Here is a 279,644-nt window from a genome sequence, read left to right on the forward strand (position 1 = left end):
GACCGGGATTTATAGGCCCGTGATATCCAAGGAGATACAAATAATAATAATAATAACCCCCCAAAGGGATCACCTTGTCGTGGTGGGCGGGCTTACGGGTTGGTGATACTATAGACGCGAGGTTAAAACACCTAGACCACACCCCAATTATAGGGAGATACAAATTTATGTGCCAATATCAACTAGGCTTACCCTTCCCAAACTAAGATTCCAACTATCCTATCCTTTCTTCTTCTTCCTTCCTTTTCTTCTGTTTTCTTCCTTCTCTAGATTAAAGATGCAGTTACGATCAAGAATTTTACGTCCGGGACCGCTACCCGAGGGCAATCGTCGGGGCGCATCTGGAGCCGTTGCTGGATGCCACAGCATGCGATCCAACGGCGATGCGGAGTTGAGCAGGCGGGCTCCCATCGAACAATCTGTTACAGCCGCACGCGGGCCGCTTCCCGAGGGCGATCGTCGGGGCGCACCTGGAGCCGTTGCTGGGTGCCACAGCATGCGATCCAACGGCGATGCGGAGCTGAGCAGGCGGGCTCCCATCGAACAATCTGTTACAGCCGCAGACGGGCCGCTTCCCGAGGGCGATCGTCGGGGTGCACCTGGAGCCGTTGCTGGGTGCCACAGCATGCGAACCAGCGGCGATGCGGAGCTGAGCAGGCGGGCTTTCATCGAAGAATCTACTACAGCCGCAAGTCGTGGTAAATACAACCTCCGGCCACGGATCGGAGAAGACGCTGCGACTAATTATTCAGAGGACGATAAATCTCTGTTTTCATCAATACCATCAACTCGACCTTCGTACATGACAAAGAAAACAAATACTTTATCTTCTGTTAGCATTAGCACGCACGATGGTGTTGTACAAGATGTCATGCCCGACATTGAGCTTGTACCCACCTCGGTAGCTTCCAAAATGCGCAAACGATGGACGAGAGAAATGAATGAGTTCATAATGCGTACTTACCTTTATCTTACCGCACTGGATACTGACACCAAAACCTACCTGGAACCACTTCACTTAAAATTTTTAGAAAAATTCCCAAATATGCCAGTTAGTCGCCAAAGAGTAGGTGATCAAAGAAGAGCAATTATCCGAAATAAGTTGTTACCACAAGAAACCTTAAACCAGATATATGACGAAGTAAAACTCGAGTTGACCAATCTACAAAATAGCATACCCAGTACCAACACACCCGCCGCGTCTAAAACTCAAGAGGCACGTAATACACAATCACAAACACGATTGAGATGGACCAATGAACAGAACGAAGCTATTATGCTTTCTTATTATAGAATAACTGAACTTGAAACTAACAGAACTTCATACCGAAAACCTCTATATGAGGCTTTTATAGACAGGTTCCCTGCTCTTGCACATTTAAGCGAACAACGAATATCCGACCAGCGGAGAGTGATATTAAATGGCAAATATATTAGTGATACCAGACTGACTGAACTAAAGCAACAAGTAGCTGATGAACTGTCTCTCAATACTCATAATTCCACTGATCAAGTAAACGACGATGAACCAACCAATATTAACCACCAAACCAGTCATGAAACCCAGTTTTTACAAAATATAGATCTAAATATAGCTGAAGATTCTCCTCCTAACAATCACTCGCCTGAAAGGAATTCTTTGATAGAAGAAACATTTAGACAGACATTCCATTGCTTTATAAATACCGACCCAACAGCTAGAACGTACATTCCAAAACAAAAAACATCCAAAAAACTAGCTAATGTAGTTCATTATATTAACAACGTAATTCTACCACAATACATTAACTCAGAATCAGACTTTAACACCCTTCAGACAGCAATATACTGTGCAGCATGGACTGCTGCCAAACTAAATGGGGCAAAAATATCACTTGAATCCACAGAAAACTCTCGATCTCGCTCTGTAAATCAAGACAAAAGACCACAATGGCAAAGACGATTAGAGAGGCAACTAGAAGACATACGAGCTAAAATAGGTAGAATAACGCACTTCAGTAACGGGGCTAGAAGTAGGAACCTAGAAAAAAAAGTAAGTGACATAATAGAGCAATACAAAATTCATTCTGTCCACGAAGAACCAAACACACAGCTTACACACACACTAGACACACTAAAACAAAAACTGGCACTCATATCAGGACGTTTACATAGATATAAAGTTTGTACACTTAGAAAACAGCAAAATAACCAATTTAATAATAATGAAAAGCAGTTTTATAGACATGTTAGACAAGCAACTACAAACGCAACAGAAAATGGTAACACTAATACAGTACGTGACTTACCAGACCCAAACGACTTACGGAACTTTTGGTCAGGAATTTGGGAGAAACCAGTTTATCACAACATAGAAGCCGAGTGGATTAAGACTGAAACTATTAGGAATACAACTACAGCAGAAATGACGTTTGAATATGTTCCGATTGATACGTTTAAAAAAGTACTGAATAACTTACATAATTGGAAAGCACCTGGATCAGATCACATTCATAGCTACTGGTACAAAAAATTTACGATTATCCACCCCTACCTACACAACTATCTAAATAAGTTTATTGATGACCCTAGTACAATATCAGCCTACCTGACTTCAGGAACTACGTTCATGATACCGAAAGACCATGACGACCTTACCAACCCATCTAAATACAGACCCATTACATGTTTGCAAACCTTCTATAAGATCTTAACAGCCTGCATCTCTGATTTAATATATAAACACGTTGACGACAATAACATCCTGGCCGAACAACAGAAGGGATGCCGTAAGTTCAGTCAGGGTTGCAAGGAACAACTGACCATAGATACTATAATCATGAGACATGCTAGTAAAACCAAAACTGATTTGTACTCCATGTATATCGATTACAAAAAAGCATACGATTCCGTTCCCCACTCGTGGCTGGTACAAGTCCTAGAGATATATAAAATACATCCAAAAATAATCACTCTCTTAAAAACTGTTATGAACACCTGGACCACCCGCCTAAAACTCACTACTCCTGCCACTGTAATAGAAACTGAACCAATTAAAATACAAAGAGGTATATTCCAGGGTGATTCCCTCAGCCCTCTTTGGTTTTGTTTAGCTTTGAACCCACTCTCCAAAACCTTAAATTCAACAACAGCAGGATACCACTTACATTACACAGACATTGATAGACAAACTGAGAACATTAACCATTTACTTTACATGGACGACATCAAACTGTATGCTGACAATGAGACTGACCTTTATCAACTGACTGACATGACAGAAAGATTTAGTAATGACATTAGAATGGAATTCGGAATAGACAAATGCAAAATCAACTCCGTTAAAGATGGACAAATATACCAACACAATTACACACTAGGATCAGGAGAGTTGATTGAACCACTTGACGAACAAGAGACTTACAAATATTTAGGATACAACCAATTACGCCAAATACAATACAAAGAGACAAAACAAAAACTAATACAACAGTTCCGGCACAGGTTAAACGCAATTCTCAAATCACAACTTTATTCCCGTAATACTGTAAAAGCCATAAATACATTTGCCATACCCGTTCTCACATACTCTTTCGGTGTAATAAACTGGACCAAATCCGACCTCAAAGCACTGCAACGCACAATTAATACGACGATGACCAAATTCCGTAAACATCACCCTAGATCATGTATACAGAGACTGACACTACCAAGAAAAGAAGGAGGAAGAGGCATCACTGACATAACAAACCTACATAACAGACAAATCACAGCTCTAAGACAGTATTTCTTCAACAAATCAGAATCTTCTACACTACACAAAGCAACAACACACAATGACCGTAAACTGACACCGCTTAATCTACAAGATACAATTACACAAAGAAATGAACACCTGACAGACGACAAAACTAAACACGCCGAATGGGCTAGAAAGTCTCTCCACGGCAGACATCATCAAGACTTATGCCAACCTAATGTCGACAAGGAGGCGTCGAACGCGTGGCTGAGTCGTGGCGAGCTGTTCCCGGAGACTGAAGGCTTCATGATGGCGATACAAGACCAGGTAATAGAGACAAGAAACTACCAACGACACATAACAAAAACTCTAAACAACGACAGATGTAGAAAATGCAATAGCTGCCCGGAAACCATACAACATATAACAAGTGCATGTAAAACAATAGCCCAGACCGACTACAAACATAGACATGACCAAGTTGCAAATATTATCCACCAAAGACTTGCCTATCAACAACATTTCATTACTGAAATAGAGCCATATTACAAATATAAACCTGAAAGTGTATTAGACAACTCAACAGCCAAACTGTATTATGACCGAACCATCCTTACTGACCGAACTACCCATCATAACAGACCTGACATCACACTAATAGACAAAACTTGCAAAACTGGATACCTCATAGATATAGCCGTTCCTAATACACATAACTTACAAAGTACCATAGCCGAAAAACTTAGCAAATACATTGAACTGAAAGATGAAATAATCCGGATATGGCATCTGCAGAAAGTGACAATAGTACCGATTGTTTTATCCACTACAGGTGTAATACCTAAACAGCTACATCAATCTCTAAGGACCTTAAAATTACCGCCCAAAACATTCCATCTCCTTCAGAAGGCCGTTATCCTCAATACATGCCGCATTGTAAGAAAATTCTTACAAACTGACCAAGAAACTCTTGCTGCTTCAACCAGACCAACCTCACTATCAGCTACCCATGCAACCTTAAACTTTTCCATAGCGTCAACTACTGAACCACTTACCGCAAACTCGGAGACTCACACGACGGACAGGAACCGCTCATCCTGATGTACCGTAAATTAAGGAGATAATACATATTTACACTTACCTGAGATGCACTTGGCCTAGGCCCGTGCATAGCAGTATTCCGGTGAAAGCCGAGAAAATACGAAAAACAAGATAATAATAAATAAAGAACAACTATCGGAAATATATCCTGAAGGACGGTACGGTCGACATTTGTCGGGCATGCCGCCGTCCCGGAGAGTCACTCAGGCATATCATTTCCGGTTGTTCTCATCTTGCTAACGGCGAGTACTTGCACAGACATAATCTCGTAGCCAGGATTATTCACCAGCAGCTTGCTCTTCTATACGGCCTTGTGGACTGCGAAGTACCGTACTACAAGTATTTACCTGTGCCAGTTCTCGAGAATGGTCGTGCCACGCTCTATTGGGATCGATCTATTATCACTGACAGGACTATTGTAGCCAATAAGCCTGACATTGTGATAATAGATCGATCGCAGCGCCGGGCCGTGCTCGTCGACATCACCATCCCCCATGATGAGAATCTCGTGAAAGCCGAGAAGGACAAGTCCAGTAAGTACCTAGACTTGGCTCACGAGATAACCGCCATGTGGGATGTTGATTCGACGATCATTGTCCCGATAGTCATTTCAGCGAACGGTCTCATAGCGAAGAGTCTCGACCAACACCTTGAGAGACTCTCGCTAGGTGGTTGGATCAAGGGTCAGATGCAGAAGGCGGTGATCTTGGACACGGCGCGGATAGTCCGCCGGTTCCTCTCTCTGCGGCCCTGACCACCGGCAGCTTGGGCCCTGCCCCGCTGCTGGCGGCACCCTAGGTTAGGTTTTTTATAATTTGTTTATATATATTTTGTATTGTTTTGTAAGTGTTTTTATATTTTACTTTTATATGCATATTATAAAAAACCTAACGTAAGAAAAATAATAAATAAAGAGAATAATAATAATAAATATTCTTTATTGCACCACAAAGAAACAAAATTTTTAAAACAGATTTACAATGTAAATAATGGTTACAATATACGTTGTAACGACTTTTTACTCACTCATGATCATGTTTTGCGGTAAACCTTTTTGCGGCATAGTTTTCAATAAGTGAGCTTTAAGTGAATTAGCCAAAACAAAAAACGAAATAGGTAATATCATCACTATAATGAGGCTTACTATTTTTCGAGCATCTAAAATATGAAACAGCGCCATTTAATAGGAGTACGGTGTACAATCACAATTTAGCTGCATATACATTTCAGCGTCAATTAATTTAGATAAGACCCAAGTATTGGCTATCATGCTTTTATACAATTAAAAAAACAGCGCGAAATCAAGCCTACAAACAAATAACTTGAGATTGTACGTTGGCTTTTAAAATCTCCTGTAATCTAGACTTATATTGACCGGGATATAGACCGTGATTACCTTTTGTATTATTTGTGAGCTCCCGATATTTCGACGCAGTGATATCCGAATCAAACACGCGTAGTGACACCGTGAGTGTAGTGTGTTTGGACAGACCAACGAGTGTGAACGCGACCGGACCAACAAGTGTGAATGCGACCGTTGGTAACGTTGAAAGTGAACGCAGCCGACGCGCAAGAATGAGGGTAGACAGAGCTCTGTCTACACAACTTTGACACCCACCCGCTATCTTCAGTCACCCGTGAACATGATGCATGTAACTGCGTCGAAATATCGGGAGCTCACAAATAATACAAAAGGTAATCACGGTCTATATCCCGGTCAATATAAGTCTAGTGAAACTAACCGTGAATCATTCAAAACTCTCCTGTAATCTAATATTGTAAACTAATGCATTGGGAGCCTTTCGGTAATAAGTGCACCCTTCAAACCGAAGGTGGCGAGTTTGAAATGTTCGAACCCCGCCTCGAACCTTATGTACAATTTTTTTTTATATTTTCGATTCGCGAAGGTGTGTTCGCGAATTTGAAGGATATTTAATTGTAGACATGATAAAAAATTCAATATTTATTTTTTCCCGTTTTTTTTAATACCATGTAGGTGGCAAAGAAGCATACTACATTTTTTTATTAATAGCTGTTCGTTGTTAAAAAAATGTCACCCATACATTATTTAATAAAGGTAAATTAGTTTTTTCAGAGCTCATAGAATTCCATTTTTCAGAGATATCGCATCGCATGCTTTCGGCAAGCAATAGGAATCCAAAGCCATAGCTAGTGCTTCACGACCGTACTTAAAGTGATAAGCCGTTATGTTATAACCGTCATTAATAACATGCAAAGAACTCTGAGCCCTCCTTATACATCTATACAAGTAGATTGGTTTCAGCGAAATTGTTAATTTAAACACGATTAAATAGCAATTCGATACTGTGATTTCAATTGTAATAATATCAAACCTAACATAATTGGTTTCACTGAACAGGATTATAATTAATCCATAATTAAACGCAATTAGGTATATGCCTAATGAATTGAATATTACATCATTAATGACATAAACATTACATACCCGTTCAATGTTACACTTTAGTGTTTCAATGAACCTAGGAATATTTAGTTTTGAACAATACTTTACCTTCACAACTACATAAGTATATTGTTATCGCTCTATCCAGACATCGGTCCTGTACCTTCATAAGTTTAGTAAGTACCTGCGTAAAGTGGTATTAACATATTTTAATTTCGATGTACTGCCTTTACGCAGCCGATGTAAATAATCTTATTATTATACACAATTTCACCCACCTATGTGATTTTACCGTACATTACATTCCCATATAAGAAAATTCCGCGGCCAGCACAAAAAAAATTCCCCATGATTACGTCAAAAGTCCCAAAAACCCGAGAGATCTCGGCGATCTAGTAAGTTTTTCCACGCATTTTTTCCAGCCAGCTTTACACTCGGTGCCGATATGAATGTGCTGCTATTTGTCAGGTTTACGTGGTTATTTCTACGGGCACAGGTGGAGCGGTTGTTCCGTGGAACGGAATCATAATGATGGATTGGACTTAGGGAAGTCTTAGCGTGCCGTTCCGTTTCACTCATTTGTGGGGCTTAGAGTTGTATGTTTGCTTTAAACTAACGTGCTGAATGAAACGCCTCACGTGTTACTGATTGGTATTAGAAATATAACTCTATAATAATGTATAAGCTGTATCATTAGAGTAGTTATTGTACACTCCTTTAAAGCTGCTAGTTGCAGCTTCTTTGCTTGTTGTTTTTATGTTAATAACAATAAAAACATGTTAAATTTGACCCACTTTCCGATTTCCGATTTAGCTGAGATTTATTTAGCATAATTCTTTTCTTCCGTAATGGACAATGCACAATGCAATGCTACGATACTATCAAGCAAGACTGATAATGGAGATTAGGAGTTATATTGAGAACTCTTCAATTAAAGGTTAGACCAAAATATGTACCCATAAATATTTGTCTAAATTATGAGATTTAAGAGGTAAAGATTCGGTGAAATTACATAAAAAAGGAATGAAATGACAAAGAGTTGAGGAGAATCACAAGTTATCGCAATACAATAATTTCAGATGTCCATGCATTTGTATTGCAAATTCCTCGTAAGCCTTAAATGCAATTTTGATTTTAAATATAACTGATAATTTAATTTTTGATTACTTTTACAAAGAAAATTGGGATTGTATTTCAATTGTATCTATAGATTTTGTGACGTGGCTAGTCAGAGTAAGAACTACTTGACTTTTTTTCATCTTGAATAAAAATGGTTGTGACTAGTATTAAAAGCGTTACAACACCAGAATAATTCGGCTAATGATGTTGAAATGACAATACCACTACTAAACTATATTTGGTACACTGCACGAGAAATTCACCATAAGGAATTAATACTATACTAGTCACTAACAGTCACTAACATCCCACACGTTGTCTCAAAACTTCCGCATGCTCACATCGACACGCACATCACAACTTAAATAGAACTTTATTACCTCAACAGAAGGTTTGATATAATACTCAACTATCATGAAATACGAGTTTTGGGAGGAGACAGATGCCCTGTAAAGGGTTTTGTGCTGCTTAAGAGAAGAAAGTATTACGTTGGTTCGGAATTGGAGTGTCGTTTCTACTTTTTTCTGCTGCGATGGCAACGTCTTAGCCGTATTGGCACATGCACCGTTAATCGAACTCGAAGACGTGTTTGTTCCTGCTGTTTATTGGCACTGAACGAGACACGCCTGAGAAGTAAGACTGTATTTTAAGCAAACACGACACAGATGAATGATACTATGTCATTTGGTCTCAATATCAGTTTCCGAACGGATCATTCGCATACGCAAAAAAGCCAAAAAATGTGTCCTGTGCCTGTAATTGAAGTATCCAGTGGGCCTAGCTAAGATGACAATCGTTCGCAGAGAAACGAAACGAAACGCTATGCGTCTCTATCGCGCTAATATGGAAGAGTGATAGAGAAGAGAGACAATAGCGTTTCGTTTTATTTTGTCATCATCATGTTGTCAACGATTGTTATGTTGGCTAGCCCCCCAGGCAGTCTCTGGTTTAAGTTTCCCGACTTCAACGTAGGCTTTTTGGTTTTTATCAAAGTTGTAAACATTTGTTTCACCAACGCCCTTAATTTATTTAAGACATAATTATATTATTTAATCGAATTAAAGCTGTGTAAACTGAAATAGATGTCATAAAAAATACGAAAGAAAAAGAGACCAAGGCATTCAGCGCCCAGGGCAAGGATTTTAAACTATCGTGTGTCATAACTAACATTAAACAAAGAATAACAACTTATAAATAATAAAAATTAAAAAACAAAACTACTCTTAATTAAAAAACATCTAAATAAGGCCCCCGCGGCATTGTGCCAAAGATACTGGCAGCATTCCCTCGCTGGATGGCAATACTTATGCGCTGCGAGAGAAAGCTGCCAGCTGTCTGGTCACCGGTTGCGTCGACGAGCTTTTTGCTAAGTTCTTTAAAAATAACTTTTGCGCTTGGACCCCACGGCCCCAGTGTCTCGACACCAAATGCCACAAAGTGATATTGTGGGCCGAGACCTCGGTACTTTGCGAACTTTTTTGAACATTAAACTAATTTTACGGTTAAACTCACATATTTTTACAATCAACGTTTTTTCAGGCAAGCACTGTTAATGCTGGAAAATTCAAATTCAAATTCAAAAATATATTTATTTCAAGAAATAAGCATTCCAAGAGAAGCAGTACAATGGCTCAGACTGTAACGCGGGAATCTTAGTGAAATATCGAAATGTTACGGCTCTTATTTTAACAGAATATATTATTATTAAAGCTACAACATTATAAATAAAATGGCGGCCGAGACTCTCCGAAACATGTCGTGAGTGACTAAAAATACGTGAAAAATACCTAATCAACCCGTAAAATTAGTTCAATATTATATTCAAACGTAAATGACCTGAAATCCCGAACACCCCTCTAGCTATCTCTTTGTAGTCCACAATACGTGCGCCACGAGTGAATCTAATCATATCGAGAATTTTGAACAGTATTGAAATCAGACAAGTACCCGCCTTATTGAATACAGTTATATTCAAGTAACGTGTGTTCTTTACGGAGAAGCGATTTAATAACAATTGTGGATCAGACTCTGACTGCAGTGCTCTAAAAATATGTATTGTGTTTTATTTTAAGACGTGTGAACAGCTGACCTTGACTTTACTTAAACCTATTTAAAACTGTAAGTTTTGAAACTCATTATTTTTCTGAATAAACCTATAGTAGCGACCATAATGCTATGCGCCGCGAGTATGAAAGGTCTCTTCACAACCACAACACATACAAAAATAATGAACCATAATAAACCATAAACTTTAAGGCTGGTTGTCATGCAAAATCGCTTCATAAGGCTAGTTATACAATACAACTATTTTCAAGTAAAGATATACCCAATAAAGCTACACCGGCTCTAGCCCTACACCTCTGACCCGAGAAGATTTAATTCTCTCCTAAATTGTAGGAGGGTATCCCAATATGGGACCGGCGAGAAACTCGGCGGGACATCTTTTCAAAACATATTATTTGATATTATACTTAGAATGTCCAACATTATCCAACAAAGGTCTTACAGTCTACCTATGTCTCGCTTGTTCCTTTATCAGATGGACTACAGGATCCCAAGCTGGTGGTAGAGAAAAGCCATGGGATGTATTATAAATTCAATGTATGTACGAGATATAATCCGTTTTCATAGTTTTATTTCATGAGTAATATTTATTTTATTTTAAATTTTAATTCAGGCAACAATACATATTACATATACCTTACATATAAATTCCATAAACTTATAAACTAAACACTATTTTGGCGACAGAATCGTCGTCGTTATAACGTCAAATTTCATTTTGGGGAGTATTTGGGCGATTCTTTATGTTTTCTACGGTTTAGAACACTTCTCCAATACAAAAGGAAATCCCCCTTGCAGGTTATTAAAAGCAGACGTGCTATGTTACTGTGCATATCGTATTTAGCCTATTAATTTTATATTACTTTGACTCGGATTGCATCTCGCGCACTCTAATTTAATAAGCGATAGCAAGATACATTTTGCGAGTCGTGACAAAGCCGTAACATAAGCGTGTCATGAGGTCACAAAAGGGATGCAACACGAATATTTGCCAAATACAGCGAAGTGTAGTGCTGGCATCATATGTGCTTACCTTCATTTGCTATTATTAGTCGTTGTAAGAAAAATACATAAGACAAGTTCTGCTTTTTTTTTTGTTTTGCTTTACGTTGCTTCGGTCTCCCTCTCTATTTTATTGCACGCGTGTTTCTTATTTTTTACTTTAGCTGGCAAGACATATAACATCGCATGTGTATAACAAGGACACAGCTAAAATCAATGATCGGTAACATTATCTCGGGATTGAAAAATCAACCCTAAAATATTCAAATGGAAACTTGAATTTATGGGAGCTAACGAGCATCTACCGCAGGATATTATTTGACTCACTCGTACCACAAATTTCATAATTAGATTCCATGCCATAAATTGTTTATCATTTATATATCCGCCCGGCAATGGAATGTCTAGAATGGTCGATCATATTTATACCTTGACCGATCCCCTTCTGTGCAAGTTGATGCCAGACCGTCAACAACATCTCCTGAGGATGCCTCGTAGAGAGGCGCAACATTTGTGTAGAGTATTGTTTTTCTGGTGGTGGTTTGTTATATTTATTTGCGTATTTATTTTTGTGGGAACATTAATTGCATGCAAAAAAATACGCAAGTATGACTAGCACGTTATCTTTTCGCGGATTAGCAGTAATATTTTTGGTAGGTATTCATTATTATGGATTTTAGCAAAGTAACGCCTGATTTTATTCATAAGGAGTAATATAAATATTTAAGTTTATTACTTTGTGATTAGTAGTAGTACTTAAAAGCATTTCTCTCCTTTATTTTCCAGGCATCCCTTTGTCTATCTTAAATTAAAGACCACCAACTTTTTCCTCCACTATTCCGCCCCGAGTAATTCTCTTAGGCTAATTACAGCGCATACTTTAGTGAGTATCGTCTGCTTCTAAAAGCTCGATGCAGCTAAACGAACCGTTAATAAAACACAAGTTCGGTAAGTGCTTCAAAAAGGAAGATTAAAAAGTTTCTAAGTAATAAACGAGGTAGCAAATTCAAGTGCAATTCCATCAACCGGGCACGGAAACGCTGACGCGAATTTGGGCGCTTGAGTTTTTCGGCGGGAAGAGTGAGAGTTGCGGTCAAACGGAATGGTTCCATTTCAGGCTATGTGCTCTCACGTACTCAACTAGTCGTATTAATTAAATGCAAGCCCCTGAGTCCATTTTACGAGGCCCGCCGGAGTAGAACTCGTTTCGTTTATCCTCTTCCACTCATAAGCAATTACTTTGCAGAAACGACTCTCCGAGACCCGAACGTGCAAAGAAATTAAGCTGCGCGGATTCAGGGTTTTACAATTTTAATGGAGGTCAGCAATTCAGGTACTGCGCGTCAGGTGTTTTTGACTATTACACAGTTTTCCGGAGCACTCAGTTTGGTTTCATATTCATAATATTCCACAATACACCTTGTTACGATGGGCTTACTCTTTAAACTGCTTCGAAATGTTTTCTGCCTAAATAATCCTTTAATACATACCGTCATTTGATTCTGACGTACCTAATTGCTAACATTGTGTTTTTGACCACATTCTAACGAGACGCTTCTCGGTTATCCCCCGGAGGCAGCGGCAGCAGCACCAATACGCTACAAGCACAACAATATTGGCTACTATGGTACGTTCGCCATCAGAGATTTGCCTACGTCGAGTCGTCATCTGAACTTTCAAAGAGGAAACTTGGCCTTAGCCCGTTTTTGGAATCCAGTCGGAAATTTTAAAAAATAGTACGAGGCCGGATAAGATTCGATTTATTGATTGAGATTCGTTTGTCTGTATTATTCGGCTAGTTTTTTTTATACTACGTCGATGGCAAACAAGCATACGGCCCGCCTGATGTTAAGCAGTCTCCGTAGCCTATGTACGCCTGCAACTCCAAAGGAGTTACATGCGCGTTGCCGACCCTAACACTCCTCTCCCTCGTTGAGCTCTGGCAACCTTACTCACCGGCAGGAACACAACACTATGAGTAGGGTCTAGTGTTATTGGGCTGCGGTTTTCTGTAAGGTGGAGGTACTTCCCCAGTTGGGCTCTGCTCTAGATCTGGAATGACATCCGCTGTCCTGTGCCCTACCACACAAAGCGAAAGGTCATTCACAGTGCCCATACCTCTCTTTTGGACGTAGTTTAAGGACATACCCCCGGGTCCGTTATCTTACTAAAAGCGGTGTCTGTTTTATAAGTAGAAAAACTGCAAAAGTGAGCATTTTTCCTATTTTATTAGCTGGAGAAGCTCCGGATCGTGACTAATTGCCCTACACTTTTATAGGTTTTTTGTTAAACAACTCTGGTTTCAATTAACAAGAATTTTATTGCAAACGTGTTGGGTTTCTTCACCAGCCGATGTTTTATTTTACGATATTCTTTAAGAGAGGAAACAGTTTCCAGGATTCTTAAGTATTTTTTTTATTGTATTTAACTTACTTATTACTTCTATTCGCAAAATAAAATGCTATTGAACAGACACAACTGTACAACTTGTGCTTGGTCAATAGGTGTCAATAGCTTTTTATTTTACGTTACCCCATAATTTTCATTTCATTTCAGTGTTAGACTGTGTAGGTAAGTATAAATTTATTCGGGTATAGCTTTATTACATTACCTAGGTACGTTTAGTCATTGCTGATGCTGAGGCATAGTGTTTAATAAAAAAAGTCATTAAAGCCTAGTTTCAAATGACGATGATGTGTCGTGTACGAGCAGCAATAGTTATTTAATTTGTTTTACAAGGGTTCAAAGTTGTTGTATAACCGCTCGTGCTCGTGCTAATATCGATAGTCGAGCAAGCGAAAGATTTCAAAATTGAACCACGGCCCAGCGAGTGGTTCGAAAATTGGACATTTGAGCGTTGCGAGGGTTTCAAAGCACGAGGGTTAAACAAAATTTGCCCCCGAGTGAGGGGAACGCCTGTTAATGGCTACTACGTTTGGTTATATCCTCCAAGCCGTAAGATGAAAAACGTAGTCTGCTACGTCACAATAAATTAACCTCATTGGCATGAGATTTTACTAATTACAAAATCGCTTAAAATAAATAAAATCTTCTTGTTTTTTGACTAGATAAATTCAAGTTCTGGCGATTCTGTAGACTAAACAGCTTGAAAGAGGAATCCTTTGCAAATTCAACAGTATCACTTATACTTCGGGTAATAGCGTACAAACTTTTTACGACTGTCGATTAAAGTGAGGCAACTCGGATTTGGAATAAAATAGCAACGTACTTACGGGAATTGCTCCGAAGTTGCCAGTCTGGCTAAACAGCGTTTGAGAGGTTACAACAGAAGTTGTCAGCTGTGTACTGTACAGCAGCTAGTGAATAGTGTGCTTTTTGTAATTCTAGACGAATAGAAATGTTCAGAGAAAGCACAATACCTACATATAACAGCCCTGGAGATAACTTACGGAAAAGTGATAATTTTTTTAAGTCTTATTCTTAATATATGCATATTTATTACAACTAGAAATATCGGGGTCCCTTTGTTTGACATAATTATTGAAAGTCATAATGTCATAATAATAATCATTAGTCATAATTCTGAAACCGTTAACTTATCAGGATTTTCTTCAGGTAATCCTATAGATAGGATAGGTTAGGTTAGGTTTGTTTTATGGCAATCCTGAAAAGTTACGCGTTTCTGAGAAAAACCAAATTATGACTAACGAAAATGTGGACAAACAATACATTATGACTTAAAACTATACGGGAAACAATAGAGACCCAGAAATATCTCAGGCAACAAATAGGTACAAGACCTATCTAATGTTTATGCTAAATTTTGATTGTTTTTGCTAATAGGCCAGGAAATGAATGCCCAAAAAAAGTTAGAGGGAAATGCTTGGAACACAATTTTTGACTTCGTAGCTTTGTTTGGACTAGTTAGGGGGTGAACATATCAAAAGTCCCCGGCCCGGCCGTAACCATGGTGCTGGCACTGCTGGCGGGGAGAGGGGGGTTTGAAGGTTCCGTTTTTCGGTTTTTCGATTATATCTCGAAAACTATGCGAATGAGCGACATGGCCACTTATACAAAATGAAAAGTGATTTAATTTGTTACAAGTTTTATTAAGTCAGGTTTTTCGATATCTTGTATAGTTTTTGAAATATCCGCTCTTGAAGGTTTATTTAGGGCTCTCATTTTTATCTTGATTAGCTACATCAGTGAAGCTGCTAGGCCAGGTTTGGTATCGTTTCCGTATAAATTGGGGTTGCTGAATTCATTTATGGCATTAACATTGAAACCATTCCTAAGTAAAAATAAAATAAAATATATATTTTTTTAACTCCTCTTCACGCTTAAACTGCTGAACCGATTTCGTTGAAATTTGGTATAGAGATGGTTCGAGTCCCGGGACAGTACATAGGATAGTTTTTATAACTAAAATCATCTTTTGAGGGTGTGAAAAGTGGGGTGGAAGTTTGTATGGGAAATCCATAACCACTGAACCGATTTAAATAATATTTGGGATGTTCTTCATATTTGATTTAGTTGAAAATGATACCAAACATGACTTCAAACCTAAATTTAACCAGTATTAACCTCAGAAATTCAACTTCTGCGAAGAAGCGGAATTCCCCTCACACCAAATTTTACACCTTCAAATTATGATTTTTGAGATAAAAACTATCTTATGTCCTGTCTCGGGACTTAAAAAACATCTCTATACTAAATTTCAACTAAATCGGTTCAGCGGTTTAAGCGTGAAGAGGACAAGTTAAAAAAAAGTTATTTGTTTAAAGTTTATATGTTTTTACTTCGGAATGGTGTCAATGTGATACCATAAATGAATTTGGCACTCCTGATTTGTACTAGTAGCTTCAATGATGCAGATATCCAAATAAAATTGAGAGCCCCAAATAAACCTTCACGAGCGAATATCTCAAAAACTATACAAGGTATCAAAAAACTTGACTTAATAAAACTTGTAACAAATCAAATCACTTTTCTTTTCATATAAGTGGCCATGTCGCTCAGACGCATACTTTCCGAGATATAATCAAAAAAACCGAAAAATGGAACCTTCAAACCCCTCTCTCCCGCGCGGCACCAGGGCTACGACCGGGGACTTTTGATATGTTTACCTCCTAACTAGTCCAAACAAATTTACGGAGTCCAAAATTGTGTTCCTAGCATTTCCCTCTATACCTTCTTATTGCTTGGCCTATAAGGCTTTTTGCAATTTTACTAAGTTAAGTAAGGCACCTACTAAGAAGAAAACTAAAACCTAATTTTAAGACATTTGCTCTAAATAAAATTTTGGTAGAGTAACTAAATTAAATTTTAAATAAATAAAAAGCCATTAGGTAAACACATACAATGTAAAGCCTGTTGCCTACCATAGTTTAATTTATATGCTTAATTTGTATTTGTAATGTAATGTAATGTAATAAATATATTAATATTGCGTAACATCGTGCATCGTCACCAATAAAATAAATGGGTCTAGCTTTAGCTGAACGTTCAGAGTGGAGTCGCGAGAGCTGGGTCCTCGAGGGTAGTTACTAGATTTGGAAAAATAAGTGAAGAGTTGGCGTAGACGTTTAAAATCCAGTGACACTTCTCTACCTTCAGCCCTCTGTGTACGGGAAAGACAAACAAGTAAATGAAAAAATGAATTTAAGGCCCCTTTCATTTCGGAGACTCGATGCAAACTATACAAAAGTATGCTCAGCATTGGCGTAGGTTCCCTTGTGGGACCTTCCTTAAAGAATGCAACCTCAGCTGCTGCTAAACTCCGTTCAAAGCAACTAAGGTGTTTGTTTAGAAAATTGCAGGTAAAACTTGAACATTTTCCATATGCAGAAGTTTCTCGCGCGCGAACTTTGTGCATATAGCAAAGAGTGTCTGCAAAAGAATTCTGTGTGTGCACTTCTCTGCAATCGAGTTCTGTAAGGATCGAGTTCCGTACCTATGAAGCGGGTGTAAAAGCTTTTCGATTCGAATATGCGGGCGCCCTTTGCTAACTGCTAGCTACAGCGACAAACGAAAATCACGCCCGGTGCTTGCTCCGCATTACGAATTTGGGTTTAGGCAATCAATCGCCTGCCTATGACCGTAACATTTTGCATTTTGTCTATTTATTTAATCATTATTTCACACAAAAAAACTTATCATGCAAATGCTAACTTAATGTTATAAAGAGTGTAGTTTATCTGCCAGTCAACCGTTTTCTAAGCGGCCAAATTGTAGGTATTAAATGAATATATAAATAAATATTATGGGACAATCTAACGCAAATCAATCTAGACAGTAAGCTTAATAAGGAATCTGTTGTGGGTTCTAAACGACGATATATACAATAGATAGATATAGATAGATTCTGAAATGCTTACGTAGAAAACATCCATAACTCAGGAATAAGTCATAAACACGCTAATAAATGCCCTTACCACCTTGTTCTTAGACAGGGTCACTATACTATACCGACTAGGCTAGAAGGACGGGCCATTACATTAGTATTGCAACAACAACTTAATCTAAAAAAAAAGTGATTTGATTACATAAAAATCATACCTATAACAGTTTATTTCTAGTACAAATCTAATACACATATTGTGTGACTTCACATCTACTCGTATTGTCCGCTGCTGCGTTAAATTTTAAAAACTAAAGTCCACTTGTATTTTGTCGGCTTTATGTTAACATCAAACAATAGCTCAAAACAACTAACTAACTTTTTTGTATAACTTGTTGATAACATTTGGTTTCATTTACAACGGAAATATAAACATCGCAAACTAAGAAACCAGATGCATCAACTTCATCTGTTCATTCTTCATACTTCATAGTTATCGGAGATCAACCATTAAACTTAGAAAACAATCAAATTCGGTCATTTTGTATAGAAAAATCCACACTAAGTAACCCGTTCTCTTAGTCTTGAGTGTATTTTGAAACCCATATTCATAAGCTTAAGAGAGGTTTGATCGAACATCCAATTACGGCAATTATAAAATGATCCATGCAGATGCCGTGCAGTGATTGCCTTTCGTTATAATCCCTAGCGAATTAATTAATTAAAATTGGAAAAAAATAATACAACTCGGCGCGCTGCTGCTGGAACGAAAATGATCAAAAATGTAAACAATGCTACAATAAATTACTAAAAAACTTTGTTTTGATGTCTCCAGCAGAATTATTTATGATGAAAGTTTACTATTTTCGAAATAAATGCTGAATGTTACGATTTGATGGTGCAATTACGATCAAAATTCATTGACCGCATTAGGTGTGTAGGTACAATCTAAAACAAATTGATGCTTCATATTCATATTCGTATATTCATAATAATTCATATACTCGACAGCTGTTGAATTCGACAGCTAATGTGCTGAATGGCTCCAAACATCATGCGTTAACTAGTTGTCAAAAGTTGACGTTTGAAAAATCAGTGTCGACCGAGGCGAATCGGATCACAGGGCGCCTCTATCTTCTACAACACAACGTATGGCACTGTGCAGCTCGGCCACGATTTTTTCTTAGACTTTATTTTTTAGACATCTTATGCAATTGATTGAGAAAACTAACACTTTTTGTAAGTACATGGATCTTTCGAAGGTAATTTTTTTTCTACTATTTGACAGATGTTAAAGCATCCCTACTTTAACAGTTGGAGTCGCCGACTCAGACATGTACACAGCCAATAGTTTGAATTATGACATTTGAAATTACACCAAACCCACTGACCCACAATTAGGGCCACCCAAGAACCACAATTACCCAAACCGCTTTGCGCACTCGTCGAATAGATATTCTCGTCTTCTTGCCCGTTCAGCGCTTGAAATCGACAAATCGCCAAACACATCATTTAAGGCCTTCAAACTTCCAGTCATTTGTAATTGTAACCGTTTGTAGGTTACATTGAAATATAAGTCCGTGTTCGGGTCGTAGTTTGCGTTATTTATGTGGCGGGTCGGCTTGGTGGCGGGAATAAACGCTTTTGTCCCAGCCCGAATGTTTCTAAATCACCCACAGATACAATCGGGATACACGTTTTGTTTTATTTTAAATTTATACTTATATCCGATCCCATCGGCTGAGGTACCTATTTCACTCAATCGTTCGGGCCAGCCCGGTTCACGGTTGCTCAGAACATTCGTAAAAATTATAGTCTAATGAGCAAGAAAGAGAATACATCATAAGGACTTTTGGGTAAATATTAATTCATAGTAATCTAAATAGTTACACCAGTTCCAATAAATAAAGAATAATATAAATTTTGGGCAGCGTTCAGGAAGCTCCACAGTATCTTTTCGTCCAAATTGCCGCAGTGTCTTAAGTCAAAAGTCTTTGACCAGTGTGTGTTGCCAGTGATGACATACGGATCTGAGACGTGGGCGCTAACGATGGGCCTCATAAGAAGGCTCAAGGACACGCAAAGGGCAATGGAGAGAGCTATGCTCGGGGTTTCTCTGCGTGATAGAGTCAGAAATGATGATATCCGCAGTAGAACTAGGGTCACCGACATAGCTCGCAGAATTGCAAACCTTAAGTGGCAGTGGGCGGGGCACATTGCTCGCAGAACTGATGGCCGGTGGGGCCGGAAGGTTCTGGAGTGGCGTCCGCGTACCGGAAGACGAACTGCCGGTGGGCCTCCAACGAGATGGAGCGACGACCTGGTGAAGGTCGCGGGAATTCGGTGGTTGCGAGGGGCACAGGATCGGTCGGAGTGGCGAGCCTTGGGGGAGGCCTATGTCCAGCAGTGGACGTCTATCGGCTGACATGATGATGATGATGATGATGATAAATTTTGTGACCGTTTTAAAACTATCACAATAATCCCATTTTATTCTTATATCACCCCATTTGACAGTACAGATGTAGTGCATAATTGTTTTCCATCGTATTTTCACGGAAATTTACGAACGTGTCTTGCTATTTCAGTCAGTATCGGTACAAATAGTACTGACATTGACTGAACTAGCATTACAAATACGAACGTTTCCGAGAAAATACGATGGAAAACAATTATACACTACATCTGTATGAGCTATAATTCAATCGATCGATCGACCATTTAGGTACAACACCAAATATTATATTATATTAGGTACAATACCAAATATTTCCTATACAATTTATAAATTTAATTATTAATCCTGCTATGCATGTTGCGTTGTTATATTATATGCTACTACATGGCCATTTTTGTATTAGGTAAAATCGCTTTCTGCTATTTAATACAACAATTGATTCATTTAATGTAAATTAAGTACGTTACAAAAATTATCTTATGGACTATTTAACACAGGATTTACCGCGGATTTACTTTTGTAAAGTTCTTTTCCATGAAATTGTTATGTCAAACAAAATATCTAGTACCTAACAAGTATTTGATGGTCAAGCTTTATTTGTTTACTTAGAGTATAAAAACAATTCCAATCTGAATTTTTTTAGACCAATTTAGCATCACTTTATTTTTTTAAATTAACTTACAGATTTCTAAGATGGCGCTAAGCTGACTAAGGTAGACGTTCGAATTTAATGGAACAGTTATTTTTGTTTTGTTTCGTTCGATTTTATAACAAAACTAATTTAATTCCATTGATATTTTTTTTATATGATAGGCCGCTAGGGGATAGAGGTAATAACAGGGTGTTAAGTGTTAAGTAATCGAATACATGGTAATCAAATTTTACGGTTTACGTGTCAATTACGTAATTTAATTTTAAGGGCATGAGCATATCGAGCACTGGAACATTTGCCTTATATCGGGTATACCTATACCGTTTCCTGCCTCCTATTCCTTGCTAACACAACTCCATCAACAAAAGCAGTAAACAAACCTCAATGAAAGCCGACATCGATATATTTGCCCGGCACAGTTGCCACAATTTATTGCCTGCAGTGTCCGAATAGAGATTCATTTGCAAATGAGTGACATGAAGACAATACACGTAAACAAGCTGGATATTCAACGTCGAAAATTCTTGAAACTCTTAAATCACTTAAATAAATCGTAGCATAAGCGACTTTACAATAAGCAGAATAAAGCTCATATTACAACGAAATGTGAAGCGAGATGTGAAGTTGAGATAATAATCCCTGATTTGTAATAGTATGTAAATACATGGCTATAACAGCTAGCCGGCGGCGGGATCATAGGTAATCAAATGGTCTCATTTGTAGAGACTTGTTCGAGCTTCTATTCAGTTCTATTTCAAAATACCATTCAAAAGCCGAAGTGGATGAAGTCAGTGCTTCAATACACTTTGTTTTACTGGGATATACTGTAGGGTGAAGTGAAGTGCAGTACCTGTCAAAAGTTTAAGTTCACCCTTTGTTTTCGGTACAAATTAGTACTTTTGTACGATAATTTTTTTCAGTTCGGATGTCGAAAATTGTTTCCAACTGATCCGTTATATATTGTTTCCAGAGATGTGTTTGATTAGTCAGACACAATTTACGTACATTTCTAAATGACGGGTTAGAATTAGAATCACAACGAATTGCTTCGGTGGGGACACCCGACGTGTCCGGCGTGTGTGCGTATTACTCCATATTATCTGCCTAAAGTTGTTTCAGTTTCTCAGTCTAAGGTAACCGACAAAGCTCTGAGCATTCTACGTTTAAAGTGGCAAGGCCATATGGCCTAGCATTTGTCGTCATTCCTATTATATTTCAGTTTTTATTGTATTTCAGTTTATAAGACAGATTTTGTTAAATCTAGTTACCTTTTTAGATGAATGGGTAAACAAATTTAATAAACTTTGCATTTAATTTCGAGGTAGGTACTTGTTCCCGTATTTATGAACCCTTCGATAACTCAGCTGGTCCTAGGTTCCCTAGCATATAACCCGAACAGTACTCATTAGTGTAAAGGCAAGTCCAAGCTCATATGGTTGGACGGCGTATACTAGGCCATCAGGACCTTAGGAGTGAGAAGTTGGAGAAGGAAAGCCACAAATAGATAGAGGGGTAGACAGATTTTCTTGACCAGGCTAAGGCCCACTGCTGGCGGCTGTAGTGCCTCAGATGATGATGATGACTCATGTGTGTTTCCCCTGAAATTGCGTTTATTAAATAATGCTGATTTAAAATCGATAATAGTCGCATAACGTGACAAAAAATAGTTTTTTGTTTTACAAGGGGTAAAAGTTGTTGTTGTTTAACTCCTGAGTCCTGATTGACACCCGAGCAAGGGAAATATTCCAAAATTGAACCATGAGCATAGCGAGTGGTTCGACAAGTGGAATCTTGAGCGTTGCGAGGGTTTCAAGGCACGACGGTTAACTAACTTTGCTACCGAGTGTAAAACATTACATATGAAATCCAAATGAAGGCTATTGAATATTTATCGTTCAAAATTACCATTTAAAAGTGAAGTTTAAAACATGATGAAACAACTCAAAATTTTCATCAAATTTATTTGCCAGTCTTGTGGATAAAATGCAATTTTCGTATCAGTTTTGGAAGAATTAAGAAAGCCTTTACGAGCTGGTGAAATTAAATTTCCCATAAATGAAACAAAACTAGATCATTCGTGATTGTCAAATTTTACAATTAAGTTGAAGCAAATTGATTGATGAAATTTAAATTTAAACAGCTAATATTTGACGCACACTATGTTTCCATTTCTATAGAAAACTTATCATGAAATTAAACGCAATCTTATCATGAATTTAAAAATTTTGCTTTGTCTACACAATCTGAAGTTTATCTATGCGAAATTAAATTAAATTCAAACGTTAGTCCCCTAGAAGAGAACCACTTCACAAGGATAAAAGAAGAATACTCAAGAACGTACACAACCATTTTAATGAATTCGGCATTTGCATTCCAGACCCAAACAAATACGAGCAGATGAAATCAACTACTTTCCCAATGTCGCATCTCACTATCGTATTTTGAAATATAAACTTTATTGCTTTAAAACTAAGTTACTTTTCCAATTTTAGACCATTGAGGTTAAGAGTTTTAGACAATCAACCGAAATATCGTTTTTAATTTAAATGGAAAAACGAAATTTGATACCGCTTTGATTGATATTTTTAATTACAGTTTATGCTACCGGCTTTTGCTGGTTTTAAAAACAATACGTTCTTGTATCCTCCGGTTTGTTTTAATAAACATTTTTAGTCTCCAATTTATAAATTGCATATTTTCTATCTATTCAATTAGATTTTGTTATAAAATTCAATACGTGTCATCATTCCCATTGTTATTAACACACCTTAAATTTAAGACTAGATAATGGATCGTAAAAAATACAACGGCTACGGAGTTTTATAGTTTAGATTATATAGTCTAGTACAGGTACACGCCCGAGTTGTTTATCAACAACTGAGGTAAACTAAATTATTATATTTACCATTCTTTCCTTACTATCTAGATAGATAGATAGATACCAAACCAGAATCTAAACGAGCGACAATGGCGGCAAATAAACCTTACGCGGTTTTCGCTCGCTGTTTTCAAATGTTAAACTGTTATACTTTTATTTTAACTCACAAAGTCTTTATTTCGTAGATATCGGTATCCCTCACTTACAAAAAGTGCACGCAAGTATCTAATTTTTTTAGCGGTATAAAATAGACCTTTGCTCTGGACCGATTTTTATTAGGTTGTCTATTTTTTTTTTATTACATTTGAATTAAATTTGGCTGGCTTGAAGAGCTCCTCGTTCTGGGATGGAATGGAATAAATACGAAATTTCGATTTGGTACAAAAAAAAATATTAATTAAATGTTTCCTTGGTTTACGAAAATATTATACGTTTTCATAACTTACTCGTATGAAAGATTTTTTTTTAGAACATACGATGAAATTGCGCTATCTAATCTACTTAATCCATCAAATGTTAACGAACTCTGGTGATAACAAAATAAAGATCAACCCATCTACATACCTATTTTAGAATGTCAGTGCCTTCATTATAAATTATAGATAAATAAATAATAATAAACACAAGTAGTAGTAGGTACTTGGTAAAATCAAAGAGGATATAATAAGATAGAGCGGTACTGTCATAGCAAATTTTATAACCACTGTAAATTCACTGCCATCTATCGACATACTTTAAAACTAAAAATGAAGATTTATAAAAATACGTTCAAATGTATTTAAATATGGATAAATGATTTTTTTATTTGCATTATTTTTTTATATGATTTTGACCCATGTTCTTCAACGGATATGCGTTAAAATTATAAATAACAAACGAAACCGTCAACGCCCTCTATGCGAGAGTAGGCCAAAACTAGTGGCGCCATCTGATCGAAAATCAAATTTTCGTGATTTTTCGAGGCACATTTTTTCCTTAGACTGTATCCATCTATTACGGAGTTATATCTATCTTTGGTAAAATTAATCAAATTCAGGTGCTCTCCGACATGAGACGATAAAATCAATTTGCGTAGTTCAACGCAACTGATCTTTAGACTAGCCCGCGGCCGCCAGGTCAGCGTTCCACCTTGCACCCTTTATTTAAATTATATTAAAATTAAGCTTCCGAGAAATCAGGGTACCAAGAAGGAGGTGAAACATCGTTATTATACGAGTAAGGAAATGTCTATAGTAAAGGAGAAATAAGTCCGAGCCGTGTGTATCTAATATCTATCTTATTTAACACAACTTAATAAATGCTTACGTATATCATTCATTACCATTAAAATCGATATACTTATTTCCAAAGAGTAGATTATAGAATAGAAGATAAAAACCGGACAAGTGCGAGTCGGACTCGCCCACCAAGGGTTCCGTACTTTTTAGTATTTGTTGTTGTAGCGGCAACAGAAATACACCATCTGTGAAAATGTCAACTGTCTATCTATCACGGTTCATGAGATACAGCCTGGTGACAGACAGACGGACAGACGGACAGCGCAGCGGAGTCTTAGTAATAGGGTCCCGTTTTTACCCTTTGGGCACGGAACCCTAAAAAAATCGCCATTTAAATTTGATGTCGCTTTACGGCATCATATGTTTGTATACTACTGCATAACACACCTATGGACTACGGAGCCGTACAACGACATCTATTTCAGCTGTCAAATTCGAAGCATGAACTTTTCTTAGACTACGCCTCTTTTAATATAAATAACTCTGCTTATTACGAATTCTTGAGCATAATTATCAGCTCAAAACATTAATATTTCTCTAACCTGTCAAACTTTTGAGCTGTGGAACGAGCCAAGGTAATAAACAAAATATTATTTTCGAGTTTGCTCGGTTCTGGGTACCTGCACTTTGAACAGTCTATGAGGTGGTATTCTCTCTATTCGGTAAGTAATAGCAAAGATAGATATAACTCCGTAATAGATGGATACAGTCTAAGGAAAAAACGTGCCTCGAAAATCACGAAAATTTGATTCTCGATCAGAGGGCGCCACTAGTTTTGGCCTACTCTCGTATAGAGGGCGTTGACGGTTTCGTTTGTTATTTATAATTTTAACGCATATCAGTGAAAGAACATGGGTCAAAAATCATAAAAATAATTAAGCAAATAAAAAAAATCATTTATCCATATTTAAATACATAATTTTCATTTTTAGTTTTAAAGTGTGTCGATAGATGGCAGTGAATTTACTGTGGTTACAAAATTTACTTTGACAGTACCGCTCTAATATAAGCTACTCTATGGTAATAGTGATTATGGCTGTGAAGGCAGTTTGCAGAAAAATCCAATAAATAAATAAACAAGCCAAATATCTAAGCGTAATTATTAAAACTAAGTTAGAAAACCAAATAATTTAAAAACACATTTTTATCGCAAACTGAAGATATGCTTTATGAAAGTGGATAAAGCTGAAAATAAGATGTTTATAGATTAAAATCTGATTTAATTTTAACGAAACCAAACACTTACTCAAAATTTAAAAAAAACTGCGTACACTTTGACAACAAAATGATATCTAAATGATGTCATTTGCTCATACTTGTCTTGTCAGTACATGTATTAGCGGCATTAGCGCGAGCGACAATGAGACCAAAATGACCATTATTTAGATATAATTTTAAGGTCAAAACGTAAGTTTAAATTGGCCTCCAGTTTCAGTACGAGTATAAGTAAATTGTTTTATCAGTAATGTCCGCGGGGGCCAAGTGGAGCCCTATCCGGCTGGAGTCAGTCTTAATTAACCGGCCACCCGGTTATTAATTCACTATCTAGTCGTAAAAGGAAGCAGCCATTGCGGAGTCTGAGTAGACATACCAGCGTTGTTCAATTTCGAAAATCGTTTTTGTATTAAAATTTAATAATAATTGCTAGTTAAGACGAAAGTTGAGGACCCGCGCGAAATCGCCTTTTCATACAAACAAAGTCCTCATTTTCCTCTCTGTATATTAACATTATTGGAAATATTTTGACACACTTTGTTGTATATCAACCAGAGCTATGCCCCTGCGTTAGATTTTGTCTCATTTTTAATTATTATAAGAGTTAGGAGCATTTAAAAGTTGTATGAAATTTGTTTTTCGCTCCTTATTTTTACAGTAATCAAAAAATCAAACGTAGGGGCATAGCTATGGTTAATATACACCAAATTATGTAAAAATATTTTCCATAATTTCCAGAGAGGAAAATGGGGACTACGGCCGCCCCTTTCCTCTTAAGAGTCAATGTTTAGTGGCAGGGACGAATAAATATATTGTCACCAGAACAACTCGGAAAAGCCCTCTTTATACACCAAAAACAGATACGAAAGCTGCATTTTATCCTCTAGAGTGGCAAAGTACTATGATGAAAATTTTGAGTTGCTTCCTCGCGTTTCACTGTAAGATGGAATTTTAAGTGATGATTAAATGTTTTATTCAATATGTTTTCCTTCACCAATGCGTTCACCTAAGTCCAGATAACCTCATTGGTATGAACCAGGATTTGCGACCGGATTACCGAACCCGCGACCTTCGGGTCAAAACTGGGACGTCAGATCCGCTCGGCCACCACCGTTTCAACTTATGTCTGAAATAGGTACTATTTGATATTTACCGGTCTCTTTTCGGAGAAGGAAAACATCGTTAAGAAACCGAATAGGATCCCAATAAGCCCTGTTTTCCCCTTTCGGTTGGAAGGTAGGTTAGGTGAGATGGTAGTCACTTTCATAAAAACTAGTGCCTCTGCCAATTCCTTTTATTATGTTGCCGAATGAGCCATTCTGGCATGGCAAAAAGCCGATACAAACGCTATCGCTATTTATTCAATAATTATTATCTTATCTTATCAAAATAACGATGGAGTGACTAACCCCCTTATTTATAAAACTTAGCAACCTCTTACAAACCTCTGTTAAATGTTGTCTGTTTGTAACAAACAGAAATGTCCAAATGACGGATAGGTAGGTAGGCATAATAGATTTTCAACGGTTTGTAATTTTTGGCAAACTTTTATGAATAATACCATGCCATGAGTATACTGGCCCAGATAAAAATGGTTTGGACTTACCGTTGCTGACTCTGCTGACCTTTGCTATCTTCTTGTTGAGAAAATTTATATTAATATAGTACAAGTACACAGAACACACCACAAACACGTAAGATTTGTTTAGTTACTAACAGTGGTATGGATCTTTTCAAAGGTTGAATCGTGAATTAGTAAGTAGCTGGTTTAGAAAATCGTAGTACTTACTTGGCAGTACTGACACTGACAGCTTAATTTCTTTACTCGTTGAAGCGGCCAGTATCAGCACCATTTTAAAATGAGTTTATGCTTGAGTTTGTAGAAAAAGGTCATGAACTCATGACGATGCTTATGCGGATTACCTGCGTTTGTGCAATGATGAAGCATGTGGCGGATTACTTTTAAATAAAATAAAAAGATGTTTCTAGCCTTTACATAACATTCAAATTCAGACTGCACCAGCATTACATCTGCAGCGTTGCTGTGGATTATTATTAGCGACTGCATTGCTGTAATGCAATAAATGACAATTATTCAGACCAACATTAATTTTAACATGAAATGAAAATGAAAGTAATGTTAATTTCATCATAATACTGATATTATAAATTTGACATTACATAATGCTGCACAAGCATCACTGCTTCAGCATTGCTGCTGACTGTATTGCTGCAGGAAATGTGAAAATCAATGTTTATGTCAAAGAGTAAAGTAAGTATAATGTTTATATCTGGAAGTTTGACATTTACTAAAGCATTATGAACACTTGCACAGCAAACTGCAACCTATTATATTAAGGGCCTGTTTCACAATGTCCAAGTGAAAAAAATGAAAAATTGAAAAAATGAAAATGAAAAATTGTTTATTTCGTTTAAGAATTACTTATACAGGTAAGTGTTGGTGCCTCTTTTTAAGTAAGAAAATACCTGTGTTAAGAGGCACCGCTCTTCCTTAAAATTGGTAATAAACGGTTTTAAAATATAAATATAAATTTAAATAAATAAAAATGAACACAATATCAGAGAATAACAAAAGTAATTACTTATAGCTTAATTTAACCTAATGAGAAGATGGACTTGCAAGTCCATATGAGTGTGCGTGTGTGTGTGTGTGTGTGTGTGTGTTCAGGTTCCTAAAACATTGTGAATTAAGTTTTCTGTATCATAATAACTCTTACATTTAAGCCAGTCTGTTATAATTTTTTTACATTCATAGAATGGTAAGTGATATATATTTAAGTGCTTATGTATCATTGTATAATTTGCCGGATTTATAGACAAATTGTCTACTAGCGTATGTGGTATTTATTGAAGTGGTTGGAATTATGTTACCGTTTCTCCTTGGATTTCGTGTGGTAGGTGTATATGGTTTAGATTTGTGTATTTTTAAGGTTGCAAATAATATGTAGAGTTTTCTTACAGTTAGTACATCAGAAAGCTTAAATAGGTCTACAGTTGGAAATCTAAATGGTTTAAAATGCATAACTTTTAATAATGATCTCTGGGCTCTTTCGAGCTCTAAAAATTTGGTTTTAGTAGCGCCTCCCCATACCGGTATGCAGTAACTAATTATTGATTGAACTAAGGTTAAATATATTTGTTTAAGAAGTTGTGAAGTAGCGATATGTCTTACATTTTTAAAGACCCATATAAGCTTCCTGACACGGCTCATGAGCAGCTCTATTTGCAAGTGCCATGTTAGGCGTTGGTCGACTAATATCCCTAAATACTTAACGCTTTCAACTTTATAACAGAGCATGCACAGTTTTGTATATTGTTATTGTTGTTGTGTATGAATTGTTATGTTATAAATGGAGCCAGGTTGTGAACTATTGTAGTTCACAACAAGTAAAGTCCTAAATAAGCTACTTGCCACTTATCTGACGAATAAAGTCATCTTTGGCGTTTCACAATCTTCAAATAAGCTTAACTGGTAAATACTTACCTTTACAGCTGAAGGTAGTTTTATCAGGCAGTTAATTTATTTGTCAATTAGCTATCAAATACTTTACTTGGACATTGTGAAACAGGCCCTAAATACTAAACTGCCACATGTCAACTAAAATATTCTATCGCATTTGCATTTGCTACTTTACGCATTGTTTATTTAGTGCACTGAGCCTAGATTATAAATTAACATATTCACTACCAGAGAGAGAGACCCGCTAGGCGAGTTCTTCTGTCCGTAGGCGCTTTTTGCTACAAAACCGAATAAATACGCTATCAGTGAATAATCTAAAATTCCGTACAACGTGAAACAAGTGACCAATCCTGGCATGCCACAGTACGAGAGCTCCAAACGCCAGCCGTAATTTCATTTCGCTTTTTAATAAAACATTCCGCTGGCATTCGGCTGCGAGAACAACCTAGTTATGTAGCGCCAAAATGAGGATGTCTTTAGACCCATTTATACTGTAATGCTACGTTTACTAAATTGTTTTGAAGAGGTATTCATTATTTACATCTACCTACTACAATTGAAAATTAGATTAATCTAGTACGATTCTGAAGTCTATTTAATGTATATTGCGTTTAAAAATATATATATAATTACATATATTTGGGTTAGGTTCCGCGGGAGAACCAAAGTTGCCGATATAGCTCAGAGAATTGCCAGACTTAAGGCCGTTCCATCGGTTTGCCGCTATCACTGTCACATTTCGCAAGAAAGAACGAGAAAGATCATGCGCGCCAAGTGTCAATTTTGATCGAATTTTGTCGATTTTTATTTTATTTAAAAACGTTACCTTACAATATCGAAATTCGAAAGCTATGAAATTACTATTTAAGTTAGGATTGTTTTTTCTTCTTTTTTTGTTTATAGTATCACATAATAAATAACCGAGGAAAGTTGGATTAAAAGTCCGAGTTAGAGGTTACTTTGGGAATTAATTGTATCGAGCGAAGTGTCATAATTCGTGTATCTGAAGCTGTGTTGTTAAAGATAATATAGTCAAGAACTACATATATTTTTTCCACGTCTACGAATATCAACGCCTCTTAGAAAAACATGATCATATAAGGGGATTTTTCGCCTTCTGGCTCAGGGAACCGCCTTAAGTTGCAGTGGGCGGGCCACATTGCTCGCAGAACCGATGGCCGATGGGGCAGAAAGGTTCTTGAGTGGCAACCGCGAACCGAAAAACGCAGCAGGAAAAGACCCACGACAAGATGGTCCGACGATCTGGTTAAGGTCGCAGGGAGCCGATGGATGAGAGCGGCGCAAGACCAGTCGTTGTGGAAATCCCTGGGGGAGGCCTATGTCCAGCAGTGGACGTCGTTCGGCTGATATGATGATGATGATATTTAGGTAGAAAGATAATCGATAAAATACATTTGATGATTATACTAGTTCCGTGCCGCATCACACTGTAGCCGCTTTTTCCGCGCGTCGTGTCACTACAGTCACGTTCGTTACCTCTCTTCGCTGTTTTACTTATTTAATATACATAACCAGCCAGCAAATACCTAGAACCTATGAATATTATTACTTTTACAATATAAGCCATAACGAAAATTTGAATATAGGTAAGTACACAACTCATATCAACGCTACTTACCTATAGGTATAAAAATTTAAGCAAGTCGCGCTTGGTGACTTGAAATTTCAGAATCAGACAAAAATCCTTCCTTCAGGAATGTACCGATAACATTCTCCACGGGAGAAAATGTGTCAATAAGTCATATGTTTATGTTTATAGTTTATGACTTCTTGGAATATTGCAATTTTCTTAACTAATCTATTCTTCTCTCTTCTCCTTATTTTTCTTCTTCTTTATTGTTAGAATTTAAAAATTAAATTAAATTATCGTTTATTTCGAGCTCATGACTCATAAAATGTTAGTACTTACAATAAAACTTAAAAAACTATGTTAGTGACAGTAATAATTTCTTAACTAAATTTACAGTTACTATACACTGTTACTGAGCTTGTGAAGCCCACAACAGTGCATTATGTACGGACAATCCATTCTATCCGCAATCATAGACAGGATGGTGTTGGGGCTGGCGCGCACGCGCCGTACTAGCGATGCGGCTCGCAGTCGCATGTCGCATTGCTGCTTTAAAACAGGTTACGCGCGCCTCGGCGAACATTTGTGAGGCGCTGCAAAAGCGCGGCAGCCCCATCAACACCCGGAATGCATTATTATATTGAACTTGTAGGGCCCAGTACGACGCTTTTGTAAATTTGCTCCACAGGCTGCACGTGTAAAAAGTAGTACAAAAAGCCCTGAATAGGGTTATTTTACAGTCATTAGAGCAGCGTGCAAACCTGCGGGCAATCATATTAGCTCTTATCGACAGGGCCCTACGTTCACGTTCAATATCTGCATTGTCCTTGAGGTCGGTGGTGAGTATATGCCCTAGGTATTTATATTTAAACACTCTTTCGAGGTCCACCGAGTTCAAACGTATGGGTGGTACTTCAGATGGTAGAATAGCACCGACCCCAAAAACCATGTACTGACTTTTGCTGACATTATATCTCAGCCCGTGCGCTTGCGCATAGTCCTCACAAACCTTAAGCAGTCTCCTCATACCGCAGACTGACGCGCTCAGCAGCACCATATCGTCGGCATAACTCAGATTGTTAACGTTAACACCATCTACGTGACAGCCTATATGCATGCTGCTGAGCGCGACAATCAGCTCATTTATATACAGGTTGAATAGAGCTGGCGAGCTCAACCCCCCCTGCCTCACACCGCATTCCATGACATACGACTCAGATAGCGTACCAGCCCACCGAACGTAGTTGATCTGGTTTCCATACCAATATCTAAATAAAAATATGAGTTCCTGAGGTAAGTTTATTGACTCAAGTTTTTTCCATAGCAGATTGTAGGAAACCAGATCAAATGCCTTCGATAGGTCTACATAGTACGCAACAGTGTGCTTAAGGCTCAAAACGGCGCTTTCAGTGGACAGACCGGGTCTAAACCCAAACTGGTTATCGTGCGGTAAGAGTACTTTGTTTAACTGAGCGTTAAGCACACCGTCGAGCACTTTTGCAGCAATAGTCGCCAGAGATATTGGTCTATAGTTGCACTTATCTGATAAATCCCCGGTTTTATTTTTTACAACTGGTACAACTATAGTTTTAATTAAGACAGAGAGAAAAGAACATCGCCAAAACGCGTGTTATATGTTGACCAGCATAGCGCAGATGCTCGACACTGAGGCCATCATGACCTGGTGATTTAAACTCGCATGCGTCTTATTATCACTTTGAATGAATTGTCAATCCCATCGTTATTTTATACTTGAACACCTAGCTAGACTACATATCCTATGGGATATGCATACTACATTTTGGGATGTATTCATGCTAAGTTCTACGTCAAGTGCTCCTATGGGAGAGCCACATTTGGCATGAAAACTTAGTAGAAGTGGGACTCTAGTTTCACAACATAGTATAGCCCCTTATCCGTGTCGCAACAGTCACGTCCGCCACGTCTCGTCGCTGGTTGTTATACTTAACCATTCATTCCGTCACAGTAATGTCAGCTATGAATATTATATTCCAAACGCGAGGTTTGCCGATAAGACAGATTCAGAAGTATTACCGTAGAGTACGACTGATTTTAACTTTTAACTTCGCGCAGTCAGTTTCTATCATTAATTTACAAACAGTAAACTTTAAACTAATATGAATTACTAAAGGGGCCTACCCGGACGATATCGGCCTGTCAGTTGTTCGGAACTGTCAATTTTTTGTTTTAACTAACAGGCTGATATCGTCCGGCGGACTGATAATCAGTGGGCCCCTTTAGACTATTTTACTACTACTCGCCACTTATCGATAACTGGACCATAGGGATGATGACACATTGAATTTTATAACAAAATCTAGAATAGATAGCAAATGAGCAATTTATCGCAATAATGTATTAAATAAATAAATGATAAAAAATTATCGCAATAATGTGGATATTAAAATAATATATGGAAATGATAAAAAAATACAGGACGTAAGTTTCAAAATTTAAAGTATTTTTTAACTTTAAAAAAGGAATAAAGTAAGGGTACCATTCGATTCCTTACATTTTATCGAAAAATAGATTGCATGGCAACTATATGCATAAACGCAATATTTCATCGACAAAATCGCAATCGCGTTTCGCGAGTGAAGTACGACTGTCGGACTTGGACTATCATTTCTGACTTTTGTATTGATTTAATGCAGTCGGTTCCATATAGACATTTGATCCCACAAATAAACCAGATCGATTGATACCATTAATAAAACCGGCCAAAAGCATGTCGGGCCGATCACGGAGCAAAGCCTCGGACAGACGGACGGAAATGGCGAAACTATAAGGGATCCTAGTTGACTGCGGAACCCTAAAAATTTGTCATCTAGCCTATTGTAGCAGTGTCGCTGTTACATAGAAGAAACAGCGCTTCAACGATTTTCCTTTACCATAGATTATTACATTATAAATAATAAGTAATAATAAATAATATTGTCTTCGGTTACCGCGATAGTTACTCATGAAATAAAACTATGAAAATGGATTATATCGCGTATATTGAATTTATAATACATCCCGACGTTTCGAACCCTTTACAGCGTTCGTGGTCAACGGGTGACTGATGAAAAACTACAAAGTGCAAAAATACCCACATACTAAAAATAATGAACCATCATAGACTAAAAACTTTAAAGCTGGTTGTACATGCAAAATCGGTTCATAAGGCTAGTAATACACTACAATTATTTTCAAGTAAAGAGGCGATAAAAACTACGCCGGCTCCAACCCTACACCTCGGACCCGAGAAGATTTAATTTCCTCCTTAATTGTAGGAGGGTATCCCAATATGGGACCGGCAACAAACTCGGCTGTAAAGGGTTCGAAACGTCGGGATGTATTATAAATTCAATATACGCGATATAATCCGTTTTCATAGTTTTATTTCACAAGTAATAATACACATTAGAGGACATCTTACACAGATCAACCTAGCCCCAAACTAAGCAAAGCTTGTATTATGGGTGCTAAGCGACGGTATACATACATATGTAGATAAATACATACTTACATACATAGAAAATAACCATGACTCAGGAACAAATATTTGTGTTCATCACACAAACAAATGCCCTTACCGGGATTCGAACCCAGGACCAGCATCGGCTTCACAGGCAGGGTCAACTACCCACTAGGCCAGACCGGTCATCATTATATGTAAAATATCGGTTTCATCGTATTTGATGGTAAAAAGGTCCTGCTTCTATAATATTGATTGATTGATTGATTTACTTATTACATAGTATATAATAGTAAACTATAGCACTTTTGAGGTTGTGAAAACTTCCGGTTTAACGGACATGTGATTTTTAAAAGCCCTTTCTCAATAACATTTACCTTTTGAGTAGTAAAGGGAAGTGAAGAGAGACCAAATAACACGACGTCGTGTGTAAACATGAAGCCCTGGAAGTTTTATCTTCATGGTATCAGATTTTATATCAACATTTCCGAAGTGATGTATCTGTAATCTGTATTATATTGTAATCTGTGCCACAATAACAAAACCGAAACTATATTTATTGTCTTCGGAAGGATGTCTATTACCATAACTATTGCGTCTTATCGGAGCATGTTCGTTATAATACGCTACTGATCCTTAATAACGACGTCCGATAGTATCTCTGTGGATATGAACATTGAACGGGTTATGATACAAGGCTACCGATTATGATACAAGGCGTAATGTACTGGGATACAATGGTCATCTGGAGGGATTTATTTATTAAAATTACCTTAAAATAGATGAGAAATTAAATAAAATACATACGAAATTGTAAATTGTTTAAATTATATCATTAATTTGAAAAATACATAATAGGTTACATACCTGTTTCTAAAAACAAGCATAAATATATAATAATTAATTTCTTTACATTTTCCTTACATAGGGGATAGGGCGAGGATTGACAGAAGGAAAATACCACAGCTAAAAAAGCTTCGGTTTTTGTACAGGGATACTTAACTATCCTTAGGTGACCTTTTTATACCACATCGGTGGCAAACAAGCATACGGCCCGCCTGATGATAAGCAGTCACCGTAGCCTAATGGACGCCGGCAACTCCAGAGAGACATTTCCTCCTCCTTGGTTTTTAGACCTTACAGCGCCCCATTCTATAAAACCTTTGCTATTTTCTTTTTTATTATGACGCCGTATACAACGCAAGGCGTCAACGTACCAAAGCCTAACAGAGTAGGTAGGATTTCTTTGTAATGTACCATGTACCCACTGAATAGAATAGAATAGAATAGAATAGAATAGAATAGAATAGAATAGAATAGAATAGAAAGGTGTTTATTTCTCTAGTTTATACGTTACATTATGTCCATCAGGTCGGTGGTGTGATCGGCCTGTGGGTGTGCCAGCTACTTACAATCTACCTATGTGTGTCTAAAAGTTCTGTATAGGTGTCATGTTGTTTGTGCTGTGTGCTTGTTAGTGTGTGCGTACAGAATTAATTTATATAAATTTAAAAGTTGTTTCATATTGTCCTATCTTATAACTATTCTTACAACTAATTTCCTATAATCTATGGGGACGTGGAGCGGTTGCTCGCTTGCTGAGCTGCCGACTCCTGTCTTTTTTTGGTACATAGTCAATTTCTCCTAATCTAGTGTTAGTTAGAAGTGGGTTGTGCTGCCTGTGTCCGATGTAGGCGTTACCCACTGAGTTCTCTGTCACTCCCAGGTCATTGGACGTAAATGCCGGTCACCTCCTTAGATATGTATAATTTTAGATTAAATAAGTATGTTTCCCTATGTGGAACTATGTTGCCGACAGGGCGTCACATGAACAGCTTATATTTAAGAACACCTGTACCTGCTATGTGATATCCAATAAATGATTTCAATTTCAATTTCAATAGATCCGTACTCATCTGTTTATGTTTGAATTGCCATGCCCACTTTGATCCCATTCCTCTTAATAAGAACATCCCAAAAATCATTCGTAATTTGAAACAAACAGCGCTAACAAACACCAATTATTTAAACCCTCTTTCGGAAAGCTATTTTCCGGCAAACAAAGCAAGCGGCACGTGTTGGAAACGCCGAAACACGTCACCGTAATGATCCTTCAGCTTCCCAAGAAAATACACTTTAATAAGAGAATTCCTCGGTATTTCCATGTGAGCTCCTTTAGTTCTGTTGTCAGCAGTCGCACGGCAAGCGTGATGGGAATGCAGAAATGTAGAAACGCATTCTTTGTACATTTTGCTTTGGCGGCTGGATGCATATTCTGTTTTGCAACGCATTACCAATCTTTTCTGGTGGAAGGTGCGTAGCCAAAATGACAATCGTTCGTTCTCTCTATCACTCTTCTTCCATATTAATGCGACAGTAACAGTTGCGTTTCGTTCCTTATGGAGCGTATACAATTGGCACCTTGGCTAAGCACCCAGAAGATATTAAAAAAAAGCTATTGTAGTTATATTTAGTTTGTGTCCAGAAGAAATACTGTTTTTTTTTTTATTCAATGTCAAGTAATGGAATTTAATGGATGTGTAATTTTTAATCAAATTTTATTGAATTGAAGCTAATTTATTTATAATTTTAATTTTAATTAATTTATTTTACAATTTATGTGTGTTTACTAATATATTTTTAAGAACTGTAAACTAACAAAATATGGGCCGACAGACCTGAAATAAAGATTTTCCATCTCAATTTCAAACCCAATAGGCCCATATCCCTTAAACTTAAACTGACTATCAGTCCGCCGGACGATATCGGCCTGTCAGTTAGAACAAAAATTTGGCAGTTCCGAACATTGCCGGGGACTCTTAACGACACTGTTAGAGCAATCCACAAAATTTTCCTTTAAATTTTTAACAAAAAACAATATTTTCATCACACTTGCGAAGAAAACAAATGAAATTTTAAGGTGCTAAATATGATAAAAGATATCATCCGCCATTGTGTTTATTGTTTGATATAAATGCATGAAGGGGCCTTAAATAAAATAAAAAACAACTATCTTCAACAAACTTTAATAACAACTGTTTATGAAAGTATTATAAATATATATATATATATATATACATATGTAACAATACACTAAGTTTACTTAAGGAATAAAGAAGGTTTATAAAAAAAAATATTCGGCATTATAGCCACTATTTCAAAAATTGTGTAAAAGATATTTAATCATTCAAATTTAACTTTTATAGTCATAAATAATAGAAATAAAATAATGAACATCACTTTTATGAAAATAATACTAATTTAAATCTTAATTTTAAATAAATGTTTGACTTACAACCTTCTTGGTTCAAATGGTTTAGTGACGTAATTAAAAAAACTAGTTTTTTGCTAGTACTCCCGCTAAACCTGCTTGAATTACCAACCTTTATGGACAAGTGTGATAAAAAATAATTATACCACTTCTTTTTGTACTTACCAAATGATGGTTGCATTTCAAAGCTCCTTTCACTGTACCTATACCCAATTTAATTTACCCAGCTTAGTCAATAGATTTATGTCCCCTGGCACCGAACAAACTAAACAAATATGCTTCTAGTGTTCTTGAATACCAATAAGGTAGCTAGTGCAATTTCGTCGAATGATGTGACATTTTGAACAGGTTCCAACTTCGGTATTTCTCATTTCGTTCTGACTGAATAATTTTATTTCATAAATGTGTAAGATAATGGGCTTGGTGAGTTTGTAAATGCGTTATGAGAATTTAAGCTTACTTAAGCTCAAATATTACTTTAGTAGGAGCATTTTAACATATAAAAACATGAAGATGCCTGTTGGGTGCTGGCCTCCGCCACTGTGGAGACTTGGTCACTTCTTTCTTTAGTATAATGACATCTTTTTCAATATATAATATATACTATATATAAGTATTTAATAAATTGCGAAATGATGTTATGATCATATTACGAGTATATAGAGTATAGATAATTGTAAAATATTAATTACCATAATTTAGGCTTTGCTTATTAACCATTAAATTAACTCTTACCGTTAAATATTAATTACAATAATTAAGACTGAGAACTCTTACTAAATAATCTAACAGATAATTCTTGCTTCGAAAGTTAGTCTTTCAAATTTGTATTTTAAGCCATTTTAAAACAGCTCTGTTTTAATTATTCAATACATAATGCTTTTTCTTAGAACGCTTTTAATTTATGTTGAGTAATTTTATGTCTAGTGAAGCGTCTAGTTCTAAATAATTAGGTACTTGTGATAATAGGGCCGAGTTACAACCTACAATATTTTCTTGGGAATCATTTATACAAATAGGTATTAAAACCGTTATGCCGGCTATACACACTCGTCGAGAAACCCCGAGACCGGCCGAGAACGAGTGTGTACATACTGCTCCATTCTTGACTGGCTCTTAGGTTAGGTTCACACTGTGTTAATTTTTCCCGTATGCCGTATACGATTTTATCGAATATAGACAACTTTCAAAATCGTTCACACGGCGTCTATGCGGGAGCGATTTTGAATGTTGTCTTACTAATTTTGCTGTCCCTACGATTACGATTCGAAAAAATTTCGTATACGGTGTACGGGAAAAAGTGTGAACCTAACCTTACTTGTTTTGTCTCTCCCTTCTCCGATTGGATCGGTTTTTTTTTCAGGTTTTTGCCGAGACTCTCGGCGAGAGGCTCTCAACGAGTATATACAGCAGCAGTGTAATTACATTATACTTTAAATAATTAGATCATTACATTAAAAGCCATTTTAAGGTCTGTTTGTAATGAAATCTTTGATTTATTAAAAAGCTTTCGCATCGTAGCTTGAGTTAGGTACCTAGGTACCTATTTACTTATCAAGAAGACCCATTACACTTTTTTAAGGTTCCGTACCCAAAGGGTAAAATCGTGACCCTATTACTAAGACTCCGCTGTCTGTCTGGCTGTCCGTCTGTCACCAGGCTGTATCTCATGAACCGTGAAATTTTCACAGATGATGCATTTATGTTGCCGCTATAACAACAAATACTAAAAACAGAACAAAATAAATATTTAAGTAGGGCTCCCATACAACAAACGTGATTTTTTTGCCGTTTTTTGCGTAATGGTACGGAATCCTTAGTGCGCGAGTCCGCCTCGCACTTAGCCGGTTTTTTCTTCTAAGTTTTCAGTACGCATTGATTAAGTAATAAAGTCACGTTAGCATTTTCATAGCTTCAGATTTAGCATTTTTATTCAAAATTATTAATAATGTTGTAGATGCCCCCGATTTATTACATAAAATTTGCTTCCGTGTCCCCCGTAGGAATGAACGTAGTTGTCGCAGTAAGGCATTATTTAGCATTCCTAACAGCAGAACAAAACACGCACGACATTCGTATATTGGGCGCGCGTGTAGGCAGTACAATGAAAAGTGTATGGACGCAGATTTGTTTAGCAGTTCATTAGGCTTGTTTAAAAGAACTGTATATTCTTTATTAAAATAAGGGTGAAATGTTGCAAGCAACCCGATAGTAAGTACTTGTAATCTTAGTAATTTAAGTCTAAGTAAGTGAAAAGTGTAAGTATAAGTCTTTTCTCTTGTTTATACATTTATATGCTATTGTATTAGTTGGTATACTATTGTTTTGATTATGTACAACTACTAGGTACTACAAGTTTGCACTATTTATCATTACTTTTTAATTGTACCTCGATATGTGAATTAGGAAACTATAGGTCTATATAAAATCAATTTGTAGCTATTAGCTAAGTTGCTTATGTTTACTTTAAGACTGTTTGTTTCTCAATAAATAAAAAATAAATAAATAAGCTTCAAAGGCAGTCGTGTTGGTCAAATCTGGAAACTTTACTCCGTAATCTCCGTATCACCGTAAAAGAGAAACAATTTAACTGCAAATCACTTGAGACTTTAGGATGTAAGCTTTAAGGTTTATTATTGGAGGTGTTAATGCTGTTAATACGCAGGTTCAGTGTAGCACGAATTGTGGTATTGGTGGGTTTGAGTGCGACCGGCCGTATAATCCATAGTTACCGAAGCTGGAGGCCTGTTCGAAGTTTAAAAATAAATTATTGGTACGTGGGCAATACTGAAAGTTTCTAATGAGCCACTTAGAGATCACGCGGTGAAAAAAAAGGTTCTTCTTTCTTTTCTTGATGGACTTGAGGGCGGTGTTGCCCGTAGCCAATGTCACGTAAAAGGGTAGGAACAAAATAAATGCTCTTAGAGCACGACGCTGTTCGGTGGTTGTTGTAGTTGTCTCGTAAAACCGATAGCTGGATTTTACGAGAAGCACGTGGACTACCGGCCGTTGACTCCAAAATGGTGGTTAAACACGCTTTGAGATTAATTCTCCATTCACTGCACACTACCACATTAGATTATTGTATAATAAAGCTATCGATATTACACTTTAAACAATATTAATGAGCAAAACACAAAGGAATTAATCACGAGGCTACTATCAAGATGGTGTTCGAACCGGAAGTCCCAAAAAAAAAAAGGTTTACTGTTTGATTTTTTTTTTTTTTTTTAAATCATTTATGGCGTTTGAAAATGTAACTAGAGGCATTTTTTTGAAAGTTGTATGTCGAGCGTTTTTATAACTTTAACTCGATAAATTTTCTGTATAAACATTTTATACGACTTTCAATGTGGTCGTAGTTATTAACCTTAATCATGTTTCTTGCAGTAATGCAGTCGGCAGTAATGTCATGCTGCAATACTGCAGTGCTGGTGTAGTCTCAACTCAATCCGAACGATATCTTTAGTGACATTCAAGTTGAGAATTTTAAATTTCGAATAGCATCTTAGGCTTCAATTGACATATTAAAACAAATGCGCTCAGAATTATTTTCGTACAAAATTACATCGACTACGATTGCAATATGCGGTTATTCTGAGTTCATGCTATATTTTTTGTGGTGAGCGTTCCGACTGAACATCTAAAGACCTTCACCAAGGAGGAGTTCTCGCCGAAGAGTGTCAAGTACCGGCGGTTCCGCGGTCGGCTCTCTGACACTGCGGGGTTGCGAACTGCATCGCAGCCATAATTGTGTATTTAGTTTTAGTTTTTAGTTTTATGCAGTATGCTAGTTTTAAGGTATATATCTATCAACCAATAGTTGCCTGAATATAAAGAATTTCATTTCATTCATATATTATATTGAATAATAAACTTTCTTTATCTTTACATATTATATAATAATTCTTACTAGCTGTGCTCATTACTCCGTGTGGAGTTAGTTTACAAACAATGTAATTATAAAACAAAAATATTCATTTCCTTTTTTTAAGAATGTTTCGCATTATCGTGTTCATTCGTGTTCAAGGTTTAACAAAAAAAGGTCAAAGTGATGCACTGATTGGAAGCGGTCACGTTACAACTGTTCTCGTAAACAAAAATGGAAAAAGTGCATAAATAGTTATCAGTGTGGTTGTTTGACTATCTACTTGACTTATCAACTTATAGACCTGTGAAATGTGCATAAAAGTTATCTAAAAAGTGCGCAAATTATAGTAAAATAGGCAAAAAACAAACAGTGAAATCGTTAAGTTACTTTAAAAATCACGCACACATCCGTACAAAACCAGTAAGTGTGTAAGCTAATGAGCCAATTACAACGCATGTCAATCAAAGTACGCCCCGCCCACATCACTATGCAAGTATTATGCACTATGTAAATTTCGAAGTGAAGCTTATTAGCCAGTTTGGCCCGGAGCGCAGTACAGCAGCTTAATGTATGCAGAGTGCGGCGAAGGCGCATGGTTCGATCCCCGTGAGAGTTAAACTTTTTTCGTTTTTTCTATTTGTGAAATCAAACTTCTACTGTGACAAATAACAATTACCATGGCAGCAAATACCAAAAGAACTCCTAAAGAAACCGAAAAATATACCTGCAAGAAATGCGGAATAAAAATTGGTACTAAAGAATATTTGAAATGTTGTCAATGTAAACAAATATTTGACTTAAAATGTACGATCGTTAGTAGTAAGTTATTTAAACTAATGGATACCGAACGGAAGAATAGTTGGAAATGCAGTACTTGCAACGTTAAAACCACGTCAAAAGACGTAAAAAGTCAGCCACCAAGCATGTCAAAAGAGGTATTAAAACCGACTGATATTAGTGAAATCCTCGATCAAGACGATCAAAATCATCTTAATTACGTTACTCACCGAAAACATAAAAAAATTCAATCGCCAGAACGAAACATTTCTAATATTTCTGTTAATGAAGTCTTAAATAGCACGCTCTGGAATGCTGATACTTTAGCGTCGCCTAGCAGCCTCCCAAACATTTCTGTCCTGGACAACTCGGAGTTAAAGTATCTCAGAGAGGAAGTCTTACAATTAAAAATAGAGTTATCTAGTGCGCATGAAGAAATTATAAGATTAAACTGCGAAGTAAATGATTTAAAGAAAACGGTTGGAAAATGTCAGAAAGGCATCGACTCGTACAAAAAAATATTATGTGACGCTACTCCAAATAAAAATTCAAGGATCAAAACGAGTCTGAAACAAAAATCAATTAAGAAAGCACAAAAGCGAATAAACTTATCAAGCGACCAAGTTAAATCTAGCAGTCTTCTATCATCATCTTTGCGGCAAGAATCGGAACCAGATGCGGTACCAACACCTGCTCGCTCAACAGACCCAGAGGAGCGAACTGAAATAAATACTGGCACTAACAATAGTACATCTGACGAGCGACGGAACTTGAACGACTTGCCACCAAATAGCCAGGTAATTATTATTAGCAGCAATAACAAAAGCAGAATTTTGCGCACCGCAAATAACATGTTCAGCAATAATAAACAAATATGTCACTATATCAAGCCAAACTGTGATACCGAGCAGTTGCTCAATGACATTGATATAAAAACAGAGTCCTTGACAAAAGATGATTATTGCATCATACTTATTGGTGAGGAGGATTTTAAATCATCTAAAAATTATCATAATTTAGTCATTTCTATCAGGGAAAAAATTATGGGCCTACAAAATACTAATTTCATTGTTTGCTTACCGACTTATAAGTGTCACGCTGCAAGTCAATTATATAACTGGCGAATTGAACTTTTCAATCATCTTCTCTACCTTGACATCTGCACACACGGCCATGCTTTTCTTGTTGATTCCAACGAACGTCTCACGTACGATTATGATATGTTTATAAAGTCTACGGGGGAAATTAACAATCATGGCATGAAAACTATTCTCGAGCGTATTAACGAAGTAATGTGTGATATTGAAAGCGAGAATCCGTATAATGACGAAAGTCTAGTTGAAGATGACAGCAGAGACCCGAATGAATCCATAACAACAGACAGTCAGCAGAAGTTTTTTCGTGAATAACTATACAAATATTTTACATCAGAATATCGCTGGCCTTATTAATAAATCAGACATGCTTTCAATTCGATTGAGCGAACTGGAAGCAGCTCATGTGAATATCGACATTATATGCATAACGGAGCACTTCATAATGACCGGCCACGAGGAGTTTTTGTCGATACCAAACTATCAATTAGCAGCATGTTTCTCGCGAAAAAACAAACGTGGTGGGGCTTGCATTCTGGTGAAACTAGGGCAGAATTTCAAGGAACTACCTGAAATCGCAAAACATTCTATCCCAGGAATTTTTGAATGCTGTGCCATTGAACTGACTGCTCAAAAAACTATTATTGTGTGTGTGTATAGAACACCTAGTTTTAGCAATCTAAGTATATTTTACGAAAAACTTGAAATTATTCTTAGAAAAGTATGTAGTAATAGTAATAAAAAAATAATTATTTGTGGAGACTTTAATATTGACATTATGAAAAAAAATTACATATCATTACAATTTGAATATTTTCTTTTAGGATTTAATTTAGAGTTAGAAATAAGACAACCAACAAGACTGTCCAGCAATACATGTATAGATAATTTCGCTCATAATTTGAAACGAGGCCAAAGTAGTGTCGTTTATGACTTTGGTTTGTCCGATCACACAGCGCAAGTTCTTAAATGTCCAGGAAATATGAAAAACAATATAAAGACTTGGCGTGTTGAAAAGCGAATTTACTCGCGCGAAAATTTAAAAATGTTTGAAAAACATCTGAAGTGTCTGTCTTTTGTGAGCGTATACAGTACCGAAGACCCTAATTCTGCATACAATAGTTTCCTTGGTGATTTTCAGTTTCTCTATGATTTATGCTTTCCCATAAAGATAATGACTATAAAGGTCAATAAAAAAATAAAGTGGATGTCGAGAGGCATACGAGCATGTAGCAAAAGGCAAAGGCAAATTCTTTGGCAATATAGACGCTCGCCTACAGCAGTAAACAAAAGCCTCCTATTAAGTTACTCCATTAGATATAAAAAAATTGTAAAGTTAACACAGAAAGCTCAGAATAACCATAAAATTGTCTCTGCAGAAAATAAATCAAAAGCCACTTGGCAGATAATAAATTCTACCAAAGCTTACTCCAAGAATGATGATATTCTTAGATTAAAAACCGATCAAAATATTGTAACGAATCCCACAGATATAGCAAATACCTTAAATACGTATTTCATAGAATGTATTAAAGATTTACCAAAGAATGATGCTTTACAATATAAAATTACCAATAGTACCCAGTCCATGTTTATGCCACCATCCACAGCATATGACATAAAATTGATAATTCAGTCTTTAAGAAACACTAGAAGTGTAGGCTTTGACAAAATTTGTACAATTGTAATTAAATATGTAAGTGATATAATAGCCCCTCCTCTAAGTCACATAATTAACCTGTGTATTAACAAAGGTATCTACCCAGATAAGTTGAAAGTCTCCATTATTAAGCCTTTACACAAAAAAGGTGATAAAGATGACCCTCAGAATTACAGGCCCATAGCTCTCATTCCAGTATTTTCCAAAATCTTCGAGAAGTTTATATACCAGTCGTTATATAATTATATGGATACTTTTAACTTATTCTGTACGGAACAGAAAGGATTTAGAAAAAATATCAGTATAAACATGGCTTTATATAATTTTTTAGATATAGTAATGGAAAATGTTGACAATAAAATACCAATATGTGCTCTTTTTACTGATATGACCAAAGCCTTCGATCATGTAGATCATGAAATACTACTAGGTAAACTTAATAGATATGGTGTTCGAGGGAATGTATTAGAACTCATAAAATCATACCTCACAAAAAGACTGCAATATACTGAAATTACTAGAAAGTGTATTAAAAGGAAAACGGACGTAGTGTACATATCGGATGCAAGATGTATGGGACATGGCGTGCCTCAGGGAAGTGTTCTTGGCCCCTTGCTTTTTTTAATTTATATAAATGACATGCCCAAGGCCATTCCCTATCCTATGATCTTGTTTGCCGATGATAGTACCTCTATTATTAAATGCAGTAACCAGACTAACTATGAAAATGACATTAATAATGTAATAACTGACATAATAATTTGGCTTAGTAATAATAATTTAGTAATTAATTTGACAAAAACGAATATTATGCATTTTTACCAGCGAATAGAACCAGAGGATATTAATATTAATTATAATGGAAATATAATAGATACTATAGGAGTGACCAAATTTCTAGGATTATTCATTGACAGCCAACTTACTTGGAAATACCATATAAATGATGTGTGTAAAAAATTAAGTAAATCAGCATTCGCTCTTCATAAGCTTTCCAAGGTGGTAAATAATGAAGCTTTACTTGTTGCTTATCATGGACTTGTTGCATCGGTACTACGATATGGAGTCATCTTTTGGGGCAATGCAGCTGATAAAGACGCAGTACTTAAAGCCCAAAAAAGGTGTGTACGATCTATGTGTGGTTTAAGAATGATGGATAGTGTTATTCCGTACTTTAAATCACTAAATATCCTAACTCTGCCCTGCCTATATATCCTGGAAATTTCTGTCTTTGTAAAATGTAATCCAAACCTTTTTGATAGAATTTCTGACACACGAAAGCTCCCTGTACGATCTCAATATAAAAATGATGTATGCCACAAAGTATGTAAAACAGCCATGATGCGCAAAAGTGTGCTAGGAATGGCACCTCAAATATATAATAAAATTCCGAACACTATAAAAGAATTAAATATTGTACATTTTAAGAAGACTTTAAAATCACTGCTAATCAAGAAATGTTACTATAGCGTACAGCAGTTCTTGAATGATAATAATTTATAGCTCGTTTTTCTATTTTTGTAATTCTTTTGTAGTTTTCTTTGAAATTTTCATTGTTGACATTTTTTAATATTTATTGTTTTAAATTTTATTATTATTGTGAATTATCTTTCTGTTCTTATTTATTATTTTTGTAATTGATTTGATTATTGAAGCATGAATACCTTAGACTAGCGCATGTTTAACTTAGTTTATATAGGTAAACAAATTCGTACGCCTAGCGGCAAAACATAGCGTTCGCAATATGCTCTAACTATAAGACCAATACAATGTACCTATGTTATAACGAATAAATGCATTCTGATTCTGATTCTGATTCAAAGTTTAGCTATTATAGATCGGCGTCACTTATGCGGAGACTGTGTGGCGGTAACAATAGTATCCTGAAAACGTTGGCAGGTAAGATAGATGCACCATTACGCAAACACTGGAATATTCTACATGTGGCAGCAACAGATGTTGAGAAATAGTGCATCTAGATTGCCTAGATTTTATTTTGTTTATTATTGTATTTTATTTTATAATTTATTGTACCTATGTAAATTGTAATTGTATGTCACTAACATTACTTCATTCTAAGTTTTGTTGTACTTACTAACACTATATGGATCAAATTATTTGAAATAAATAATTGAATTGCATTGAATTGATAGAGGCCGATTCTGATTTAAATTTTTGTTGAGGTTTTGAGACATTTCGTGAGCACCAATCAATGTGAGCTATAGATCAAATCCTTAACAATTTGTTAATTCAGATTAGGTCTCATTTTCTACACTTAGAGAAATATCTTACCCAAGGGTTTCAGAAACTCGGATTTGTCTGTCAGCGTCATGGGGACTTAAGATTTGATTTTGACATCACCCGTCGTTTACATTTTGATAAATGCCGCTCCAGTTCAACTGGCATTGCGTTAGTATTCAATAGACTTAATGCACCAATTGTCATTCAGCTAGGGAATGACTAAGAAATGTCCTAATGTATTCATCGAAGTTTTTCATACTTACTAGGAGAGGTATTTTAATTTAAAATTCTGTATAGGTTGTGATATGATACGATCGCACATCGCATGCATCGCATCAATCGGAGCCCGATTGAAATTTAACAACTTGTTACGGTATTGATCTTATTCTAATACGACGTCGAAGATCGCTCACGCTGGTTTATGCATATAGGTATACGATACAAAGGTGCCGTAGTGAGTTAGCCAGCATACTAAAAAAATAACGCTTTAGATCATAATACGGTTGCTAAAAATTTTATTAGCAATCTTGAAGCCTTTCTCTAGTAACTTTGTCGATTCGAAACCTGATTTCTTGGCTTTTGCTCGATAGAAAAAAATCACAAACATATAGGTCCAATTGGTCTAAAAAGCACTTAAAAAATTTAACAATTTATGCACAAAACCTAAAAATATGAAGATTGCTTCTAAAAATGCGCAATTTTATTTTTGATCGAACTATTTTTTTTGTTAACCGTCACAAAAATTTTAAATTTTAAAACATCCACAAGCCCTGGCACGCACAGCCATCTAGCTCACACTTACGCTCAGTGAGAGGGAGAGAACAACCTGGCCCTTAAGTGGAAGTGGTGCGTCGGACCAGTTCAAAACCATAACAAATTCCTAAATTAGATTCGACCTCATGATGATATGCGATTTGTGCCAAGGGCGTATCAAAACTTTAACAAATTGCAATATCTGAATACCTCTCCACCATGACTTTACTTGCTACAAAGGCGTAGCAAATGCTACGAGAAGTTATGAAACTACATTACGAGATACGTTCGTAGAGCATTGTCATATTGTTCATTGATGTTCCATTTGATTTGAGCTTGTGCAAACTTTCTTTGCTTGCAAACTAAATAATGTACATCTCGGTAACTGGAAAGTTAGGTATACTTGTTTACTCGGCTGGCTGAGTAGCTACGTTGCCTTTATGCATTTTTCAGATTTAAAAAAAAATTGGATTTAGTTTTTCAAGGATAGAAGGTTGTTATTTTCCGTTAGTTATTTTTTTCGTGATAATTTTCAATCTAGCAAAATAAATCAGGTTTCGGATCGATGAAGTTACTAGTTAGGCCTTAAGATTGCTATTCATATCTTTTGCAACCTTAAACGTAACGTTTAGTTGTCGTTATTTGTTTAATGTATATAAATGACATGCACTAATTTCTCCAACTGACCCGCAAATTTCCTCTTCCCACTTTGATGTCTTTAACATCATAAACGTGTGTAAACATACCCCCAATGATGCGTACTTTACACAACATTTTAGGCTAACTTCCCGCATTTATTACGGCTGTGCCCTCCAGATAAACTGCTTTAAGATAGCCTACTTTATTAAGTCGCATAACCTACATGCATAAAATGTTAATGTTAACTATCAAACATTTAGATATACTGGACCGTTAATCTTGCATATAAACCGGTCGGCAGGTGGAAACTATTTTAAACTGTGGTTGTGTTATTAAGAAATTCCTTATTTTTATAATAATACCTATGCGTATAGTTTGCTTCTAAACCATGTTTTTTTAAAACTAAATATGGCTAAAACAAAATACGAAATTTCATCTTCACTTAACTGACTAATTGCTGTGAAGCTCTTAGTATGTATATAATAGCTTACATATTTTCTGCACGTACCCATATATCCTATAGTTAATATAAAAGGTTTCAAACTAGATAAAATATCTTACAGTTACAACTCAAGTTCTTTCTTAAAATATAATGTAATAGTTTTTGTTATTAAAACAATTGTAGCTTAACCCACTTGAGGCCAATAGTGTTTAGCACGCATGAGCTCACTTAGGCAATAAATTTTCCTTTCCTTCGTAAAACAAAGACTTATGTCACTACGTATCATAGCTAGACATGTCTTTCCTATAGCAAGATTGCCATATCAAAACAAAAGAAGACCTGTAACAAAGGCGATTACTTCATAATTCAAAAACAAAATGAGTTGTGTGCGTGAGGTGCGCGGCAAATTACTTATGTCTGAGAAAACAGTTCATTTGATGCAATAAGAACATATATGCCTTCGACCTCCTTAGTAAGCTTACCATTTATTTACTAAAGCACCAAGAACGCGTCACGCGCCAGGTGAAACATAAATATCGCCTCGAAAATGTTATATTCTTTCAGATTTAGGACATAAATCAACTGGCCCGGGCGGCCATTTATATTTGTGTAACCAACATGAATACTTGATATAGCTAAAACAATTTTATTATAAAATAATATAACGGGGAAAGAGTTAAACCGGCCAAGTGCGAGTCGGACTCACGCACGCAGGGTTCCGTACCATTGCGTAAAACGGTAAAAAAAAACGTTTGTTGTGTGGGAGCCACACAAATATTTATTGAATTCTGTTTTTTAGTACTTGTTGTTATAGCGGCAACAGAAATACATCATCTGTGAAAATTTCAACTGTCTAGCTATCACGGTTCATGAGATACAGCTTGGTGACAGACAGACAGCGGAGTCTTAGTATTAGGGTCCCGTTTTAACCCTTTGGGTACGGAACCCTAAAAACGGAACTGAGCCTAGTTTTTGTCCGATTACTACTTACATAGTAGGCTGAGTATTATTTCTCGGGAACAAGCGTTCTTCTTGTCTTGCGAAAATTAAGTTAAATGCTTCTCGAGTTGAAGTAGGTAGGTTTTACTTGGATCCTAAATGGCAAATTCGCATGTAGCCAATAACATAGGTTTCCCAGAGGCCAATTCAAACTTACACTTTGTCTTTTAAAATGATGGCATTTTGTTATCATTCGCGCGTGCAATTAGCTCGTACTTGCGAGACACCAAAGTTTCATCACTTTCCAAGTTTCATCAAAAACATAGCCAAAAATGGATGCTATTCATCTCTTGGTTACAAATCTATTATACCTCGCAAATAATACTTTTTATCGTACAAAAATGCTAAGCTTCCGTACCATGTTATTTCATAGTAATATTAGTGACTTAACAATACACACTTACCAACCTACATAAATATCACAACGTAAGTATATACAGAAAAAGTCCCGAATATTGAAATACAAATACAAATGGAAGTCCCGAAAATATGTATTGTGTTACAGGCGGGAGTGCCGGTGAAATGTTTTTGTCGGGAAAAATAATAAAGAGAACCATCGCCATTCAAACAAAGCAGTAAGCTCAAAGGCTGAATGCTTAGGACGCAATTACAAATGTTGAGTGTGGAGGGCCCGCAACTTTATTAACCAGACGATTGAGCCATACGTATTAACTAAAAAGGAATATCTGCCACAGGTACCGTAGCTTGCTACGCCTTTCTAGATCGTGGAATAGAATGGTACGATGCGGATACCCAGATGTTATTCTATCCGCATATCGGGCGCAGGCGAATATTTGCTAAAAAATATGAATTACAATTAAAACGCGATTTTAAAAAACCGGACAAGTGCGAGTCGGACTCGCCCACCGAGGGTTCCGTACTTTTTAGTAGGTATTTGTTTGTTTGGAAACGTCGGGATGTATTATAAATTCAATATATGCGATATATATATTACCGTTTTCATAGTTTTATTTCATGAGTAACTATCGCGGTAACCGAAGACAATATTAGGTATTTATTGTTTATAGCGGCAACAGAAATACATCTGTGAAAATTTCAACTTTCTAGCTATCACTGTTCATGAGATACAGCCTGGTGACAGACAGACGGACAGACGGACAGAGGAGTTTTAGTAATAGGGTCTCGTTTTTACCCTTTGGGTACGGAACCCTAAAAATGAACGCGTATAAAAAGACTTGTCATTTGCATCTAGGTATAATATATTTTACAGTACATATGGTGCTAATTTACCGCACTAGTGCGATAAATAGCACATTACGTGGCTATGCCGAAAATATAAAGGGTCATATGTACTGTAAAACGTTGTACGATACATGTGTAACAAATTCAGCACCACAACTGCCATAAAAAGATTAAAGAAGCTGACAGGGTGTCAATAATGAAGCAAACTCGTATCCCGAATTAACTAGAAAGTAAATTGACAGCTGCAAGACTTATTTCAAGAGATAGCCGCGTTATCATATAAAATTTTCGTGGCTCCATCCACATAACTTGTCAGTTGATGAGTGAGCTGTCTATCATATTCTTGAACAGGTACGCTTATTGAATGAAAATATGTTTTATCAAAATGCTCTCTCCCTAATTCTGAATAACGCTTTACCTATTTTTGGACCATTATTCGAGCGGTCCAAGACTCACTTTTGTGAGCTCATTTTCTAGGAGGATATAACCAAACGGAGTAGCCATTAACAGGCGTTCCCCTCTGTCGAAAATAGTTGGCCAATGGTCATACACAATGTATGGACTGACGTATATCTGACATGGCTGTTTTGACGTTACGTATACATTCGACGTTCCCCTCCCCCGCAAAAATTGGCAGACTTCTTTGTACAGCAATTTACAGACGTGGCGTCTCCGTTGGTCATATCCTCCTAGGCTCATTTTAGACATAAGGAATTGCGATGGGAACAATTTAACATGGCACAGTTACCCCAAATTAACATCCGAATGCGAGATATTTTATTAAAAATTGTGTGAAGATTGTTTTTTAACAAAGAGGGTAGGTGTACAAAGTGGTATTTTCATACATTTTCATTTTTAGTTTTAATCGTGTGTCGATAGATGGCAGTGTATAGATAAGATTACCAAGTTTTATTATTTCCTTGCGTCTCTGTTGAAATATTGAAACATCCGCGTAATTAAATTTTATTATGAACACTTCTATTATTTATCTTAACTAATGTAACCATTGGATAAATGAAGTAACTTGATTTTCATATAAAATAATTTATAAATTCAGTATCTACTCAAACTAGTTGCGCCATCTAGGATCATTCTTATTAAATAGTTCCAAAAATATTAACGAACTGAAAGGGCCATAGATGGCGTGGATTACAGTAAACTGATTTTACATAATGTCTCTTTTCAAACAGACAGAGATAATCATACTATCTTTATCTTACACTAGTACTAGCACCCAAAAGAAAAGCATGAGTATAGTTTTTTTTGTTATTATTTACTGACAATTTGGTTTGATCAACTATAACTGCTAGTGTGAAAGAATAAACAATGATACAAGTTTATGTCAACATTTATTTTATTACTAAAATAATCTACAGATTAAATACAATAAATCATTTTGATTTTGCTTGTACATTTGAAAGCTTTGTAGGATCATATTTGTATGTTTTTTGTAAGGGTCCTTTCCCTGCCTTAGTAAAGATTAGTTCATCTATCCTTTGTCTCTCGGCCAGTTCTTTGGAGATTTTCATGTTGGTCCAGGAATCTTTGGCACCCTCCACAAAGCCCTTTTTCTTAATCGGCAGGGCTTCAGCAGTGTGTTTCACCAGTTTAGGAATCTTAAGGTAATCTCTAACAGCAGGTAATTTGAGGACTCCGACCTGGATCAGCGAGATGAAGTTACTGGAGCACCAATAAACAAGGATTGCTCCGGGGAAGTTAATTGTGAAAGGTATCATGACTATTGGTATGGCCCGCAGGAAATATCTCATCATGACCATGTTTGAAGCTTCCAGGCGGCCTCCGTCTACTCCCAGCTCAATTGTTGCCCACAATGTGGCACTGGTAATAAGGGGGAGTAAGAAGTATTGGTCAGGTACTGTTAGATCCATAAACCAAGCTAAGCCTCCATAGGTCATGCTCTCAACAGGGCAGTTTGCCATTCCTCTCAAACCCATGAAGAAGGATATGAAAAAGGGAGCCTGAGCCAAAGGCACCAACATATTCTTCAAAGGATTCAAGCCTTTTTCTTTCATGAACATCATCATTTCTTGACCGTAACGGGCGGCCTCTAACTGATTACCAGACTGCCTTGCTTGAGTCATCTTGACTTGTAGCAGCTGTATTTCTGGCAGGTTGTTATTCATAACTGCAGTGTTTCTTTGCGCCATAATGACTAGTGGAAACATGGCGACACGGACGACGATGGTACCTATTAAAATAGCGCCCCACCATGGAATATCAAGAGAGACGTGTACGTATTCTAAGCATTGCTGGACCATGCCGACGGGGCTCCAGCCGCCTAGGCCTAAACTTGCGAAAGCAGGTTCTCCATTGGCGGCTAATGACTGTACTGTCTCCGCTAATCCATCAGGAATCTGCGGCACTGGCGGTGGCTCCGGGATAGCATCTACTAAAGTCGTAGTCTTGCCTGATGATGAGAATCGTACGGATCCAGCTGATGCGTATACATAATAGGTCTTCACTTTTCTAACCTCAAACTTGTCCCTAAACAAATTCAAAGTTGCGCTGCGGCACCCATGGCGACTCAATAATTTGAACATTTTCTCTTAGTGCCGCTTGTATCTTTAAAATGGAATGGGTTATTCAAAATGCAACTTTGATACACGGCATATTCTTAATATACCATAATAAATTAACTTTTCATTACGTGAAATATTACTAAATTCTAAAATAAAATCATAACCCCCGATCTCAAGCAGTGACACTAGCGAAGTGACAGATGACAGAAAGAGTAATGACAGAACAGAACATTGTTTAAGAGTTTAAAACTAACACTTAGACAGCTTTACTCTATGCGGCTGAAACTCAGAATAATGACTAAAGCATAGAAGTCGGGCAAAAATGCTTCGCAAATATATATACCCGTGCTTTACTTCCTTACGAATTAGATAATGTGCCGAAAAGAGATGCATATATGCTTGTTATTTCTCATTTACGTACGGTGTCATAAGTTTGATAATTTGCTAGGGATGTGACTGTGTCGACTTTTTATATCGATAAATTATGCATAAGTTTATGTGCCGTGTAAAATAATAATCACGAAATTGGCAAATTGATAATAATCTGGCTAATGAAAGTTGAACCTGAAAAAACGCGGCAATTTCAAGAAATCTGTAGCAGGCGGCTCGTTGAAATGAAATGAAATGCGTGGAATACAAGGATTGCATAACTTTTATACTTTTTATAATTTTCATATTCTAAAAATCATTAAAAAGTATAAAAATTATGCAATCCTTGGAATTAAAGAGCCGCCTGATATGAGGATTGATGCATGTACCTAATATAGCTTTTATCTCATTTGCAGTCTACCACTCAGAACCGTCTAACTATACCTCTTGTTTTTTTATCATTAGAAAGAAGGCGAGCGATCTTAACGTGTCGTTTTATCGAAAAACACTTTGAAAATAAGTCACAACAAATATACCTATAATATACGATCATTTACATACTTTTGCTTTCATAAGTAAAATATTGCTATATTTATAAAAAAACTTGTCAATAAAAAGACACGTGGAAATGGTTTACCGTTTTTTCTAATGCTAAAAGACTAAGTATAGTTTATAGTCATGTACAGCTGCAGAGAAAAGGCACCCCCCCTGCATACAAAGTTCTGTAAATTAGTATGGACGTGGGGTACCTTTTCTCTGCAGCTGACTGTACCAAATAGGAAATGAAAAAAAAAACGTTCGTGTAATATTTTTTTATATTTAATAATATATATTACGCGAAACTCGGCGTAGGTGGCGCCACTATCACAATCTGAGGGTCTATCGCGAAACAAGAAAATCGAACTTTCGTTATCTAACATCTCTGTCACTCTTGCGTATTCGAGCGATAAAGAGGCAACTAGATAACGAAATTTCGGATTCGAGTTTTCCGGTAGGTCCCCTGAAAACTTGTCAAAAACCTGTTAAAGGTACAGTATGAATAAGTTACGATACGGTGCACTAAAAAAGCTAGTGCTGCACTCTGGTGGCAGAACATCGCAGTAATATCCCCTATTCCTCGTCCTTTGGAAATCTGAAATAACAAGTTGAGTTTTGTGACCAACAATATTAATAAAAGGAACTTTCATCAATGATCATTAATGTCTTTTTTATTAGGGTTCCGTGCCCAAAGGGTAAGGACGGGACCCTATTACTAATACTTCGCTGTCCGTCTGTCTGTCACCAGGCTGTATCTCATGAACCGTGATAGCTAGACAGTTGAAATTTTCACAGATGATGTATTTCTGTTGCCACTATAACAACAAATACTAAAAAGTACGGTCCCCTTGGTGCGCGCGTCCGACCCGCACTTGACCGGTTTTTAGTATAAAACTATAGTCTGGCAAACACAATCTGTCAGTAAGTAAGAACAAAGAAAACTATAGGTACAGTCGAAGGCAAAAATATCGATCCAGACAAATGGCTTAAAAATATGTGAACACGATTTTATTGTCTGAGCGTACACATATTTTTGAGACTGGGAATGTATATATATTTATGCCCTTGACTGTACTCATCAATTAAAATGAGACAGTCCTGGGCCAAACTATAAGAAAGCTGTAAATGTCGATAGGTTATTGATCTGAGGTCGATACATCACTATGCCAAAAATATAACCTTTCATACTTAGCAGAAAAGTTCGAAAATTTATGCAAAAATCTATATAGACTTGAATGCAAGTAATAATTACATAAACAATATATCGATTTCTATGTTTAGGGTCAGGTCCTATAAATTAATTTCTTCAAAATTGAACAAAACTCACCGATTAAAGGTTATCGGTTCGTGCGTATTTTATTTTCTTCCTGTATGCGATTTACAGCCCTCGATCACACAAGACATTATCACAAAGGGAACTTCAAACCATTACAAATAAAAACTCAACACGTTTTCCAACAATCTTTCAGGAATAGCAAGAATATAATTAAAATAAACCAAGATGACCGCTGAAACATCCCGAAATATTTCAACTAAAATAATACGACTATGTCAAGTTGTTACAGTGAAATAACGAACTTATATTTTATTTGGCTGGATTATATTATAGAACCGCATAGGACCATTTGACATTTCCCTCAGTTCATCTTATATGAAAAAAACGAAAGAACTTGCGGATTGTTGTCTCACTCACTCATAGACAAAAAGTAATAACGTGTTGTGAATACGATATCTTTTACCAAGCTTTTATTTTTGCCCGGCTTCTTTGCTTTAGTCATTATTCTGAGGGCTGAAAAACCTAGAATTTGATCATGGTCCAAACTACACTATTTAACTTGTTAGCTCTTGATGTCCCTAAAAGTTTTTAGCATAATTCGGACAGCATTAGTGACAGTGACAGACGACAGTAGACATTTACTGATTGAGGTTAGAATTGCACGCGAATTTCTAGCGCTCTGTTTTTGTTATGAAAGTTTAATAATAATATCACAATGGCGAAAACTCCATCAAAAATAGCATACCCATTCAAGAAGACTAACAAAAAGATATATGCACCGCCCAAGGCTCAAGAAACTCCACATTCAATCTATTGGAAGAAACTTGGGGTAAGCTCAGTGTTACTAATATTCATCTCTGATTATTTCACGTTTAGCAATATACATTACTTGTTTTCATTTGTTTTAGTTGCCGGTCCTTGTCAAAGAATATGGAGCCATAGACTGCTTGGACTTTTGTCCAGTGCAGCCCTATTATTTTGCCGCCACATGTTCCGTTAGAGTTCAGGTAAGTGCTATTCTAAGAATAACCCTAAGTACTTCATATTTCTATAAAAGCTATCTGTCTTATTGCTTCAAAAAAAGTTAGTTATAAAGCTAATTTACATTAAGTTACATTAACTATCATTTGTTTTTTACAGGTCTATGATCCAATAACTAAAGTAGTTGCCAAGAACTTGTCTCAATTTGTAGAAGGTGCTTATGGAGCAACCTTTAGGGGTGATGGCCGTCTCCTGGTGGCAGGCAGTGAAGAAAAGGTGGTCAAGCTGTTTGATGTCCAATCCAAAAACGTACTTAGGGTGTTTACAGGACATACTGCACCAGTAAGTAATTAATATTTATTAATATTTAATTAATTAATTAATATTTTATTAATAAGTAATTAATATTAAATATTAGTGCCAACTAGTTAATCCTTTTGTAAATAAAAATTAAATCCCACCTTACCATGACATATTTTGGCCATAAATAGTGTAAAAGGGATATAACCTCATCCCTTCCCCCCTCCCTCCCTCCTACCCTCCCTTTCCCTTTTTTTTATTCTTAGCCTTAAGATCTTGCCTTGTACCATATTTTAGCAAATAAATATATTTAGATTTTTTTTTATAAGAGATTTCATAGTCATGCTGGAAACAAGTAAAATATACTTTAATTTAAATAAATTGCAATTGCTATTAGTTGTAATATTATTTGTGTTGTAGGTAATTTTTAACTAAATGAATTCTATCTTTTAAAATAATAATTTTATCATTCTATTTACAGGTACACAGGACATTCTTTACAAAAGACAACTTGAAAGTTCTTAGTTGTTCAGATGACAAATCAGTTGGCCTTTGGGACATTGCTACAGAAGCCCAAGTGGCCAGCTTTACAGAACACACCGATTATGTCCGAGCAGGTGCCACAAGTCCAATCTCTCCAGACATAATTTTATCTGGTGGCTATGACAACATTGTCAAAATGTATGACTGTCGCACAAATGAGACTGTACTCACCGTTAATCATGGAGACCCAATAGAGTCAACACTTTTCCTACCATCCGGAGGTATATTTGTAAGTGCTGGAGGCACACAAATCAAGGTTTGGGACATTTTCAATGGTGGAAAACTACTCTCTTGCATTTCATCACACCACAAAACGGTGACATCCTTAAGGTTGTCCAGTAACAACAGTACACTCATATCTGCATCGTTGGACAGGCATCTGAAATTCTATGACATTTCAACATTTCGTGTTGTTCACAATATTGACTTCCCTAATGCAATCCTTAGCATGGCTATATCTGACCGTGATGATGTCCTGGCTGTCGGGATGATTGACGGTGTTATATCCATCAGCAAAAGAGAGCATTCCAAGATCAAGAAAATTGATACAGATGCAGAGAACAAAACAAGTTTTAAATTTGTATCAGACTTTAATGCACTATCTAGCATTGATTTATCAGTAACTAAGCAAAAAATTGCAGCTGAGCCCTTGATGGAGAAATATTTAAGGAAACACGAGTACTCTAGAGTGCTCGCTACAACTCTTTTAACTGCTTCCATGTATCCAACTCGAACTGTTGCTATGCTCCAAGAACTGCTAAAAAGGAATGTCTTTCACACGGCTTTGGGTGGCATAGATGATCGTCACTTATACAAATTACTTAAATTTATACAGAGAAAATTAGGAGAAACCATGTTTAACAGAACATTGATTGATGTTTTAAATGTCGTCATTGATGTATATGGTAATCAAGTACATCTTTTGACTGAAACCAACCAGATTCTCTATAAAAATATAGCTAAAAAAGTTGCAGCCGAAATTGAAGTGTGTAAAAAGGTGAGTGAGCTGGAAGGAGCAATTAATTTGTTATTAGCTGGGGCTCAAGTGGGAACAACTCCTGTAGACACTAATGAGATCCTAGCTCCATCAGCTGTTGCTCAGAAAGAAATTGTTATTGATGTATGATTAAAGAAGTGTTAAAAATATGTGTTTTTTTTTTGTCTTATCAAATGAGTCTTACACCTGCACCAAGTGTAATGGAGTTAAGTCGATTTTTTTGCGGCTAAATAAATAGACAATAGTTATTTATTTTACAAGGGGGCAAAGTTGTTGTTTAACCTCGCGTGTTAATATTGATACCAGAGCAAGCGAACCTTGAGCGTTGCGAGGGTTTCAAGGCACAAGGGTTAAACAAATTTTGCCACCGAGTGAAACACAAAAAAGAAGGCCTGCCAGGGATCTACACAGGTGCCTATTGTCAGAACGGCGGAAAATCGTGCAGAATGCCTGCCTTGCCGTGCCTTGGTGCACAAAATAACGACCTTATGTGGTCGCGACCCTCAGCCATGAGGAACCGAGGAAGAAGAACAAGAAACACAAATATTTTTACCACACCCAACACAAGGAAAATACTAACTGTAAAATATCAAACAAAATCAAAGCAAATCGATTCAAAATTAATGTTATTAAATATTTATCATTCAAAATCATCATTTAAAAGTCAATTCTACCAGCAAACAACTCAATATTTGCATTTGATTACTTTGCTTCACATGTAAAATGCAACTTTCTTATCAGTTTTTGAACAATCAAATCAAGAGAGCCTTTACCAGCTGGTGTGGTTACACTTTAAAAGTCGTAACACACCATCGCACCGCACCAAGGTCATTGTGCGACGCACCCATAGGTAAGAGCGAGAAATCGTTATCTCTTTCTCGCTCTTACTTATGGTTGCGTCGCATAATGACCTTGGTGCGGTGCGATGGTGTGTTACGCCTTTTAGATACAGTGAAATCTGTCGACGACATGGATTCTAGTAATTTTAGATTAAATACTAAGTATAAATATTGTGAGTATTTTTATTGCATGGAATAAAATATCTACTAGACACATTTGTTTTAATATCTTGATACCTACCTAGTGCTAGTTTACTTGTATTGCATTCTGTTAAATAATGTTAATTCGTGGAGCTAGAAAAACTATTACAAATTACAAATACTATGAGTAACAGTAATAGAAATACTTATTATGTCACCGATGTTTGCGATCACCAATACGTTGCTAACTTCACTCCGTACGTACACGATTTGACGATTAGTCGTCCAATCCGAAAAGCAAAAATGACATTTGTGATGCACCTGTGTTTTATTTTATTTAATCCGTGAATGGTTCTTTAAAAACGCAATATGTTATTAATGTTCAATAAGAAAAGTGAGAATGTTTACTTCATGTATAAGCTGTCATCTAAAACTAGCCATTGGCAATAAAACGAACTCATAATTCACTTAAACGGTTTCAAACCATGTTATTGGTAACAACCTTCATGATTTGTTATTTTATTCGTGTTATTGGTTATATTCTGGTTTGAATAAATGTTAAACGTTCCTCTTAGATGGCAAAATAAAGTGAACATAATATAAAAATGTGTGTAGGGTTCTTGTAATTTGTTTTTCTGATTTTTTTCGTAGTGTGACTATTTTCAAGGGTAGTTGAAGTGAATTTATAAGTATGGATGAGAAGAGAGTGGCGGATTACTTCGTAATCGCTGGGCTGCCCGAGACGCCAGAGTTACTGGACGATTCTGACTCTGGACATCTGAAGGGATACAGTACTAAAGCTCCAATAACAGATATCAGTAAGTGTTTCTTTTATTATTCTCGCTTATACATTCAAGTTAAGAAAAGCCTAAATCAAACATCCTCAGACCTACATTTCTTACATTAACCTTTTAAGGTTATTTTTGTTGTAACAAGCTTTATAGGTTATGGTAAATATATGACATTTAGGTTTTATTATATGAATTCCTTCTCATTCTAATACTTTATGTCTTGCTATGTTTCAAAGTTTAACTTTAGTCTCAGTTATGATTAAGACGATTTTTTTGTGACTACCCTTTGGTCTTTATTTATTTAGAACAAAATTAGTTTGTATGTACAGTGGAATCCGTTTATTATTACTCCGCTTATACTGACCAACCGCTTACTATGACGTAATGACTGCGAAGTTTGGTTTTCATATAAAATTCTTTGTGACAAAGTTGGATAAGATGATTTTGCTTTCCGAAGATGTGGCCATAGACGTGCCTCGGCCGAGGTGGTGCGCGCGATGCACGTCTAACTAGCCGTTTTGTGCGCGAGGAAATTGCCTCGCGCGTATGCTTGCTCTGTGTGGACCCGGCTATCGGTTACTGTGATGTGCAGAGCGACATTACAGAACTACATCATGAGAACTAGACGCCAATCCGATGTGCGTAAAGAAGGTAGAAGGCAAAGGGGCCCAAACACTGTAAAAATCGTAATGAAACCACTGGCAATAGACATAGTTTTAGTTACTTACTTTAAAAAAACTAAATTTTTTTTTTATACCATGTCGGTGGCAATCAAGCATACGGCCCGCCTGATCGTAAGCAGTTACCGTAGCCTATGGACGCCTGCAACACCGGAGATATTACACGCGTGTTGCCGACCCTAAGTGTCCCGTAGTGTGTTATGTCTAGTACCAGTAACACCACAAAAAAAAAACTATTAGGGTGCCACGGGGGCACCCAAAACTGAAAGCCAGTGGCGACCTGCGCCATGGTCGAGCGCAGGCCATGGCCCCCTTAGCCTTACGGTTAAATACGTCCCTGTTGATTAGAATTTGATAATGTGTTAATATGGTAGACAATGCATTAACAATTATTTTCTCTCAGTTTTTTTTGTTTTGATAAACCTTATCATGTAGTTACATTATTTTAAAAATAATTGGAATGTTGTGTGTTAAGTTGATAGAGCTTGTTATTTATAACAGTCAGCTATATACCAAGCCCTTACTAAATCTTTGATGTTTTTCTTTATGTTATAAACAAAAACATCACTGACACGCCAAAGTCCCAGGTGCATGCAAGCTAATGTAAACCTTACTTGAAATGAAAGGTTACTTATATGGTTTATATGTATACACAGTGGCTAAAAAATAAATGCATTCCCATTGGCAAGGAGGTTTTGGGATTATACTAAGCAACTTTTACTATGGGCCAAACTCCGAAATCTCGAAAAAGAATTTGGCTGTTTCATACATTTTGGCTGGTCCATTTTCTATGGGAGAGTAAATTTTTTTTTGCGATTTCGTGGTTGGTCTCATAGTAAAAGTTACTCAGTATAATCCCAAAACCTTCCTGGCAACGTGAATGCACTTATTTTTTAGCCACCCCAGGGGTTATAATAAATGGTTTATATCACATTAATTGAATTTAAAGTACATCTTGATGTCAACGGGACAATGTTTGCCGGTCAACGGGAAACCTCCATGGGAATGGGAGACTGGGTATAATCTATTTACATAATTTTATTACATGAGTAACTATTGCAATAACAGAACACAATATCATTTTAGTGTTATTCAAATACAATCTCATTACCTATGTTAAATTAAAAACAATTTACCAGGGTCATTATACTTATTATTCTAACCGTGTCACATCAACATGTGCGACTATTGCATATTGAATATGCATGCATTCAAAATTGAGTACCATATTGATGAGAATAATTAATATCAGGTGTTATAAGTTATAGTTCAAATGTTTATAGAATACTAACTTCTGCCCGTAAGTCCCGTAACTTTGTCTACGTGGAATGATGATGATACACCGAACCATGATAGCTACACAGTTGAAATTTTCACAGATGATGTATTCTGTTGCCGCTATAACAACAAATACTAAAAACAGAATAAAATAAATATTTAAGGGGGGGCTCCCATACAACAAACGTGATTTTTTTTCGTTTTTTTGCGTAATGGTACGGAACCCCTCGTGCGCGAGTCCGACTCGCACTTGGCCGGTTTATACACTGCGCTTAGGCTGTCAGTAAAACGGTAGGTCTTAGCTTCGTAAATATATAAATTGGTAACAAATAACTTACGTTATACCTTTAAAAAAAATTGGTACATAATCAAAATTCTAGTAAAAAGTGTGTTTATATACTGCAAAGTAGAAATCTAATCATTTACAACTATTTATAGTTATTTAGAATAGAATAGAATTCATTTATTCATGGTAAACTACATTTCATACAAACGTATTACAAAGAAAAAGTATATTTAAAACAAAAAAGTATATACCTAGTTTACCACGAAATGGTCCCGCCTCAGCATAATGCTAACCTTAAAGTCAGCGCTGGTCTTCCGTTATTTAAGATACAAGTGCGGAAAAGAGGAAATTCGAAACGAGTGGCGATAAATTAAAACACGACCGCAGGGAGTGTTTTAAATCGACACGACTTGCGAATTACCTATTCGCACGTGTATCGTACAACGTTTTACAATACATATGGCCCTGTAAACTTTCGACATATGCACGAAAAGTGCTCTTTACGCGCTAGTGCGAGAAAGCAGCACCATATGTACTGTAAAATATATTAATAACGGGTCACGCACGTATTTTAAGTCGAAAAACGCTCGACAAGTATGTTAATATGTCTGTGTCTCACGGAAGGTTTGTTATTAAATTTGCAACTATTTTTCGATTTTACGGTGTATATAGGCATTTTGTCACATGCAAAACCGGTCTGATATGAACTAGATTTGTGGTCAGGCATCATGTTACGGCTGCCGTTACCGTAATTGATACAATGTTACCATAAATTATAACTACATATCACAGATAATATACGTTAGGGACTGTTGCACACATTTTAGCTGCATTTTAGAAGAAAATTGATGACAGAAATTTTCAGAATCTTATGCAAGGGTGCATATAGATCCCAAAAACCGAAAAAAATGTTGCATGCTGCTTAGAATACCTATTATCATCGATTACAATATTTACGATTAGACCTACTGTTATACACAACTTACAGACCGTATCACCCCAGAGACCAGTAATAAGTAAGTTGACCTCCGGTTTCACTGAGTTACTACGAACTCACGAGTCTTAATATACTAGGGAAAAGCTCTCAGTAAAAAGAAATGTTTGGTGAATGTACAGGCTGGTGAGAAAGGCGCTGGTTTCCTGTCTTTGCTAACTGGTTTGCCAGCCTTTGTGGCAACTAGTCTCCCTTATCGGGAACTTGACATTCTAATGAATCACTCGTTTTAATAATACTCCCAAAGGATACCGTAATCTAACTGATAATATTTAATTAATTTTTCATCTCTTATTAAAAAAACAATAGCACGTGCCCTGTTGCCGTGACTTACAAGAAATAATAACATTTTTTTTTTATAAACTGTAATAGATGTCATATAATAAAGATAAAGTGACGAAGCCCTCCAGTGGTGAAGGCCGGATTATTTTTTTATTTTGTAGATTAACGAAAACTGAAAAAAAAAACGCTCACGAAAATAATTTAAATTATTCAATGACAGAGCTATAGGATACCGAATGGCAAGCGCATAAAAAGATGAAATGAACGGATCATACAAATAACTCTGCCCGCGTGGGATTCGGTCCATGTCATTTTCCCCTCCCTCCTATTTGGAATGGATGTGCAAAATATTAAGTGCTATATTTCCATTCCTCTCATCAATATCGGTTCAGTAGTTAAGGTGTGAAACGGTAACAGATAAACGGGGTGACTTCACTTTTTAATTGATATCACTCCCACGACAAAAAACGAACAAACATATACCATACATATAGGTACATTCTATAAAGAGAAACCAGAACTTAAATTACTAGAACTCCTAAATATCCTCCACTCGTGCACTCCTGGCTGCTTTTCCAAAAAAAAGCTGTTCTGAAGTCTATTTAAATTAGGTAGAGTCAGCAAAAAACAGCCAAAGTGGCCAATAAGTACCTATACATATAGGTGTTGCGATATGCAGTGGCTCAAAAATAAGTTGACAGATTTTTACTGCGTACCCATTGAATTAAATTGGAACGCCCTGCCCGAGTCTGTGTTTCCGCATGAGTACAATTTGGAGCTCTTCAAGGCAAGAGTTAATAGGTATCTCATAGGTAAGCGTGCTCCACCGTAGACCACATCATCACTTACCATCAGGTGGGATCGTGGTCAAACGCCTACCTATTCATCATAAAAAAAAAAAAAAAAAATTAAACCCAAACGATAATATTTTGAAGATAATACGTTTTGTTTTAGGTAAACAACTATAGTTTTACTGTTTAATTGAATTTAATAAAACATGTGTAGGTACAGTCGAAGGCAAAAATATCGATCCAGACAAATGGCTCAAAAATATGTGAACACGACTTTATTGTCTAAGGTGTAAGAGCGTACACATATTTTTGAAACTTTGGGACTGTATATATATTTATGCCGTTGACTGTACGTAAGACAAATATTTTAATAGATTGGCTACTTTGCCCGTCACTATCTACTTGATGCTGCCATACAATATTGTAACCATAACACTAACTCTTATTATGCTCTACGTATCTCCCTAGCTTGCACATTCTGTAATGGCATGCAATTTACTGTTAAGTAACAAATTACCATAAGCCATTTGCGTGGGCCATGATACCTGATCCTTAGGATGCTCTTATCGACATTACGTCACTATACGTGACACTGAGCAAGCTGTAAATAGATCAGTTTCTGCATATTTTTTACCTGAAAGGTAATAAATAAAAGCAAGGAAGAAATAAATAAAATTTATTGGTGCGCAATAAGACGTTTCAAATGAGCAATAATGAATGGATTATAATGATTGATTTCTTGTTAAATTGCCACACCCGCTAAAAAAAGTTACGTTTTTAAGAACCTTTGAAGAACTAAGTGTGTACCGTGTGTACCTATCTATCACAAAGCCTTTCCTGTGGGTGAGTTCCTGTTTTAGATAATTGGGAACATTAATTCGTGCGCACAAACACACAATCGCATCGCTCGCCCTAATCACATCTACATTCTCTTTTCCGTAGAGGTTCTAAAATGTACCGCAAAAATTCCTTATCTAAAAATTTAGTTTTCAATATGTTTTGTTTTTAAGATACCGCCGTTAGCTGCCTCGCAGTACTAAACTTAACACATTTAAACTTTTTCAACAATTTTAATACGATGCAAATTGGAAACTGTGTATTTATAGGCATAAGTATAATTCCTGCTTAAATATAATAGTTATTTGTTATACAAGGGTGCAAAGTTGTATTTTACCCGCGAGTGTGGAATTGAAACACGAGCAAGCGAAAGGATTCTATAGTCTAAAATAGAATCCTGAGCGTAGCAAGTGTTTCAACACACGAGAAGTAAAATACATTTGCACCCGTGTATAACACAAAACTTTTCACCTCACTATAGCGAGGAAAGTGCAACATCCACAGGCGTTAGATCATCTTCATCACTGAAATCACAAATTTTTTTACGATATTATAACAAAAAACTGTAAATTCTGTATTTTTACGTGAGAAGTTTTTAAGTAAAAATTTTGTTGACAATGTTGACATTTCTGACGTATGAAATGTCAATGATGGGTTTTGAAATTGCATCGACTCAATTTGTGCGTTCAGAATTATATTTAACATCATTATTAAAAAACAAACGTTTCTTATATAACTTTAAGGTTTATGACATAAAATAATTAAATAAAGCTAAATTTGGTATTTTTTGTTAGATTCTCAAACCATTTGTTTAATGATAATTAATATCAAACGAATCATTATTATGAGCGTTTTACGTTTTGTTATCTGTCAAGCTACTTAAACATGCTTCATCCAAGGTCAAATTACTTTCCCCACTAGTGGATAAAATGCGTTTTTCCCCGCTTGTTTTAAAGGATAAAAGACAACTTTCCGAGCTAGTGAGGGGAAAAAATATTTAACTAACACATATTGTATAGGTGCTTAAGCACCTTATTCTATCCTATCAGATATTATTGCAGGTGTCCTGCTTAATAGGAGAATGTTATTACATGTGGTATATCGGCGTTTACATTCACAATACGTTTTGTAGGCAGTTGCCATCACTATATATACTCCTTATAAAACAAAGTCCCCGTTTCTGTGTGTGTGGATGTATGTTCGATAAACTCGAAAACTACTGAACGGATTTTCATGCGGTTTTCACCTATCAATAGAGTGATTCTTGAGGAAGGTTTAGGTGTATAATTTGGTAAGGTTTTGTGTAACCCGTGCGAAGCCGGGTTGGGAGTTCCTAATATAACTTGACCTGTCTAAATTTATGTTATGAGGGTTCGAAATTATCCAGATAATTAGAGTCTTTGATAATTATCCCAGGTGTAGTGTATTCGCGTCTCGAGCGCTTACGTCTACGTCGTCTACATAATACAGAACATTACACCAGGTATGGATGGTGCTATATTTATTTTCTTTAAATTCTTTGATAAAAAATAATGATTAGGTCGTTTTTTGCTATGTACAAATAAAAACTGACCTAATATTGATTAGTTTTTTTTATTAACCATTGAAATATATGATAATCAAATAATCATCATGTAACAATCTAATTATATTTTGTACATTTTAGTTTATTATCAAATCGATAAAAATCACGATAATAATCAAGATCAACTATCATTGATAATTATCCTTTCGAACCCTGGAGATACAAGTAGTGCGATAAATTTTCTTCCATTTCTTTGACACAAATACAATACTAAATAAAAAGAGGCGCAAAGCTGTGTGCCACTGCCACGGCTAGATATTTTCGTTTTCGATAAGACACATCATATAACACGGACACGGGTATGAGGGTGCCTGTTTCGCACGCGCGTAATAATAACGCGTTTACAGGTTTACAGTTTTCTGGGAACTTTAACCGTTACGTTCTGGGAACTTTAAAAGGGGTAAGTAGGTAACCTACGTATAGTTATAATTTTCAGGAACCGTGTGTATAAAGAACCGCAGTTTTCGTTATCAGGCGGCCACTTTATTAGCTTTTTCAACTCTGTACCAGAATAATACAACAAGGGCCTATTGACCCGCGCTGATTCATATTTTATTGGTATCATTGATCGATGCATTGAATCAAGAATGTATAAGTTCGTCGACACCGGTCGTATTAAAACTATGGGCTGTTGTAATGTATGTAACGAACACATCAAACTGGCCGACGTTAACGTTAAATAATAAAACGGGCGGTGGATCTAAAAATGCCCTATCGGGATTTGAATACCAGACCAGAGACCAGAGAACAATACAAATAGGGTAGTTGACACGTGTTGATTTTTTATAACTAAATCTAGAAATAATTAGAAGTTAAATAGATAGAAAATGACCAATTTATCACAATAAATTAGACTTAAAAATATAAAAAAATACAAGACCTCAGTTTCGAAAAAAACTTTTTTTTAAACTTTCAAACAGGAAAAAAATAACGGTACCATTCGATTCCTTGTATAGCAACAATAAATAAACGCAACATTTCACCGACAAAATTGCAATTTCCTTGTTTTCCATACATCGGAACGGCTTCTAAGTAAAGTGACACAGTGACGTCACGATGTATTGCTATTTGTTTTAGAGTGTTCGCTAAGTAAAGTGGCGATGCCAGACTTTGACCATCATTTGTGCCTTTTATATTGCTTTAAGACAATGGGTCCCATACAGACATTTGATTCTCAAAACAAACCGGATCGACTGATACCGTTAAAAAAAATGTCCACTACCCTCAAAGTTTTAACGCTTTGACTGTACTAACAAACACTATTAATTGACGATAGGTAGAGCTTTTCATTGCAATAAGATTTATGAATAAACAATTAACTGAGTCGACGTTAGTAATGTAGTTTACCGAACTAATTTGTATCTATTTCAACGAGATATTTTTGTCGACTAAGAGCGTTAATGCAACATTGAATATCGGTCAATTATCATAATAATCCGTTGCAAGAAATCTTAAAGGTTGCCGTGTAGGTCAATACAGCTCAAACTTGATGGGCCGGTTGCCTGATCGCTTAGAAAACACTGGGTAGGTATACCACACCTGTGCGCGATGTAAACGATCAATCATGTCATACCAATACCATCAGAGTTGACGTTGACATGTCTATATAATTTACGATTTAAGGTTAGATAATTCTCATTCACATGAGATTGCCTATTCTAGCACATTAGCCTACAAAAACCGTCCAAGTGCGAGTCGGACTCGCCCACCGAGGGTTCCGTACTTTTTAGTATTTGTTGTTATAGCGGCAACAGAAATATGTGTGGTACATCATATGTGAAAATTTCAACGTTTTGATGGTTCATGAGATACAGCCTGGTGACAGACAGACAGAAGGACAGTGGAGTCTTAGTAATAGGGTCCCGTTCTTACCTTTTGGGTACGGAACCCTAAAAAGGGGAAAGAGCAATCCAAATAGGTGGCGCCACTCGATCCGTCTATAATGTAATTATTGACTCTCACAAAACAATAGATTTACATGACACAAGCAATCCTCAAATCTCCTCACTATGTTCGCCTTTGTACCTCAATTTCTGAAAATTTTATGTGAACCTGTTTTTGTACAATAAAGTGATCACTGCATCACCTACACCTAGACACCTACTCACATTACTTGCTTTTTTTTGCCTTGTCTCCACTACCCTAAGGTTGTCTGTAAGGAAATCGCTCTTTAGCGATAAGACCGCCTGTTGTCTACCATAGTTTAAGTGCTTAATTTGTGTATGTCATGTTCTTTTTCATATTGGTGAGCAATAAAGAATATTTGTACTGTATTGTACAGTCGAAGGCAAAAATATCGATCCAGACAAATGGCTCAAAAATATGTGAACACGACTTTATTGTCTAAGGTACACATATTTTTGAAACTGGGAATGTATATATATTTATGCCCTTGACTGTACTATATATACTATGCGTTTAATGCGTTATATCCTTAACTCTGAAATACCATGAGATGAGATATACATGATCAGGTATATACTTACTTACAGCATAATTTTCTTCTCATAGCAATTTACGCATCATATTTTAGGCATCTTGCCTAATACCATACCCTGCTCCATGCTCTCACATCATGGGAAGTGACGAGAGACACAAGGTTGAAGAAGCAGCTCACAAATTTGTTTCATTCATCTAACTAGATTTTGACTTCCTTATAAGACAAAATCCTTTTATTTATGGGCGATCTATACAAACCACAGATACAGACCATCATTGTTTTTCCTATACGACATTTAAAAAGATACCTTTTTTCAGGTGTCGTATTCCCGAGTCTCGGCGAAACCGTTCCCAATGGCTACGAACTGATCGAGACAACGCCGAGTGGACTGCCCGCCGACCTCAACCATGGTTCTATACGGACGCCCGAGTGTTTCATCTGCATACGACGGGGGCGGGACAGAGCGCCGCTGGTTGATATCGGTAAGACATTGCGAATGGTTACTAGTGGAGCTCACATTGACAGGACTGCTGATCTCAACCATGGGTCCATACGGACGCCCGAGTGTTTCATCTGCATACGACGGGGGCGGGACAGTGCGCCGCTGGTTGATATCGGTAAGACATTGCGAATGTTTACTAGTGGAGCTCACATTGACAGGACTGCTGATCTCAACCATGGGTCCATACGGACGCCCGAGTGTTTCATCTGCATACGACGGGGGCGGGACAGAGCGCCGCTGGTTGATATCGGTAAGACATTGCGAATGGTTACTAGTGGAGCTCACATTGACAGGACTGCTGATCTCAACCATGGGTCCATACGGACGCCCGAGTGTTTCATCTGCATACGACGGGGGCGGGACAGAGCGCCGCTGGTTGATATCGGTAAGACATTGCGAATGGTTACTAGTGGAGCTTACATTGACAGGACTGCTGATCTCAACCATGGGTCCATACGGACGCCCGAGTGCTTCATCTACATACGGCGGGCGGGAGCTCCACACACACGTCGGGGGGAGGGTGCTCACACTGACAGTATTGCGTGCTGATCTCAACCAATCTCCATTCTCATTCCTCGTAGTGTTTGATCTACATATATAATTATTAAAAATACAGGCCAACTACGAACGATTCTGCACCCCGAGTGTATCCTTAGATTCCTAAAATCCTAAGTAAATTAATACGAGTAAAGCCAGAAAAGTGTTAACAAAATCAGCAGTAACATTTTAGTGCTCTGTTGAGTGTACTGCAATCTTTGGTAACAGAAACAATAGGACTACTTTGACAGATGAACAGTAGAAATCTACACATTCATATTTACAGTCAGAGTTCTGGCGAAACATAATTGATATAATGGATTTAAAACTGAAATTACAAAGTGCTATGCGCGGCTAACGGAAGTTTTGTAAATTCGGCAACAAAAAAGTACACCTATTCCTCACATTCGTTCACATGTTTCTTTCATAACCACCTCCATGTTTTATTCAAAAACTGCCCTGTAATCCAGTTAACAACAAAGTAAAAGCCGTACTGCTTTATCTTAAAGGTTATTACAGCCCAGCAACTTGCAGCGCTAGTTCGCATGATTATGTAATCCGGTAGATAACGATGATAGCACGGCGACAGCAAATAATGCATTTTTTGTACAGTTTTTTATCTGGTTTACATTTTACGCTCGGGTGCCCTTTGTTGCCGATACAGATTCTAAACGGAGCGGAATGACATTTGTTAGTTGGGATACACAAAAAATTTAGCTTATTATCACATCGTTACTATCGTTTACACATTGACCATTTTAAAACCTTATTGTAAAGGCATAAGGACTACCAATGATCTGTTAAAAATATTGCTTTTCTGTTAGTATTAGTACACGCGCAATAAGAAGTCGCCGAATGCTACTTTTATGTGACGTACAAATTTTATAGGAGTCGCTATGTCCCAGTGGATATTCTACTAATTCTTTTGATACGAAAAATCGTACCTACTTACGGCTTTTATAATATCATATTTTATAACAATTAACAAAAATGAACCATTGAGAAGTCACATAATTTACAGAGAAATCGTACCTACTTACGGCTTTTATAATATCATATTTTATAACAATTAACAAAAATGAACCATTGAGAATGTCACATAATTTACAGAATACACCGTCATGACGTGAATCACTCTTTAAAGGTCACTGGAATGCCAAATAATAAACATTTACGGCCCAGGTACTTAAAATAAGGGAACCGTAATATTTCGGCAGTGAAATTGTTTGAACCATAAAATTAAGATATTGCTAATAAACCTTAGGATATCTTTGGGTTCATATAGTTGGTCAAACCAATTTGTCAGTCAGTAACAACCAGGAAAATTATACTCATCCCGTTCTTTTGGGTGCTAGTACTAGTGTAAGACAAAGATAGTATGATTATCTCTGTCTATGTTTGAAATGGGAGTCCTTTGACAAACTATATATATAATTTAGTTTCTACATATAATGCCCGGTAAAAAAAAACAACATTGAATATGCTTTAAGAAATGGATAGGGTTTAATAGTGAAGGAACCTCCCAAATACATGTGTTCTAATGTCAACACAGATTTTTGTTTTATAAAAAAAATGTCGTGGTAACGTGGTAATTAGTGCGATAAGGATAATTGTAGCTCCAACTTGAAATAATAATTTAATAAAAAATTCAAAATTCGAGGTTTTGTCCTGATGTTTCCACCTCTATAACGTAACACCTTGTCATACAATTTTCGGAACTGAATGAGTACGACTAGTAAGTACGATTGTTTTGCTCATGATTCCTCTTTATCGATAGTGAAAGCTCTTATTAGACTCTGGCTCGCGATATGTTACAAAAAATGCGATAAATTAAAAAAAAAACTTATATTCCTATGAAATCAATTTACAGTGACAAATTATTTAATAGGCAAAATTTTGGTCATATAAAGAATTTGAAATGACTCGTTGGCCAGATTATAGGGTGATTCATTAGGTATGTATAAGAGCATAAAACTAAACGTACCTATCCTTTTGTTTGACAGGCGTCATGTACGAAGGCAAAGAGCGTCTCATGGCCGACGCTGAAATGGTGCTCGAGTCCGTCGGCCAACGTCTAGCCAACGTCAACAATTCGACAGCGAAGACGTTCATAACGTACCGACGGGCACACGCCGGCGCGCCGTGCAACGCGCTGGTGGTGGTCGATGTGTGTGTGATTATTGCTAGCAAGGGAGAATGCCCGCCGCACGCCTTCTGTATGATCGCCAAGAACCTTAACAAAGGTAGGTTTTAGTAATTAGTAACAGTCCAACGTGAACAACATAGCGAAGACGGTCATATCGTACCGACGGCCACACGCCGGCGGAACTTGCAACGCGCTGGTGGTGGTCGATGTATGTGTGATTATTGCTAGCAAGAGAGAATGCCCGCCGCACGCCTTCTGTATGATCGCCAAGAACCTTAACAAAGGTAGGTTTTAGTAATTAGTAACAGTCCAACGTGAACAACATAGCGTAGACGGTCACAACGTACAGACGGGCACACGCCGGCGGAACTTGCAACGCGCTGGTGGTGGTCGATGTATGTGTGATTATTGCTAGCAAGAGAGAATGCCCGCCGCACGCCTTCTGTATGATCGCCAAGAACCTTAACAAAGGTAGGTTTTAGTAATTAGTAACAGTCCAACGTGAACAACATAGCGTAGACGGTCACAACGTACAGACGGGCACACGCCGGCGGAACTTGCAACGCGCTGGTGGTGGTCGATGTATGTGTGATTATTGCTAGCAAGAGAGAATGCCCGCCGCACGCCTTCTGTATGATCGCCAAGAACCTTAACAAAGGTAGGTTTTAGTAATTAGTAACAGTCCAACGTGAACAACATAGCGAAGACGGTCATATCGTACCGACGGCCACACGCCGGCGGAACTTGCAACGCGCTGGTGGTGGTCGATGTATGTGTGATTATTGCTAGCAAGAGAGAATGCCCGCCGCACGCCTTCTGTATGATCGCCAAGAACCTTAACAAAGGTAGGTTTTAGTAATTAGTAACAGTCCAACGTGAACAACATAGCGTAGACGGTCACAACGTACAGACGGGCACACGCCGGCGGAACTTGCAACGCGCTGGTGGTGGTCGATGTATGTGTGATTATTGCTAGCAAGAGAGAATGCCCGCCGCACGCCTTCTGTATGATCGCCAAGAACCTTAACAAAGGTAGGTTTTAGTAATTAGTAACAGTCCAACGTGAACAACATAGCGTAGACGGTCACAACGTACAGACGGGCACACGCCGGCGGAACTTGCAACGCGCTGGTGGTGGTCGATGTATGTGTGATTATTGCTAGCAAGAGAGAATGCCCGCCGCACGCCTTCTGTATGATCGCCAAGAACCTTAACAAAGGTAGGTTTTAGTAATTAGTAACAGTCCAACGTGAACAACATAGCGTAGACGGTCACAACGTACAGACGGGCACACGCCGGCGGAACTTGCAACGCGCTAGTGGTGGTCGATGTATGTGTGATTATTGCTAGCAAGAGAGAATGCCCGCCGCACGCCTTCTGTATGATCGCCAAGAACCTTAACAAAGGTAGGTTTTAGTAATTAGTAACAGTCCAACGTGAACAACATAGCGTAGACGGTCACAACGTACAGACGGGCACACGCCGGCGGAACTTGCAACGCGCTGGTGGTGGTCGATGTATGTGTGATTATTGCTAGCAAGAGAGAATGCCCGCCGCACGCCTTCTGTATGATCGCCAAGAACCTTAACAAAGGTAGGTTTTAGTAATTAGTAACAGTCCAACGTGAACTACATAGCGTAGACGGGCACACGCTGGCGCGCCGTGCAACGCGCTGGTGGTGGTCGCCGTGTGTGTGATTAATTCGATTATTGCTAGCAAGGGAGAACGCCCGCCGCATGCCTTCTGTATGATCGCCAAGAACCTTAACAAAAGTAAGAAGAACGAAGTCATCAATGATGGCTCATCATCACCAGTTTATTATTGCTAAGCAAAGTTCACTCTTCGGGTACACCACTTGTTCTCGTCTTGTGCAAATCTTATCCAGAAGTACAGAGTATACCGAATAACAACACATACCGATATGAGGGGTCATCCATAAATTACGTTAACCAATTTTAAGATATTTTGACCCCTCTCCCCCTCCCTGTCACACCTGGTCACATTTGGCAATCCCCTCCCCCCTGGTGTGACGTCACATATTTGGCAATTTTGTTTTCAACGACATTGGCTATTCGAATTAGGTATAATTATTTCAATATTTTTTTCCATAAAAGCAATATTCAGAATTTTATAACAGGCAACCGATTAGAAATAGAAAATTACAGGAATAAAAATTATTATTATTCTAAAAACTGGTTATTTAACTGTACATAAAAAAAATCAAAACAATTTTCGATTACAGCTGAAGTCAAAGTGACGTCACAACATGTCACATTTTGTTGATCCCCTCCCTCCCCCTAAACGTGTGACGTAATTAATGAATGACCCCTCACTTATCGAGTATCAAACATTCTACATCTGTTTTTTTTTATAATGACATTTTGACTATGGCAATGTTAATTAAATATTAGATACACCGGGTATGCTACGATAGGATGTATACTTACTTAAAAAATACAGTGCCCGGGAGGCCATATCTTTTAAGTACGAGTATTAAGTTAATAATTTGTTTTTAATTGCAGGACTGATGGGCAGCGACGTTTTTCTCTGTTACAAGAAGTCAATGAACCGTCCACCTTTAATAGCTTACAAGCCAGAAGTACTATTTAGGTAAGTTTACTTCCACCTACTTCCTCAACATTTTTCCGATGGTTGGACAGTCATATGGCCATTATTAAATGCACTACAGAACAATCCACAAACGGTATTAGCGAAGATATTATCATAGTTCGTTATTAGGATTAGAAAGAACTCCGCAGAAGTAAGCATTAGCTTTTAAATCCTAAGTATCGCCGCTATACTTACTCAACCTCGTATCTGCAACACTCATTTGATAACAAAAACACCCTTATTCCGAATGAAAGAAAAGCGACACTTCCATCAAATGATTGTTGCAAATATGAGATTGAGTAAGTATAGCGACGATATCCTTTTCTAAATGAGAATGTAGAAAGTTCAAAAGTACAATTATGAAGTAAATAAAAAGCGTAACAATCGTGCTAGTTCAAATTATTTCATTATCATAGCGCATAAAGTGAATAAAAATTCTCACCCTTAACTTCTGTCGAGTTCTTTCTAATGAAAAAAAGTACAATTTTACATTCGTTTGTCAAAAATTGTTATCGTAATGAACAACTTATCTAAAGTTCTCCTTACGTCTATTCGTTTACATCTGATTCTTGAACATTTTTTTTCGTAGCATCGGCCAACATTTTGAAATGCATTGAATGAAGCTACCTTTAGTTAGTCCTGAAGCTAAAATTAACGTTAATTGATACTTTCACCGTTTCGCTAATTAACGTTTCCGACATTTTAAAACGAACAGTACTACTGTAATTAGGAAAGGTGAATCATGGTGTTACGAAATCAGCATATAGCAATACCGTTTGTAATTCTGTTCGAGGCCTCATTGATACCTTTGGGTATTTCTTTCCTACTTTCTATGAATGGGTTTCTTTAATTTGCATGTAGATATGACTAAGTATGATATGTGACGTTTTCAATTGGAGACGGTGGTGGATGTCGATAAAGGCGATTTCTAATTGCCTTATTGACAAACGACAAGTAATAAGCTACCTTTTGTTTGAAAACGGTACATACATGTTTTGTAACGTATCCATTCAAAATTCAAAAGATTTGAAACTGTGAAAAACGTGCTAAATGAGAGGATTTATAGAATTTTATTACCTGATTGCCTTAAAAGTGAATAGGATAAGGAATTTTTTTTTAGTACATCTAATGACTTACTTATTCGAATTTAAACTATCGTGAGACATATTAACTTAACTAACTTAGCGGTTTCACTCACGTATTTTTAGTCACTCGCGACTAAAATATACGTCGCGCCAGTGACTAAAAATGCGTGAGTGAATCCGCTAAGTTAGTTAAGTCTTACTTATTTGTGGAATTGACGCGAGGTGTAAGATTTAAACAACTCTAAGTAGTCACATCTGTAAAACATCAAATCTTCAACGAAAAATATTTGAGACCTTACTTAAGTATGTGGATTTTTTACAATTGAAATAAAAAAGTTTGGAGACTCCTGATTTAGAACTATGTAACACATTACAGGTATCCAATGACCGAGCGTCGCAGCCTCGCCTTCCCTACGTCCGTGCCATTATTCTGTCTGCCCATGGGCGCCACTTTGGAGCTCTGGCCGACCAACGCCGCTACACCTAAGCCTGTCTTCTCTACCTTTGTGCTTACAGTCGCCGACGCCACTGACAAGGTAACTTGACAACCTTTCTCTGTTCCTTGTGCTATAGTTACACATACAACAGATATTTAATGATAGAGTGTCGTGCCTTCCCCACGTCCGTGCCATTATTCTGTCTGCCCATGGGCGCCACTTTGGAGCTCTGGCCGACCAACGCCGCTACACCTAAGCCTGTCTTCTCTACCTTTGTGCTTACAGTCGCCGACGCCACTGACAAGGTAACTTGACAACCTTTCTCTGTTCCTTGTGCTATAGTTACACATACAACAGATATTTAATGATAGAGTGTCGTGCCTTCCCCACGTCCGTGCCATTATTCTGTCTGCCCATGGGCGCCACTTTGGAGCTCTGGCCGACCAACGCCGCTACACCTAAGCCTGTCTTCTCTACCTTTGTGCTTACAGTCGCCGACGCCACTGACAAGGTAACTTGACAACCTTTCTCTGTTCCTTGTGCTATAGTTACACATACAACAGATATTTAATGATAGAGTGTCGTGCCTTCCCCACGTCCGTGCCATTATTCTGTCTGCCCATGGGCGCCACTTTGGAGCTCTGGCCGACCAACGCCGCTACACCTAAGCCTGTCTTCTCTACCTTTGTGCTTACAGTCGCCGACGCCACTGACAAGGTAACTTGACAACCTTTCTCTGTTCCTTGTGCTATAGTTACACATACAACAGGTATTTAATGATAGAGTGTCGTGCCTTCCCCACGTCCGTGCCATTATTCTGTCTGCCCATGGGCGCCACTTTGGAGCTCTGGCCGACCAACGCCGCTACACCTTAGCCTGTCTTCTCTACCTTTGTGCTCACAGTCGCTGACGCCACTGACAAGGTACACTTGTAATCAAGAATAAGAAACACAAATTATACAAAATAAAATAAAACGTGATAAAGAAAGAAATAACAAAGTGCCACGACATGGCCTCATTTCACCTTGGTGCTGGCGACTTTCACCGCTGCTACTTGACAACCTCATTCTCTGATCATTGTACTGATCGGTCACCATGGCCATCAAGAAACACTGTCGTGGCCGACAATCGTCGCCAACACTATGCCAGTCATCCCTACCTATGTACCACCAGAAAGCCAATGGCCTAAGACAAATTAAATGTCCTGTTCACGCTGCGGATAACTTATTCAAATAAAGTAGTCTAGACTGAAAAATCCAAAGGATCAAGTACCTAAATGCAATGTATGTATGCAGGCCATAATAAAAGATGAATATAGATGTCTCGCTTTAGAAAATTACATACTTAGATTAGGTCTTAATCTAGCCTTCTTCTTCTTTTCATGCTGATACCTTTTGTTAGGGCATATAACTCGAATAATATTCTAGAGCTTGCTACATTTCTAGGCGGTTTGGGTAACCTGGGGGCCTACCACAAACACAAAAAATAGAAATTTCGTTTACTGCTACTCTTTTGCATATCGAGCGAGATGACGAAATTCCGACTTGTCCGTGATAGGTTCTCTGACTTCGAACATTAAATCGACTCTAACCTTTTGAAATTTGTCAGGTGTACGGTTCAGCGGTAACGTTTTACGAGACGTACCCCCACAGTCAACTCACGGAGAGCCAAATGGAGCTCCTCGGCTGGCGACACGGAATCTCACACACCACGCACTCCGTCCACGTCGGCAAGAGCATCTGCCTGCTGTCCCGGTGGCCGTTCAGCGATACCTTCGAGCGGTGGTTGTTGTATATACTTGTAAGTGGTTCTACTGTTTTCAATGCCAGGTATACGGTTCAGCGGTAACGTTCTACCAGACCTACCCCGTTCTATTCTGGTAGCTAAAACCACGGCGGTCGATATTATTTTTACTAGCACGAAAAAGATTTATCGCGTCCATACGGAACAATTTTGAATGCGGTGGGATGTTGTTCTACCATTTGTGTTCGGAATCGGAATTAGATTTATACCTTTAAAAACCATTTTCAATTTACTTTATAAGTAGATTTTTCCATCACTTTAATAAGTACAGTCAGGGAACCCCCCTTAAATTATGTTCTTTTCTAACAAACACAATCTTAAAATGACAAATAAGAAACTATTTTTAAGGGCTTAAGACTTGACTGTACTTGTACTTTAATAAAATAAGACATTTAAAATGTTATTTTCCAGGAAATGTCGTGGAGTAAACAACCGCTAACTATACCCATCGAGAGATACATAACACATTTGTTAGAAGAAGTGCCGTTTCCTGAGCCCAGGATATTGCTGCAGGTGGGTTTATTAAATTCATCTTTATATGTATATTGTAAAAATTGAGAAAGGTATTTTGAGATGGTTTGGACATGTGGAAACAACCCAACAAAGAGAGTGTAAAAGAGGGAAGTAGAATTGTCACAAGATTTAAAAGAATTTTCGGTAATTCTTGGCAGGAAATTAGTTCCGTGTCGGAATTTCGTGACAATTGTCGTGTTGTGACGATTGTCATTGGCTTCGCAAAGTAAGTACTTGTTTATTGGCGATATAATGGAGTTTTTTTTTTATTAAAATGTTGGTGGCAAACAAGCACACCGCCCGTTCGATGGTAAGCGGTTACCGTAGCCTATGGAGGCCTGTGACATCAGTAACAGTGATGTCGACAATTGTCGCGCCTGTCACCGTGGTGAAATAGGGGCCTGGACGAACCTTTTATTACTAATTCGCACGGGTGCAATGCTGATGTATTATACATATAAACGTTCCTCTCGAATCACTCTATCTATTAAAAACACCCGCATGAAAATCCGTTGCGTAGTTTTAAAGATCTAAGCATATATAGGGACAGACAGACGGCAGGAAGCAACTTTGTTTTATATACTATGTAGTGATACGAAATACTTACGTGAGATTTGTTTACAGCGCAACATCTTTTAACCCTGTTTTCAGTTATCACCGACGAATGCGAGTGATCGGGTGATAGTGACGCGACGCGACGACCAGCCGTTGGTGCGGAGCGGCGCGGGGTTCCGGCAGCTGCTGCTCAACCTGGGCCCCGACAACTGCCAGCTCCTGCTCGCGCTCGCCATTACCGAGCAGAAGATTCTCATCCACTCACTCAGGTATGTTACGTACGAGTACGCCGTACGGTCGACTTCACTAACATCTCTACACGCCTACGCTCTGTCTGTTTTTAGGGTTCCGTACCCAAAGGGTAAAAACGGGACCCTATTACTAAGACTCCGCTGTCCGTCTGTCCGTCCGTCTGTCCGTCTGTCTGTCTGTCACCAGGCTGTATCTCATGAACCGTGATAGCTAGGCAGTTGAAATTTTCACACATATGTATTTCTGTTGCCGCTCTAACAGCAAATACTAAAAAGTACGGAACCCTCGGTGCGCGAGTCCGACTCGCACTTTGCCGGTTTATTTACGTCTTATAAATAGGGATGTGCTACGACCGGTACAAACCGAAAATAAACTTATATTTGTACGCACAGAATACATCCGTTCACTACACGAGTAAAGTAACGAATGTCGAATACGTAAACCAAAAATACCAAAATGACGTTGCGTCAGGTCGGCGATACGTAAATGTCATTTTTTTTAACATCTCGACTGGCGCACTGAGAAACGGGTCGAGATTTTGTTTGAGTGTGCGTGCGGCGACGCATAAATACTATGGCGCACACATACAAGTCGCGCGCGGTGCGTTGTATGAAGATAACATACTTTGCCCTATTTATACTATGGTATAGAGATACCAAATTTCAACTAAATCGGTTCAGCGGTGAATAGGTAACAGACAGACACACTTTCGCATTTATAATATTAGCATAGAGTAAGTTATACTAGAGCGGTACTGTCATAGTAAATTTTGTAACCCCAATAAATTCACTGCCATCTGTCGACACACTTTAAAACTAAAAATGAAAATTTATAAAAATACGATAAAATGTTTTTAAATATAGATAAATGATTTTTTTTATTTGCATTCATTATTTTTATGATATTGACCCATGTTCTTTCACTGATATGCGTTAAAATTGTTAAATAACAAACGAAACCGTCAACGCCATCTATACGACTGTAGGCCAAAACTAGTAGCGCCCTCTGAACGAGAATCAAATTTTCTTGATTTTCGAGGCACGTTTTTTCCTTAGACTGTATCCATCTATTACGGAGTTATATCTATCTTTGATATTAGTATGGATAAGTATATTTTATTATATATTACAGACCAGACACCTTAACTGCAGTCTCAGAAGCCGTCTCAAGTCTACTGTTTCCGTTCAAATGGCAGTGCCCTTATATACCACTCTGTCCTTTAGGTAAGTTTCTAATGCTATCTACTAATATGATAAATTAAAATGTATATATGATATAGATTTAAGAGTCGCTCCAATGAATTAGACCGTAACTTAAATTGGAACTGATATAATTGATGTTATCCTCTTAGATCAATGTGTCAATGTCACAAACAAACGCCTAATGAGGGCTACCGTTTTTGTGCTCACCAGTTGGCGCCACTGTAGATGTAGGTCCAGAAAATCAGATCTCAAAATTCTTCTATGCTTATTTTTATAAAATCAATACGTTCCAATATACACAAAGGTATTTTAACGTCTAAATGTGTCATTTTTTCAACTTGTTTAATATTGCTTATAGTTGGCACTTTTTTAAACCACTATCATTTATTGAGCTATATCTATTGTTTACCATGATTAATCAAAGATGGACAACGATTTACCACAATTATGAATAAGGAGTGAAAATTCCAGATAAAAAAGCTTGAAACCCCCAAAACTTCTATGCATTTGACATTTTGAAAGACCTCCATCTACACTAGCGCTCCTACCGGCGAAATTAAACGCGGTACCCCTCATTTCTTTGGACACAGTTTTGATAAAGTCTTTATGTATATTTTTATGATTATCTATCTCGTGGTTAGTAATAGCCAACGACCCCTACCAGACAACGAAAACTATCATCAGGATGTCAAAACACTACGTCACAAATTAGTCCAAAGAATTTAGTGGGATTAAAACACACATTTACGCGATTGTTGTTTCAAATAAATTATTTTCATTTCATTTAATTTCAATTTGTTTATTTACAGGTTTAGCAGAAGTTTTACACGCGCCGTTGCCATATTTAATCGGCGTCGACTCGAGATTTTTTGATCTCTACGAACCTCCGCCCGACGTGACATGTGTCGATTTAGATACTAATAATATTACAGTGAGTATCCATAAAATAATATTGTTGCATGTAACCTAGCGCGTTGGAGGGTCTGCCACCTGGTGGCCTAATTAGGAAGTATTATGTTGACCATGTCAATATCCAATTCAAACCGGTATTTACAAACTTTTTATTAACTTGCAATGTATGTATGTACGGGTCAAATCTTGCAAGTTAAATTTGACCCACTTCCCGACTTCCAATTAAACTGAAAATTTGCATACATATGTAAGTCAACAACAATGCAATATTATGGTACCATCGAGCTGATCTGATGATGGAGACAAGAACAACGAAACCTAATTGCGTTTGGGGTTTTTAGAATTGTCTCGACGAGTATTAGTTACCTGTGGAATGAAAAGTACTGTCAGCGATAAAAGCTTGTACCCAAGCTTGTGTCCAAAAAAAAATGTATGAAATTTCAGTTAATAACCGGTTATTAAATATAAATTATACCCCATACAATTAAAAACCGATTTACATTCCTCACTTGACATTGACAATCAAGTTTTTTAAACGGGCCCCAGTGTTACAAGATCAATGGATAGGTACTGTAAATGAGCTATTTTTATTTTCCATTCATACTGTTAGACAGATGTAAACTATCAGGCAAGTTATGTTTCCCACAGCCGCCAGGGCGGTGCCACCATCAACCGCAGAGAGAACTTCTTATAGTAGGGGAAGTAAGCTCAGAAATGTATGGAGCAGTATTGTTGTAATACTCACTGCGCTTTTCCCTTACTATTAGGGTCGGTTGCACCAAACTGTTTGTCATCGTTAAAGTTCGTAAAATTTTATTGTATGGAAACTTTCATAGTATACCGCCGCGGCGCGCCGGGTGACGATGATCAGTCTGTCAAGTGCGGATGGTGCAACTGGCACTTAGTCGTGGATCTGGGTTAACGTCACCACTTAGTATTTATATTATGCATCTCAACGCATGCTGGATGTACGCCTTTTTTATTTTAAGAGGGTTAGGGAGTTTAGGGATATACACTCAGATTATGGATATGCATTCGGATTTTTAAATCGTATTTCTTTACTTTTTTCAGATATGCGATTCACAGCGCCACATATCAATCAAACTGTTACCCAGACGACAAGCGAAAGCTTTACGGCAAACTTTAGAAGTATTATACAGCAATATACGACCGGGTATGTTGGGTAAGATAGGTTTTTCATTCATTCCCATTACTATAAACACTTTCATCGAATCATTTTCATTCATTCCCATTACTATAAACACTTTCATCGAATCATCGCCATTCTTCATCTAAAATTAATTATACTAACACCTAAGATACGTAAAGTCGTACAAATTACTGTAGTTGCATAATGAGAGCTGAAACAGATAGCGCTGTAGGCTCAGCTGAGACTGTACATAAAATGTTAACGATGGAAAATTAATGACGCCGCACAGTTACCAAATTATGTATTTCTATGTCTATGCTAATACACCGATATAGTCAATATGAGGTAGACAATATTAATCTAAAGCGCCAATTTACTTGGGGTTTAAAATGTGACTGTCCACGACGTAGCTTCGAAACGGATACGTTTCGCGCAACGTTGTCCCCTAGACTAGAACCGTTTTATTTGCGTTAGTGGACGTGTTAAATAAAGGTGGTTTTTTATTCAAGTAGGCATATTACAATGCGCTTATGAACGTCAAATAAAGCTATTATTATATATGAAATAAAACTATGAAAACGGATTACATCGCGTATATTGAATTTATAATACATCCCGACTCTTCGAACCCTATACAGCGTTCGTGGTCAACGGGTGACGCGATATAATCCGTTTTCATAGTTTTATTTCATGAGTAACTATCGCGGTAACCGAAGACAATATTATTATATATGTTTATTTTTCATATTCTAGCATCACCTGTCCACCATTCTGGAAACAGTAAATACAACGGCGAACCCACGACGAGTTTGGACAGAGACTTCCAAAGAAGAAAAAAAGAGGTATTTTTGTATAATAAATTGTTACGAAGTACTACAAATGGTTACTTTAACAACTACTATCAAGTTATATGAGAATCCTGAAATATTTGGTGATCATTTAGTATTTGACGAGTACAAGATCTCGACAGATATGGCATGCGGCTTCCAAATTGGCAGCCGTGGTGAGAACACTGGCTCGGCTCATACCAGTGAGTTTCTCGCAACTAGGTGTCTCTTTTAACCGCGCTATGTTAAATTAAGAGTGACGTTGTGACGATGAAATACTGTCACATGGATAGCGCCTTCCATAATACGTCTGCTGCGGTGTTAATATTATCGCACGACCGTGGAGGATTTTGTTGTTGTACCTAGATTTAGTGTCCCAAATTAGGCAAATTTTTATTCTCTTAATTTAGTGTTAGCAAGATTTTTATTACTGGCGGTTCAAATAGGGGATGTTACTGCAATGTTCTGCCAACAGAGTGCAGCACTAGCCTTTTTAGTAAACCATAGAGTAACTTATATATACTGTAGGTACCTTTAACAGGTTTATGACAAGTTTTCAGAGATAATAAAATATGACATTGATGCATCAAGGCGGTTTGTTTACAGAGGACCTACCGGGAAACGCGAATCCGAAATTTCGTTATCTGCCTCTTTATCGCTCGAATATGCAAGAGTGACAAATATGTCATATAACGAAATTTCAATTTTCTTGTTTCGCGTTAGACCCTCAGATTGTGGCAGTGGCGCCACGTACGCAGAGTTTCGCGTAATATTCCCTATTCATCATCAGCCAATGTGTCCTACTGTTGTTGTACTAAAACCCGTTTATTTTTCAGTACGCTCTAGAACTGGAGATCCAAGAAGCGTTCCTCCGTTTCATGGCGGTGACGCTGCAGGGTTACCGCGCGTACCTCATACCCATCACCAAGGCGCCCACAGTTGGGACCACGGACCCTCATGCGCTATTTCATATGGACGCCTTCATACGGTCTCGGGACAAGGTAAACCTAACCTCTCTCCTATAGGTTTCTTAGGAGATAAATTAATCTAAATATATTATAGTCAAAAGTTTTTAAATCTAATTTAATTTTTCAATATTAATACGTCTGCTGCAGTGCGTATTATCGCACGACCGTGGAGGATTTTGTTGTTGTACCTAAATTACCCAGTCGCAAAATAGGGATGTTGACATGAATCGCGAATATATAAAAATTTATGTTTTTACCATAGCAGGGAATGCTGAAAATCATATTTTGTAAGTGTAAATATGTGTAATAAATTAATTTAAAATAATTAAAAGTATTTAAAATAATGCCCAGCATCACGTGACTGCAAACGCAAATCGGAGCGCGTGACGTCACGGCGTGAGAAACACGCACAGACAAGTTGTCAAACCTGGTGGTCCTCTGGCACCGACAGTCGTTTGTTTATCACCTCGTTACGTCATCCAGATCACGTGACAGCTTGGAGCTAAATGAATGTAAATATTATCGTCAAAAGTTTTTAAATCGAATTTAATTTTTCAATATTAATATTTCATTTCAGACGCAACAACGCTTCTTCACACTAATGATGCGAACGCAGATGTTTACTCGTTTCATCGAAGAACGTTCGTTCGTATGCGACGTGGACCAAGGACTGCCGTTCTTCGACGAGTGTATAGAAAGGGTCGCGTGCGGAGACAGCGGCTCACTGCTGGGCACGGACACGAGCAACGCGTCCGAGCGGACTGTGTTCGTGCTGCCGCCGAACCCGTTAGACGATGGTAACTATGCATTTATATATACTTTAATGGAGGCAATAAACAGCTTAACTGGACAATTATACTTACAAAAGAGTGTTTCTATTTAACGGCATGTGTTATCGATAGAGATCTTAGTGTGTCTACTAAAGTGTATGTAACTATGGAAGAGGAAGGGCGCATCTAAAGATGCAATACTCACGGACAGAACTAATTTGTACTTTTACCGTGCTTGCATGCGTTGCGCAGATTACTTTAGCTGTGGCGTAGATACATATTTTAGTATATTACTGTCCGCGCGCCAATTCCGTGCATTCGAAGGTTGAGGAAGTGGGGGGGTGTGCAAAATGACACAGCTAATGTCATGACGCCCAACATTCCTCAGCCGTGTACGAAATTCGCGCGCGGACAGTAGGGTAGGCAGGCACAGCGGTTTTTTTTCCGCAATATTTTGACGTCGACAAGTCATTAACCTTTTGAACGCCAAGAACACCTAAACTTGTCGTTACTAGTCGTGCCTACAGCGCCATGGACGACTATAGGTGTAGCGGACGCTGTCAAAGTAACCTTCACATTGTTGAGTAAGTTTTACATAAGTTCCCTTGTTTTCGGGACCTTGGCGTTTGAGTGATGTTTGTTAATGGCATAAAGCGTTCGAAGGGTTAACTTACCTACACAATTTGGTTACTCGACTTTGCATGACCCACCCATAGAGTAACTTATACTAGAGCGGTACTGTCATAGTAAATTTTGTAACCCCAGTAAATTCACTGCCATCTGTCGACACACTTTAAAACTAAAAATAAATATTTATAAAAATACGATAAAATGTATTTAAATATGGATTTTTTTATTTATTTATTTGCATTAATTATTTTTATGATTTTGACCCATGTTCCTTTACTGATATGCGTTAAAATTATAAATAACAAACGAAACCGTCAACGCCCTCTATACGAGTGTAGGCCAAAACTAGTGACGCCCTCTGATCGAGAATCAAATTTTCGTGATTTTCGAGGCACGTTTTTTCCTTAGACTGTATCCATCTATTACGGAGTTATATCTATCTTTGGTTAACCGAACGCGGCTCAGATTGTTAATACCGAAGAACAATACTGCACCCGTGAGACAACATGCAAGACGATCCTGGACCACGTTTATACCAATCTATTAGAAGATAATTTTAATTTTCCAAATTAAAATTACATGTTACAAACAATATCCGTTAACAGTTAACATAATATCTACCATCTAAGCTAAATACCAGTAAAAAAACCATACATATAATAATAAATAAAATTGTTAACACATCAAAATGAAATAATATTAATCACGTACCTTACCTGCTTCCGCGACTGTAGTACGTAGTTCACTTATGTGCAGATTAAAAAATAATAATAATAATCCGTATATCCAAAAAGCTAAACAAATTAACATAATAAAATTAAAATAATCATTAAAAAAATATAACTACATAAAACGTAATATAAAATGAATATATGCATAAAAACAGGCTAAATAATACTTATTTCATCTCAAATAATACATATACATTGGTTTTATTACAATAAAAACCATTTAATCTCAAATAATACATATACATTGGTTCTATTACAATAAAAACCAAAAAGCGTAAAATAAAAAAAAATGTTCTTAAAACGACAATAATTAACTTACATACAAACATAAATATTTAAAATACATAATTGTCTTTTGTCAATAACCAATAATTAACTACTGCTTAAAGGTCTCGTTTAACTTGCCCCGTAAACAAGTCTGGCAGTCATGAGTCGAACAAAAAATATACCCTCATATATTCCTATTACTAACCAATTAAATCTAAACCTTACGTTAAGACCATTAGGGTCGATTCTTAGTTTTATTCTTGTATTTAATTTTAGTTCACATGAAAATGCAATTTTATTGCTTATTGTTAAACATTATCATAAGTGCTTGCTTATTGCGTTATTTGTAAATAATTACTTTAAGTTAGCTATTTATAAGTTGTCTTATAAGTGAAATTTCTGTAATTTCTTAGACAATAAATTTCTTTAAACCGATATGTGAGTTTCTCAGGTGAAACGTACAGTTACTCCAAGTTCTCGCTGGAGCCAGCGCTGCTAGCCGCATGCGGGTCGGGTCGCGCCGGGCACGGCGGCCTGCAGACGCTGTCGGCGGCCGCGCGCTCGGCGCTGGCGTCGGCGGAGTCGCTCGGCGACGCGTCCCCCATGGCGCGCCGCACCAAGCAGGAGATCGCGGCGGCGCAGAGGTACTAACGGATACTGTTTGTTTCTTCTAATACATACTCCATACTAATATTATAAATGCGAAAGTCTGTCTGTGTGTTCCCTCTTCACGCTTAAACCGCTGAACCGATTTAGATGAAATTTGGCATAGAGATAGGTTGAGTCTCTGAGAAGGACATAGGATAGTTTTTATCCCGAAAATCATCCCTTAAGAAAGTAAAAAGCAGGGTGGAATTAAGATAATTAACGAAGTGCCTGCTAATTTGTGTGCATAATATGCTCAAATTTAGATTGCTATGATTTTTTTTCCAGGCGCTATTCTTACTCTAGCTGCGGTTACTAAGTCTGGGCTGACGAAGTCGCGGGCAAAAGCTAGTACATACTAATATTATAAATGCGATAGTGCCGCTGAACCGATTTAGTTGAAATTTAAGTATAGAGATAGTTTGAGTGCCGGCGAAGGACAAAGGGTAGTTTTTATCCCAGAAGTCATCCTTTAAGGGGGTGAAATGGGGGGGGGGGTGGTATGGAGAATCGATAAAAAGCAGATTGGATAAAAAAAAACCGGCTAAGTGCGAGTCGGACTCGCGCACCGAGGGTTCCGTACTTTTTAATATTTGTTGTTATAGCGACAAAAGAAATACATCATCTGTAAACATTTCAACTGTCTAGCTATCACGGTTCATGAGATACACAGACGGACAGCGGAGTCTTAGTAATAGGGTCCCGTTTTTACCCTTTAGAATAAAATAGAATTTCATTTAATCAAGTAGAATTTTACAATGTCTTTAAAAAGGTAAAACAACTTAACTATTTTGTAGAGACCCCTCGGATAGCATCGGAAGGAGTAATCGGAAAATACTAGATATACTTTCCATAAATTATATTGGAATTTTGCTATTTTAACACATTGCAGAGGTCTGCAAGCGTAAAAGATTAAAATCTTGACCTATACCACCACATTTTGCTCCTACATACTCATCAAATCTTAAATGCAAGAAAACGTCTCGAAGTTTCTACAGTTTAGGACTATAAAAGACGTGTACACCAAATAAATATGTTACAACAATCCACTGCTTATTGATACGGATCACGTAAATTTGATATGATTTTAAACCTGTATGACTACATTTCTTCGTATAATCTATTAAAATATTGTCTTCGGTTACCGCGATAGTTACTTATGAAATAAAATTTCGGGATGTATTATAAATTCAAATAACCTTTAATTTTTTTTTTGACGTGCAATAGTCCAGTATTTTATAAGCTTCTTGGTTTTAACCTTACCTCTTTTCTCCAGATTGGCGCGCAAAGCCAGCCTGTCACCCGAAGCATGGGCCAAGTGTCTCCTCGGCGCGTGCTACTCTCTTTATTTCCTGTCACTACCCAGCAGAATGATTCTGCTTCGGGGCAAAGAACAAGCCACTCTTACAGCAGCTTATGAACTGCTAGAGAAGGCAACAAAGCTGCGAGTTCCTTGTGACGAGGTGAGAATATTTATAAAGCATTAACAAGAGGTATTTGCCAGACTAAGCAGCGGCGACCCTTTAATTCCTCTCGCTCCTGAGCCGAATGATGCTGCTCCGCGGCAAAGAACAAGCCACTCTTCCAGCAGCTTATGAACTGCTAGACTGCACATCACTTGTGAGCCCGTCGCCACGCTGCACGCCCCGCCGAACAAGCGTCACTCAGGCCTTACACTTAGCCTTATTTTCTTTATGTTTATACATGTTGTCCCCAGGTATGCTACCGCGTGATGATGCAACTGTGCGGTATCCACTCCCTACCGGTGTTGGCCGTGCGTCTCCTCTTCCTGATGAAGCGCGCCGGCTTGCAGCCTAACGCGCTCACGTACGGCTACTACAACCGATGCGTGCTCGAGGCGCCGTGGCCGCACGACATGCCCAGGTATACTATGAATTTTCTCAAATGATGTTTACGCCTAAGACCCTAATCTGTTAAACCTAAGCCATTGTTTCTTTTGTGCGAACGGTCAGCTCCCGTTTTGAGCGCGTAGCAAAGCAACAATGTCGTTTAACCTTTTCGACGCCGTGTCAAACACAAAAGCTGTCACTCGGACGCCACGTCACCGGTGTCAAAACTGAAATTGAACTTTATGCACATGCACGTAGGTATATGTTGCTCTGTGGTCTGTGACGGATTAATCAGTATTTGGCGTTGGACCTGCGACGCCGATACATCCGTCATTGGCGTCCAAAGGCTTAAAAAGCGGCTGTATTGTGGTTGTTTTAAGTTTCAAATCTATGTACATGTAACATGTTTTGGTAATGTAGGACGATCGATCACCTCAATGAAGGCGAGCGCTCATATTATTACATAAATTTGAACCTTAAAACCACCACGATGCGGCCGCTTTTTAAACGACATTGTTGCTTTGCCACGCGCTCAAAACGGGAGCTAACTGCTCGCACAAAAGAAACAATGGCTTTTGTTTAACAGATTAGGGTCTTAGGCGTAAAAATCATTTGAGAAAATTCATATATCATTCATTAAATCCTTTTGATACAATAAAACAAACTTCTGTTGCCCTCTACAATTAGTGTCCAGCATTCTGCTATGTTCATAACTCAGACCTTTTTGAGCAAGCCATGTCAGTCACAGGCGACCTGGGCGCGTAGCCAACGTGCCAATCGTTAACGCTCCGTAGCGTATCGTAGTCATGCGACAGTGAGTGACAGATGCGTTTCGTTCGCTACGGAAAGTTAACGATTGCACGTTGGCTACGCACCCTGGCGTAGAGCGTGACGCGTATCGTCTATGGTTAAAATGATTTGTTACATGAATCATAGTAGCAAGTGATCTGTAATTTGAATGCAAGTTTTTATTATATGACAGTGGTTCTCAACTGCTGTGGAACAAGCTTCGCATAGCGGTGGTGGGCGCGGCTCTGTTCCGTAAGGCAGGCGCGCAGCGCGCCCGCCGCGCCGCCGGCTCGGGACTCTCGGCTGGGAGTAAGTTACGCTTCCATCACATAAGACTACATTCTACAATATTTCACTTACATTAAAAACATTTGATTTTTTCCGGAATTTTCATCCCTAGACTGGCCTAACCATCATACTGTTTTCAGGTGTAGGCACGCTGCCTCGAGTGGTATCCGCGGCGGCCATGGACGGCGACTTGAGCGGGCTCGCCTTGGCCGCGTGTGAACCCGCACACAGCCGGACTAGTCTGGACGAAGGTACACATAAACGTAGCTTACAGTCATTGCACATGTATGGTTTTCGCATGTCGATGAAGACGCCGATCGTCGAAGATTAAAACAAATATATGGCGCTCGGTGATAGCGTCGGGCGTAAACCTTCGCAGCATGCGTTCCGTTGCCTTTAGGTGGGCATACTGACGCCTATTTCACCACGTAATTTACACATGGTACTGACAATTTTCTGTACATTTTCGGGTCGACAAGGATGGATACTACTATCCTTACTTATCGACCCGAAAATGTAGTAAATGTAGAACGAATCGACAGTGTCATGTGATAATTGATTGATTTAAAATCAATCAATCAATCAAATATTTATTTGTACAAATAAGGGTACAAAACAGGTGGTATACAAAGTTTTCATTATCATTCCTTATTTTACCATAGTCGGGCGTACAAATATTCAATACCTAAATTTAACTTAACTATTACCCATAGAGCTAGATGTACATACATGCATTGTTATAATCTATATGGCACAATTTTAAACACTCAAAAAATTATTGAAAATGAAATTGATAATTAATGTCCTACTTGGTAATATTATGAATTTAAAATTATTAATTTAATTATAAATAAATACGATTATCATGCTTACAAGTCACAATTTTCCAAAAACTCATCAATAGAATAATAGCAATTTTCCATTAAATGTCTATACAATTTCCTTTTAAATAAATTAATTGGTAGTTCCTTAAAACTATCAGTAAGATAATTAAATATTTGTATTGCCATTCCATAGACATTCTTCTTAGGAAGTGAAAGATTTGTCGTCGGCATGAAAAGTTTATTCCTATAAGCACCTCGTTTTGATGTCATAGTAATTGTTTTAAAGCAAGACAGGTTTTCCCTAACAAAAATACAAATTTCGTATATGTACATGGCGGGTAATGTCAATATTTTTTTGCTTGTAAACAATGGTCTGCAGGGCTCTCGGAAGTCGGCTCCACATGCTGCCCTAATGCATTTTTTTTGGGTCTTAAAAATTATGTCTGAGTCCACTGAATTCCCCCACATAATTATGCAATATCTTAATTGCGATGCAACATATCCATGATAGGCTGTCATAGCTGTAGATTCCGACACTACATTGCGAATACGATGCAAGACATATACAAAACGATCTAATTTAATTCGTAAACCGTCGATATGAGCTTTCCAGTTGCAAAAACAATCTATGGTCAATCCCAAAAATGCGGTTGACTGTACTTCCTCTATATGGGAGTCCTGGTAGGTAATATTCATCGAAATATGTTTACTTTTATATGTCTGGAATTGTATGATTTTTGTCTTACTAGGATTAATATTTAAATTATTACTATCAAGCCAATTTACTATATCTGTTATCGCGTTATTAATGGTTTGCTCAAATGATTCGACATCGTCACATTTTACAAGTAGTGTAGTATCGTCTGCAAAGAGTAAACAACTATGCTTCATAGCCTTCGGGAGATCATTTATATACAACAGGAACAGCAGTGGGCCTAATATACTGCCCTGTGGTACCCCATATAAGTTAGTTTTGTAGCTGGATCTATAGGTAATTTTATCTCTGCCAAGAAAATTTGTAGTTTCCACACACTGTTTTCTGTCTTTGAGGTAGCTGCCTACCCAATCTAATGCAGGACCTCTTACGCCATATCTATATAGCCTATTTAATAATAATTCGTGTTTCACAAAATCAAATGCCTTACTCATGTCTAGTAATACAGCTACAATAGGAGTTTTACTGTCTAAACTTTCCATTACAGTTTTTATTAAGTGAAAACATGCTAAGGTTGTTGAACAATTTTTTCTAAAACCGAACTGATAATCACTCAAAATTTCATGTTTAGTTATAAAATTTGATAACCTGGCGAACATAATTTTCTCCAAAATCTTTGAGATGACTGGTATCAGGGTGATAGGACGGTAATTATTTAAATCTGTTTTAGGCCCCTTTTTATAAAGTGGTTTAACTATTGATAATTTTAACCGTTCAAGGAAAACACCTTGCAAAAAAGACAGATTTATTATGTGACTAAGAGGTACTGATAACGAGGTGGCGCATAATTTTAGGACTTTAGTAGATATCCCATCGTACCCCGTGGCTTTCGTGTTGTTTAACGCCTTTATTGCTCTGATAACGTCTTCGGTACTTACTGAGTATAGGAATAAGCTATCTCTTCTTTGATCTATACTATAACACTGTTTCGCCTGTTTTTGTATTCTATTAGTAATGTCAATAAAAAAGTCGTTAAATTTTTCAGCTACACTTTTAGGGTCGACTATTGCTTTACCATCCGATACAATTTGAGTGATTTCATTAGTATTGAGCTGAACATCGCAGTTATTTTTTATTATTTGCCAAGATGCTCGACCCGCATTTTTAGAACATTTGATAAAGCGGCTATTCGATATCTGTCTGGCAGTGTAAAGGCATTTTTTTAAAAGCTTTGTGTATATTTTATATTTTCTTAGATACTCAGTATTTTCTTTGCATTGCATAGTTTATTATGAAACGAGGGCCAGCTCGCGCAAGTAGGTACGAGTGGTTACTCGTGGTAACATGGGGGTTCCCATTTTACTCTAACTAGTATCTTGGACACAACACCGTACAAACATCTCCATACTTGAAAGAGGCTCTCAGCTACGGTCAGAGCGCGTATCCTCAAATACTTCGGACATGTGACGCGACGTGGAGAGCAGGCCATGGAGAGACTTGTTGTTCAGGGACGGGTCAATGGCTGTAGGTCAAGAGGACCTTCCCCAATGAGTTGGCCGGATCAGATAAAAGCCCATATCAACACCCCACTTAACACGTGCCAGAGAAGCATCTGCCAGGGAGAACTGGCGTAGAATCGTTCGTCGTTCAACGTGATCACGACTGCTCTCGAGTATTTCGACGGAGAAGAAATACCGTGTGATATTTGTAGTAATAAGATGAATACTAATTAACTTATATGTTCCCAGCGAGTGCGCGCGAAATGGAAGCCGCGTCATCAGCATTCGAGGCACTAGTGCGGCGAGGCAACATCGTCCAGCAACAACCCGCGAGGCCGCATAAGCATGCGCTCTCCACCGCGGCCGGCATACTCATATCAGGTGACTGCTTTACCATAATCATAATAATCAAAATCATTTATTGTATAATATTAATATTACATGTCAATCATTTACAAAAAATATTGAATAAAAATTAATTATTAAAAATTGAATTAATTTTTTTAAATAAATAATATACTCAATTAAAATAAACATTAAGCCCCGGAAACCCAAGAAATGAGGTCGTGGCGATTTGCATTATGTCTTTCTATTGGCTGCGGTTGCTCTCTCTACCTATTTTGGGGAACTCATTTAGATTTTATTTTTTCTAGGTTTACCTTCAAACCCAGACTTGTGTGAAGCGGCGCGACCAAGAAGTAATTCATTAGGAAATGATGACACAACGAATAGCGTTACGATACCTGAAAAACGACAGGTAATATCATCATTCAGACTAGTACCAACCACCAATATTGAGTCGAGTCAGTTCAGCAGTCTGTAGATACGTTGATTTACACTTATACGGATGTCCCTAAAACCAACCCCAAGACTTAAATGGCTTATAGAACAGCTGATGCACTACAGGATTAAGCAAAATGACCATGGGCAACTTTCTATGTAGCCTGGTCCAAAAACCAACAGTAGTTAGGTCATTAGATAGGTATTTCTATGTACTTCATTTCGTTATATGGGCACCAAGCGAGATTCCATTGCAGAACAGAGATATTGGTGTTTTAGGCAAAATGTCGTCACCCTTATTACCTTGGCAATAGAGTCCAAGTAAGTAAATTAATTGCTCCAGGGTAGATGTTCGCGTACCGCCGGGCGAGCGCGGCGAATGGTTTGCCGCGCTCGCCCGGCGGTGGACTCTATTGCTAAGGTAATAAGGGTGACGACATTTCGCCTAAAACACCAATATCTCAGTTCTGCAATGAAATTCCGCTTGGTGCCCATATAATGAAATATAGTAGATATAAAGGTCTAATGAGATCTCTCAACTCTGTCGGTTTTTGCACCATTTTGACACATAGTCCTTTACCCTTAATGAAAATCTATTTTAAAATTTTCAAACACAGTCAAATACCCTATTGAAACTTGTTTCAGACAATACACGTGAGCCCGGACAGTCCGTCGGACCTTCGAATATTGACGCGGTCCGAGAGCTTCGCTGGGGACGCTCAAATTGTACAGAACTTGCAGAGACTATCGTTTTCTAGCAGTAAGTCTTTGTAGTTACTATCGAAATCTAGAATAATCTAGTCTTCTTGGTATCGTAAATAATTATAGTTTTGGTGTCAGCCCTCTAATCAAGTCGCAAGCAAATTTAAAAATTATGACGAGTTAAAATGTTCGGTATGATGTGACGCCTCTTATAGGAATTCATGTTTGGGTTTATGTGTACGTGGGGGTGCGTAGTTTTCGTCCGATGCGGTGTGGTTAGAGGTCGTTATAATATACCGCGACTACGCGATTATTCTAAGGTCGCGCCAAATTTTCTCTTGCGAACGCGCGATCAAACTTGCGATAATCGCGAAGTCGCGTTATATTAGGACGACCACTGACGTCTCCTATAAGGAAGGATTCATGCATGCTAACGTGAAACATCTTCACAAGTTCTTGTTTAGGAATGTGTCTATCGACCTTAAGTCCTCAGTGCGAGAAATAAAACAAGTGAAAAAAGTTAAAGTAGAATAAAATTTAATTTATAGGTACATCGAATGTGAAGTCTAGGTGTTCGCGAACACTGAGTTTTCCCGAGGAGCCTGAAAAGGAAGAAGCGGCGGCCGAGCCTTCCGAGGAACCCGAAGGGTCTCCACTCAAGTAAGTACTAATAGGGTAATTGACTACTAGTCAAATCACTTTTTTCGAACTGCCAAAACGATTTCCTACTATGGAATTTATATCAAACACTGGCATGTGACGTCACGATCAAATTACCTACTCTTTATAGTTTTATACAGGTTTTAAAATAGAAATTGTGTCTAAAAAAATTTTGTATGGTGGAAAATAATTTATTTTAAATACAGTCAAATACCCTATAGAGAGAAGGAAAGTATTAAAGATTATAGCGACCTATAATTAAAATAATAAACGTAGTTTGGAACGAAGATAATTTAACTTTTCGGCAATGGATTTGTAGTATTTATAGCATTGACGGACGTTACATACCGCCTAGAAACTTTTCTGTTACTATTAATTACAAAGTCGAATTATCGCGCACTTTTTGAAAATTAAACTGTCAATCTTGTTACTTAACGACCTCGCTTCACTCGTCCATTTCTTTCAGACTTCTGTCAATAACCTATATTCCGGCCTTTGTAACAATATAGTATTATCGCAGAGTGTCCCCGCGCACGCCGGTGCTGGCCGACGACCCGCTGGGCGCGCTGCGCGTCCCCCTGCCGGAGTCCCCGCCCCCGCCGCCGCCGCCGCGCGACCACCCCGCCCCGCCGCGCCACGAGTACTCCGTCAGCCCCAAGCTGTTCCACCGCCGGAGCAACTCCTTCCAGGACGACGCGCCCACTGACCATGGGTACACAGCTTCCTTTTATACTTGACTGCGCCCATAATAAAACATCGAGTACCCTCGGGTCAACACTTATTTTTTCTTCTAAGAACAAATTAAATTGTTTTCTATGAAAATATTTTAATTTGTGGTTTTTCAAGTAGACACACTACTATTTAAACTATAAACTGAAATAAATATCAGTTTATAGTTTAGTTTAGTTTAGTTTCCAGCTCTGGACACTGGGGGCTTTGGTAATTTTTTCCTTCGTATATGATATTTATTTCAGTTTATTTTTTCTTTATTTCTTTATAAAGTTGGTCAAACCAAATTGGCAGTAAATAAGAACAAAAAAAAAACTATACTCATCCTTTTCTTTTGGGTGCTAAGTGTAAGACAAAGATAGTATGATTCCCTCTGTCTATGTTTGAAATGAGACAATCCTTTGACAAACTATAGGTAAAAAACTTAGCTAAACTAAAGCCCCTTTTGCCTGTGTGAGTAATATGTCTTGATAGACGTTCCATATTTGAAATTTGTAATATGACGTAAGGTTTGCAGACTCATTATTTGCTTAGTTAAGAAGTTTGATATATTTTTAATTCAACATTTAGGATTTGGAATAAGTTTTATTCAAAATATGACTAGGCGAAGTTGGAGACGGCGCGCGGGCGGAGAAATCAGGTTATTTTACTATTTTTATTTTTACCTATTTTAAAACATATTTTACGCAACTGTTTTTTGGTAAAATTATTTTTTTTATATTTTTTTGGAGTTTGGCACCACCCGTTGGTGAAATTAGTGTTCCCTACGGTATATCTATCAAAACTATCTGGTTTTGCCAACCCTTATTTTCAATGAATTCCAACATTAATAACGGGGTGTGTTGATTAATTTAATTCACTCATAATTTATTTTTATTAAGATTAATGAGAAATAGTTGTCAATGCTAAGCAATATATTTAACGCATTTTTGTAAACTGCATGCACGAGGGGCTTTAGCTAACTTTTTTACCTATACATTTTTTTGATACAGAAAAAATAAATTAGAACCTAAATAAATCGTACATTATAATCGAGTTACTCAAGTGATTTATTTAAAATCTGGCAAGCCTTTTTGTCGGCAGAAAAAGCCGATTTTTTTTTTTAAACCCGTACAAATTTAGAATTTGGTGCTTTTTGTACTGAAAAATTGGTTTGCCTAACTATAACAGTGTCCTGTTCCAGAGCACGTAAATTCATCAGTGTCTAACGTTTATTGGGATTATCATGGTCATAATAATATAATCAAGCACAATTAACAAACTGCGCGTTTAGTACAAGTCTCATCGCCACAATTTAACGTAGTTAATTTAGCGTAGCAACACGGTATCAGGTAGCTGCCCTCAGTGCCTCATTTTAAATTGTTTCAACCCTGATTTGTGGGTTTGCATTATATAAGGCTCTTATTAATCGTTTTTTTTTTTTTTTATTCTTATAAAGTGAATATAGAGCCCTCTTATATGTACATATAAATGAGATTAGTACTCTACAGTGTGAAAAAAATTACTGGGCCCTGGAGGGAAAGTGCCTTAAAACATTAAGTTAGCTCATTTTACTTAAAGGAAACATTCTTTTATTTTTTAAAAACAACAATGTTTTCTTTTTATGAGCTTGTATCACCGAGGAATTGAACCGACTAAAAATAAAAACTTTTGCCATATTATTCCACTAGTCGATACAGCTCATATCTCTGTAAAAATTTCTCCACGATATATTAGGTCTTACACTCTTCTGTAGTACAAAATATCGAAATCGAATATTTAGTATTTTTTTAATTTTTTGTCGGTTCAATTCCTGGACGAGCGAAGCGAATCAAAAAAATCATTCAATGCAGATATGTTTCTTTAAAAAAATAAAAGAATGTCCCCCTTTAAGTAAAATGAGCTAACTTAAGGTTTTGAGGTACTTTCCCTCCAGGGCTCATAAATTTTTTCGACACTGTATATGCGCAACCATTGCCACTTCGCCCATCAGTATCGCTAGTGCTGCCCCCCCTCCGAGCACGATAACCTCGATAGTTTCCTGTTTGGCAGGAAACTACACAGGAGCGAGACCGTCCCCGCCGGCACCGTGTCGTCCAGCCTCGCCAGTCTAGGGAACACGCTCAAGATCAGCTTCGGGTGAGAAGAATCTTTGATTAATACAGACCATGTCTTCATGCCCATCACGAATGGTGTTCCGGACATTTGAGGGACGTGCGCGGAGCCGAAGCCAAAACGTAGAGGCTCATTTGACACTTTAATGAGATGTAAGGAGTACACCGGATGCTGCCCTTGCCCGTGTCATGGGACGCACGCAGAGGGAGCATTCCACGGACAGACGCATTTTATTTCCTGTGTTGCGACTTTTTTTTTCGGCATTTAAAGCAAGCGATTATTTTTCTGTGCATATTTTTGACCTTTTGTCATAGAAATGGAAACTCTTATACCTTTAGAAAATTCGCGTTCGTACGGGATAACGGTGGACAATTTCACGGAATGCTCCAGAGGCAGCACCCGCCAGGGTGTAAGTAAGGACAATTGGGAGTTGATGGAATCGAAAATGAGCTAGGCTATTATGTGAAAGCGATGGACTAAATAATACAGACCATCCAACGTATGTCAAAAATCTTTTGGACTCGTGGGTAGTTCTTAAAATTAAAGAATTTTGAGGGTAGCCCAACTCTTAAAACCTTGAATACCGAAACGCGAATCAGCGTACGAGGAAACTATTACAAAGAAATCGCTGTACTAGGGGTTAAATCATAAAAAAAAACCGGCCAAGTGCGAGTCGGACTCGCGCACGAAGGGTTCCATAGTCAATTTCCGTACCATTACGCAAAAAACGGCAAAAAAAAAACACGTTTGTTGTATGGGAGCCTCAGTTAAATATTTATCTGTGAAAATTTCAACTGTCTAGCTATCACGGTCCATGAGATACAGCCTGGTGACAGACTGACGGACAGCGGAGTCTTAGTAATAGGGTCCCGGTACCCTTTGGTATCGTCTTCTATTTACGTAATTACCAAAGAGAGACTAGAAATTGAGTTTTAGAAGAAACATACGTGAGCAAATTTGCTAAAGTATTTCCAAAAAAATTAACAGTAAAAAAACAAGTAATGGTGCGGAAACAAAAAGCCTTCAATTTTATTCTTTCGCAATAAGAACTAGCCACATAATACAGTCACTAACAATGTTCATAACATGATTTCTCAGCTGGCAAATCTTAAATACTAAGAAGTTTTGTGTTTCTATAAATGTTTTACTTCTTTTTAATTTAACACTATTTTGCAAGCATGTGTGTTAGATGTGTATTTTTTATAACAAAATTAAAGCATATTTCCAATAAGTTCAATCAAGTTCTGTCGGTTGATAATAATTAATTGTGTCTTTGTTTAAACGGACTTTTTTCAACTCTTTTTTTTTTTATACTTACCGACTTGACATATGAAATAGTAACAATTAAGAATTTCATATCGATTGGAAATATGGTTGCCGCTTAGTAACAATTAAGAATTTCATATCGATTGGAAATATGGTTGCCGCTTGATAAGCGTACTTAATGCTTTGACGCACTGTTTGCTAGTTGTTTTGTTTCGTAGACGTTATTCACCCGGCCGGTTGTCTTTACGCAAAGAGAACATGAACATCGGAAAGGCGATTGTAGAAAACTACTTCAGGTAAGGAGCTCATTGTTTGTTCTTGTTTTTCATTTTGCTATTTTAAAAAGCATTGTGGTGATTTGGGGTTATTACGGAAGGGGTTGCAATTAAAGAAAGATCTTGACACTGCTTAAAATTAAAATTTATATATTAAAAAACACTGATACAAGAAATTTCATCCGAGAGAACACAATGAGAGGATAACAGAGGAACAAGGAATAATAAACTTGTAAAAATTTAAAACTAACATGCAAATACAAAAATATAAAATACAACTCAAACATAAATACAAAAAAAGAACAAAAATAAAAAGTCAACTTCTCAGTTCTCCGTTGCTCAGGATCGAACCCGAACCCTCTTGCTTGAGAAGCAAGCGCGCTACCACGGTGCCTGGAATCGGCTTGCAAGTTACGACGAAATTAGCCTAGACACCCGGAGTATTACTTGCGCTTATTATCTGTGTATTGTTGTGACCAAAAAATGTCCAGAATCTTGGTAACAACTATGTAGCATTAATGTAAGTAACTGTAACTCTTTTTAAACTATCTGCTCCGTGATCCGGAGTTATTTACTATTTCTGCCGACATCCGTGGCCGTCCTTTGTTTGCACCGGTCCCCGCTCACATTTTTCTCCCTACCCCCAGATTGGGCGCGCGGTACCCTCTTTTTGACAAAGCAACGTTCCGAAACGAATAAAACGAATCACTACAGCATGTTAATGTTAGCACAATAGTTCATAAATAACGATACACGATATGTCTAAGTTTAGTAGCTAATCTGGAAGTCCTATTCTTGGCATCGATTGAAATTACTTGTGTGTAAATAACATCTCCCAAATTGTGCAAGTAGATGTGGAATTGTACATAAATATACCATAGATGACGCAAATGCATCTACTTCGCGTGTCCGAACCCCGATAAATCCTCGGGGTTGACTGTCGCTCTTGACAGTTCACGCGCGTCAGTTGTTGCAGCCGGACGTCCGTGAAAACTTAAAAAATGCCTCGTTGCGTGATAATTAACTGCAACAGCCCAAAAATTGCGAGCACCCAAAGGCAAAAACATATTTACAGTACATATGGTGCTACTTTTTCGCACTAGTGCGGGAATGAGCACTTTTCGTGCATATGTCGAAAGTTTAAAGGGCCATATGTACTGTAAAACGTTGTACGATACACATGCGAAAAGGTAATTCGCAACTCGTGTCGATTTATTTATCGCCACTTGTTTCGAATTTCCTCTTTTCCGCACTTGTATCGTAAATAACTATTCCTATCACAGTTAAGTAATTTTAAAATTATATTATGCGTAAATTAATGAAAGAGTCGGCACGCTTGGTTTCAATACAAATCGTGATATTTGCGTCATCTAGCGTATATATTACATCTGTGGCATGATCTTTACAATGCTTTCTAATGAAAGATAACGCCCTAATGACACCTGAAAATGATTCGGTTGCGTTTTTATTTCAAACAGAAAGTTCGATCTATAATAATAATGCAGTAAAGGAGTATTTTGAGCAATGAAATAAATGTATAACTTACTAGAATCAGTAAGCGGATTTTGATGGTTTTTTTATCATTTGGAGTTTTCATAAGACCAATCCTCGCAAAATAAACGGAGAAGAATGTAGTGTTTTTTTACTAATTAATGTTTTTAATTTCCACAAATAAACGTCGCGTACAATCTGCACTTACATAATTTACCACAGTTTTATGACCGATTTAGATAAAGATAGTTTTATTATTCAAGTAGGCATGTAACAATGCGCTTATGAACGTCAAATAAAGCTACACCGGCTCCAACCTTACACCTCTGCCTGGAGAAGATTTAAATCCCCTCTCAATTGGAGGAGTGACGGGCAACAAACTCAGCGGGATACATCTTTTCAAAACATTACATCTAAAATTACATTCATTACGAGTAAATAAGACAAAATACAATTTAAATTACTATAGAATTCATGCAATGGGGTTTGCCGGTCGAAATATTTAGCAGATGGCGCCAGCATAGCTTGCCCTGTCAATCCCTAGAAGTGTCAAATTTTTGTTTTTTAATGCCCTGGATGCCAGCCCGTTAAGCCAAATCTCATAGAAAAAGGGGCAAGCTATGATGGTAGGTACTTTTCATGCCCATTTTACATTTTCAGTCCCACAAGCATAGCGGGCAAGAAATCCAACGAGCTCCTACAAAGCGGACTCTCCAGCCTAAAGTCAGCCGCTACGAGTATGGCCAAGAAGTTCGATGAAATGAAAGAAGTAATATCCGCAAACTCGACACCAGTGAAGGGGGCCATTGGAAACGCTACCAGCGCGCTAACGAGTTTCATGGAGGACGACTCTACAGATGGCTCGTCGGAAATGAATCCGGATGGTAATTTTATAGTTTATATGGCCCCACTACTACTAAAGCTGCATATCATTGTCCAACCGTGTCGTGGCGGCTTGGAACCGTTTACCGGATAGTATTGTGACTTCGGTCAATGTGTTTAAAAACAGATTGAACAAGTGGCTTTTAAACAACAAGTTAGACTGATGTTACTTATAGTGATGTGATGACTTTACAAACTTTGAACTAAGTATATAATACTGGACACTATCTCGCCTATAACTATATAATAATAATAATATAAAGTTAGGTGACATAAAGATAGGCATGTTCCCCTCTATTTTAATTACCCCAAATTTTAACCTAAGTAGTTTTAAAGTTTTGAACAAACTGATTTTCAGATGTTGTATGCGGACTTTTTTGGTTTTCAAAATGTTTGGAAAAAGTAGCTAGGTGTGTTTTTTTAGTTATAGATCGTCAATACTTTGAAAAAATCTCGTATCTGACACTGCTACTCAAAGATGAAGGGCAGTAACTGTATGCATCCCACACGTAGATACCACATTTTTCTTTTGATCGACAGAACAAGATACTGGTTTTTTTAAGTAGTGCCGAGATGGCTTCATAAGTTGCTACATTGACAACTACTTAAGTTCCTTAGTTGGTAGCACAAAACGCAGTTTATTTTATTTTAATGATAGTTGAATGGAACACATGAAAAAAACCATTCACTTGTGTTTTTTTTATATTAATATTTCAATTCCCTTACAGAATGGACAGGCGGCATGCATTTCAGGAGAGCTTCGAGCGACGCTGAACTAGCGTGTGCTATGGAGCGCGGCTCTTTAGCCACCCTGCTGTCGCATTTACCGGACAACCTATATCCACAACAAGCGGTAAGCCTTTTTATTAGTCTCCCTTTCTCATTTGGCCTCTGCCAGGAATTTCCACCTCCAAGAAACCTGACCCCTTGCACAAAAATATAAATAATTGGGCGGTTAGGCCTCGCCGCAGCTACCTGTATATACCGGGTAGTGTATATTTTCCTGTATCATGAATAATATTAATACTTAACTGTTCGCAGGACAACCCAAACTCATCGCCCTCAGTAACAGCCCACATGTGCTCCTGCTCACAATGCCACCAATGCTACGCGTTGCTATACGACGAGGACATCATGGCGGGCTGGGCGGCCGACGACTCCAACCTCAACACGCGCTGCACCGCCTGCGGTCGCCACACCGTGCCGCTGCTGTCCGTGCAGGTACCACACGAGCGTAGACAAACTCATCGCCCACAGTAACAGCCCACATGTGCTCCTGCTCACAATGCCACCAATGCTACGCGTTGCTATACGACGAGGACATCATGGCGGGCTGGGCGGCCGACGACTCCAACCTCAACACGCGCTGCACCGCCTGCGGTCGCCACACCGTGCCGCTGCTGTCCGTGCAGGTACCACACGAGCGTAGACAAACTCATCGCCCACAGTAACAGCCCACATGTGCTCCTGCTCACAATGCCACCAATGCTACGCGTTGCTATACGACGAGGACATCATGGCGGGCTGGGCGGCCGACGACTCCAACCTCAACACGCGCTGCACCGCCTGCGGTCGCCACACCGTGCCGCTGCTGTCCGTGCAGGTACCACACGAGCGTAGACAAACTCATCGCCCACAGTAACAGCCCACATGTGCTCCTGCTCACAATGCCACCAATGCTACGCGTTGCTATACGACGAGGACATCATGGCGGGCTGGGCGGCCGACGACTCCAACCTCAACACGCGCTGCACCGCCTGCGGTCGCCACACCGTGCCGCTGCTGTCCGTGCAGGTACCACACGAGCGTAGACAAACTCATCGCCCACAGTAACAGCCCACATGTGCTCCTGCTCACAATGCCACCAATGCTACGCGTTGCTATACGACGAGGACATCATGGCGGGCTGGGCGGCCGACGACTCCAACCTCAACACGCGCTGCACCGCCTGCGGTCGCCACACCGTGCCGCTGCTGTCCGTGCAGGTACCACACGAGCGTAGACAAACTCATCGCCCACAGTAACAGCCCACATGTGCTCCTGCTCACAATGCCACCAATGCTACGCGTTGCTATACGACGAGGACATCATGGCGGGCTGGGCGGCCGACGACTCCAACCTCAACACACGAGACGATAAGGATTTTAGGCCGGGAGGGGTTACCAGACACTAAAAGCTTGTTCAATTTAATTTTTTCCACATTTTAACGTATGTATGTGGTGGTCTAAAATCGTGGAATCAAACCTAGATCGTGCATCGTGGCGTGCAAAAAATACAGTTCTCGAAAAAAATGCAAAAAAATTGCTCAGAACCCTTATCAAACACGGAAGAAAGGTTAGGAAAATCAATTCACCATCCCATCAAAACTACTTATTCACATTTATAATAATCATAACGTACTTGTGTCGTATCAATTTTATATTTTTTTGCAGATATTGCGTGTGGGTCAGACGCAAACGGAAACTGTCAGCGTGCCTTATTTAAATCCATTGGTGCTAAGGAAGGAATTCGAATCTATATTAGGTAAGTAAGTGCAAGTTTATAAATTATGTTATCGAAAATGTTTTTGAAGCAGATAATGAATATCCATACTAATATTATAAATGCGAAAGTGTGTCTGTCTGTCTGTTACCCCTTCACGCTTAAACCGCTGAACCGATTTAGTTGAAATTTGGCATAGAGGTAGTTTGAGTCCCGGGGAAGGACATAGGGGGCATTTCACGTCAAGCGGGCAGCAAAAAAATTGTCAGGTTCTGGATTTTGTTCATAGTTGGATTAATTGGACCTATATGTGAACAAAAAAAATTGGCATCATTACTTTTTTAATATATTGCTTCGTTAAAAATTTATACGCATTTGAAAAAACTACAAAATTTGAGGAACGGATTTTTTAAAAATTATTATTGCAATTCTTTCAATGGTTTTAATTATAACTAAATAGTGATTATTTGAGAATATTAGTTGATTTCTTTGAAAATTTATAAAAAAAGTTTTTTTTATCTTTTTTTCATATAACAAACCGAAAGTTAGTATTAAATATCTTTTTTTTTCCAACTTCGCATTTTTTTATATTTTTTATTTTTACACAATAATGTAGCTTATGGTGTACTAATGTCCTATAAAAAAATTTATAATGGCATCTCGATTGGTTTTGAAGGTTCATGAAGTAATTCGAAAGTACTGCGCGACGCTCCGTACTGAGCGGTAGTTCTATGTGGCAGTCTTTAATGGCCAATTACGGGTTTTTTTACTTTTGCGTAACGGAATTAAAGCAATAAACAATATTTCATCGGTTAAGATGTATAAAAGCAAATCATGTCTTATTCAATCGTGCCTTGTAGCGCTATCACTGATCAACCATATCTTGGAACTGAAAACAAAACGCTAGAGGTAACTTAATAACTATAGCTAGGTTTAGGCGGGGTATGTCACATGCTTAAGATGTCACTTTTGAGTTAGGTCACGTTCTGAGGACGTCACTTTCTGTACGTCACATTCTGAGTTCGTCACATTCTGAGTACGTCACTTTCTGAGAACACCACTTTCTGAGGCCCTCGCTTTCTGAGTTCGTCACTTTCTGAGTACGTCACTTTTATAGCAAAGTAATATTTAAGCGTATACCTGCATTAACAATGGATACCAGCAATCATATTAGCTGTACGGCATAAAAACGGCCGTATGCCGTACAGCTGTTATGATTGCTGGTATCTATTGTTCATGCAGGTATACGCTTTAATCTTACTATGCTATAAAAGTGACGTACTCAGAAAGCGAGGGCTTCAGAAAGTGGCGTAATTGGCCATTAAAGACTGCCACATAGAACTACCGCTCAGTACGGAGCGTCGCGCAGTACTTTCGAATTACTTCATGAACCTTCAAAACCAATCGAGATGCCATTATAAAAATTTTTATAGGACATTAGTACACCATAAGCTACATTATTGTGTAAAAATAAAAAATAAAAAAAAATGCGAAGTTGGAAAAAAAAAGATATTTAATACTAACTTCCGGTTTGTTATATGATAAAAAGATAAAAAAAACTTTTTTTATAAATTTTCAAAGAAATCAACTTATATTCTCAAATAATCACTATTTAGTTATAATTAAATCCATTGAAAGAATTGCAATAATAATTTTTTAAAAATCCGTTCCTCAAATTTTGTAGTTTTTTCAAATGCGTATAAATTTTTAACGAAGCAATATATTAAAAAAGTAATGATGCCAAATTTTTTAGTTCACATATAGGTCCAATTAATCCAACTATGAACAAAATCCAGAACCTGACAATTTTTTTGCTGCCCGCTTGACGTGAAATGCCCCATAGGATAGTTTTTATGTCGGAAATCAGCCCTAAAGAGAGTGAAAAGCTCGGCTCCGTTCGGCTCAGCATTGCTCCGAGCAATTATTAGGGTTGGCACAGCTTGATGTCTCTTTGGGTGCACGACCACAGATAAGATAATGACTTGAATTTTGACAACCCTAAATAGCCGAAGGAATAGTGCCATTTATCAGAAAAGGACAGCATGATTTGACCCTCAATCGCTGTCAAACTTTGGGTTTGTAGGAAGTGTTCTTTCTGTACGGTAGTACTATTATATATTCTGTGTCACCAGCTTAAAAGTTACTTGTTAAACAGGTAGAGAAGGCGACTCTTGTCTTCTGGAGAGAGAGTTCGTGGAATCGCACCCGATAGTGTACTGGAACCTGGTGTGGTACCTGGAGCGCGCCAACATCGAGAGCCATCTGCCGGACCTGCTGTGTGCCGACTACGCTGCCATGTACCAGGACGATGTTCCTGACGAAAACAACGGTGAGTGGGCCTTGATCGAAGTGTACATATATAGCGATTCTGTGCATTGGATGGTCTGTCAAATGGCTTAAACTGGAAACTGAAACTACCTAGATATGGTCATTTTGCGCCAAAATATAGGGGGGCTCCTGTATTGCCATCCATAGTTCACCCACACTCCATGTAAGTACGTATTATGTACTGGAACCTAAGTGTCACGAATGTGGTACCTTAAGCGCGCAAACATCGAGAGCCATTATCTGGACCTACTTTGCGCTAACTACCCTGCCTTGTACCAGGAGGATGTTCCTGGTGAAAACAACGGTGAGTGGGCGTTGTGAGACTGTGTGATCGAAGTGAATTCAGAGATTGTGTAAATTGGAGGATCTGCCATCATGTGACCTTCGATTTTGTACTGAAACCAGCGGCGGCTGGTGATTCTATATTATGGGTGTTCACTATCACAGTAAAAAACTACACATTGAATTAACCGACACAAAATACGGTCATTGAACTCTCTTATAGAATTTCGCTATTACGAATATCTTGACGACCGATAGACGCTAACTGCAGTTCATTTTACAAATGGATTCTAGGTTGTGAATGTTGTTTTCAAATTTTATGGAAATATGTGCTAAATTGTTAACACATCGGTTTCGGTCCAAGCAAACTCACCGCACAGCCGTCGCCCGGCCCGCCCGCGCCCGCTCCAAACAAGACATATACTTAGGTACATACATGTACTTAGGTAGGTAACACGATAAACTAAAACACCTAGTTACTTTTATCACAGCGACATAACACAACCACGGTGTTTTTTCATATTGATCTTATTTAATGACATATAAGTTTTTGTTTTTGACGAACATTGTTACGAAAGTTCAAGGTTTTCCTTTTATATTGAACTCGAGTCGATTTTGTAAACTTTTTTCACATTCTCCCGTTAAATTCATTTATTTTAAACACCTCACAACAAACAAATTATGTGCACTTACTGCTTAAACTCTTGGTTAATTATTTATAATAAAAAAATGCCAAAATTCCATTCACGCGCGTACTTTAAAATTGACTACTAACTAAGGTCTGTTTACAAACAAGTGACAATATGGCGCACACAATGCGCGCGCATTCGACGAGAGGGCGCAAGGTCAAACGGGCTACGGAGCGCCGCTCCAATTTTACCTCTTTCTTCATAGAAAATCTTCTGTTTCACGTGCGGAACTGTAGCGAAACTTCTCTTTCGCTCTCATTGAATTTCCTATTGATTTTATGTACTAAATCTTTTTCATAGGAGCGCAATCCAAAGCGCTCCGCTTCGCGCGTTACCTATGATTCCTATGAAATTATAGGAGTAGGCCGAGTAGTATAGGCCGTCTATAAACTTATAATGAATAAAGGTAATTATTTAATTGGTATTGACTTTTGTACGATAGATCTTAAAGAGTAATATATTAATTAGGCACTATAATTTTATGGGAGTGCACTGCACAAGCGCTCCTTAGAGGAAGCCGCGCCTGACTGAAACTTCATAGTCCAATCCAAACTTGTTTCTATTAATGGCTGTTAGCTATCAGTGGGGCAGAATGCAGCTAAGTGTCATATCAGTTTCCCGCTAAAGCTAATATATTTGTCATACAGGGTGCCAAGTAGTATGCAGCTGGGACTTGATGCGGCTGCACGGCGAGGCGGGCACGGCGCTGTACCGCGCGTGGCGCTCCAAGCGCGCGCAGCAGCAGCGCTCGCGCGCGCTGCAGGCGTTGCTGCTCACCGACACCGCGCAGGCCAACGCGTGAGTACAGGGTGTCTAGTAGTATGCAGCTGGGACTTGATGCGGCTGCACGGCGAGGCGGGAACGGCGCTGTACCGCGCGTGGCGCTCCAAGCGCGCGCAGCAGCAGCGCTCGCGCGCGCTGCAGGCGTTGCTGCTCACCGACACCGCGCAGGCCAACGCGTGAGTACAGGGTGCCAAGTAGTATGCAGCTGGGACTTGATGCGGCTGCACGGCGAGGCGGGCACGGCGCTGTACCGCGCGTGGCGCTCCAAGCGCGCGCAGCAGCAGCGCTCGCGCGCGCTGCAGGCGTTGCTGCTCACCGACACCGCGCAGGCCAACGCGTGAGTACAGGGTGTCTAGTAGTATGCAGCTGGGACTTGATGCGGCTGCACGGCGAGGCGGGCACGGCGCTGTACCGCGCGTGGCGCTCCAAGCGCGCGCAGCAGCAGCGCTCGCGCGCGCTGCAGGCGTTGCTGCTCACCGACACCGCGCAGGCCAACGCGTGAGTACAGGGTGTCTAGTAGTATGCAGCTGGGACTTGATGCGGCTGCACGGCGAGGCGGGCACGGCGCTGTACCGCGCGTGGCGCTCCAAGCGCGCGCAGCAGCAGCGCTCGCGCGCGCTGCAGGCGTTGCTGCTCACCGACACCGCGCAGGCCAACGCGTGAGTACAGGGTGTCTAGTAGTATGCAGCTGGGACTTGATGCGGCTGCACGGCGAGGCGGGCACGGCGCTGTACCGCGCGTGGCGCTCCAAGCGCGCGCAGCAGCAGCGCTCGCGCGCGCTGCAGGCGTTGCTGCTCACCGACACCGCGCAGGCCAACGCGTGAGTACAGGGTGTCTAGTAGTATGCAGCTGGGACTTGATGCGGCTGCACGGCGAGGCGGGCACGGCGCTGTACCGCGCGTGGCGCTCCAAGCGCGCGCAGCAGCAGCGCTCGCGCGCGCTGCAGGCGTTGCTGCTCACCGACACCGCGCAGGCCAACGCGTGAGTACAGGGTGTCTAGTAGTATGCAGCTGGGACTTGATGCGGCTGCACGGCGAGGCGGGCACGGCGCTGTACCGCGCGTGGCGCTCCAAGCGCGCGCAGCAGCAGCGCTCGCGCGCGCTGCAGGCGTTGCTGCTCACCGACACCGCGCAGGCCAACGCGTGAGTACAGGGTGTCTAGTAGTATGCAGCTGGGACTTGATGCGGCTGCACGGCGAGGCGGGCACGGCGCTGTACCGCGCGTGGCGCTCCAAGCGCGCGCAGCAGCAGCGCTCGCGCGCGCTGCAGGCGTTGCTGCTCACCGACACCGCGCAGGCCAACGCGTGAGTACAGGGTGTCTAGTAGTATGCAGCTGGGACTTGATGCGGCTGCACGGCGAGGCGGGCACGGCGCTGTACCGCGCGTGGCGCTCCAAGCGCGCGCAGCAGCAGCGCTCGCGCGCGCTGCAGGCGTTGCTGCTCACCGACACCGCGCAGGCCAACGCGTGAGTACAGGGTGTCTAGTAGTATGCAGCTGGGACTTGATGCGGCTGCACGGCGAGGCGGGCACGGCGCTGTACCGCGCGTGGCGCTCCAAGCGCGCGCAGCAGCAGCGCTCGCGCGCGCTGCAGGCGTTGCTGCTCACCGACACCGCGCAGGCCAACGCGTGAGTACAGGGTGTCTAGTAGTATGCAGCTGGGACTTGATGCGGCTGCACGGCGAGGCGGGCACGGCGCTGTACCGCGCGTGGCGCTCCAAGCGCGCGCAGCAGCAGCGCTCGCGCGCGCTGCAGGCGTTGCTGCTCACCGACACCGCGCAGGCCAACGCGTGAGTACAGGGTGTCTAGTAGTATGCAGCTGGGACTTGATGCGGCTGCACGGCGAGGCGGGCACGGCGCTGTACCGCGCGTGGCGCTCCAAGCGCGCGCAGCAGCAGCGCTCGCGCGCGCTGCAGGCGTTGCTGCTCACCGACACCGCGCAGGCCAACGCGTGAGTACAGGGTGTCTAGTAGTATGCAGCTGGGACTTGATGCGGCTGCACGGCGAGGCGGGCACGGCGCTGTACCGCGCGTGGCGCTCCAAGCGCGCGCAGCAGCAGCGCTCGCGCGCGCTGCAGGCGTTGCTGCTCACCGACACCGCGCAGGCCAACGCGTGAGTACAGGGTGTCTAGTAGTATGCAGCTGGGACTTGATGCGGCTGCACGGCGAGGCGGGCACGGCGCTGTACCGCGCGTGGCGCTCCAAGCGCGCGCAGCAGCAGCGCTCGCGCGCGCTGCAGGCGTTGCTGCTCACCGACACCGCGCAGGCCAACGCGTGAGTACAGGGTGTCTAGTAGTATGCAGCTGGGACTTGATGCGGCTGCACGGCGAGGCGGGCACGGCGCTGTACCGCGCGTGGCGCTCCAAGCGCGCGCAGCAGCAGCGCTCGCGCGCGCTGCAGGCGTTGCTGCTCACCGACACCGCGCAGGCCAACGCGTGAGTACAGGGTGTCTAGTAGTATGCAGCTGGGACTTGATGCGGCTGCACGGCGAGGCGGGCACGGCGCTGTACCGCGCGTGGCGCTCCAAGCGCGCGCAGCAGCAGCGCTCGCGCGCGCTGCAGGCGTTGCTGCTCACCGACACCGCGCAGGCCAACGCGTGAGTACAGGGTGTCTAGTAGTATGCAGCTGGGACTTGATGCGGCTGCACGGCGAGGCGGGCACGGCGCTGTACCGCGCGTGGCGCTCCAAGCGCGCGCAGCAGCAGCGCTCGCGCGCGCTGCAGGCGTTGCTGCTCACCGACACCGCGCAGGCCAACGCGTGAGTACAGGGTGTCTAGTAGTATGCAGCTGGGACTTGATGCGGCTGCACGGCGAGGCGGGCACGGCGCTGTACCGCGCGTGGCGCTCCAAGCGCGCGCAGCAGCAGCGCTCGCGCGCGCTGCAGGCGTTGCTGCTCACCGACACCGCGCAGGCCAACGCGTGAGTACAGGGTGTCTAGTAGTATGCAGCTGGGACTTGATGCGGCTGCACGGCGAGGCGGGCACGGCGCTGTACCGCGCGTGGCGCTCCAAGCGCGCGCAGCAGCAGCGCTCGCGCGCGCTGCAGGCGTTGCTGCTCACCGACACCGCGCAGGCCAACGCGTGAGTACAGGGTGTCTAGTAGTATGCAGCTGGGACTTGATGCGGCTGCACGGCGAGGCGGGCACGGCGCTGTACCGCGCGTGGCGCTCCAAGCGCGCGCAGCAGCAGCGCTCGCGCGCGCTGCAGGCGTTGCTGCTCACCGACACCGCGCAGGCCAACGCGTGAGTACAGGGTGTCTAGTAGTATGCAGCTGGGACTTGATGCGGCTGCACGGCGAGGCGGGCACGGCGCTGTACCGCGCGTGGCGCTCCAAGCGCGCGCAGCAGCAGCGCTCGCGCGCGCTGCAGGCGTTGCTGCTCACCGACACCGCGCAGGCCAACGCGTGAGTACAGGGTGTCTAGTAGTATGCAGCTGGGACTTGATGCGGCTGCACGGCGAGGCGGGCACGGCGCTGTACCGCGCGTGGCGCTCCAAGCGCGCGCAGCAGCAGCGCTCGCGCGCGCTGCAGGCGTTGCTGCTCACCGACACCGCGCAGGCCAACGCGTGAGTACAGGGTGTCTAGTAGTATGCAGCTGGGACTTGATGCGGCTGCACGGCGAGGCGGGCACGGCGCTGTACCGCGCGTGGCGCTCCAAGCGCGCGCAGCAGCAGCGCTCGCGCGCGCTGCAGGCGTTGCTGCTCACCGACACCGCGCAGGCCAACGCGTGAGTACAGGGTGTCTAGTAGTATGCAGCTGGGACTTGATGCGGCTGCACGGCGAGGCGGGCACGGCGCTGTACCGCGCGTGGCGCTCCAAGCGCGCGCAGCAGCAGCGCTCGCGCGCGCTGCAGGCGTTGCTGCTCACCGACACCGCGCAGGCCAACGCGTGAGTACAGGGTGTCTAGTAGTATGCAGCTGGGACTTGATGCGGCTGCACGGCGAGGCGGGCACGGCGCTGTACCGCGCGTGGCGCTCCAAGCGCGCGCAGCAGCAGCGCTCGCGCGCGCTGCAGGCGTTGCTGCTCACCGACACCGCGCAGGCCAACGCGTGAGTACAGGGTGTCTAGTAGTATGCAGCTGGGACTTGATGCGGCTGCACGGCGAGGCGGGCACGGCGCTGTACCGCGCGTGGCGCTCCAAGCGCGCGCAGCAGCAGCGCTCGCGCGCGCTGCAGGCGTTGCTGCTCACCGACACCGCGCAGGCCAACGCGTGAGTACAGGGTGTCTAGTAGTATGCAGCTGGGACTTGATGCGGCTGCACGGCGAGGCGGGCACGGCGCTGTACCGCGCGTGGCGCTCCAAGCGCGCGCAGCAGCAGCGCTCGCGCGCGCTGCAGGCGTTGCTGCTCACCGACACCGCGCAGGCCAACGCGTGAGTACAGGGTGTCTAGTAGTATGCAGCTGGGACTTGATGCGGCTGCACGGCGAGGCGGGCACGGCGCTGTACCGCGCGTGGCGCTCCAAGCGCGCGCAGCAGCAGCGCTCGCGCGCGCTGCAGGCGTTGCTGCTCACCGACACCGCGCAGGCCAACGCGTGAGTACAGGGTGTCTAGTAGTATGCAGCTGGGACTTGATGCGGCTGCACGGCGAGGCGGGCACGGCGCTGTACCGCGCGTGGCGCTCCAAGCGCGCGCAGCAGCAGCGCTCGCGCGCGCTGCAGGCGTTGCTGCTCACCGACACCGCGCAGGCCAACGCGTGAGTACAGGGTGTCTAGTAGTATGCAGCTGGGACTTGATGCGGCTGCACGGCGAGGCGGGCACGGCGCTGTACCGCGCGTGGCGCTCCAAGCGCGCGCAGCAGCAGCGCTCGCGCGCGCTGCAGGCGTTGCTGCTCACCGACACCGCGCAGGCCAACGCGTGAGTACAGGGTGTCTAGTAGTATGCAGCTGGGACTTGATGCGGCTGCACGGCGAGGCGGGCACGGCGCTGTACCGCGCGTGGCGCTCCAAGCGCGCGCAGCAGCAGCGCTCGCGCGCGCTGCAGGCGTTGCTGCTCACCGACACCGCGCAGGCCAACGCGTGAGTACAGGGTGTCTAGTAGTATGCAGCTGGGACTTGATGCGGCTGCACGGCGAGGCGGGCACGGCGCTGTACCGCGCGTGGCGCTCCAAGCGCGCGCAGTAGCAGCGCTCGCGCGCGCTGCAGGCGTTGCTGCTCACCGACACCGCGCAGGCCAACGCGTGAGTACAGGGTGTCTAGTAGTATGCAGCTGGGACTTGATGCGGCTGCACGGCGAGGCGGGCACGGCGCTGTACCGCGCGTGGCGCTCCAAGCGCGCGCAGCAGCAGCGCTCGCGCGCGCTGCAGGCGTTGCTGCTCACCGACACCGCGCAGGCCAACGCGTGAGTACAGGGTGTCTAGTAGTATGCAGCTGGGACTTGATGCGGCTGCACGGCGAGGCGGGCACGGCGCTGTACCGCGCGTGGCGCTCCAAGCGCGCGCAGCAGCAGCGCTCGCGCGCGCTGCAGGCGTTGCTGCTCACCGACACCGCGCAGGCCAACGCGTGAGTACAGGGTGTCTAGTAGTATGCAGCTGGGACTTGATGCGGCTGCACGGCGAGGCGGGCACGGCGCTGTACCGCGCGTGGCGCTCCAAGCGCGCGCAGCAGCAGCGCTCGCGCGCGCTGCAGGCGTTGCTGCTCACCGACACCGCGCAGGCCAACGCGTGAGTACAGGGTGTCTAGTAGTATGCAGCTGGGACTTGATGCGGCTGCACGGCGAGGCGGGCACGGCGCTGTACCGCGCGTGGCGCTCCAAGCGCGCGCAGCAGCAGCGCTCGCGCGCGCTGCAGGCGTTGCTGCTCACCGACACCGCGCAGGCCAACGCGTGAGTACAGGGTGTCTAGTAGTATGCAGCTGGGACTTGATGCGGCTGCACGGCGAGGCGGGCACGGCGCTGTACCGCGCGTGGCGCTCCAAGCGCGCGCAGCAGCAGCGCTCGCGCGCGCTGCAGGCGTTGCTGCTCACCGACACCGCGCAGGCCAACGCGTGAGTACAGGGTGTCTAGTAGTATGCAGCTGGGACTTGATGCGGCTGCACGGCGAGGCGGGCACGGCGCTGTACCGCGCGTGGCGCTCCAAGCGCGCGCAGCAGCAGCGCTCGCGCGCGCTGCAGGCGTTGCTGCTCACCGACACCGCGCAGGCCAACGCGTGAGTACAGGGTGTCTAGTAGTATGCAGCTGGGACTTGATGCGGCTGCACGGCGAGGCGGGCACGGCGCTGTACCGCGCGTGGCGCTCCAAGCGCGCGCAGCAGCAGCGCTCGCGCGCGCTGCAGGCGTTGCTGCTCACCGACACCGCGCAGGCCAACGCGTGAGTACAGGGTGTCTAGTAGTATGCAGCTGGGACTTGATGCGGCTGCACGGCGAGGCGGGCACGGCGCTGTACCGCGCGTGGCGCTCCAAGCGCGCGCAGCAGCAGCGCTCGCGCGCGCTGCAGGCGTTGCTGCTCACCGACACCGCGCAGGCCAACGCGTGAGTACAGGGTGTCTTCTAGTATATGGGACTTAGGGTCGGCACCAGTGTTTATCATCGTTGAGAAGTTCGCTAATTTTATTGCATGGAAAGTTTCATAGTAAACCGCCGCGGCGCGCCGGGTGACGTTGATCAGTCTGTTGAGAAGTGCGAACGGTGCAACTGACACTAAGGTCGGCTGCACGATGAGGCGTAAATAACTGCGGACGTTTTTCTATTTAAAAATCAGATAGAGCTATAAAGAGTAGGTGATTTTGCGTTAAAAAAAATCTTCTGCTTTTTCCTAATCGGGACACGATACCGAATATGCGGATCGAATCTTAAACGAATCCCCACTAACTATTTTTTCAAGAAATGAGGGCTAACGCGTATGAATTCGCCGCTAGGGGCGCTAGTGTAGATGGTGGTCTTTTCCATAGTTCGAAATGTCAGATGTCACTTGTCACTTCTTGTGGAGCACCGAGCACCTCAGTCTTTTGGACCACCATCAACAGAGGCGCCAACTGGTGAGCACAAAAACGATAGCCCTCATTGTAGAAAATTATTGAGGGCGCCACTTCCTACGTAACTGTCGCGTTATTGACGTAAAATGCTGAAATATGGCAACAATTTAGTAGGTATGGAAATTTTTTAGTTCCATTTTATTTTGTATCGCACTATATTGTCTATCGTTTAGATATGGATTTGATGATGGGAACTTGTGAAATATGGGACTACTTACGGGAATAACGGGATAACATTGAAATTACGTGCTACCAAAACTATAAGTATATGAACATCGAAAGTATAGACACATGTCAACAGAAGACATAATCATCCTACATGCAGTATGCATACATCCCAAAAATCGCGATGTCACGACGACGATAAGCAGATGTAGCTTTTCTGCTGACACGATGTGTTTTAAGGCATTTTCCCTCTAGGGCCCATTAATTTTTTCCACCCTATATAGGATTACCGTTAACATAGTTTTACTTTATCAGGAACTATCGCGGTAACCGAAGCCAATAATTGTAAATACAATACGACGAAACGTGCCGAGAAAAGATAGGCACTGCCTTTTGCCCTTTGTCTCGTCTTAGCGGGGGCACGGCCGTGCCCCCAAATCTATCAAGCTAAACAGGAATTTATTCCAACAGGGTGGTGCTGGTGGTTCTGGACGGGTTGCTGAGCAACGACTTAATCGACGCACTGCGGCGGCTCGCTGCGTGGCGAGAGAACACCGCTGGCAACAAGCGATACCATTCATTCTTCAGGTAATTAAGAACAACATAATGTAAATGGTGTAAAATTAATTCGTTGTATGCATTTTTTTCGAATTAAAAGTGAGACTGTTAGTAACTTGGTGTTGGGAAGCTTGTGACGGCTTGTGTCCACAAGTAGAGATGCTGATGCGGTGAGATAAATGCGATAGATGCGTAGCACTCCAATAAAAGAATGTTTTAATTGTTGACATGACTGGTACTGACATTTTATATGAGTGACTGACTATTCATGACGATGGATGTAAGCTGCTTGTAGCGACACTATCAGGGCCAAATAGAATATTGTCTGGCTTTGTCATTGATAGACGTCTCGAAATTGACTTCTGAGCGTCGGACAAATATAGTTTAAATAAGGTAAAAATAAAAACAGCCTGCTAGTGTTAATTCATTTCAATGCTTCCTACAGAGACATATTGTTCCTCGCGATGGCCGCGCTCGGCGAGAACAACATCGACCTAATCGCGTTCCAGCGCGAATATTCGCGCGCGATCACACAGCTCGGCGGCTCGCTGCGTCCACACGACTACCCGCCCACGCCTACCGCCGTCTGCTGCCGGCATTACTTCCGGCGCCTGCGGCTCGCGCAGGAGGACTGACCGAGGGCGCTGCGCGGCCGAGCCGAGCGAGGCCTGTTGTAAACATGAGTGCTCACAACGGTCAAAGATTCATTGATTACCGAACCAAACTGATGACTGAGGTTATAAAACTTCTCATTTACACGTGGCATGGTTATAGCGAGAGTGAAAGTGATCCAGTATGAGACTCTTTCAGATGTGTAAAGTCAGACATATTCGTGCTTGACAGCGGATGTAGATGGCGCTGTACGAGTTCATGAGTAAGTGTGATTGTCAAAAGTTAAACAATTCAGTTGCCGCAAAACCTACGTATGTACGAAGGCAAGGGCCTTACAGCGCCAATTTCTTATACTCAAGGACATGATTTGATCAAAATCAATGAATCTTTGCATTAGTCAAATATACATGCACTAAAATAAATAAGTGTAATGATATTTTTGACTGTACGAAAGCTCATGTACGTTGACATCGAATAAAAGAGGTTGGTAAAACACGACATCCGTCCTTTTCTCGCTTCCTTATTTGCATAAGGATGTTTCAGTGTTAAAGTGTGTCGTGTACTTTAATATAAAACTACTTTCAATACATGTGACGTGTCCAGAAGAAAATGGCAATGTGTTTCCGAGTATGGCGAAAGAATAGACAATAAGTCCTGCTTGTATGCACCTAAATGTATGAGGCATGACGATGATTGATTGTAAAATCTTCAGAACATTATTTAAAATGAAAAATGACGACAGCGACATCTATGTATAAGCGCGATAAATTGTGCACATAGATTATCCGGCTAGATATAGAGAGAGATAGATATACCTATAGTTTTTGGCCGTACTCATAGTCTTTCCTATCAAGAGAGACGCAGCCACACAACACAGTTACAAACCAAGAATAGTTTTGATGACATCTAAAATAAAATAAATAATAAACGCAATTCATAATTATATTATCATACATGAGAATATTTTGTATTCTATTAAAATGCATCTGAGCTATCTTCACATTGAGTTTTCAAATTAAATTAAATCACTAAATTATCTTCCTTTCTACCCCGCTGTATCCGGGTAAAAAGTTCAAAATCACATCACAACCGCATGTCGTCTAAACTAAAACGACCTTTCAGGTTGCATATCTGTTAGTGTTAGAAATGTGGGTGCTACGGACAAGGTGATTCGGATAGCCATACTGAAATAAAATTGTACATATTGATAAAACTTCGCATTCGTGATTGCTGACGACTGTGTTACAGTTGAAATAGATTGAAGTTGATCAATCAATATTTAATGATATTTGACAAAATATTTATTAATAGGAGTATTGTTTCTGCAGAGGAACTCACTTGATTCTGTCTCCGCTTTTTTATATGTATAGTTCAAGTAGATATATTGCTTTTGAGTGATTCCAATAAACAGTTAAATTCGTAAACGAATTGTACGTAAGTATTATTATATGTATTCTAGTCGCATTATTTGTCACCAACTAGAAAGTTTTGGATGTTATCTTTAACCTTGTTTGCACTGTCGTTTTGTATGCATTGTTTTAAATTATATGCACAGTGGATGAGAACTAGAGAATCTATTGTAACAATATTAATTTTGTAGGTAAAATATTAGGTTATTTCTCGCCTTAGACGTTCCATAGTGTGACCTAGTGTAACGCGCCTTAACACTCGTTTTTGCGTTAAGGGGCCCACTGACTATCAGTCCGCTGGACGATATCGGCCTGTCAATTGTTCGGAATTATCAAATTGTTGTTTTAACTGACAGGCCGATATCGTCCGGCGGACTGATAGTCAGTGGGCCCCTTAAATATGTAATACAATGCATTGGCATGACACTGACGAACTTTAAGTTATTATACTATTTCTGCACGAGTTTTATGTACATTTTACAATGCATGCATGTTGTAATAATGCGACTGCCAAAATTCGAAAGTATTCATGAAGGTGTCAATATATTATAGCTATATTAATCTTTATTACATTGAAAGAAACTGCTTTTGACAGTAATGTATAAATAAACTGAAATATCTATGTGTTAAACAAATAAATGCATACCGTAGGCCTATCATAATCCTGTGGCCTACAATAAATTGGATATCTGATGTGATGTAAATAAAAACAATTCTTTTAACCATTGTATATTTATCAATGACATTACGTTCTTGTACTCAATACTCAATGATACTAATACATGAAAGTAATACCATATTATACAATATTTTTACGGATATAATCCAGTGTTTGAAGGTTTTTCTTTGACAAATTTTATTCTTAATTTAGAAACATTTATCATAACATGAGACTTGTTTTGATGTTGTAGATTTTAATATCATGAGGCAATTTTATGGCAATATTATAGTTTGTAATATACCAGTTAAGTATGTTGCCAAGCATGGAAATGGATGTATATTTTGGCATTTTGTGGAAAACTGTATATTCAATGGTTTAGCTTATATTTATTTGCCTCGAGTGATCATTATGAGCCATATTTTATGTTCCAATCAATGTTGTACAATCATCGTATAGTCATTCAGATATATTTTTACATTTAAATATGCTGTAATATCATTTAGTTTGATCAAAAACGGTTTTTTACAATTAAGATCTTGTAGAAGTTTGTAAAAGACATTGAATTTATATCAATACACTATGTTAGTTGCAACATAAAAGTATTGGTGAAAAAGTAGTTATTTTATTTTGATTGAGAAGTATAATGAAAACATATAATTTTTATATAAAAATATATAAATAAGGCTTCAAGAACATTGTTTCATTTTATATTTCGATATATCAATTAGACATACCCAGAACTCTATACAGGAATTTCCCATCATCATCATAATAACAGTCATCCACTTTATAAGTAGCACCTTTTTTGTAAGCCTTCTTCGGAATTCTAATTCTTTCTGGATATTCCATAACAGATGTTTTTTCTTCACTTTGCTCATTAAATATTGATACTTCTTTTGGTTTTTCTTCTGGTAAATCAACTTCGTTACTTAATTCTGTAGCTGATACTTCAGTTTGAGTGGAATTGACTGCACTAAGCATTATTTGGTCTGGGAGGTCAATGGCATTGCCACTATCTAATCTTTTTTTAATTTTAGTTGTCATCTCTTCTAATGTCACCCTTTGGTCACCTTTTACTATTTTATTTTTACTCTTAGTGTTATTAGATGAGTGTATGGCAACTTCTTTAGAATCATTTTCTTCAATATTATTGTTATTTCCTTTTCCCGCACATCTTTGTACTATCTTTTCAAATTCGCCCATTTTTTCTACGATTACATCAGGTTTCACTGATTTAGCTTTCAGTGGTGGTATAGTTCTTTCAGAGAATTTGAGAAAGTGTTGGCGTAAATCTTGTGGGATGTCTAAAGTGTTTTCTTTAAGTTCCTTCCAGTTTCTCATAGCAGATTCGTCATGACGAGCTATGCGTGCTTCAGTTGCTGGTTTCCAAGGGTATTTCAGTAATTTCTAAAACAAAATCGAATTAATTGAAAAACAACAGTACAGTTAAGACTTTAAGAGTCATATCAATAGTTTAAAGACAGCAATGCCATTTGTCTTTAATTTTACTTTTAAACTACTACTACTATCAAAACATGTTGTCTCTAAGGAAAAAGGACCTTAGTTAAATGAGTTTGAGGTTATGTTGTAATTTTTGAAATAAACAAAATCTAAAGTGTCTGGTAAAAACATCTCAATATTGCCAAAACACTTAGTTGGATCAAGCTAACACTGTGTGGCATTTTGCTAAAAGTGGAAATTCTATCTTAAACAATATGATGTTTATAATGTTAATGTTTATGATGTCATAATAATATGATGTTTATATTGGGGGGATATGGGACCCCCAAGACGGAAAAAAATGGAAGAATCTGGAAGAGGCCTTTACCTCTTAGAAGGATTCTGGAGCAATTTTTCAAAGTAAACAAATTAGATTTAAATCTTAGATTAAGTTTTATTATCCAGAAATAAAAGTCTTTTTTATATTTTATTTTATAATGACCCCCCCAAAGTAGACAAAGTAGTTTGTTCTGACAAAGTAGATGCATCATATAAAACTACATTTACCATAATTATCAGGTTAAACATACCTTAACAACAGCGGCAGTTACCGGAAAGCTCTCTGCAATATGCTCCGGTGTCCATTCATCAGGCTGCTCATTCACTAAATGCCGTATCTGCTCCTTTTCACTCCAAGTCAACAAATTGGGCATGTTCTCCTTGAAGTACTTCTCTTTAACAATTCTGTGCCGTAACTCGTGCTTGCCGGCCAAGCTCTCCGCTAGATGTGCATTGTAAGTTGCATCCATCTGAGTAGGATGAACAAAAAAAATATTTAAGTAATTTTATTACTATTTATCTCCTTCTGGATTTCACGGGCCTATAAATCCCGGTCTTTTGATAGGCTTGCGTGGGGATATAGATCCAACACGTAGAGGCCCCTTGGAGAGCTTTAATGTCATGTAGAATGCCTGCTGGAACCCGTTCACAGGTGCAACAATAGACACCCATGAACCGGTCGCATCAGGCATTGGGACTATTGTAGAAAAAGTGAACAGTATACCGGTTTATGGATTGAAGTTTGGCTGGTCAAAAGATTGGGCTATTGCTGAGAGGTCCGGACCCCTGCCATAACAATGTCTGTACACGTTATCGAGGCAGGCGGTGACTCGCCGCTGACTAGATGGGCCCCTGAAACTACCGTCGCAAAGACGACCAGGAGCAACACCGGTGTGAGCGGCTCAGGGGTGTCGAGAGGTGTGCGCCGCTTTCTACCCAGTGACTGTTAACAGCCACTGTGCCAACTCGCGTCTTATGCATCTTTCACTTCCACCCCTGGAGCATATAGCTCTTACGACTCCCCTCTGGACGGCCAATGAAGGCAAGCCAGAGCTGAGAGTCCTGCGGGTCCCCTTGGGGTCCACTCGACCGACGAAGACTCGCCAGAGACGGAGACCCTGACCGACTCTCTGGAGCACTCGGGTCCGTGGGGTCGTCACTCCCCAACAGCTCGCCACAAGCTGCCCTGCGGGCTTACTATTTATTATTATTATTTCATTTTAGACAGGCAGCTGATGCTGGTACGTCTAAATCATCCATCCATCATCATCCATCCATCCATCATACATCTTTTAAGTTTAAATTAAATTAAAGGGATCATAAATTGAGGATTTTAAATTTTAAAACAAAGACCTGTCAAAACATTCAGTTATCTTTCACCTTTTCGTGTTTGTTCCTTTCCTTTCTTATTTTTTGTTTTGTGTCTTTAGGGTTCCATACCCAATGGGTAAAAACGGGACCCTATTACTAAGACTCCACTGTCCGTCTGTCTGTCTGTCTGTCACGAAGCTGTATCTCTTGAACCGTGATAGCTAGACAGTTGAAATTTTCACAGATGATGTATTTCTGTTGCCGCTATAACAACAAATACTAAAAACGAATAAAATAAATATTTAAGTGGGGCTCCCATAGAACAAACATGTTTTTTTTTTTGCCTAATGGTACGGAACCCTTCGTGCGCGAGTCCGACTCGCACTTGGCCGGTTTTTGTGAAAACTTGTCTATGTGCAAGATGTGCAATAAAGTGACATACATACATAACCTAAAAACTAATGAACACAAGTTTCATTTAGGTAAATAGTACAAAGCTTAACAATGTTTAAGACATAAATTATATCAAAATGCAAATTGTACTTAGGCTGCAGTTAAAAAAAACTATTGTCACGAGATATTCATAATAAATACGTACATTATAGAATTCACTTTCAGATTGATCGAGAAATTCTTCTGGGTTTCCTGTTATAGGGACTCCTTCCTCACGGAGAGCGGCTACTCGTCTGTCCAATCCAGGATTTGGTCCAGGAACTTCCAGCCTTCGATTTCGCAATGTTCTTACAATAATTTTATCGCATGCACCGTAGACGCGTCGTAAGTTTATAGCAAACATTTTGGCATTAAAGCACTGTAACTATTTGAACGAATGATAACGGAAAAATATGTTATTGTTGTATGTATTTTTAATTAATAAAAGATCATTAAAAGTTCATAACAGCGAAAAGAACTCGCAATTCTCACAAACTGATTTTGATAGATTCATAGATTGATAGAGGATTGACAGTTGACATTGACACCAGTTTTGATAGTGATGTTTTTTTAAAATTCAGGTTATGGCCTAGATACAAAATATTTAAGCCAAGACATTCAAGTGTTGCGAAATTTTTCGAATCAAAAGTGTTTGCATTTTCACACTAAAGGTGTAACACACCATCGCACCCAAAGAGCATATAATCACTGATCGCACCGCACCGCGACCTTGGAGCAGTTCTAGGAATGGGGAAGGCGGCTGCCAAACTTTGCTACTAGGTGGCGCCACTAGAGTTTGTGACATGACATTAGTTTGGCCCCTCATTTTTTCTTTGAATAAAAAAAAAGATTAGTTTGGGCTGTGGCGTCGCTTGACAGAAAATAAACAAAACACTTTTTATTTGGATCGTAATATAATAACCTGAAATAAACAGTAAATTAATAATTTTAAATGTTGATATTGTAAAATAAAACTATTAAAACGGATTATATCGCGTATATTGAGTTTATAATACATCCCGACGTTTCGAACTCTTTACAGCGTTCGTGGTCAACGGGTGACCACGAAATATTATGTTGATATTGTACATTTTCCTTGATATTTTAAGCATAATATTTTCGAGTGAAAACAGTACATAGCCAAATATTATACTTAACCTTTCTATGAGGTCTTTTTTAGGGTTCCGTACCCAAAGGCTAAAAACGGGACCATATTACTAAGACTCCGCTGTCCGTCTGTCTGTCTGTCTGTCACCAGGCCGTATCTCATGAATCGTGATAGCTAGACAGTTGAAATTTTCACAGATGATGTATAAAAATGAAAAACATGAAATATGGGACACTTGGCAACACTGACACACCGACACTGGCACACCGACATTGGCAAATTCTCCCTGTACGAAATTGCAGGAGTAAAAGCCAGATAGGAAAAATAATAATAATAATAATGCATTATTTATCGAAATTACTGGACGTAAAATGAACTCAAATCTGTCCATCGGTTCAATTTTTTGGAAGCTTTCTAATACACACACACCCCACACACATTATTCTTACAAATAAAAAATAAAAGTTTCCCCTTAAAATTAGAAATGAGCGGTTTTGATTTATTTACAATACCTATTACTATTAGTAGTGGTAATTGCTATAACTGTTCCAAATTTTAGCTATATACGTCAAACGGTCTCTGAGAAAAACGCAAGACCGAAGTGATCCCATAGGTAAGTATTCCGTGAATAAAAGTTTTGTACGGAACACTAAAAATCGAAGTCGGCCCAGCCGTGTCGCGGAAGCGGAAAAAATACATAAAAAAGTAAATCCCGACGAATAACGAATTGAGAGGCTTCTTCGAAATAATTGCAACGATAGTAGGTATTCTTGCGTGGGTGATTGATGCACTTACTTATGATTAGGTAGGTACTTAGTCAATGTCGCGCGAGATACTGACGCGGCAATCTCGCGCTAGGCCGCTGAGTATTAATTACTTTTTGGCAGAAATTTTCTTTACGACGGGATAGGGACTAGGAACTGGACAAGGATAGGGGGTGGGGTATAGTGGTAGATGTTGTATTTGCTTGCCAACACGTGACTTGTGCGATAAAAATGCCGGCAAATTGAAACATGTGACCGCGGTTACAAACCAGACCTAAACGTGTTTGCTAATGTTTATAAAATGCATATACGGGAGTTTATTTTCCAAAAGTCACGTGCTCGATTGATCATCCACAAAATTAAATGGTACATCATACTTTTTAAGGGCTATCGCAGACACATCACGTCGGAATTCAGATCCTGAATGGCAAAGGGCTTTATACATTCAGACCTGCAGGCGAGAGGATGCTATTTTTTAACACCGCGCGAAAGAGACACACTGTCACGTCGATAAAGTCGACCATCATGCTGTGGGTTTTGTTATGTTCACCTCCTAGAAGACCCGAGAAGATTTAATTCCCTCCTAAATTGTAGGAGGGTATCCCAATATGGGACCGGCAACAAACTCGGCGGGACACATCTTTTCAAAACATCAGAATGTCCAGCATCATCCAACACTACGGTCTCACAGTCTATGTCTCGCTTGTTCCTTTATCAGGTGGACTACAGGATCCCAAGCTGGTGGTAGAGAAAAGCCATCTTCCCTATTAAAGTTTGGATATTTCTTAATCTCAATGGCCTCGCGCAGCATTCTGGGTATGTAACGCTTCTCCTTGGCAAGAACCAGAGGCTTATCAAACTTGATTGAGTGATTGGCTTTATCCATGACATGCTCACAGACAGCAGACCTAGGTCGACGGTGCTTGACATCAGCTATGTGTTCCTTCACCCGAGTGGAAATGCTCCGTTTCGTCTGCCCGACATATGATAGGCCACACTCACAGTCCAGCCTGTACACTCCTGCAGTCTGTAGAGGGGTATTGCATTTTACAGGCCTCAGGAATTGTGACATCTTCTTCATTGGCTTGAAATATGTTTTTATAGAAGCACGCTTCAAGATGTGGCTGATCCTGTCCGTGACCCCCCTGACAAAAGGCAGAATGGCAGGCCTGCGCTCGACTGTGGGGATCTTAATGTGGGACCTCTGGTTGACCCGCAGTATCCTGAGCTCGTTTGCCTGGAGCGCGCGCCTGGCATGCTGGAGCTCCGCGGCCAGATGCTGGTCATCACATATCCTCTGGGCTCTCTGAAACAAAGATTTGCCTACTGTAACAAGTTGACTGGGATGGTGATGCGATTTGCCATTTAAGTACCTATCAGTATGAGTAGGTTTCCTATACACAGTGCGACCTAGGGTGTTATCAGGATTTCTTTTTACCAATACATCTAAGAAGGGGAGAGAACAGTCTTTTTCCAACTCCATAGTAAATTTTATTTTGCTATGGATGGAATTTAGGTGATCCAAGAAAGTTGAAACACTACTTTTTGGAAGTATAGTAAAAGTGTCATCTACGTATCTTTTAAATATCTTCGGTCGCACAGGAGCCAATGAGAGTGCCCTCTCCTCGAAGTCCTCCATAAAGATGTCAGCGACTACTGGAGACACCGGAGACCCCATGGCCACGCCGTCGACTTGAAGATAGAATTCACCATTCCATAGCAAGTAGCCAGATGTAAGGCAATGTTCCAACAGCTTAGCATATTCCTCTGACATGTTCTGCTCACATAACCTCTTCTTGACAATTTCAATGCAGTCTTGTACCGGTAGGCTTGTAAATAGCGACTGGACGTCAAAACTGACCATGATCTCATCTTCAGTCAATGTTAGGTCTTTAATCTCACCGATGAAATGGTAAGAATCCTTTGTATGCGTGCTAGTGTTACCACGTAATGCTGAGAGGGCTCCCGCGAGGTACTGAGCCAATTTATATGTGGGAGCATCTATCTGGCTCACTATGGGACGTAGTGGGGCACTAGGTTTGTGTATTTTTGGCAACCCATACAACTTTGGAGGCACGGGGCAGTCAGGAACTAAACTTGCAACATTCAGATCAAGGCTCTCCGAGTAATCACTAATTAGTTCTTTAGTGGTTTTCAATACTTTCATAGTCGGGTCCGTCTTTACATGTTTGTAGGTTGTAGTATCCGCTAATAATTTTTTAATATTTTTCTTCTACTTTCTCCTAATCAGATCACTATACCGAATACGAGTGTGCCCTTAAACGGATCCCCACTATTTTTGTTACATTCTGTATAATTATAATATAACGCAAACGCAAGATAAGCGAAAAGATGTTGAAGAAACTTTCAGAACTTTATTGAAATCAGAATAAGCGCACGTACGTTACCGGTTAGTGATGTTACGACACTTACAACCTCTATATATAGGTCTACCGCTTAACTGAGTTGGTAGGTTAGAAGTTATTATGGCCTTCTACGAACTTGCTAGAGGCTTGGTTCCATGGAGCTGATTTGTATATAAGTAAAAATGTAATATATAAACTAGTTTTTGTCCCAAAACTAGGGTCCTGCTGCTAGAAAATCACCGCTCAACTAATTTACCGACCGCCTAAGATAAGTGGTACGAGTAGGTAGAGCTGTTATTTTTTCCAGTTAACTCGTTGGACGCATTAGATATACGCGCCGAACCTGCGCGCGATCAGTACGACGCAACAAACCGACGCCCGCGCGCGTACCATTACCATTAACTAGTAGTTGAGTGAGTGCTATCGAGATTCATTGAAAAGTAAGTACCCATTATTTTGGTGTCTGATGGTGTTCAAAATAAGGAGCTACTCTATTTTTTGATTCCCCAAATATCGACAACATTATATGTACTTAGTACGTGGAAAATTGTAATTTAGGTAAAGTTTTAAATTATTTCAAAATGATGTGTTGCGCTTGTATCAACAATTTGACATTACACACTTGTCAACTAAATATATTCATCAACTTTGCTCCAAAAAAAAGCCATTCCACTGCTAGGTACAAGCTATATAGAACCATTAATTTTGAAGTTCCTTTTCAATCGCTATAGGAATTAGTTTGGAATTTTAGATACTCGTACCTTACGAGTAGTTACCTAAGTAAACATTCAGCTAACGGACCAGCTGCGACACCGATAACCAGGGATACCGGTATATTTTATATGGGAACGATAACGGTATTTATTCGTTCTTTGTTAATTATTTCATTTCTAATTGGACAATCTAATAATACGAAGTCTATACCTAAAAAGACAACTGAGTCCTGCATTTGGAGTATAAAATAATTCGAAATATATGGTTATTTCGAAGTTTTTCAAAAAACCGGTTCCGATCACTGCCGATAACAAATTATTGTGAGATTCGTTTTACTATACATTAAATATACAGATACAAAATCTAAACACTACAGTTTATTGAGCGTAACTTCGTTGAATATCAACATTAATACAGCGAAACGAATTTCATAGTTGATGATTAAGTTGTCTATCATAATTTTTCAAGAAGGACACTATAGGTACCTACTGTTGTTCTAAAACAAAAATATTGTCTGGTTCACGTCTTCCCGAAGCCCATTATTTTTGTATTTATTTTATTGTTTGTTTATTCATGTATCAACTTTGTCATTCTTGTTGTACCTAGGTAATTTTGCAGCGTTAGAGCAGAAAAAAAGAGCACTGGCTCTTTTACTTTTTTATGTTATTGAACCTGGGTGATTGTTAGAAAAGGACTAAAGAAATTTGTGAAAAAATTTCTGTAGGTAATCGCTAGGATGTCAGTGGGGCGATTTTTGAATTTCGAGCGCCCGATTTCGTCACTCGAAATACTATTTTTGAAATACGAGCGATAGATATTGCGAATCTAGTGGTATTGACCAATCGTTTTCAATTCTATTAGTAGAATTTAAATGCCTAGTAGTGGAAATATTTTAAAGGAAGAACACGAATTCTAGCGATCGAAATTCAAAAACCGCCCCCCTGGTATTTGAATCCAGGGGATCTGCCAAGATAACAATTGTACAACGGCCAAACGAGATAAATTTTTTTGGGATGACAGATGCTACGAATAGTCGTGACTTTCCATACATTATGTAAGTTTCGATTGGCGTTTTCTAGAGTTAGACCATGCTAAGCTGGGAGCGATTTTGATAGCTGCCAACTTTGCTTGGTCTATCTTGCCGCTAAGAACCGATGACCAAAACGACAAAAAAATATTAAATAAGTATAATCACACAATCGCTCCCGCTCAGATAAGATCGCTTTTGGCACATTAGTTTTTAAGCATGACAGAATTTAAAATTAGTTGATTGTGACTAAGTGTTAAGTTTAACAGCCGGCATCCAAAGATGCATGGCCATTGACTCATAATAAGTGAATATTTAACATTTTTAACTTTATGTTGGGAAATAACTGGAAGTAAAGAGGCCACGGACGCTGGGTTGAGTTTTGCAAGGAATTTTACGAGCCGTTTCGAAATTTTGAATCTTTTGACATGTGTTTTTAAATTGACAAAAGATCCCAAACAAAAAGGGGAAAAAGGTGAACAAGTGGCGAGTCCTAAACAAAATACCTACCGTACTTAGGTATATATGTTATTGAAACTTTTTCCTACTTCGCAAAGTAATTTCTTATAATGTTTGAATTAAGACCGTAAATCAAACTACAATCGCTTTCTTTTTTCTGTCGGAACTTTCTTTTCAATTATTATGAGTACATTATACAACATTTTAGTTAACAATAATGAATCCCGGCCAATCACGACACGAGTCACCGTCACCGCGGGCATAAAACAAAACAATACCTAGAATAAGACTTCAACGAGCGCTTGGCCAGTAGCCGTATCAATTGTTCGGGCATATTACTCGGTGCACCACTGTTTAAAGGTTTTAAAGGTACAAGATAGTGAGTGAGAAATATAACAACTATAACAAGTCATCAGTGCAATTTGTTAGGAAGAAATAACGTGATTCTTGAACTTTTACTGGTTAACTTTGGTTTTACAAATTTTAAATTAAAGGGGAAATCCCCCGTTTCGTTAATTTGTATTTGTTTATTAGGATCGCGCAACAGAAAATACAATTTACATAGGTACTAAAATTAACATAATAAAACCATAATATATGATAATAATACCAGTATTCGATCCCTCTCTAAACTTTTTAACACAGCTTAATAGAAAAAGAATTAATCGCGCGATAATTAACTGTCTACCATAACGTCCGTACGATACCTATATTGATACGCCTCAGTATCAGAAGTTGTCAAGTGTCAAGGCAAATGAGAAATGAAGCAACCGTGCTACAGATACGCCGCGTATATCGGCGCGATTAGAGCTGTGATCCTTGACACTACTAATTATTCATGTTTATATGTAACTAGCTTATTGGAATGATGATTGTAAAAAACTATCTTAGGATCCATCTCTACACAAAATTTTATTTACATACATCGGTTCGGTAAGCGTGAAGAGGTAACAGACAGATAGAGTTACTTTCTAATTTATAATATTCAGTATGGATTCCATGACAAGACGACCGGTACCATAGAGGTACCGCAGAGATATGTTCGACTGGTTATTGACGATAAAAATGAAACAATCAATGAATATTCAATGAATGAATATGGTTTGCTTTTGGTTCTTCTTGTTTTATAATGTGCCACGAATAAACTATTTCTATTTCTATTTTAAACGCTTCTCGCTCGACTTAAATGCCGTACGTCAAAAGATCCCTATTGTTTCACTAAGTTGAAAATACTGGACCTAAGATCCTATTATTGCATTTTTGTTCAAAACCATTGCAACTATTGAGCGCCAAAGAGGTTTAAATTTAGTACAGATTTATATAATACACATAAAAAGTGATATTGTGCCAATTAACTAAACCGAACGTTGACACTACTAATTATTGATATATAGATGTAATTATACACATATGGTAACCAGCACGATAGAGCAATCGGCATGGTCCATGAATATAACTGGATCGGTCATGAGGGGTGGGGGAAATGACCGAACAGGATAGTCTTATGTATCTTTTAGTAGGAGTAGCAGAGAAAGCGCTGTTATTGTTTGTCCTTGTCACAGTCTCACATTTTTTTCCCCCACCGTAAATTTGAATGGTTTATGGTGGGGTACAAATCTACTCGATCAATCATATTGTCGCATTGCGTATGTTCTGTCTCTCACGGGCGCACACGTATAGCTGATCTATGTAATGCTAGGTCTATGGCATGGTCGGTATTGACAACGATGCAACGGGTCTCGACTCTCGACGACTTTCGTCTCGACTTAGAGACCCCGGCAAGCTCGGCCGAATTTCACCTTCCCATACAAACGAAGTTTCAGTCATTTTAAAACTACCTGTTGGATTGTAATGAAACTTTGCACATACAATATGATATGAGGTATATCTATGCCTGTAGATAGTTTATAGCTCCAGCTTATAAAACAAACGAAATAGAGCAAATCAAGTTTTGTATGAAAAACTTAAATTCTCTGTATTTTTTTAACTTTGGTATCTGAAGCTAAATAAACAGGCATAGATATACCTTATCCTAATGTAAGTACAAAGTTTCAGAGCAATGCCGGGGACTCGTAAGGTCTGTTCGTTAACATTACAGGTCCCTTTTAGTTCAATGTATTTATGTATATAATACTCATTCAGTTAAGTAACATGTGTTATAACAAAGTTATATATTAGCTAATAGACATAATATAACTAATTAAATGTGGTTGGGGTTGGTAATCAATAGCCATAAGAAACCATTCATGTTAAATATTAAAGCTATTGCTATTGTCAATCTTACGTCAAATCACAGTCAAATGTTTACAAGGGTCATACACATTCTATTGTAGGGGAGAGCGGGGACAAACGTAACACTGTACTTTGACCCTAGTTTCTGGTTAACCGTTTTCATTGTGATGAAATTAATATAGTCATATTAACCTTATGTGTGTGTGTGTAAGTTAAGGTGTGTTTTGTATGTATTAGAGTGACTTAAAAAAAACTTGTTTTGCTACTTGTAACCCCGTTGGCGGGCCGAAAGTAACACGTTGTGGGTCAAAAGTAACAAGTCACAGAGGTTTGTAATGAATATAATATGACATATGAAATCAAAAAAAGTACTAATTATGTAAATTATTATTAATAACACACGTTAATATTTGCATTTTAACTACTTAAACATGAGCATTTTATGAAAACAAATAAATATTAATTCTTCGATAGAAATCATTTTTATTTCGTGATGAGATCAATGATTGTGTTATACCTAAACATGTTTTCGAATCAGATAGTTCAGGGTCAGACTTCTTTTCACTCACAAATATGGCATACATCGTTTAAATCATCATTGACACATTAAGCATGTAACCCCATATTAGATCCAGTACATTGTATGGGATGCAAATGATACTTTTGTACCCATACGGCTTTGTTACTTTTGTACACGACCGCATTCTTCTGAAAACATGACAGATATCTTGGAAATGGAACGTACGAGAGAAAAACAAATTAAAACGTTTTACAATCAATCTAATAGTTAAGTTAATATAATATTTATGCATGGACTTAGGCTAGTTTTTGAAATCACAAATTCCGAATAGCCATTATTCCAAATTTTTAAATTCCGAACCACATAATTCCGATTGTAACAATTCCGACAGTGACAAACGCCGAATTTAACATTTACGATTTTCAAAATCACGAATTCTGAATTGCCCTTATTCCGTATTGACATGATTCCTAATTTAAATATCCCAATTTTTAAATTTCCGAATAACGATATTCCCAATATATTGTTAAAGTTAGTTTTCTTGAAGGTCGCAGTTCTAACCTAACCTAATCCACTTTTCTAGCAACAGTTCGTTTTCTTGGGGGTCGCAGTTCTAATCTAACCTAACCCACTTTTCTCGCAACAGTTCGTTTTCTTGAGGGTCGCAGTTCTAACCTAACCTAACCCAATTCTTGCAACAGTTCGTTTTGTTGGGGGTCGCAGTTCTAACCTCACCTAACCCACTTCTGGCAACAGTTCGGGTTCGCAGGATCGCAGTTCTGCCTAATTTATTAATACTGAATTTTTATGCCAAAAATATTTTATGCCGAATTTAACATGATGCGGCACGACAGGCACCTGTAATAATTACTAAAACGTGAGTCTTCATTTGAATATCACGGATTAAATTTTTCCGACCTTACAAAAAACCGAATTTCTGAATACCGAATTACTAAAACGGGAGTCTTTATTTGCATATCACGAATTTCATTTTTCCGACCTTACAAAAGACCGAATTTCTGAATACCGAATTATTTTATTTCCGATCAGACAAATGATTTTTCGGAATTTAAGAATTCAAAAAAAATATTTTCGGAAAAATGTATAATCGCAACTTTAAGCTTTTGGTCAAATGACAATCGGATATTAAGTTTTCGGAAGTAGCACATTCGTGATTTTGTTCCATCGTGTTTTTAAAAATCGTAATTTTGATATTTCGGACTTATAAAAAATCGGGATTATGAAAATCGTGGTTATAAAAATCGGAAAAATGTATTTCGGAATATTTGGGTGTTCCCTTTATAACTATTAGATAAACCTACAGAGCAATAGTTACTTTTCACCCGCCGTTACGTTGGTCCCCACTCTCCAGCAGGTAGAGGCTGCCAAATTTTTAGGGGTGTTCATTGATTCCCATTTAAACTGGAAGCCAGAATTATCCGCTGTGATAAACGCAGTAAATAGCGCTTGCTATGCCCTCAGAAGTCTTAGGGATGAGTTACGACAGACTCAACTGAAAATGGTTTACCATTCACTGGTCGAATCCAAATTGCGGTATAGTATCCAACTCTGGGGCAATAGTTACAAATATAATGTGCAGGCCGCTTTCATTGCGCAGAAAAGATCTATTAGAAAAGTGGCAAGGGTACCACAGGATACTCCATGTAAACCTTACTTTTTTGGACTTCAGAATCTTAACTGTCCCCAGCCTATACATACTGGTTATACTCACGGACTTGGTTAAAAAGCTGCACTTGATTGAAACTTCAGAACAGAGGGATAGACGTATAGCTTCTAGACGTGGAGGTTTACCTCAGACCGTGAGCACCAAACTAAAAGTAGTCAGTCACGCGGCAGGTTACCAGGCTATTGAACTATTTAATAGGTTACCTGTTGAATTAAAGTCTGACTGACTAGACTAAAGACCAATAGCCTCATTTTCAAAAAAAAGTTGAAGTATTTCTTGCTAGAGAAGTGCTACTATTCGGTAGAGGAATTTGTAAACGAACAAATTTCTGACATATAAAATTACAATTCGGTGTTATTAATTTATAAATTTACAATTTGACATCCTACATTCATATTTTAATCCTAATTCCCATTTTATTAATTTTCGTTTTTTTTTATTATGTTTTAATTTTAATATTAGTTGCATGTTTGTTTGTTGTTGTGTTCATGTAGTTTTAAGTAATTTATAAATTCAAACTCAATGTAAAATTGTTTTTATGAATAAATGATATATGATATCCTTTATGGTTAACTCGTTCGTGTCTTTCCTGTAGTTAAAGATAAGTTAAGAGAATCAAGCAATTTTTTACGCTGCACCCGTACTGACACTTGAGACTCAAATGAGAGAAATATGTTTATGTATAAATGTAGGTAGTAGGTAGGGACGTTTATTATTTTGTCCACAGAACGGACCTTTTCCTGAAACGTGTTTGATTGACTTGAGGACTTCTAAAAGTTCCGTATATCAGTCGTCATCAGGTTTCCATATACTCGTAAATTGAGGTCTTTGACTAATGAAATGGCATGCCAATATAAATAAATAATTATGCTGTTGCTGACGTAAATGGGATTTTGACGAGCACAACTTTAAAGAAAATGACAAGATCCAGTTCTTTATGAATGTTTATTAATAAACATATTTATTAGTTCCCAGAAGTCGTGATTCTGAGACATAAATATAGAATCAACAGGCAGATACCTACCTATATAAATAAGTAGGAAATTACCTGATCGAGTTTGCGGTCTGGTTAATAAGTACTATGTATATTATTGCACCTGACTGCCTCGACATACAAATCCGTTATTTGCAATTTTATGAAATTTCTATGACGATGGAGGCAATTTTAACCTTACTGTTCGTTGTTAGGATTTGAAAACAATAAAACAACCTTCTGTTGTTGTTCTTAAATGGTACCTATCCATTGTTACGATATTAGTTGGGACCACCGAATATAATTTGAAAGATTTACTTACACATAATCAGTAAAGATTTACCTAAAATAATTAAAAACATTTTTTTACTTTAGGTAAATTTAAAAACTATGTATAGGACCTGACATCGACGAAAGGTTGACTTTTGCATGGTTTTTGGAAAGAGGTTTATACTACATTTCTACTCTACGCATAAGTTTAACTACTTCGTTCTCCAATAGAAAATCTTATATAGACAAGAGGACATAATAATAAATGGGTACAAACAAATATAATGACCAATAAAAAATACTTAGGTACCCTAAATAAAAAAATCTCACCAATTTTTTTTAATAAACACAGAAAAATAAGGTCTAAAATTGCAAAAGTACCAGCTTTTTTAATCACGACTGCACTTCAAACACCAAATATAATGAGTGATCAACAAATATAACGAAATCTTCAAGAGCAAATTTATGCGATATTTTCACCTAAACAAACCATAATGATTACAAAGACATGTATACATATTATCAAATAAAGTAAAATGATGCCAAAATTACTGGCCCCTCCTGCTCAATCCCCTGAATGCTGCACCGCACGCGCCTTGCTCGCACGACCCAATCCTTAATTCTGTCAAGCGCGACCCTTACAGAAAAGAAATGCTACTTGAAAAGTGGGTTAAGTTAGGTTTGAACTGCGATCCTCACAGAACCGAACTGCTATCAGAAAAGTGGGCTAGGTTAGGTTAGAACTGCGACCCCTACAGAAAAGAAATGCTAGGTACTAGAAAAGTGGGTTAGGTTAGAACTGCGACTCTTACAGAAATGAAATGCTACTAGAAAAGTGGGTTAGATTAGGTTAGAAAAAGGTGACATAGTGGATTAATTAATTTAATAAGATAACGAGATGTTTTTAGTTTGCATGACATTTTCATGCACCATAAATTTGCCAAACTGTAGACGACAGTTTTGCCACATTGTCTATCTATACCTAATATCACTATTCGTGGAGTTATACAATGCACGCTAATGAAATGTATGGTCACGGCGCCAGCCATTATTGCCGATATGTGAGTTGGGTACCGGACGTCGCATTTGCTTCGGAAAATAACTGGCTAGTGAACAGAATGCCGTGCCGGTAAAACCCTAATGTACTAATGAGTAACACTTTGGGTTGAGTACCTACTTAAACTTTATTTACGCACGCTTTATTTACTTATGCAAATAAATTAAATCACTTATTTTTGTGTTCTCTAATTACATTTATTAATTAAAATACCGATAAGTATAGGTGGTTTAAGTTTTAGAAACATATAGTCATTAGTATATTCATATTCGACAAGATATTATTGACTGACTATTGAATGTATTATCTTAATCGACAAATCGAATTTTGTATTATCTTTGTCTGTCATGGACAATTATACAATTTATAAGAAATTATATAGCGGTACTTTCGAATCCCATTCTTATTTCGGACGAATAATACTCGAATCGTGAACGGTGATGGTGCATTGAGGACGGTGGACGTTCACGGTAATTTAATAACGTAAAATTTTATACATTATAGTCTGTTTTTCTTTAACTATTTAGTACTGCCCGTAGAAAATAATATGGAACGCTCATATGTTTGCATAGATAATGTACCTATGGCGTATAGTAGGTAGTGACCTACCTACATAGTAAAAGTAACAGACTATAATAACCCTGCTTTATTTTATCAAGATGGTAAAAAGTGTCATTGCCATGGAAGTCCACGGTAAAGTATGAAAGGGAGCAATTACAACCAGTTCATAATTTTTCTACGGAATAGCAACTAAACCGCAGACATTGTCTGAGAATAAAAACCGCATCAAATAATAGTAACGTTTTTACTTGCTCGCATATCTTTTCTCATGGATAAATCAATAAAATGGAAAATAAGTCAAAGCGTCGCTACTAGCTAAGATTCGCTTTAGGTTTAGAACAGCAAACATCCTGTATTCTGGTTGAGTTAATAATGGACGTGAATCAATGATATAGAGTAGCTATAATTATTACTCGTGATAATGTCAATTTTGTTGCAAATAGAGGCAGCGATGTGTGTCATTGTAATATAATAACATCGTAATTTTGGTATTTCATACTTTACAAAATAACAACTATTAAATGACTGATGACTGACTATTTCTTTAAAGATCGGTTTCATGTGCACCTTGCACCAAACCGTCTCTTCCTGATTTCCTCGCTTTACGACCCCTCAAAGGTGTACTATTTGTCGACCGAGTGTTCTATCATCTCGCTTTCTTCTGACCACTTAATACTAGTAGTTTTAATCCAGTAGGATTAAAAGTCCTGGACCTCTGTCTAAAAAACTGGCCAAGAGCATGTCGGGCTATGCTCAGTGTAGTTCCGTAGTTACCCTTCCGTTCCCTCACAATAGTCTAAAAGGGAGCTATTATTAGTATAATAGTTGATTGTTAACCAAGGGATGAATTCCACATTTCACCCGAGTTAAACACTACTTTGCGAAATATCGAAAGCGAGGAAAGCAAATAAGACAATGCAAATTGCATATTTTGTAACAGACATATGGCCATGATTTTTTCCTTAGGACTTACTATAATAATACTATTACTTATTCTGTGGACTTACTTCCAAATATTGCAATGGAGACTTTGCATCAACTTCAACGGCATTACTCATACATACAGCCAATGGAACTGTTTTAGAAAATTTAAATATTAAATAACAATTGGATGAGTAAAATAAGAAATTGCGCGCTGGTCGTTTTTCTCATCACCACGCGATAAATAAGGTAGTTCGCAGGGCTTTAGTCTCAGCCAACGTTCCCTGCGTCCTGGAGCCTCCGGGTTTGTGCCGTTCGGACGGCAAAAGGCCAGATGGTCTTACGTTGGTTCCTTGGCAGAAGGGCCGGTGCCTCTTATGGGACGCAACGTGTGTTAGCACCTTTGCCCCGTCCCATCTGAATCACACCATCAGTACTGCTGGTTCGGCTGCGGAGTATGCGGCCAAACAGAAACATATAAAGTACTCTGCCTTGGAACCAACGTATGAGTTCATACCGGTGGCGGTGGAGACTGCAGGATCTTGGGGTGCGGAGGCTAAGGAGTTTGTGTGGCAATTGGGTCGGCGACTGAGGGAAAGGGGTTGCGATCCTCGGTCCGGATCGTATCTGGTCCAACAGATCTCCTTGGCAATTCAACGGGGCAACGCTGCCAGTGTCATGGGGACTTTTGGACCGGCTACGGTCCGAAGTGGGGACTTGGCCTAGTTTAATTTAGTGTTTAAGATTGACAAAGCCTTTTGCGGATTATATCATTTGTTAGTAGGTGACGAAGCCTGTAGCTGATTTATTGTTGTAAGCACTTGACGAAGCCTGCGTTGCTGATCATGAACTATGTGTTGTATATAATAGAGTTTAAATAAGAAATTTCATCTTATATTTTACTTTATTCACATGAATAATGCCAAATAACTAAAAACCCATTTAATGTCGTAATAAGGTTTACTGTGGCTGTAAGTCTGTTTACTATGAAGAGGAGACTTTTTGCGATAACTCAAAAACGGCTTAACTGATATTGTTCGCTATAGTTTTCATTTAATATCTTTCTAACTTCTATTTCTACGATTTTTTGATGAATTTTCCTATTTTTAAGAAAAATTACATGCAATAATAAAATAATGTAAATTGTCTAGTAGCTAATGAAGACCAGTCTTATTTTGAGTTTCCACCACCGTCACTCATGCGGTCATAAAATTTCATTTTATTGTTATTTGTTTATAAGTAGGCGAGATAATTTTTCATAGAACAAAACATCGCTCTCTAATCACTAAACGGAAGAGTATGCACCATAAAAAAAAGATGATTATATTATATTTAAAACAGTTTTTTGTTCAATATATTCACCTTATTGATGTTTCGTTTTTTTGCGAGTGTATTGACGTCAAATAATATAAGGAAAACGGCAGTATTTTGGTACCAAATTAGTACCTACTATGTATATAGGTATAGTGAAGTGTAGAAATCAAGGATTTAAGTAAATATTTATCAGCTAAATTACTAAATATTTTATTTAGATACGTGAGTAGACATGTTTTTCGCATCCCACTTACCGGGCACCAGCACTGGTGCTGGTCACGCGGCTTCAACAGCCGAGGATTGCAAACGGCGCAAGTACAGCACGCTGGTAGTGGCAACGTATTTGAGCTTTTTGGGGTCAAACGTTAGGGCCATGGGGGCTCAGCGCCCGGCGCTTATATAAGGATTTGGCATCGCGTTTGGTGGATGCCACGGGTGGCCAAAGGGCTGGCCAGTATTTTGCACAGAGAATTAGCATCGCCATTCAACGGGGAAATGCGTCCATCCTGTTGGGCACACTAAAACCTTTTGTATACTGGTCATGACTTACAGCCCACTGAGAAACAGATTGACAGACACCTCATGGTTGGTTTGTAACTTTCCACGTTGCAGAGTATAATAAGATAGGGCTTCTATTTCATAAAATAAATACTGTCAACCAGGATTAATAGGGATGGCTGGGGTAAATAGGAACAAAACTTTAAATGTGATTTACTTACCTGACAATTTCTTAAAAAATATTACAAATTGTGTCATTCGATTGAAAATAATAGTAGATTTTGCATGATACAGTCCCCTATTCACCCCGGTTGACGGTACCTAATTAAATCACATTCAATCAATTAATTATATCATCACTGTTGTTTATTGCCGGAACTTGTTGAACCTGACCGGATAATTATTTGACCGGTTATCTTAGCCTTGACTAGAAGCGAGTTTTTGAGGGTTTTTAAAATAAATGGCGGTGACAAAGGTTATATTATAAAATGGTATAACATTCATATCCGCGTTGCTAACTTTTTATCTATACATATCATATAAAAGACCCCCGCGCCATCTTGTCATTTTATTATACTTGCTTATTATTAAAACGTGTTTTTTTCCAAAAATACAGGTTACAGAATATGTATATCGCATTAAGTATATCGCGGGGAACCAGGTAACTTAAATTTGCAATAGGGTATTTGACTACTAGTCAAATCAGTTTCTTTTTTCGAACTGTCAAAACGATTTTGCTAATATGGAATTTATATGAAACACTAGCATGTGACGTCACAATCAAATTACCTACTCTTTATACCTAGGTAGTTTTATACGGGTTTTAAGATAGAAATTGTGTCGAAAAATAACTGCTGTCTACGTTTCTCTGGTGTAAAACAATTTATTTTTAATACAGTCAAATACCCTATTGTCCCCAGTTGATGAGTGTGATATTATAATTTTATTATTGTATAAGTGTTCTCTGCCTGTATCCATTTCCGTCTAGGTCCCTGATTACTTTTTCATAATTATGTTTAAGTACTAACTAAAAATTGTAACTGTCTAAAGATTGATTGCAAGAAGATTGAAGTAAGAAAATTTCTCTATGGGAATCGTCGACATTATCGATAGAGCCATATTACTCAAAGGTTGATTACCTATATGGCTATAATACGTATAGAACTTAAGCGGATTACTTTCTATTCTATGAAAATATCCATGCACGCTCACAGTGTCCAGTTATGGCCCAGTGCAACTCCAAACCCTCTATTAACCGCGTTACTAACATATGTTTTAGCAATATACCATTGCACCATTGCATTTAGCATTGAAATTTACTTTCTTTGGAAATTTCTATTGCGTGCAGTATACAATTTTATGCCGTTTATAACTCGTTATTATACATGTAAAAATCGATTGGTTAGGTTTACAGATTACCCGTCGACTATACAAAGACTTGTCGGCGCGCCTAATAGAGGCTTCTAGTGACCAGCGCCAGCGTATTAAAAGTAAATTGTGATTCATATTATTGTCTTCGGTTACCGCGATAGTTACTCATGAAATAAAGCTATGAAAACGGATTGTATCGCGTATAGTGATTTTCTTTATTCTTTTTATTCTTTATTGTATTGCAGTCATGTTCATAATACATTAGGTGTTACAGTTTGAGGATGGTAGGTACATGACACCCTGTAAGGGCACTCAATTTTTCTTAAGTCTAGGTAATTACATGCATCTCAATAAAATCTATATTTATAATTTTATATTTTATTGACGTTTATGCAACGTTAAATGTCAAGTTCGTTTAGAAAATTAGTAAAATAATAAAATAATGATGCTAAATATTAAATGTCCAGGTTAATTTATAAATAGATTTAAATAATATGAAAACTATATGGTTAATATTAATTTACTATATATATGTCATTTTAGAGATTGCATGAATGTCAATAAATGTTTACAATAATATTTCAATCAAATTTAATGAATTCAATTTAAGTACATAGCATTATTCCAGAGTTTGGTCATTTAGAAATTCGTCTATTGTGTAATATGCTTTATCTAGAAGAAGCTTTTTAAGCGTATTTTTAAACAGTTTATCGTTTGGTTCCTGTTTTATACTGACGGGGAGTTTATTTGTGATTATAATACATTGATAATAAGGTCCCTTTCTGCACATAGCTAACTTGGTATTTGGTATGGCTAACTGATTCTTAGACCTACTATTAGTTTTACAGACTTTTCCTTTGGTTTTAAACAATTCCGAGTGGTTTCTAACAAAAAGTGCACACTCCAGTAACACGGAAAGGTAAGTAGTCTATGTTTTACGAAATGAGGGCGACTACTGTTTGGTATTCGTGTGTTTGTCAGAATACGGACGCATTTCTTCTGCATTATGAACAAATCATTGGCGTCAGTGCTTGGGTACCACAAGACCACACCATACCGGAGCCACGCGTACGCATATGCAAAATATGCTGTTAGCGCAGTTTCGAAATTTGTGTTTCTCTAGAATATTTAGCGCATAGACAAACCGTGATAATTTAGTTTTTACATTTTGAATATGACTTTTCCAGTTAACGCTAGTATCGATCGTTTTGCATGTACAACCAGCCTTAAGCCTTAAAGTCTATGATGGTTCATTATTTTTAGTATGTGGGTATTTTTGCACTTTGTAGTTTTTCCTCAGTCACCCGTTGACCACGAACGCTGTAAAGGGTTCGAAACGTCGGGATGAATTATAAATTCAATATACGCGATATAATCCGATTTCATAGTTTTATTTCATAAATTATAATTCGTTAATTTCATGAGTGCGATAGAGTACTTTACGCAGGACTGAATCATGTATTTAAGTAACAACTTCGTATTATTAGATTGTCTCATTAAAAATATACCAAAGAACGAAATGGAACGTAATAATACAGGTATTTTTTTTTTGAAGAAAAAACCGGTTCCGAGCCTTGGATGAAAATATAACGTTTTGTTACGTCAAAATCGGTACAAATAGTTATCTCGGCACATAATTATGTGATGTATTTAATTGTTAGCATACTTGTAGCATTGTTATACAGTGCATTTACATTCGGGTCAGGTACAAGGTCTCATGTCTGATGACGCACTAGAATCCTTGAACTCAAGTTGCGATACTTGCGATGTTAAATAACGCTCACGGACTTTAATTGATGAGGCATTTAGGTATAGCGGCACGAATCTTAAGATATTTAACAAAAAAATTGGAGTATTTTTGATAATGCACTGATACCAGTAAAATTTTTACCGCTTTGCGCGTTAAATGTCCTATTCGTCTTTTATGTTTTCGACTTGTTTAATGATAAAATACTGCAATTGGTTTCAACATTATTAACTGCAATTGGTTTCAACATTATTAACAAATTAAAACTCTATTTTTCTCGAGTCCTGGCCAGTACGCCATTTATTTTAAACCAGATAATTAAAAATAAAATAGAAATTAATGAAACGTCAAACTTAAGCAGCTCTATGACTCGTTTATGATAATATGTTACAAGTACTTAAAACTGATGTTAAATAAATATTTAGGCCATCTGGTAGTTGATCGCTGATTGTACCCTATGCACTTTTTCATCTGATCGCTGTCGTAATGTCTACCACATTTACGATCATAACTGTATTTATTTATTTTTACTTATTTGTTTTTATTGTCTCAGTAAATTCTTTGTACGTTATGTTAATAAAGAAAGTGGGAAGGTAACAATAATATCTACATGCCTAATTATGTTATAATATAGACTATATTATATATTATACATATACTATAAGTAATAACAGATTGACATTCAAAATCTTGACGTGTAAGTGCTAACACCCTAAGTTTATTTAATTTGATTTCGACCGGATAAAATATTAGCTCAGTCAACATTTAAGTTTCCTTAACCGGAATATTTGTCTGGGTCGTCGTGTACTTAACTTAAATCAAATATTTGAGCCAGCGAAGTAACCTTGCAACCTTACATCTGCATAGAGTAACAATTAGGGCTCCAATGTCGTTATATATATAAATAAGTCTAACCTAGACTGTCTAGGTCGTAGTCAAGACGGCAATTTATCGACAAACACCAATCGAAGAGTAAAAAGGCATTGGGATCATTGCAAAAAAGCCACGTCACGTCACGTTGTAAAAGTGACGTCATCAGTTTCATTATATATTATTTAAGTTTCGATAGACTTATTATTTTTTATAGGTACCTAAATTATTATCGTCCCTAGCCTTGGCCCCCTGGTGTAGTACAAGTACCTATTATGTCTCTATAGGTTTGTAACTGAGAACTGGATTTGTTAATTGGTACCGTAAATCAACAGAAACAGAAGATGTGATTTTTTTTATCAATTGCAACCGGGTTGAGAAGTGAAAATCATGTCGTCCTGTATCCCTTTACATTATGATTTAATAACTAGATTGTTTTCTCTAGCGACACACAAAAATATATGTGTAATTTTTCCGTATGATCTTCATTATTGTCTTTGTGATTTCAGGATGCCGGACCAAGAGTTTGACCATGAGAGGGATCTCCTCGCGTTTAAAGACTGGCTTTTGAAGCAACCTCATCTACCTCATGAAGTCGGTAAGAATATTTCATAAGATAAACCTATAGACTTACCAAAGCATTGCTGTGCAGTATTGCTGCCGACTGTAATATTGTTACAGAAGATGTCAATTATCCAAACCAGGATATCGACTCTGATATTGACTTTTCCTGCAACATAGCAGGCAGTCGAGCAAAATGTAAAGTTTTAGTGACCCTGCTACGCAACAGGAGGTCCAGGGTTCGAATCCTAGTAAGGGCATTTATTTGTGTGTTTATCACAAATATTTGTTAGGGCCACTTGCACCATTCCAACCCGGGGTTAACCGGTTAAACCTGGAAATACCATGGTTACCAGTACAATTTGACACTGGGTTAAGGGTTTAACCGCTTAAACCCTGTTTAGTGAGATGGTGCAGGTTTCTATGTATATAAGTACAAATATATCGTCGTCTAATACCCACAACACAAGCCATATTAAGCTTAGAGGTACTGTCGGACTAGATCGATATGTGTAAAATTGTCCTTTATTATTGATTTAACTATTTAATTATCTTTCGGAATAATTTATACCTTATCACATAGCAACTGGTTGGTGTCTGTATCACTGCGTTGCGCACGATGTGCACCAATGATTAACATAACCATTTACAGTTGACGTAAGCACATTAGGACCGATAAGCTTAAGTGCGTTCACCTGTAATGGGGCCCACTGACTATTAGTCCGCCGGACGACATCGGCCTGTCAGTTGCTCGGAACTGCCAAATTTTTGTTCTAACTTCCGGTTCGAACGCCATCTTGATAGTAGCCTCGTGATTAATTCCTTTATTTTTTGTTCATTAATATTGTTTAAAGTGTAATATCGATAGCTTTATTATACCGTAATCTAATTTGGTAGTGTGCAGTGAATGGAGAATTAATCTCAAAGCGTGTTTAACCACCATTTTGGAGTCAACGGCCGGTAGTCCACGTGCTTCTCGTAAAATCCACGAGACAACAACAACAATAACTACCGAACAACGTCGTGCTCTAAGAGCATTTGGTATTTCTACCTCTAACCGTGTCAGGCTAGAGCCCTAGCGGCCCATAATTTTATTTACCGTACACTGGCTGAAGAAAATCTAGAATTATTAATTCGATCCCACGTGGATCCCACTTTGACGTTGGCGAAATCATCGACAGTACCGATGGAGCCATAACTACTTAAAGATTGATTGATTGACAGGCCGATATCGTCCGGCGGACTGATAGTCAGTGGGCCCCTTAAGACAGCGAGTGTTGAGTAAATGTCAAGCCCGCTCCAGACTACGCGGCGCGAAGCCGCGAGCGCGAGTGTGGAGGGCCCTTCAGAATATATTTCACATTTATTTTATTGACATTTTTTTGATTGATATTTTCAATTTTCTCCAGTACTAACCTATCATGAAAAATTGTGTCAATCTCGATATTGCTTAGCTACGTCAAAGTCAAAAGGAAGGGTTACGATTTTAGCAGTGTACCTATGTACATGAGTGTGCAAAGTAATAGCAGTGTATTTTAAAGTAACTTGAGTAAATAATTTCTAAAAATAAAATGTGGGTTCTCCAGTTTTATAAGAATTTCTGCTAGGAAATAAAAAATCCGGTTTCAAAACTGTTTTTTTTACTTCCAATATTATTTAAGTAAAGTTTACAATGAAAATGTCAGCTGATTTACAATTCATTAAAATAACAATCATCAATTAAATCAACTTACCTACAGCTAGTACAAACCACATTAATAATAAATACCTAAAAACTAAGAAATAGCAATTGATTCTAAAACATAAAATCTAGGTTTATACAATTTCAGTAATTAATATAGTTTACAATTAATGTTGAATTATTAGTGTTAGGTAAGTAATAAGTACAGAAAAAATCTACGAGTAGGTGTAAACAAAGTTTCAATATGATTGATCTAAAGTTATAGTTTTCCTTTGATTTTCAATTTCTCATTAACTGCTATTATATTGCACACTGCTGTAACATGTTAGTGCCGGGAAACAATTTATTGTTTCCCGGCACCCTTTAGGCTTCATTTTTATTTGCTGATAAAAAACGGAGGTGGTATATGAAAAAGTCCATCCGGTTTAAGTTTTTAAACTCATTAGTCATTACTTACAAAATGACGTAATGCCTAATGTACAGTCAACTTGTATGTAGGATCTTGGGACTTTATTTTTAATGTAAATAACTAAACAAACTTCTCCGAGGCTACGAGACAACGCCATCCTCGAAACGTCACAGGTAAATTTAAAACTTAACTTTACGCCATTAGATAAGTTTTATTTTAGTCAATTATTGACTAAAATCAGACTTAATCGCGTAATAACTAACTAATGTCGACAAAAACGACTTCGCTCACCGGCCGCTCACAGGTGGCCTGTTTTACCCTTCAAGATATGACATAAATATCAATATAAATTTTAAGACAAAGGTGAAATATTGAATTTATATTAATTGACCCCAGACAATAACTCTAAGTTTATAACCTAGCTGCGTCATAGGGACGACATTTAACTTATTTCGATACTGTGTCAATTGCATGACTTAATCGACAATGATGAGATGTTGTCATCGAAAACACAATTCACCAACCAACTTTATTGTAATGACGTCTTTTATTGTCAGTAATTATTTAGGTAAGTGTTTTTAAATTACGAAGATATTTCTATCGAAACTTAAGTGTTTATTGCTTTGTCAATTAGGGAGGAGATGGAAAGAATAATAATGTTTTTGATATTATGTGTTAATAGTTTAAAGATGTGTAAGGTTCCAAAATTGTTATTACATTTATATTGGTTTAGTTTCATGTATGTGTGTCATAATATGCAATTTATTTGAAATATTTGATAATGTTTGAACGACTCGACAATTGAGAACAAATATCAGCGTTGGCTGAGGTTCGAAAATTGGCGGGTCGTTGCCCATGGCGGGAAACGAGAAATTAAAAAAAAAGAAGAAAAAAAAAAAGGAAAGAAAGGAGAGGGTTGGTTGGACAAAAAGGTTTATGATTGTAACGGATAATAAATATAAGTTTGTCCTATACTTATTGTTTGGAGTTTTACTGGTTATATCTTACAGTCAGAAGTGAAGAACGGCAAAATTGTAAGTATACACGCCCTAATATTGATTGAGAATTAAATAGTCAGTAATGAGAGTTGAATGGGTACCTAGATTTTTTTTTGTCAATCGTAGAATATAAACCGAAAAGAAATTATTATGATTGCCATGCAATTAATCACAATTGAGATTTTATAAGTATAATTTGGTCTTAAAAACTAATGTAGCCATTGAAAATATACGTAGTAAATTATATTAAATTGATTGTATAATCTGGTTGAACAATAAACGTCCGTTGTTTTTTTATTTGTATCAAGTAAATACAACATTGTAGAAATATTGTAAAATCTAAATTTATTTGCATTGGATTTATATAAATTGAATATTTGTAGAGATAAACGTGGTATATCATGACTGGTTGGTCATTACAAAACGTTAGTCATTACCTATTCAGTTGCAATGTTAATTCATTTGCTTAGTCCGAAATTTGGCGAACTAACTGTGACAAGACATTGGAATGATATATATATCTCCATCGGGCTAGGCTAAACTCACGAAAGAAAAGAGATAATCACAAGAATTTCTAAATTCGAATCGCTCCGCTAGTAATCGATTATTATTGTAAGTGTAGGTACAGTACCTAAATACTGTTGAAGGATTATTATGTAGGCTATGGTGTTAATACATAAGGGTAAAGTATAACATCTAGCTACTACTAAAATTTCACCATATTTTCTGTTTAATATTTAAGGTTACGGTAAGCTACAATCATAATGTTTTCTTTCATGTGCACAACTATATATACGGAGATGGCTGAGCAAATGGACAACCCAGATGTCGAGCATCGCAACCTGGCTACGCCTGAGGTCCAGGGTAATAGAGTTGACGGCGCCGCTGCGCGCAGCCGAAGCCACAGCCAGCGTTCGTTGGAGCGCGAACAAGAGGAGTTGGTGGGCGATCAACTGCGCGATAAGGAACTCGATCAGCAGGCAGAGGAATACATGCGTAACTACGAGTTTCGCCGATCGCGCAGCCGTGAACGTCGCAGCCACCGCAGTCCGCGCAGTCGTGAATATCTTAGCCCGCGGAGTAGTGTGCGTCGTAGTCTGCGCAGCCCAGGGTATCGTAGTCTAGGTAGTCAACGAAATCGAGAGCATCGTAGCCCATGGAGTGATCGTAGGCGCGGCCTACGCAGCCCGCGCAGTCGCGAGCGTCGATCGCCATGCAACACGCGCCAACGCGAACAACGCAGCCATCGTGTTCACGGGCATCGAAGCCCGCGCAGCCGCGAGCGCCGCGACCCGTATAGCCCGCGCAGTCGCGAACATCGTAGCGAGCGCCATAGCGAACGTCGCAGCGAATGCCGCAGTGAGTGCAACAGCGAGCGTCGCTGCGAGTGGAATAGCGAGCACCGCATCGTGCATCGTGGCAGTAATGAGCCTCGATTTTCACCACCAACTCGCGATGAACAACGCTACTCTCGCGAGTATGAGCTTCGTAGAACACGGCGTCGCGAGGAAGTTAATTATGTTAAGGTACCCGAATTAAATTCTCGACGTTCGCGTAGCCCTTTATTCTGTTCCAAAGACATAGTTAATCTTATAAATGCGCTTAAATGTAAATCAACATCACAGCCATCGACTCAAGTAGCACAAAACAGTACTAATAAACACATAAATACAAAGAATATCCTTCCTGAGTTCCATCCTTCAAACAAAACGCAACGCATTGATATTTGGCTCAAAAAGGTAAATGAATGTGCTACTGTCTATGGCTGGGATGAAAGGACGACCATACATTTTGCCATGCAAAAACTACAGGGCTTAGCAAAGACTTGGTATGAAAGTTTAAATACAATTTTATACACTTGGAAAGAGTGGCAAGACAAACTAACTAAGGCTTTTCCTTCTGAGCAAAATTACGGCCAAGCCCTGGAGGATATGCTAAGACGTAAAAGTAAGTATAACGAAGAAATTGAAACTTATTACTATGAAAAGTTAGCACTTCTACATCAATGCGACATTTCTGGAAAGCGTGCAGCCGAATGTATTATTCACGGTATCAGTGATAGGACAATTAAATCCAGCGCACTGGCTTTACGCTGTAATGAACCCGAACAACTTTTGCAATTTTTATTAAGTCACAGTAATACACAACAAACTTCTTTGTCACTCGCTTTCAAAAATAAAAATCAAAGTAATGCCTTCTCGAGTTCAGCAGATAGTAGTAAGAATACCCAGTATAACCGGTCGGGATCCAAACCAGGATGTTTCAATTGCAAAGAAAAGGGTCATTCATATTTACAATGTTCAAAACCTTTACGTCATTGTAGTCGTTGCAAGAAAATTGGTCATACAGAGGAGACCTGTTTCCTTAAAACAAATAAGAGTAATATTAAACCTGAACAAACTCAGAAAACGATGTGTATATCCAATCAAAATCCAAGTACAAAATATACTAAGCTAGTAATAATTAATGGGGACCCTTTTCAAGCGTTTATAGATTTTGGGAGCGAGGCGACATTGATAAAATCATCTTCTCTAATAGGTTTAGGGATATCTCATGATGGAGAACCTTCCACGCTAAAAGGGTTTGGTAATGGTTTAGTAAATTCATTAGGTTCTATTACACTTGATATTACAGTCGACGGGGTAAGCGCCGTATCGAAATGTAAAGTTGTAGATGATTACTTGCTTGAAAAACCGGTGCTTATTGGCCAAACATTTACAGAGCAACCACATATAGTTGTATATAAAGATGCGACTAAGTTGCAATTTTTAGATATTGGTACAGTTATACCCAGTCGCAACCTTAGTGATGATAATGAAGAGCGTTTAGTTCGACTTAGGTTAAAAAGCAACAATAAATTATTTGGCGCTGCAAGTGTTAAAGCGACTACTGAATTTAGTTTTACAGGAAGCTTGCTATTAAATACAAATATTGTTGGGAGACCTAATGAACAATTTGTAGTCTGTGGAGGTATATACCAAGTCAACAAAGGGAGTTTATATATTACAGTTACACCGTGTACACTACCGTGCTTGATTTATAAAGAGTTTGTGTTTGCCCGGGGCGAAAAGGTAGATATTGTGAATCGTATTACACAGGGAGCGTCAGACATTATTACGGAGCAAAGTCAGAAAAGTAAGCAAATTGATGAATCTCAAGTACGTGTTGGTGATTTTGTAGAAGAACATGACAAGTTTCGATTAATGAATTTACTGAAACGTTATGAACATTGTTTTGCCTCGGATCTTAGCAGTTTGGGTTGCACAGATGTAACGGAAATGAAAATTGAATTAAATAATCAGCGCACCGTAGTATATCGGCCCTATAGACTGTCCCATCATGAGCGTGATAAAGTTCGCGGTATGGTCGAAGAGATGATGGACGCTGGAATCATCAGAGAATCTGTTTCTAGTTATGCAAGTCCGATTATACTTGTGAGAAAGAAAGATGGAAAAATGCGCATGTGTGTCGATTATCGTATGCTTAACTCTATAACAAATAAGGAGCGATATCCGATGCCTATTATTGACGAAGAAATATCTCGTCTGTCAGGACAGGCATGGTTCGTCACTCTTGATCTAATGTCAGGGTATTATCAGGTTCCAATCTCTGAAGAGTCTAAACATCTCACTTCGTTTGTCACGCCGGACGGCCAATACGAATTTAATCGAATGCCGTTCGGCCTTGCAAATGCACCCGCAGTGTTTCAGCGGATGATGAATCATGTTCTAGGCCAGGCAAGGTACGACAAGGCTACTGTTTACATAGACGACTTACTTGTATTTGGGAAAACCGTTGATGAATGTCTTAATCGGTTGGAAGACGTTTTACAATTGCTAGAAAAAGCTAAGTTGACACTTAATCTAACAAAGTGTAGTTTCCTTCAGAATCAAATTGATTATCTTGGCTATGAGATCAGTTCTACAGGAATGAGACCAGGTGAAAGCAAAATTAAAAGTGTGGCAAATTTTCCGTGTCCCGAGAATGTGCATGGAGTGCGTCAATTTCTAGGACTCGTTAGCTATTTCCGGAAGTTTACACAAGGGTTTGCGCAGCTGGCTGCGCCGCTGACTATGTTACTAAAAAAGAACGCGGTATGGGAATGGGGTGCTGAGCAGTCTGACGCATTTCAAAAACTAAAAGATCGGTTAATAGATAGACCAGTGCTAGCCATTTTCGACCCCTCAGCCGAAACCGAACTGCATACTGATGCGAGTAGGATAGGTATAGGTGGCATACTATTGCAGCGTTCAAACCCGACAGAGCCTTTTCAACCGGTGGCATACTACAGTCGTCAGACGTCTCCTGAGGAAAAGAATTTTCATTCGTATGAGCTCGAAACATTGGCTGTCGTGTGCTCATTAAAAAGATTTCGAGTTTACTTGCTAGGAAGACCTTTTCGAATAATCACCGACTGCAGTGCATTACGCTCTACGTTTCAGAAACGTGATTTAATTCCTCGTATTGCTCGCTGGTGGCTAGCCCTTCAGGAGTTTGATTGTTCGGTGGAATATAGAGCCGGTACAAAGATGTGTCACGTCGATGCATTATCGCGAAATCCGATACCTGCAAAAGAAACTTACACTGTCGAGCCTTTTCCATCTGTAATGTCCATTAGTGAAGAGGATTGGCTACTAACCCTTCAGCTAGGAGACTCAGAATTATGTAGGATTCGAGATATACTTCTAAGTGATCTGGATACAAAGGGGCTAGAATATATCAAAGATAATTATGTTGTACGGAATAATAAGCTTTTCAAATGCATAGGTGGGGATAAAAATGATTTAAGATGGGTTGTTCCGAAGGGTGCAAGATGGCAACTATGTAGAATGAACCACGACGACATCGGTCACCTAGGTTTTGAGAAAACATACGATAGAATAAAGAAAAGTTATTGGTTTTCCAAAATGTCTCGTTTTGTGAAGAAATACGTCGGTGCGTGTATTGAGTGCGCATATGCAAAAAAATCTACTACACGAGAAGGTGTATTACATCCTATACAGAAAGTTGACAAGCCTTTCCACACCTTACACATTGATCACCTTGGGCCTTTCGTAAAATCAAAAAAGGGACATACTCATATCTTAGTGATCGTAGACTCTTTTACCAAGTTCGCGTTTATTAAATCAGTAAGGAATACTAATACCCAAAACGTCTTAAAGATCTTAGAGGATATATTTGATATATTTCGAACCCCTGATCGATTAATAAGCGACCGAGGTAGCTGTTTCACCTCAAATATTTTTAGAAGGTTTTGTCTTAATCGAGGCATCAAACATGTGTTGAATGCGGTAGCGAGCCCTCGAGCTAATGGGCAAGTCGAGCGTTATAATCGCACTATTTTAGATTCATTAAAAGCTCTAAATTTTAACGACGATGAAAAGAACTGGGACAACAAATTGGGCAGAATACAATGGGGGTTAAATAATACTGTTCAAAAAACTACAGGTAGAACACCAACCGAAGTAATGTTTGGGCCGTCAATGGGTAGTGAAGTTAATCCAATTTTAAATGAAATATCAAACGATTTGCACGAAGTTAGTGATTTACAAACGTTACAAAAAGAAGTTAGTGATAAAATTGAAAGAGAACAACGTTATCAAAAAGAGTATTATGACAAAGGTAGGCGGCCGGCAAGAATATATAAGAAGGGCGAGTTAGTGAAAATCACGAAAACGGCATTTTACAATCAAGGTAAAAGCACAAAGCTTTTACCATCATATGAAGGTCCGTTTCGTATTGTGAAGGTGTTAGGCAACGACCGTTATAAAGTAGCGTCGATCCCAGGGTTTGAAGGCACAAAAAGAAAGCGACTGACAGTGATAGCTGCTGATCGAATGAAACCATGGATTCACTTAACAGCTCTAGAGATTAGCAATAAGGATAATGATACTGATACTGATACCGAGAATAATAAGTCTAGTGATGAAGAATGATTTGTTTGTAGCAGTTCACAGTTAGTGTTTATCGAAACGTTGATTGCTATGTTTCGGGGAAGTATTATTATTTTAGGTTAAGGCAATTTTTATGTATAATGATTCTTAGCGGATGATTTGAACTAACTGTTATCGTTATGTTGTTCACAAGAATCATTGACATATTTTTTTATTTTTTTTGAATAGATTTGTTTTGAGTATTTGTGAAATGTAAACGAATAGATAAGATGACTGAGCATTTAAACCCTTCTGAACTGAATAGGGTGCCAGTAAGTCCTCGCGAACCGAGAGGCACAACCAACACCTCACGAACCGAGAGGTACAGTACAACTAATCCCTCATGCATCGAGAGGCGAATACGAGTATTTAAAAATATGTGTGATAATATAATATTATAACATTTGTACATAAGTTTATCTTTCCGGTTACTGCTCTTAAGTTTTACGTAATTGTAAAGTATTTATTTAAAATTTTATAGAGGAAAATGTCGTCTCTTAAGTAATTAATTATTTTTGTGTAACTCTAAAATGGGCCAAGTGTAAGGTTTCACCGGATGCGTGTATGGGGGCATACACGTTATCAGGATGGTCGAGTGTAAGGTTCCAAAATTGTTATTACATTTATATTGGTTTAGTTTCATGTATGTGTGTCATAATATGCAATTTATTTGAAATATTTGATAATGTTTGAACGACTCGACAATTGAGAACAAATATCAGCGTTGGCTGAGGTTCGAAAATTGGCGGGTCGTTGCCCATGGCGGGAAACGAGAAATTAAAAAAAAAGAAGAAAAAAAAAAAGGAAAGAAAGGAGAGGGTTGGTTGGACAAAAAGGTTTATGATTGTAACGGATAATAAATATAAGTTTGTCCTATACTTATTGTTTGGAGTTTTACTGGTTATATCTTACAGATGTATGTATGTTAATTATTAGATTTTATGGTCCATACATGCAATTTGCGAATTTATATGATATCTAGCATCGGCATGCTGTTTTAATAGTAGGTTAAAAACAACGTTAAATGTACCTGTAATGTTAAAATAATAATAATATGGACTACATAACGTTACCGGCACTGATAAAAGTTTGAAAAATGGTTACAAGAGTGACCAAAATTATACACTCTAGTCCTTAGGTTATTGGCTTATGCCTATGATGCATGTTATCTCATAAGTTAGTGTTAAGTATATTGCTATACTACCCTTACAGGGTTCATGTGGAACTGTATTAAATAGTTTTAAGAAATGTACCTATACTAATATGAGTGCAATCAAAGATAGATATAACTCCGTAATAGATGGATACAGTCTAAGGAAAAAACGTGCCTCGAAAATCACGAAAATTTGATTCTCGTTCAGAGGGCGCCACTAGCTTTGGCCTACTGTCGTATAGATGGCGTTGACGGTTTCGTTTGTTATTTAACAATTTTAACGCATATCAGTGAAAGAACATGGGTCAAAATCATATAAAAATAATTAATGCAAATAACAAAAACTTTTATCCACATTTAAATACATTTTAACGTATTTTTATAAATCTTCATTTTTAGTTTTAAAGTATGTCGATAGATGGCAGTGAATTTACAGTGGTTACAAAATTTACTATGACAGTACCGCTCTATCTTATTATATCCTCTTTGGTGCAATAAACAATTCTAAAACAAAATACTAAATGTACATCCAAACCTCAAACCGTTAATTTATGAAATAATATTGTATGACAAAACAAACAAAACATTTATTTTGTCATTGACCTTTGGCATTGTTACATTGTAAACAAACGGGTCAAGTTTTCGATTTTCGACGAAAGCGTAAAGACAAAGTCTCTTTTACTGCATATCCATACCAAATGTATTGAGATAAATAGGTATTTTATATGTAGAATATGATTGGATTTTTATCTTTATTAAGCCTACTAGTAACGAACATACATCCATTACAAATCTTAGTAAAAATCTAGCGGCTGCACTTATGACTGCAATTTATATATAAAAAACCGGCCAAGTGCGAGTCGGACTCGCACACGAAGGGTTCCGTACCATTATCTATAAAAACTAAAAACGGTCACCCATCCAAGTACTGACCCCGCCCGACGTTGCTTAACTTCGGTCAAAAATCACGTTTGTTGTATGGGAGCCACACTTAAATCTCTATTTTATTCTGTTTTAGTATTTGTTGTTATAGCGGCAACAGAAATACATCATCTGTGAAAATTTCAACTGTCTAGCTATCACGGTTCATGAGATACAGACTGGTGACAGACGGACAGACGGACAGCGGAGTCTTAGTAATAGGGTCCCGTTTTCACCCTTTGGGTATGGAACCCTAAAAACAATAAATTTTGGGGGTTCCCCATACTTGGAACTAAAACTCAATTTTTTTTCATCAAACCCATACGTGTGGGGTATCTATAGATAGGTCTTCAGAAATGATATTGAGGTTTCTAATATATATTTTTTCTACTCGTCCTCGTCCCGTTCCCGTCTCGGCCCCGTTTTTACCCTTTGGGTACGGAACCCTAAAAAGGAAACTCCGTCTGAATTTTAAGCAATGTAATGTGTGGTTAAGCAATGTTATGTGATTTTTTTTGGAAAACAAGTCCTCGGACCTACACAAAACAATAGCGACGGGCGTGACGGCTGTCTTGTATAAGGACGCGGTCGCATCATATATCGACTTAGCTACGACATTATCTAATCGCCTATAGCTTGAATAGTTCAGGTCCTTGAGATTAAAATTATTATCTCCCTTACAGACGAGATCCTGCTCCGTCGTTTCCTACACAGCAGCCGCTACAGTATCGAGCGGGCGAAGCGCATCCTCGATCTGTTCTTCACGATCCGCTCCAATGCCCCCGAGCTGTTCTGTAAAAGGGACCCTTGGGCACCAGAGATAAGACGCGTCTTTGAAATCACGTAAGTTTCAGCATGACAACATTTACTAGAGTTCGTTGCACCAAACCATCTATCTCCGTTAAAATGTTCGCTAAATTTCAATATAGATTTCATAGTTCGTGCTAAGTGTCAGTCCGTCAATTCCGTCTAGTCCGTCCGTTGTGGTTGTTGTAACTGGCCCTAAGTCTCCATTCTCCATAAAGGTTTAGATAAATCATAAAGTTCCAACCGTTATACGTCACGGCACCTTCACCTCTACAAGCCTACACCCTTTTCCTGTGATCTTGACCCTTTTTACATTGCGAAACTTGTGTCTTATTAATATTTTCTGTGCGCGAGCTGCAAAATTCCATGGATTGATACATTATGAATGAATTTATTAATACACACATTTATAAAATTAAATAATAATTAATTATTAATTAATTCATTGTTATTAATTTATTATTTATTATTATTTTAAATTTATTCATATACAAATTTTGTGGCTAGGTGTACCCTTAGGCTTGGTAAACGAACGTCACATAATATTACAGGCAATTCGCATGCCTGTGGAAGCGCCTGCATAGGGACACAATGACATGACTGATATAATTTACGTATTTATAGCTTCATGGAGGCCTTGATGATTCCGCCAATGTCGAGGTTGAATTGAATAAACACGGCCAGTAAGAAGACTTTACTGTGTTGCGCCCAAGCCATAGTAGTAATTTGATATTTTTGTCGTTTGTTGTATCTACATACCTACAAAAAAATTCACACAGAAAGTTCACATTTTCTTTACGCTGAGCGATTTCTTTTGAGCTCTTCATTCACTGTGCATTTGCACTTAAACAATAATACCTACACCCCCGTCAAATTTAATTTAAGGATGACTCACGTTAGACCGGGCCGTATCCGGGCCGGAGCTTCCGGCGCTTCGTTTTCTATAGAAAGCACCACGTGATCACCTGTCATGTCATAGAAAAGTAAGCGCCGGAAGCTCCGGCCCGGACACGGCCCGGTCTAACGTGAGTCATCCTTTAATCTGCGAATAGTTAGCTTAGCATGCTTTTAAAAATAGTTCACTAGGTTTTGCTTTAGAAGTCTTCTTATGCTGGAATATTTGTTGTCAATCTGTTTCTTAACCCAATTAGACCGAACTGAGTACAGCGGGTAGAAAATTAGTTGAACACCCAAACTTACCTGCAGTTGTAACAATAGTTTTATTTCTATCTTCACAGAGACCTGTTGCCTCTTCCCAACAAGACAAAAGAAAACCACCGGATTTTCATTTACCGCCTCAACAACCCCGACCTGGACTTGTTTAACTTCGTGGACGCCGTGAAGACCTTCTTTATGCTGGCTGACACCAGGCTGACGGAAGAAGATGACATTCCGGCTGGAGAAATACCCATATTCGACGCCGCCAACGTTTCCTTGAAATTCATCGGCAAAGTGAACTTGTCTGTACTACGGAAATATATGATGTACTCACAGGTGAGTGCAAACGACGAGGGTTACATATCTTTAATCTGATAAACCCGTTCATCATACTTAACAAAACATTTTCGTCGTTTACCGTTGTTAAATGAACAGGCCTTGAACAATGAACATAGGTAATTTATTTTAGTACCATATCATAATTTCTTAAGTTTACACTACGAATATTTCAGTTTTAAGAAAAAAACAAAATATACAGATCTTGGCTAAGCCCCCAGCTTTGCGTATTTGTATTTTGATTTGGGAATATCTTGAGGACACTTTCATCTAGTAACTGTTGTATATGTTGGTTTTCAGGAAGCAATGCCTATCAGACTGAAGCAGGTCCACGTGATTAACGCTCCGTCTTACATCAACAAGATTCACGCTCTCTGCAAACCCTTCCTCAAGGCGGATGTCGCTAAATTGGTGAGTTTTCAACGTGGCGTGGTCAAGTGGTAACATAACTTCATTTTTTTTTACTTGGCAACAGCACAGTAAAAAAAACTTCTAAAATAACACTTTATGACGTTGTTAACAGTGACATTATATTTTGACATCAAAATGTTAGGTACCTGGGCATTTTCACTTACAAGTGTACCATTTACTTTTATTCGTAAATTCATTAACTTTTGGGTTATTTCTTATTTCTACTCAGAATCAGGAGAACTATCGATTTAAGAAGAAAAATATGTCCCCAAAAAATGACAGTTTTGTAACGCATTTTCACATACATTTTGTATGAACCGTTACAAAACTGACACCCAAAATTTGTATGAATAACTTTTGGGACAGTTTTTTTCTTTCTCTTATTCAATAGTACTTGTGATTCTGAGTGTAAATAAAGGGGCCCACTGATTACCAGTCCGCCGGACGATATTGGCCTGTCAGTTGTATCGGAACTGTCAAATTTTTGTTCTAACTGATGACAGGCTGATCGTCCGGCGTACTGATAATCAGTGGGCCCCTTTTCCCAAAAGTAGATGGTTTTTCGAAAAAAAGTAAATGGTACCATTTTTTCTGAAAACCTCCACCGACTTCTTGACTAAAGGACAAATTAAAGAATGAGACAGACGGACATACGTACAGACGGACAGCGGAGTCTTAGTAAGTCATTTTTAGCTTTTGAGTACGGAACCCTAAAAATTTTTTTGTTGTTGCAGCCAACCAAGTAAAACAATGTTCTAATTAAATGCAATACGATGAAAAATAATGAAGCCTACTCAAAAATTTTACATTGTGTCTTTTCAGATAAAGTTCCACGAACCAAAGTCGGAGACCCTCTATGAGGACGTGCCACAGGATCTCCTCCCCGAGGAATTCGGCGGGAACGCGGGCACAATCGAGCAAATCAAGAGACACTGGATCAAAAAGATTGAGTCCAAGAGGTAAATACAATGACCTTTCATTTATAAAAGACGCGTGACGTTCATAGTTGACGAAACTAAAATCCAGGCAATATTTAGTAGATGATTTTGACAATCTCGATACATTTGGAGTCAGCCGTACGACTTACTCAATACGTTCCAGAATCTATATTTGATGGCTCACGATCGAGCGCCTGGTGCCATATCTACCTCCCTTTACTTACATCCATCGGTAAATACCATTATCTCTTCGGCATTTCAAAAACCGAATTCAGTCTGGAAATCAAATCAAGCGACATAGGAGAAAGAAGGGTAGGGAGCAATATAAATCTCCCCAGACCAAGAGCTCGAGCTGAAGTCAGATATCCTTTACAAGATAACTGCTTATTAGTACTGATCGGTGAGAAATTGAACTATTCGATGTTGCCTTAAGAATGTAAGTTATGGATATTAATTAAGTGACCTGAGGCCTTCTTAATTTTCTAGTTAACCTGATCTATTTCGTGATACTTCCATAATAAGAACCAAAAATAAATACAAATTGTCCCTCGTTTCAGAGATTGGTTCCTGACCAACGACCAGCGGTGGGCGGTGGACGAAGCCTCGAGGCCCTCCAGCTGCAAGGAGAGCGCAGACAAAGTCAAGGACCTACCCGGCTCCTTTAGGACGTTAGCTTTAGATTGATTTACCATCACAAATACCGAATGATGGTAACTACAGTACAAGTAGGTACAACCTAACATGCAGTTCCGTGGTATTCAGAATTAGATAGAGCAAAAAGGGAGAGGGGTAAGATTAAAGATTGATGGCGTGAGATTAACGCGCTACTGCTTACTTTGTCGTTTATATTTTAAGTAAAAATACCTGAATCATAGACGACATTTTCAAATAAAAACATTTTGTCTAATTCTGGATACAACTAAAGTTAGAATTTCCTTTTTAAAATATGTCGCGTAACACGTTGCTTGCGTAGGGCTGCATGTTTTGTTTTTCTCATTACCTTTAGCACGTAAACAGAAGGCCATAGTCATATTTACACATTGATTAGCAACGTTTGTGTTTATTTCCGCATTTAATTTAGTCTTAGGTATAGTTGAAATTTTCTGAGGTGATTTTTTGTGCTTAAACCTAATCTAAATAGTATACATTATTCATAGGTACATTTGCTTTAAGCGCAAGAAGCAGGAAATAGATCTAAGAACTTGTCAAGGTTATAGTTATATAATATAACTAACGGTAGATGTAATATTGTTTTAGTTTACCGCGATAGTTACTCATGAAATAAAACTATGAAAACGGATTATATCGCGTATATTGAATTTATTACATCGCGAGGTTTCGTGGTCAACGGGTGACACGAACGCTGTAAAGGGTTCGAAACGTCGGGATGTATTAGAAATTCAATATACGCGATATAATCCGTTTTCATAGTTTTATTTAACGGTAGATGTATTTAGCGTGATCAGAGCTTGGTTCGTGGTACCTAACTGTAACATAAACTCGATATTATCACGTCGAATATTGTCATTATCATAATTTATCCGAAAAAATGTGAGCAATCGTCAGGGCACTTTAAAATTTTAAAAACAAGAACATTATTTATTTATTTAGTCTCGTCAAAAAACATGGTACTGTCGCTATCAGATATCCAGCCAACCAATCATTAGTTATTCTGTGACCAAGCGCCCAAGCGCCAAGCCAAGCGGCCAAGGTGCTGACAAATATCTGAACACGCCGTAACAAAGCGTTAGAGTGCGTGTTCAGATAATATTGAGCACCGATATATCTGATGGCGACTGTAGGTAGGTACCTATAGGAAGAACAAAACTAGTAAGGTCCTAAAATGTTGGTCGTACCACAAGTAATTATGTAAGTTTTAGTAAATATTATGTTTGGTTATTTTATATTATATTGCTAATTGTGATTGTTTAAGCGTGTTTGTTATATTGTTTTGATAGGTATAGGGTGCAAATAAAACAATTTTAAATTTATGGTGTCTTTATTTTAAGAATGTGTAAAAAGTCTACATTTAAGTACACATTTATTATCATTAAATAAAACGTCCAATTGGTGAAACACGCTTACAGTCCTTAACGTCATCATCATAAAAACATCAGAAACTCATTCTGTACTTTTAATGGATATTAGGTACAAGGTACTCGTGGGCACCTGAAGGATTCTAATTGTCTATTGTACCTATAGGTACCTACATTGTTTTAGATGTTAATTAATTAGATGAGTTCCAGATTTTTTTTATCACGAGTATCACGACTTAGCGGAAAACGCCTTTTTGATGGTACTATTTTTACAAAGCTTTAAAAAAAGAAAAAAGTTTGATTCGAATCGAAGTCATGCTTAATGCTAAGTATAACATTTTCTCTTATGACATTCTTAGGGTCTTCTCCCAAGCAGACTGGATACAATCGGTTAAGCTTATACTGCTTCAAGAATATCCAGTCTACCCACGTTATATTAGAAGATGTTTTATTTTATTCATTAATTTATAATATAATGGACGCGGTCTGTGACTATATTGAATTGCGACGCCGCTAGGTCACCCGATTGAGGCCAAAAAACTCGTTTGGACATTCATTCGGTGTGGCTGACCTCCTATTTACGAAAATACTGTTATGTTTCTTTTGAGCACTGGATGTTAGAGCAGCAAAGGAAATAAAACAGCTTTGAATTTTAATAGATTCTTCTGATCCCATCCGTTTGATTAGTTTTATTTTGCCTGCCTACGAATTACTACAAAATAAAAAAAAGATACTTCAATTTTGATTAACGAGACATCTTAATGATTTAATACAGAGATACACAGGGTTAACTGCTGATTTTTCCTTATAAATAAATTCACAACCAACCTCAACCTCATCTTTAAAAGAGAGTTGCATACATTCGAAACTACTTATATACTATTTAAACTAAAAAAGGAATGTAATGACTATAGATCTACCGTTTAACTAACAGGCAGGCGGTTGGTAAGAATATTACGGGCAGCTAGGGGCTGGTTGAAAAAGGCTTGATCGCATGAAGCATAAAAATGTAATATAATTTGTCCTCCTGACGACCGGCGTCCTACACATAGTACATAGGCCCCAATCAAGTTTTGACTTGTTGTCAACTTGACAGAGTTAAATTTATGCTAGCAAATTTCGATACCCAGTCGTCAGGACTAGTTTTGATCCCAAAACGCAGCTCCCTTTAGCTATAAAATCATCGCGCAAATTCTTTACCAACGACCTATAAGTAACCATATCTATGAAATGTCAGTTATTAATCAAACCTCAAAAAGGCCAAATTTCACACACCAAAAATATAATTACATTTTGTTTTGATACAGTCGCCAAATATTGTTACCATTTTGGTGTTTGTCGATTTACGTTTGTCATCTTAGCTAGGCCCCCATGTAACGGCCAGAGGCTAGGCCATGTAGTGACTCACAAAAACAACAGTAATAATGTAACTATTTATCAAGAAAATCCTTTTATAAGCACAAATAACTAATACATACAACACCGAATCACTAGTTATTTTTAGGGTTCCGTACCCAAAGGGTAAAACGGGACCCTATTACTAAGACTCCGCTGTCCGTCTGTCCGTCTATCTGTCACCAGGCTGTCTCATGAACCGTGGTAGCTAGACAGTAGAAATTTTCACAGATGATGTATTTCTGTTGCCGCTATAACAACAAATACTAAAAAGTACGGAACCCTTGGTGCGCGAGTCCGACTCGCACTTGGCCGGTTTTTTATTAATCCTAATAATTATTATAATTACAAGTCAGACTCGTAAAAATAAAGAACAATTTAAGGAAAAAAAATATTTATTCTAACGCGTGTTGCATCAAATTCACAGTACTTAGGTACTTCATAATTGCTTTGTAAAGCTTATTTTAAGTATTTTAGTACAAGTGAACTAATTAGCCCAGCCTCATAATATTTAAATGATACAATGTATTCTTTAATGTTAACTTTTGGGCGGTTAAAATATATATTTTTGTGCGTTACACGTAGGTATTTCACCGTTTCACTGTTGTTGGCCTTTGGGCATTATGATCCTATTTCATGGTCATAAGGGGTCCTCCTATATACCTATATATGTAGTAAAGAAATGTCTGAAGCCTAGTCAATAGATAGTGTCTTGAATGATCCAGTCATTGCGCTCTCAATTCCTTTTGGTTTCTTCTTCAAGTCAGCCTTCCAGAGATTCTTATTTTTGAAATAATCTCTGAAAAAAAAAACATATTAATTTTATGATATGAATATAGACACATACCTATCCACATCTTAAATACATATTGGGCTTATGGGTACAATTGTTGCAATTGTTTTCTTTCGTTCAATTTTCTAACAAAAGAAAATCAACTCTATTCCCTGCATTATAGGTTTAAATTTCAGTGGAAAATTAATCTAATATTATAATCTAGTTATATGTAAGAAATCCGCAACGCAGGCTTCGTCCGGTGGCTACAAATGCAAATCAGAAACATGCTTCGTCCCAAAAATACCAATGATGATATCCGCAACGAGCCTAATATTTTTTAAATAATACTCTTAGTTAAATAAAATAACCGTCACGAATCGTACCTGGCTCAACTTCTCTGCTCTGCTCTTCAACTTCCTATTAATAACTTCTAAACTATCTATCCTAAAATTATAAAAAATATATATTTGAGATTCTCATAATGAGCTCTTTCATTTGATATGTAACACGATATAGTTTGAAAAACTTCATTTTTTAATTTTCTCATTTACCCAAAAGTGGCTCCCGTGTTTAAAATTCATTTGTTTATATGTATACCAAATTTCAATTTAATTGGTCCAGTAGTTTCGGAGAAAATAGGCTGTGACAGACGGACAGACAGACGCACGAGTGATCCTATAAGGGTTCCGTTTTTTCCCTTTGAGGTACGGAACCCTAAAAGTGAGTATCGGGCGCCCGCCCCGGGCCGGATCGTTCTAGCGTGACACATTCTTTAACCTTTCATATGTGCGTGGTGGTCAAAAATCGTGGGTTCAAGAAAACCGTGGTTGTGCTGTATACCTAGAGCAGAAAAAATCGTTTCTTAAAAACTATGTTAACTACTAAAGTAATTAATAACATAACAACTAATAAAATATCTATCGCTAGGTAAAAACTAAAAGCTAGGTATTGGTTAGACGTGGCCACTAGGAGACCAGGAGCGCAGGTTGCCATGCTTTATTTCGCTCTCCCAATAGCCACCTCCACCCAAATAGTACATTATGATACAAGTGTGCTAAGTTGGTCACTACACACGAGGCGATATTGTGCGCGCGAGCTGTAAGCGAGCGCGCAATAAGAAAGCCGATGTGTGTAATGACCAATGCACACGCGTTTCATACGACGTTTTTCAACACACTTGCGAGAAAAGAAGAAACTTTCATATTAATAGTTAAAACAGTTAGTGTAAGGCCTGAGTAGACGCTCGAGTTGGGCGTGCAGCGGGGCGGGGCGTGCGGCGTGCATGTTAAACAAATGCAAACGTATAGGAGCGGCCTTAGTGCACGCTGCTCAAATCACTTGTGAGCCCGACGCCACGCTGCACGCCCCGCCGAACGCTCCGCTTCGAGCGTCCACTCAGGCCTTACCTTAAGTATTGTGTGTTTCATCTGTCATGCTCGTACTGCCGGCCGGCCCTCGCTCGCCCCGGCAGGCGGTCGGGCGCGCCCGTCCCCGCCAGTCCGACCAAATAAAGAAGGCTCCCTTTCCATGCATGTTATTAGCAATCAGTTAGCTTTTTAACTCAGCCGGATAATATAATGAAAAAGCGCGAGTGGAATAATACACTGAAAGAGCACGCGTGTTTAATATCTAGGATTATGAGCCAAAAATCGGTGGAATAAAAACGTCGTTTTGAGCAAGTGTGTTGAAAACTTAGTAACAGGGCAGTCGAGGCGCTCGGCCAACACCCGAAGAAGACTGTTGCCGCTGCCGCGCACCTGTCTCAGCATGGAGGCGATTCTTTTCCGCCTAATGGCAAAAATGTCAGTTAAAGCTGCCGTACTCCGACGGCAGGCTTTGCTTGCTGGCGCTCTTGTGCAGGTTCTGAGGTGAGAATGACATTCCGTACATAAGCAGTAAGTACCTATTGTCTTGTATCTTCTTGACAAAGTCGCAGTGTTGCGCCCGCATGCTGCCCGCCTCGCCGCCGTACTCCGACGGCAGGTACTGCTGGCTGACGCTCTTGTGCAAGCTGCTATGGTCCGGGTGGAACTTGATCTGAACAATCAATAAGTTTATGGTCAAAATTTTTATTTTTGATACTTTAGTTAAGTTTATTAATTTCATAATGATAAATTACAGTATAAATTATTCTTACACTAATCTATATGAATTTATAATATTTATATTATGATCGTCAATAATTTTGGCATGCAAAAATATAATTATAAAATGTCAACAATGATAATCAAAAACAATACAAATTATGATAAGTAAAAAGGGTATTTGAAAATTACCGTCAAATTAAAAACTAAATAAATAATGGACTACATAAGAGTTGTCTGTCCATGGCCAATTTTACAGCTATAAGTCGGTCACTTTTTCTGTCTACTTTAATTACACGCTGTTTCAGGTACGAATCCAGTACCACGGCTACTCCGTTTCTCGTGTTGGTGGTGTCGTGATATATCAGCTGATATCCAAGTCCCAAATCCCGTGATTTTGAGCCTTTCCATTTTGTCTCTTGTAGGCAGCATATGTTAAGTTTTCGCGCCTGCATTATTTTTGCTAGTTCTTGGCTTCGTCCGGTAAGGGTGCCGAGATTCCACGTGGCCAGCCTAATGTTTGACTGTATTTGGGTATGCGAATTCTTGTTCTTGTCATCCATGTCGTCGCTTACGGGGGACGCCCTAGCACTATCTTCTTGACTCGCATAATTCGCATCTCCATTTCCAGCGTCGCTTCTGGGGTACGCCCTAGCAGTTAACACTCTTTGTTTTGCCTTTATTCATATTACGAGGAGGAGGGGATTGACTTTAAGTTTTACGGCCGGTTGTAGCAAACTATACTTATAAAGTACATAAATCAATAAAATGTTATGGTTATGAACGGGTTTTGATACGACCTTGACGATCGTTTTGATGATTAGGGCGCATCTAACGCATTTCATTTTACATGCAATATTCAGCATGAGCGATCTTCAAGGTTACGACCTCAAAATCAGTTCAAAGCCATAACAAATAGTGATTTATTTTAATTAATCAAATTCCAAATTTAAATGACGTAAATTGTTCCTGCCACTTCAAGGGATAAGCACTCCAAATGATGATAAAGTTTAAGATGACTTTGACTTTGCAAGGCAAACCTAGGCTGACCTAGGTGAATTTGATGTGTCCTAACAAGTTGTGACCTCTGTACACAATGTACACATTAGCATCTGTGCATTGTTAAAAAAGCAGCAACAGCATTTACGCAAGCAAGGCCACACGAACCGACGTTTGTTCCGTGCAGGTAAATGTCGAATTCAGCTATTGCGATGATTTAATTTGAAATGTAAGATAAGGTTTCTTAATTTATCTCTGATGGAGTCCGTCTCAGCTAACTTTGCTTGCACCGGCATTAACGGAACAAAGTGTGTGTGTTTTTCCTGCGCGTATACAGTCGTTTCGGCGCAACGCGCTTACAGGCGCTTACATTTCGCTACATTTGGTCTATACGAGCTTCCACTCGCTAGGCTGAAACTGAAACCGCTTGAAAATTTGTCCCTATGCAGCATTTTAAGGCGCACACACGGCACACGCAGTTGTTGTGCTCTGATTAGGCATGATGTAATGAGGAAGGCAACTGTCTGTTCACATAATATATCATGGAGACTATATAAAGGAGCCAAATCTCTATGTATGAAAAGTGTCCATCAAAAAACAGTAATTAGGCGGCGCCACCATACACCGAAATACTACCAAAAACAAACTACATAATTTGGTCGGGTTATTTGTTGTTATACTCATGTCCCCGAGCCTAACTAGCGCCACCGGAGAGATTAGGAACTATTATTTAAAGCTGCAAGCGGTCACTTTTGCAACAATTCTGCCATAAGAGATTGGCATCCTTTCTATACCATCCATAATTGACGGGGACTCTTAACGACACTGTTAGAGCAATCCACAAAATTTTCCTTTAAATTTTTAACAAAAAACAATATTTTTATCTTTCATCACACTTGCGAAGAAAAATGTAACAATGCTTTAACTCATGGAGACTATATAAAGGAGCCAAATCTCTATGTATGAAGTGTCCATCAAAAAACAGTAATTAGGCGGCGCCACCATACACCGAAATACTACCAAAAACAACCTACGTAATTTGGTCGGGTTATTTATTGCCTTATATGGTTCATGTTATACTCATGTCCCAGAGCCTAACTAGCGCCACCGGAGAGATTAGGCACTATTATTTAAAGCTGAAAGCGGTCACTTTGCAACAATTCTGCCATAAGAGATTGGCATCCTTTCTATACCATAATATATCATCGTTGAGAACGCCATCTTTGAGCGGCTGTCAAGTTTCATAAAAAATAAAGTACCAAAGGAAGGAGTTCAGTAGGTATTTAATGGCTTTACCCATTTTCCTTCTCAGATCAGCTCGGATCTCAACTTACAACATCAATGATGTACGCCGGCAGGACGGGCTTGACTAGTGCGAAAAGTTTCTCGTAGTACGACGGGTAATTGATGACATTCACGGACTTCACTCGGACTGGCATAGCTTCCTGCAATGCAAAATATTAAACACTTCAGCTGGCATACATCATTTTGAGTTGTTGGAATTTTAACTAAATTTTAATTTCGCATTTCCGCCGTGTCAGACAAAGTGATATATGTAAAATGTGTTTGATACTCTAAGGGCTACTTGTGCCATCCAGGGTTAGCAACTAACTCGCGGTTAAGCGGTTAAACCCGGCGTTAGCAGTATAATTTAACCCTGTGCTCCGAGTTAGTGGCTAACCCTGGACGGTGCAAGTGGCCGTAAAACGATAAAGAACGCAGATGATGACTCTTTTTTCATAGACTCCAACACGATAACCGAAACGTTAACAACATCGTAAGCGTTGGTAGCCTTCTGGTAAAAGCATGAGATGAGACTTTCAAACCCCGGCTCGTACCAATGAGATTTTCGGAACTTGGTATGTACGATATATCATTTAACATTTACCAATCGCTTTTTGGTGAAGGAAAACATCGTCAGGAAACCGGACTAATCCAATAAGGCTTAGTTTCCATTTTGAGTTGGAAGGTCAGATGGCATTTGCTTTAATAAAAACTAGTGCCTACGTTAAATCTTTTGGAGTTAGTTGCCAAACGGACCCCAGGCTCTCATAAGCCGTGGCAAAATGCCAGGACAACACTAGGAAGATGATGATGAGCCTCGATAGAGGTAAGCTTGCACTGATGTCGACGTTAAAACCACTAAAAACCAATTACTTTTCATCACACTCGCTCAGTAAATATGGAATTGCACGCAGGCTTAGCGGGAACTATAGAAAAAGCGGTTTCTCAAGGGAGTTGTGAAGTTTCTAGTATTATAATTAACAGATTTTTGTCTTAAACTTCATTTTTGTATCGCAAGTGTGATGAAAAACATTGTGTGTAACTCGGGGCGTAGGTAATAATATCGCAAACTCGAGTCTATAAATCGCTCCGTCAAGCCGTCGCGATTTAACTATACTCTCGTTTGCAATATTTGACTTACGCCCCATGGTTGCACAATTTACTATTGTAACCTAGTTAAAATGAAAAATATTTTTAATAATTTTTAAATTTCTTAATGATTTTTCACTACCAAGACGTGTCATATTGCATGCCATATAAAAATTCGTTTAAATTTAAATGTTGTAATACCATAATAATTGCTTTAGTATTAATTTTTAGTTAAGTACATTGCTACGAGTAGAGAGAGAGAGAGCGTTTTCACATTGTCCGATCCGATATTGGATGCCGGAAGGAAGTAAAATGTAAGATATATGTGCTTCGCTGTATTTATTTATGAATTTAATAAATCATTATTACTAAAAAACGACAAATAAAAAAAAGCAGACCCAATGCCAATATATTAATGCCAATGGCACTCTCCTGCAGCTGTTTTCGTCGTAGGCAGGCAGGCCGACATCCGATATCGGAAAGGCGCTTCCGATAAATTCACCTATGTCGGAGCCCCCCGTCAGCTGTCGGACTGATAATATTTTTTTGTGTGCGTATGTGTAGGCATAATGCTTGTTGTAGTGTGCGTGACCGCTGAAGCCGGCGCCCGGGCGCGCCCCCGCGACCTGACTACGCGGATGTAGGATCCTACATCCGATATCGGATCGGAAAATTTGAAAACGCTCTAACAGAGTTCATATGAACACTAGCTGTAAAATGCATAGCAATAACATAATGATTATAAATGGAATAAATGATTATGATTATGATGTGGCAGGGAAATGCTTACCCACCACATATATAGGAGCGGCGCATACATACTTTTGACGTAGCACTTGGCATGAAAAGTTAAATGACTCACGCTAGACCGGGCCGGGCCCGGGCCAAGCGCCCGACACGTCATTTTCTATGACGGCTGATCGGTGATCACGTGGTGCTTTCCATAGAGAACAAAGCGCCGTAAGCTCCGGCCCGGCCCCGGCCCGGTCTAGCGTGAGTCATCTTTAACGCGGTCCGACTATACCAACATAATTTATATGACATAGAAAATTAACTTTATGAGTTATTTATTTTGCTAATTAGACCGTGAATAAGATAACAGAAGAGATGTACATAGATTGTTCCTTCAAGGACCTTGTAATGCGGCTTGTGTAATGTGCGCTGAGAATTAACATTTCATTTTGTAGTCAAAGGATGTGTGTGTTTATCTGTATGCACATGACAGATCTTTGCAACATGCAACATTATAGTTGTATCTACAGTGTAATACAACACCGCCATGTTTACTAAGTTAGAACTTAATAGGTACCTACTTTACGTTTCAAATTAAATAGTACAGCGGCCAGAGGGCCTAATACACCATTCGATGTGACTGGACAGTATACTACCGACAAGTGGTATCGTTGTGTTCAGTAAAGTCTACCGAGTACGAATTGTCACTTTCTAAGATCCGAGTGTGGGGGGGGATAACTGTGACGTCACAAAATCGGTAGTACAGTTTTTAACTTTTTTCTTTTAAACATACCATGTGGGGTACCAAATGGAAGGGCTTTGTGAGTAGATTACAAATATATAACATAGTCTAACATTTTCACTACTTGGTCTAACAAATTATTAGAAAACGCTCGAAAATTTCATAATCTTGAGTTGATTTTGAACTGCTCTAAATTTAAAATGGCTGAATGGATTGGAAAAATGAATAGAATAGAATAGAATAGAACATTTTTATTCAACATCACATGAAATGAGTGGTAAACCTACTAAATACGAAATGATTTTGTTGATGAAAACTCATTGGTATGGCTTGAAAGTTGCTCGCCTTACCCATGCGATAACAGCTATTATCAACGTTCGTAATGCTAATAAAAACAACATTATAATATAACGAATATACAAGATAAAATACTAAAATCTCGTATCCAGTTTTTTTAGCGTTCTAAAAGATGCCTTAAAAGTCACAGAACATCTCGTGTGCGCGTCGGAAGTTATTCCAGTTCAAGGGTAAAGAAATGGTTTCATCCATTCCATTATATGTGCTCCATCACGCACTAGGCCGGTTTTTAGGCTTATGATGTCTGAGCCATAAAGACCAACTATGAATGTTATATTATAACTTCGAACTTACCAGTAAAAAAAGTAGAAAATCCCTAAAGAACATTATGTTACATTTGGGCAGCATTCTGAGGCTGTAGTCCTTAATGTCCATGATGATGACGTGTCCCTCTGGATAACTCTCAAGATCGTTGAGCCAGTAGTCCGCCTGCAGCGAGAACGCCTTGATGAGGTCATAAAACACGAAATGCTCCAGCGTCGGGTCGTCGAGCTGGTGGATGAGGATCTCCTGGTCACCAGCCATGAAGGTTGCCACGGTCCTGGAAAGGATATGGCGGATGTATAGTAGATATTCGCATAAACACAACCCAGGCCCAGTTCGACATCGACAATCAAAAATTATCTTATCCTATAGATCCATTGGACCATCGTGAACTCGGATTTCTGGCAGCAGTGTTTCGATGGTTCCGTGTGAATCTGCCGAATCCTACACCAAAATATGTGACGCAGTAAAAAACTGTTGTGTCGCAAAAATGATTGCTAGTTTTTAAGATTATACCTAATTAATGTATCTATGAGCCTGATGTGTTGCCTGATTTTTTTTTTTGATAGGATAGCTACCCTTAGTTTCGTGTGACAGTTTGTCTTACTATCGATTCACTATAGATTCGCAATTTCAGAGCATTCATAAAGGAGTGGAGCCTCTTCGCACTCGTTATTTTAATATTATAATTTGTATCAAACTTATTCGTTTGAGAGGCATTTGAGTAAATCAGGAGCAGACAGCCAGACAGAAAACCGGAAAAGCAAGATCAAGAGTTAAAAGCCCATATACACGTGTCAGAGTCATATAATAAGGCTAGGTTATAAACAATAACTTTTCATAATAACATGACGGTTGAAAGGCCATAAACTCATCATTATAAACTCAACAAATCAATAAATCATCGTAATGACTTAAATTACATTCGATATAAGTATGGGATCCATTACATTGTTGCTATTTAAATAAGACAATTGTGTTTTACGCGCACATGGTTGCAAATAAGTTTCCTTTCCATTATCGTAAGTACTTGGAAACCATGTGATGTGATTGTGTATTCCGTCATTATATACTTACAATACTTATATAATCAAATAACTACTTGATATACCGGCAAATAGTCTTACTTAACTATAGGTGAAGTCCAAAATAGTTATTTGTTATACAAGGGTGCAAAGTTGTATTTTACCCGCGAGTGTGGAATTGAAACACGAGCAAGCGAAAGGATTCTATAGTTCAACCACGAGCAAAGCGAGTGGTTCTAAAATAGAATCCTGAGCGGAGCGAGTGCTTCAACACACGAGAAGTAAAATACATTTGCACCCGTGTGTAACACAAAACTTTTCCCCTCACTATAGCGAGGAAAGTGCAACATCCACAGACGTTAGATCATCTTCATCACTGGAATCACTTATTTTTTTAACGTTATTTTAACAGAAAACACTGGAAATTCTGATTTTTACGTGAGTCGGTGAGAAGTGTTTTTAAGTAAAAATTTTGTTGACAATGTTGACATTTCTGTTCTGACGTATGAAATGTCAACGATGCGTTTAGAAATTGCATCGACTCAACTTGTTGTAACCCTCCCCATACAAACACCTCTACTAACCCTCTAAATAAATACATATATACTTATATAAACCCTTTACTCACTTACTTACTTAAATAATTTGGCCATGTGATCGTCTAGATAATAGTTAGGACCCCTCGAAGTGTACCGCGGTACCCTAGATTCTTTAATGAGTATCAGCTAAATTTTGAACTCTGATTCTATTACTATTATTACCTAAATTTTAAGAAATAAATATTTATGGTATTAAAGATATATTTTATTATGATGCTAAGGAATAATTAAAGGAATATTTTAATAGTTACAAGAGTAGAAATAGTATACTGTGTCACAAGGAAGCAAGATGACGTATTGACGGCGAGGACGAACATAGAATCCTGAACAAAACGAAGGATTCCATAATTGAATGCTGAGCGTAGTGATGCATTCTAAAATGGAATCTCGAGCGTAGTGACGTAAAATTTTTTACATTTTTATTAAATCTATTCGTGTAAAGTAAATGCTGTTGAAGGTTCACTACATATGATGTTATTTAGGTAAATGCAGCATATATGGTTAATATGAGGTTGAAAATGTTGTTGGAAAAATGAGTTTAAAAATGTTTTTGGTGAAGTCCCGCTACGCCTATTAAGTCTTCGGGATAACATACAAAGCAGTACTCCTGGGATGAGCCCATTTACACCCTAGCTTTTTAGGAAAGTTATAATTATACTATCACTTTCTAAACGATGTGTGAGTCCACACGTACTGCTTCGCATGCTCGATGCGGGTCAGAAAACTCTTAGCCCGTTTCAAAACATCATTCGGGTCACCTATCCTAACATTGTAGCCAGACGGGCTATGACCAACGCTTCGCAATCCTATGCATTCCTAGATGATTTGATGAAAGAAGCGCCAAGTATCATCAATCAATCAAAATTACTTATTTTTTTTCATGTTCAAAAGCTAGGGATACTGATCCCTTTTCCCTAATCCCCAAAACTAAAAGAATAGACTGTATTTCTAGTCTTTAGACGCACAAACGAAGCACTAAGATCATTTACTATATTTTATGAAATAGAAATATCAAGTCGAGCATTATTCCACTCTTGACTCCTCCCATTGGACTGCTCTTGCCTGCCAAGGGTTCCCTAAAACAAACCATTCTTCTATTCCAGAACGGTATGTATACCTAAACCCAGCTTGATATTTTAAGAATTTATTTTGTATATACCTTGGAAACCAGAATGAAATATTCAGTACCTCGTTTTTACATCAGAACACTAGAAATTTTAGCAAAATAAAACAAATAGTATAAGATTTTATATACAACAATACCTTTTTTCGCAGATACATTATAAAATAGGAATATCTAGGCAATTAAACCCCTTGCCTATTACACGTACGCTTTTTAGGATAATGAAGCCATATTAAAAGTCTTTAATAGAGAAATATATACCAACCAGATTAGATTTCGATAAATAGTGTGTGATTCTACCCTACACCTACCTGGAGCCCTAGCTAGTACACTCAAAGCACAATCCGTACTTACCATAGGCCTAGTGCTTTGACATGTACGCAAGTGTATCCCTAACTCTCTGTACAGTTCAGGAGGCGACCCTGAGATATAGTAACTTATCGGCCAGTGTTATGTGATTCCCCCCTATACAAGCTCGCAAGCCCGGTGGTATAGAGTAAATCGCCCTATTCCGTGTCTATCAGTGGATCGGCACCCTTAGAACACACCAGCACTACCTACATTGGAAGCTCTGCCGAGACTATGACTGTAAGTGTATGACATCAGTCGCGACAGAATCTTCCCCTGCAGCCAGCACTAGTATGAACCGGAGCACCGAAATATATAAGTATATTTAATAGAAGACCGGGGATCAGTTACTGCCGACTGCAATAAGCTTCGATTACTCGAAATGGCACGCACGTGATGCCCTTACATTCATCGGACAGCTGGACCCTGATACCTGGGAGGTGGTTCATCTCTTATGTAAATATAAACGAGATGCCAAGAGCCTCAAATCTTGGAACAAAGACTCCCAATCATCCACTTCTTAACACCGCAAGGGAACTGGATGTTTGGCTGGACAAACAGTCTGTCCAAACAATGATCTGGCTTATAAAATAGTAAAAGCACTACATAGCAAAACACTAAAATAATTAAGTTCACTTTTATGTAACTAATCTGGACAAATAAACCGAACAGAGAAATGAATTTCCCTCACTGTTATCCAAGCTCGACGTTACGAAAATTGCTTTCCGTAAAATCAAACCAAGACACCATTCTAAGTCCCTGATATGCACGATATTTACTATCTGTGCATAGCTTTACGGCACTAAGAACAAGACAGCGTAGGAAACCTCACTTCACAATAAAATAAATCAAACAGGTAAGTAAAGATCCTCCATCATAGTCCAGGCTTAATTCCACAGAGATAGGTCTATCTTTGTACAATCAAACACAGATCCAATGTCCCAAGTTTAACTTCACTTAGATAGCTCTAAGCTAGGCTATACAAATGGACAGAGTGACAGAGTAAATTCACTTACGAAAGTTATGCACGCGCGAAGCCAGAGACACTGCTAGTTTGATGGATAGAAAATTAATGAATCCCCCCTGCCCCGCTCCAGCTATTTATATTGGCCAAATGGCGACATATTCTAAAAAGAAAGATCATAAGTCCTGGTTTGTTTACCATTAAGGAAAGGCATATGTCCGACACTTTAATGCTTACAATCGCTTAACGCTGGCAAATTAAAATATTCTAATAATATGGTAATAAATCTTACGAATTTAATTACTAAGATAAGGATTTAATCCCTGGTTTGTTTACTATGTCTTACGCCCATCATATTAAAGACCATATTCTTCATAATTCGAGAAAGCAATTATTAAACCATAAAACCGTAAAACTAGCGACACACTCCAAAAGGGAATAGTCTTAAATCCTACTTTGTTTGTTAAGTCATCTGTAGTACATATTAAGAATCATAATCTATTAATGCTACCAAAATAACCTACGTAGGCATTTCTGCAGGTGCGATCTTGGAATTGCCTTTGTGTGGTACTGTAAAAGCGGCGACAAAAAGTTACTCCTGTCTTGCTTACTAAACTTTAAGTCAAACATATTAAAGCTCCAAATCTATTAATGCTCACGAAGGTGACTTTTACTCACACAAGAAGAAGTAGCGACCAAGAGTTTCTCACGAACACATGCCTATAATCCCGCCTTGATTACTAAGCTTTATGTCAAACATATTACAGCTCCAAATCCCATAATGCTAACGAAGACGATTTTCACGCACACATGACAACGAAAACGGTATGTTCTAAAATCTGTCAAACTCCATTGTGCTGACAATTTCCCATTTTTAGATGATTTCTTATTTAGCTTGTTATTTCAAAATGATGCCCGTTTTGAAATATTTCATGTTTATTTTTAACATATTGTATTAAAACATATAAAAACTTAAAATTCAATTATGGCAACGTTTTATTTCTATCACACCTTTTGGACTTTATATTTCATAACGATTTTGGAACGTTACGTCACTTACGTCACCCTCAATGTCAACAAACAATCGTAATGTCAATATATTTTCTATTTTCTCAAGCGGATTTCTGCTTGTATTTTGTGTTTTTACTAAGCGAATTAGTAATTAATTTAACCTCAAGTTATATGTGATAAATCGTAGACCGTGGAAGCAGTGTTACAAGTTATTATTGTTAGACTATTTGATGAAATTATGAAGAAAACCGGCGATGGAAAAGACCGACGAAAACGAACTTTGCTTCAAGGCTAAAAATGTAAGTTTTATATTGATAAGTAAGCTTTTTACTGTGTAATAGGCTTCTGGCCAGTCACAGCCGCCCCCAATAGGTTCAAGTTTTTGTAATGGATCACAAGCGTGTGCTATGGAAAACTTTAACCTATTTTCTAGTCATGAATAAAAAAATTAATTTCCTCTAGATTAGTCGGAAAATTTTCCCCCCTTCTTTAAACGTGTGATGTGTATTCCAATACTAAGTGACTGTTAGCGACTCAGCTCTGAAATTAGTTCATTAGAACACTGTCAATGAATAATGATGACTCTTTCCCCAGAAACTTCGCTCCGCCAGAAATACCGGGTTGTGAATCCGATAGGTTCTAATAACCCGTCCTTGCCAGCTTATCCCGGCCGCGGCGAGTATTCTTTCCCTCTATGCGCCGTACCCCTCCGTAGAAGAGCATCTAATGAGACAGCAAAGACTTTCCATGCAAAACGAAGAGACCTTTAATTTTTATAAGTACGGAACCTTCAAGCTCCATTGCCAGAAATTCAAACCAAATTTCATTGCCCTATCACCTCCAGCCACGTTTTCTCGGCGCATGTCTTATATTTGAATAAAATATACCAACCTTTAAGTTTGCTTGGGTGTTTTTTTTTTTTATATAAACAAACTTAAATTGACAAATACGTACCACAACATGATACGGTAAAGCATTCTTTGTCCAAATCAAAGAACTGTTTATTATTATATCTAATACCAACGAAACCAATAAATTAATTGTATTTAATTAACTCTTGAAAAGAGCCTCGTCCCTCTAGACGCTCACGGCCCATCAAATTATGTCGGATGTCGGATATACCTCATCCAAAATAAGGTGTGTAAGATTTTTGAGCGTCCGTATACCTTGTATAGTCTTAGCCACAAAAAACTACCCTTTGAATGGGTCTAATCCAATGGATTTTAACCTACTGATAAGATTTTTCTGGCTAATTGTGTTCCCCGCTCCCCCCCCCCCTTTTTTTTTGTTCTCCCCTGCAAAATCCGACAAATCTAGTCTGATTACTCTCTAGCCTTTGTCTATCTGCATCGATCCATTCTTACCAACACATAAATACATTCGTCTACTTTGCATTCATCATCTCTCATATAAATTCTTACATACTCACAACATTAAGTATAAGCACTCAAATCACAACTTTCCTTCCTCGTTCACTCTTTCACTGATCGATTACAGCCAGCCAAGGCCTCCATAAGCAATCAAAATAAAATTAACAAATTCTTAAGTTTATTATTACATTTATACTTGAATAATAACAATTTAAAAAAAACAACAATCCTGTCCTAACCCAATACTAACCCATTATGCCCACAAATAAAATATATATCCCCAAAAAAAATTAAAACTAGTCATATGTCGACTGAAGCAATTGTTAGTTTAAGTTTATTTTAGCATAAATTTTAAATGATCTTTTGCATGAAAAGAAAAGTTCGCTTTTCTTTACTATAAAAAAACTAGGCATTCCTGTTCCGGTTCCATTCCCTTAGGTTCCGAGCCTACCCTTTAATAATTTTATTTTTGTTTCTTATTTATTAATTACTATCTGTAAATATGTTTGGCCAATTATTAAGATTGATTGACTCACGCGGAAATAAATGCATTTACTTAACTTATTTTTTACGGTTTACTAGTTTTTTTTTATTTATTTTTTTATCTCAACCGAACGCTATGTCGGTGACGAAACCCCACTACCCATTCCCGTATCTTTTGCTCAACAATGTTGTTCAAAACGCAACACTAACAACTCATTACGCAGCAAACCAACGCTGGAGATGTTCAGTCACCTGCAGAGAAAAACGACCCTTCTTACATATAATTTTGTAAGCAAATACTAGGCGAAATTGTACTAAGGATAGTGGATAAGGATCTGCACAAGCACCAACTAACAAGATGGCATTGCACAGTGGTAGGTTGGGGTGAACGAAAGAACAACCACAGATGATCGCGACCTCGCGACCCTCAGTCATGAGAAATCGTGGAAGAGAATGAGCGAATATTATAGATGACTGTACATACAAATAATGAAAAAAATAATTCTGAGATGCGCTCAACCATCCTACTTTCAACCCCAGATAGTTGATATGGCTGCTTGTACTGTCTGACAATTCCTCTACCAAGGGCCCTATAATATATTACGCAATAATCATAGAATTCTGATCTCATCACCTTAATACTGGGAAATTTTGTTTTAATGAAACTACATGTCACTTATTTAAAAACTGGACTAAAATCCGGAATGCGTTTCATACATGTAAAAACAAAATATATATACCTATATATTGACTCTATTTGTATTCGTACATTGCCTTTATACAACTAGCCCATTGACCAGTCAAACTAATTCAACCATACAAATAGATAAATAAAAAACCCAATGACACTTATAATGTTAATGATGATGATGATTATGAATCATATACCATATATGCTGCAAAACATATCTTTATAGTGTTCGTTTTGATTTCTACCGATGATTATTAATTAGCCTTACAACATCTCACTTACGCTACACTATAACATACAACAGTGATATCCCTTCATGTTAGATGGGGTATCGAAATTTACAATAGAAAACATTCCCTATTTTTTTTATTTTTTTTACCTACCTCATAAAATATAATAAAACAAAAATCGAAATTTCTAAACTAAAAATTTTCTATTGAATGTTCTCTTCTTGGTCGGTATCTCCTATCCCATAGATTCTCTCGAAATTCTCTGCGGTCCTTATGACGGTGGCAACAGGAAAAATAGTGGTTGTCTTGTTTGGTTACACGAGCACCTTGGAGACTGTCCATGGTGTCTTCTTCTTTTACAAATCGGCAGCACAAATATTCACATTCTCCACTACACTAGAGTATTGTATTGTATTGTACACTTGGAAACACGTAATCACTATTTATTAACACTATAAAATGCACACACTCACAATAAACCACACTCCTGAATCATAACACTATTAGACTCCTATGCATCCTAGGTTCTAAGTAACTTGGAACTAAGTACCTACTGACTTTGTTTTATAACACTGCACAAGTGCATAGCCAATATAACTGGTACAAGTAAATTTTATAAAATTTTTGAAAAGAAACAGACTACGGAACTAAAACACTGTATAAAATTTAGTTCTAAAATGATCCAAACCATAGCCAAAAAAATTTGCAAAAAGTCTAATAATTAATTCCAGTTCGCAAAAGAAAGTAAAAAAAAATTAAAACTTATTCACTACGTGGGATTCGAACTCGGATCTTATAAGAATATATATCCCATACATTTGTCTGCCCTAGAGACCACTAGACTATCATAGCGTTAAGAGGTTGGTCAAATTTAGCAATGGCTTTCAAAGGAACACTTTTTGGATTTCTTTTATTTTCCACGTGTTTTACGCACATATTGAGATAAAAACCGGCCAAGTGCGAATTGAACTCGCTCACGAAGAGTTCCGTGTCATTACGCAAAAAAAAAACAAAAAAACGGCAAATAAAAAATCACATTTGTTGTATGGGAGCCCCACTTTATCATTTATTTTATTCTGTTTTTGGCATTTGTTGTTATAGTGGCAACAGAAAAACATCATCTGTGAAAACTTCAAACGTCCAGCCATCATGGTTCATGAGATACAGCCTGGTGACTGATGGTCAGACAGACAGAGACAGTCAGACACCGGAGTCTTAGTAATAGGGTCCCGTTCTTTACCCCTTGGGTACGAAACCTTAATAACTAAAAGATTTTTATTTCTTATAAGAATACCCAAATCCGAACGTAAATATCTACATATACACTTCTGCAAGTAAACTATTACAGAATTCTTCAGAAAATGCTTAGTCAGAATTTATGTAGATAGAAAATCCAACAAGCCTGTATATTAAAATTCTGAAATGTTTCAAGGATTTGAATTGTAATGCAAATCATTATTATACCTTATGTAATATGAACAGATTTAATATGTAAACATAACCTATAAATGTTCCGACTTTCCGAGTTCGTCAAAATATTTGTACTCACGTGTTTTTATGAACATTCCTCGCACTGTTACACTTAACTGATGCACATGAACGAACCCACATGATTTTTTTGTTAACAAAATGCACTGGTACACTAGTTTCTTAAGACCGCAACAAGGAAAACCAATGAAATTGGCGCACTAGAAATAACTATTTCCCACTCAAATACGCGTTTTCACTCATTTATGAACCTTGTCCGAGATAGGTTCTGCATCCGTATTTGTTTTAAACACCTTTTACTTCACTAAGAACACTCCCTAATAGCATATTTCTGTTCAAAACAAAGTTCGTCGTTTACAAGACCGACATGACTGATTATAACTACGAATTATCCGGATTTCTTGACCTTACTTTGTTCACATGCATCCGATCTAAACTTCTTCATATCCTTTATTTCACAAAGGATTTTAATCATTAACACTACTCACAGAAAAAAAATTATGAATAAACAACTTTAAAAACTAACCCAGTTACGAGACGTTCCCGACATTCGACAACAACTGTCAAACGTCTCAGATGCGTATTTTCCTTTTAAATTCTAAAGTATAACTTGATAAGTCACGTTCGTCAATAAAAATGGCGGCAAACTCGAAAATGTATGCGCAAAAAGCTATCTTCCATAAGCCGCTCCAGACTACGCTTCACGAATGAGTGTGGAGGGATCTTTAAAAAAAAATTGAATCCCGCGCTTGATTCGATCGATTTTTAGAAATTATCTTCTTTATTTTTTCTTAACACTAGCAAAATATACGAATACTCAACTATAACATGTCAATGTCAAGTAGCAATACCATTAACGATTGACATTTACTTACTTACTCACTCTAATGCTGGATTTACATTCGCGTCTCATGACTCGGCTTGTAGCTCGTACAGGAATGTAAACCAGACTTAATAATGTCGTTTCCCGATCCGAAAATCTACATTGTCTGTACTCATCCTTTTCTTTTGGGTGCGAGTACTAGTGCAAGACAAAGATAGTATGACTCTCTCTGTCTACGTTTGAAATGAGACAGTCTTTTGACAAACAATTACATATTAAGATGAAGGATATTTTATAGTAATCGATGAATAATAATAATCAACCTTAAAATATGGAATAAAACAATAATAAAAGAAACCGTCAACTACAAATTATTTTGATCATTGCAATTCAAAAAACGTCTAAAGTACGATACTAGCTGGCTCTAACTTTACATGTATTTCAAAATTTTGTAATTTGGTAAAATTTATCAACAAAGGAAATCTATTTTTCACTGCGTAAATGAAAATGGCAATTTATTTATTTATTATTTTCGATACTAAATGAAATCGATCGTGTGAACTCGCTTTTTTTTCATAAACGTCATTCTCTATGACCACACGCACACATACATTTACTACTACAGCAACACGCACGCATACACTATGCGACGAAATTAAAAACACGTTCCAATAATCCTGACAATACACCAAACACGACCCACACAAATTGGTCGGACTCAAAGAGTGAATTCGAAAATAACTTGTCTATAGCTCGTGAAGCTGACTTAGATATAAGATCCCTACAGATGGCGCGAGTAAATTAAGATTAAAATAAACAAAAACGCTAATATTTTATCATCTAGTTTTTAATTTTTATGTAAAATCATTTGAATGGTAAAAACGCTTTTATACAACATAAATAACTCAATAATTGATTTAATAATTTCAAACCATAAGCTATTTCTAGAGAAAGATGGAACGTTGCTCTTTCCTCTTCTAGCTCGCTAAATTGTATTTTTTTTTGTCTATGGTATGCTTTCGCTGCCGCGAATCCGCCATTTTTCGGATCCTGTTGTTTGACATATGTTTATTGTAGTTTTTTCTCTTCAAAGATACTTTTACAGATTATGAAGGCAAAATTATATCGTTGAGCTAAATTTAATGACAGAATTATAAGACAAGAATATTCTCCTAGGGTTTCGTAAAGTTTTCGCGAAATCGAACAAATATACTACAATCGTCGAACAATATGGAAGTACCTCGTATTATGGAACTATTATGGAATAAACAGTGAATTTTCTCGTCAAAAACGGTGTTCCCAGTGTCCTCAAATAAGTACGAGTGCATCTATTAATAGTCCAAAGCAACAGATGTCTAGAAATGAGCCTACAGTGCGAATGAAATGGATTTAAAGTCGAAACTGATGCGAAGGTAAGGTTATGTTTTTGTTTCTTCTTTTAGACAAATTACTGCAAACTGTTACGAACTAACTTTTGAGTCTCAAATTTTTATCATTCTACTTAAAATGCTTATGACTGACGTGTTACGTTGCCTTATTGTTTCGCTTTGTTCAACAACATGATCACAATTCTTTTTGACAAACTGACAAGAATCAAAGTAAAATTGGTATTGGAGAAAAAAAAAAATGACATGTTGAATTTGTCTTACACTACCTGACGTACTGTTAGGCCTCCATTACTCCCTCCGTATTGCAACAAGGCTTACAAACTATGTTTGCTTTTCCAGCAAGCTGAAAACTCTATTGAAATGTTTCCTGGTGCTTGATATACATGACTGTCATTGAAGAAAAACAGAAGTTGAAATTTTGCTGTGGAAACTTTTAAAAGTAAGTATAAAAACTCTGTACCCATAAAAATACTCTTAGCTGGTCCTACTGTATATGGAATTTGAAAGTGCCATCGCTCTAGAAAGATGAATTGGCTCAATTTTTTTTGTGAAATAATATTTTTTGAACTTGAAAGTGCAATATATTATAAAAATTATAATATCAGCTAAAAATAGACAGGCTTCTTTGCATGTTTATTGCAATTGATTTCTACACTTTATAAAAGAAAGTCCCCGCTGTGTCTGTCTGTGTGTATGTATGTTCGCAACAAACTCTAAAATTACTGGACGGATTTTGATGTGGTTTTCGCCTATATTAAAGAAAGTTTAGGTATACAATCTTGTGTAACCCTTGTGAAGTCAGGGCAGGTTGCTAGTAATGAATATGTATTTTTCTGAAAAAGGCACCCGCTGCTGTTTGCTGATGTTGAAATATGTGGACCTATTATCCTTCTGTCAGCACAACCCATTTTCCATTCAAGAAGGCTTTTTATCAATAATGTCAACATATTTTACTTACTTGCTTACTGTCATACAATAAATGTTTTCTTTTTTCCTGCTGATTATTTAAATATTGGAAGCAATTTTCAGAAACACATTCTTAAACACTACTATCTGTTGCCACAATTTATTTCTTAGTTGCCTATGCATTAATCATTTTAAAGGGAACAACTTAACTTTTTTGGAGTGAGCGACATTTTTTTTATTTGAGTGGTTGTTAAATATTACTACTTACTCATTTACTTTACTGATCACAATATTCCTCTTATTGCAATAAATTTACCGTTATATGCCGAACTTTTCAGCAAACAACCTAGTTGCCGGCCGGGTGGTACTTCAAGTCGGACGGAGAAAAATTTCCAGTGCTGCCTTACTTAGTTCTTCCGGAAGTTTCGTCAATTTCCTAGTAAGTACGAGTAGAGTCAATTACTATGCTACTTAGAACGCAATTTTTAAACTAAGCCCTTAGAAAATAATAAAAATCTTGTTTTTCCATAGTTCAAAAAAAACTGAACTGATTATTCTTTCTTTTTTTTTTTACTAAACTGTGAAGACCTTACCTTATAAATAATAAATACTTAATAAGACTAATAAATATACCCTACTTTAACTAACTTTTCTACATTTTCAATTTCAGTGTTTGCCGGAGTACTGTCCCCGTGCCACAGCTTCGTCCATCCGGCTGACTTCAATGTACATCTACTGAATGCTTCTATTTATGAAAGGTATTTTGTCTCATTATATAAATACAAAACTAATTATAAGCTAAAACATTCATGACTTAAGTCTAACATTAATATTTCAAAAATCTGAGCAGTGAGTCCCCGGTGAAAAAACAGAGCAATGAAAACTGTCTTCAGCATTACATACCTTATGCTAATTCTGTAGACTTAAATAACTTATTCTAACTTATTTGTAACCTAACTCTATGGTAATGAGTCCTGTAAGGCTAAGATTCTCAAACTTTTTTTGGATTTTGGAAAAATTTAAGCACTGACTATAAAACCTGAAATTTCCCATGGATGTTTGAGTCGCTGGATCCTATTGAGGTTGCAAGATATCCGAATAATATGCATGGTCTTGACTACAATATATAAAGACGCTGGTATGATTATGTTACCCTTGTTACTGTATGTAAGTACTTACATTACCTGGCTACCGGTCGTTCTTGGTGCTTACGTTCTACATGGGTATCCAGTCTTGATGACATGGGTAAGAGAGCTAAAGCTAGAAGAGCGGATGGTGTTTGCGTTTATATACTGCAAATTTACGAGGTGGAGCGATGACCTGGTGAAGGTCGCGGGAATTCGGTGGTTGCGAGCGGCACAGGATCGGTCGGAGTGGCGAGCCTTGGGGGAGGCCTATGTCCAGCAGTGGACGTCTATCGGCTGACATGATGATGATGATGATGATGACTGCTAATTTTTATTATGTTATTATTAGAGATCGCCTACAGCGATAAGACTGGCTGCTGCTACCCTTACTTACATTGTAAATTTGTTATTGAAATTTTCTTTTGTGGCGCAATAATGTGTATTTACTTACTTCCTTACTTATATCGCGATAATATTGCCGAAACTCGGGAGAGTACATGTGATTGCGCCCCTGGCAAATGCAGACTGGTTTTGTTGAAGTACCCACATATTTCGATACACTTCACAAGACTTAAAAGTAATGACGCGCCCCCGCGAATGGATGTAAGGAGAAAAATATTGATATTTTGCCCAGCTAAAACTGACTCTAAAGCTACTTATTCTTACTCTTCCTTTACTGAAATTTCTAATACTTGTTTAATTTATTTCAGACTGCCAAGGGCTACTGATTTCAACACTCCGGTTCGATGGTCGCATCTCAAGAATTTTGCTGTAACGCTGCCTACTACTCCGCATGCTACGGAAATAATGAACTCCACATTCTTTCTCTATGCTAGGTACTTACTATGCTAGCTTAAACTACTGTATACTATTATTTAACCGCAATCAGAACACTATGAAAAAAGGTACCGTCTACAAATCAGTAAATATACCTCTTTATACTACAAATATGCTTATGTATGTACACTATTCGCCCAGGGTACTTGGCGAGTTACATATCGTCGTAATCGATTTTCATGAAATTATTAGAACAAGACAGCTCGCAGAGGCTCTAGTAGCTAATAGTATTGACTATAAACTGTAAGCTTTACATACTTCAACGCGATTCCTACTAAATATTGAGGCGTTGTAGGGTTCCGTACTAAAATGTGAATAGGTAAAAATGTCCATACGTATGTGTATGTTTCCCTCAATCTCTAATAATTGTATGATATACTATTACTATTTAGTTTGATATCCAAATTTCATGAAAGATGGCGCTGTTACAAACGCAAACTAGGTAACGCTAGTTCAGCCTAGAATATTTATATTAAACTGTCAAATAAGACTGATCAATAAGAATGATCGGTAACGTGTAGCAACCTGTATCTCCATAAACAATTACTGTTATTTTGGACCAAATGTCCCAACTTGTGTGGCATATAACTCTGCTAGTCAGGCGTACCCACTCAAATTCTTGTTTATACATACATAAATACATGTATATTCTACACTTCTACAGTAGCATATGTGTGATGTTTACATACACCAAGCAAACCAAACGTAGCCCTAGCATGACGTGAGTGTCACTCAGACACAATTAATATTCTAAACGTGGGTCTAACATAATTATCTGTTTCTTGATACTATTCTGTGAATATCAAGGCTATTTTAAATCGTTACATGATGTATGCAGCTCTATTATTGTTTCTGTAGCTTATAGTGTAGTATTTTTATCAGTAAACAAGCCGAATTTTACTAATATTAACGCATGTACGTAGCTATATATATTTTTTAATGATATAGAAGGTAAAAGTGCTGACAAATGCTTGAAGGCAAGCGATCACCGTCGCCTCACGAAACCAGAGGGGTTGTAAATGCGTTGCTGGCATTTTAAGATGAAAGAATATTTATGATATAGAAGGTACAAGGACAGACGAGTCGCCTGACGGCACATAACTATCGTCGCCTCGCTAAACTAGAAAGCTGAAAGTGCGTTGCCGGGTTTTTAAGCTGAAAGAATAAGAAAACCGCGAAATACGCCCCTGTTCGTTAGTATATTTGCGTGTAATTGAACAATTTCACGCCCCCGCAACCTTTCGACTAAAGAATATTTTCTTAAACAACTAGTTATCTTATCTTAGCCTAGGTTATCTTAGGTAAACTTATTTCTAGACTATTGACAACGGCCTCCTAGCTCGGTCGGTAGTGACCTTGTCTACGAATGTTGTCTGACAAGTGTATGCACCTACGTGTATTTTACCACGAGTATGTGCTCCCAAGTAATGGATATTATTTATTTATCTAAGTATGTACTATGTACTTATCAATATAGGTATGTACTACGCCGCCTAATATAGAGAGCGTGCATGAACTTCTGGGCAGCGCATGAGCAGTCAAATTTTTGGCGCGAGGCATAAATGTGAAGTTTATGCTTCCGATGTAGCCCACAAGGTGGCGGTACCTACTATGCTAAAGAAAACGTACGTGAACGGTAGATGGTAGCACTTTCTTTGGCAATGTGCCTACATGTTTATGTTTCCGATTCAGGCCACTAGATGGCAGCTCCTCCAACGCTATAGGTACCGTTCGCTTTTGCTTACACTGAAGTTAGGTTGATATGCGAAAGACTGACTCGAAATATTTATTTATTTATTTCATTGTTATTATTGGTACCTGCGATGGAGCTAAATTCTTAACGAATCTATGACGCAATAGAAATAAGTCGGCGATAAGAATAACCATAGTAAGCGCTAAGATTATAGTATGAGTAGCTACATAGGCTTTGATTTTGTTAATTTGTTTTTTAGGTATCAAAGACGCAAGAAGATGAATCGATGCTTGTGATAATCACCCATCCTAGCACATGAATATGGAAAGGAATCTCTCGGCGACCAACGGCGCGAAGAGAACGAGTGAAAATTGTAAAATATCAAGAAAGTCAGATAGAACTTTTATTTTTTATGTGTACATAGAAACTATTGACTAATAAAATTGATGTTTTATGTTTTTTATTTAAAAACACAACAAAAATTAGTAACTTATGAATAATAAACACTGTTTCACGAGTTTTATTTAGAACCAAAATAAAAGCAGGTCCAAAACTTAGTGTACTCATTCCATTCTCACGCCAACAAAATGTAGCCGTAAGGCTACTTTCTACTTAGATATTATATCTTGAAAAGCCATAGTAACCCAGGTAAACTGCATCCTGCTGTCACGGTTTCCACAAAATGTACCTTATGGTACATTTTACATACTGGTCACGGCTTACACCAAAATGTAACCCTCCCCATACAAACACCTCTACTAACCCTCTAAATAAATACATATATACTTATATAAACCCTTTACTCACTTACTTACTTAAATAATTTGGCCATGTGATCGTCTAGATAATAGTTAGGACCCCTCGAAGTGTACCGCGGTACCCTAGATTCTTTAATGAGTATCAGCTAAATTTTGAACTCTGATTCTATTACTATTATTACCTAAATTTTAAGAAATAAATATTTATGGTATTAAAGATATATTTTATTATGATGCTAAGGAATAATTAAAGGAATATTTTAATAGTTACAAGAGTAGAAATAGTATACTGTGTCACAAGGAAGCAAGATGACGTATTGACGGCGAGGACGAACATAGAATCCTGAACAAAACGAAGGATTCCATAATTAAATGCTGAGCGTAGTGATGCATTCTAAAATGGAATCTCGAGCGTAGTGACGTAAAAATTTTTACATTTTTATTAAATCTATTCGTGTAAAGTAAATGCTGTTGAAGGTTCACTACATATGATGTTATTTAGGTAAATGCAGCATATATGGTTAATATGAGGTTGAAAATGTTGTTGGAAAAATGAGTTTAAAAATGTTTTTGGTGAAGTCCCGCTACGCCTATTAAGTCTTCGGGATAACATACAAAGCAGTACTCCTGGGATGAGCCCATTTACACCCTAGCTTTTTAGGAAAGTTATAATTATACTATCACTTTCTAAACGATGTGTGAGTCCACACGTACTGCTTCGCATGCTCGATGCGGGTCAGAAAACTCTTAGCCCGTTTCAAAACATCATTCGGGTCACCTATCCTAACATTGTAGCCAGACGGGCTATGACCAACGCTTCGCAATCCTATGCATTCCTAGATGATTTGATGAAAGAAGCGCCAAGTATCATCAATCAATCAAAATTACTTATTTTTTTTCATGTTCAAAAGCTAGGGATACTGATCCCTTTTCCCCAATCCCCAAAACTAAAAGAATAGACTGTATTTCTAGTCTTTAGACGCACAAACGAAGCACTAAGATCATTTACTATATTTTATGAAATAGAAATATCAAGTCGAGCATTATTCCACTCTTGACTCCTCCCATTGGACTGCTCTTGCCTGCCAAGGGTTCCCTAAAACAAACCATTCTTCTATTCCAGAACGGTATGTATACCTAAACCCAGCTTGATATTTTAAGAATTTATTTTGTATATACCTTGGAAACCAGAATGAAATATTCAGTACCTCGTTTTTACATCAGAACACTAGAAATTTTAGCAAAATAAAACAAATAGTATAAGATTTTATATACAACAATACCTTTTTTCGCAGATACATTATAAAATAGGAATATCTAGGCAATTAAACCCCTTGCCTATTACACGTACGCTTTTTAGGATAATGAAGCCATATTAAAAGTCTTTAATAGAGAAATATATACCAACCAGATTAGATTTCGATAAATAGTGTGTGATTCTACCCTACACCTACCTGGAGCCCTAGCTAGTACACTCAAAGCACAATCCGTACTTACCATAGGCCTAGTGCTTTGACATGTACGCAAGTGTATCCCTAACTCTCTGTACAGTTCAGGAGGCGACCCTGAGATATAGTAACTTATCGGCCAGTGTTATGTGATTCCCCCCTATACAAGCTCGCAAGCCCGGTGGTATAGAGTAAATCGCCCTATTCCGTGTCTATCAGTGGATCGGCACCCTTAGAACACACCAGCACTACCTACATTGGAAGCTCTGCCGAGACTATGACTGTAAGTGTATGACATCAGTCGCGACAGAATCTTCCCCTGCAGCCAGCACTAGTATGAACCTGAGCACCGAAATATATAAGTATATTTAATAGAAGACCGGGGATCAGTTACTGCCGACTGCAATAAGCTTCGATTACTCGAAATGGCACGCACGTGATGCCCTTACATTCATCGGACAGCTGGACCCTGATACCTGGGAGGTGGTTCATCTCTTATGTAAATATAAACGAGATGCCAAGAGCCTCAAATCTTGGAACAAAGACTCCCAATCATCCACTTCTTAACACCGCAAGGGAACTGGATGTTTGGCTGGACAAACAGTCTGTCCAAACAATGATCTGGCTTATAAAATAGTAAAAGCACTACATAGCAAAACACTAAAATAATTAAGTTCACTTTTATGTAACTAATCTGGACAAATAAACCGAACAGAGAAATGAATTTCCCTCACTGTTATCCAAGCTCGACGTTACGAAAATTGCTTTCCGTAAAATCAAACCAAGACACCATTCTAAGTCCCTGATATGCACGATATTTACTATCTGTGCATAGCTTTACGGCACTAAGAACAAGACAGCGTAGGAAACCTCACTTCACAATAAAATAAATCAAACAGGTAAGTAAAGATCCTCCATCATAGTCCAGGCTTAATTCCACAGAGATAGGTCTATCTTTGTACAATCAAACACAGATCCAATGTCCCAAGTTTAACTTCACTTAGATAGCTCTAAGCTAGGCTATACAAATGGACAGAGTGACAGAGTAAATTCACTTACGAAAGTTATGCACGCGCGAAGCCAGAGACACTGCTAGTTTGATGGATAGAAAATTAATGAATCCCCCCTGCCCCGCTCCAGCTATTTATATTGGCCAAATGGCGACATATTCTAAAAAGAAAGATCATAAGTCCTGGTTTGTTTACCATTAAGGAAAGGCATATGTCCGACACTTTAATGCTTACAATCGCTTAACGCTGGCAAATTAAAATATTCTAATAATATGGTAATAAATCTTACGAATTTAATTACTAAGATAAGGATTTAATCCCTGGTTTGTTTACTATGTCTTACGCCCATCATATTAAAGACCATATTCTTCATAATTCGAGAAAGCAATTATTAAACCATAAAACCGTAAAACTAGCGACACACTCCAAAAGGGAATAGTCTTAAATCCTACTTTGTTTGTTAAGTCATCTGTAGTACATATTAAGAATCATAATCTATTAATGCTACCAAAATAACCTACGTAGGCATTTCTGCAGGTGCGATCTTGGAATTGCCTTTGTGTGGTACTGTAAAAGCGGCGACAAAAAGTTACTCCTGTCTTGCTTACTAAACTTTAAGTCAAACATATTAAAGCTCCAAATCTATTAATGCTCACGAAGGTGACTTTTACTCACACAAGAAGAAGTAGCGACCAAGAGTTTCTCACGAACACATGCCTATAATCCCGCCTTGATTACTAAGCTTTATGTCAAACATATTACAGCTCCAAATCCCATAATGCTAACGAAGACGATTTTCACGCACACATGACAACGAAAACGGTATGTTCTAAAATCTGTCAAACTCCATTGTGCTGACAATTTCCCATTTTTTGATGATTTCTTATTTAGCTTGTTATTTCAAAATGATGCCCGTTTTGAAATATTTCATGTTTATTTTTAACATATTGTATTAAAACATATAAAAACTTAAAATTCAATTATGGCAACGTTTTATTTCTATCACACCTTTTGGACTTTATATTTCATAACGATTTTGGAACGTTACGTCACTTACGTCACCCTCAATGTCAACAAACAATCGTAATGTCAATATATTTTCTATTTTCTCAAGCGGATTTCTGCTTGTATTTTGTGTTTTTACTAAGCGAATTAGTAATTAATTTAACCTCAAGTTATATGTGATAAATCGTAGACCGTGGAAGCAGTGTTACAAGTTATTATTGTTAGACTATTTGATGAAATTATGAAGAAAACCGGCGATGGAAAAGACCGACGAAAACGAACTTTGCTTCAAGGCTAAAAATGTAAGTTTTATATTGATAAGTAAGCTTTTTACTGTGTAATAGGCTTCTGGCCAGTCACATTGTGCGTTCAGAATTATATTTAACATCATAAAAATCTAACGTTTCTTATGGAATTTTAAGGTTTACGACTTAAAATTATTAAATAAAGCTAAATTTGGTATTTTTTATTAGATTCTCAAACCATTTATTTAATGATAATTAATATCGAACGAAACCATTATTATGAGCGTTTTACGTTTTGTTATCTGTCAAGCTATTTAAACACGCTCCATCCAAGGTCAAATTACTTTCCCCACTAGTGGATAAAATGCGTTTTTCCCCGCTTGTTTTAAAGGATAAAAGACGGCTTTCTGAGCTAGTGAGGGGAAAAATTCATTACGGTGTATGATGGATGGCTGAGATATTATACGCGTCATACTGTTTGTGGATACCGGTCTGTTTAAGCTAGGTAGGTACCTAGTTTTTGGCTATATATATATATATATATGTTTTTGTTACTTAATTTTTGAGTAGAATTGACGTAAGACACCTCATTCGATTCTTGTTTGTTTGTTTACTTGATGTCTGTTTCTTTTCTTTCAGTTAACATTTTAATTACAGGACTTCAACTCTTGAAGACGACGAGACGAGAGAGATAATTTGACAAACTAGGTTTCGTTTTATTATGACACCTTTAGATATTAACGCTTCTAAAGTTCTCTTCTCTCTTAAATTACACTAGGAATCCTTTGCTCGCACTCATATACGAAATTATCTGAGGGCGCCAGACAGACTCGAGTGGTGTGTGTCTTGTATTAAAACGTGGTAAGTAGGTCTCGTAATTTTTAATGTTTTTGGTAAATGCTTGGAAAATTGCCCGTGATCTTTTTGGGGCTCTGTAGTTAGGTAGACACAGCAGGAAAAATTATGATTACGCCATGCCTGTTTTTGTCTGTGTGTCTCTTTGTCCGTTCGCGGATTAGCGTAGTTACCGTTAATACAAAAAAGCTGCAAATGTGGCATTGACATGTGTAGACAGGGTATGTATGTACGTACGTAGGTACAGGCAGCAGCGGTATCATGGTCGCATTTTTATCACCTGTCATGCCATGCGTCACTTTCGCACTTACACATTTGTTAGAACGTGACAGGCATGGTGACAAATGATAAAGAGCCGACCATCTTAGCCCTACAGGATAGGCATATTCCTAGAAAGTCAGACAAATTGATAATATAATAAAAATCATTAAACTAGAAACAATTGACTATAAAGATAACACTACCTAGGAATATTTACAAACGTAAAATTGCTTAGTTTTAAAACCGAAAGTTCTAGGTTGAATTGAACTGTAAATTTATTGAAAATTTAGTTTTAAGCAGGGACCGGACAACCCTTTCCGCGATAAAACCCTTTCAATGGGCGACACTTAAACACGGCTAACACATTGAAAGACTTTCCCTATTGAACTGCAAGCCCATTCATATATACCCTTACCTTTGACTAACCCTTACCGAAAAGCTAACCAAAAATAAGGCTAGCTCTTAATAAGGGTTACCCTTATCTTTAAGCGCTTTTTATAAAGGTTTCCCTTTGCGTGAAAGAGACAGGATTAGTATATATCTACGGTAGTGTATGAAAAGGAAAGAAAATACGTGTCTAGTCAAAGAACGCCGCCGTCGCCGCCGACGATCGCTCGGATTCGAAGTAATGTGTGCTTTATGAACAAGGTAGACGACTTAAATTAGCACGCTTATATGCTAAAAGGGAAGCCCTTTATAAGGCTAACCCTTATAAGCAATATGCAAGGTGTTGGTGAACGGATGATAAGGGTTTTGTAAGGGTATTTGGGCTACCGATTACTCAAATGTGGTAGCTTTATATAAGGGTTTTTAAAACCAAAACAAAGGGTTTCGTCTGGCAAAGGGTATGGTGAGTTAAGCCTTATGCAATACCCTTATAAAACCCCGATAAGGGATAGCGGGCCGGTCCCTGGTTTTAAGGAAAAAATATTTAAAAAATCATTTTTAAAATATCATCAAGTGCTTATGTAAAAGAAACACAAGTTTGAAACCAACTAAAGAATTATTCATGTAGGCTTAGCAATAATCACTTTCTAATAGTCTGTTGCAAATCTATAATAAAATTGTTTGAGTAATATAAACCTAAGAGACGCGTGTCGTGTTATGTGATGTAGGCATCTTAGTAGGTCCTAGCAGCTTAATTAAAGATACCTCTAATTATACAAATAAAATTAAAAATTAAGTACCTACTTTAACAGTACGATCTATGTATCCTAAATTGGTATTTCAGTGAATGAAAACAGGACATAATACGAATATATATATTGTATATGTATATTGTAGCTTTAAAAATGTTTATAGCTGTTGGTTTTCCATGTATGAAATAAAAATAAAATAAATAAATAAATAAATAAATAAATAAGCGGATTTCGTATTATGTCCTGTATTGTGTCTATAAATGAGGCCGGAGCCGGGGATAATCGGATGACTCACGTTAGAACGGGCCGTGTCTGGGCCGGAGCTACGGCGCTTCGTTTTCTATGGAAAGCATCACGTGATCACCAGTCATGTCATAGAAAAGTAAGCGCCGGAAGCTCCGGCCCGGACACGGCCCGTTCTAACGTGAGTCATCCTTTTGTCGGCGACTATAGTAGGCACAACCCTACAACCAGTACGAATGAAAAGATATCGTGGTGCGTAGTAGGATTATTATGTACGACATGATGTGACAATAGTAACAAAGATTCCGACGTTTTTCATCCTATTTGCATACATTTAACCTGGCATTATGCAAATGTTTCCATAGCACGCCTTCGTCATTAAAACAAAGAATTAAAAAATGAACCAGGAAACTCAATATTGTTATCTCCTGCATGATCTCATGGTGATTAAATATTGGATTACCGATCATTGTATTTACAAATCCTACTGCATGCTTACTCATAAAAATAAACCTTAATAATTATATTGTAAATTATAATATTAATAATACCTACTCATTATCATCCTCTTAGTCTTACGAAGACAACTTACGTAATTTAATTTCCATAAATTAAACTTTATAATTAATGTAAAAGAACTTTTGAAAGAAAATAAACACATATTATACCCAGTGCCCAGTGGCATCGAAAATGGTAACGAAAGAATTAGATAATAACTTGTATAGAATAAGGCCTCTGCTTCCTCCTCGCGTTATCCCGGCATTAAAAAAAAGATAATAAAAATAAATAATAAAAGCTTTTATTTCAGGCATTTGCCCATATTGCGTACAAAATTAAATACTACTTAACAACTAAGTTTTACCACGGACACCACGGCTCATGGGAGCTTGGGTTCCTCTTGTATAGAATAAGGCCTAACTTAAATAAATATAAACAATAAATAAAAATATAAATATTTTGAAATATGTAGGAAATAATTATCTGTTCTGCAAGTAATGGAAATGAAGAAAGCGCTACATGCTCGTTAGCCAACCAATATTTGTCAATATTTGTAAAGTACTATGCTGGTGAACTAGACCGGGTTCTGGGTGAGGTGATTTTAACTCAGTTAACTGCCATATAAATAATTGCTAGTGTTCAATCGAAAATTCGGTTTCCGCATAAAAATAATGTTTCGGCCGAAACTTTTGGCGCGCCGAAACATACTAGACTGTACTTTCGAATTAAGATATATGCAGTCAACGTCGTGTAAGTTTAAGAGACAGTAGAGTTTTAATGTGTACGATACTACTACTACACTACTAAGATTGTCTTAATGTTGGACTGGTGACCCACCTACCTATATTAATATAAACTATCCATTCTACAAACTAGAAATACCTACAATAATGTATTTAAAGTTTACTAAAATATATGTGGGTCATCTGTCCAACATTGACATGGACTAAAAACTGATGGGCCTCAAAATCATGCATTACGTAAAATCGAACTATTAGACAGGCATGATAATGTTTATATAGCGATGTTTGCCATGGCCGTGTAATGCCAAGGCCGCAGTACAAAGTGGCTGTGTGTTCCCGTCGCTCATCGAACGCAGGCGAGTTGACCGCTCTGAAGAACCAAAAGAACTGTGGCCTAGAGATCTATCACTCTCACCTTTATTGAATATTAGAGCGATAGATAGGTAGATAACGAAATCCATTTTTAATTTTCGCGGTAGACCTTCTGTAAGAGACACCATTTAATGTCTCCCGTGCATAAAATACAGAGATGCAATGCCCTTTAGGTATATCAAATATAATCACGAAAACAGCGTAATATTTTGCTTTAGCTTCCGTGATTTATAAATCAATAAATCCGAATTCAGAATACCACATTTTAACTTTATTATATTGCTATATGCTATAATTATGTAAATTAGGTACGTTTTATAAATACAGAAAAAGGACTCAACTTTTTTTTTTCGAGGTATATCTCACCAATCGCGTTTCGGCACTTTCGGCATCTGCCAGACATCCGAAAATAAATGTTCCACGCGCTTGATCCAGCGCATTATTCTTTAATGCACCTTCTTAAAACTGGTTCCTTAAAGCAATCATCAAGAGGTCGGTCGATTCCAATTTATTTAATTTAAACATATCGCGCGAGTGACTAAAACAAGTGAGTCTAAACCATAAAATGATTTAATGTTAGTATGTCTCACAACAATTTAAATTCGATTATTTAATTTAATTAACTGGTTTTGATATGACCTTGACGATTGTCTAGGTGATTGGAGCGCATCTCATCTCACGCACGACTTTTACTTCTCTCCAATGCACCATGATTGGTGCGCAGATGCGTGAGCGATATTCAATGTCGTATCAAGATAAGATCTAAACCATAACAATTTGTTAACTCGGAATCGGGTCACGATTCTAGTTTGTGTTAATTATTAGTTACTAAATCACATTTTGACACTGCCTTTACTGTTCTGAGCTATCTTCTTGCCCTGGGCTCCACGGAAGACCAGCGCTGTAGCATATATATGTTAAGCCCGCTCCAGACTACGCGGCTTCGCGCCGCGATTCGCGCACGAGTGTGGAGGGAGCTTAAGAGCATATGCTGAGTGGTGTCCATTTGTAGCCTCTATAGCAGCATCAATACTGTAATTATTGCATGTTAGTATAAGCTACAAGTAATTTTAACTGTTTAGTGTATAAGATCTCCTTTTTTATACTGATGTGGTGCTGTATGTATTATATGGTTTTTGCAATAAATGTTTTTCTATTCTATTCTATTCTACTCTATTCGCCCGCCCCCACTTGTCTAGAGTGTTTTACATCTCGTGTTTTTGAGTACAATAAACACTCGCAATAAAAACCAACTTTCCTCTCTTGTTGCACAAATAACTATATCACGTCATTGCCTTGCCGTGCCGTGCATTTCCTTTGCACGTTTACTTCTTGGTCTTTATTATATACAGTAATTTTTCGCTTTATGTTAAATGACTCAGTTTCTGCCGAAGCCAAAGCCAAAATCTGTACAATACAATACTTGTACAACTTGTGTATGTGTACAATGTACATGTACAAACCTGTTAAAATCGATGAAAAAATGTCGATGGCCTTTTTTAACGATTCGATTAATTAGTTTTACGAATAGAGTTGTTATCTCTACAGTTCGCGTTCCAGTATCTGCCACATTGTTTTACATAGGTATAAAATGGAAGATGACTGGTAGGTATCATTAAGGCATTAAGTCCGCCATTTATATATTGTGCAATAAAAAAATTAGAATGTTACTAGAATGTTCTGAGGTAAGAAACATTTTAATGACTTAACAACAAAATATTGAGCCGACATCAGGGGCCCTATTCGAGATGAACAACTGTCAGTTTCGGCTTCAACATCAGTTCAACAGTGGAATGAATCATTTGTTCATCAACCGTGGAAAGTATCATTTGGTACAACCAAAACTCATTCATTGAAAAAATTATTCAATAAAAATCAACTTTGTTTTCTTACTACTATACGGTTTAAAATGGCTCTGAACTCGTCGTGGTTCGGTTTGGTTTCGTTGTCACCTAACTGTGGATTGCTAATGTCAAATTTACCTATTCGACAACACACGAAAATTCCATTCAACTGAAGTTCAACACGTAACGTCACTTAACGCATGTCGAATACCGCTCCTGGTAACAATATGAGTTTCATTTCACCAAACATCGCTTTCCGAGAGATTATCGATTAGTACATAAACTGGAATAAAATTTACAAAGATCGCGATGGAATAAAATATAAGACTTCAACAAACCTCGCAACAAATGACATGGATTTGGCGATTTTAAATAGTTGCTAGCTAAGTTCAAATGTCGCTATGTATTGCAAATCGCATGCGATTACCGAAAACGTTTGGGGATGCTAATAGTCGACCGGATTCAACGCACATGGCCAAGGTCAGAATAAGATTAAGGGTGGCCTCAAAAATACCAGTTTAAACACTTCCGATGAGACGGTCCGTCCGCCCCTTCCGGCTGTGACGAAGGTTGGCATGTGCAGCGTGAGGTCAGCTACAAGTCAATGTCAAAAAATATCCGTCTGCGAAATTATTTTTATATTAATATATTATAAGTATATAATGTATATGTTACAGATAAAACTGTAGAAACTTTATTAAATTAATTTTAACAGTGCATAACGAATAAATAGACATTTAAATATTAGTATATAAAAATACTCTTTATTTACATACAAGATATATATAGTGGTACTACGTAAACGAAATTAATAACTAGCTTAAATTTAAAATAGGCCCTTGAGGCATTCTACCAAGGATGCTGGCGGCATTTCCTCGCTGTTTCGCAATGCTGATACGTATATTAGTATATTATTTATAAACTAAAACTAAATTACATACCTATACATAATAATACCATTTTTTTTAACTATGCTTACCTAAATAAAGTTAGCACTTACTATCTAAACTTGGTCCCCTGGACAAAATTTGAACACAGGTATCTTTAATTGCTTTGGTCCAAATAAGTCTACTCAGAATTTTTATCAGTCACAACTAGTTTTCCTAAATTCCTTGCATACGATAGTTAGTAGGTAATAGCAAGTAATGGGTATGTTACTTGTACAAACATCAACACTTTTAACTGTCCATCGGTGGACCTTATTACAAAAGGCATAAGTTCCACCGCTGGACAGTTATCAGTGTGGACGATGGTACCTACCTATGTTAAAAATGAAAAATAAAATACGTCTGCAATAGTTAATTCCATAGAAATGAAATAAAACCATAAAAACGGATTATATCGCGTAGGTATATTGAATTTATAATACATCCCGACGTTTCGAACCCTTTACAGTGTTCGTGGTCAACGCCGAAAAAAATGTTTTCACCTCAGCAGCTCGAACAAGCCTACTTTCCAGGGAGTGAAACAATGTAGCTGTCGTATCGTATCGTATCGTATCGTATCGTACATATTATAATACTTTTTTTTATCTGTTTATTATGTGTAATTCGAAATACATTTTAACCTTTAATATGTTCTCACTACTGAGGTGAAAAATTATGTGTGCAACACGACAGCAAAGTTATTTTACATCTCGTGTTTTTGAGTCCCTCGCTACGTTCAAGATTCTACCTTAGAATCTTTCGCTTTCTCGGGACTCAAAATAAATACTCGCAAGAAAAACCAACTTTCCTCTCTTGTTGCACAAATAACTATCTTTAACAACGGATTTTTTAAGTCGCAAAATCGCATAAAACTTCAACCGAAACCTTTTACTTTACTCTACTCTAACCGTTAATCTGAGTTAATTGTTGTATGTATAACTTTTTTTATTATGCAAATAATTACGCATGACATGGTTTCAAGTCATATGATTGACACAAAGGCAATTCAGTATTTTGTCGTGTGTCAAGAGTTCAATTTAATCAAAATGCTTAAAATACCCACTATAAATTTTATTTTAAAAACTTTAAATACTTGGATTAAGCCATCGTAAGTCATTTCTATATATTTGCCTAGTTACGTAAAAAAGGTTGCCATGAGTATGTAAGGATATATTAAATGATGAAAAAAACCACCTCGTTAAATTTTACGCACATTATCAAAAGCCGAAATTTGTTTCATCGATTCGTTTAAGAGCATATATTTTTTTCTTATTTCGTTTAGAGTAGGAAAGAACAAACCAATTCTGTCTGCACAGACTTTGCAGTGACAGAATGTGGTGGTGTCACACTTTCTTACGCAAAAGATGGTGCCTTTTAGATTTAGACGGATTCTGAGCCTTAATCTTTCTAAATTGTTATTCCGTGTTGTAAAATACTTATTCCGCAACTGAGTCACCTTAAATAATGCTTAATGCTTAAGCTAAACGTCGGTGATCAAGTAATAATAAGTCTGTTTATAGTGCCAAAGTATTGTATTGTCTTTATTGAAATGTAAGCCATATTTGTACACACATTATTTGCTTACGTATTAGATTTAATGCATTAATAATAATCGTCCATTGTTATTAGGCAATAGTAGAACAATAAAGTGAATATGTAATTCGAAAGAACAAACAAGTTTCGGTCAAGAGCTAAGCGCCCCGGATAGGTCGTCCGCGACTCTTTTAGACTCGTACAAAAAAAATAAAAATCTTCTGGGTATTAATTTCACTCCCGAGTGTAGATGACCTGATATGTATTTAGAAAACACGATTTTGAGCTAACATGACCAATTACATAACTAACAACGCTTAATGAGGTGTTAACTATGTAGGTACATTTGTTTTTCTCATTTCCCGATATTTCGGCTTCGGCACTATTGCAAATTAAATGCCTTCTTAACTTTGTGCTGCGATGGTAATAAATAAATACGTTTTATTAGTTAGGTAACTTAGGTATATAGTTATAATCATCATCCTCATCATGCATCAGCTTTCCTCACATCATCATATCACACGTATGTATGTAACCTCGGCATTGCGATATAGGATTATGTTTTAGGGCAATTCAACTGACTGAGACAGTTTTCAAAAGTCTGAAAAATGCATTTGTGCCATTACGCTTAGGTACTGATAGTTGACTTTCCCGCATTTTATGAAGATATAATGACATGTTCATCATGACGGCATCGTTAGAAGACATCGTCTCTGTTTAATACTCGTACGAAACAAAATTTTCTATTATTATTTCGTTCGTATGTTTAACAAATAAACAATTTGATGTATTCTTAAGATCTTATCTTATCTTACAACACACATATCTTTAATTTTATTTTATTATTTTCTATGCACACTACATAAAAAAATACAAAAATTGAGAAAATCTTAAAAAATAATCTAGTTACATGTAAAAAATCCGCAACGCAGGCTTCGTCTGGTGGCTACAAATGCAAATCAACAATTTGATTAATTGATATGTATGATATGCATGCTACTAGTAGTTATAAGTACTAATAGTAGTAATAGTGGTAGTTGTATTGCTAGTTGTTACTTACGTGATATCGAAGGCGGTCTTCAGCTTGTTCGAGCAGGGATCCCTGTCAGTGTATATCTCGCTCATGACTCCCCGCGTGGTACAGAAGCGGTCGATGCATTTCTTGGTGCGTTCCAGACTGCCGTAGCAACTGTGCAGGAATTTTCTGATCATCAGGTCACCTGTAATAGTTCTTTATTTAAGAGCCCATCAACGTGCTCACTAGCGCCACTGTTAAGTTTTTATGATTATTTAAATTTAACGATAGATATTTACAAAAGGGGGCCGCTACGTACTGTATTTTGTGTTTAAGCACCTTTTGAAATATTATAATAGTTTTTACGTTGCTGTATTCGGCCGTTTTTGTTTTGAGTTCATAGATCTACGATAAACATCTTTTTATAACAGGTGTCACAGACAGTCCCCTATGCAGAGCATGCATGGAGACAATAGAAACAGCCTCTCACGTGGTGCTGGAGTGCAGCGGAGTGGCCCCATACAGGGCAAAAAAATCTCGGATCCTTGAGAGACCTCCCCGAGGTCCTACTCAACATCAGAGGTTTGATAGGTTTCCTCAAGGAGCTGGGCTGGCAAGACTAGCCCACCCCCATGTCACGCAAAATAGGCGCCAGTCGTCGAGTTGCGGAAAATCGCCCGAACTACAATACAATACAAAACAATGAAATGGCTGCATATGCTGAGCCCGTTCCTTTTGCCGCGCATGCAATTTTTTTTTTCATGTTATATTTTGTAAACTATCAGATTTTTTTGGTGTGGCAATAAATGGTTTCTTATTCTTATACTTCTGTAACTAACTGTAGGTATATGTATAACGAGTATGTATATATATTATAAATAGCTTTCTGTTGCCCCTTTAATAGCATAGTATGTACTCACTGAAGTCTTGAGGCAGATGGGGCTCCTTGGTCAGCCATTCCCTGATGGAGGTCACGTCGTGGCCAAAATCAGGAGTCTGCTGCGGCATCTGACAAGGAAAACTTTTGAGAGAAAGCCGCTAGAAAGTTATTATAGTTATCAGTCTGACCATCCATCCGTGTCGGGAGTGAAAACAGTCAGTCAGTGAACCTGATGATTAGATTTTCGGTTTTTAGGGTATTACCCTAGTTATTAGATTTTGGAATTCTTCGATTTCGAAAAACTAATGCCTACGACAATACTAGTGCCTACGCTAATTCTTGGGATTAGTTGCGAAGCGGACCCCAGGCTCTCATTAGCCGTGGCAAAATGCCGGGACAACGCGAGGAAGAATCATCTCGCGTTGTCACGATTGAAAATTTTCGAAGTATTTAAATTTTTTATAACTTATTTTATAGATACTTAATGCTCTTTTCACGAACATTTTTTGTGAGTCATTTCCTATACCTTTTCTACCTCAATAAGAACTATGATTATGTGTTGTAAAAAAACCTAATCTAATAAATAAATAAAAGATATTAGGGGACATCTTACACAGATCAACCTAGCCCCAAACTGAGCAAAGTTTGTACTCGTACTATGGGTGCTAGGCGACGGTATACATACTTTAGATAAATACATACATAGATACATAGAAAACACCCCTGACTCGGGAACACATATATCTGTGCTCATTCCACAAATAAATGCTCTTACCGGGATTCGAACCAAGGACCATCGGCTTCACAGGCAGGGTCACTACGCACTAGGTCAGACCGGTCGTCAAGTGTATAAAATATCAGAATCGCTATGAGATTTCATCATTACGAATGTAGATGTGAAAGAGCCAAAATAATAGTGACCATAATGTGGCATGTTACTGATGTTACATCACTCATAGGTAAATAATTTGTATTCGACATTGGATTAGATTTCATAACACGTGATTCTGATTATAACTCCCTTTTTTATGATCGGTTAGAAACACTGAGGTCAAACAAGTTGTAGAGTCAGACCAATAAGCTAACTCTGCATGGCATTTGCGATGACAAAGTGTGGCAATGTCATCATTAATGTGATTCTATGAAAATATGACGTTTATAATTGCACTTGCAAAATATGACGTTTATAATTGCATTTTCGGGTTGTTAAGACTTTGTGACTCTTAAACTGGACTGAAGTGAAACATTTATACAAGTAGGTATTTTTGTTTATTGTAATATTTAGAACTATGACTCTTTTACTAGTTTTACTAGAAACGTAACACGAAAAAAACTGCAACATAATATTAATTCGCATCAAAATATTATGTGCAAAAAATACCTCAGCACTTATATTCTATGCACAATAGGGTCAAGTTCTCAAGTTGCGAAATGTATCGAGACAATCGAAACGTGATTGAGAATTAAAAAAAAATTGCTTCAAAATTAATTAAAAATACTTACTTTATTTAAAAATCACTAACTCAGCAACAAAGAAACTAAAATGAGACAATGTAAAACCGCGATGTTTTAAGTTTACGATACGTATCGATTGAAGTAACTGTGTCAACGTCAACCGTCCTACCGCGTATCACCGCACTGACTGACCGGGCAGACGATCTCAGGCATAAAATATTGCATTTGCTATATAATACTGGGCTATAACCGCGAAAACCGAATCTTCATCATCTTTCTCTGTCACTCTAATTACGCCTTAACGGGAGTAAAAGAGAAAGATGCCCGCAATTTTCGAACTTCGGTGTTCGCGGTAGACCACCTGCTTTTCCCATATATAGCTTGAACCAGAGTTACCGTAACCTCCAAGTCGTAGCATTTATGCTTTAAACGATCGCTCGTTTACTGGTTTTGAATTTGAACAGCAACTCGCTTGTACCCGGTTAGCTACTGGAATAGTATTACTACAAAAAAGTTGTACTTAGTTTATTTATTTCTTAAGAGTCCCCGGCAAGCTCGGCCGAATTGCACCTTCCTATAACTACAAACGTAGTTCCGCTCTGATTTTAAAGAGACTAGCTAGATTGCTCTGAAACTTTGTATCTACTTACAATAGGATAAGGTATATCTAGGTCTGTAATTGATTTATGTAGCTTCAGATACCATAGTAAAAAAATACAGCGAATGAAAGTTTTTTCATACAAAACTTGTTTTTGCTCTATTTCGTTTGTTTTATAAACTGGAGCTATGTAAACTAATTATAGACATGACATAGATATACCTCATGTCATTAAAATAATAAAATAATAATAAAATCTTTATTCTATAGAATTACAAAATCCACAATTTACCAGAGGTCTCCGCACTAGGCATGGCCTGTATCGCGGTGAACCAGTTACAATTGTATATGCAATGTTTCATTACAATCCAACACCTACATACCTAGTTTTGAAATAAGAACGAAACTCCGTTTGTATCGGAAGGTGAAATTCGGCCGAGCTTGCCGGGGACTCTTAAAGTGGACCATTACATTCTTGGATCTTCAACTTTCCGTCAACACTTCCGTGTAGGGCATTAATTTATTATTATGAAATTACTTTATAAGTGTAGGGTTTAAGGGAAAATGACACTATTTATCATGTCAACTTGCGCGTGCGAATTGTGTAATAAATAATGGTTTAAGGAATGATAAAACAGCCTATTATTGCCATTATTTTGTTTTCTATTGTTACAAATAATAGTTTTTCACTTAAAAGGTAGCAAGAAGAAAAAAAACAATCATTTCTCCGAAAATATAAATGATTTAAACGGAATAACTTAGGTAAGTACTTGAAAGTGAAGCTTTATCACAATTATACGAAATGTTTCATCCGTTATATATTTTCATTCGATATTTTCCTGATTTAAAAGTGGAACGAATATGCGGAACTACATATGATAAAAAATAATTTAAGTCAATAATCTTGAGGATGAAACACGTGTATAATAAATTTTCGCTGAACAAGTGAACATATAGGTACATTAGGGGCTTAGAGCATTTGTAGAGATGCGTACCTACTCCATTACTAATTCCTCCGAGATTAGGGGTCATATCGGTAGCTAATCGGTAAGTAAAGTATTTACTATCATTGGCCTTTGTGTGATCCACCGTACTGAACTCTACAAACACTATGTAAACACAAAAAGCGTGACCCTCCGTTCTTTAACAGTAGTTTAATTAACACATTCGGTGTATTGGATTGCCAATACACCGAATATGTTAATTAAACTCACGCTATAATGTCACGCATTGGCGTGAAATACTTGGAGAAAAAACAGAAAGCTATGATAGCGCTATCCGTGATAAAAATGTGCACTGGGGCCCAAATTTACATAAGTACTTAGATTTTTAAATTAAGTTTATTAATCAGTCACAAAATGGCGAAAATAAATAGGCTGAGCTTCAGTAAAGAGATAGCAAATAGGCTGCGACAAACGGACAGATAGACGCACGACGCACGAGTGATCCTTCGGTTTTCCCTTTTGAGGTACGGAACTTTAAAAAAAACAGTACCCGATCGTGCGCTTCGTTAATTAGTTTCCATGCGGAAGTCAGTGAAAGGTTATTTCGGAAGATCTTCCGGTAAGACAAGACAGGACTTCGCATTGGTACCTTGTCATATGCTGCCGTCCCAAATTTGAGTCTTAAAGTTTAAGGTCGGATACGATACCTCATCTTCACCTTACCACATTCCCAGTTGCGTCCTATACTTAGTGCTACAATATAATTGTTCGATTAAAGTTACTTTGGGTAGTCCGGTTCCCTCACAAATCCCACGTTTCTTTTATACTATGAAACTGCTCAAATGATTTTTACGACCAAGACTCTTATCTGTTAAACAAAAGCCATTGTTTCTTGTGTGGGAGCGGTCGGCCATTGTATGCCACAATGGCACGCGCCTCGCACGCGCTCAGACACAATGGCACACAATGGCCGACCGCTCACAGAAAAAACAATGGCTTTTGTTTAACAGATTAGGGTCTAAGACGTGAAATCATTTGAGAAAATTCATAAACTATAACCGATGTGCTAGAGTATTAAATAAATAATATTAGTAGGTCGTAAATAAATAAATATTTATTGAAAATTTATTGTACAATAAAAATAAGCCCAATGGCGTACTTGATGCCTTGGCATTCTCTACCAGTAAACCATAGGACAAAGCAGAAATTTTCTAACGTGGTGGGTGCAGTCAGAAAAATATTTAATATAAATATTAAAGCGGTGGTTATTTAAAGACTTGTAAGGTTAGAGTGTAGGTGTAATGCTTAAAGTATATTCAAGAACAATGACAACGGGTCACAAGTGGCACGTGTGATGAATTCATAATAGTCTAGGTACAAAATTAACTTGCATGCACTGCAGTTAAAAAAAACCGGCCAAGTGCGAGTCGGACTCGCGCACGAAGGGTTCCGTACCATTACGGAAAAAAACAGCAAAAAATCATGTTTGTTGTATGGGAGCCCCATTTAAATATTTATATTATTCTGATTTTAGTATTTGTTGTTATAGCGGCAACAGAAATACATCATCTGTGAAAATTTCAACTGTCTAGCTATCACGGAACCCTAAAAAACCCTAAGTACTTACGTTACCTATTTGTTTTACAGGGGGCAAAGTTGTTGTTTAACCTCGCGTGCTAATATTGATACCCGAGCAAGCGGAAGATTCCGAAAATTGGAATTAATTAATATATAAATAAATTAATTAACTAATTGGATTCTATTCTTCAGATAGGACGTCTTATGCGACCAGTTATGGGCGTCACCACGTATCCCTATTCCGTATAATTTATTTAGTAAAATGTCGTGTTTGACTCGATCGTACGCTTTACTCATATCGAGCATTAGCCCAAAAGCAGAATGCTTACTGTCTATGTTGTTAATGACTTCCAGAATAAATTTGTAAACGGTGAGTACTGTACCTCTCTGCTTTCTAAAACCAAATTGGCTGTCATCAAATATTCAGTACTTTTCACAAAAGTCAGATAAACGTTTGACCATAACCGATTCAAAGATTTTAGAGAAAGTTGGCAACATTGCGATAGGGCGATATTGGTCTGGGCACAGAAAGCATAAATTTTAGGTCTGTGGGTCTGGGTCAGTTGGGTTTTTTGTTTTAGGAATAGGTTTGATAACTGCAACTTTTAAAGCATCTGGAAATGTACCTGTTGTAAATGATTGGTTTATTAAAAATGTTAGTGGTAAAATCAGCTCATTTTCTATTTCAGTCAGTCTCGGTACAAAAAGTAAGTACTGACACTGACTGAACTAGCATTACAAATACGAACGTTTCCAAGAAAATACCATGGAAAACAATTATGCACTACATCTGTAAGCGGGTGAGATGTTCACAATGACCTATGCTGATGCTCTCGATGAAGACGGCGCTGACCACCCTAGTCCGGCGTTACCGTTTGCTGCCGCCGTATATACATATAGGGCTGTGGTAGGGAGCACGCGCCGCCGACCAGACGGGGCCGCTGCCGATGCCCGTCATGAAGATTTTAGATAAATTCACCATGAAGCTCGAGGAGAGGAGGAGCACGATGAAAATGTTTTTAAAAGGTTCTTAGGCAGTCTTCACATTGCATGCGGATACCGGATACTCACGCCCCGCGCCATTTCTACCCCGTAGGCCGCGGGCGGCGAACCTACGCCCTGCCCGCTGCCCTGTAACAGTTTTTCAGAGATAATAAAATATGACTTTGTTGATGCATCAAGGCGGTTTGTTTACCTAGAGGACCTACCGGAAACGCGAATCTGTAATCTCGCTATCTGCCTCTTTATCGCTCGAATATGCATGTGACAGAGATGTTAGATAACGAAATTTCGATTTTCTTGTTCCGATAGGCCCTCAGTTTGTGGTAGTGGCTCCCCCTACGCAGTTTCGCGTAATATCCCCTATATCAACATGGCGAGCCGCCGGCTGTCATGATGATCATACTGCGGGTAGATCGGACAGACGCTGGACGTATCGCACGTGGACGGAACTAAACCTTGTGTTTTACTGAGCAAGCCCCCTCACGGTGACGGTGGACGTTAACTACCACTGAATCAATGCAAACTTAGCGTGACTACCCTAACCTTTTTTATTATCATTAAAAGCAGCAAACTTTTTGGTTGGGCTTTTTGGCCTATTTACCTATTTACAAACATAGTTTTTGACACTATAATATGACATGACCCGCAAAATTGATTTATATACATAAATATACCTAAAGTACGTAACAGTTATGAATGTTTTGAAATTTTAAGTGAGTTGTGACCTAAATAATGAAAAAACATAAACCGATAAACACGAGCGCAGACCAACAACTGCGTTATTACAATAAACTTTTGGCGGAAAACTTGAAACTACGGCAAGAGCTGTGGGACGAAACTGAGAAACAACATCTTGATATGACCCGAGCCATTGAATTGAAGCAGAAAAACATATCTCTTCGCAAACAACTCAATGAAATTAGGACCAAAGCGTGTAAATTGAGAAGTTCGATTAAAACCTGAATCCGAAAAATTATTAGGACGTCGCGTCGTAACTGTTAATAAAAAAACAAGTATTTTCGTAAACATTTTATCACGATGAACAGAATGACAAATAAAAACACCGTTAATGAACTAAAATCCGAAAACGAATTATTAAGACAGCTAATTATGTTATCGAGAAAGAAAAGGGAAGAAGCAAGAACAAATGCTAAGAGACAAGCGGAGTCGAATTATAACTTGGAAAAATATCTCGCTGCAGCATGCCGCCAGTTGGAAGCGTTGACAAAGATTCGAGAATCCGATTCTGATACATCACGATTGATCTGACGGGATCTCGGTAAAACTCATTAATAGCTTGAATTTAAATAAATATTTGATATATAATATTTCCTTCTTTATTCGTATTACTTGGTGATATAATCAATAGCCGGGTCCACACAGAGCGAGCATACGCGCCGCGAGGCAATATCCTCGCGCACAAAACGGACAGTGTAGACGTGCCTCGCACCGCGCCGCCTCGACCGAGGCACGTCTACACTGGCCGTTTTATGCTCGCTCTGTGTGGACCCGGCTAATCAAAAATTCCATAATTCCCTATAAGAATATGAAATGGGCTATAACATTAATAACAGATCCCTATAGGGAACGTGCGCGTTAAAGGGAATGCCATCTTGTGGCCTGAATCGGAATCACAAACTGTACATTGACACTTCACGCCAAAGCAAGTGCTGCCCTCTACTGATCACGTACGTTTTGTGCATTATATTAGGTTATGCCATCTTATTGACCACATTGGAAGCTTTAACTTGACATTTCGCATCAATGACTGCACTTGGCATGAAATGAAAACTTGGTACAACTCTACCGTCTAAAGGGGCCCCTGCAGATTATCAGTCCGCCGGACGATATCGGCCTGTCAGTTAGAACAAAAATTTGACAGCTTCGAACAACTGACAGGCCGATATCGTCCGGCGCATGGCGACTATATAAAGTTGCCAAATCTCTATGTATGAAAAGTGTCCATCAAAAAACAGTAATTAGGCGGCGCCACCATACACCGAAATACTACCAAAAACAACCTACGTAATTTGGTCGGGTTATTTGTTGCCTTACATGTTATACTCGTGTCCCAGAGCCTAACTAGCGCCTAGAGATTAGGAACTATTAATTAAAGCTGAAAACGGTCACTTTTGCAACAATTCTGCCATAAGAGATTGGCATCCTTTCTATACCATCCATAAACCATCCTCTAAAATTTGCCATTAAAATTAATGACTTTTCGTTTTGACAGGAAGTTCAAAATTATATTGAGTTTTTTGTGAATTGGATCCTTTTCCCTAAATGGCGTCCAATTGTAACACATTTGCTGCGACTTATTTTTCAAGTGACTTGTAATAAAAAGACGTCAAGATCGCTTACCTTGTTTCTAATACTAAAAAAAACTAACTATAGCATATCTGTCCCTAAATAAGTAAAGTAGGACCTAGCTTCACAGGGAACCACGCAAAAATGACTCAAGTGCAACGAGACCAAACGCGTATTTATATGACAGCTCCAACCCGATTTTCGTTAAGTTGTGCAGTCGATAACTACTTAGTAGTCATTTTTGGGTCACCCCGTGTGAGAAAGGCCTCAGTTGAGCGACCTTGCTGGACTGCTCCCAAGGATCAATAAAATCGCCGTATACTGTTTAGAGTAGTTTATTCTATTCCCTCATCATCTTCTCCTTCTGGCGAGCCAGCTTCTTCTTGGAGAGCTTCTTCTTGGCCGGCGCGTCGTCCGCGGGCGCGGCGCGCGCTACCGCGGCCTCGCGCTCCGACAGGCACACCTGCGAACAGTACATAGTTATCAATTCTATGGATTCTCTCTATATGTCCCTGCGGAGTGAGGTAACTTCATTCGGGCCGGGTGGCCATTTTGTATGAAATACTCATTCCTTTTGTGTGGCTGAGGCTTTTGGTCGGGTCACACAAATGGGATTTTCTGTATAAAGGACATGACACAAGGTCCACCTTAGAATTAACTGTCAAAAGCAACTGAAATTCAAATCAATTGGCACCAAAAAAAAAACTTGAGAATAATGACCTTTTTCTCGCACCCTGTATGTTTTTTTTTTCAAAATCTAAACGCCAATCTTCATTAATTTGAAATTGAGGTAAGGTCTTCTAGACCATTTTCGCGTAGCAGCACGGGATCTGGTAGCTGCCCTCACGGACCCAATAAGAAACACTTCAACCAACTTTGAGTATGCACTTTTGCAGCTGTGTGTACCACATTTGCAAAAATCATTGAAGGTGATGCATGCTTACCTCAATGTGGCAGGGCGAGGACATATAGGGGTTGATGCGACCGTGCGCGCGGTACGTGCGCCGGCGCAAGCAGGGCGCGCGGTTCACCTGCAGCACACATTAACACTGCATAAGCACTGACATACTGTCAATATTCATTACAATTAATTAAGGGCCAGCTGCACTAACCACAATTAGCTGACAGAAAAATGTTACTCTGTAGGCAACTATGAAACAACCCATACAATAAAAAAATTCTAACAGTGACAGACAGTAAATATTGTCGTCAACACAGATTTGCTTTAACACCCTCACAAAAAGTATGAAAAAAGGCATAAGATCGATTAATAAAAAAAAAAGAACCGACCAAGTGCGAGTGGGACTCACGCACGAAGTTGTTCCGTACTATTACGCAAAAAACGGCAAAGATATCAGATTTGTTGTATGGGAGCCCCACTTAAATATTAATTTTTTTTTTTTTTTAGTATGTGTTTTTATAGCAGCAACAGAAATACATCATCTGTGAAAATTTCAACTGTAACTATCACAGTTCATGAGATACAGCCTGGTGACAGACGGACAGACGGATGGACAGCGGAGTCTTAGTAATAGGGTACGGAACCCTAAAAAGCTAAACCAGTGTTCCAATATCAAGTATTTGTGCCTTTTACTTGATTGCGGAATGTGAGCTGCATAGCAGAAGAACCCGAAAGATGAACTTTTCTGTGTTGATTTATGTTAAATTACCTATTAAATAAAAACATGGCCGCTATCATTTACATTACTGCCATCACATAACATTTGCATCAGTCATTGAAAAACATTCCATTTGTTTGCCACATTCTGACACGCCATATTTCAAATTCAACCTAGTTTACCAATGACTATCTGTCACATCACACATGGTGGAACAGATTACCAAATATAACTCAACTACCGGAAAAAACAGACTCACAGAACAGAATGGACCAACCTTGGGGGATAATGATGATGATTACTTAACTTAGCTAATCTAACTTGTATAGCATTATGTTGGTGACAGGCATGAAAAAATAAAATAATATATTTATTTCCTGTAAACTACCTGACACCATATACTTTTTGCCTTTAGAAAACAGGTTGTGCAATAAATACACATTGTCAAGCAAAAAAGGCAAAACAAAAGTACAACCAAAATAACTTATTAAATTAATAAAACAAAACAAATAAAACAAGTTTATAAAATTATTTGTGTCTTCGGTTTATTAATTTATATGTATATCGGCACTACCCGTTCAAAGTAAGTACTTAAATTTCCTGCTACCCAAAGGTTGTCTAGAAGAGATCGCTTTTTATTAGGGTTCCGTACCCATAACTTTTTACTAAACCAAATTGTTTCTTTAAGACTGAACGGATAGTATTTAACCAGAGCACTCACTTATAATAGATAATAACAGTATATTACATACCTGAATGTGATCAATGACCAGTCTGTCAACGTCTAGGCCTTTGTAGTCAGCGTTGGACTCGGCGTTCCTGAGCAGCTGCATCAAGAATTCCGCGGACTTCTTGGGCCAGCGGCCCTGCGTGGTGCCGAACTGCTTCGCCTGTGCGCAGCGACCCACACCTCCGTTGAAGCGACGGAAGGGAATGCACTCCTTCTTCTCAGTCACGTTCTTCAGGTAACGTACGGCACGGCGCAGAGGCATCTTTCTTATCGCCATCGCCGTTTCATAAGTGTTCTGCAACATAAACACTCATTAACCTCCATAACCTGAGTCAGATAACCAGCACGTAAACATTACGACCAAAGCTCGAAATTACCTTGAAATGAACACGGAGGTTTGAGCCACGCGCCTTGCATGACTTGGCTGGGTTATCCGGCTCCCGAGAGTAACGTCCCATTTTGTTTCTGAAACAGGCGGCTTTAAGTTACAAACGCAAGACACCAAAAGAGGTTATCAACTGAAACACTGCTGACATTCACAATTTTAACAAAATAAACTTTCGAATAACCGGTAAACACTGTTCTTTTAAGCATATTAGCGAGATTCCATTCAATTGGCATTATAATTTTAGATAAAAACGGATTTTGTGAAACACGAAACCAACCTCTCACGGGAATAACTTAACAGGAAAAGGCATAGACAAAATGTTTTGACATTGACAATTTGACACTTGCGTCAGTGCTGTCAGTGGCGAAATTGTAGTCTATGGCCAATATAGCAGTATTTTTCTAATAATTTTTGGTATCATTTCAGATAACAAATAAATATCTAAGTGTAAAGCACGCTCCACACTCGTGCGCGAATCGCGGCGCGAAGCAGCGAACGTGAGTGTGGAGTCTAGTTCGCTAATCAGCTAAATCGACTCCACACTCGCGTTCACGGCTTCGCGCCGCGTAGTCTGGAGCGCGCTTAAGATATAATATTAATAAAACTTGTACATTTGAATAATAATTTGAAAAAGTGAAATAAAATGGAATGGAATGTCTATTTTGTTTTAGCGTGACACACTACCAACCAAGGTCACGGTGCGCCGCACTCATAAGCGAGAAAGAAATAGCTCTTTCTCGCTCTCACTTATGGGTGCGGCGCACCAAGGTCGCGGTGCGGTGCGGTAGTGTGTTATGGCTCTTAATACTAATATAAAGTTCCCTCCACACTCGTGCGCGAATCGCGGTGCGAAGCCGCGAACGCGAGTGTGGAGTCCAGTTCGCTAATCAGCGAAATCGATTCCACACTCGTGTTCGCGGCTTCGCGCCTCGTAGTCTGGAGTTGTTCTGGAGCGACGATAATAAAATATGGCGTCACCTATCGGACTCTTATAAAAATGTTATAAAAACAAACTGACGTACACGTAGTTACATTTCCATCCGTATTTTTGTCTGTGGCGCTATTTGTGATGGATTTACATTGAATCTAGTTCAACTGCTGTACATACTAGATGGCGCAAAAGTAACCAATGCCATAATGGACCCGTTTACCCGCGACAAGCTGATGAAAGTAATTACGTAAATATACACCGTGATTACCTTTTGTATTATTTGTGAGCTCCCGATATTTCGACGCAGTCCACGGTCTATATCCCGGTCAATATAAGTCTAGTGAAACTAACCGTGAATCATACAAAACTCTAATTACGTAAATATGTTTTAAAAATGTGCTTACTTAGTTTTTTTTTGTATACGATTCTGGTTCGATTCCAGCAGGCGTATAATATGTTTAGTAAATTTGGTTTGAAGATTGAAAAATTACAGGTACAGTCAGCAGCAGAAGTTGCCAAGCGGGCGAGATGTTCAAAATTTAATGATCTTGACGCGACTTTATTGTTAAGAGAATAAGAGCGTGTCAAGGTAATTTTGAACAAAATGATACTAGTTGGTTAGTACATTTGTTTTTATTATTGTGGCTAACACATTACAGCTTTCTATAAATAATAATAAATTCATACATAGAGGTGAAATATTACAAGTAAAATACCAATTTTATTTAATTCGTTAAGACATTGCACCACCATTTGTGACAATTAGCAAATTAAAAAATTATAATTTATTCTAGTACATAATTTTAAATTACCTATTACTATTTAATATTTATACACTTCATGTACCTACGGTAAATACTAAAGTTCATAATGATATGTATTTAACATTACTAAAACATGTTAAGGCAAAAAATTGCTATAGTTGGTCAAGCAAATCTTGTCAGTAGAAAAAGGCGGCAAAATTTAAAAATGAGGGCTAACGCGTATGAATTCGCCGCTATGGGCGCTAGTGTAGATGGTGGTCTTTTCCATAGCTCGAAATGTCAAATGTCACTTGTCACTTCAATGACTGACAGCTGTTCTTTAGTATTTTGGACAACCATCAACAGAGGCGCCAGCTGGTGAGAAAAAAACGATAGCCCTCATTTGTAGAATATCTTGTTCGACGTACATTGCTGCTTTTTGTTCGTTTCCTAGGGATACCATACTTTAGTTTGCTTTACATTGCTACTGACATATCCAGCTTGACAGACTAACTATTCAATTCGAAGTAATTTCTAAAAGTTACGTGCAAAAACACAGTAAGTAGATGGCATTAGGAGCCATAAATCCGTGAAAACAACGTTCGTTAATGAGGGTTACCGCGTTTAATTTCGCCGCTAGGGGCGCTAGTGTAGATGGAGGTCTTTCAAAATGTGAAATGCATAGAAGTTTTGGGGGTTTCAAGCTTTTTTTATCGGGATTTTTCACTCCTTATTCATAATTGTGGTAAATCTTTGTCCATCTTTGATTAATCATGGTAAACAATAGATATAGCTCAATAAATGTTAGTGGTTTAAAAAAAGTGCCAACTAAAATATATGCAAAACTAAACAGGTTGAAAAAAATGGCACATTAGACGTTAAAATACCTTTATGTGTATTAAAACGTATTGATTTTATAAAAATAAGCATAGAAGAATTTTGAGATCTATTTTTCTGGACCCACATCTACAGTGGCGCCAACTGGTGAATACAAAAACTGTAGACCTCATTATTTAGGTATTATCGGGGTTAGGCGTCTAACTCTAAACATGGTAACGAGACTGAGCACGAGAAGTTCAAGATGTGTTATAGGACTAATGATATACACACAGTAAACAATAAATAAATATATCTGGTTGATTAACTTTGGTTTTTTAGGCATAGCCAAAAAAATACAGTTACATAAGTACTTAATGATATCGCAGATAAAGAATATTTACAAGAACATTATTATTACAGCGAAATTAATCTAAGTACATCTAGGTATTTACAGTAATTTCAATGTTTAAGAGTCCCCGGCAAGCTCGGTCGAATTGCACCTTCCCATACAAACGTAGTTCCGCTCTCATTTTAAAACTACGTGTTGGATTGTAATGAAACTTTGCACATACAATGTCATGAGGTATATCTAGGTCTATTATTAGTTTATATAGTTTCAGTTTATAAAACAAACGAAATAGAGCAAAAACAAGTTTTGTATGAAAAACTTAAATTCGCTGTATTTTTTTAACTATGGTATCTGAAGCTACATAAACTAATTACAGACATAGATATACTTTATCATAAATATACAATCTAGCTAGTCGTTTTAAAATGAGAGCGGAACTACGTTTTTATGGAGAAACGAGCGTGCGGGGGACCCTTAATAATTATTACCTATAATAATGACTAGGTCTATAGACTAGACTGATTAACATCAAGTGGGATGAATTCAATTCAATAGGATTGCTTGTAGTTGTACTAGACGCTAAATTCTACATATTCTAATACTACTTCTTATCTACATTATTCTACAAGACGAGATTCACACATTGGTATTAGTGTAGTGTATAGGTAGTGTACAAATTTAGTAGAGCGACACAAGCTTTTCTCGACTATAGGTCATTTTCTAAATTGTATTTTAGTGAGCTGAGTAAGAGCTAGCTAGAAAAAGAATCAGCTGTAGTCTCAAACAATTATTTTGATTAAGTTTGGGTGGACTTATATCGACGGTGGAAATTTCAAATGTCGTAAGGGACATAATTATATTTACCTATGGGAAAACCATTCAAACATTTGGCTGCCGCTTATTTACGTGTGAGTTATTTCAATTCCTAAATAATATGCCTCACTATCCCATAGTTTCTAGTTGATTAAGCCGTTGTAGACCGCGAGCCAGGAACAGATTTCCATGACCAATCGCCTCCCGGGCGATAACTCGTATAGTAGTTAACGGCTATGTATGATGAACCCTCGTGGACGTCAGCTGCCGTTCCGATGGTGGGTTGGCGAATGGCAGCCACCGAAACACGTAGGTAAAAAATAAATGAATTTAGTAATCGCCTCCCGTTGATACTGTGTCAGATAATAATTTAGATGCTATTGCAAAATAAAAAAATCGTCAGACGGTTGTATCGCGGTGGAAAGAACATCAGCTGGTCGCATATAAACATGTAAAAAATTAGGGCTTTACCATTTTATGATAGTGATAACAAAATCATGAAACTTTGCATGTAGCATTCCATCAGGCGTTTCAATATAAACCGATTCTGCATTACGCATACTTTGCGGACATAAGGTAAACCGCGTATTTTTTCATGTTCATGTGACCAGCTGACGGTCTTTCCAACGCGATACAACCGGCTGACGGTTTTTTAAATAGAATCTAAACTATCATCTGACACAATATCAATCGGGAAGGCGATGACTGAAAAAAAATGTTTTATTACATGTTCATGTCATCAACTGACGGTCTTTCTACCGCGATACAACCGGCTGACTTTTTTAAATTCATGATAGCATCTAAACTATCATCTGACAAAGTATCAGCCAGGAGGCGATGACTGACGATATATGCTCCTGGCTCGCGGTCTATTGGCGTTGACAGTCCTATGTGCTTAAATAAGGTTTGATATTGCTTCGTAGTCAAGTACTGTGGCGCTAGTGTGGCGCCGGCGTGGGCGGGAGCAGCGGAAGGGGCGCCACACACGCTGCGCACGCGTCTCGCTCTGTCAACACACGACACAGGTTATGGACGATATAGAAAAGACGACAATCTCTTATGGCAGGACTGTTGCAAAAGTGACCAGCTTTCAGTTGTAAATAATTTCAGGTAAATAATAGTTCCTAATCTCTCCGGTGGCGCTAGGTAGGCTCTGGGGTATGACATGAACCATAGAGGTATAATAATATAGAGATGAAATGGGGGAGGGGCAACAAATAACCCGACCAAATAACGTAGGTTGTTTTTGGTATGTTGTCAGGAATGTTAAAACGTGTTTTTAATTTTATCGCATTGCGTATGTTCTGCCCTTCACCGTCGCAAGGGCACATCTATATAAAATACTAGGTAATATATTTAATTTCGGTTGATTTCGGTGTATGGTGGCGCTGCCTAATTCCTGTTTTTTGATGGACACTTTATACATAGAGATTTTGCTCCTTTATATAGTCTCCATGACACAGGTAATTAAGACGAAATTGCCACTCACCACACAATTATAAACCTTATTAGTCGCAGGTAGCCATATTTAAGATTGCGGCATGACGTTGATTTAGAGTTATTTTAATAAATAAAGCCCGATATCACTGATATCAGGAAGTAGGTACATTATAAATAAGGCTTTGTGCCTTGTGCCATCTTATGCGCGATAAGCATGGCCATAATACATCTGCTGGGGTTTTATTTAATAAAAATACAGTGGTATACTTAAATTTAGTCATATTGCAAAACTCAGCACTGAGTTTGACTGTGGGGTCACCAGTTTCCAGTTATCTAACTTAAATAACTTATAGTTCTTATAAAATAAAACTATGAAATCGGCTTATATCGCGTATATTGAATTTAGTATACATAGTGACGTTTCGAACCCTTTACACTAAATGGGATGGGGTCGGGATACTAAATTCACAGACCAAATTCAATATAAGCGATATAATCCGATTTCATAGTTTTATTTCATGAGTAACTATCGCGGTAACCGAAGACAATATGTTGTAATTAGGTAATTAATTACTACAATATATTATGGTAAAGTTTAAAAAAAAACATAGATTTTAGACTTATTAAGGTTCCACCTATGCCAAGGGTTCGCGTTTGACCCTTTGGCCACATTTGGGCCGCAGCAGATGCTCTTCTATGTCAAATCCTCATGTCTGAGGGTCTTGAGGTTATGATCACCGCAAGTCACTCTAGGTTGTAGTGTTTTTCATCTTTGCCGATTTGGAGTTTGGTACCTGGAGGGGGCAAGTAGTGGGCGGGCGGACGTAGGTCAGGCAGGCGCCAGGGTTCAGGTTCCTCCTCGCGTTCGACCTTGGGCACCAGGGCTCCCCAATCCTCTCGCACTCGGCATGACCATGGGCAACTCTAAAACAATAAAATACAGTAGGTTAGGTTCATCGGTTAAATAATTGATAATACTTAGTAAAGAAAAATCTAAAATAACCCACCCTGATTCGTACCCGTCTCAAAGGTCCTCATTTTCCTCGTTGCTTTTCCGCGCTGAATTACGTATAATGGAGACCCGCTGGACCAGATACGACCCAGAGCAAAAGCCCCTCTCGTGCAAAAAGTTTTTTTTAATAAGCGGATGCGAAGACTTGTTGTAACTTAAGCTGGATAATTGGACAATCTAATCTAGACTGAATCTCAATTTTTTTATTAGATCTTATACTATGTAGTAACTATTAGACTGTTTCGGAATCTACATATAATGTAAATATTCTTTATTTAGCCGAACGAAGCTGGTACAAGAAAATATAAATTTCCATATTGCCTTTTATCATTGACTAGCGACCCGCCCTGTCTTCGCACGGACCGACTAATTTACACAAAACCTTTACAAATTATACATATAAACCTTCCTCTTGCCTCTTGAATCACTCTAGCCATTAAAAAAACCGCATCAAAATCCGTTGCGTAGTTTTAAAGATCTAAGCATACATAGGGACAGACGGACAGACAGCGGAAAGCGACTTTGTTTTATACTATGTAGTGATGTAGAAATATGGCGCTGGTCTCAAATCTTAATCTCAAACAATGAACCTAACATAAATGGACCAATTTAACCTATGATAAGTTTTAGTTTTATTATAAGTACATTTTTTTTTGTCATGATAATGTTTTGCAATAAAGTTCTTATGTATCTATCTATCTATCTATGATGAAATAGGTAAATTATACCAAGAGAAGTCAACAATCTTTCTCAAACTTATTAAAATAAATAAAAATAGCTAGGGTATAAAGGGGCCATTTTAAATACGCTAATTTAATTACATACTCGTAATAGGTACACCACAGGTTGTACGCTCTTTATAACCTGTAGTTACAGTAATAACATATATTATATACTATAGGTAACTATTTGTAGGTACTTAGAAGCGTTGCAAAAAATCGTCGTTTAATATTTTAAGTTCTGAAATAGTATACTTAATCCAAGGTCTTATTGTAATTCCCTGTTAATTGGCGCGCCATTAAATCCAACATAATTCTCGATAGACGTAACGACAAATAAAGGTGTTTACTGACGGCACGGGCACGGCACGGGCCCGACACGTGAGCGCTATCTGATGCACGGCACGGCAATTACTTAAATAATACCGGATAACTAACCCTAATGCAATAGATTACCGATTTACAGCGGCGCTCAAACTGTGGACGTTCATTTTAATTTTGTGTTTTTTATTGAGTTAATGTGTTTTTGTTGCTCGTGAATATACCTATATCCTATATATTTTACCGGCTACTATAACATGACCACGTATAAGAATATATAAAATATTACTTTTAACATATATATATATATATATATATACCTATTGATTAATAAATTAGGTAGTTAAGTAGGCGTTTATCTGACTACATTAAAAGAGCTCTTGCAATTTTAGTGTTACAAATGAGAACAGCAAAATTTACGTACATAAGCAAACCAAGTATGTCTACGCATACCACGTAGGTATTCAGTTCAAGGTTCAAGTATCAATTTGCAGCCATGAACATTTCACTTATTAGTATACGAATCACAAGTCGCAGGCCGTATCGTGGTAGGTACCCATCAGTAGTCTGTAGATACCTTCCTAAGTCAACACTTACTTATACGGTATTACCTATCTAGAGAGCTATGAAGAAATCTCTCGTTGCGTATTCTGTTTTGAATCTTTATTTTGACAATTAAAAATTGCATTTGCCATGGCAAGTTTTGTGGCAAGTGCGCCCCGCCCTTACATACGGTGCTAAATGCTGGCCAGTGAAAAAAGTCCATACCACTAAAGTGCATACGACGGAGATGAAGATGCTGAGATGGGCGGGAGGTGTCACCTTGTTAGACAGGGTCAAAAATGAGTTCATCCGTGGCAGTTTTAAAGTCAGACCCATTGAGGAGAAACTCGCTGAAACCCGTCTAAGGTGGTATGGACACGTAATGAGGAGACCCGAGGATCATATGACCAGAAAGGTCCTCAGTATAAACACCGGTCCGAAGAATCCCGGTAGACCCCTTCAAACTTGGATGTCTGTCATCAACAATGACCTAAAGAAAGCCCAAATCAACGACACGACGACCCAGAACCGAAGAGTGTGGCGAAGATTGACTAGGAGAGCCGACCCCAAATGAAATGGGACGTGGCTAGGCAAAGAGAGAGAGAGATTTGCCATGGCAAGTTTTGATAGGTCGGCTAATGGATAAGATAACAGTTTGAGGACCACTGGTATGCATTTTTAAACAGCCAGTGCCATGAACAAAGCTCGATGTTATTATGATTGTTGACCGATTCACTATCTCACGCCACACCACTCATCTTTCATTTAAATTGTCATACTTATTTAAAAACAGGCAGCTACTCGAAAATACTTGATATTTAATACTTGAGATTTTATTTATATGAAAGCTTGAGCCCGATCCAGATTTAACAATTTGGTATGATTTAAACTGGTTTTGATAGGACCTTGAAGATCGCTCACGATGATTGGTGCATACGAAATGAAATGAAAGACGTGCATGAGATGCGTGCCAATCACCAAAACGATCATTAAAATCGTATCAAAACCAGTTCAAAACCATTTATGAAATGAAAAATGCTTTATTGCCACAAAAAAGTAGGTACAGAGTATAAAGTAACCTAATTTAAATAAACTATTCTAATAATATTAAATATACCTGATAAACTTTAATATATATATTTTTCTAAATAATGTGGCAAACGGTTTTGGCGTCAGGATGATGCTGAAAATGCCCACCCACATGGGTGACACTTCAGCGCTGTTTTTCAGCCAGAAACAGATTCCCTACGGCACCTCCACAATTAATTAAATATGTAAACTGCGTTTCACCATTAACTTATAATAAATTAAATTAAATTAACGAAAGAGACGAAAATATAGTCCTTACTTCTTAAACCAGGTAATGAAATCACATCACATACTTATTCTAATATTTATCTCAGGTTGTGTATATAATAAATATATAGACGGAGAGCTGGTGGAAATTTGGAGTAGGTCCTTGAGGCAAGCTGAAAATTTACTTGATGCTTCTCCTATCTTACCCTACCTCAGCACTACAAGTCTGGCTGCAGGGTAGCGGGTCTAAACCAACCTATACATTTTTAAAGAATTTTTTTTTGGTGCCCAAAAAAGGTTCTTGAGGCAATCTGTAATTTCTACAAGTGAAAATTGAATATCTAAATAGTCATAAAAAAATTATGCCAGACGATTTGGCCGGGTCTTTAACCTTGCCAAACGCGTGCAAAATATATATTTTTTTATTCAAAAAAGGTTCTTGAGGCAATCTGTAATTTTTACAGGTTAAAGTTAAGTATCTAAATAGTCATAAAAAAAATAAGCCAGACGATTTGGTCGGGGCCTTCTACCTGCCAGACGATCTAGAAAGTTACGTATGGCACTTACTCGCACGCAAAATTAAGTTTGTTATCCTGTATAAATGTATGCTAATACAAAGTTATTTTTGTAGTGCAGTAAATTAAAGGTAAAAGGTACAAATTAGGATGTACGATGTGATTGTGATTATGAATATTTGTATATTTATGATAATTATGTACACTGAGTATTAGTAGGGATATAGTAAATGTAATATGACCGAATTTATAAGAATGTATTGTAATTTAAATAAATACATGTACAATTTAAATACAGAATAGTAATGTGTTGTAATTATTATAATGTGTGAATTTGTTATTTTATTATTAATGCTTGAATAATACAAATAATAATACAAATATGATGATGATGGTGATTGTTTCATGTACTCATAGGTTATTCAGTGTGTGGGGTAAAAGGGGGCGAGAATTTTATTATTTTTGCGCTACTACGCACGGTTTAGAAGCTAGAGCCATATATATATATTTATTTTTCGTTGTTTTTAAATTTCATAATTTTTGCGCTACGACGCACGGTTTAGCAGTTACAGCCCTATAACGTTTTTTTTTTATTTTTATCATTGTGTTTTTTATATCACTTATGGGTTCCTTGAAAGGGAACGAAAATTTGATTGTTTTTGTGCTACGACGCACGGTTTCGGAGATACAGCCCTATAAAGTTGTTTTTTTTTCTTTTTGGTAATTTTTTATATTAACTCCTAAAGCTTTCCTAAAGGGGAGGAAAATTTTGATTATTTCTGCGCTACGACGCACGGTTTAGCAGATACAGCCCTATAACGTTTTTTTGTTGTTTTTTATTATTATTGTGTTTTTTATTTATCACATGGGTTTTTTAAAGGGGAACGAAAATTTTATTTATTTTACGCTACGACGCACGGCTTAGGAGATACAGCCCTATAAAGATATTTCTTTTGTTTTTTTTTTTCAAATATAAATTAAGGATCATATCTAGAGGGGAACGAAAATTTTATTATTTTTGGCGACGCATGGTTTAGGAGATACAGCCCTATGAAGATTTTTTTTTTGTTTTTTTTTTTTTTAATATAAATTAAGGGTTACCTAGAGGGAAACGAAAATTTGATTATTTTTCGCTACGACGCATGGTTTAGGAGATACAGCCCTATAAATTTATTTTTCTTTTTTTTTCTTTTTTGATTTTCATTGTGTTCTTTATTATATTTCTTTGGGGTTTTTTAAAGGGGAACGAAAATTTGATTTATTTTACGCTACGACGCACGGCTTAGGAGATACAGCCCTATAAAGATATTTCTTTTGTTTTTTTTTTTTTCAAATATAAATTAAGGATCATATCTAGAGGGGAACGAAAATTTTATTATTTTTGGCGACGCATGGTTTAGAAGATACAGCCCTATGAAGATTTTTTTTTTGTTTTTTTTTTTAAATATAAATTAAGGGTTACCTAGAGGGAAACGAAAATTTTATTATTTTTCGCTACGACGCATGGTTTAGGAGATACAGCCCTATATTTTTTTTTTCTTTTTTGATTTTCATTGTGTTCTTTATTATATTACTTTGGGGTTTTATAAAGGGGAACGAAAATTTTATTATTTTTGCGCTACGACGCATGGTTTAGTAGATACAGCCCTATAAAGATTTTTTTGTCTTTTTGGTTTTTTTTTTCAAATATAAATTAAGGGTTACCTAGAGGGGAACGAAAATTTTATTATTTTTGCGCTACGACGCATGCTTTAGCAGATACAGCCCTATAAAGATTTTGTTTTTTTTTTGCGTTTATTTTAAATATAAATTAAGGGTTGCTTACGCGGGAAAGAAAATTTGATTATTTTTGCGCTCCGACTAAAACAAATTTCAGCTGTTTAGCCCGTTCGCATGAACACAGATGCCATGTTTACATTAAAATAAAAAAAAATACTCAATTTCGTATGAAATTCCTTTAAGCGAGGTTTAGACTAGCAATAACTTGCATGCAATTTTCATTACATTGCGGTATCTGATAAACATTTTAAATGCAGTTTACCTTAGTAGTCGGTAATGTAACGTAAATTGCATGCAAGTTCTTGCTAGTCTAAACCTCGCTTTACAGTTCTCTCGAGTTGCTCCGCCCGAAACGTGATACTTTGAAGGCTGTTTTGACGCACATGAGGACGATATTTCATTGCATGTCAAGAAAATTAAACGATTAAAAACGATTATCGTTCCAAAAACTTGTTATTTAACTGTACAGCGAATAAAATAATTTAAATAACTTATAGTGACGTCACAAAGTTTGTGACTCCCTCACAACATGTCACATTTTCTTGACCCCCTCCCCCCCTAAACGTGTGATGTAATTAATTTTATTTCATTTATTCATTTATTTCAATCAACTTAGGATCATAATACATTACATTATAACATTACATAAAATTATTATATTACAGTTAAGATTAAAATTAAAATTAAATTAGACTAAAATTATATTAAACCCCTAAAATAATTAATTAATTATTTAATAAATTATTTATTATTTAATTATATTATATGATATATGAAAGATGAAAAAAAAATCATGAACACAGCCATGCACGCCATGTTTACATTAAAATAAAATAAAAATATTTCCCGGCCTAGGCCTTCGTCATAACTAATGAACTACCCATGTATCTACAATAGAGATACAGCTGGACATATTGTCGCTAATTTCATATGTACTATGCCCACACCCTATTCATACCCATAATTATCATAAATATATACTTACAATCACATCGTACATCCAAATTTGTACTTTTCTATCTTTAATTTTCTGCACTACAAAATTAACTTTGTATTAGCATACATTTATACAGGATAACAAACTTAATTTTGCGTGCGAGTAAGTGCCATACGTAACTTTCTAGATCGTCTGGCAGGTAGAAGGCCCCGACCAAATCGTCTGGCTTATTTTTTTTATGACTATTTAGATACTTAACTTTAACCTGTAAAAATTACAGATTGCCTCAAGAACCTTTTTTGAATTTTTTGAAAAAATATTTTGCACGCGTCTGGCAAGGTTAAAGACCCGGCCAAATCGTCTGGCATAATTTTTTTATGACTATTTAGATATTCAATTTTCACTTGTAGAAATTACAGATTGCCTCAAGAACCTTTTTTGGGCACCAAAAAAAAAATTCTTTAAAAATTTATAGGTTGGTTTAGACCCGCTACCCTGCAGCCAGACTTGTAGTGCTGAGGTAGGGTAAGATAGGAGAAGCATCAGGCAAATTTTCAGCTTGCCTCAAGGACCTACTCCAAATTTCCACCAGCTCTCCGTCTAAAAGGTAGGTATCAGGAAGGAAATCAGACTTACGCAGCGTCTTACGTAACGTAAGCGAACAACTCGCGAATGCGAAGCGGCGCCGTTCGCAACGAGATCGCCCGAAGGATTGGTTCACCCCGCGCCGCATCGCTACGCTTCGCGTTCGCGTGTTGTTCGCCTACGTATTACGCTGCGTTATCTGGTAAGAAATCGTCGTATCTGCCTATTTATAAACTATCTCCCAATGTACATACAGGCTTATGTAGGTAAAAGTACCTATGTAGGTATATATATATATAATTTTAAAAGTGGAAAAATTACTGCCTTGGGTGAGACTTGAACTCACGTCCTCTGGATATCTGGCCTCGGCATCGATCGCAGACGTTTCTGCTTGTTAAAAATTAATATATATAACCTGTGTTACACCCTGTTTTTTTTTAGCCTATTTGAGTGTCTTACTGCTGGGTAAAGGCCTCTTAGGCCTCTCCCCTCGTTTTTCATATAAACTCATAGCTTAGCCTTACGTTATATTTGTTACCATCATTCTTATTCTCACTTTCCCCAATCAGATTGGCCAGGATGAGTTGCGTTCTCGTGCGCGTTTCCATGGATAGGTACTTGAAGTCGCGCTAAATGTATGGATGGAGTCGCTCGCGAGAACGCAACTCATGCTAGCAGTGCTAGCTGGTCTGGTAGGAAATGTGCAGTCTGGGTTGGATGATAATCCATATGGATTGGGTACACTAGCTAGTCTAGCTACTAGCTACGTTGTTGAAGTTAGCAATACTTTAACTATACCTAATAAATACTTTCAAAATAAATGAATTTAAAATGTCTCCACCCCAAGCACGTCACAGTGACCTCGAAAAACTAACGATAATAAAATTTCACGATGAAATGGATATCGTAATAGTCCTGATTTCCAGTCACCGTGTCACCGAACGCGATGCTCATAAAGAATTCAGGCGATTCGGCATAATTATGCCGTGTCGCTGTATAACCGTAACACAAGTGCGATTACTGGCACGGTACTCAATGCAGCTTAATTATTGTGGGCTTCAATGTTTCTATTGAACTTTAAAACGCTGTGCTTACTTACATTGATGGGCCGTAGAAATTTTGTGTTCACATTACTGTTTTCTGTTCCCAAAAGTGAAGAAAAATGGTGATAACAGATTCGTAAATTTTTCATACATACGAAAACTACCTATTTAGGCCAAGCAATAAGAAGGTATAGAGGGAAATGCAAGGAACACAATTTTTAACTTCGTAGCTTCGTTTGGACTAGTTAGGAGATGAACATATCAAAAGTCCCCGGCCGTAACCCTGGTGCTGGGGGGGGAGAGGGGGGTTTGAAGGTTCCATTTTTCGGTTTTTCGATTATATCTCGGAAACTATGCGTCTGAGCGACTTGGCCACTTATACAAAATTAAAAGAGATTTAATTTGTTACAAGTTTTATTCAGTCAAGTTTTTCGATATCTTGTATAGTTTTTGAGATATCCGCTCTTGAAGGTTTATTTAGGGCTCTCATTTTTATCTTGATTATCTACATCAGTAAAGCTGCTAGGCCGGGTTTGGTAACGTTTTCGTATAAATCGGGGGTGCTGAATTCATTTATGGTATCAACAATACACCTTTCCGAAGTTAAAACATATAAACTTTAAACAAATACCTTTTTTTAACTCCTCTTCACGCTTAAACCGCTGAACCGATTTAGTTGAAATTCGGTAAATAGGTGTTTTAAGTCCCGAGACAGGATATTTTTATCTCAAAAATCATACTCAAATTTCACACCTTCATGAAATTTGGTGTGAGGGGAATTCAGCTTCTTCGCCGAAGTTGAATTCCTGAGGTTAATGCTGTTTAAATTTAGGTTTGAAGTCATGTTTGGTATCATTATCAACTAAATCAAACATGTAGACCATCCCAAATATTATTTAAATAGGTTCAGCTGTTATTGATTCCCCATACAAATTTCCACCCCACATTTCACACCCTTAGAAGATGATTTTGGTTATAAAACTATCCTATATACTGTCCCAGGACTCAAACCATCTCTGTACCAAATTTCAACGAAATCGGTTCGGCGGTTTAAGCGTAAAGAGGAGTTTTATAAAAAATCATTTTTTTAAATTTTGTTTTTACTTAGGAATGGTGTCAATGTTGATACCATAAATGAATTCAGCACCCCCGATTTATACGAAAACGATCCCAAACCCGGCCTAGCAGCTTCACCGATGTAGATAATCAAGATAAAAATGAGAGCCCTAAATAAACCTTGAAGAGCAGATATTTAAAAAACTATACAAGATATCGAAAAACTTGACTGAATAAAACTTGTAGCAAATTAAATCTCTTTTCATTTTGTATAAATGGCCAAGTCGCTCAGACGCATAGTTTCCGAGATATAATCGAAAAACCGAAAAATGGAACCTTCAAACCCCCCTCTCCCCCCAGCACCAGGGTTATGGCCGGAGAGTTTTGATATGTTCATCTCCTAACTGTTCCAAATAAAGCTACGAAGTTAAAAATTGTGTTCCTTGCATTTCCTGCATTTATACCTTTTTTTGGGCATTTATAGGTATTTCCTGGCCTAATTACGTATTTATTAACCAGAAAAAAGCGAATTTTGCTGCCACACTTTAAACGTGACTTAAAAAGCTAGTATTTGTATAATTTAACTGTGGTTGTGAAATACGTACCTACAGATAGATTTAATTCACCCTATAAGTACCCAAAGAGTGTGTTTTTTTACGTAGTTTTACTCTTATGCAACTTTAACCTTTTATGTCACAGTTGTGGTATAAATAGAACAGCAAGAGCTGTGAATTAACCTTCAGACTTGAGTATTTTAACATTTGGAAGGTATAGTAAAATAAGTAAGCATGAGGGGCCTTAAGTAAGTATCATATGAAAAACTTATAAATAATTTATATAGTACAGTTGCCGAGGGAACGAAAGAAAGGCCCGGCCGAGGCTTGGCGAGGTCTAGCAAAAGGTCCGAGTCAGAAAATGCCTGTTTCCACCGAGGTATACATTGTGCTTTTCTCAAACATGTAATATATAAGGAAATACTGAAATATATAATAAATTTTGCCAGGCCTCGCCAAGCCTAGGCTCGGCATCCAGGTACCTCGTCAGAAAAATGCCTTTCTTCCCATCCCTCGGCAACAATGTATACTATGTATGTGTAAATTTCGTATACTAACAGCCATACAGAATTAATGTTCCGCACACGCCTCCATAAAACCATCGCAAATGTCATCTCCCAAATGAGGTAAGTAAAAAAGTAAATGCCACCGCGGCATTTGGCATTTGGCCGCGGGGTAGCGGACCTTTTTAATCAAACCATAGGGAGTCGCTAGATACAATCCGATTTGTTTGTCATCTACACTATTAATCATAGTACTTTATGAACTTGTGACGAAAATCATTAGAAGGATCGGTTAAATATTAAATTTATTGTTTATATCGGTTTGATTGAAACAAAGGTTTGACAAATTAGGCCGAAATATATTGTTATTTGTAGATACGAAATTAACGTTGCGGCTAGCAGTTGTTCTAAAAAATATGATATAAAAAGTCATCTAAACTCGGAGCCATGTGAAATAAAATTAAAGTCGTGCGTAATATGTACGCATTGACGTGCTTAACGATCGTCAAGGTCGTATCAAAACTAGTTCAAAACCATAACAAGTTGTTATACATGAATCGGGCTGCCGGTCAAATATCCTAATCCAGTACCAAAAGTGCTGTAGGTTAGCAATGCTGCTAGTAAAATACTTATTGCCCCTGCATACATAGATATTTGTATGCAGGGGTGCTTAGCTATATTTGAAACACAACTTCGCCCGCCACGGCTAAGATTGCCATACATATGAAAAAATGGATACTATTATTCCAAACATATGTATGAAAAATACTGATAATTTACCGATTTACCGGTAATTTCTATACAAATTTTTACCGGTTAGTATTCCCTACTTCTACCGTTCCTTTTCCTCCTTCCTTCCTTTTGAGGTTTCTAAAAAATCCTGACTCTTTCCAAGTCCGGCCGCAACTCTGACAAAAGGCCGAAAATCCTGACTTGTCAGGGGAAATCGCGTGCTTGGCGCCTGTACCTAATAGTTAGCTCGTACTGATATACTCGTAGTTGTCGAGTGAGTTCACACAATCGCTAGCGACTACGACCGCGGTAACTCATAGTAAGTGCGTTTTCACTTTGTCCGATCCGATATCGGATGTGAGAAGGAAGTAAAATGTAAGATATATGTGTTCCTCTGTATTTATTTATGAAATTAATAAATCACTATTACTAAAAAAACATGAATAACGCAAAAAAGGCGGACTTAATGCCAATGGCACTCTCCTGCAGCTGTTTTTGTCACAGGCGCCTTCCGACATCCGATATCGGAAAGGCGCTTCCGATAAATTCAGCCATGTCGGTTCCCCCCGTCAGCTGTCGGACTGATAATATTTGTTGAGACCGCTAAAGACGGCGCCAGGGCGCGCCCCCGCGGCCTGACTACGCGGATGTAGGATGTATGTAGGAACATCCGATATCGGATCGGACAATGTGAAAACGTATAAGGGTGGTTGCCTACTATTATCAATCAATCGAGTTCCCGTATATTTCCATAAACAAAGAACACAAGTTTAGTGACATTTAATTTCCTACGGCCCGATAACATCGCCACCGTCACTAATGTCCGTGGAATAATTTGATTATTACTTTTTCCGAAGATGCTGAATTATTGAACAATGGACAACGCCCTAATGGTGTTTTGTTTTAATAAAACAAATTTGTTTAACAACAGTAATTTGGTGTAGTGTTTTTATTTATGAAGGACGATTTGTGTAATTTGGGCTTGCGTTTTGTTTGTTTTTAACCTACTTCAGATTACAGAAAGACTTTTTCATGTTACGAAAATTTCGTATGTAACCTGTCAAACGTTACAAGCAATTTGAGTAATTTGTTTATGTAATCATGTAACATTCGTTTATGAATTCATGTCATTATAAAAATGACTTTTACACCTCTACGACGCATTTTTGCTACATACCGAAAAAACTATGCTCCTCAAGCTACGACTACAAGCGCTGCAGCTACAGGGTGCCTAGCCAACGTGCCAATCGTTAATGCTCCGTAGCGTAGCGTAGTCATCTCTCTCTATCACTCCTCCGTATTAGTGCGACAGAGACAGTTGCGTTTCGTTCGCTACGGAGCGTAAGCGATCGGCACGTTGGCTACGCACTCAGGCGTAGTTTAGTTGTGAACGAGAAAAATCTTCGGCGTAGCGCTAACGTGTAACGTTTACAAGTGTAACATGAATTTCAATCGCTCGCTTCCTTAACTCAGATGCTGACATCATGTCTTTTTTTTGGAAACCGAGGTTCCTCAATAGACTTCCGACCCACTTAGACCTCACACATAGGTATCTCACATACCTACAGAGTAAATTTTAGAGCCTGTGCAGAAAGAGAAGGGTCGTTAGAATGTATTGGATCCCATACATTTCACGACTTTTCTCTTTCCGCACAGACTCCAAACTTCATCTCTCTAAACTAGGTTCTAGATTCTAATCTAACCATCGAGGTTTCAAACAAATCTACCGTTTACATAACATAATGCCTGTACAATACAAGTACAGGGCCCTCAGCTATTATATATCAAGCGCTAGTCTGAGAGCCAGTGGGAAAAAAAGAAAGTCGCCGTGACAGGTGGCGACCGGGCGCAGTGAAATAATTTAACGAGTACTGACCGGCAGTAAAGGCGTATTTGTCGGGTCGTAACCTAATAACGGTATCTGCTTAATTCTGTAATGAGTGATGTCATTCTTGATTCCGCATGTAAAATGATATTTTGTAATGACAATTCAAAATTTCTTTTGAATTATTTATAAGCCAAATTTTTTATTATTATTACCTACTAATTTGCGAAAATTGGGTATTATTTTACTCAGTATTAAAATAACAGTTATTTATGGTCTATTTGTTGTAATAACGTATTTGTTATTCTGGTTTTCAAAGTACATAAGGCTTAAATACACTACATATAGGTATGATTATAATTTAAAAATAACGATACAATCGTTTTTACAACGAGTACAATAAACATTAACGTTATCGTTATCCCGTGTTAATCATTAAACAGCATGTCGCGCTTGTCCTGACACAAAGCGCATAATAGGTTACCCTAATCGAACGCTATTAATAACCAAATCATCGCGTCTGCGCCGAGCGTGTAATTAACTGCGGGCCGCTGCGTCCCGTGCTCGGGAGGGTTACCAAATGTTATTTGTTTAATTATGGAAATATTTTTTTTTTATTAAAATTATATCATTTGTAAGTGTAATGGTAACATTACGTAAGGTAAGATAAGGTTACACTGAGATATTAAATCAAAAAGAAAGGACAATGGGCGCTTTTGTGTGGGGAGTGTCCCATGGATACTGTTGAGAAATAAATACCTCGTTTTAAAGCTCTTAATCGTAGTATTATTTTATTGTTTGGCACTAACCTTAGACAACTTGCAGAGACCGAGCTATAAAAAAAAAGAAGTTGCGCACATAAGCAGTTATTTTTCATAATACGAGTAATATAATAAGCTGTAGCGTATTTTATTAGAAAAAATATGAAAAATACTTTATGTTTATGAATTTAATGAAATGAATCTTTTCTTTAGTACAATGAAACCTATTATCATTTATTCACTGTTGCGGTCTAGTCTAGGTAGGTATGCTAGTACCTACTGTCTGGGTTGATTTAGCATAATTTAACGACACAGTTAACGTCTAAACGTTAGTACTATTATAGGCGTTTATTTATAATTTCTACTTTCCCGGCTTAATAAAGGATTTATCTAAGTCTTGGTAGGTTGGTAGAGCGGCGAGCGGATATAAAAGTCTCACGCGGTTTCTTTTATCTATTCTTTGAATCAAAAATTGTGATTTCGTTATAAGGCTCTGCGGAGTCAAAATTAATTAAGTTCCAGGAGTTTTGTCAACCCTAACGTTGTCCCGGCGGAGCGAGTCCCGCGAGACCGCGTTCATTTACATGGGAATTGCTTGTCTAAATCTATTAGACGTTGCGGTGTTTGTCGCGCGTAGACCTTATGCTAGGGTCATGCAATAAGGGCTGATATAATGGTGCGCGCGAAGACTGTAGTGATTATTAGGCACGTGATTAGTATAACAGTAACTTTATGAGGAATAGCCTCGGTGGCCCATCCGCGAAACACAAATTTCGAAATGTCTCTAATTCTCTATCGCTCGAATATGCAAAGGCAGATAATGGTTTTCGATATTGCATGTTATATGCAAAAAATACTTCAGACCAAGACTATAAGCTCGTTAAAATCTCCGCAATTAGAATATGGGGCATGCGTTCGCATCGCCGGCCGCCGGCCGGGAGCAACTGAGGCGCGCGCGAACGGCGCACATGTATGTTATGTACGCAACGGTTAGAGCGAGATAGAAGACAGGGCGTGCTACTCTCAACAACAACATGGTGAGAATTTCTGCGGAAGGGTAATCCTGAATTGCTGCATTTCCCACTACCCACTTCATGTATCCGGTGATCGAGAGCGGGATAGAAGACATGCCATCGCTATCGTTAGAGGCGCGATTTACGTCAAAGGGTAAATTCGATTTTACAGTTCTAAGATACCTAAGTATATTTCAGTTTTTTAGCAAGTTTGGAAATACTATAAAGGCGACGGTTTATTACAATAAATTTAATGTTCATTATTCAACTGATTATACCGCTGTTTCCTTCACTCCTCCTGTTCACTGACTCCCATTAGAACATGCAACTACATAGTGTTTGGTTCATAAGGAACCACATTACTAATCAATTGCAGCAATAAAAGTGATCGCTGTCACAATTATGTTTATAATGCTTTCTACATATTTCATACCATATCATATTTCATGTTTTTTATCAGGTTTTTTTTGTATCTATTTTTTATGTAATTCAAATTTTCTTTATTACCTAAGATTCGTTCATTACAAATTGATTATTTAATATCGTTATAGATTGTTAATAAAATAACGTTACTTTGTAATTTTAACGTTACAATACTTAATGTTACCCGTTACACGTTTTTCAGTTTTTACACTCCATTGTACATCCCTATTTAATCTGTCTATCCGTTTCTGCAGCCAAGTCACGTAACTAATAGCTTGGGTCTCAACGAATTGCTCACTTCAAGATGTTCCCAGCCAGAGAATGAAAACTTTATTTATTACAACTATTGCAGGGGTTTAATAGATAAGGATTACGTATAAGAATTACAAGTCTTTGTGCTTTAATGACCAACATATCGAGGTAAAATCGAATATTTTCTGTAAGAAAAACAATTTTCCCAAGGTTCTAAGTCTATCCTACCTTTACGACACATCAACCACATTCGACGAACTGCTGTCGTCAGGTGCCATTGAAAACTTGAAATTTCAATGTCGATCACGACAGACGTCAAGGTACAGATATATAAACACAAATTTTATCCTCAATTGCTGTCATGCGGCATGTTTTCCCTTTTACCACGTAAATATAATGACCTTGACTGTATACTTAGATAAGCCATATTGAACAAACGTAAGTAACTTGCGATACGTGGCCCTAAATCCGTCCCGGGTAAATAAGCCCTCTCACGTTCACCGCAGTGATTTATACCGACATCAAGTGCGCAATTGAATCATCGCACAAGCTATTCGTCGGAGACGTGACCCGCCTACAGACTACACACCGGATTCCACGGAAATGCTTAAATGGTTGTACGTACATAACGTACGTAAGATGCTTTCGTTAATTTATTTTTCTTAGCGTAAGGCCCAGTGCCTCTAACGGCGTTTTAGCTTTAGGTACAAATGGTACAATACACATTGATGTGTAAGGGGGTTTTTAGAAAAAATGGTACCATTTGCTTTTTTTCGAGGGACTATCAACTTTTGGGTTATTTAGACTCAGGATCACGAGATTGAATGAGACAAGGACAAAAAAGTGTCCCCAGTTTTTCATACAAATTTTGGGTGTCAGTTTTGTAACGGTCCATACAAAATGTATGTGAAAATGCTTTAAATTACAATACTGACAATTTTTTGGGGACATTTTTTCTTTATAAATCGATAGTTCTCGGGATTCTGCGTAGAAATGGCCCGGGAGTAGATGGATTTTTGAAGGAAAGTCAATAGTACACTTTTAAGTGAAAATAAACAGGCCTTTAGTCAATGAGTGTTTAGTGCGAGTTTATACTTTTGCTACTTGTGCTTCGACGACCGGTCTGGCCTAGTGGGTAGCAGTGTGGGTAGTGACCCTGCCTATGAAGCCAGTGGTCCTGGGTTCGAATCCCGGTAAGGGCATTTATTTGTGTGATGAGTACAACTATTTGTTCCTGAGTTATGGGTGTTTTCTATGTATTTAAGTATTTATGTATACATATACCTATGTACTATCTATATATATCGTTGTCTGAGTACCCACAACACAAACCTTCTTTAGCTTACTGTGGGACTTAGTCAATCTGTGTAACAATGTCCTATCCTATAATAATTATTATTTATTTTAATGTATGAACTTACACTTAACGCTAATTAATGTGTAAGCAAGGGCTAATGTCAGTGGAAATTGTTGGAAAAAAATAATAGTAAAATTCTGCTCCCGCAGTTCGTTTCGCGGGTTAGTATAGGTACATATAGCTGGGGAGCCGGCGATGCTAAATGTGTAGTTACTCGAGTGTCGTAGAAACCTATTGAAATCAAAGATTAGATGATAGGAAGAAAAAAAGGTTAGGTCAGTATATAACCGAAGACAATATTAAGTACATAAAGTTTTCTTAAAGCTTGATTAACAACAAAAATCCCCTCTTGGGCTCCCCAACCACTACGTTTTTAAACAGATAAACTGAGCAGTGAGTTATCTGCAGATATAAGAAAGGTGTGCGTGTTCTTAAACGTTACGCACGACGATATTATCAAATTATTATATAAATCAATCTAAAACTTGGCTCAAAAACAAGCCGAGGGCGCACGGTAAGAGTATTAGAACTTAATAAATATTGATTTAACATCACCTTGCATGCATCTCGCTATATTATGAGATATTAATAATTAAGGTAGGTTAATTTAAGGTAGTCTTATGTAATACAAATTTAATGTATCATAAGGACCCATTTGCATGCTGCCAAAAACAGCTAAAAAGGCTAGACCATGTAACTTGTATAATATCTATGTAAAACCCTTTTTATGTGCAAATAAATGATTATGATTATATCAAATCAACATCATATTTTCAAAGTAAAAATGCCTCTCCAGCCTAAGGCTCAAAATTGAATCGGCTGATTATACTGAAATCGGATCCGGCAAGCGGCTTACCGTGCACTTAAGTAATTGTTTAGTGCTTTAGCCTTTATACAGCTTAGGTACTTATAGCTTTAAAAAAAACCTTTTTTAACTAAATATGTTGCTTCACTAAGGTTATTCTTAAGTCAGTTATTAGTGTTATCGAAAAAAAAACTATCTTCTGAGCAGATCAAAACACAAAATGCAATTTTGTTTATCAAAATAAATATTCAAAATACAACTGAATAGAAGATCTTTATAGAGGTTCTAAGCGGTTAACTAGGTAATTTTGCGCTTTTAAATGCTTTGTGGTCTGTCGAATTTCAAGAAAAAGAAACTTTATTTAAAGGTTACGAATACGTATACATGTAATAAAATAATCCTTTCCCATCGTATTTTCTCGGAAACGTTCGAAGTTGTCATGCTACTTCAGTCTCAATTTTTAAGCTTCGGTACAAAAAGGATTGTACACTACATCTGTATCTATTTACTCGTATATGTACTAAATACCGCCATGCACTTAATTAGACCATGTCTACAAAACCGGTGGTCTGGTCCCACCTTGCATGTTTACCTATTTCATTCATTTTATACAAATACTTTTAAACAGATGAACGCAAACGTAATCTGAGACTTGGAGTAGTTACGGATTAGGGTTGTCGACGGTGTTAATTCTGAATAGTGGTGGATCAACAAGCGGCAGCCCTGCACGCGCGCTGTTCAAACTGGGGCGAGGCTATGCTCAATCTTCTAAATTGAAACATCGGGTTACTTGTGTGGCTTGAACCCGAAGTATTGTTGAAATTATTAAAATAAATACTCCGTTGCCTAATGTCTGTTTATTATCGACCCAAACCTAAACCTAAACGTATCATTCAAATTCAACTTATGGATTATTTTCACCACAGAAATTTGTTATAGGTAACAGCGAGTGGAAATCCGACCTAATTAAACGTAACTTTATCAGGTATGTGCCCTAAATAAATATTTATTTATTAAGTATGCCTTTATTTGGCCGTAAAAGTAGTGTAAACGCTCCAGCACCCGCCCTTTGAAGGGATTAGGTGAAGGGCTCTCCGCGCGCGTTAATTACGACCTGTTCAGTAGCGCTCCTCCCACTGGTAACTAACTCATTGATACAAAATATCGATTATATCACGTTGCCATGAACCACACAAATCGGCTGTAAATTAATTTTGAAACCAAGAACGGTTACACTTGACAAATTGTCTATTTTGTACTCGTTTTGAGATTACGCGCCCGTGCATTATCGAGGATAAATCTCCTTTTCATACAAACGTAGTCCTCACTTTCCTCTCTGGATATTAATATTATTAAAAATATTTTGACGCAGTTTGTTGTATATGTACCACACTAAGCCCAATTATTATACGAGTTAGGATCATTTAAAAATAATAAATAAGCTGTTTTTCGCTCCTAATTTTTACAGTCGTTACAGACTCAAATAAAAAAATATCGAAAAAAGTCAAACATAGGGGCATAGCTATGGTTAATATACATCAAAATATGTTAAAACATTTTCCATAATATCCAGAGAGGAAAATTAGGACTACGTTTGTATGGAGAAGCGGCCGCAGTAGGTATAACCTCTTAAATAGTGATGGGAGCGAGGTGCATTAGCTACAATAACATATCAATTTGAGTTTACAACTTCGAATGCCGCTTTGGATGACAAGTTCATAAAACATCTACCAAGAGCAAACTGGAAGTGTGGAAACGGTTCTAAACAACAGACAATCGGACCATGTTTTGATTTCCAAGAACTGTAATTTTGTTTGAGTCCAAAGACATTTCATCGTCAATGTTATGCCACAATAATCCCGTGACCGAAAAGTAATTGACGAAATAATTCTTAAGCATTCAAACAGCAGATGTAAAGAAGCGTACACAATCAGGTACACGAGCCAAATCCGCGCCAATTAAAAAAATAATTCCTTTCAGACTCAAGGCTGGGAATAATCCCCATCGACCGTCCTTACTTAATACTCCGTCAATGGCGTCAGGTAAACAAAGAATTCGGTCGCAAAAACTCCCGATCCCCAATTAATTGGAATCGGGAACTAAATTAAACATTTTCTCTCTTATTTAAAACCGAAATGAACTCCAGTAATTACTCAGTTTACGACGTGCAAAGCCGGCGGCCATTTTGCTTCGCTCGGGGAATACCCGGACGCGGTGCGAACTCAAATGGCTGTGTTGCCAGCCGAATTGAATTAATCAATGCATTAATTACCTAAGTTTGGCCATTCGGATTGGAAAAAATGTACGTGAGTCTGATTCTGAATGGGAATGCTGTACCTAGCTAAACTTTCTTTTATGGAAATGATCTAGACTTGTCTGCTTTTTAAATAGTTGTAAGTTGCACGCTTGCTTTATGACCATGAAAATAAATAAACCGTTGTTACGATTTTTGTTTCTGATCTTGCACATTAAAGTTAGGTTTACATTTTTCCTGGAGGCATACCCAAAGTTAAAAGCTATTATTGCTATTACGATAAAATGAACTGACGAAAAAATATTAGACGGATAGGTAAAGCCGTTATATTTACAATGTTCTTTTAAAAATACGTTATGATTTTAGTATTTAATCACACTATTAGGCATAGGGACACTACTCGCTAAGTTTTAAAAGTGTACCTACAACATAAGTACTTAACCAACGGGCTCTACTTTGCAAGACATCTACGTGCTACGTTCGTAGCGGCGTAGCGGCATGACAATATGGCAAATGGCAACCAGTCATGAAGTTATAATTTGATGACATCTGATATAACATACTCATTTATGTTAAATTTCTATTAGAGCTCTGCAGACAAGTTCACAGACTATTTAACTAATTTCCTCAAAGGTTAACTGAAAGAGATCCCATACAGGGATAAGTTCGCCTTTGCTGTATTTAGTTTACTCTGTGACTGTGTTTTATGTGTTTTTATTTCTATGTACAATAAAGTATAATACATACATTATGGCTAAAAAATAAGTGCATTCCCGTTGCCAGGGAGGTTTTTGCATAATACTGAGCCACTTTTACTATGGGACCAAACCCCGAAATAGCGAAAAAAAATTCTGTTTCATACATTTTGGCTGGTCCGTTTTATATCGCGATTTCGTGGTTGGTCCCATAGTAAAAGTTGCTCAGTATAATCCCAAAACCTCCCTGGCAACGGGAATGCACTTATTTTCTAGCCATCCTGTATACAAGTGTGTTAACTGTTAAGTTAACTACACTGACAGGTATATTTTGCGCACGAACTTTGAAAGTTTTACGCTAAGAACCATCAGATGTGAGCGCTGCGTAGTGGGTCAATGACGCAGTCCGTGCGTAAATATGTCACTGATGGTCACTGGTCACCTCGGGGTCCAGAAATGTCACTGTTGACAACTGACAGATGATATCCATAACAGTTCCAGAACAAGAGATTTTAAGGAGAATTACGGTCCGTGAGCAGCCAGAATCTGCTTAGGTATACATGTATTTTATTTACACAATGTCGATCCTTTATAAATTATACAATACAGTAGCAATTTGTGTATCACTAATAGACAACATCCAACCACGTCCACCACAGTCCAGTCCCTCATTTCCAACTGCATCTCTCAATCAATGGTATCGCAATAAAAAACCTAATCACGCGATTACAGCGCGAGGTGATTGCGAACGCTCCGAACTTTTTAAATTGGATCGGTCTGGCTCGGTTGCCCCCGAATGGCTCGCTGGCTGGAGCTTTAAGCTCAATACTTGGCTATTAAATTGCATCTTTGAGAAACGTTTACGTAAGTTGAGAGCTTTTGGAAGGAAGTTTGGAGTGATTGAGATTCTTTTATGTTGGGTTAATGTGGTTTGGGGTATAGTTGTAATTTGAGGTCGCGGGTACATGATAATACAATATAGGTAACCCATGTAATTATTGAGTAAGTTTTTAAGTGCCTATGTATTTTTTTTTTTTTATGTGATATTCAGCAAACGAGCAGACGAGCCGCCTGATGGGAAGCAGTCATCGTCGCCCATGGACGTAAGCAACATCACAGGAGCCACTTAAGCATTGCCGACCCTTGAGAACCCTAAATACCCGCTTCTTTATACCCGTGTTTACCTAAATCTACGATAGAACTGCTATATTTCCCTAGTTTACCTGCCCTAGCGCCATCAAGGGAAGAAGTTTTTATGGAGCTTCCTCTTTAAATTCAACTGGTTCAGAAGATTGTGGACAGAAACTTACCACATCTCGCTGTTCTTCCTCGGTGGTCTCGATGTCCACGCTTTCATCGCTGTCGCGTTCGCTGCTGCGCGACGAGCGGCGCGGCGAGCGGTGCGGAGAGCGGAGCGGTGAGCGGTGCGGAGAGCGGTGAGGTGATCGCGGGGAGCGAGCTCGCGCTGGTGACGCTAGAGGCGACCTGGGTGAAAGTTGTCAATAAAAATATATAATAATAAAACGCTTGTGACTCTTCCCTAGATTCACGCCGCTTATATGTAGGTACGGCCTCAGTGGCGAGCGACCAGCGAGGCGTGTAGCGTTGTGTTGAACGTCCCACGAATCCACGGGTGAGGTCACTAGCATATGTTAGCATTTGTTTAACATGGACGCCGCGCCGGTCGCCCCACTGGTAACCGACGATCGAGCGTCCACTCAGTACCCACTAACGCTGTACTATCCAATTAAATTTATACCTGGTTGGTGACAACGGTGACCTTGAAGACATGCCGGGTGACGGGGGTGACTCGCGCCTCACGGGCCGGAACGCGCGCGGCTCCTCAAGTGACCCCACGCTGCTTAATGCTGTCAATGCTCCTACGCAATCAAATGTTAACGTTAATGACTAATCGTGATCGTTCTCATGAACATAACGAAAAGGTAAAAGGTAAAAGAAAACTGAATTTTGTAAAAGAGGGTATAAGAGTTTTCCATAGAGTAAGTTCGATCAAATCATTCTACCGCAGCAGCGGTATCATGGTCGCATTTTTATCCCTGTCATGCCATGCGTCACTTTCGCACTTATATATTTGTTAGAACGTGACAGGCATGGTGACCATCTTAGCCCTACAGATGTTCTGGAACTAGCTAAGTACCTAATACTTATGTTATGATTGCTGTAAGCATGAGGCCGGGGACTGGACACTTGCGACCGGCGGCGCGGCGAGCAGCAAATCAAGGCCATTCATACGTTGCGCTCGGCCAAACAGTCCGCAGCCTTATAGAACAAGGAGTTGACACCTACACTCATCTTTGACACACATACCTGGTGACCACAACGTTGGCTTGAGCCAGGGTAGAGCGTATGGTAGAGGCAGTCGTGCGCCCCACACATAGTCTGCCAACCGTGGCACGGGCGCGTGCGCCGGTGGACTCGCCGCCGCGCGCTTCGCCTCGCTCGCTTCTGCCTCCGGCCTGCGGATTGACACTCGTCTGTGGCACATTAAAGCTGAACTTTTTGCTGAGATTAAAGTAAGACTAACTACAGCGCTCCTGGTAAGAGCTGAATAACCTAACCAATCTGTTTTTTGTTCCTTTAACCGAAGTTAAGCATATTAATAAGCAGAAGCTGGCGCAGCGTTGGGATTCGCCCCTAGTCAAACGGTACATGCAGCTACACGCACCTGTTGCTGCTCCGCCGCGAAAGTTGTAAATGTAATGTTATGTTATGTAACGTTTTGTTCTGTTTGTTTTGTCCAATAGTTAGTTTTGTCTAATTAATTGTAATATTAACCCTAGATTAAGTTATTGTATGACCTAACCCTATGGACGTCAAGTTCGAAATAAAGATATTTCAATTTTAATATTTCTAGAGTTTAGAGTAGAGTTTTTATACTCAGTATTAAGTAGTTAATCTTAAATGTAAACTTAAACTTAACTTAATCTTAAACTCCTTATCAATCTGATCCAGAACACTATTTGAAATTACTTAAGTGTAACAGATGTGGACTAAACCGAATATCGGAATGCACATTGCGAGGCAATCTCTGTTAGGAAATGATTTTTTTCTGACGTATTTTGAAACAGTCGTTGGAGTCATCAAGGTCATCAGGCGCACCTACTAACATATCGGACAAAAAAATTAAAATAAATTCACCGTCGGGCTATGATTGCCAATTGAAGGCATACGTTACTAAAACTCCTTACTTACCTAGCAGCGGACAGCATCCTCTTCCTCGTCCCTCCATTAAACATGGCTTTAACGTCCTCCCAAGCATGCACGACCTCATCGGGCGGCGAGCCGCTCAGCTTCATGTGGCGGCGCCACGAGTTGAAGTTGGCGGCGTCGGGCTGCACGTACTTGTCGCCGGGGCCCACGCGGTGCGAGTGAAAGATGAACTTGTTGGGGGAGAAGAACAGGCCGCAGTATGCACACTTGATGCATTTTGCGCGAGATGAATTGTACCTGCCACGGAATTTGATATTCATATATGTATTTCGTGTTTTTCGTCATACAAGACCGTACGCCTATATATAAGGACGCCACAATGTCCGAGATATTCAGAAATTATGACTGTAGGCACACGCAAGTGCGCCACGACAGTATCTAGCCCGCGAGATAGAATACCCGTCCCTTTCCAATTAATACAGTTGAAAACAGACAGGTAGTCTATCTCGCAGCGCTCCTGTGAAAGTCCACAGAGAAGCGTTATAAATACAAAAAAATGTTTTTGTACGTTATGTGACAACTGAAGAGGAAGGGCAGCTGAAACCTGTCCTTGGACATCTGGAGAAGAATTTTTTTTATACTATCAAAGATAGATATAACTCCGTAATAGATGGATACAGTCTAAGGAAAAAACGTGCCTCGAAAATCAAGAAAATTTGATTCTCGTTTAGAGGGCGCTACTAGTTTTGGCCTACAGTCGTATAGATGGCGTTGACGGTTTCGTTTGTTATTTAACAATTTTAACGCATATCAGTGGAAGAACATGGGTCAAAATCATAAAAATAATTAATGCAAATAAAAAAAAACATTTATCTATATTTAAATACATTCTATCGTATTTTTATAAATCTTCATTTTTAGTTTTAAAGTGTGTCGACAGATGGCAGTGAATTTACTGGGGTTACAAAATTTACTATGACAGTACCGCTCTAGTATAAGTTACTCTATGATACTATCAAGTAATGAAATGATGGACGTTAGCGATATAACCAAATACTGTAATGAGGAATATCTTGTGAATAAGTACCTAGCAGGCAAAAAGGCGCCCCGGCAGCCCCAGGCGCACTCGTGGTGAACGGCGAAGGCGAAGTCGTCTGGGAGTCGCGGTGGAGCGTTGTCGCCTAGAAACGACTTGCACAACCTCTCTGCCTCTCGCCGCGTTATCATGCCTAGGGATAAAATAAATCGTAGCATAACATGATATGTTAATTAGGTAGCATTTAGGATGTAGATATGAAAACATATTTAACACGCGGAATAAGTATCTGTGTAGGTACTGTACGGGCTTCATGGCGAGCGTTCAGTGGCTCGTTTGTCGGGGCAAATGCTGCGGCAGCGTTGCTTCGAGCTTCCAAGAGATTTGGGCAGCATGCACTGAGGCCGCTCGCATACGTTTTCATTTGTTTTACATGACGCCGCGCCGCTTGCCTCGGTGGTCGCCGTGCTCGTGCGTTTACTCAGTTTACACACGGTTCAAGGAGATTGTGTTATTCGTGCAACAAGAGTGTATTGAAGATCTGTGCCAGTCTACATAAACTGTCACTCACCACAACGCCGCGAGGACACGGGCATGGCGCCAGCCCGCCGTAGTATCTCCAGCTGAACTGGCGTGCACTGCACGCAAGTAATCCCTAGCGCTACCCGCCGGTTGTGGATCTCATTGTAGGAGAACTGCTTGAGAAGCGTGTTGGAGATCTGCGCCAAGCAAAGCCGCTCTATGCCCTCGATCACCAGCGACACGATCGGGACGCCGTATAGAAGCACCGTCGACACCTAGAAAGAAGGCTCAAGTTAGAGTCGCTTCGTTTTTCATATTTCATATTTATTTATTGCAACCATGGTTTTATAGGTATTACAAATTCTTGGTAGTTCCACATGGACCCCGTGGGGGTATAGCAATATTATATGCATACTTAGGATCTAATCTTAAATCTATGTGTATAATATAAAAGTAGGTCAATTTAGTAGTTTTTATACATATAAGCCGAATTGAATCACATAATTGTCAGTGTATTAAATACAAAAATAAACGGGCAAATAATTATTATTAAGTGATGTCAAATTATATAAGTATTAAAATAATAAGAATGTAAATGTTTTAGAAATAGGATTAATATTAGAGTGCAATATGTCAATAATTTGATTCAATTTAACCTTATCTACAATATTATCCAAATTGAAAATTTGGTTTTACTCTTTGCTGATTGCGAGTTGGATTTGCCAAGTCGAAAGACTTTCGTATGTGAGAATGTTTTGTGTTAAATTCATACCAACGACAATGTTGATCTTGAACTTGTATCCTGTATTATATTGATGTCCTATCAAGCAGGTATACAGTACAGTTTAGAAAAAAATTATGGGCCCTGGAGGGAAAGTACCTTAAAACCTTAAGTTAGCTCATTTAATTTAAAGGAAACATTCTTTTATTTTTAAAAAGAAACAAAACTGCATTTAAAGATTTTTTTAAATTCGCTTTTCTCGTCCGGGAATCGAACCGACAAAAAATTCCAAAAAATAAACACCATCTATTTTATATTCTACCAGTCGATACAGTTAAGTTAATGATAACATTTCTCCAAGAAACATTAGGTTAATCAAGAATATTTTTAGAAAAGCAAAACTAAAAAAAAATCTATGAATCCAGTTTTGTTTCTAAAAATAAAAGAATGTTTCCTTTAAGTAAAATGAGCTAACTTAAGGTTTTAAGGCACTTTCCCTCCAGGGCCCATAATTTTTTTCCGCCCTGTATAGGTATTGCTTAACTGCAGAAAAGAACAAACTAGGTATATGTGTCAGTACATAGCCAGCCGAATTAATCCCACATCGACAAACGCCAAAAGCAAATAAATAATGTATCGGCATGTCAAGAAGTTACGTGACTATTTCCATATATTATTTGTTTTTACAAAAAATTTCGATTGGCGCTTTCTATCAACGATTGTTATCTTGGCTAGGCCCCCAGGAGTTGAAGTTTTCGTATATCTCACGTCGCATGAGACTGTCTCGCTTGTGAGAAGCTTACTTGGTTGGGTTTACTGTTGAGCTGCATGGCCTTGTGGTCGCGTGGCTTGAGCGTCTCCCGCGGAGACAAGGCCAGATTTGTTGCCTCCATCCTATAAAAAACATCGCATTAAAAACTCGATTTCCTAATTATTCGCAAAGTTAACAAGCAGGTTTTGCCAACTAACAGCCAGCTGTCGGACCGATAATATTTTGTTTGTGTGCGTATGTGTAGGCATAATGCTTGTTATAGTGTGCGTGCCCCCGCGGCCTGACTACGCGGATGTAGGATCCTACATCCGATATCAGATCGGACAATGTCAGTGTTGGCCGAACGTTAATTGCAATTTATCTATAACCGTACAAATTGAACCGTAAACCGTAGCGGACGGTTACAGTTTACGGTTCAATTTGTACTGGTTAATGGTTAATTGCATTAACTTTTCGGCCAACACTGGACAATGTGAAAACGCTCTAAGCCAGAAGACAGGTAAAAGAAAACACATACTTATGACGAATTAATGATTATGATGTTTTTGAAGCTACATCGAATTAACAAATGCTCCTTTTTAACTAATAAATCTATTTGATCGAATTTTATCCAAGGCAGAAACAGGTTAAGTTTCCTCTAAATACTTTGAAATAAATACAATTAAATCGGTATAACTTCTCAAATAGACTAAAGATTTTATACAATTCTATTTACAGGATATGTATGTCTATGTCCAAATAATCTAATATGTACGTGTTGTAAGCTGCATTATTAATTGCACAGTGGTTTAATGCTGCGCATACAACGGAAAAAACATAAACCAGGCAATAACACTAACATCCCATTATTTCCGAAAAACGTGTCATTATTCCGAAAACGACGTCAACATTTGCAACTATTGCGAATAAAGGAGCACATTAGAGTAAAATGACTTCATTTACCGTTGCCGGTCAATAAAACTGCACAGTGGTTCGGAACAAAGCGATTGTTTCCTACACAAATGGGGAGTGCGTGTGAATTTACTGTATCGAATATCAATTGGCTGCAGGGGCGGGCGTGGGCGCGGATCATTTTTGGTCGAGGCAGTCGCCTCGACATCCAGAATAAGTAGAACTCTAGATAGGTAGCAAATGTACGTAATTGGGGACCACACTTTCGCTGGTTGATTTGTAGGCGAGTGTTTGTTAAGTTACCTATAAGAAGAGCCCTTGGTTGAGCTTGTTACACCAGTTTTAATCTGTTTTGAACTTGTATTTTCAATTAATTTGTGTTATCAATGTTATAATAGAAATAATGGTTTTTATATGCAGCGCAATGTTTCAATTGCTTACATTTTTGTCAAATGAATAAGTCAATGGATTTCGTCTAGCTTTTGAAACAGTTTGCCGACCTTATTTCTAATTATTTATTTGATTTTATTCAACACACACTCATCTACCTATTAGAAATATCGGAATTGCTGTGAGGTATAATAGTTAATTCGTGAAATACCTTCGGGACATTACTTTTTTTGAAATATTAGCTATTACAATAGATACAGACAGATACAAATAACGTGGACTGTGAGTCAAGTAGCATTAAATAACAAAAAAAGAACATACTTACTAATAAATCATTTTCTCCATTGTCCTCAACCTCTTGCAACTCTAAAGAGCATCAAAACAATAATTTAAGTGTAACAAAACATGCCAAGGATCCAGTTTAAAGTGATAAATCACCACTCAGCCCTAATGTCAGAAATCAACATAGGGTTGGCAGATCGGGCCGCGGCGACGGGCCATTATGGGTCCGATTAGTCAATTTGTGCCACCCCTGAACAGTGGGCAAATAATTGATTGAGTCAAACGACGTTACGGAATAACGATTGCATATGTTACACGCTGTGGGCGACACTAGATATTTTTTGTGGGTGTAATCAATAAAGTAGCAACACTTTTTTCTTAAACAGGTAAAACGTTATATGCATTTTAAAATAATAAAAATTATATACAAAACTAATATTTAAGCCCTCGTCACTCGCAAAATTATTAAGTACCTACGAAAAGCTTTCAGTTTCTGTCTTCAATTCTTTGGTAAAATTACCTGTATTGGCTACGACGCCAAACGCCTACGCCGTAGCGCATTGTACATAATGAAATATTATAGTACTTGAATATCTCGTACATACTTAGCTAATTCGAAATTAAAAACAATGACAAATTATTAAAAATATATATATATAGGTAATATCCAATATCCAAAGACCTGCTTGTAAAATAAATGCAAAAGTATTTAAAAGTACACCTAATAAAAATTTTGGTTTATATTGTCTTAATTGTACCTATAAATATTTTAACTGACGAATACCGAAAATTTCAATAACCATCAACAAAACTGACAAGTTGACAAAAAAAGTAAACAAGTTCACCAGAAATAAAACAGTACGAACGCACGATGATTTAATACAGTCCGCATATTTTTTAAATACGAATTCGTTCCGACCCTCCACCGCCCCACGAAATCAATGCAATCAAAAAATTGCCCAAACAGTAACAGATAGCAAGTCTGAGGGGCACATGTGCACAGTGGGCCATATGGGCGATATAGCGGTCATAATTACCAGTATCTCCCATACACGGGAAAAACACAGTAACTTTGTACGTAACTTGTAGGGAGATACTACTTTTTGATTTCAAACGCAGTATGGCATTATGATAGCGAATTTCTTTGTAATTCTGTCTGCAGTTGGCCCGTGAAATTGTAAATAAGATTAATATGGTGATGACGTGATTTTTATTATAGGGCGGTTTCGGGAAGAAATATGAATATTTTTATTTATTATTTGGCCTAGTTTTTAATAATTTACAAAATGCATTGTTTCTATAAAATCCATTGTTTGTCCTTCTCTAAACACTTTTATTTATAGAGTAAATCGTACCGACCACAAGTTTTCATCGTCTTAATTTTTTTTTTTTTATGGACACTCCATGAAAGCATTCCAGCACACGTTGATCTAGAAATAAAATAAAACGAAAGAAAAACACGCCTATAAATCATGTTATTGGTGTATGATTTTGGTTTTAGTGTTTTTTGTATAGGTATTATGAGGTAAATAAATGTTATTATTAGGTATAATAATAACATTTATAATACTTAGAATGAGTTGAGCAAACTATGTTATGTTATTGAACATTACCCTATTTCCCGATCCCAGTAAAAAGAAGCTGTAACCACATCATCATGTAAGGAAACGCACCAGTACCCTCGCATCTCTTACAAAGTACCCTCGATCGACAAGTAGCCAACTTATTTCCAAATGTCGTAAATCAGTATAGAACTCTTGGGAAGTTAAGACCTTTTGTCTGTAACATTGATGTAAGCTTCGGTCCACACGCATTGACAACATGTTGTGCATTTCTGCGGATAATCCGACCGGGGACACTTGAGCGTCTGTAGAGTAGGGTGACCAAGCGGTGATTCGATTATTTTGCAATTCGTTACAGAATAATAACCAACTATCGGATAGGTAGTACAAGTTCTGTAGCGAAACAGTACATATTATTATTGCATTTTTTCATGCGTGGTATGCCATGGGTTATTTGATTTATTATTATTTTGGCACACATTCATTGTATAGAATGAAATTATTAATTACGGAACAATAAACTGGCTGTTTTGTCACGCCTATCTTTGACTCAACTCAAACCGCAGTAAGTACTTCTAAAATTAGGAAAATGTAACATAAGTTTTAAGAATTTATTTAATTTTAGTCAGGATAAATTATGCTATTAATGCGCTAAGAGTATTTGGAAATCTCATTCACTTATTACAGTTATTACATGTAAAAAAATACATACTATCCATCTTTTAATATAAAACTTGTTATATCGATCGCAGATGTATGTATAAATAATTTAAACTGCTTGATTAAATATTGGTGCGGTCCACCGTTATATTTTACCTACCGACGAGTGTACTTTTTCCTAAAATTACCCAAATACCTCATTAAAGAAAATAAAAATAAAATATAAATAATAAATTAAGATATGAACTTGGTGAAACTGATACAAATATAAAGATATGAAAACTATTTTTTAAAGAATATCCACATAATATCAAAGCAGTGTACACCCCAGCTAAATCTGGTACAAGCGCTCCTCTGAGACCGGTGTTCAGTCCACACTTGTCTCGATTGCGCAGACCCCGACCCGCTGTGCGTGGACCCTCGTGTTATGGGCCCGAAACTTTAATTGAATCTCCATTTAACTATGGATTAACTTTAAGAATGATTTAGGAAAGTAGTTTTTTTAGTTGTTTACTAGACCGGATAAATTCATTATTTCGCAAAAAAATGTCTCAAAAAAGATATTAATACAAAACAGTATTTTATGGGGTATGTGTGTACCCTTCAAAAACATAAATGTGAAATGAGAGCCAAGCTCAATATTAAGAGTAGGTATGCGTAGTTGTTGACTTTCGCCAGAAAAAGAATTGAGATCTATATGGTTGCCAAGTTCTAGCTCGCTTGGGATGTAATTAAAGTTCAGGATTTGACTTGGCTAGTTTTTATGTACACGCTATATTCTATTTGTCTATGTAACTTTCTTAAAATTTAGGTATAAGACATATCCTGAACTTATATCATCATTTTTTTCGTTATTACGGGTAAGTGGAACGGATGGTGCAAGTGAGCCTAAAAAGCAGCATAACCTACCGACTGTGCCAATTTCAAGCAGCTGGAACCAATAAGTTTTTACTCATTTTATTTTAAGGGTCCCGGATAAGGGAAAAATATAATGACCACTTTTAAAATGACAGCCAAATTACGTATACCTGAATCCCCTGTCCCGGCATATCTCGTATAAGTAAAATCAACACGGTAAACGCCCCATAAATAATCATTACAATCCCAATTCAAAGACTTAAACAAGCTCTTTGCAAAATTAATCGTCCCCGCCCGTTATTTACTCACTTTGCGCGCTTAATCGACTCGACGCGGCATTCCAATTCGAAAAATTCATTTTGATTCGATATTAATTTAATATTCCTCTCAACCTAAGAAGGTGTAACAATAATAGTGATGATCCATTGAAGGGCATATTGTCCTGACATTGGCAAGAAAAAGTAGGAGAAATATTATTGTTTACCTTAGCAGCTCGAACAAGCCTACTTTCGTCACTCCCTGGAGTGAGGAAAGTGCGACTTTCCTCACTCCAGGGAATGAAACTGAAGGCCATGAAGTGCCACTTCATAATTCTATTACATTTTTTTTCTGCATTATTCTGTGTAATTCGAAATACATTTTAACCTTTAATATGTTCTTACTACTGAGGTGAAAAATTATTAGTGCAACACGAGAGTAGTTATTTTACATCTCGTGTTTTTGAGTCCCTCGCTACGCTCAAGATTCTAACTTAGAATCACTTGCTTCGCTCGTGATACAATTATAGAATCTTTCACTTTCTCGGGACTCTATGAAACACTCGCAAGAAAAACCAACTTTCCTCTCTTGTTGTACAAATAACTATTTCACCACAGCAGCAAGTAAAGGCTCTCTTGATTGTTCAAAAACTGATAAGAAAGTTGCATTTTATCGATATGTGTGGCAAAGTAATTAAATGCAAATTTTGAGTTATTTTCTTATGTTGGCTGGTATAATTGACTTTTAAATGATGATTCTGAATGATAATTATTTAAACATTCATTTTGAGTTCATTTGGTTGGATTTTGTTTGTTATTTTACCGTTAGTATTTTCCTTGCGTTGTGGTGAAAATTTTTGTGTCAACTAATGACCATTTTGTCTACCCGTCATCCATGCAAATTTTATCCTAATCTGAATACCTTAAATTGATTATAAATATTTTTGTCACAAATTGTATTTTCATGCGGAAGATGCACTACGAGTAATATAGCACTCCATATCAAATCAAGATGAGGTTTTTAAAGTTGGAATGCCGCTCTCGAGCCGAGTCGGCGAAGATGGGTTAATTCACGATTAATATTTAATGGCCGAGCCGGCGAGGCCGTCTAACTCGAGTGTTGACTTTACGAATAAAAGCTATTGTGTATTTAATAAATGAGAGCTCAATTAATTGTGACGAGCTTAATTGATTTTAGCTAAAGGTTAATAATTAATGAGCGTTACCTACCTAAGCGCCACTTGCACCATTCGACTAACCCGGGGTTAACCGGTTAAACGTTGATTTACCATGGTTACCGGTACAATTTGACACTGGGTTAACGGTTTAACCGCTTAACCCCGGGTTAGTGGGATGGTGCAAGTGGCGTTAAGAGTATTTGGAAATGACGTTCACTTATTACAGTTATTACATTTAAAAATACATACTATCCATATTTTTCTACCTACTGCATTAATTATCATTTTGTCTTTGTTTAGCCATATGTGATGTTATTTAGGCTATTTAATTTTTGAGATATTTATGACCGATTCAAGTTCGGTAAATATTTTTTTACGTCTGTTTCTGTTAAAGCGGACAGGAGGACAATTTAATTTGGACTTTCTAAGCGATTGTTATAAAAAAAATCACTTAAAGTTGTTTTTAAAAATGTGTCAGAATATTATTTTTTTGCTTTAGTTACATGTAACGGGGTGCTTTTCCATTGCTCGATGAATTAATTAAATTTATTAATTTTAACTTACCTCTAAACTAGGTAAGCATCGGCTTATAAAATACACCTATGCTCTAAATTTAATTAAAATATCTACCTTAATAAATTTCGAGTAAAATGGTTGTGACATATAGACAGACAGACGGACATTAACGAAACTATAAGGATTCCGTTTTTTGCCATTATGGTTTGGTTGGTTTGTGATTTTGGTACATAAATGTAATAAAATTATTGCAAGAAACTGTACGGTCTTACTTAGTTTACATTAGGCCTTAGAGTACATTACTAATACCTAACTCGGTTTTTGGTATTTATCAATTTGGATGCGATTAACAATAGTGCAGAGTTAACTATCTCCCTTTCCCTAAGATAACTTCAAAGTCAATAAAGGGTAATCACAAATATTAATTGTCATATTACACAAGTACCTGCAACCCTCTGCAAGCCAAATTAACATACTCGTAGCCGACAAAGCCGACAATCACCGACAAAGATCGCCAATTGTCGATGCCGACGGCCGTGTTGACTCTCCCGGTCGCATTTTTCACACAATTGAATTCCTAACTAACCTCCATCGTGTCCGGTTTTGACAACCCTGTTCCGACGCCATTTTAATATTTTATTCTGAAAATCGCTTTGTATAAACGTGAAGCTAGTAATGTTATATGGAGCGTTTATTAAAATTCATATTACTGAGCATTATTTTTGTTCATAATTCATTGCTGCGCCCATCAGAGCTTCATGTGCCATTTGTGTACCTACCTATACTCTTGTAATACCTGTGATGTACCTACATGTGAATTGCAATGTAGAAGTAGGTATATACAAATACAGATTTAAATATAGGTACTTTTTTTACCTTTACTGACTTACCCACCTACGAATTTTTAAACGATGGGATGCTAAAAAACTAAGGATGAATACTTTAGTTCAACTCAAGGGAATAAATCAAATTATTTCATGAAATATTTTGATTTGTGTTTGATTCCCGCCTCGGTCACCGGTGGACTTGGTCATTCTTTAGTGTATGATATCTATTTCAGTTTAGAATAGGAGTCCTAATAGAAGTCTAGCTGTTTGTATTAAACAATACAATAGGTATCTTACTATTTTTCTTACTTTGTCTTATTAAAATAAATAACTTTAACAATCGATTCACAAAATTGTTCCCAGCGTTGTACTAGTAAATCAAATGACTTTTTGAATATAATTAAGAACTGACATATAATTGGGGGTCTGACGCCATGGCGTTTATTAGGCAGGTGGGACATAGAATTAGGGAGAGGACCTCTGATGCTCGCGCGGGTTCGTACCTGGTGCAAAGGTTGACCATCGCTATCCAACGTGGTAACGGGGCAAGTGTGATGGGCACCTTTGCACCCGGTACAGCTCGCGGAGGTCTTTTTGAATATAATATTTTAGTTAGTTTTGTAGTTTATTGTTTAATTTAGATAAGTTTAAGTTATTTTTTATTATTGTATATATACGTTTTTAATTGGTACCAAAATCAAACAAACCAGGTCAGGTGGGCCAAGTCACTGTCCGTTGAGTATAGGCTTGAATGTGGTGTCAGGCAGGGGGGGCTCACGTCTCCGAAACTGTTCAACTTGTATATGAACGACCTGATAGACGAACTTAGCAGCATGCATGCAGGATGCTATATTGAAAACACATGTGTTAACAATATAAGCTACGCAGATGACATGGTGCTGCTAAGTCCGTCTATCGGGGCTCTTAGACAGTTAGTGGCCCTGTGCGAGAAGTACGCCGCCGCACATGGACTCGTATACAACGCCGCCAAGAGTGAAGTGATGGTTTTTAAGGCGGGTAAAATAAAGCCATATTTTATCCCTCCAGGATCGCTTGGCGGAGTTGTACTTAGAGTGGTGGAACGTTTCAAATACTTGGGCCACATTATAGCAAATGATCTGTGTGATTATCGAGAGGGAGCGAAGGGCGTTGTCGGTGAGGAGTAATATGCTGGCTCGAAGATTCGCTAGATGTTCCGTGGAAGTTAAAATAACACTATTCAAAGCATATAGCCAGTCTTTTTACTCTAGCGGTCTTTGGGTTCGGTACACGAAACGAGCCTACAAAGCCCTTCGCATTCAATACAACAACGCTTTCAGAATGCTGCTGAGACTTCCAAAGTGGTGCAGTGCATCAGGAATGTTCGCCCAAGCGCACACGGACGATTTTCACGCAATTATGCGTAAAAAAATCACGTCGCTAATGGGTCGCGTAAGGGAAAGTCGAAACAGCATTCTGAAGGTGATTGCTAACAGATTTAGCTGCCCCATAATGTGGCACTGGATGGAGCAGGTTAGGTCTACTTTGACCTATATCAAGTGACCTAGGTGTATATATAAAAAAATGTAATTAAAAATAATTAGTGTAGGTAACTAACATAGCTTTTAAGTTAATGTAACTAACCATATATGGACTTGTGGGTCTGAAATAAAGATATATTTAATTTAATTTAATTTAATTTTAATTAAATATATTAAGAACTTAGATACCATTTGCATAACAATTTATATAACACACCCCTTTTTAACGACAGTGCGCAGCAACCCAATAAAATAAACAGCCGTTCATTGCGCTAACATCGAAATTAAAAAAAAAAAAAAACAAATTAACGTTACTGCCAAGTTTTCCCATCTTGAGCAGAAAGTTTAAATATACAGCGCGCCGGTGCATAAACATGTAAATTGTCTGATTTACTTGTACAAAGTAATTGAATAGGCGCCGAGATGACATCGGCGAGATTTGATGAGGACCTCGGATTCGAGAGTGGGTACAGTGCACGAGCTGAGCGATTAGCGAAGCGTAAAGCGGAACGGACGGTAGAGCGAACATGGTCAACGGTCAGAATGCTTTGAAATTGATTTGGTTTGTAACCGTCTGATATCCTGTTCCTTGTAGAATGGACGTTCATGTTAACTTGGTCGTGGGTATAACGTATAATATTTGTGTTACCTATAGCAGTTATAGCATTAAATATCGTTTGATTCATTTTGTACTAGTTGCTCTTTGATAAAGAAAAACATCACGAGGAAACCAGCAAACTAAGCCCAATAAGGCCTACATTACCCTCTGAGTTGTTAGGTAAGATTGCATGCGCTTCCACAAAAAACTTTCATAAATCCTTAATGTCACTTTTTAGCGCTAGGAAAAAAATGTTAGGGCCACTTGCGCCATCAGGGGTTAGCCACCAACTCGGGGTTAACCGGTTAAACCCGGAGTTACCAGTACCCCTAGTGTAAATTTCATTCGATAGCGTGACGTGAGTACGCGTTTGCGTTCTCATTTTGTATGAGATTTTGAACAGCGCGCCAAGCGGGACGTTTTGGAAATACACTCCACTCCAAAATCCCACATAAAATAAGACTTAACGCAAACGCGTACGTCCGTCACGCTATAGAATGAAATTTACACTAGGGGTTCTGTACAATTTAACCCTGTGTTAAGTTAGTGGCTAACCTTGGATGGTGCGAGTGGCCCTTAGCCACAGGGCGGACACGCTATACATCAAAAATCACTTGCGTTTCTATGTGTGAACGGCACGTCTGTACACGCGGCATGCGTCATTGTGTAAGTTGCTTATAAAAACAGTACTGAGGGTCGGCAAAAGGTCGTCAATCTGCTGTCGCGGGGCGAGGTAATACGAATCGGGGCGGGGCGGTGCGTGGCCATTCTGTATGATAATACTATTACTTATTCTGTGCCTTAGCAAACTAAACGTGCAAAGTTACACACTATAAACATGTTTCCATATCAACAGGTTACAGAACCCTAACCAAACGGGGCACGCCTATCCTTAAACATTTGTGAAAGAATTACTCTCCGTGTTACGAAGTTAATGTAGAAATAATGACTTTGTCGTGAATCGCCCCTGTTTGTTTCAATTAGGCGTTCGGGGCACGAGGAGGGGTGAGGGGCAGGGGGCTCCCCCCTCCCGCTTAAACAAGAGACCATCCATATTTAAGCAGGGACAGAAATTAAATCTTACTGAGACGTGTAGGTTTTTAGAGGGTAAGATTTTTGATTGTGTTTTGGGGCCGTGACTTAGAATTAACTGAATCTGCGTAATTTGAATTTAAATGTGGATTTTACCGTAATATGTAAACAAATGCGATGTTTTTTTTGTTGCACACGCGTGATTACTTCTCAAGAATTATACCTACTGATCTTCGTCGGACACAATGATAATTCTGATTTAAACTTTCACGATTTTAACTCATTATTATTCACAACGACGGGACTTACCACAAGACCAAGTGTACCTACCACAGAACTCGCGCGCCTAGAAGATGTTGATGTCAACTTTAGCCAGTCTGTGGTCAGTCTTCTCCGAGACCGCGGGGACAACGCCGTCCTCGAAACGTCGGAGGTAAATTTAAATCTTATTTTATGTGATTAAGTCCCGTAGTTGTGAATGGACAATGATGAAATTCATTCAAAAAAGTAACAAGTAGCGGGCCTACCGAGTGCATCGAAATTTATTGGGTTGAGCGGTCGCGAAACATAGGCCCCGGAAAGTTTTATTTTGTAATCTCGTTTAGAAATAAATGATATATATAGTTACTAGAGGGTTTTAATGACTCATCGAAACGAAAAATGAACCCTCCTAGCCTTCTTACCTACATGGCAGTTCAACTGTAATGGCTACGATGGGCCATTATACTGGCCCACTAAGATGGGCCAGCGTGTAGAGAGGGTAGTGGTGTCGGTTGGCTTATGGGGCGGCGGGATGGCGATAGGATGGCCACGGTGTCGGTTTTTCGTCCGCTCATCAAAGATAGTGGGCCAGCGATGGTGCGTGCACATCTACACGTGGCGCATTCCATAGTGCGTGCTCTCAACCATCGCATGGCCATCTCGCTGGCCCAGCGGCTGGCCATCGTGTATAGCAGCCATCAAACCCGTGTGCATATTGCATAGATTTAGATTTAGTGTATTAAATAATAATATCATTACCTACATTATAAATTATCACGGTAGGTCAATTAACCATTTTACGTGAATACATGTAGATCTAAAATATACAAATAAAATAAGAATATTAATTAGTACATTAAATAGGAAAAATATTTGTTGAGTTTTTAAATTGTTAATAATTTGTTAAAATATGTGATTCATATTAACCAAATTTAATGACAAAATAAAATAATTTGTAATGTTAATGTTTAAATCTCATTTACAATCATATTTTAAACTAGTAGGTAACAGATGATTCACTTCACCGGTGTTAATAAGAGGGAAAAGCAAAAAGTAATTTTTCCCCTCACTAGCTCGGAAAGTTGTCGTTTATCCTTCAATACAAGCGGGGAAAAACGCGTTTTATCCACTAGTGGGGAAAGTAATTTGACCTTGGATGGAGCGTGTTTAAGTAGCTAGACAGATAACAAAATGTAAAACGCTGATGATAATGGTTCGTTCGATATTAATTATCATAAAATAAATGGTTTGAGAATCTAATTAAAAGTACCAAATTTAGCTTTATTTAATGATTTTAAGTCATAAACCTTAAAATTCCATAAGAAACGTTTGTTTTTTTATAATGATGTTAAATATAATTCTGAACGCACAAGTTGAGTCGATGCAATTTCAAAACGCATCGCTGACATTTCATACATCAGAAATGTCAACATTGTCAACAATTTTTTTACTTAAAACCTTTTCTCACCGACTCGCGTAAAAATACACAACTTCCAGAGTTTTCTGTTATAATATCGTAAAGAAATGAGTGATTCCAGTGATGAAGATGAACTAACGCCTGTGGATGATGCACTTTCCTCGCTATAGTGAGGTGAAAAGTTTTGTGTTACACACGGGCGCAAATGTATTTTACTTCTCGTGTGTTGAAACACTCGCTACGCTCAGGATTCTATTTTAGAACCACTCGCTTCGCTCGTGGTTCACCTATAGAATCCTTTCGCTTGCTCGTGTTTCAATTCTACACTCGCGGGTAAAATACAACTTTGCACCCTTGTATAACAAATAACTATTACACTCGGCAGCGCCGGCGCCGGCAGAGGCATTCAATTACTTATTTTTTATTCACTATAGCGTGTCTTTTCGTGCTGGTGTTTATTTGAGTGGGTTTATATCAATTTAATAGACGAAAAAAAAACAAAGCCTGAGTGTTACTTTCGTATTAATATATTTATTTTACTAAGAGGGAAAATTACCTTTTATGTTAAATACATATATTTTTAATACACACTTACTAGTCTTAAGATAAACTTCTGAACCAACACCGTCATAATATTATTACTCATAACTCAAACTATAATCTGATTAAATTGTACCTAAGAAGAATTATGCCAATCAGAAATGCCGACCTTTGTTTTATGGTAGGTACAATCGGACCGAGCTAACTCTGCATGGTATTTGCAATGACAAAGTGCGGCGATGTCATCATTACTGTCAAATTTCTATGAAAAGATGATGTTTATAACGACACCCTCACTTTGTTGTATTCAAAACGGTGCAAAAGTTAGCTTAGTTCGGTAGGTACCTATGTTGAAAATGAAAAAAATGAAAAAAATGAAAAATATATTTATTTTGCACACAAAGATGGGAATTTGCAGATTGAGTATACATGAGGTCCAGGTTGCGCGCATACAGCGGTACATTTAAAACAGTATGAACAGGGGTCCCCAAACTAGGCATAGCCTGTATCTTGGGCGACCAGTTAGTGAATTAAAAACTGGATTGAAAAAAAAAAAAAAGAAAGTATGTCTAAAGATGAAGATAGGTGCTAGTGCTAATAACCTTAGCTACTAGGGATTTACGTTGGTCAGTCTGTCAGTCAAGTCTCTTACGGCTAAGTGTCTATACCTATAGGTTAAATGTCTAATTATGTAACATAGAGTACCACTACATATGGACAGAAATTGAGGCTTATGGCCGCGATATTTAAAGCATTATACAATTATACAATTTAGAGCATTATACAATGTTTCCTTTCTCCATACAAGTGCATGTTGTGCAATACATTGTATTGAGGTCACTAAATATCATAGAACATTATTAACGAGAATAATTTATTTATCGTTGATATTGAATGGGCAACATAAAGCTTCTTTGTAAAATCATTTGTAAAATGAATTGAAATCGATTTTGCGTTTATTTCCCATTTTAGTTAAGTGGTGTGTAAAATCATGACTGTTTTTAAATAAATACAAACTTAAAATTAAAAAGAAAACCGTAAATAGCATGTTTGGCCAATGTTGACTTCCGTAATTGCCCATTCGTTGAAATATTTAGACTTGATAGGGGGCTTTTGTAGCACTTACCAACATAGGTACTTTTACTAACAAGGGATACATTTTCGAGAAGGCTTAGGTAACCCAGACATATGAAAAATAGTTTCATCGAAATTCCTTAACCATTATTATAAAAAAAAACATATCTTATGGATCTACAGTTGAAAATTTATATTATAATGAGCTATCTCCAACGACAACCATAGGATTGATACCCAAAAAAAACATCCCTACTTTAGTACATGTCCTGAAACTCCTGGAAGTATATATCTGCAATTCTGCATTAAATAGAAGATTTCAACACGGTCGCTAACTATAAGACGCGTCGAAATTACATAAGAAAACAAAAAGTTTAGTCTCAAAAAAAAACTTGCGGCTCAGGCACAAAAACGAGGGACGAAAACATCACTTTTTTTATTTTTAATAACTAGCTACTCGCATGGCAATTGGCAAGTTACATAGGTACTTTCTTCAGGATGGAACTTATTTTAAAATTAGTTAGTGGATGCATACTTACTATAGATACAAGCCACGCTGACAGACGAACAGTAGAGTTAATTGCAACCATCGGGTACGTACACTATTTGTTACTTTAAAGATATAAAACATCATTCACATATTTCTATGTCGAAGATTGCTTATGTTTCGCTCCTTAACGAGGAGCTTTAATGGGAGCACGCGCTGGCGGACCGACACAGACACAATAACAGCGAGGAGATTTAAGGAGGAAATTGTGTTATTAAAACTTGAAAGATGAAATTATCGCCAATTTTTTTTTTAAATTTTAAGTATTCACCTAAATCATAAGTATCGTAAAAATTCAAACTACCTACATTTTCCATAAAAATCACCTTACAAAAAAAAAACAAGGAGAATAAAATAGGTATAGGTACTTATTTAAACGGATGTTCCAAAAAAAAAAGAAATTCATAACTAAAAAGCTACCAACCTGAAGTATCACAGCACACAGATCACTCACAACGACACTCGCATGTCGTCCCCACGACACCCGGGCCTGCACTGCCATCTACCCCGCACTAACCCAAGCTCCACCCTAAGCCCCGCCCACCACCCTTAACCCCACCAATCAGAGCCCGCCTAAAACTTTATTTACCCCAAACCGCCGCCCGCCGGCTCCCGCCCGCGCTATCGATTGGGCGCCGCTACTTATTTAAGGCGGGCGGGAGAATTAATTTTGTGATTGAAATTACTATGGAGGCATCAATGTCGGCGCGCGGGTAAACAACGTCGGGATGTTTTTAATTGTTAGTAATGCTCTATGTAGGTCATTTGTGCGTGCAATAAGATGTATACAGACGCATAGTTTAGGTTAGGCTTTGCTTTGACATTTAGAATTTTATCTGCTTAAAGTATCTTACCTATTTTATTTACTACTTAAGTTTGTATCAAAATTGTATAAATAGTGTATTTTCACTTTTTTTTTCTTTATTTAGGAAAAAAGGCCTTCGTCGCTGAGCGATGATGCCGGCCTCATAAGAATTACATAATAATTATGATTTAATGTCTACACTCTTAACTATACTACTACTACTCAAACTACTTATTCAAAATACCTAATAATTGTACTTTTTTTTCGGAGCAAAGGAATTTTGTATTAACTATAAGTGGAAACTCTTTTGGCCTATGTTCTAACTATATCTTTTACTGCACTTGTGCATCTTGTGCTGTATGTTTCCCAAATAAATAAATTAAAATTAAATTATAGTTAAATATACTATTTGATTTATTTATTCCATGAAATAAAACTATGAAAACGGATTATATCGCGTATATTGAATTTATAATACATCCCGACGTTTCGAACTCTTTACAGCGTTCGTGGTCAACGGGTGACTGAGGAAAAATTACTAACTACTACTACTACTACTAATTACTAGGTAATTTTTCCTCAGTCACCCGTTGACCACGAACGCTGTAAAGAGTTCGAAACGTCGGGATGTATTATAAATTCAATATACGCGATATAATCCGTTTTCATAGTTTTATTTCATGAGTAACTATCGCGGTAACCGAAGACAATATTATTTATTCCACTCATTTATTTATTAAACATAAGCTAAAAAATAAAACATTTATTTTTAATTTCACCGTACGTCGTTGTTAATTTGTTTACTTAACACAATATAATTTTGGTAGCATTAAAAGCGCATTTACTTAGTAGGTAAGGTAACAGGTAACGCAGTCTTAAAGATAGAGTCAGCTGTCTCAGTTCCATCCTTATGAGAGTTCGTCTGGCTGCCACTGTTTCTAAACAATATCTAGTTTTGGCTCTATTCACTGTGGTGTTTCGATCCTGTATGGTGCTGAAAAATAAATAATAACAGGTTAGGTTAAGTGTAATACAACTTAGTACCATTTATTAGGGTTATGTCCCATTTTTCTTACAACACTCGCGAATACGCCATATTTTAATCTGACCTCTTTTTATTAAACAGTAGGTACCTGTACCTATATTCGTAAAACCGTGGTCAGTGTACTTATGTCACCTTGAAAACACGTGTTTACTGAAAACTCCTTTTCCCTAGTGAAAAATAATTTTCCGAAACGCCTTAGTAAGCCCGCGTTTTCCCAGCTAGAACTGATTTTCTGTAAGGTCTTGGTGAAAACTAGTTATAACTGGAATTTTTCACTCAAAATTAGTTTAGTGAGAACTAAGTTTGTCTTATCGTAAAAAAAAAATTCAGTGAATAGTCTTGAACTATTTATATATAAGTACCTATATCTGATTCTTATACCGTTAATTCAACTTTTCCACCGAATCAACTGTACCTGTTATGATGTCAATTGTTTTATTTTTATGCCTTGGAAGACATGCTCTCCATGAAAAGACTTCTTATCACTGGTATTGAATAACAAACGCTGGAGCTTAATGTCATTTTAAGTGTTCCCAAAAACTGCTTGCTATAATTTACAGGTAGTTAAATTGACAAGGCTTCGCCAGCGCTAACGCCGCAACAGTAACTCTGCTACAGTCGCCATCCAAATATAACCTAAACGGAGAGATACCTAATAGTTCCCTTGACATATTAGGTACAGTTAAAACGCTTGAAATGTCCCCGAAGTGTTCGTTAATCCTTATATAGAGAACACCGACTGTCTTCCTCGCATTACCTCCACTCGAGCCATTCATTACATTTCCTCGAGGATAAGTATTGTGATTAAGGTTGAGCCATTGCCTGAAAGAGGCTTAACTACAGACTGACCAAATGGATGTCGTTTTTGTGTAGATATATGTATAGGAACTGGGCCATACACATTTTATTGTGTGCTGCTTAATTCGTTCGCATCTTTCCTGTAGACATCGCAAAGTTAAGAGAATCGAAAGCTAAATTTTTTCAGTACTTGACAATGAATTCAACCTAAGAAAAACGTGATATATAGGTATGTACCAGAGTCGTAAATTTTTGATGTATTGTCCACAGCCACCTAGTCTTTTTCTGAAATGTGTTTGAGTCTTAACTAACAATAAAAGAAGCAAAAAACTGTAAAGCGTTTTCCGTTTTATAAGTTCTTTATTTTACATGCACCAACATAATTATAAATTATGCATTGTTATTTAAAGGAATAGTGCTGATACACACCGATACGAAACCTACCAAATTCTACTTCGTCTACTACATCGTCATCATCATCATCATAATGTGTTGTTTTGGTGGTGCAGTTTTAGCGACCACAGTTTTAGTATTGTACTTTTACGCACCCACCTCCCTTTTTCCACCCTAGGCGATCTTCTGTCCGCCTTCGCATACAGAAATTCTTCATCTAGTGCTGCTGTGCCTTCTAACATATGCGTCTACCTGTTTTTTTTTATTAGTGCCTAAATATATACTTAGGTACCTAAACAATTTGTTTTGTTGTTAAGTAGCGAAATCTATAGGATAAATATGGGTACATACCTATTTTTTATTGCGAATATTATTTTATAACAAACACCCAATAAGCCGGCTCAATAACACTAAAAACCGATAACATCCGCCGATTATTTATGTCCTCCTTGACGCGCGGATAAAATCAGTGTCATAACAGAGCTGGAAATAATCAGTGTGATAATAAAGGCCATCTGCTGAGAGCTTAACCCCCAATTATGGAATTAAGCCGAAAGGGTTGGGGCGCAGGGAGGGGCGATATCGATGTCGATAAAGCTTTTACTTGACATTGCAAGTAGGTACTGGTGTCTACTATAATGTTGTATCAATTGTTACGACGAGCTGAATATGTTTTTTCCGAGTAAAAGAATCGCGAACGATTAAGAGACATAGATAAAAAACATATTATGCCACGCAGCTACACCTCGTTTTCGCTCCGTGCGTAACTGGTAGCGCCGCCGTAGTGGGTGTGGGTTAATTGCTTATTTGACAGTTGGGAGTATATTATGAAGATGAATGAATGAATGAATGTTTATTTGTATCAAACAAGCGTATATATACAGGTGTTTCATTTTTGTTTTTCGACGATCCTTGTTTTGCCATGACTGTCGTACAAATATTGTTTTATACTAACTAAATTGACTATGTACAAAATACTATAAACCTAAACACCCACGAACCCCACGAACTATGTCGTCCCACGAAAGTTTATATTTTCACCACGTCGTACGTTAGCTTCGCTCGTATTTTCTCCACCACCAACTTCGCACGTAGGCAATGTAGGTAGACATGTAACTCTCAAGGCAAACTGTTTATATTTACCTGTTAGTCCATCTGTGTTTTTCTACTCGTCGAGTAGGTATAATCTGTGTATTACAACATCACGTGCAACACTACAAACTTACTCTTTTCAACGTTGGATGTTGTATGACACTTCCGACTCAAGCATAAGAATTTTATCGAGACGGTTTAGTCAATTATAAAAATTTTGAAAATAGAACTTCATACATTTCGATAAAATATTTCTTGTTTAAGGAGACTCGATTCAATGCAAATTAGCCTACTTAAACACGCTGCTGCGTCGCATTTGCTTTGTGATTGGTTGGCCAACAAAAACATTTTATTTTATGTTGTAGTAGAAACAATTGCTTCATAAGTCAGAAAACGCGCATGTGACACCCTTCATATAGCAACATCCATACCCTAGGAAAACCGCTCAGCGTTGCTTGTTAGTCTCCATAGGCTACGGTGGCCAAAATCGAGAAAAAAATGTCTTAAAATTGAATTTAGTGCGGAGCAGGTACCAGGGCCTCATGAGTTACGAGGAGGTGTCGTTGACGTTGTCGGGCCCGGCAGCCGGGGCGCGTACGAGTATGAAGGTATCGCGGGCTGCGGCAGCTCGCGTATCTTAGCTGTATACTTTTGGTTTTGGTTTGGTTTGGTGGTATGATTCGACTAGTTGAAAGTATTATTTTTTTGTCTCGTAGAAAAAGTATTGTATACAATACCTAATAATAATCTCGTACCTTACTTAAGCAACTCAGCAAGCTTCGTTGCTTAAACACGGTACTCGACTGAAAAGCTCTCTATTATATCACGATTGTATAAAATACTATTTTGTTCGTCTATTATTTGTGCCATTCGATTTTTAAAAATTTCTGAACTTAATATGTAAGGACTACACGTTCTTCACCTGTCCGGTTCCCGCCCCGGCTTTGTTTGCTGGCTAGCGTCCGAGCTATTTCGCTGATTACACTTTATCGACTATCGAAAACTTCATAGCATCGATATCACTTACCGAATTAATGGACAGTGCCTCCCTGGCTATAATAACAACAGCAGCTCAATGCGGCAATAATGAAGTGCCGTCACACCGCCATTGTTGCAGTGTGCGCGGCCCTTACTGCGCCGTGCCGTGTGCGAACACCTAGGGTTGCCAGTTAGCAGACAAATTTCGGCTGCTAGTATAATGTGTCAAGGTCGTCTGTACATATTTTTGGCGCTTTTTCCGTGTTAAAATTTAATACCTTGTCTGCACCTATTTTATTTTATTTTTTAATTGAGTTTGCCTGTAATAAAACTAAGTTACAGTAAAGGTTAAGATACGTTATATTTGCTACAGCGTTGTGGGTAACATTGCTGCTGGCTGCATTGCTTCAGTAAATGTCAAAATCGACGTCGATGTCCTATAAATTCAATCTCAATTGTAAATTTAAGGCTACCAATTAATATTTTCATTGAATTACTTACCTACTTCTAAAACCACGATTTAAGGGTCCATCTAAACGTTGAGTATTTATTTACTTAATCATTTTAGCTGAAATTGGCTATACCTACTAATTCCTTTAACTTAATCCACTAAAGCCATTTGGAATAAAGCCCACCATTTGTACCTTGTTTTATATATTTTGTGTAATAAATTTTAAATAAATAAATAACCGTCATCTGCAATCTAGTTGCCACGACTACAGGTAAAAAACTGAAAACTGTAGAATGATAATAATTAGACGCCACCGAAAGAAAAAAAAAACAATTTATTGCCAATTTTCTAAAAAAGTTACAACCCTGCCCCATGCTAAGCTGTGGGCGCACTCCCTTACCTGCCAGCCGTTGTCGGATTAACCGATCCAACGATAAGGGAAGTTTGCTCTAAAAGAGCGTATGTCCCTTATTTTATCTACAATCAATTACGACGTTTTGGAAGTAGACTATATAGTTGGAAGCATAATTGAGAGCTTACAAGTATTTATTTCAATTTACGCAATTAACCAATGAAAGTGATCACAGTAGGCGGCTTCGAACGGGTGATGGGTTTGAGTCCTGATTCATTAGTTTCATTACGAATCAGTTTAAAAAAAGGTGTTCGGAAAATTGGGACAAGATAGATATAGTGTTCTTTATTGACACAATTCAGTAAAAGATACAGCTTAAAGAAAAACAATTGATAAAGATAGATTTTAGTTTTGTCCGGAATCAAACGCACTAGAAGGTAAAATAGCCTTGCTTTGTCATTGCAAATGCCATGCAAGTTTGCTTGAAATAAAGTATTAATAATAATAATATATATCATGGTCCGAATCTAAAGTGTAAAGTGAAGTCCAACGAGGACTATCCCCAATCCTATTGCCACCTACATATTTATAATATATTTAAATAAGCATGAACCTTTCAATCCAATTATCAATTCAAAACAATCCAATGCGGATAACCAGATTATTTGCAGGTAACATTGCAAAAATAAAATCCTGAACATTATTATCACAGCAGTATCCCAACAAAGTAATAAAATTGCTTAAAACTCGTACAAATATTACCTTCTTCTTTCATAAAATTGCTCGCATACAAAGCCCATTACAATTGTAAAGCGATTACGTAACATAACATTGTATCCCGATTTACGTGAGTTTTGAGTTAAACAGTTGTATAGCTTACCTGCATGAGATTACATGTTGAAATCGAGTGGACAGTTACTACAGGATTGTACGGTTATAGGCGCTCGTTTGTTTTTAAAATTAAATGGTATTTGTTGGGTAAGTGCGGGTGAAACGCACAGTGCCTTGTGGTGTAACATCTATCGATGGTTAAAATCGCATCGTACGATGGGTCGTCGTGGATATTATTTTCTTAAAACACAAACAAGTATTCAGATCAGGCGGCCTGAGGTGGCATGCTGTTATCGTCCTACCATCGTGTAAATCGCTTTCCAACAAGTATTTAATAGAATGCGATAATTAACATTGAAATACCAAAATTATTATTTAAAGAAAATATAACTACCACAACCTAAAGCAATTCTTTATTCTACAACCTAGCAGGTGTACCCCTTAACCCTCCGACTGCAATAGAAAGATGTCGTTAAACAAAGCGGCCATCCCCCGGTTATGGCCGCTACAGGATTGCAGAAGCTTAAAATTTGCGGGAACAACGCTTCAGCGACCTCGGTAGGGTTGACTCTACCTAGTAAAGTTTAATTGATATGAAATGTTAAATACAATAGGTACCTAGTTTACCACCCGCGTCTTTAAGCGGTTGTTTCTGATAATTGCTACACTGCGATATGATCTCTCGATATGAAATTAGATAAGGTATAATGTTTCGTTTGACGCGTTTGGCAATAAATAATGTGACGTTTTTTTACGATTCCGCGCATTTTTTTTTTGTTTTGTAGCCAAAGGATTACGAGAAACCCTAATTCTAAGTTTCTGTTGTTGGGCTGCATATAAAGGACCCTAAAGGTAGGCGGATGATCACAAAATGTTTTCCCCTCACTAGCTCGGAAAGCCGTCTATTATCCTTTAAAACAAGCGGGGAAAAACGCATTTTATCCACTAGTGGGGAAAGTAATTTGACCTTGGATGGAGCGTGTTTAAGTAGCTTGACAGATAACAAAACGTAAAACGCTTATGATAATGGTTCGTTCGATATTAATTATCATTAAGTAAATGGTTTGAGAATCTAGTAAAAACACCAAATTTAGCTTTATTTAATAATTTTAAGTCATAAACCTTAAAATTCCATAAGAAACGTTAGATTTTTTGTAAGGATGTTAAATATAATTCTGAACGCACAAGTTGAATCGATGCAATTTCAAAACGCATCGTTGACATTTCATACGTCAGAACAGAAATGTCAACATTGTCAACAAAATTTTTACTGTTCTTCTCACCGACTCACGTAAAAATCAGAATTTCTAGTGTTTTCTGTTATAATATCGTAAAAAAATTAGTGATTCCAGTGATGAAGATGATCTAACGCTTGTGGATGTTGCACTTTCCTCGCTATAGTGAGGGGAAAAGTTTTGTGTTACACACGGGTGCAAATGTATTTTACTTCTCGTGTGTTGAAACACTCGCTACGCTCAGGATTCTATTTTAGAACCACTCGCTTCGCTCGTGGTTCAACTATAGAATCCTTTCGCTTGCTCATGTTTCAATTCCACACTCGCGGGTAAAATACAACTTTGCACCCTTGTATAACAAATAACTATTCTATTTGTTGCTAGGTATAAGTATAACAACACATAATAGAAGTAAACATCAATAAAAGGTGTTAAACTGAGAGAAAGGTTAGGAAGCAGAATGTATCCCAGTTGAATGTATCTTTACAGTACATATTAAGGTGCTACTTTCCCGCACTAGTGCGGAAATAAGCATTTTTCGTGCCTGTGTCGAAAAATTAAAGAGATATATGTACTGTACAACGTTGTAAAATACACGTAAATAGGTAATTCACAACTCATGTCGATTTAAAACGCTCCCTTCTGTCGTGTTTAAATTAATAACCACTCGTTGCGAATTTCCTAGTTTGTGCACTTGTATCGTAAATAACTATTATCCAGTCTCATAAAAATGTCCTTATGGCACTCGGGCATTTACCTCTGCCTATGCTTGTAAGGGCGGTTTCAGACTAGCGTATTTTCTGCGCGTATAGGTACGGTCGTTACATTTCCAGCAGTATTCAAATCAGTCATAAGTACTTAGATATGTAATTGTATTGTGATGCCTATTATGTTAACTTTTTCTGTTAAGTATTTCTATTTGGTATTTTATATTCATTTAAATTAATTGATATTAAATTTGCACGCTTGCATGCAAGCTAGATACATGAACTGTAACACAATGTATTGTACCATCCCCATTCTGTATCAATGCAAATAAATAATTTCTGGGATCTGATTTACCTACATTTGGTTATTACGAGCTTACAGCGCGTTACTTTTCCCTACATTTGGTCTATACTTGTGAGTATTATTATTCATTAGTTTATACTAGTTTACACGCGCGTACGTGTACGCATGTTTAAACGCTAGTCTGAAACCGCCCTAATTTAGTAACTGTATTTAGTAACTGTATTTAGTAACTGTATTTAGTAACTGTATTTAAGAGTAGTCTAAGAGTAGTTTAAGTGTAGTATATTTCCATTACATGTTTTAGTGAGAGCTGTTAAGGAAATAAGTGAATGTCCTTAATGTGTATTTGTAAACTCATCTCCTGCTCACTTATTTCTGTTTGCTTTCCAAATAAATAAAATAAAATAATATTCGGCGTGAGTTCCTGAAGTACTTAATCACTACTTAAAATTCACCTTAATTTTTTCACATTGTGTCCTTAAATTTTCGTGTTTAGCGCTGTAGCTAAACCAAAAAAGGTGTAGAGATAAAAGGATATTCATAAGTTGAGTACTTACCTAATCGTAATTTTAAATACTTAGGTCGTCATATTTTCATAAAAATTTGAAATTAATCATGACTGCCACATTTGACACACTTTGTCATTGCAAATGCCATGCGGAGTTAGCTTGGTCCGACTTAAATTGGGTTTAATCTATCGTACCTAACGGTTGCATGTTGCTATTGAAGCACAATTAAGAGCCAACAGGAGCCGAGACCAAACTCAATTTTGAGATTTGAAAGAGAATATCGTCGTCGCGCTGACGGGGGCGGTACCGCGTACCGAGGGACTATCCCAGTGTGTGTGGTGCACGCACACCGACGCGCACGTTATTTGCGCTCCTCGCCGGCCTCACGCCGCTCGCGTTTTTAGTAACTAAATTCAATATCCTTCTACAACCTGCAATCTAATTAACATTTCGAGTTACAGAATAGTAAAAAAACATAACATAACATGGACATACAAGAAAACATTGTTGTATAAAAACATACAAGATAACGGCTGTTAAATTAATCCAATTAAATATTTTTAAATATGATAAACAAAAATATTAAATTATAGTCGTGAGTATTTTAAAAGTAAAACTCCCTTATACCTTGATTTTAAACAAAGTATTTTACTTATAACTTACTTGGTTCGTATGAATTAGTGACATACCTAATTAAAAAAGAAAGCTATAACTCCCGCGGGAACAATATAGGCCTTTTCCCTTCAGTAAACCTGCATGAAATAAGATCTTTTCGAGCAAGCGTCTTGAAAAACAAATTTGCCGCTCTCCGGCTCCGTTGAATAGAAAAAAAGAAAGCCTCAGGTTAGATAAAATTATCATAATAAAGAAACATGTGACATGTGATATTTCTTACTTTGATGTAATTATACAGTTTTATTGATGGTCCGTTTTTTTATTTATGTGTCAGATTTTGATAAAAATAGGTATAAATTGAAGAGCTCCTAATTCTGATCGGAATAAATATGAAACCCAATAAATAAATAAATAATAATAAATATTAAATCAATATTATAGGACATTCTTACACAGATTGACTAAGTCCCACGGTAAGCCCAAGGAGGCTTGTGTTATGGGTACTCAGACAACGATATACATAATATATAAATACTTAAATACAAATAGAAAACACCCATGACTCAGGAACAAATATCTGTGCTCATCATATCATATCATCGAACCCAGGACCATCGGCTTCACAGGCAGGGTCACTACCTCCTAGGCCAGACGACCGGTCGTCGCCCAATATTTTGGGACAATAGTCTAGTCTACAAAAGGTTCAAGGTGGTGAAAAAAATAGTGTAAGCTGTTCGCATAAAAAAACCGCAAATCGATGTACAGGTTAGCCGTTTGGTACACGTATATACTAGTCAAAACAAAAATTTTGATCCGCAGTTCCTAAAAAAAATTCCCTTAGGAGGGGAGTGCTGAAACCTTTTTTTGTATAAAAAAAAACTTTTTTTTTAAACCTATCGTATACTTCTCATCTATCATACGAAAGGGCTTTTTGAAGCGATTCTGAAAATATACCACATCATTGCATTTTAGCCATTTTTAGGGTTCCGTAGCCAAATGGCAAGAAACGGAACCCTTATGGATTCGTAATGTCTGTCTGTCTGTCGTCCGTCCGTATGTCACAGCCACTTCTTTCCAAAACTATAAGAACTGTTGAAACTTGGTAAGTAGATGTATTCTGTGAACCGCATTAAGATTTTCACTCAAAAATAGGAAAAAAAAATTTTAGGGGTTCCCCATACTTAGAACTGAAACCCAAATTTTTTTTTTCATCAAACCCGTACGTGTGTGGTATCTATGGATAGGTCTTCAAAAATGATATTGAGGTTTCTCATATTTTTTTTTTCTAAACTGAATAGTTTGCGCGATACCGAGAGACACTTCCAAAGTGCTAAAATGTGTAACCCCCCCTCTAACTTCTAAAATAAGAGAATGATAAAACTGAAAAAATATATGATGTACATTACCTTGCCAACTTTTACCGAGAACTGGTTTGAACGAGATCTAGTTAGTAGTTTTTTTTTTTAATACGTTATAAATCGTAAACCGCAATTTACCTTTCACTCACGTTTCACATAAAAATACATTGTTTAAATTGTGTAATGTACGGAACCCTCGGCGCCCGATTCCGATTCGCACTTGGCCGGTTTTTTCTTAAATTGAAAGAAAACGAATTTTCAAAACATACCAAGTTTGGGCTCCTCCAGATACGATATGGCTGATTTTTTTTGTACAAATGATACGTGATATCCTCATATGTAACCCCAAAAAAGCAATAAAAAAATTATTTAGTTTTTTTTTTCAATACAAAGTGACACAGTTCTACTTAACCCTTTAACTTGACCCCAAACTTGGTGTGTTTTGAAAATTCTATTTGTTTTAATTTACAAAAAAATGGCTAAAATGTAATGATGTGGTATAATTTTAGAATCGCCTCAAAAAGCCCTTTCGTATGATACCACACACGATAGGTTTTTGGAAAAAAAATAAGGTTTTTTTTTTCATACAAAAAAAATGTTTCAGCATACCCCTCCTAAGGGATTTTTTTTAGAAACTGCGGGTCAAAAATTTTGTTTTGACCTCTTAGTATGCGTGTGCCAAACGGCTAACCTGTACATCGATTTGCAGTTTTTCTTTGAAATTGGGCTTGTACGGCTGCCACTAATAGAGATACTAACTCCTAAAAATACGTATGATACCTCATTGGATTCAGAATGATGTCTAGAAAAATGTATTCGAAGCGTTTATTCCCACATAAAAAAAGTTCAAAGCTATTAACAAAAAACGGCCAAGTGCGAGTCGGTTCCGTACCATTACGCAAAAAACGGCAAAAAATCCCGTTTGTTGTTTGGGAGCCCCACTTAAAAAAGTATTTTATTCTGTTTTTAGTATTTGTTGTTATAGCGGCAACAGAAATACATCATCCGTAAATATTGCAACTTTTTAGCTAACACGGTTCACGAGATACAGCCTGGTGACAGACGGACAGGCAGATTGACAGACAGACAGACAGATATTATTTTAAAGGTATTAAATATTCTTTTAAAAATTAGGAAATAATATGGTGTATTTAAAACATATCATGGAATATACTACGGTTATAAATTGATATTATGTAAAGTAATTTTTTCAACAAGTTAGGCAATTATTAAGTAACCACATTTTTTTGGAACTTTCGTCTTTGTTGTAAATTTAAAAAAAAGAAAATAATTGGCGTAAAAAGTATTTCGCCTCGTGGAGCCCCTTTCATGAGATCACGTCACAAAAGTTTTAATAAAATTAATACTTTGTTTAAAATAAATTTTTGAATAATAGTGAAAATTGTAAAATATAAAGCAATATAAGAATACGTACTTAGAACTGATACTTTTCTAAAAAAAGAATGAATAAACTAAATTGTGTAATAAATTTTTAGTGCAAATCACCACAATTTGCTTCTAAAGAGCAAATCTGTGACCAAAAATTATATATAGTTTTAATTTTTCGTTCGTATATTCAGATTTGTGTATGAAAATGTGAAACTATTATTTCTAAAATAAATTATTCGTCCCTAATTTACACAAAATTTATACCAAATTTGATCTCATATCAAGAGATAGGTAGAAATAGAGGCAAACTGGACCGCAGAAGCCGACTTTTCCCCTCCCTTTTTGGGGGGTAGCCAGGACTTAATCTCGTAGCTAGTGCGTCAGCTCAGCTTTGTATGAACCAAGGAATAATAAATAGTGTTAAACGATATCCCCTGAGGCCAAAGTGCATACTCACTTTACTTACTTCGCCTACTAAGAGGCAAATCGCGACTTTGTTATGGTTTATCGATAACTTATCACATCACTAGATTATCGACTTTCAATGTCGACTATTGCCCATCACTTTTCTGTCCGTGTACGTATTTAGAAACTTGACCCCGCCCCTAAAATTAGTGCGATAAGGACAACTGCAGCTTAGGCGAAAAATCCTGCGTAAAAATCTCAAAAATCGAGGTTTCGTACTCGACTGTTTCCTCCTCCAAAACTTAAGCAATCGTAACCAAATTTGGAAATCTAAATGATTATGAAATTGTCTGTGTCGGACTGTTTTGATTTTTTGGCTAATTGATATCAGTTTTGAATACCACGCCTCTCATTGCGGCATAGTCAGTGAGGCCATTTTTGGCCATGTTTGAAGGGCTCTAGCGCCTTAAAAAACAAAAATATCAAAAAAAGCAAAACACACCGACACAGATATTGACAATATTAATCTGTGTTGAAAAAATCATTCCTCTAGCTTCAAAAACCAGGGAGGAAACAGTCGAGTACGTTTGTATGGAGAAATGACCACTCCTGTTGGCTCTTAAATTAACCGACCCGTGCTCCCCGCCGGCAGCCCTGTCCTAACAACCCGCCATTACAATTCAATTTGAGGCCGTCCGTAATCCGCAGATAAACTGAACAATTATATTAAAAGCAAACATGAAAATTTGCCAAATCCCGCAATCGGTATTAAACGAAACCGCGCCGTCAGCTAACGACGTTAATATGGCGCGGTATTGAAAAACAGGAATTGTGTGTTGTTGGTTGTGTTATGAGGATTTGGGATGATTATCGGTAATTGATTTAGAACTTTCATTGTGACGAATGTTGAAATCAAAATTACATTGTCGCATGCTGAATAATCTTTTTAGTCTTCCAAAACTAAACTTAATTGTTGGTAGGTATTCAAATACAGAAAGACTAGGTACCTACAAATGGAGAAGAGTTCGGGACTGGACGTGATAGGTGTAATAGATACCAAAGATCAATCTTTGGTATTAAAAAGTAATATTTTAGCTGAATTCTTCTCACCTTCGTGTAACAAACTGAGTAGGTAAGTAGGTACAACACATGTTTGTAAACAGCTATGGCTCTTATCTTCATGTGAATGCGAATTTATTATGTAAATCCGACTTAAACCTGTCATGAGCTTTAACGCTCAATTGAGTATATACCTGCCTGATCGAATTTTTAACGTGATAGATACCCATTTACGTACGCACCTTATAGGAACACCTAGGTACCTAATTTATCAAGCTCTTAATTAGCTTACACAAACACACACACGAACAATCTCTAGTTCCTGAAAGTAAATAACGTGACAGGTTACTTTTCCCATATATAATCATATTAGGTAGGTCTTTAACATTAGAACTAGGTATATAGGGTGGTATATAGGTATCATGCGAAGCCTTGATGAATAATACCCTTTGCAGTAGACTCCACGAAGCAGACTGCACACGGTTTGTAGCAAACTTGAGCGGCCTGAGATTAGTGCTCCGAATCGATCAAAATCAGATTCCCGTTGAGCACACAATTGTAATGACTTGCCAAGAGCGTCGGAACAATCGCATCACGCCTAGTGGTTCCACGCGCATCTGTCTATCCATTGTCGATACATCGATAGATTTATTCGTTTAATTCTAAAATCCTTTTCCTATTGCCAATGTTCATATGTGACGGAATGACTCAAAAGGAAAATATGCTGTTGCTTAGGGCACCACGTCTAAAAACGACCAGAATCTCAAGAATACCTAGAACTGATGGATGCCCCGGCGAAATCCCGAACACCGATTCAAGAATGCATTACAATTAAAATGTTTTAATCAGAATTAATGGGTAACGAAATGCCGCGTTTCTGAATTTCCTCTTGCTTGCATCGGATCATCGATACACTACAGATAGAAGTAGTTAAGTATAAAGCATAAGAGGTAGGTATATAAACGTGGATAAATCCATGAGACCAGAGTACAAGCGTCGTCGAGCACGTTAAATAGGAGCCTACGCCTGTCTCTTGGCCTCTTCTCAATTACCTTTCTGGGGGGCTGGGAGTTCTCACTGAATAGGTATGCGGATTAATTGTTCAAAGAGTTCAAAAAGCCTCTGAAATAGGTAGAAGATTTCCAGTTTTGTTTCTTTGAGATGTTCCCTAGTGACGCTATGCTAAAAGATGCTCCATCTTCGTCTAACATTTCGTAAGTTACAGCATAGATGGTAGGATCCTATAGACGTGCTATACTCGTGCGCCCGTGAGGGACAGAACAACGCAATGCGACAAAATGATCGGTCGAGTATATTTGTTGCCCAACATAAACCATATGTACTAAATTTACGGTAGGGAATAAAAAAAAGTGAGACTGTGACAAGCAAGGGACAAACAATAGATTTAGATTTCTTTATTTTACGATAAATATTAGGTACCCTACAAATTTGCATAAATGCAATAATAATAGCGCTTTCTCTGCTACTCCTACTGAAAGATACATAAGACTACATTTCCCACCCCTCATGCCTGATTCAGTTATAATAGATTCACGATTTACTGTGACCAATGTGTCAACCCTGGACCGGAATTTGTAGTAATAAAGTTATGAGATGTACAGACATCTTGTGTTTAATTATAAATGATATCAATTGTCTTGTTCATCGAGTTCCGCCCCTCTCTAGCAGAGGAGCGGTAAGCGGGTTACGGTAAGTCCGCTTCGCCCCGCCGACCCCCATTACGCAAAACAACCTCGTATAATCACAGCGCATATTACGAACACTTATTTTGTAGGTATGAGACATCTTTACTAATAGGTTTTGCAATCGGGGAGCTTAAGATTTCAGACTAAATAAATAAAATAAATGGTACGTACTATAAATTTAAAAGCCTAGACCTCCAAACGGATAGTCATAGTCATGGTATTTATTCATAAACAATATGGCAGTCGATATCAATACAGTCGCAGGCCCTCCGAAGAAGAGACACATCAAATCGCGCAACTTGGATAAAATTATTTTAGTAGAGAAGTATACACCGTAAGGTCGGGGTACTTTAGCCCTTATAAGGTTACTTTGTCCACCCAAAAAAACCTATTTATTGAATTAATAAATTATTAAAAAAACGTCAAACGTCGATAAGATTCTGAGGGAAACGGTTAGTAGGATCCTAAACGTCAATTTTACACCATCAAGTTGGACTCAGGCTACCCTCCCGATTAAATTTGGTGGACTCGGTATCCGTTTGACGGGAGATCTAGCCCTCCCGGCGTTTTTGTCGTCTGCTTACAGTACATTCACCCTCGTTGGCGGTATTCTTCGAAATCCTGCAACCGCTAACGTGTTGGTGTCGTGCCTGGCGGACGCGGAAATGGCTTGGGAGGCAGACCATTCCGTCGATCAAGCACCGAGAGAGAAATCAAGCCAAGCGGCTTGGGACGTTTTTAATGTTAAGAGGAACCACCAAATTATTTTACATAATTCCGCGGACCACCATGAACGAGCCAGGCTCATGGCTGTGGCGGAAAAAGAATCGGGTTATTGGCTGCACGCGCTCCCTTCACGAAACTTGGGCTCCGCTCTAGAACCATCAGCTCTGCGAATCGCGGTTTGCCTTCGCCTGGGTCTGCGAATTTGCGAATCCCACTCTTGCAGTTTGGGGCGGCATGGCCTGCACTGCAGATTGAGCGCTGGCAGGCTTTACAGGCATGCCACCTTAAATGACTTAATCCGCCGCGCCCTCAGCACTGCCTCTCTCCCAGCGACTTTGGAGCCGTCAGGTCTCTGCGCAGCTGACGGGAAGAGACCTGATGGCTGCACGCTCGTGCCCTGGAGCCTGGGTCGCCCTTTGGCGTGGGACGCCACCTGCGTGGACACGCTGGCTCCGTCCCACGTGGAAGGGTCGGCTCGGAAGCCTGGGACTGCCGCGGACCAGGCCCAAACTATCAAGCGCCGCAAATACGCGTTCTTGTCGAATGAGTACGAGTTTGCGGCGCTTGTAATGGAAACATTGGGCCCGTGGTCGACCGACACCAAGAATTTTGTAAAGGAAGTGTCGGTTCGGTTGATAGGCGTCTCAGGCGATCATAGGACGGGCGCTTTCTTTGCCCAGAGGCTAAGTCTGGCGGTGCAGAGGGGTAACGCCGCTAGCGTCCTTGCGACCATGCCGGAAGGGGGTGATTTGGGGGAAGTCTTTTATATTTAAGGTTTAGTTTTAGGGTTTTGTTAGCATAAAATTGTACATGTTAACTATATATCTGTCTCAAAAATTGTTTATAAAATTAGCAATCTTGAGGCCTAGTACCTAGTAACTTCATAGATTCGGAAATGATTTCTTGACTTTCGCTCGATAGAAATAAATCACGAACATAGATTTAATTTAATAAAAAACGCTTACACAAAAACAGATTAATCACATAATGTCGTTTTTGACAAAGCGTATTGCGAATATATTATAAACAGTGCGAAACGCGCAAATGAACCTCTCAATCACATTCAAGAAACACCACCGTAACCTGGGCTCGTATTAAATCGCCAAGACATGGGTGGATAAAATGAAGCGCTCATAAAAATGTATGAGCAAGAGAATGCGCAGATAACAAGAGGGCTGGCTAGTTATTCCGCTTCGGCGGTAATTGTGACAAATGAATGTGCTGTTATACTTACAAATGGACGGTGTTCGGGGTTGGTCGGACTCGCTGTTGTTACCTATGTTAAGTGTCAAGGGTTTTATATTATTAGAGGGTTTTCGCCGTTTTCGTTACCCGCGTCGTACAGAGATTTAGGTTCGCATTTATCTTTCTTTGCTAAAATAAAATATCAAGAAACAAATCAATTCACGAAGGAAGAAAGTTGACTCATAATTTATTAAATATCCTCCATCTTCGATGTCAGGTGTCTATTTCCGTTAGTAATATACCATAAGTAGTTTATTTTAGCAACATAAACGTACCCTTTCTCCTCGTATCGTTTGTGTAGTGAATATGCCCCACCGCAGCTACTGAGCTGAGCCGGGCTATATAGTCCATATGAATAACCTGTTAATGAAGTTTAGTTCTTTTTTAGGGTTCCGTACCCAAAGGGTAAAAACTCCACTCTTCGTTCGTCTGTCTGTCACCACTGTCACCAGGCTATATCTCATGAACCGTGATAGCTAGACAGTTGAAATTTTCACAGATGATGTATTTCTGTTGCCGTTATAACAGTAAATACTAAAAACAGAATAAAATTGATATTTAAGTGGGGCTCCCATACAAAAAACGTGACTTTTTTGCGTAATGGTACGGAACCCTTCGTGCGCGAGTCAGACTCGCACTTGGCCGGTTTTTAATTGATTTTAAACCCTCTTTCATGGCCTGCCACTGTTGCCTCCACCGATTAACAACTGTAGGACTAGGACTCCCGTATTTAGTAGTACAGTCACGTCTAAAAATTAATATTATTCACAAATATTACGTACATGGCGCCATCTAGTGAATACCATTATCAATATACTTACCATCGACGTCGACTAGATGCCGTTTGAAGGGAATGGGTCTATACAAGAGTACAATCAAATGGAACTAGATGGTGTTAAAGTACAATAGGGAATAGCCTCTGGTTCTTGCCAAGGAGAAGCGTTACATACCCAGAATGCTGCGCGAGGCCATTGAGATTAAGAAATATCCAAACTTTAATAGGGAAGATGGCTTTTCTCTACCACCAGCTTGGGATCCTGTACTTCACCTGATAAAGGAGCAAGCGAGACATAGACTGTGAGACCGTAGTGTTGGATGATGCTGGACATTCTGATGTTTTGAAAAGATGTGTCCCGCCGAGTTTGTTGCCGGTCCCATATTGGGATACCCTCCTACAATTTAGGAGGGAATTAAATCTTCTCGGGTCCGTGGTGTAGGGTTGGAGCCGGCATAGTTTTTTATCGCGTATATATATATATCTTTACTTGAAAAATAATTATAGTGTATAACTAGCCTTATGAACAGATTTTGCATGTACAACCAGCCTTAAAGTTTGTAGTCTATGATTGTTCATTATTTTAGTATGTGGGTATTTTTGCATTTTGTAATTTTTCCTCAGTCACCCGTTGACCACGAACGCTGTAAAGAGTTCGAAACGTCGGGATGTATTATAAATTCAATATACGCGATATAATCCGTTTTCATAGTTTTATTTCATGAGTAACTATCGCGGTAACCGAAGACAATATTATACAATAGGGAATATTACGCGAAACTGCGTGTAGGTGGCGCCACTACCACAATCTGAGGGTCTATCGCGAAACAAGAAAAACGAAATTTCGTTATCTAATATCTTTGTCACTATTGCATATTCGAGCGATAAAGAGGCAGATAGCGATATTTCGGATTCGCGTTTCCCGGTAGGTTCTCTGCAAACTATTCCATACTGCAAACCAAAGTGCAAACAAACCGCCTTGATGCATCAATGTCATATTTTATTATCTCTGAAAACTTGTCAAAAACCTGTTAAAGGTACAGTATGTATAATTTGTATAAGTTACTCTATGGTTTACTAAAAAGGCTAGTGGTGCACTCTGGTGGCAGAACATAGCAGTAATATCCCTTATTCAGTCATTTCTTGCGAACACAACATACT

The 279,644-nt window shown here is 38.2% G+C and overlaps 8 protein-coding genes and 1 long non-coding RNA gene across 9 annotated transcripts; 4 read left to right on the plus strand and 5 right to left on the minus strand.

The window, feature by feature from the left end:
- Positions 1-53,045: 53,045 nt before the first annotated feature.
- Positions 53,046-54,444, minus strand: LOC134748998 (mitochondrial inner membrane protein OXA1L-like). The gene has a single exon (XM_063683883.1). The coding sequence runs from the start codon at positions 54,272-54,274 to the stop codon at positions 53,105-53,107; it is 1,170 nt and encodes a 389-aa protein (XP_063539953.1). The 5' UTR covers positions 54,275-54,444; the 3' UTR covers positions 53,046-53,104.
- A 2,615-nt stretch (positions 54,445-57,059) lies between these two features.
- LOC134749044 (U3 small nucleolar RNA-associated protein 15 homolog) lies at positions 57,060-59,404 on the plus strand. The gene is made up of 4 exons (XM_063683950.1): positions 57,060-57,264; positions 57,344-57,442; positions 57,576-57,758; positions 58,198-59,404. The coding sequence occupies exons 1-4, from the start codon at positions 57,151-57,153 to the stop codon at positions 59,383-59,385; spliced, it is 1,584 nt and encodes a 527-aa protein (XP_063540020.1). The 5' UTR covers positions 57,060-57,150; the 3' UTR covers positions 59,386-59,404.
- Positions 59,405-60,514: 1,110 nt separating this feature from the next.
- Positions 60,515-120,072, plus strand: LOC134749035 (DENN domain-containing protein Crag). The gene is made up of 35 exons (XM_063683929.1): positions 60,515-60,730; positions 60,888-61,054; positions 70,518-70,682; positions 73,243-73,482; positions 75,908-75,995; positions 77,457-77,616; positions 79,126-79,317; positions 79,732-79,833; positions 80,485-80,657; positions 81,772-81,863; positions 82,652-82,773; positions 83,826-83,928; positions 84,658-84,746; positions 85,568-85,732; positions 86,277-86,496; positions 88,549-88,741; positions 90,019-90,205; positions 90,460-90,626; positions 91,575-91,690; positions 91,810-91,920; positions 94,897-95,028; positions 95,301-95,404; positions 96,073-96,187; positions 96,678-96,789; positions 97,310-97,501; positions 99,550-99,636; positions 101,097-101,174; positions 103,305-103,528; positions 104,255-104,379; positions 104,765-104,938; positions 105,959-106,049; positions 108,163-108,336; positions 110,097-110,265; positions 117,684-117,800; positions 118,216-120,072. The coding sequence occupies exons 2-35, from the start codon at positions 60,928-60,930 to the stop codon at positions 118,403-118,405; spliced, it is 4,896 nt and encodes a 1,631-aa protein (XP_063539999.1). The 5' UTR covers positions 60,515-60,730; positions 60,888-60,927; the 3' UTR covers positions 118,406-120,072.
- A 1,071-nt stretch (positions 120,073-121,143) lies between these two features.
- LOC134749123 (uncharacterized) lies at positions 121,144-124,482 on the minus strand. The gene is made up of 3 exons (XM_063684028.1): positions 124,141-124,482; positions 122,483-122,701; positions 121,144-121,859 (listed from the first exon to the last, which is right to left on the minus strand). Exons 1-3 carry the CDS (start codon positions 124,336-124,338, stop codon positions 121,173-121,175), a joined length of 1,104 nt encoding a protein of 367 aa, XP_063540098.1. The 5' UTR covers positions 124,339-124,482; the 3' UTR covers positions 121,144-121,172.
- A 20,460-nt stretch (positions 124,483-144,942) lies between these two features.
- On the plus strand, positions 144,943-160,483 carry LOC134749032 (alpha-tocopherol transfer protein-like). Its single transcript, XM_063683926.1, has 6 exons — positions 144,943-145,031; positions 156,773-156,932; positions 158,135-158,390; positions 158,691-158,801; positions 159,624-159,760; positions 160,297-160,483. The coding sequence occupies exons 1-6, from the start codon at positions 144,944-144,946 to the stop codon at positions 160,421-160,423; spliced, it is 879 nt and encodes a 292-aa protein (XP_063539996.1). The 5' UTR covers position 144,943; the 3' UTR covers positions 160,424-160,483.
- A 1,296-nt stretch (positions 160,484-161,779) lies between these two features.
- LOC134749033 (alpha-tocopherol transfer protein-like) lies at positions 161,780-204,029 on the minus strand. Its single transcript, XM_063683927.1, has 7 exons — positions 203,881-204,029; positions 202,418-202,505; positions 201,543-201,702; positions 171,527-171,773; positions 168,363-168,473; positions 165,849-165,982; positions 161,780-163,969 (listed from the first exon to the last, which is right to left on the minus strand). The coding sequence occupies exons 2-7, from the start codon at positions 202,503-202,505 to the stop codon at positions 163,864-163,866; spliced, it is 846 nt and encodes a 281-aa protein (XP_063539997.1). The 5' UTR covers positions 203,881-204,029; the 3' UTR covers positions 161,780-163,863.
- Positions 182,727-184,384, plus strand: LOC134749038 (uncharacterized). The gene is made up of 3 exons (XR_010128452.1): positions 182,727-183,063; positions 183,379-183,478; positions 184,284-184,384. It is a non-coding gene; the product is annotated as an uncharacterized LOC134749038 (long non-coding RNA).
- Positions 204,030-210,580: 6,551 nt separating the features above from the next.
- LOC134749142 (large ribosomal subunit protein uL22) lies at positions 210,581-213,339 on the minus strand. Its single transcript, XM_063684048.1, has 5 exons — positions 213,276-213,339; positions 212,988-213,075; positions 212,633-212,905; positions 211,206-211,292; positions 210,581-210,724 (listed from the first exon to the last, which is right to left on the minus strand). The coding sequence occupies exons 2-5, from the start codon at positions 213,066-213,068 to the stop codon at positions 210,602-210,604; spliced, it is 564 nt and encodes a 187-aa protein (XP_063540118.1). The 5' UTR covers positions 213,069-213,075; positions 213,276-213,339; the 3' UTR covers positions 210,581-210,601.
- A 4,037-nt stretch (positions 213,340-217,376) lies between these two features.
- On the minus strand, positions 217,377-245,438 carry LOC134749037 (SKI family transcriptional corepressor 2). Its single transcript, XM_063683930.1, has 9 exons — positions 245,327-245,438; positions 243,852-244,077; positions 243,332-243,473; positions 242,287-242,541; positions 241,402-241,550; positions 240,833-240,953; positions 240,384-240,558; positions 218,888-219,017; positions 217,377-217,659 (listed from the first exon to the last, which is right to left on the minus strand). Exons 1-9 carry the CDS (start codon positions 245,414-245,416, stop codon positions 217,592-217,594), a joined length of 1,356 nt encoding a protein of 451 aa, XP_063540000.1. The 5' UTR covers positions 245,417-245,438; the 3' UTR covers positions 217,377-217,591.
- Between the last annotated feature and the right edge of the window lie 34,206 nt (positions 245,439-279,644).

Source organism: Cydia strobilella, chromosome 17 (genome assembly GCF_947568885.1).
Source record: "Cydia strobilella chromosome 17, ilCydStro3.1, whole genome shotgun sequence".
Lineage (NCBI taxonomy): Eukaryota > Metazoa > Arthropoda > Insecta > Lepidoptera > Tortricidae > Cydia > Cydia strobilella.

Bases quoted from the DNA above. Each gene is read 5' to 3' on its own strand.
- LOC134748998 (XM_063683883.1), bottom strand. From the start codon at position 54,274: ATGTTCAAATTATTGAGTCGCCATGGGTGCCGCAGCGCAACTTTGAAT.
- LOC134749044 (XM_063683950.1), top strand. From the start codon at position 57,151: ATGGCGAAAACTCCATCAAAAATAGCATACCCATTCAAGAAGACTAAC. The intron at 57,265-57,343 runs GTAAGCTCAGTG...CATTTGTTTTAG, and splicing joins TCTATTGGAAGAAACTTGGG to TTGCCGGTCCTTGTCAAAGA. The intron at 57,759-58,197 runs GTAAGTAATTAA...TTCTATTTACAG, and splicing joins TTACAGGACATACTGCACCA to GTACACAGGACATTCTTTAC.
- LOC134749035 (XM_063683929.1), top strand. From the start codon at position 60,928: ATGGATGAGAAGAGAGTGGCGGATTACTTCGTAATCGCTGGGCTGCCC. The intron at 82,774-83,825 runs GTGAGTATCCAT...TACTTTTTTCAG, and splicing joins TAGATACTAATAATATTACA to ATATGCGATTCACAGCGCCA. The intron at 95,029-95,300 runs GTGACTGCTTTA...TATTTTTTCTAG, and splicing joins GGCCGGCATACTCATATCAG to GTTTACCTTCAAACCCAGAC.
- LOC134749123 (XM_063684028.1), bottom strand. From the start codon at position 124,338: ATGTTTGCTATAAACTTACGACGCGTCTACGGTGCATGCGATAAAATT. The intron at 122,702-124,140 runs GTACGTATTTAT...CATCCTACTCAG, and splicing joins CTGAAAGTGAATTCTATAAT to ATGGATGCAACTTACAATGC. The intron at 121,860-122,482 runs GTATGTTTAACC...ATTTTGTTTTAG, and splicing joins TAACTGCCGCTGTTGTTAAG to AAATTACTGAAATACCCTTG.
- LOC134749032 (XM_063683926.1), top strand. From the start codon at position 144,944: ATGCCGGACCAAGAGTTTGACCATGAGAGGGATCTCCTCGCGTTTAAA. The intron at 158,802-159,623 runs GTGAGTTTTCAA...GTGTCTTTTCAG, and splicing joins AGGCGGATGTCGCTAAATTG to ATAAAGTTCCACGAACCAAA. The intron at 159,761-160,296 runs GTAAATACAATG...CCCTCGTTTCAG, and splicing joins AAAAAGATTGAGTCCAAGAG to AGATTGGTTCCTGACCAACG.
- LOC134749033 (XM_063683927.1), bottom strand. From the start codon at position 202,505: ATGCCGCAGCAGACTCCTGATTTTGGCCACGACGTGACCTCCATCAGG. The intron at 168,474-171,526 runs GTAAGTTCGAAG...TTTGCATTGCAG, and splicing joins ATTTTCTACTTTTTTTACTG to GAAGCTATGCCAGTCCGAGT. The intron at 165,983-168,362 runs GTAAGTTGAGAT...TTGATTGTTCAG, and splicing joins CGGCGTACATCATTGATGTT to ATCAAGTTCCACCCGGACCA.
- LOC134749142 (XM_063684048.1), bottom strand. From the start codon at position 213,068: ATGGGACGTTACTCTCGGGAGCCGGATAACCCAGCCAAGTCATGCAAG. The intron at 212,906-212,987 runs GTAATTTCGAGC...TTTATGTTGCAG, and splicing joins ACCTCCGTGTTCATTTCAAG to AACACTTATGAAACGGCGAT. The intron at 211,293-212,632 runs GTATGTAATATA...TGTGTGCTGCAG, and splicing joins TGGTCATTGATCACATTCAG to GTGAACCGCGCGCCCTGCTT.
- LOC134749037 (XM_063683930.1), bottom strand. From the start codon at position 245,416: ATGGAGGCAACAAATCTGGCCTTGTCTCCGCGGGAGACGCTCAAGCCA. The intron at 243,474-243,851 runs GTGAGTGACAGT...TTTTATCCCTAG, and splicing joins CGTGTCCTCGCGGCGTTGTG to GCATGATAACGCGGCGAGAG. The intron at 241,551-242,286 runs GTAAGTAAGGAG...GTCAATCCGCAG, and splicing joins AGGATGCTGTCCGCTGCTAG to GCCGGAGGCAGAAGCGAGCG.